Below are 288358 nucleotides of genomic sequence, written 5' to 3' on the forward strand. Positions count from 1 at the left end.
TTTGTCATTGAATGTAATTATTTTTTAGAAACGCGTCGTCGCTTGGACATCAACGGTCATATGTAGTTATGTAAATTCTACACTTCTACAAGAAGACACAATTTTTAAACGTTCTGCTTTCCTCTACATGCGCTTAGTGCAAGTATAGCTTAACTTCAGTTTACGGAACATTCTTATCCTACTTCACACCCACTTATTGATCCCAGTAACAAGCTGTGCTTTGTGTTCCGCATACAATTGATGTATTTTCAAAAATATTTTTATGTGAGAAAATGTTTGTTTTAACACATGCAGTTTGAAAAATATATTCGTTTAATTAAAACTGGATTGATTTGAAACGAGTAAAAAATGTATTGTCCTTATTTATGATGTATTTATAAAATTAAGAAAAAAGGTTATAATCTTGTAACCAGTTGTATTAATATTTTGTCCTTTGGCTGAATGGTGCAATACCTTTACCTTTCCAAAAGCAAATAAAAAATTAGTTGTCAAATGTCAATATGTCAGGCATGGCGATCAAGCCGCCATATTTCTAGTCGGTATTTCGAACTGTTTTTTATTCTTAATCTCAAATGATATATGTATTATAAAGTTTAGAAATTTGAGTGTTTACACGCCGTTTAACTTTTTCCAGAAGGAAAAATGTAATAAATAGACAGTGGATTTAGTTAGCTCGATTATATTATAAACAAAAGTTAACTCGAAATTGTAATTTTCTATTTCGTTATTTGTTTATATCTTGTGCTTACTTTCATAAAAGAGATAAAGGAATAGTTTAAAATGTCTAATGTTGGTTACGACCTTGATACATCTGGCGGGCTTATGCCGGTAAGTACTGTAGTATTAATTTCCTTAAAGTTTTTTGAGCCACAAGCGCCATTTTACTTTGAATTAATAGAATTTCGGTTTTACATAATACATATACATTGGAATGACAACGATATATATTGGATGTTTATCTTTCTAGCTTATACGCGCTCTCATTAAACCACCAGACGAAGATTTGAATGTTACTAAACCTAAGAAACCCCAACATCCCTATTACAAACGTCCTGGTAAGGGACACAATCACGATTCATGTGACGCGTGCGGAGAAGGCGGAGATTTAATATGTTGCGACCGATGTCCTGCCAGTTTTCACCTTGGATGCTAGTAAGTTCATATGAAATTTGTATTTGACATTTTATATAAAATTAATTAGTTTCTTTATAAAATTTAAAATGTTCTTTGTAGTGATCCACCTCTGGACGAAAATGATATTCCAGCGGGGCTTTGGCTGTGCCGTGAATGTCGCGCAAGTGATGACAAGCCAGCCAGTACACGTTCTAGCCGAGCACAATCTCCCGTCGATTATAAATCTGACACAGATAAAAAGTCCAGGTAAAGTTCGGTAATTTGACTATTTTATTGTATTCTGAGAATTGAAAGTGAGTTAGAGAAAAACTTGTAAACACCTGTGCTTTTAAAGAAGCTTCCTTTTTTGTTTGTGTTAATAGATGATTTGCCAGATGATATCATTATTTACAAGTTTTTACTTATTTGATGGAAAATATTTTAAATTAACTATATAGGCATGTTATTCTCATTATATTTTCACTTAATTGACATATAACATATCTAATAATTTTTAGATCACTACGCAACAGTCGTGCTAATTCACTTGTTAAAAAGAAATGTAAAGATGATAGCAAAGATAAAGAGGAAGAAGACACCAAGGAGACTGAGTCGGAAAAGGAACTATCTCCTATGGAAATCCTAGTGAAAGCAGCAAAGGTCATGAATCCAAAGCAGTTTGAGCTCCCAAGGGAGATGAGAATTCCTTGTATATTTCCTGGCACTGAAAAGGGTATTCATTTGAGTTAATTATTCAATTTTCGTAGTTTTAGCAGAATATATAATAATTTTTAGCAATATAAAAATTCAGGTGAAGCGGTCGTAGAAGATTGTGATCATGTCCACCAAAACTAACTATTAATTGCATTTTAATAGTTTAAATTGCTTTTATGACACAGAAAAATACTAACTAGGATTCTTGAGGTTTTATATAATACTTTTTTGGTAAACAATATGTGATTGAAGAATCTTTATACTATACTTAATAACAAAAAAAAAAATCATAAAAATCATCAAATTTTTAGACTTTGATCACCTCAGAATTCTTTTTTTTAATAATAAGAGTTATTCATTGAGAAAATGTATTAAACCAAATGTTTTAGGAACCAGTTTTGCTTGCTTACTAAAACAAACTTGTAATATGTGCTCAAATTGAGCTATAGCTATTAGAGGTCATAAATGCTGGTCAAGTGGCCGCGACACCTCGTCAAAGACGGACCTCAACTTAAGGAAAACAAAATGTTTTTATTATCCTTTTTGGTACAGAAGGTAGTAAAGCCGGCAGTGGTCTGGTGACGGTGGATGCATGGGGCTGTGTGCCGTTGCCCGCCAAATCATGCTTCGTGTGTCGTGGCACCTGCAAGATGGCACCACTGCTACAGTGCGATTACTGTCCACTATTGTTCCATCAGGTGATCCTTGTCATAGTTTCAATTGTATTTGTAAATAAAAATTTTGGAAGTTGTGAATAAAATAAAAATAAAAAATATTTCATAGGATTGCCTGGATCCACCACTGACGGCTCTCCCCACTGGACGCTGGATGTGCCCCAACCATGTTGAGCAGTATATCGTATGTTGAATCAAAATTTTAGTCTCGATTTTAATAAAATTAAATACCTGCTATTATATTCTTCTAATACTTTGTAATTATTATTCATTTATAATTCATTAATTTTATTTCATTAATAATTCTGTGTATAAAATTGGAATCACGAAATCTGTAATGATGCTTCAGGACTGGAAGCTGGTGCGCTCGGTGAGCGCGACGGAGCGCGTGGCGCTGTGGGAGCGCTTCAGCGGGCCCGTCGACCAGCACGCGCTCAAGGTCGACTTCATACGGCGCGCACGGAACCCCAGGCCCTCCTTCCGGTAGGTACAAAGATTATATGGCAAGGTCCCACTTATGTTGACACTCATGCTATCTGGTTGAAAAGAGATGTTTATTCGATACATTCAGGTTTCCTCACAATGGTTTTCTTTATCTTGTACTAGATGAATTATAAACACATCTTCCTAGAGGTTGGTTTGAACCTCCAATATTAATTGATTAAGATTTATGTGCTCTAGCAAAAGTATCTTGGCTCATATTCTAATTCTATTATTTTATCAAACTACATGCGATAGATCTACTTAATATGTTCTAGTACTACTATCTACTCAATTTTTAAATTTTAATACCTAATAAAATATAATCTACAATTATTCACACGCATTCTGAATGGGTCTAGTGTGAATGTTACAATTCAAATGTAATATGTCAAATAGTAAAGTGTTGCGCGTTGCGTGTCGCAGCGTGAAGGTCCCGGTGGGCGCGCGTGGGCGCGTGCACGTGCCGCGCATGGTGCGCCACCACTACCGCCGCCCGCCGCCGCTGCTGCCCGCGCGCCGCGACCACGTGCGCTGTCGCGACGGTACGTACAGGATGTAGAGGAGGGCAACTTCAAATTCACATACATCCGACAATTTAGCCATTTTTAATGTAATATATCAATAAATAGTCAAGTTATAATAATATTATTAATTACTGCTTTAAAAGTTACCGATAAAAAGAGTAAATAAATTATTGACAAACCTTACAGACAGAAATAAAATTGGTCAAATTCATTTGCAAAATAATAATAAGGGCCTCATCTTCTCTGTTGCTCGTTGGAGCAGGCATGACCTGCTATTCTTTATTGTCCCAGGGCCTCAAGATTAAATCCATTTTATTCGTTTCAATTACTCGTTTAATCCATCATTAACACTGTTTGTCTTAATATCAGTTTAGTGCTTACTAAGAAGGCATTCGTTGGAGAAATAAAATAATAATTATTATTAATTTTATATTACTCACATTGTAGTCATAAGGAACCTAAAAGCCGGCGGAGCGTACGACACCGACGACGACGACGACGACGACGAGGACGAGGCGGAGGACGGCGACTCGAAGCACCAGATATGCATGAACCTGTCGTGTCCGCAGTACTCGGGGGAGGGCGAGTGTCCGCTACGCGCCGGTCGCGCCGCCTGCTCGCGACACGTGGAGCCCGAGGACGAGGCCGAGGTGAGTCCCTGACACGTCTCCTATAGTTATCGTATGCTGACTTGATTTTTTAGTCAATGAAGATTTTTAATTATTAAAATGTGATGAAAATAAAAAAAATCTTTCAGGCTGAAAAAAATAGCGATTCCAGTGAATTCTCAGATTCTGACTTTGAGCATCTAACTACTACAGTCAAAAAGCGGAAAGTATCTCAAAGCGAAGTGAAGAGTCCAGGAAAAAGGTCTACTAAGACGGAGCGGCTCGAGCTCTGCGCGGAGGAGGGCGTCGAGGAGCTGCTGGCCACCGTCGAGGAACAACTCAAAAAGTTGGACGAGAGACTCGTCAAATTGCTTGCTTGGCAACGATTGCAACAGGTTATTATCGCTATTCCTTTATTAAAATAAGGAAAAAAAATTGAATCTTTGGTAATTTATTTTTACTCCTATAATGTGCAAAGAGACATAGTGAGTAAAAAAATTTAATCCAATCCTATTTAGATGGCAACAATGTTGCCCGTGCCCAAACACCTTACTCGTCACATACTGCACAATAAGAGTTCTATTGAAAAAAAATTGACTATCTTAATAAAAGCTAAAAATAAAGCTTACTATATTATTTACATAGCGACATAAGCTCGTGTCACTTTACTAGTGTGGTTGAAGACATTTGCCGCCGATCTTTTTTCCTTTCGATTTTGTTTCAAAACAACAGTTTTTTTTTAGTATGGACTTATTCACCAAACAATTCCTTCGGTCTTTGTTAATGTTGGTTATTTACATTTTCTCCATTGATTAGAATAGATGACATGTTTTTTTAAAGCAAATTGGTGTTTGCCATTTTTCCAAATTAAAATGATGAACGATAAGTAAATGACCAACAGGTAAATATGATTCTTAAAAGGTAGTCGTATAACAGGTGGCGGCGGGCGAGGCGAGCGCGGGGCGCTGGCGGCGCGGCGCGGTGGGCGCGTGGGGCGCGCGGGCGGCGGCGGCGCTGCGGGGCGCGTCGCGCGCGCGCCTGGCGCGGCTCGGCGTGCGGCGCGGCGCGCTGCCCTCCGAGCTGCTGGCGCGCGCCGACCGCGAGCGCATCGCCGCGCTGGTGTGGGGGCCCGCACCGCCGCCGCCCGAGCCGCGCCCGCTGCCGCCGCCGCCCGGCCTCGACCTCGCCGACGCGCTCGTCAAGGCCGCGCTCTGCGAGGTGCTGCGCCCCGACGGGTTAGTGCGTCTAGTCTCGTCCGACTGCGGGACCGCGTCGAGTCGATCGATCGTAACGAGTGTGTCTGTCGCGACAGCGAGGGCGAGGCGTCGCTTGGCGCGGCGGTGGCCATGCGGCTGTCGGCGCTGTCGGTGGGCAGCGACAGCGCGTGCGACGTGGTGCTGGACGCGCGTTGTCGGCGCGTGTCGCCGCGACACGCCGTCATCTTCTGCGATGAGGCGAGTATGATGAAACCCCCCACACATTTTTATTTTACAAAATTGTATGTTATCCCTTAAAGTTTTTAAGAGTCACTTTATCTTTGAAAGTATATACACCTCTTATATAATAATATAAATCTAAAACAAACTTAATATCATTGCTCAATGCCGATAAATGATATCATCGATATATCGATTAAAGATAAATAAATGAATTTTTACCTAAAACTTATTGTACTGGTTGTCCGTACGAATGTGTAGAAATAATATTATTACATAAAACTGTAAGATATATATTTATAAAAGAACTTAGTCTGTAATGAATCTAATGGCGGAATGCCAATGGTGAGTTACGCGCAGTACTCTTGATGACCGATGGCGAACTGATTTATAAAATATAAGCGTAAATTATAAAAGTGAAGTAATTAGGTCACAACGAAAATGCAACCTAAGTACTTATTTGTACGCGCTTGCTCGTACACTTATATAGTATAACTTTGGAGTTTTTGTTTTACATGAAATTTATAAAAGACTAAATGGTACTTTGCATTTGTAATTTTAAGCTTTAAAGATTATATCGGACAAAAATAATTGCTGTTTTGGTTTTTAATCAACAAAAAAAATGCAATTGTTTGGAAAGCACAGACTGACACTTCGATTTTATTTATTTGTTTTAAGTTTTTTGTATGAATATATCATATGACCAAAAAGGCTAATTTAAAGTGAAAGGAAAATGAAATAAAATGCTCAATATTAAATGCGAGTAATCTCCGTGGATGCAGGTGACGCGTCACTTCGAGTTGATCAACTACTCGGAGTGGGGCTCGCTCGTGAACGGCGTGATGTTCGCGTGCGACGTGTCGCGCGCCCGCGAGGCGCCGCACGCGCTGGCGCCGCCCGACGACGCGCTGCGACGCGTCGTGCGCCGCCGCCACGGGAAGCCGCCGAGGTACTCGCTTTAAACCGCACTCTTAGTTAAATACTGACCGACATCAAAGTCACTAACTTTTGATAATTTATGTTCTATTTGTTTGTGTAAATACAATCGTAAGACGAAATAAAAACACAAGAATTGTCTTAAATATGTAAACAAAAAGGTCGTAGTAAAGAAAATAAAAGTATGTTCATTCATTATGTATTTTTTTATAATAAACATTATTTGTCAAATTCTGAGTTTCGTCGATGTTTTACTGTAATATACACTGGTCAGGTTAATACTGACAGGAACTAGCATGGTTGTAATACTGATACTCAACAACAACATATACAATACATAGAAATTGCATTGTCGCAAATTTTTATATTTATTTTTGCATGCAAAATGCCTGTAAGGCGAATCTATAGTTGTAAGATCGTGTAGTATTCCATATTGTACTTTTAAGAGCAGACATTTGGAAGATAGATAATTTCAAAATAAATGAACAGTCCATTTTTGTTAGTTAATCCCTGCTACAATATTCAACGAGAGTACCGTTCCAGAGTGAACGGGTCGCTGACGGCGCCGACGGAGCGCGAGGCGGGCTGCCGCTGCTCGGGCGCGGCGCCGCCCGCGCGCGCGGCGTGGGAGGGCTCGGCGCTGCTGGCGCACGGCGCGCTGCTGCAGTTCGGATGCCGCCTCTACGTGTTCAGCATCACCGACCACGACACCTTCCCGCACCTGCCGGCGCTCGACGAGCCTGCTCTCTGAGACGCACGTGGCGTACGCGCTGATCTTTGTAGTGAACCGGAAACTGAAGTAGCCAGTGTGGCCGAGGATTGTGATGAATGATAATGTCTAGTGGTGTGATAGTTTTATATATATACTAGTTGTTCGTCCTGATTTCGCATTGGGAAGAATGGGTGATGATTAAAATTATACTGACTCTTTGCAGAAAACTTTACTTTGTCATTTGAGTATCTGTAATGTATTGATATGTTATATTCAATGAATGAATATGTCTATTTATACATAATAATGTTCCTGTGTCTCTTTTCAATGAGTTTTGGAAATACCAGATATGATATTGTTCTTAAATATAATTCAAATTAAATAACTTAGAATGTTTTAAATAGTTTAAGCAGCAATTAAATATACAGTACATTTTTCATAATGTACAATCATTTCCGCATACATATAGTAAACAACAGAAAAATAGTAAATTAACAGCCCAAAAATGTCAATCTTTGCTTATAATTAGAGTATAACTTAGTAAATAGTAGTTAAGTCACTGAGCCACAACGGCTGAACTGTACATATATCTAATTAAATACACTAATTTCCTTAGTTTGTATTATATACCTAGTAAATAGATTTAATTGAGGTTGCATCCTAAATCGACAATGTTGGTTGCTATGAGAGTAATATCATAAAGTTTTAAAGACAATTTGTTTTTAATTTTTATGTATTGAGACACTATAACAAATACATTATTTGATATTAGTAAATTTATTATTAGATATATTGGTGCGATATCACGGCAGATAGCTTCAATGATATATGATATTCTTTATGGATTTGCACAAACGTTTTGAACGTCGATTAAGCAGTTTTCGGAAACTTGGAAGTAAAATTAAAATAGATATAAGTAGTTAATTGGAATAGTTTTATATTTTAAATAGAAATATATTAATCAAGAACTGTTGTAGTATAGCTACTTGCATAGTATGGGTAAATCTAAGGTTTGTTTATCGTTATTCTTTCTTTGATTGGAATCCTTTCATGCAAACTTCCACGCAAACTGGAAATCCCTTCGGTTTTCTGTGGTACAATTTTGTTAGGTTGTTAATTTACTTTTGAATAATAAAAATGTTCCTTTAAGTAATTACTCATCAATATAGACTTATAGTGGAAATTAGTGGTATATAATTCGGTTTATTTGAAATTTCGGCTTAAGATATATTTAGAGTAGTAATCATTTTATACATAGCAATGATCTCTTATTTTAAGCAAGACACTGTATTTAGTGTGGTCTGAATATTATAACTGCCCTTAAAATCAGTTTTACTAAATAAAATACTATATAAAACACAAGTATAGATAAGAATCATTAGTTCCAGCTTTTGATATTAGATTTCTGATTTGTTAGCGTTAGTTGTAAATTTGGAATTTAGATTATTAGGGTTAAAAGTTGGGAGTTGAAATATTTGCTTTGTATCTAAATGTATTTGACAATTGTTATTCTTATGCTTTACCGAATATGGCGTGTTGCTAAAATAAAGTTATGATATTATATATTTTATTCATTTGAACCCTAATTCTCCTCAAAGGCTAATGTATATAATAACATATACGTTGTTTAAGGTAATTCTGGACAGCAATAATCAGCAGTCAATGGCAAGTTATTTTGGTATAGTGTTCTAGCAAAGTCACAGTTATGAGTTTGTTCTTACAAAATTGGCTCTATTGTTTTGATATTGTGTGAAGGAACTGCAATAAATTTGTAATGAATATAAATTGTAATAAAATGATGAATGAATGGCTTTCAATTTATGAGAATGCTTGAAAAATAATTATATTCTTATATTTTTTCAGTATTTATGACCTGCTGATCGGTTCTAGCAGACAGCTGCATACAGATGAACTGTTTATTACATCATATTTATAATTTGATAGGCAAACCAACAGAATTGGAGAGTTCAAGCCTATGCTTTTGCTTCTATAAGCACTGGCTTTACTATGTCTGCTACTGAGACCGTTTTGATGGAAAATATATTCAAAATATTTTTTTTCAAGTGTACTCATAAAAACACTTTCGTTCGTCATGTTAGTGTTGAATGAAATGTAAAGCTACCATTGGCTCGGAAATAGATTCTACCAAGAAGAACCGACATGAAACTCAGTATTAACTCTTTTCCACCATTTTAATGTCTAAAGTACAATTAAAGTAATATCTATCCTGCTTGAAATCAACAAGTACTAAGTCAACGCTTATTTATAATTAATATAATCTTGTATTGAGTAACATGCCTTATTAAACAATAAAAAAAAAATCACGAGATATATTTTTTAAAAGGTCTAATTAAAAGTAGCTGTGGAATCTTATTATACCTGTAATAGCCTGGTATTTGAATGAAGAACCTCATGATCTGTGCGCATTTAAACTAATCACTAGTCCAGCTAATAATCTGTATAACCTAATCTTAATCAAATCTTACAAAACAAAACTATTTGGATGGTTTTGCCAAAGTATTAATAAATAAATATAGAACAAGTTAATTTCCTTTTCATAAAAGAGGTTGTCAGAAATTTGCATATAGGAAGTTCAGAGCCTGGTACTCTTACTATTCTTAGAATTTCGAGTCTATGTATACAAGAGAAACAAATAATAAGATTACTTTCTGTAGCAATATAAAATAAAAATATTTTAATGTGTCTAACATTTATTACTAATCATCATCTTCTGGATCCGGTTCATCAAAATCTTTAACCTTTACATCTGCATCCTCACCATATTGTATGATATTGTCTATGGTTAACAGTATGTTGTCTATACTCTCTTCCTCCTTGATGTTGAGGGGGTAAAACCTTACAAGACTAAAGTTTTCTATAACTTCACCAATTGCCTCGGTGAGTTTAGCATACTTCTCATGCCATTTTGATTTACTATTTCTCATGTCTGCAAGTAATATATGGGGGTCTGGATCTAAATAGCTGCAAGGAATAGACATATTATTTAATTAATGGAATCACTTAATAAAAGATATATGAAATAAAAGTTAAAGTATTATTGTATAGGCTCATTTTAAATTGTGTGTAGAAACTCAAAAAAGAACTAAACCAGTTTCCCTCTTATATAAAAGTCAATGTCTTTGGAACAGCACATATTAGTAGACAAAGTATACTAATATAGCAATAAAAAATAAAAATATTAAAAAAAATTAATGTGTATAACCCTCGTAAAGCTATCATTTACTGTATATGTGATACAGTTCCAGCAACAATAAACACTGTTAACTATAGACAGACCTATACTGTACTTAGTTCTTTAAAATGTCTATAAAAAATTTCAGGTTTTTTATTACTCATAAAGAATCTCTCAGTTAATTTTTACAATGAGTAATACGTATAACTTATATACAAAGTTTCAATGACCCAAAAATTTTTTTTACTATTCAATATACTCACTTATCAAGTTGTTTCCTAGCCGACTTGCTAAGTAGATCCATTTTAGTTAAAACATTAACATGTGGCAGTTCTAGATTAACCATGACACTGAGAGCTGCCATTGTACCTGTAACAATAATCAGAGATGATATAAAATATAAAAAGAATATAACTAAATATGTTTTTAAAATTATTATTTAAATGCTACTTAGCATCTTGCAGATTTATATAAGCTATAAAAAATGTTTTCATAAATGTTAGTAGTTCACTGAATTGTATACACAAATACACAAGTGTATGCAAAATTTTAGCTCCATCACTACATGAATTTGATTAAAAATTCAGTTTTAATATTTAATCAGACTTATGTCTGGCACTTATGAAGGGCACAATATAAAAAGTGAACTGCAAGATTATTTAAGTTAAGTCATTATTTATTTAGCAATTTAAATAACACACCTGATAGAAATTTGGCACCGTCAATCATAAATTGTGAATCTATCATAAATACAACACATATCCTGAAATTCCACCGCTGAAGGGCATCAACTAGTTTCCTCATAACAGGCAGGTGTGTGTACAGTTCTATCTGACCCGGACAATCAAACACTATGTAGTCATCATCAACATCACCAAGCTGTTCCTCTAACCAGTCACAGTTTTCCAAGAGGGTTCTGTAAATCAAGATATAACCCAAAATAAAATAAACCTTTACATAAACATGATATGTGAAATGGATTTTTTTTAGTTTATTTGTCAATTGTTGTTATGTTTATACAAATTTACATTGAAGATATAAGTGCATTTTGCTGAATTTTTGGACTTTAAAGAGAGTAACAGAACAAAGAGAGAAACACTTTTAAGAGAGTCACACTTTAGATTGAAGCACTGTGTACCATTTAATATCCAAACCGTGAAACTCACTCTAAACAAAATACAAGCCCTCCATTTGGGCCGAACTGAAGTTCTTCATCTTCCATAGCATCATCAAGATGAATCAGTTCTCGGATATCCACAAGTGGCTGATAATCGAAATGCTCCGCCGCTGGGTCCAAGTTAACTACTTCTATTACTCGATTTGTGTCGGTAGCATGGTTTACTATTGTCGAACAGTATGTTGACTGTAATTCATTAGAAAAAAAATAGATTAAATAAACTGACATGTGACAATTCTTAGCAGTTTATGTATTCCTTATCAATTGTATATTATATACCTTGCCACTGCCTGCGGGGCCTACGACCAACTGTGCATAACGCATTTTGCCTTATTATTTAAAATCTGTGATAAAGGTTATGTTGATAAATAATATCGCTTTTAGTTTTAGCTTTCCAGAAACTATTTACTTAAACAAATGTATATATACATATATAGTTATGAAGTTAAATAGTTTTATTTCATAAGTTATTTAATATTTATTTAAACAATAATTATCATTAACTGAGAGAAGAAAGTAAGCCAGTGGTACAATTGTCAGTGTCATTGTCATTCATTTTGACTGCATTATTACGTTTAGAAAAATTCTAAGGTATCGAAAGCAAAGCATTTTAAATTAATTGGTAACTATGTGGTATTACGAAAATGGTTATTTTTATTAGAAGACAATTAATGTTCTGAATTCTATTTCATCTAATGTTCAGCAATAAAGGTTTCAAAAATTAACATTTAAGGCCGTTTTGAGATTAAATGCTGTTTGTTTAGGTTTTTGAAAATAGAATTTGTCAAATTAATGTTTGTGGCAAAAGAAATTAAAAATATCTAAAAAAACGGGCTAATTATAATGTCTGCGATTGGAATTGATTTAGGAACGACATATTCCTGTGTTGGTGTATGGCAGCATGGTAATGTAGATATAATAGCCAACGACCAAGGAAATCGAACAACGCCTTCATATGTAGCGTTTACCGATACTGAGCGTCTTATTGGTGATGGTGCTAAGAACCAAGTGGCACTTAATCCTTGTAATACAATATTTGATGCTAAACGTCTTATAGGAAGAAAGTTTAACGATCCCAAGATTCAGCAAGATCTCAAACATTGGCCTTTTAAAGTAATAAATGATAATGGGAAACCAAAAATTCAAGTGACCTTTAAGGGTAAAACTAAACTGTTTGCTCCAGAAGAAATTAGCAGTATGGTTCTAAGTAAAATGAAAGACATAGCTGCTTCGTATTTAGGAACTACAGTACAGAAAGCAGTCATTACTGTTCCAGCTTATTTTAATGATTCCCAGAGACAGGCTACAAAAGATGCTGGCGCTATAGCGGGTCTAAATGTTCTACGTATTATAAACGAACCAACCGCAGCAGCTCTTGCTTACGGGTTGGACAAACATTTAAAAGGTGAAAGAAATGTTTTAATCTTCGATTTAGGAGGTGGTACTTTTGACGTTTCCATTTTAACCATTGATGAAGGTTCTCTTTTCGAAGTTAAAGCAACCGCAGGAGATACACATCTCGGTGGAGAAGATTTCGACAGTCGCCTTGTTAATTTTCTCTCTGATGAATTTAAAAGAAAGCATAAATTAGATCTCAGCTCTAATCCTAAAGCTTTACGTCGCTTAAGGACTGCAGCTGAAAGAGCGAAGCGCACTTTATCCTCGAGCACGGAAGCTAATATCGAAATAGATGCCCTACACGAGGGTATAGATTTCTTTGCTAGAGTGTCGAGAGCAAGATTTGAAGAGCTCAATGCTGATCTATTTCGAGTAACATTAGAGCCCGTAGAGAAAGCCTTGAAAGATGCCAAGTTAAGTAAGAATTCCATTAATGATATTGTATTAGTCGGAGGTTCAACTCGTATCCCGAAAATTCAATCATTATTGCAAAATTTTTTTAATGGTAAAAAACTTAATTTGTCAATAAATCCTGATGAAGCTGTTGCCTATGGAGCGGCGGTACAAGCTGCTATACTGAGCGGTGAACGTCATTCCAAGATTCAAGATGTCTTGCTCGTTGATGTCACGCCACTATCCTTGGGCATCGAAACCGCTGGGGGCGTTATGACAAATATTGTTGATCGTAACGCGAAAATTCCTTGTAAACATTCACAAACATTTACAACCTACTCTGACAACCAGCCGGCGGTCACGATTCAGGTATACGAGGGCGAAAGGGCTATGACCAAGGATAATAATTTACTTGGAACTTTCGATTTGACTGGAATTCCATTAGCCCCACGGGGTGTACCTCAAATTGATGTATCGTTTGATCTGGATGCCAATGGTATTCTTAATGTGTCCGCTAAAGAAAATAGCACAGGAAAGACTAAGAATATCGTTATTAAGAATGATAAAGGGCGACTATCTCAAGTTGATATAGAACGTATGGTACTCGACGCGGAGAAATTTAAAGATGATGACATGAAGCAAAGAGATCGTGTGGTAGCTCGTAACAAGCTTGAAAGTTATGTTTTTGGCATAAAGCAGGCGATTGATGAGGCTGGGTCTAAGCTAGGAGACGCAGAGAGCTCTAAGGCCCGTCGAATATGTGAAGAGGTCTTACGTTGGCTCGAAGGAAACGCCCTAGCGGAGAAAGATGAATATGATTACAAAATGAAAGAAGTTTCTGCTGTGTGTGCTCCTTTAATGAAGAAATTACATGGCGTTAGATCGAGGTCCCAACAGAACGCTAGCAATGACGGCCCGGTTATCGAGGAAGTAGACTAAATTGGCGATTTTTTTCCTCCGTCTATTTGTTTTTTTTTCTTTATGAATAAATAGCAATCAGAGCATTTTTATAATGTTCAAATGTAATTGTTGTAATTTTGTGTTTTCGTTCTGTTGTTAATAAATCTATTGAGAAATAAAACAAACATTGATTAGCAATTTCTTTATTTTAATTTAATAACTTTAGAAATTGTTCAGAAAGAAGACAATGGTTTCAGCGTCATTATTATTAATATTATGATATGAACAATAATAATTATCGCTATAATTTTATTCCTATATTATAATAATGGAGATAACGCACGTAATCGCCTAGACACTACAGTACTTATGTACAGTTTCATTTGCTACATCATTTTCAACAGAATAATCAAATATAAGAGGCCAAAATACAATTTTAAGGGGACCGCGAATATTTCATTCCTTAGCCAGAGTCTATCTAGATTTACAGATTAGAATAAAACGATGTCGTTATGTTCAAAAAACTTGCGTTTGTCATAAATTTACCGTTTATTATAATATTTTGTCTTGATATGTTAATATTTAAACTTTGAATATAAACAAAGCAACAAATATTGTTAGTTATTAAAATGTTGAATAAAGAATATCTTCGTTTTATATAATCTGTAACAGTATTGAATGAAATATAATCTGCGAAATAATTAATATTGACAAGTTGCTTTGAAATTAAAAACTTATTATCCGTTAACTGGAACTATTATTGTGCTATAAATAAAGAACAATATTTTCAAAATATCCTCGGTACCTACTCAGATCATAACAGTATTATAAATTTATATAAATATTTATCATAAAGCAAAGCTATAGACATCGAAAACTTAGAAGAAAGCAACTTTTGAAATGATATTATCTCCAAAGAGTTAACATACCAGTTTAAAATGAAGATAATAAATAACTGTTAAACAGCCTAAAGGGTCTCATTATATTGACTATTACACGCTAATCTTATATAACTTATTCGTTTATATACTTTTTATATAACATCGATATGTATGGTGTTCGGTAATACTAAAAACTGAATAATCGTTGAAAAGTTCATTCATAATTATATATTTGTTTTAAATATTGACGGTTCTTTGCGTTAATTTCCGTATTTAGGATCTAACGTCTATATTCAACTTAAGTTTCGTCACACTTCAGAATGTCAATAACTTCAATATAATTCCAGACAACACGTGGAATCATTGATTTCTATTTTCCTACTTAACTATTTAATTATCTAAATGTGGCTTTCGTATTTACAAAAAACAATATATAAGTAACTATATACACTGATGCAAGGAGTCTGGTTCCTTTCAATATACACTTACACTATCTCCTATTTAAAAAAAAAGGTAAAATAAAAGGAAAGAAAACGAAAAATAAAACAACATAAAACGAAATTAGATTAAAAGCAAATTTATTGCTAAAAATAAAATAAAAACTATAACCTCAAGCAATACAACATTTGCTTAATTTTAATGTATTTTATTTCTGTCTAGATTTGTACGTTCTCTAAAAATATAAAAAAAATATTACAACTCTCGTTACTCTAAGGACAGAAAATAGTTTTAAGACAGTTGCGTGTCTGCGGAAAATTTCATTTGACGAAGCTTTCTCGTACTTTATAAAATAATATAAAGAAAAAAAAACATAGAATTAAAATAAAAATTCATAATTTAAATGTAAAACTCGAGTAAACCAATTATAATATTTTAAACCTTACCGGTTCATATAAACATAATAATACTTTTCAACTGGGGTTTAGTATAGACCATAGCTTAACTTTACATCTGATTGCACTTCAAATTTTTAACTATTAAATGAACCTCTAGCCCTAAATATCGGCAACGATAAACTTTATTCAATAGAATACAACGTACTCCTAGCCTACGTACATATATACAGGATCGTGGCTCTCCGGCTACATCGATACATATTTGGTATATTTATTTACAATAATCGAATAAAAATTACTAAGCCGTAACTTAAAAATACTCAGATATTTGTACCTGATCAGGGTACCGTCGTGTATAAAAATTAAAGCAAAATGCAACTTTTGTATCGTAAGTTCTCCGCCACACCGCGAGACGCGTCGCGCACGGCTGCACTATTTACAGAGTCTTTGGCCTTACAATCGAATCATAACAGAACACATCTCGCGCGGACTGCGGACTGCACGCGGTCGCGCGGGGGATCGCTCACTTAGCCTACAATAAATAATCGTCCGCAACACTGCACTGAACCCACGGCCGGCCGGGCCTAGTAGTCCCATCGGTCGTCCTCTGCCTCGGTCTTGATCTTGTCCTCGGGCAGCACGTCCGGAGTGCGCGCGAGACTGCGCGCGTGCGACGCGAGCGAGGCGGGAGAGGCGCGCGAGGCGCGGGAGGCGGGCGAGGCGGCGGGGGAGGGCTCGCGGGGCACGGGCGACGGCTCCACGCGCACCGTCTCCTCAGCCTCGCGCCGGAAGTCATCGCTTCTCATCACACATACGCCGTTGATGATCACCTCGTCCGGATTCCGTGGCTTCTCGTCCTGCCAGTCGGGATTTACCCATTGTGGCGCCGCTGGTTTCCTCCGATTGGAACGACTGGCGGGCGTCGAAGCTGCCTTCGGCTCGTTCTTTGATTCCTCGTCCAGCGAGTCATCTGAACCGAGGTTGCTCTCGACGTCATCATCTTCAAAATCGTCGCCATCGGGCTCGCGTTTCAGGGGCATCGAAAGGTCGAGGCCACTGGTCGGATCCTTGACGCGCTCTTCGGGAGGTAGCAGGCCTCGCCCGATCAGAGCCGCAAAATTTGAGTTTGCTGCAAAATATGGAGGGTACGGAAGCGGAACACCGGCAAGACCCATTCTCTCTTTTTGCAATTCAAGTAGCCTCTGGTTTAAGAGGAGCCGGAACTGAACGGGGTCGAAAGGCGCCGCAGTTTGATCTCGTGCTGGCGGTTCGGCCGGCAAGCCGTGCGGCGCATGCTGTTTTAGTCGCATACGATGGTTGTGAAACCAATTCGTTATCGTTCTGGTCGAGAGTCCTAGTTCAGCCGCTAGAAACTCGATAGTGGGTGTGTTCGGGTAAGGATCGAGCGCGAACGCTAGTCTCAGGGCCTCTTTTTGTTCCTCTGAAAATAAAACCCGTTGCTTTTTTGCCGACGGAACGCCCGAAGTGGGTCCCGGTGAGCTCGAATGATAAAATTCTGATGTATCATTGGATGATGTGTCTGAAGAATTATCTTGGCCGGGCCCGCTCGATCTTCGCCGTTTATTCGCCTCGCGTCTCTCGTTCTTCAAAGCCTGAAGACGATCGATATTGTGAGCGTCGCTTAGCCACAGTTGCATTCTTATAAACGGTTCTCGGCCCTTGATGCTGAGCATGTGCCAAGGTTTCGGTTTCGACAAAAGTTCACTAACTGATCCCTGCGACAGACCTAGCACGGCTTCGCCGAATATCTTCTGGCCAATATTGTTCGCTAAAAGAGCTTCCTTGATCTTTGTAGTGATCGTTTGAGTATCGAGATCCTGAGTCAATGCAGCCATCTCGTATACACTGGGAGACATGTGTTGATGGAGGCCGCGCATCACTGGTGGTTGGTGGTGAGGCTGTGGCGGCGGCGGTGGTTTTCTTTCTTTGTTATTGTTATCGTGGTGTTGGGGCGGTAATGTTACTGCATGGTGTGGCGGAAATCCAGGCGGCGTAAGAAGGAGGGGTGTGGGCTGGCCGAGGTGACCTAAATGACCCGAACTAAGAAGTTGTTCTTGTTGCATCTTGCTAAGCAAGGAAGTCGCATCTGAGATCATTTTCTGAGTTGGCGGCATCGGCTTGTTCATGTTTGGCGGACAAGCTGTAGAAGATAAAAATCAAGATTTAATAACTATACTATACTAATCATATATTTTATTAGGAACAAAGAAAAAAGTAAAATAACTTACGAGGAGCTCCGCTATAATTTCCGGTTCTCATTAACTTCTCCGGGGCAATTTTATATTGAGATGCAACCAATTTATGTACAGCGTTGTCGTCTTCTAAGAACATTTTCATTCGGATGAATGGTTCTCTCCCTTTTTGTGTTAGCATGTGCCATGGCTTAGGTCTCGCTAGTAAGTCGCTAACAGATCCCTGTGATAATCCGAGCACAGACTCACCGAACAGTCTTTGGCTTATAGAGTACTGGCTTAAAGCTTCCTTAACTCTCTTGACGATTTCTTCCGTGTTTAAGTTATTAAAGAGATCAAACTGTTGCTGTGTTATTGGCGGAAGAACCGCCTTCATCGATCGCTGTGGTGGCGCGTGGTGAGGTGGATTCGGAGGCTGTGATATGAGACTATTTGTTATCGATGCCATTCGTTGTAACGGACTAGCAGCAGCAGAATTGCTGAAGTCGTCGTTTGGTGTTATCGCTGGAGGGAGTATCGCGTTGCCAAGCGGACTGGATGCTGACGATCCTGTCGATTGTTGTCCAGGCTCTAATTTTGGTCTAACTAATGAGAAAGCACTTCCAGCGTGCCTAATAGCCTCCTCTGCGTCCATAGATCTATCCTTATCACTATCAGTCAATCCATTTATTTTGGTATTTTTATCTTTGGGCAAGGAGAGATCTTGGACCGCTCCAGACCCGTTCATGTGCTGGTTCTGCGCTTGCAAAGCTTGCTGCTGCAGAGCGAGAAGATTAGGAAACGGTGGCATTCCTGGCATATTATGAAGGTTTGGAATGTTGCCACCCGGCTGAATTTTGGCAAGTTCTCGGTGATACGCTTCGAGGGCCATGCGTATGTCCTCCGGTGGCCTCTCCATATGCGGAGGCATACCGCCACTAAAAAAAGGAGGAAACACACTACACGTTAGTTTTAGATTTGCTGCTCTCGTTTAATTTATTAGGAAAAAATATATAGGTTATCAAATTTATATTACGTTAACACAATCTTAATGAGTATGAATGTAATTTAAAGCATACCCAGGAAAGCCTTCACGGTTGTGACGCATGTCTTCCACTCTCCTGGTCATAATTTTTGCCAATTCTTCTTGGTATATACGGACTACCTTCTCTTGGGGAATGTCATCATTTTCGTACTTTTTTAGCCGTCTATTTTGACTGGAATCCTGAAATAGAAAATGTAATAAGATTAGTTTGTTCCTAACCTATATTCTGATATACAGTTAAAGCACCAATTATACGACACACGACAATATGTATAAAACGGATGTTATTTGCTTTATAACGTAATATTATGTTAAGCAAAGTTTACCTTAGAAAAAGGTGATGGGCACTGTGTTCTCGGTGAGCTGGAGTCTTCATTGCTCCTGGAGTCATCATTGTTAGGCTGACCTGTAGGCGTCTTCATCATATGGGAGGCCTCGTTGAGCATATGCGCGAGGCGCTCATCGCCTTCACCCTCCGGCCTTCCAAACCCTGTACCCGCAGAACCATCTTTTGTCCCAACTGGAAGAAAAAAAAAGCAATTCAGGCAAAAGCAATATAAAGAAGTGAAAACTCAAATAGTTTAACTTCTACTTGCTCAAAACATAAATAACCTATGCTTGTTATGAAGATATTTGAATATTCTAATACGACTGTCTTAGTTTGTTCTTTGTTCTGACTATTCTTATTTATAGTCGGTAGGCGTACAATAACTTCATCATCCAGCACAATTTTAATTGCGGTTAAATTGTGTTGCACGCGTACTCTCTTGCCAAGTAATAAATAAAGAAGTTATATTCGGTACAATTGAAATTAGGTAGGTCATTAAAGCTCAGAAGTGCAACGGATGGCGCATTAAAGATAATCGTTGAATGGGGCCGGCCACTCGTCGCCTAAGCCAGTAAACCTAAAACGGCGCCCGCGCAACCATAAACAATCGGAGTTACGCGCGAAAACCGCTCGCCATATTCTGGTCATTCATCCCGTCAACATATTGTCCCTGGATTCACAATGAAACGACACTATTTAGATGCCGATGTACGCACTCATTAGTCTAATTAAGACGCGCAATTAATTTTCTCTCGCAAAGTCACTTTTACTTAATCGTTATCTCTTATACTCAAAACACTTGACATACAATGCGTTTTTACTAAATATGGCTTATTAGTTTCGTCTCATTATGTAGATATTCGTAATAAGAAGTAGCATTTAGTGTGTGTTGTCTATAAAAAGATCGATGCGAGTAGAAAACATGAAAGTATGTCTGGCTTTAGAAAAACGCGATGCAAATTACGTGTCTGATTCCTGGTGTAATAGAGCATTGAAAGTCAAATGATTGGAGCTTATTACCGACAGTTAACTACGACACTAGACGGCGGCTCGTGAGAATGCGAATGGTGGAAACGGCGAGCTGTAATTTGCTTACATTTTTTTTTTCTAAAACAAACTTTGACACTCGACATCTGTCGGCATACTTTTCGAACGTTTTGGTAGTGTTATTTACAATGCGGTGTCTTAATGGCTCCGAGAAGGGAAGCCTTTCAAGACGTATCGTATTAATTTTCAGATCACAAAGACTTAATTGCATTCTTAAATTTTATTTTAAAACCGACAATATGTTCAACGATTCCGCGGTAATTTTGTTTATTTTAGATACGACGATTCAAGGAAAAATGTGCTCTGATTAATTCATAATAAAAGGTATAATGCGATGTAGTTTTGTTTACACATATTGTTTTTATGGGGATGTAAAGAGGGCATAATTTATCGAAACGTAAAACAGTCGATAAGATTCAACTGTCGACACAGAAGATTGTATTTCGCAGTTGAATTGTCCAAAATAAATTTAGTGTGATGTTTAAACAAATGTAAAGTATCAAAAACAATTATAATTATATTCGATATAATAGAAACAATTGTTTTTACCAATAGATGGCTAAGTGTATTGATGTATTTGCGTTCTGTAGTTATTGTCATTGCTCGATGTGTATTTGTAGAGGCATTACAGCTTTATCGCGTTTGTAAGCTAGAATAGAGCTAACAGCAGTAAAAATATTTACACTGCCGTTTCATATATCATATTATGCAGATTTTCTTTGCAACACCGTTTACGCAACTGCGTATTGTCGCAATGGCGCACTCATTTTTTCTCACGTGCCACTTCGATATTCGTTAAGTATGCAAGCGACATAATCATGTCCTTCTATAGACTTTATTTTTTTTTTATAAACTCGCTTTTTTGTGAAATCTCCATTCACAGACTTAACGACTTATGACTAAGAACGTGATACAAATATATTTACAAAGATGGCGGGCACGTCGCAAAGATTACATCTTCATGACCATAATGTTCACGGTTTTCAACTTATAAATGTTAGACAATAACTCTATATACGTGATTTGGATTTATAATTGCCCAGTTTACTTTTTAATGACCGCTTAATTGGGCATTCAATTTTTATGCTTCTAATATTTTAGGAAATAAACTGTCGTTATGACGGGAGATCTCGAGACATGAGTTCGGATTACGTCTCAGCTACGGCGTCATTACATATGTTTATCTTGTAATCACTTCTAATTGTCGGTTTTTTAGAATTGCGAAAATTCATGTTTTCGGAGTTTATTTGTGTGAATTAAAGTATTATGTGATGCTTATAAATAGTTGTTATTTAAAAAGATCCGTTAGTGTGAGTGTCATTACGTCAGCTTTCTTTTTTTTTTATAAATATTCGTCTGCAACATAACCGTCTCTGTGACAGAGTCACGCACGCTACAGTCGTTCGGTGATGGAAAACTTTACCTCGAACGGATACTAAAATAAAACCGTTTTGAACTTATTTAATTCGAATGTTACGAGTTATATTTTAACCATGGTTTAATAAAAACAATTAAATGAAGCTTCTAATGATTTTTTACTAATTAAACGTAAAGAAAATTGACTCGTTTTGATATCAGTAAACCATCTTAGCTTGTCACGTTATTTAGTGTACCAGAAGTTCAAAATTAGTATCCCCCATAATCCGTTTAGTAGTAAATGAGATAAAAGACATATAATTTAAGTTATTCTCAGTTAACGTAACTTATTTAAAAACGCGGACATGTCAAAAATATCAGGTCATTGTTGATGAATACGCAACTTCGTTTTGTATTCCAACAGCTAAACTATTTAAGTTAACTTAATATTTATCATGGAATATTTAAAAGTTCAACTACCGACATTTACTTATCGATAGATACGTATATTCAATAAATATTAAGTTTTCAATTGAGTTGTATTTGATATCACGCGATGTAGTTTATCGTCGTTTATAAAGCTATACGGTTATGTCAATATTCTTTGATCGGAGATTTAAATTTCTGTCATGTAGCGTCAAAATGAGGCCCGAACGGCGATAACCGATTAGTTTATTAGAAATTCACTCGATACAGAGGCCGTCGATAAATTTCAACACACGTCTATTATTGCTTTGATCTTTTAGTAGATGTTTTGATATTCTGAATACAGCACGAGGACAATTACAACGACGTGCTTCGGAATATCGTCAAAAATTGCGCTCGTTACTAGTCATTGTCGCGCCATTTTGTGCGTGTACACAAAATGGCGGAATCTTACTATCGATCTACTTTCGTTTCTTATCTCGCTGCGAGGCTATAAACTATAACACGATACTATCACTAGTTTATTGTGGTCATTACGATGTGCATTTTTGATGGATATTGAGAGTAAAAAACGAGTTCACAATTAATGCCATCCGGTCACGGAGCTCTCGTTTATCGTATTGTTTGATTAAAGATACTTATATAAAATGTTACGTGTTTTTACTTGGAAGCTATGAACTATTAAGTTTTTACAACTTCAAATTAATATGCATTCTATTAACTTAATAACTTTCCCTGGCCTTTGGTCGTGTTATACGAAAAAGTTTGCAGTGTCTATTAAAATAGTTACTATTTTGGCAATTTAGGTAGATGATTATCTTTAAACAATTTTAACATTCTTGCTAGCATACTTCTATTGCACCATTATAATAAAAGGTAAGAATTATTTGTTTATGCGACAACGTATCGCGTGCGTGCACGCGAAAACTATACCTTTGTAGCGGTTATTGATTGCTAATGTTATATGAATATTCAAAAGCTTTGGAAAGTAAAGGCGCCCTAAATTATCGTGTCACTGTGACAGTGAAAAAAATATACTGTTAATTTACTTGCGGCATATATCGGCTCGTGGCGAATGGGGAATGCGTATCCGGGATTGTAAATCAAGGTGGGTAGTTGGAGAAAGAAAGGGGTGAGAGTGCGCGTTAGACGTCACGCCGCGAATCGATGCTCATTTGCATTAGAGTCGTCCGCGGAGGCGGACGTCAGGGCCGCTCGAAAGTGTTGCGGGAAACGAAAAAAATGCCCGCATTTGAATTGTTAATGCGATGCAAGAAAATGTTGCATAAAAACAGACTATTGTTGAATTAGGTGCCAAGTATTGTAGGAATGATATTTGATATGATAGCCGCTGCAGCCTCGGCGGTGCTGCATTTATAAGAAAAATTACTGCTATTATATATTATACTATATCACTTTTATAACATTTCTCGATCGAAATAGAACGCATAGACGATTTCGAACTCATTAAATATAAAAACCGTTGAATTCCTGTCAATAGCGCGGCTCTTTCCTGCGGCCTTTCCCATGAGTTATTAGAGCACGTTACGTCAAGAATTTCTTTTGTCCGAAGTAAGTTCGGTGCGTGCGTAGGGGCTGATCAGTATCGCGTGCTAGATGGCAATCAGCCGGGGGCAGCGACCACGATTGATTCTAGAGAGCCCGAATGATCGCCCTCAACGCCGGAGCCAGCAAAAACTTCTGTCAATTAAAAATAACGCAAGCCGCTGTCAAATACATTCTTAAATGTTTTCCTATTATGCATTGGTAACTGTTTTTACTTAAGTAACCGTACGGTAACCATTTTGTGGGTTTTATTGTATTTGGAAAATGTGTATGATAGTGTTAGAAAGGCATACTTACTATTTAATCTTATTAACGCAAACCAGTAGGGTTTAAACTTATTATTACACACATTCTCCTAAAAAGTAAGTAGTTAGTCAAAGCGTTTGAACGATTATTGCATTGTTAAGTCGAATGTTTCAAAAATGATTAAAAGTACTATAAATATAATTACGGCATCCCTTTTTATACAATTCGTTGGTATTCGTCAAAAAGTCCCTCGAGTATGGTAAAAATGTTAAAAGCGTTCATCGCGCGGACGTCAGTAGTTTGTAACTAGATTCGATAATCAATTTTGCGAGTTCCGCCGAGAACTGCCTCCGCTAGGGCTTACGAAAGAAAATGAAGAAAGTTAATATTCAGTTTTAAAATTGTATATTATACATAAATCAGAGAACAACACGTTATAAATATTATAATATTTATTAAAAGCGAAATCGTCAGGGAAAATTACTATTAAAAACGCAAATCGTGTAAAACATGTTCCTAAGTCTAAATATCGTGAATTTCCACCCTGTATCGGTCTACGGGGGCCTATCGTGTAACTTTTAACGATGGCTAAGTTTTTTAACGAAATAACGGGATTCTCGTCAACTGCGGACGTTCGTTATGTAGTTAGTCTCACCCGATCGTCTGGTGGCTCTATGTGGCGATAATTGGTTTAAGTTCGTAGTTGAGTTACAAACGTTCGCTTCGAAAATTAGTTTTTCGAAAAAGTTCCTATATTCGTTTAATAGGGATAATTTGCAGACTGTTTTTATCCGTTTCACCGTGGAATATAATCACGCTACGACGCGGTTATAATTGCATTGATTTCATAGAGGTTTATTGATTGTAAAGGCGATTGATGGCGGTCTAGCACGCGAGGTTCAGTGTTCCCGTGTAGAAATACCTTTATTAGCCGTAATTAAAAGCCCATAATATATATTATCTGTGGAAAGCAAGGCCTCGAAACAGATAGTAAACAATTGTTTCCGTATCAAAATAGCGTATCTGATATTTGTTTAATAAATTGGTGTTTACTTAATAATTTCTTACTTTGCGTCTAGTAAGTTTTGCCAATTGACCTTAATTTCACAATAACAAGTCATTCATAGCCGAAGCATTAATCCTGACTAATTATTTGAGGCAGAGAGCAAAGATGTGAGATGGTCGCTCACAAATCGCGACAAACTGACAAGCTAAACAGCCCATCTCCTGCGACAGATCGGTGAATTATACCACGCATTCGCTTAAGATAGGTGTGTCATTAATTTATCAAGAATACTATGTCAGTATATACTTGTTTGAATACAAATAATCGTCCAAAACTAAAAAGTAATTACGGAGAACGATTAAGAAGTCGCGCCAATATTAACGGATTCGGTCTTTAAATTTGACACTCATTGCTGTGTTGCCATTTAAATCGATAAAATTAATCGAAATATTTCGGGTAAAAGACGTTTGCCAAGTTTATGTGGTTACAATAATTCTCACAGCGCACACTCTGAGTAAATCAACCTTTTCGAGTGATTTACATTGCAATAATAATAGCTGTTTTGTTCTCATTCGGATTTCGGGATTCGTTTCAAATACGATCGCTTTTGTGATATCGAAACGACGTGGGTGGATGTTTACGATAGTGTGGTAGCGGCTTTATAAAATAATTGCCGGTCGACGGACGACGAATAATGTGTCCGTATTTAGAGGAAACATCAAAATAAAGATTACTCAAGACGATGGAGTCGCTACGGTACTTGTAATTAGTAAATATACATATATATATACATATATATTACGCATTTATCGATTCATATTAGTTTTTTATTGTGTTGCGTATGACAAAGCACGCTGTCATATACGATGCCAAAATTCCTCATGATAGCGTCCGCGGCAATTACACCGGACTAAAATAAGATTGCACTAAATTATCACAATCAAGCCATCTCGCTTCTAGCTCACGATAATAAATTCGTTTAAACCGTATCTACATTTTAGTCTTTATATCTAGATTAATTCAGGGCAGTTAGCTTGTCAAGAACATTCGAATAATAAGCCCTGTTGTCAGTACACTCGCCCTTGAAATTTTAATTTATACTACGAGCTAATGTGCAGAAGTGACCACTTATGTGGCAATGTAAGAAGTTTGAGATCTAAGTCGCCTTCCATTGTATTTGTTGCACTTGCAGTGTTGATTTGTTGCACCAAATGAGCCAGCACCAGGGTTCATGTAAATTTGTCGTGACTATAAATTTGACATTTTTCACGTCTTACGAAAAATAATAAATGTATTTGATAACGAAATCACGATTCAGCAGACGAACGTGTTCTATGAAGTCCGTTAACTGTCAAAACCTTTATTATACTTAAATCTGATTAAATGTCCAAAAATTACGGAACATTTTTATGCATAATGATTACTCCAAAAATCTTTCATATTTCCAAATAAAATAAAATACTTCGGACGTTATGGTTAGGACGTATATTTATGCGGACGTTAATTACAAGCAATACAATTCTTAAGACAAAATCAACAAGTTATTTTAATCCTAAGTGCAACATCAGAATATATAAATTCACGCCTCGTACCATAATTGCTTTATTTGTAGCAATTTAACGTAACTGGATTACTTAGACGCGGTAGGTCGCTTGTTCTCAGGTCGCGATTGTTTTTAGAAAAAGTCCTCAACGCCTAATAAACTTAAGCGAGAAATGTTGACGATATGAAACTCCATATCCTCTGTCCAATTAATACGAGATCCATTAATGCGCTCACAAAGTAAATATATCAGAGGGAATGAGGAGTGAGGAGTGAGTCGCGGTGACGGCGATGCGTGCCGGCTGCCGATACTTCTGTTGACTTTGTGCTTCACGATCTTTGTAAAAACTATAATTAATAAGAGAGTTATGATGTTGCATAGCGGAATATCATATACAAAGGACGAGTGGGAGGAGAGCGACGTCGGGTCCGCTCTCTCGCTTTCTCGCTCGAGTCGTTTACGCGTAACAATTACTTTGCCGCTATTATCCCGGACAGTCGGTTAGGTATAAAATCATAAAGTATATAACGAGACACGGTATTATAATCATAAATATGCCCGTAAAGAGGTCTGATTGCTTCGTCGGAAGCCATCAAAGCGGCCGCGGGCCGGCGAGCATTCTTGGCGAAATTATTTCTTGACCCGACGCACTTGCCGCCACTCGACAACAGATGGCGTTACGTGTACATTGTTGGGCGCATACTCCGTTTTTTCGTATTAAAGTTTTTTGTGTTATTTCAGCATAAACGCTCTTTAAGCGGCTATTTAGTTTTTCAAAGGCGCTTTCTAAGTGGCTGCCGTCGGGAGGGTTTTTGCTGGAAATGTCTTATGTAGTAGGTTGGTACTTAGTAATAATTGCGTCGTAAATTAAAGGTCTGTTCCAGTCATCGTAATTTCATAATTGTCTGCAGTAAGACACTCGTTTGCGCATATAGCCCGATTACCGATATAATCTAATAAGAGTTTGTGAAAAGAAACATTAATAATTCCACTTGCCGCTAGATGGCGTTACTTGGCTGTAACACAATATCGTTAAAATTATAATTTTTGGCATAATATAACGAACAAAGTGTTGAAATTCGATTCCCGGCGGAGTTCACGGGATGATCATCGTGTGATTATCCTTTTGCGAGATTTGGTTGTTTGTTTGGAAGTTTGTGATTTATGATGTATCGAACTTTTATTTAGCGCTTTCAATATGACGAAGCGCCTCCAGTTTTTAGTTTGCGTTAACGACTTCATATAAGTACCTTTAAACTTACTGTAGGTTTCGGGTTCGAGAAGTTGTTCTAATTATATATACTTATAATTTAAGGCTGTATAAATTAATTCTATAGCGTTGAAGAGCAAACAAAAAAAACAACGAAAACGAATAAGTATGTTCACTATATCGTTCCAAATTCAAATTAAATTCCCGTCCTGATACATGAAGTCGCAGACTAAAGGGATTTTCGTTCGATGCGTCCCAGTATCCGCAAGTTGCCACTTTGCGATACATTTGCGAGTTAACTTCGCTTAACGCCTCTGACAGTTGTTTAGTTACTGGACGTGACTCCCTACTCACTAACTTTTTAAACCCGATACAAAGAGGTTCTATAAGTTGCATGTTTTACCGTTAAATTTAACGATTGCCAATTTTGATTTTGAAAATTTTATACAGATAAAAATTCCGTTGGTATTTTAAACAGAATTATAATCTGAATACTAAATTATGAAATATAAACATCGGATTAAACTTTAAGCAAAGTTAGAAAATTCATAGATAATCTATGCTAATACCGAAACGTTTCATTACACGCAATCTTCCAGCAATTTCAGAACGGACAAAAGCCCAATTGAATATTAAAATTTGCTTAGCGCTAAACTGAGAGCACTAGGGGAGTTTAGAGTATAACATCGGACGCTTAACTTGGCGAGCAAAGCCTTTGCCAGAGTCCTGCGCCCGCCGATAGTGCCCATTGAAAATAGATTTTCACGCTACGCTTGAAGCGCTTTCGAGAGCCCAACTTTGTCTAAATATTGTGCACGAATTCCCCACACGTTCAACCGGACCGCATTTAAAAAACGAACTCGGACTGCGTTCAAACATGGCGACCTTTTTTCGATTTCGAATTCTCGCTTTTTTTTCGCGCCGTAACTTTAAAAAGCGTATCGTGTTTTTAAGTAAGACCTATTTACAACTGTCTTCTTAAATTAGTAATTTATCAATGACGTGTAAAAACACGAGCGGTTTATGTTGAATCGGAACGGAGATTTTTCAGTTCTTTTGCGAATAAAAAGCAAAAATAAACATGTCAGAACACTCTATCACTCGAGCGTATTGCAATAAGAACAACAATTATAACAGCTATAACTATTCTTAATTGGACCGAAGGATTAACTGAATAATTAATACACCAACTTACATTATAGCTCAGTCGGTGTGAAAAAAAGTCAATATCGCTAACTGGCAGTGTTCATTGTTTGATATACGTTGATAGGTAACCGATTTATTTGCTCGACGTTCGGAAATTGAACGTAGTCACGATAGATATCGGTTTAAATTTTATATTAACAACGGATGCGAGCCGGCAGCGTGAGCTATCAGCCATTAATTAAAAATAAGTTGATTTTTTGAATTTCGAATTGCAATTTCTTTAGCAAAGACAGCGTCGTTATTCGGTCACATTCGCACGCGAATGGTTCAATGGTGCTTTTTATAAATGTCAAAAGGAACATTTTCGAATTGATACCTGTCTGAATTGTATTCTATTTTTAAATAGCAGTAATACAAATGAAAAGGTAAAAGGCACAGACGACTGAACTTATGGATAGTACGTCCGTATAAGTGACGTCCTTTGCATAATTAGAACTTTCTCCGTCTTACGGGCTACTCTGTAATCAACTGGCAGTTTTGGATGAAAAAGTTAATGGTCGCTCATAGGGCAGTGCAGTTTCCGCCTTGTGCGCTAATTAATAAACGTGTTTTTTGCCCTTTTTTCCGCCTGCTTCTATTACAAATTGTGTGGGCGGTCGCGCGTAATTGACTTTATTGTGCATGCAGTAGGTACATGCGCGGCTTATGTGGGCTCTTTTCAATAATTAATAAATTGCGAATTTGTCTCGCTTCAATAGACAAATGTATGCGTAGTAAATTAACCGAGATCCATTATTCTTTATTTACAACACATTAGGACATGATTGATCGGCGCTGTTACAATCAGTCTGCTACAAGTAATTAGACATTTTTTATTGTACTTACTCGTAAGAAGCTGAGATACAAAATGAACGATTAAACTACACATTTTAATGACGGCTTTAAATCAGACCGTAACTTAATCGATGTCGTAGTAACCGATACATTGCGTAATAGTAATTTTGAGAACACTGTTTTCGGCACACTAATAGATGATTACATATCGGCCAAGCATAAACGTGGGACCGGAGGAACAATGGTATCGCAACACGGGACAGCGGCGTGAGAACCGGCCGTTTGTGAAAATGCCGGGAAATGACATGTTACAGCAATCGTAATGAGCGAGCCCGTGTTACCGTAACTTAATAAGGGTTTATTGAGATTATAAGAAACGGATCGATTTCCAGACAAAACAGAAATACACATTGGTATTGTTACTGTTATTTAGAGCGTTTAATCTATTACAATGGTAAATTGATGATTATTTAATTAAATCTAAATGTATTTTTATCTGACTGTATAATGTCTTATTGAGAATAAATTTATTTAAACTCAAGTAAACCTCAAACTATCTATAAGAAACTCGTGGCTCGATATGCATCTGGTAAGGTCGTTGAAACGATATTTATTAAATTAAACTTCCGTTTATGTAACTGATTAACAAAGGATTGTGATACAAAAATCAGTTTTGATAATTTGATGGATAAAAGTTGAATGGAAAGTGTGGAAGTATGAGATATTGAAGAAAGTATGCCTGTCAGTTCCCACGCCATATTGTTTTCCGTTTCCTGTTCCAATCATCATGGAACGATCAACAAACAAACGAATTATGAATAATTTCACTTTCCAATACACGCAATTTTACTTACAGACATCGAAGAAAAAATCGATGTAACAAAGTATTCGTCCGTGAAACCGTAGTTTTTTTATGCTATAGTTAGGCGGACGGGCAAGTGGTACCAATAGAAATATTAACAATTCCTCACATAGCCAATACGCCAACCTTGGGAATTAAGATGTTATGTCCCTTTTGCCTGTTCGCCTTGAGAAAGGAACACAATAATACTCATATTGCTGTTTGGCGATAAAATATTTACCGGGCTGGCAGGAAGCTCTACCACCAAGAATACATAAGTTAAAATATAAACACGAGTTTAATCTTTTGATTCTATAGAATAATAGCAGGTATTTTAAAAATAGGCGAAAATGTACCTCAATTATCTGTCCAATCTATTCGGGTCCTCAATGAGAAAGGTTAATGCATGCCATTGTCTGCGCGATACATCCATTGTTACAAGTGTGTACACAGTATTATGATTCTTTTAAGCCTTGTTCTGTATTATCTGTGTAGAGTTTTGGAGGTTATGTCAATTCATTAATACGCCATTATTGGTTTTTTGAAATTGGAATGACACGTCCTTCTCGGTATTTTTAGCTGGGGATTCTGTGTAATATATCTAACTATTTATCCGTTTGGTACGACTCCTTTTGCGTTTGATATTATGTTTATTTATACTTTATGTAATTACCTTAAGTATGGGAAATTTGAACGATAAATAAACGTCATCTAAGATGGCGAATTGTATAGGGAGATATATATATGATCCAAATTTAAAACGGGTGAAACGGCGGGCCCATCTAGCCGATATATTAAGTAATGCTTCTATTTAATTTGGCTTGTATTTGATGATCTGTGATGTATGACGATGTATTTATTTTAATTTAATTTCGAAGTTAAATTTATCTTATTATACATGAAGGTTTAGTACGAAGCGAAGTGGATCAGCTCGTGTTGTCGAGGTGTATCTTTATTGTAGTCGTGTGATTTGTACTGTTTGACATTTAATCAATTATTGTATTTGTATCATTAAATAAAACGAAACGAAACGAAACGTTTTTTTATTCATTTCGTAAAGAACTACGTAGGGAGAATAAATAAAAACGCTCCTAATTTTTAATCCAAAAATGTTCCATCTAAAATGTCAACTTTTCCCAGAGTTTAGAATCACGATACGTAATGGCAACATTTGTTTTGCGAGCCGAGCGGGCTAGGTGTGGCCAGTTCCTTCCCCATTGTCTCCCCACACTTTTGTCCGTTTGTCTACTCGTTTGTCGAGCTTGCGAGCGATCTGCATTGTAATACGGAGCCACTTTTTTACAATTCCTATCTTTTTTTGACAGCAGACGACGAAAATTATAGCCGCTTTATAGATCGCCGTATGAAAGGCTTGCATGGAACATCGACAAGTTATGATATTTATACGTTGTACGAAATATTACTACGATAACGTTTTAGTATCGTTTTTTAAAAAGTAAAACGAAACAGTGGGTGGCCTTTACAGAGGCGACACGTATTAAAACTATAAATCGAAGTCGCGGTACGCCCGGCTTGACCATGTCCCCTTATCACCCACCCCCCTTTCTGTAGCAAGGGAGGGGACACTTGACCCTCTGAAGCTAGTTTCCGCACGGGAAGAGGTGAGGATGGAGGAAGGATAAGGATAAAGGAACAAATAAAAATAACATGTGTTAAACAAAAAAAAAGTGCGGAGACGAGAGCTGCCATCTGGTGGAAATACGAACCATTGGAAAAAATAGAAAGGGCGGTTTCGGAAGAACCAAGATCGGACATTTAAAAACAGTTATTTATGTGTACAAAATTACTAATTTCGTTTGACTTCAGTTCTTTCGATAGTGATGGCAACTCTTCTAATGATTAAGTGAGCGGTTAAATATTCGCAGATCTGGACGATCATTCCTTTTACTAAGAAATGAGACAGAAATGATTATCCAAGATTTAAACTTCCTAAAGTGTAAGCATAGTTCGATCGTACTAAAGTTAACCAAAAATATATCTTTTGTTCTCGGCGGCTAATAGCTCCGGATCACGTTAAATAGCTACCGTTGGATTCTTCTTATGATTGATGGGCTGTTTGACAAGCGCTGATAACGGGTAACGTGGCAAACCGTTCGGAAGATTGACTTGAGGGGAGAAATTGATGGAACGGAACGTTCCGCTATCAAAACATGCGGATTGAGCCAACACCAATAATATTTACTGTGATTCGTTGATTAATAGCGCAAAAACGTAGACATGCAATCGTTTTTGATTCTATTACGCGGGTATTCACGTTTTTTTGCTACTCGATCAGTTATATATGTTTGCTTAGTCAGTAAGAAAGATAATGATTGAGAAATAAGGCGCGAGGGAATACACTGTACGACAGCTTTGATTAGAGAATGTGAAAACGCGTAATGAATTATTGGTGTTAGCTCGACTGTAAACGAATTCATTTTCAATAGATACCTTTTTTAGGAATAAGTGACTTCAGTAGCATGATGGCAGCCTCGTCGCAGGCCCACGCGTGCATTTTCCTGTACGAGTCTCGCCCCTTTTCAGTCAATTTGTCCCAGGGCTTCGGTTTCGAGAGCAGCTCCGACACGGTCCCCTGGGACAAGCCGAGGACGTACTTTGCAAAGAGCCTCTGTCCAATATTGTGCACCGATAGCAACTCCCGCACCCGTCGGCTTATGTGCAAGGTGTCCAAGTTTGAATTCGCGTATTTGTCCATATTGTATCTGAGCATCTCTTGCAGTCTTGCTTCCATGGGATCGCCTTTAGGTATGAGAGAGTCCCCGAGGCGGCCAACGAGTGCGCCAGGAGGTAGGGGGCCCATGTCCTCTGCGAACCGGTACGGGCGGTGCTCCTCGAAACGGAACGGGCTCGGCGGCGGCAACGGCAACGGAATTGGCCCGTTGTTGTTGTGATGCGTGGTGTTGTTGTTGAGAGGGGGCGGTGTGCTCGGCCACTCGTCGCCACCTGCGGTGAGAGCACGGTTACGCGGGAACACGAGGAGGTTGGAGGGGCACGGGGGGTGGGGTACACGCACGCCCGTAAGCGGCATACGACGGCGTACAAATTGACTCGTAGTCGGCGTGTTTCAAGTTCGCATCGTTATTCAGGGCCTAGCGGCGGTGCGATTACGCGTCCGTGAGCCGCATCTGCGTGGAGACGGTGGGAACCTGGGTCCTCCGTACTCCGCGCGGATCGCGCGGTGGTTACCTACACGGACCGACACGAACTAGCTAAGGATATACGCATCGATCGAGCGCGCGGTCGATTACAGAGGCACACCACGACAGACACAGCCGACTAGAGCTCATGACTTCATCTTATTATGATTCAGATGGACGTCGCTTACAAATTGCGAAATAAGCTCGAGTCGGGCAGATGTGGAGGATGGCGTAGAATAACTTGTCGCGCGAGTCGACAGTGGTACGTACCGGTGTCTCGTCGCTCCGTGCTGCGTTCTCGCTCGGTGGAGCTGTCGCGGTGCGCGGGCGCAGCGGGCGAGCGGAGCGCCTCCTTGCGCTCTACTCGCTCATTTGGACCCAAGTCCATAGACCGGAGTAAACTGAAACAACGAAAGCTTACATTTATATAGATTCATTAACGTTTCTTTGTTGTGAGGGATTGGAAACAGTTTTTAAAGGATTTATTTTAGAAGTATTTCAACGTAATATCTTACTGATTCTGTGATCCGAATATGTCTTTAGGTAGTGTATGTGAGTGTGGCCTCTCGGTAGGGCCCAGCTCCGAGAAACGGAGCATGCTGTAACAATAAGAACACGTTTACATATCAACTAAATACTTCCAAATAAACTATACACACTTTAGGTAAATGCTCTTATGTTGACTGTTTTGAGAGTTTGTTTTTTTTTTAAATATTAAAAGACTAATTAAATATTCAGTTTCAGTATGTAATAAATTTAATACACTTTGGTATTCTTATTTCGATTTGTAAAATGTATCTCGAGGTAAAATTGAATAAAAATGTAGGTACATAAAAATATATTAATTTCAAGCTTTAAAGATTGAAAAATTGTTGGTACATGCAAAAATCAAATAATTTTACATTTAAAATAATATTAATACGATTTTCTATACGGAATGGTTCGGTTGAATATATATTATCAGAGGGGACCTTATCTGCTAATAGGGCCGCTTCAAAGGGCTGTGTCTCAATAAATTTATGAAAGGAATATTGCCAATAAGGACACCGGCATATCCTATTAATTAAAATACTTAATTAATTCACCTGGAATGGTTTTAATCAATGCCTTTATTCAATTTATTAAGGTATATAAAATGACCTCGTCCTACTTATTAGTATTTTTGTAGTTGCATTTAATAGCAATTAAGTATAATTCTATTTAAATTAAATAAAAACTCTGAACAAATAATCAAAAAATGCTTTGAATGATAATAATATGAATATCACTAAGCCATTCATTCGTTCTACGTTCGTCTTTGCTGAGTGTAGAAATAAATGTGCATAGCTAAAAAAAAAATATAAGTTCATTTCATTTATCCAACAGAAAACTGGATCAGTCGCCCAACTAATCTAGCAACAAATCAACCGCCTCGAGCTTCAGATTTTCACACCTACAACAATAGGGTTGTACCTTAATTACAATTTAATATATCACCAATTAAGCCTTTGATCGGGACAACGACGCTAAATTTGGGAGCAGGTGAATTCATTGGCTATATACGTGGGGACTGACGATCAGATTTGGTCGTGCTACTTTATTGTTAGTACTAAACGTTGTATCGAGTCCCCAGGTGATTCGAACGTGGAACGCTAATTGTTTCAATTCATACAACTTAAGTTTAGTTTTCTTATACAATTGGTGTATAGTTGGAACGGGTTATTATGATAGTTTCGTATTTAATTAATGAATAGTAGAACCGCTTAGTTTTGATGGTTTTATTTGAAATTGTATAATATATTTTAATGTATTATTTTAACATAAATAATACATCTTTGTAGATGTAAACCGTCGTTTAGAAACCTAAGAAAGATTTCTCGATAGAAAATTTAGTTACGAAACAAACATAATTCAACAAGGTAATGTTTATATGTTAAATCTTTTAAAGTTTAAGTATAAGTTTAGCAATTTTACTTATAAGTGTGTCAGGATGAGTCGGTGACACAGTTATATTTTACGAGAGTGGCCGCCATCTTGGTTTAGTTTTAACCTCCTTGATGGAGGTGAAAGACGTGGAGTTGCCCGATTTTTCTGCTGTTGTAAAAATATCGATACTAGTGTATTTTTTTTAATAATTTATATTTTTAATTCTCATGTTTATTACAATGCATTTAAAAAAAATAACATTGTAAGTAATAAATACGAAATAGAAATTATGACATTAAAGTATTAATATAGAGGTAACAATTTTTTTAATGTTTTTGTACAAACTCGAGACTAATTGGACTTCTCCTATTGTATGTTATATATAGTGTCGACTCAGCGAACATATGTCATAAACGGAAACCAAAATCTCAATTTATTAATCCCCTTTTTTTCGATAACATATTCAACATTTGTTCACTTGTATCATAACATATAAAATAAAATTGAACTCATTGAACCCCCAATATTTTCACTTTAAAAGCTTCTCCAAACCTTTTGCTGTTTCATGCGGAAGCTTAAAAGCATCTTTGTCTTCGACCAAAAGCCTTCAGTTTAAGGCTTGTAACACACTGAATATTTTACGAGACAAACTTCTCGTGGAGGGAGTTTTTGAATTAATTACAGACTATGTCGTGGTTTTGTAGTGTAGGTAAATATCGATATATTAGGGATGAACAAGAACGATCCTTGCGTGATGTTAGCCGTACTTTTGTATTTAATTATCTCGAAGGTAAGTTGTTTTAGTACGTCTTATAGATCTGTAGACTTTAGTTTTATATAGAAACTTGAATGTAGGTAGATCTTTTTAAAATAATTTGTTAGAGTATCGTATTCATATGGACCACCGGATGGCTAGTGGTATTTCGGCGCTGTAAGAAATGTTAACCATTCTTCATCAATGCGCCTTCTGCACTGGCTCACTTACCGGAACACAACATTAGGTACTGCTGTTTGGCAATGGAAGATTTACCGTTTGAAGTTTCAAATGAATTATGGTTTGATAAAAATAATTTCTTCACGAGATATTGTTTGTAATTTGTCGTAAAATATATTGCGTTTTATAACGCTTTGTAAAATTAATATTATCTATTCGTATGCAAAGTATTGGAATAATTTAGCCCTTTGCTGAATTTCGTTAATTCTCGTTTGAAGTACGAATTCGTTACTTATAAATCAATATTGAATACACCCCTTTCGAAATATGTCTTTGGTACAACCTTAAAGGGCAAATTCCACCCTTTGATAATTCATTAATCACTGCAACTTATTAATAGATAAGATTATTAAAATTATATGTTTTGTAAAATATAACTTTCAATATTCTAAATTGATATAAAATATCAAAATGCATTTATTGTAATTATTTACAAAATTATATATTAAGATGAACACTTAATAAATTATATAGGTACCGTTAGCCGAATAATTTTGAAAAAATTATTGGATTTTCTTATTTCAACGACATTTTATAATCTATGTCAATGTATTAATCGTAGCGAAGCTTAAATAGCGTACTTTAAATTTAGAATTCGGATACGTTATCTTGCACCAATCGAAAATATAATCGATAAAAAAATTAACGTCTTTTCGTTTTGCCAGAACAATGACGTTACGTCACAGCGGCGTTATCAGCCCATCATCGGCCGATAACAGCGCCCCGCCCAGCGACCCGTTGACCAATCACGACCGATCGATCGGTCAATACCGACTAACGCCTTTCCGAACGAACCGAAATAGATACGCATACATACATGTAATGCCTATACGACAGGTATGAACAACAGGTAAAAAATTGTCTTGTCAATATTTTAGTTTTTCTCAACCAGTGACCGACGTCGTTTATTTCGCTCCATTGAGTATACAATCAAGCTGTCAAACGAGTGTTTTTTTTTTAACGTTTTTATTGACAAAGGCACGATTCCTAGTTCTAAGATGTAAGCATCGCGAGTATTGTGTCAACACGGCGACGCAGTAAAAATCTTAGAACGTTTCTTTATGGACGAAAAAAATGTCGGGGAGCGTAAATTAGTTGATAATTTGTGTGTGACTAAACTTTCGTTAAATGTAAGTCAAACATCGCCTAAGCAAATGGAGACAGGTGTCCACGATAGGCTCTATTGATATATAGGAGGTACACGCTCTACGTTACATAGTCGGGATATTTGCTTCCCCGGGCATATGTAAATCTTGTGTGCTTAGTTTTTAATTAAACAAGAGATAAGCGATGCTTCATTCCTTATTTGTCTTTTTTAGTTTAAAGCCAGTGCATTGTCAACACTGTTAGTTGAAGAGTTGAATCTTTGATTGTGTACCGTACGACATACACATATTTAAAGATTTACCATCATTTCCATGTAATTTTACGACTGGCAACTAAAAATTTAAATGTTTACACACCATCTTGTTTAATCTGTCTCTAGTTTCTTAAGAAATTAAGTTGAACTTTTATTATCTGTGGTTTTAATCAAAACGTAGATGATGCTCGTTCATGATATTTAAATTTAGAATTCGAAATTTAATCAAAATTCAGAAAGCGAACGCCAACCGATCCCCGTATTAGTTGAGATTTGGCGCGGCATCGTCTAGAAATCAATCCATTCAAGCCCCTATTAAGCTTTAATCTTCGAAGGCTGGCTATAACTTAATCCGAACTTGAGAAGCGGTATAAATAAGCAATAAACCGCTACAGGTGCTTCGAACAGTTTCTATTGAGCGCAGATTAAATAGAGCACAGATTATATAGGATTATTTTTCGGGAACAGCTCAGGAAGCGAATGTCGGTTCGGATCATGGGAAAAACGACAAATGTCCTCGCGTGCCGGTCGCAATAATTGAGGCGAGGAAGTTTTTTCTATTCTGTTTCTCATTTATCTATCAGCTTGTCATGTAAGTCGATAGTTTGTCCGATTTCCGAACGACGACGCGGGAAAACCTTTATATTACCTTTCAATCTTTTGTGCGCGATTCTTGAAATAACGGCCAAATATCGTGCGAGACTTACGAGGTTTACGTGGAAATAGATTTCCTATTTGCATTCGTTTTACGTCGAAATACTTAATGGTATTAATAGAATAAAGTTGTCCCATTTTATTAAACCGATATGTTTAACGTGTTGTCAAGTTTATTGGAAAGCGAGTCTTTGCTCAGCCTCTAGATTGTCTGTCTTCTTCGTCATCTCGAAATGAAGATGAATCCATGGATAAAGGAACATAATTGTGTTTAGGCACATGCGTTTGTAAGTTGAGTAATCGATCGATTACCGCTATAAATAGTGTCGTTCTTTAACGGATTGTTTTATGGTGTTTGCACAGGCGTGATTTTATGTCGCGACTGTCGGTCCGTTTGATGCGACTTACCCTTTGATGGATCAAAGACACCGCTCATCGGTCGCCATATTGGTAAAAATAACACATTAAACTATAGAAAACATCGGTTGGATGTTTAGCGGACAGCTATTAGAATTACTAAAGACATATTTAGAATATCGTTAAATTGTTAACTGATAATAAATTTATCAAAGCAATTGTTACGGCATAGATTTTTTTTTGTAATTAATAATCAATCTGCTGATGAAATCAGGATGTTAATATTACAAGTGCATACAAGATAAGTGAAATGAATTCACAGGATAATGAGGATAGTTAGGGAGGATAGATAATTAATGATTGTTTGTTATCAGTGCGGATGTTGATAGATTTCTTCCGGCAACGAAATGATACGTGGGACTCGTCCTTAGTTTGAAATTTTGTAATTACTCCATCAGATATGGCAAGCTTAGAGAAATAAAACAAACACGAGTGGACTGAAAATGAGTTTCGAAATGTAATCTTCAATCTACCCAGTAATCAAATTAATTAATTAACAATATTGTTAGGATGTAAATGATAAGCCGAAGAATTATAATTAGAACATCACTTATCTGTCTAACATTCGTAAGGCACTTTTATAAAATAATCCATAAGTATATAATGTGAAGTTAAAAGAAGTTTTACACTTTCTTCATTATGCTTAGAGGTAAAGTTACCGGCAGATGAAATAGAACTCGTACCACAGATCCTAAAACTTTTTTATGCAAACCCGTGCTAAGCCGAAACCGAATGGTTGGTCAAATGTTTAGAGAAGTGTTTTTTACTGAACCGTTGGATATGCTTGAATATAACATTTGGACATCAACAAAAAAATAAATTAAATTGCATTTAAACATTCAGTAAAGACTTTTTTTAAATTACAGTCCCTATAGGAGGCTATCTATATGTGTTAATTTATTTATATAACCATCATATTAAGGGAACCGGCTTTCTGTGGACACGTCAGATAAAAACACCAAAACGTCCAAAAATTTTAAAACAATAAATGCTGGAACGTATTAGCCGACGTTATGTTCAAGTGTAAATATTGTGGATATAAAACCATCAAGGCGTTGTCAACGCGATTGAGATGTCAGTTACGTTTGTACATCTGTAACGTATGAACTACAATGGACAAGTTTAAGTAGACGAATGATAAACGATTTTGGGGAAGACGTTAAGACACGTTTAGTCAATGTTATTTGTTTACTAGAATTGAAAATAGACACGATTTTCATTATACTAGCTTGAAATTTCATTAATACAATGTTAATGTTACAACTATGAAGTTCTACATTCAAATTTATTTGTGTATTTATAGAACAGCAACAAGTGATACAATTCCATCTGGGCAACATGGTAACAATTTCAGCAAGAATGTTAATTTTGATAGAACGGATACGGTTCTTCTGTAATCAATAGTGTTACTTTAAAATTTGTTTATCTGGTGAGAGTTTTGAAATGTCTTATTGCGTTTTATTTAACTGGTATTATTCAGTATTATACTACGCACTATTATTTTTATAATTATTTATAATTTATGAAATATCCAGTAACTTCGAACGGAGCTCACTGTTGCGCGACGCAAGCGAAATTAATTATCCAATCAAGATAATATTTAAACTTGATAATAATCAAATTTATTCACATTTAGCTCATAATTGCAATGTAATGTGTATTATTTATTAAACATATTTAATAAATATGTGCCCACTTCTGTAGAAATATTTAAATTGCCACGACTTGTATTTACTTGTATATTACAAACATCTTTATTTTTAGCGTAATCATGTTCAATCTTATCGTCTAACTTAAAACACTTCCTGCCTCCTGGATCGTCTACATTACACATAGTTTAACTCTATCAGGGTCGAGTTTTTAGATTAGATGTATTATGAAACGATTAATCATTGATTCGGGTGCTACTGTTTCTAGACATTTAAGTCGTTTAGTGTTCATAAGAACTCACTTCGATAATCACACGTGAAATATTGGCTGATGGGTGTCTTTGGAATGTTATAATTGTTATGACCATTGTCAGACTTTCTGAGATTTCACGACAGTTCCGGTTCCTGTCAAAGGTTAAACAAAAATGTATGTTCATACATAAACTTCTTGCAGCAAAGTGAATCGTAAAGCTACCATAAGTTCCGTTTGTAGAACCTACTGAAACACTAACCAGATAATTATTACCGATAATTTTTTATGACCCACCCTTTTCCACACCACTAAAAGGTTCAACGTGACCAACATCGAGGGGGTCCCATACCGATTTTTTCTTTTTTCCGTTAAAATCGGTTGAAGTTGCGACAAGTCCCAAAAACTAACATGTACTCGCTAAACGATTCGAGATAAGGAATTTAGCGGCCTACCCCCGTGTTTGGACAATTTATTGATACACAAATCGCTCCCTGAGAACCTTTCGATTTTTTTTTTCTCGAGTTTCCTGTTCCACCAGTGGGAAATATAAATAGAATTATCGGTATAATAATTGAGGAAACAGATTATGTAATTCTTGATATCGTTGTTGATGTAAGACGTCTGTTGGCGCGTCTTGGGGGTTCCTACCCCTCGTATGTCGTGACGGCTAACGTCTACACTCTCTCTTATGTCTTGCCAAAGAGGCGCGTGTATTATATAGTATATTGCTATGTATGTTATTTTATTAACATCAATGTTTTTTTTAAATTTTATATATTATCTATGTATTGGTATTCTTTTATTCTATCTTTTTTTTAATAACCGTGTATTTTTAACATCTTGATTTGGAGGTAGAATGGGTATACGTCGGTAGGTAAATTGCAATTGCAAAGATGAGACTAACTATTACAGATACATTATTTTAAATCCTTCCAAATTTAAGAGGGCTTTATTTTTTTCAACAATTCGTTAATTAAATTTACCATCCGATTGTATAGATTCATTTAAATCAAAACGGTAACAAATAAGGCTGTATGCAATGCCTATAAATAGGGTACAATTTTCGCTTATCAGTCAAAGGTAGGGTCAGCAAATATTGTAGTTTGCTGGAGTTTGTCTAAATAAAGATGACTTCCATTGTTTTGCAATTAGAATTTGCTTTATTAGATTGCTTTGCATGTATGAACAATGTTTCTTAATTATTTGTTGTTGTATGTACGTTTGTCATGTATCATCAGGAATGGTCAGTTATAATTGAATTAAGTATAATTTACTTTTGTTATTTATTAGAGTTTAATTTGATTACATTTCGAAGTAATGATCCTTGTTAATATTACATTTAGTTCGTAAATTTACTGCCTTACAAGTATTCATTAGGACTACGTCTATTTTATTGTTTGTTTTTCTTTCGTTTTTTGTATAAATCACTCTAATATTATCGTTTCCTTTATGTATTGATCATACGTATCTAATGTTACATTATAATTATGAAAAGGCCATATTTCCTTCCAGCTCTTAAAGGTTTCGTATGAAGATATAACATTGTATCCTCATTCAAGGCCTACAGCGGTTGCCCAACGCGCAAACAATACTAATCATCTCAAACACCGGGGTGAACGGCCCTGCTGATAGCTTATCAAGTTTATTAACACGTGCCTTGTAGCCTAGCTTTTATACTTTTCTAAGCTGAAATGTTTGGTTATGATACTTATATCAAGTTGTGTATCAGATATATGGTTTCTATATTAATCATCAGTAACATTAATAAAAATTGATCTTGTTTTGTATTTCTTTTTGTTTTTATATTCTGATGAATGTTTTTGATAGCTTAAATGATTTTTCTCACAGTGAAATCGTGTTCGAAATATAACATTTATGTGTGTAAGTTTTTGGAAGTATTTCTCATCTATAATTGAATATGTTTTACTACCCAATTTAATTTTCATTTTCTTCCGTTGATATCTAAATGTTCTGAATCTGAGTAGGTCTTTTATTATATTTTTTATAAATAAATTGTATAACGTCGCTAATCAATATAAAGCAAATGAAATCATCATCGTTAATACATCCTGCCTCCTCAGCTCCAAGGCGACGGACGACGTGTTAACGAGAACAAAGGGAATCTACGGCTCGCGTCTTGCATAGCCGATTAGTGCGACTGATTATATTTAGAATGTGGATAATAATGTCTTAAAAGGTTATGAAATCTTAGTTTACTCGGAATAGACGTATTGAATTTAACTCGGCTTTTATTTAAATTAGTTCCTTTTGACGGACGTATCTTGATTACATTTAAATATTTTAATTAAATCACTGGTTTATTTATTGATATTTAGTTGGGTGTGACGAGATATTTCAGTTTTAATTCATAATTTTAATTATATGGTGTAAAATTTACATACGGCTAATCGCATTATGTATGTACGGTTTATAGTTTGTAGTTATTATTATATTCGTTGCTATGACTCGACGGATCATTGCTTTTCAACAACGTAGCGCTGTAATGATCGCTTTAATAGCGTTAAGTTTTTTCATTGCTGTGTCTTGTATTGTCTGTTCCTACTGCCAGATCAAACAGCGATCAAACTACTTACAGCGCTAAAGCGATGCTTTTATCATTTTAAAATCATTTCAGTTGTTGATATGGTAATAAGTTTTTGACTTATTTGATATTTTAAAATGTTAAAAGTCGCAGGTATTTGAACGACGCCTGCTATCATCGTATACTCACCTGATTTCTCGTTTAATGTCGTCATAGTCTCGTTGTGTGTCCAGCCTCGCTTCGAGTCTGGCGATGTGCTGCTTCTTCTCATCCAGCCTTTCTTCCAGTCGCTGCAATTGCTGTGCATGCGCTTCTTGCAGCGCTGAAAGTGAAGCTTGGAGACGTCGCACGTCTTCTACTAGTTGAGCAATCTGAAATAAAAGGAATAAATGATAAATTCTATTGAAATAAAAAAAAAACCTAGTTGTGAACTAAAAGTTCTTTTTTTTTAATTGTTTTGTCTAGACTATTGACTCAAGGAAGGCTAGAGTTTTTATTGAACAATATATATCTGAATGTATTATATATCTACAATCTTATTAACCGACCGTAATATCGTAAAAATATAGTAATTAAATCATAAAACGGTTTTAAATTACAACTATTTGCGTCACAAAAAATAAAAAAACCATTAAGATAAAGATGATTAGTTTGTTTAGGTATTTCCTTAGCTCTACTCGAAATATATAAAATGATCTGATTGGTGTGTTTTTAACGCTCTATTGCGGTAATTATTATCATTACAAATTTATATTTATTCGTTATCGCGCTGTGATAAGCGTTTAGCAAATACACTGTTAATAAAATTATGTGTCAAAAATAAATTATAATTCTATATCTTAGTTATTTATTGGAGGGTTCTTAGTACGTTCTAAGTTTGAATCCCAGGTCGGATCAGTACATGTTTTTGGCATCAAACCTGAGTGAGTAAGTTCTGTAGAAGTTTGAATTAAACTGTGAAACCTATGCTTGATTATCTCATTATGATAGAACATGCGAATCTGAATGTTATTGTACCTGAACACACTTATGCTTAGGCTAGGTTCCCTTAGGGGGACATAATATGGAAGGGAATACGTTATATCATCGCGATACCGCTGGATTTCTGAACCGTGCCGAAGACGGCCATCGCTGTGACTTTAGTGTTAGAAACCAAGACCCGGGTACATTTTTGAAGGTCTCATTCAAAAGGTATCAATTCTTCCTCCCTCGACCTTGAATATGATTTTGATTTGCTCCACGCACATGGAACCAATAAATAAATGATCAACTAAACTCTCGAGTAACGTTAGTTCAGTAGATAAAAGATTTAGTTAATTTTATTTAGAGATCGTTGGGTCGAATTCACACGTGTACCATGATGACAAAAAATTGGTATCGAAACGAAAATTCACATTTCACACACACAAATTCAAGATGGTTGATGATGCAACAGGCTGTAAATACCGAAGATTTTCCTATCGATTTCCTAAGGAAAACTGATGTTTATAATTTTTTCGATGTCAAATCCTAATTCGAGGGCTGTTTCCTTAATAATTGATTTGACATTCGAAAGGAAAAGAGTCATTTAGAAACCTATAACCGCACTAATGTTGACCGTTTGTGTTGAACGCGCTGATTTCAGGAACACCTTCTATTCGAAGAATATTTTTTTTATTAGAAATCTATCTAAACTACTTTTCATATATGAATCTAAAGCAGCCGATGCGACGGGGCCCAACTACATATATAATTTCTATTAGTAGTTTTTTCTGTACAAGACATTCTTGACTTCTTATGACACCAAAATTTTTAGCATTTTAAGGTTGGAGTTGAAGATAATCCAGTTTAATTACATGGACATGAGACATAACATCTTAGAATATGGTGATGGCGTAGGAAAGCGGATGAAGTGGTTGACACATTAGAGTCTCCATATCTATGGGACCACTGAGGTGGCTCGTTTCCCGTATGCATTGCTAGTGTTAATACTATTATCGGTGTTTTTATGTAAAACCTTCGATACGCTTCGACCGTGAAGATTCGAATCTCGGATGCAACGGAAATCCTGCCGCTTCCGTCTATGCTAATCAATGAAGGTCGGTAAATAAGTACTGGTATCGTTAACGGTAGGTATGACCTTGGGAGTATAAAATTTATATATATTATAGAAATCGTTTTCATTCGCCATTTTGTATCGGTTACTCTCGACGTCGTCGAGCTAAAGTTTTTGGGTTTGGCCAGTAAAGCTTGTACACACCTGAAGTCTTTCCGCTGGATTCGGAGAGAGAAGGAATGGAGAATATACATCTACTTGTGCGCAATAATGTGGTCGAAATTTACCAGGGAGACATGATCATATGAGACTGTATTTTTTTTCAATTTGTAATTGCGTATTGCGTATAAAATCATTACTCATAAACTAAACGTGATATTTATATTTAGTGTACAATTAAACATATCAAATATGATACATAAGTAAACATAATTCGGATAATACGAGATTGGTTTGTTAGTGATATACGATGTTGGAAAATCAACTGTTTGCCATTATAAATATGGTTTATTTCAGATTGAGATTTTTTTTTATTGTTAATGACAAATGAGGGTTTCATGATAGACAACATAATCGGGTTTCAGTATTCTTTACGATGTTAGTATAATTATAAAAAACGTTTCTTTTGGACCGTATTACAGAGCCATTGGGGCTAGAATCGTTTGATAATCGCCTTGACATGTATCTTTAGTGCATATCAGTGAAATAATTCAGTCATTACTTGTGTAAATATCGTTACATTGACAAGTCCTTGAGAGTTTGACATAATGCGAGAAAAACAAGACACTTTTAAAGTTGTATAAAAAATAAATACATTGAATATTATTTTCCTAACAATAATACTTATATTTTTAAATATTGTTTGAATGTACACTTCTAAAATTGTATGTCAATTAGTTCATTACTCATTTAACAGATAAAACTTAAATAATGAAAAAAAAATTGGAACTAAAAAATTTTACCTTTATTAAATAGATGTTTTAAAAATCGAACGTTTTCAAAATTAAAAAAAAGGTCGTTGAAATTAGTAGGTACGTAGGTATAATCGTTAAAATAAAGTTTAAAAAAACCTAAAAGAAGTTAAAGTAACTCATCAACAACTCATTCGGGATGTTTAAATAAAATAATAATTATAACGAAATTATAAAAATTAAATTAATCTTAAAGCAATAAAATGTATTTTTATCAAATAATTTAAACATTATTCACGCTTGACTCACTTTTTATCTTTCTTGATCCATTAATACTACTATAAGCCTTAAACGAAATCAAACATAAGCTTTTAATTGGTTATTTATTTATATTATATATATAAGTACCTACGTAAATGTGTTCATAATTTTACGTTAAATTTGTAATAAGTATAATAATTAGATAGCCTTGAATCTTAAATATTTAATAAGCGATTAAATTAAAAACCAGTGTAAAATAATTTAATACAAAAATCTTATATTGTAATAATGTTTTTGGAAAGACTCGTAAACGACATTGTAGTCTGTTTCAGAGTTTCAGCAACAACGCCCCCTAGTTTCTAGTTAACTGTACAATAAAAACATTGTAAACACATATTTGCCCCATTCAAATACTAGACATAAAAAGTATTAGCCGAAACGAAATTTCCCGGGACAGAACCGCGAGTAATTATTGTCTTAATTCGGCTCTGCGCTGACCGCCATTACGCGCGCGGAACGAAACACGAGCGACAGCGGGCGATAGCAACCAATCACCGCGTTGGAAAATGTATTTAAAATACTATTGGCTATTTTTAAATCTTTATATATCTTACCATAATTTCGTTGGTAAACACATCTATAAAATTCAAAATTAAATGTTCGTTATCTCTATTTGTTAATTTATTATCTATTTTAAATAAAATAATATTATTTTGATGATGTCATATCTTTTTGTTAGGTTTTTTGTTTCTCGTGTCGTTTTTGTATTCAAGTTATGTGCAACAGATATAATGTGATATTATTTATCCGGAACAAAAACTATGTAAACAATTTGATAGTACGCAGTGTGTTCTAGAATATTCCCGCCGCTCTCAACTTGCGGCAAGCGAGGGTTTCTTCTCTGAAGGGTTAAAGGGTGACCCTCAACAATTACCTACAATCATTACTATGGACAATTATGTTTTCGACCATCACAGTTACACGTTTTTATTGGAGGCCGGTTTTTAGTTTAATTGCTCGTCTTTTTGGACGCCTCCGCATTGTGATTACACTTCGTCGTGGGTGATTCCAGTGACCAACGGCCCATGAGGTTTGATGGAGTCACAAGACCCTAACGCAGATTACCTGTAATTAACTGTTCTTTGTAATTATTATTTACAAACATAATGCGATTCGAAAGTCTAATTCGAATTGGCAGTTTTTTATACTAATTACCATTTTGACTATTTTTTAATGATATAAATCTATACTTGCTAAGCTCGCTTTTCGTTTTGATCTTACTATCGGATGTAGTAGAAATAAATTCCGATAAGTTCGGTCTTGTTTGAAAAGTCGTACGATGGCATAAAGGTTTCCTACTTGTATTATAAATACAGTTGTACTTTTCCGTGCGTGCGTTTAAAGCGTTTTAAACTGCGGTTCTTTTGTATTTTCAATTGCTTAGTTACAAAATGCAAAATACTAGGTTGAGCTATAAATTACCGTGACGTCTCCGGCTCGTTATCGTGTCGGCCACGTGTCGCCTTTCAATCGTACCACACATAACCGCCGAGAGATAACGAATTATGAACCTTATTACGTTTATCTTAAGGTTATTTATTAAGTGTAATGGTTAAACACTTAGCTTGACACCGATTATGTGCCTAGGATATCTGGATTAGCTTGTACCATCTATCACCATAAGCTGACGGCGACCCTATCATACTTTTGACAACTCACGAATGGCTTTATTTTGACAATGCATTATGTTCGAGATAACTGAATCTTTACTAAATATTCTTGAACTAATTTAAACAGTCCTAATTTTATTGAAATTTAAATATCTGCCTGTGTGTGTGTAAAAAATGTATGTATTGTCTTGGATGTAATAATGAATTATTCATTTCAAAATTAAAGAGATTTTTATTATTTGAACTGTATACTTAACCTTTATATAAGAATACAACAAGACAGTATTTGTGATCGTAAAATGCATAAAATATTGAAAGAGTTCAGTGTGAAGTCGATCTTTATCGAGACATTAATATAGCAATCGCAATATCTGCGGCCGAGCGATCGTTTGCTTGTTTTTCCGTTTTCTGTCATTTAGCGATCTCTCGTATTCGAGATTATCAGCCGAACAGCAATCGTGGATTACGTTCTAATGAGAAATGTCGGACAACAATTCTGTCCAACGCAAAAAACAACAAAAAGTATCCCACCAATCATCTTTGAGCAAACAGAAATATCGAAACTTTCCTCATTTAGACGTTTCCATATTAACACTCGTATTAAAAGAAAAAGAATGCGATCAGAAAACCGGGATGTCAATGTATCATCGCCAATACACAGGGAATCTAATAAAGCAACAAAACTGAACCAATTCGGCCCCTGACAATCCATCGTCATAAATTTGTACAGGTCTCAATCACAAAAGAAGTGCTGAAAGACAAGTGGGCGAATAAAAAACGCATAATACGCCATTTTGCCGTCACAAAGTGGAATCCATGTCGGCGATATGTCAAACTGGTCAAATATGAGCGAATTGGCGGGCAACCGTTATTAGCCGGCGAAATGTGATCGGCCCGCTGCCCCGTAGAAGGCCAGGGCGACGAACCCCTTCCCGAATTTGAGCGCCGAAATCTACCGAGCAGTACCAACTGCTAAAAGCAAAAAGACGCTCGGATAGCTTCTACGGGCGGAAAGTCAAAGTTTTCCTTTTTCCACATCTATCACAGTGTATAGTTTGAAGCGAGTTTCATTTTGGGGAAAAATGATAAATGACGTGAATGATTGAACAGCCGGACACGAGTTTCGAATCTCCAAAAGAGATTTCAGCCAATCCGTTTTACATTTCATTCGAATTATGACGGACTCGCAGACTGACAGCAGTGCAACTATAGGAATTAAAATGCAAAAATTTATCGGCCATTTAGTGGATTGTCACGACATCAGCAACATTCCATAAATATTCACAACAATTGTCGCGGTGCTTTTATAAAACCCGGTGTGATTGACAACAGACGTCACGACTATCAATCAAGCATGCGTGATCAGAAAGCCTCGTGTGATAAAAATTAGCCGACACGGATCTCGTGTTCGATAGCCGTTTATTGCGCCGACACAAGGCATACAATTCGATGACGATTTTTGTATTCGAATTTTGCAAATATGGTGTCATATTTGACGTTGACAGCGAAATTGGCGGGAAGTTTGTCTATGCACTTTCGACGTCGCTCGGATTTCGTGTTTGAAAGGCATTGACAAGCCATTAGTAGGTTCAGCGATTAGTTTTCATCGCTGACAGCTGATGCTCTTTGATTTTTTGGTTAGCTGGTTATTTTCGACATGATCCGATACGAAAATCGAGCTATCATAGACAACTGGAATGCAATTGTCTGTAGTTTTGAGGCAGACAACAAAATTAAGCAATTATAAGTTGTGGAACCTCATTTATTGCTTGTCTATCGTTTGTGTTATAAAACAGAATAGGAAACTAAGTTTCCCTCATAGATATAAAGTTCTCATTATGGAAGCCGGCATGCATCGTTTGGGTGTTCGAATTATAAATTCATAATATTTACGTAGGAAATTTCTCATCGCATTTTGCCAAGGTTTTTTTTAACGAATAGGAGATATTTTTGTTGCCCTCATATATTAGTCGTAGGTGATTATTAAGTAGTAAATAAGGACATGATAAATAACCTCAGAAGGATCCAATTTGGTCAGTAACAGACCTCTTAACACGTCAGCGCACCGCACGCGAGTACAACACGCTAGTATGGCACAGTTGTGGAGGTTGTTTAAAGAATTTTCGCGAAGTTTTATTCTTTTACGTTTTCAGAGCGCATACATCATTGCCTGGGTGTTTTCGCAAAGATATCTGGTCTAGATTATTTTGAGTAACGGCAATGGGGAAAAAAGTACGGCGGACTATAAAATATCGTTTTGTTGGGGCAATTAAAAGGTGCACTGTGTAGCGCGCCCGATGCTTCTTGATAATTTCTAATCCAGGTAACGTTAAGTTTGTACAATAAGTGAGTATAATCAAACAAATTAGTTACTTGTCATGAAGGTATAAATGCTAATAACATTAGATAATACACCTAGGCCGGCCGCTGATATGCGTTCTAATTACGGAATCTTACGGGCCTTGTTCTTAAATATGGACATATTGTATATCTGTCTTCTGAACAAAAGTTACTTAAAGCACGTATATTTTATTTAGTGATGAAGGTCACTTCTTTCCATCTAATAAGAGCTCATCTTACATTTTTCTCTCTTTAACTCTAAGTATTTCGAATGATACTAAGAAACTGAAAACCAAGAATGTACCTAGTAAAACATTTATCTGGATGTAGAAATCAAGACAACTATACGTTAATATAATTATAAATAATATTTCGACGTCAACAGTTTGCCACAATGATGGCTTTGTTTATAGGTAGTAATCTAACCTAAAAATAATTTCCCAAATCTGCTCGACAGTTTCTGAGATAAGCGCCTTCAACCAAACAAACTCTCCAGCTTTTTATAAATATAGATAAGATCTGGCAATGAAGTAATTCGAAATATTCTCTCAGTATTTATTATTCTACAATACAATGCAAAGCGGATATAAACAGCTGATTCGGTTGTTTCGTCCGGGATTGCAATCTAGGTAATTATATTAATTCAGTTTCGGATTTATTGCTCCACTGCTATCGAAATTCGGGCCAATTTGAGATTTACTCACAGTTCTATTTATATATTTAAAAAGTTAAATATTAATTTGTATAATTAATAATTGAAGTTCCATTAGACTTCATTTTTTGTGGGATTCGCTGAGATGAATAAATATTTGTTTTGTTTGTTCGTTCAATTAGTATATTGTATTCGTTGATGGGTTTTTTAATTATTCATATTTTTGACAACGACGATGGCGATGACGTATTGTAGTAGTTGGGTTTTATTTTGGTCACAGATTATATAAATAACGTTAGATTGAGACGACACAGATTATAAATCGATTGGTGATATGTATGTCTATCTTCCTTGTTTTTGTTTTCTCCTTATAGAATGAATAAACACTAAAATATAAGAGTTAATATTTGTAAATTAAATGATCCAATTTTAGACACATTCTTCGATCTCGAAGGACGTAACCGACGCGTTCCGGAGATTGGATCATCTCGGGACAAAATATGATGATAATATTCAGATCACGATAAATTTGAGACAGATCTCTTGAACTTAAAATTATCCTTTATTCTAGTGAAGTGCATAAATATTGTATGATCTAATAGTTAGACCATCGATAGTAACAAAATAATGTTGATAATTCACCTCGTGCTCATGATGGAAAACATCGTGAGGATACTTGTCTGAGTCGGATGAAATTTTGCCATGTAAATCTACCAAACTTCCTTGTACCGTTGATTTAGATTACCACTAAATCATTTAACAATACGTTGGAGTCACGGAAACATTTCTGGTAATAATTTCATTATACAACTGAAGAATCACGATGACTAGTGAAGATGAATGAACACATTTAGTATGTTGTAGTAGAGATTAAATACATATGTATACTATATGTGATAATATAATAGCCAAGTTAGATAACATAATTACAAACGGAGCTACCAATAAAAGGAAAGTACGGAAAAAGCGACAAAATTCGATATTAGTAATTAGTCGGACTTTTCTAATTAGACTGAACAAATAGACGAAATAAAGCATTAAGGAGTTGTGCAAATAGTATGAAGAAGGGGAATTAAACAGACACGTAGAGCCACTGGATGTGACGTTTTAAAATGTTATAGAATGTTATTTAAAATAAATCCATGTTCGTACCACATATGTTATATTCTAAATCTTATTTGTTTCAATGTATATTGTTTAAGACTCGATATACGTATCTCTATTGCCTTCGCATAGTGTACATGTGATGTTCTGTTTTGAAAAATATTATCATATAATATATTGCCTGTATTTAAATTGTTCAACTTAGCAGTATGTATATTCATATTGAAAACATATAGGCTTCGGCAATATCGATTAGTGTTACATCTGTTTGTTGAATGACAACAATTATTCCAAACATTTATCCACATTGCCATCTGATTTATAATTGTATTGAACGTGCGTAGCATTAGTAAGAAACTGCGCTCATGTCGTTTCCACGTATCGTGTTTCTTTGTGAACAACCCGTATGCAAGCTTCGTAAGCAAATAATATGACAAGATAAAGAGAATGGAAAACGATATTACGCTATACGGAACATTCAACTAAACGTGAAGCGAAGCTATGGCGAGCTATCTTTTGTGTCTCTATGTCGCTAGTGTGCACGACCTTTGATTGGGACTTAGTCATATAGTATAATTTACAAAATCCTGTTGTAATATTTTGATACTTAAAAATTTACAATTATAATTTTTTTATTTTAGATAAGCAGGCAGGCTGGTTAACTGATTGTAAGTCACCAAGGTCCATGGACAATGACACTGTCAGAATTATTGTCGCCAACCTAGGGAACTAATTCGCTATGTCCTTCGTATCTATACTTACACTGGCTCACTCACCCTTCAAACCGGAACACAAAGTATTGCTGCTTGGCAGTAGAATAAGTGATGAGTGGGTGTTAACCAGACAGGCTTGTAAAAAGCTCTACCACCAAGTCTATACTTTGGCAATCGATTGTACTTTAAGATAAAGGCTCTACTTTCCAGAGAACCATTAATGGTTTATTACAGAACTTAAAATAGATTTATAATAATCTTATTAACAATTCTTTCTCCGAGATTCCTGGCTCACTTGATTGGATAGACCTGCACTTACAACCAATTAGATCTAAGTATAAACAGTTCCTAATGACTCGAAACAAAATGGCACTCGAATTATGAGCCGTGCGTTTTAAAGGATATTAAGGCTGTATGCGATATAATTACGAGCTAGAAAGAGACCGCCGTCATAGTTGTTATCATTCCAGGACAAGCCCGCGAATTCTCGTGGCATGTTGACACTCGCATAGCTCGAGACGCGCCGTCCTATGCGCAAATCATTTTTTTCATACGAATTCCCATCTTGCGACCACTGCGTAATTATAAATAAAATTGACATTAATTACTCGTGCGCTTTCAGAGTAGGTTAGCGATTTCTAGAAATAATTCCCTTAACTCGTAATGAAACTGTGTTTTTTTTAATGTCGCAATAATAAGACTGTTTGTTGTCTCGGTGTAGAGCTATTTTTCTACAATTAAAAAAAAACAAAACAAACAGCTGTCTTGTTATTCGATATGTGCTCGATTAATTAAATTTTTAATCATCACTCGTTTAATCATCAACGAGACGATTTCGTTTCTTTATTTTTGTTTAATCTGTTCGAACAAAGGTCAAAGATTGAAGAAAAAAATGTTTTTAATAGGGCTAATTACGATTCTGTACGTTCGCGGTAAAACCAGTCGAGCGAGAAGCCTGCAGCAAACACAACAGTTACAGACGAGACACACATTAAAAATCAATACTAGAACAGAACACGCTCACAATTAAGACGCATCCCTCAAACGTCATAGCACCCTTGCTCTAAACAGAGCAACAGCGACCGCAAGAATAATCATCGCCTTTATCATAACGATGTAGAGTCCAAAATCGAATGACGATCGTCACGCCACACGCAATCGTCGTAAGAATGATCCCGTAGGAACGTTGCCCGGGACATCACTCGTAAATATCAACAAGGAACTTATTGTGTCGCAACAAAAACCAAAATCGAATGGCGTTTTCGGATCGCGGGAAAATGCGGTAAAGAATGATCCCGCTAGCAAAAATGTATACCCGGCTGGGGTAGCGTGGGCACTTTGGGCAATATGCAAAAGTTGGGGTGGCGGTGGGGGGTGGGGGGTTGTCGTGATTAGGCCGTGTGTGACGATGCGCATCTTATGCCCGCATTACCCTTTCGTTTTCCTTCCGATAGCTGCCTTTGTGGGGCGGTCCCTTTACTTATCTGTATAAAAAGTAGATCACACGATACCAATTTTCTTCTAGTTTTTACATAATCACCATTCGTTCGGAGTTCGATGATATTGTCGTCTTTGATGTGTCGCTGAAGCTTGTCACCAAACTTGTGACATTTCTCGATCTTTGCCGTGGAATCTTTGTCGTCAGTTGCATTGGCGTTTGTAAAGTTTTGATGTTTAAGTTAATAATTGTCCTTCGTGATTTATGGTTTTGCGACAAAGTTATCGACACCAGCACAATTGACTGAACGTAATCCCCATTAGGAAAATAAACTACATTCGCTGAGGGCGGACTCGTTAACACACTTCCCAAGTTTCCCATCGAAAACTACCCCGTTTAGACTTCCAAATACATTCACCGAGGACAAACTAATAAACGTGAATGTTTAATATTCTACCAAATCTTCGACGCTCCCTGGCTCTAAATTTCAATACGAGCTTAAGTAATATCGAATTCTGGAACCGCATTCGGATTTACAAAGTCGTAAAAGACGCTGGCGTTTTTGGCTGATAGGACCTTTCGGTCCGACCCGCGCAAGAGCCTGATACAGACGTTATGGACGATTCAGAGAGTGATTTCCCTTGAAACCAATGTAGCATATAAATACCATTATTCTGAAACAATACACATTTTCGCCCCCGTCGCGTTGTTTTGAAGAAACTTCAAATGCCTCATGAATATTCGAATGTTGCGTTGCGTATTGATTTTTTATTTCACACATACAAACCAAGTAAAAAACGACAAATGCAGCTTTCATATTAAAAAAAAAAAAAAAACTGATAATTAATTATATTCGTTTAATAGTATATTGTTTTATCATCAATAAATACAGAGTACATTAACAGAATACATTATCCCTCTATGTCACACGAGTGATTTTTCGCCGGTACTTAAAGCAGTAATTTCTCAATACCTACTTCCCCCGCACTCACACATCGGCATCTAATGAAATCAGACATCCCGGCGCAATTGTAGATTCAATTAGTACACAGCAGTTGCCATTCTTATCGGTGGAGACGATTTTACGAACGAATTAATCCAAAAACATACGATCCTATCTCCCCTACCTACCCCCGTCTTCACCAGTCGAAACGTATTGATGCTCATTGTATTTGTCGAGTGTAATTAAACACATATGAATAAGACTTTGACGACTTCCAGCGCTCTCTTTAATTCATCAAACGATATTTCAATCGAATTGTTCGAACGTAAACAACAATTTAATTTATGATGTATTTTTTAATCGAATTAAGTTTACAATTTAATCGCCACAGAGTCGATCCCTAATCAAAATAAATAAAATCGATTCAACGACTCAATACAATATTCTAAATGTCGTTTACAATCAAAACATTGCAGCGTGGCCGATCGGTAATCGTCGATTCGATTATCGAGGGGAGGAAAGCAATTTTTTATTATTGATCATGATCATTGATCACGCCTCGATATTGTTGATTATTGATAGATTGATATTAATGCGTTTCAATGTTGTGGGGTAGCGGTTTTTTTATACGACAATTGACGGGACCACAATCGGATATTGTAATTCCATTGTGTATGATTATATTGTGATTTTGTTTGCGAGTTTTATTTGTATATCTTTTTTTTTTTTTGAGTATGTTTGTTCATTGTTCGGGTCGAGGGTGGTTTCGTTTCCATCGGGAAATTGGAAATTATTAATATGTTGTTTAAAAGTCAAATTGTGTTCAACGAAATGCGTGTTTAATAAATCGTTATAGCATGCCTTATATTAATAGCATCGTAATAAAGCGCTCCACTGCGTCTTTTATAAAGGGAGTGACAATTCCGTATTCGATCGCGAGAAATTAATATACAATATGAGTACCGCTTTGCACGTTCTCCTTCAATACGGGAATTGACACCACAATATTCCAAACAGATATAAGATTGCCCGAAGCCACCCCCGTGGAGGCAGTTTATTATATCCGAACGTCTTCACGATTGAAACCAATTGTTAATTGAGCTATATCTATGAAAATTGCGTCTGCGAGTCGATTCTTATCGGTATTCCGTTAAATTTATTACAACAATGCCGGAGAGCTTTGCGTGAAAACGAACGGGATTTTTGGGTTACGATTCAATTAAGCCTGTTTTAATCTATAATCGATGCCCATAAATTTCATATTAAGATATCATTTCCCGTCTGTTACGTAAATATTTTTTAGTGATTCTATTTTTAATCTGTACCAATTGATGATATTTACATATGTTATCTGTGCTTTCACATAAATTACAAGTAAAGTACGGCGCGAAGATGTGTTATGAAAGCGCCTCAAAATTGAAAGGCACCCGACAATAGTTAGACAAATGAATAAATCCAAATGGAAATTTCCTATTCGTGAACAATAGTTAGATTTTAGAGGCTTGTATCTCGTACAGACAGATTGATTGGGCTCTTGCTATGTTGAATAGTGTGGAATGAGATTTATAAAATAATTATTTATACAAAGTAATTCTACTATGCAAAGAGCTAAAATACTTAGTATCCACAGCTCATTTTAAAATTAGAATAATTATTATTAAGTTACCAATAAAAAAATATTTGAATGTTCAATTTTTAAATTTCGAATGCACAATGCATCATCCATAAAATAATTTCCTTTATTGCATTATAATATTCTAAATTCAAATAATTTATTTCTGAGACAGACAACTAGCCGGTATTCCTTCCTTCCCTGTGTTGTTTCTCACAATTTCATCACTTGCGGATAAATCATATCGCGTTCGCATAAATTCTATTCGCTCTCCATATTTCGTTACCTGGCCCGTTTGTTACGATTTTATTATGAAAATGAATGGCAGGGGGGGCAGTGGAGGGGGGCGACGATCAAAAGGGTTCCTAATTCGTACATTCGCTGCACACTATAGCAACTAGAGAATTTTATGGACCGAATCTTTTATGGGATAATCAAATTTTGTAATATTAATGCTTTCGATTCGTCTGGGAATTCATTTTCTAGTTTTGTTTGCGGTCGCTTTTAATAACTAATATAATGTTATACGTTTCTGACGAGGATATTCGAATGGACGTTTATTCGAATTATAGTTTTCACAATTGTGTCTGTTTACGTTTATTATTAATATTTTATTTTTGTTCTAGAATGTTTCGATACAATTTTTAAGAATTGTTGAAAAAGTGACCTAGTTTGCCTGAGAATCCAAAAGACAGTTCACCTGACATCAAAAGTCAGTTAGCGTTAATTACAGACACGAGGGCATATGAACTTATTGTAAGATCCTTTAATTTTTTTTGGCTTTTGAAAAATTTGGTTTATTTAAACTTTTCATTGTAAAATGAAAATTTCCATAGAGCAAAATAGTTTTTTTTATTTGTTCATGTAGCAAACATACCAAGTAAGTATTCTTCACCTAGATATTTGCACTGGGAAATATGTACCAATGCTTACACCGAGATGACGTCATGATGTGCTTGTGATTACACTGGGTCACTCACTTCAAACGGGAGAAAACCATACCCGGTATTGATGTGAGTTTTTCCTTCATCAGTAAAAGAACGTATTTATTACAAATATTATTTAAAGTATATGATATATATTTATATTATTTATATGATATATTGTTTTCTACGTTTATATGTGTGTGTGTACAATAGGAATCATTGTTTGTCTCAATTTGTTCGTTTGACTTCCTGAAAATTAATTTGCGGTTCGAATTCAAACAAACGTTTTCACATATACCAAGTTTTTCTTTGTCGCTACACGTTTAGTTTGTTACGAGTATAAATTGGAATTTTCATTGTTCACACACGTGTAATTAGAAAGCAGAAGGTTTCGTAAATAATTCTTGCGTCTGTGCGGCGTAATTAAAAATGTTACTTTGCTATATGCTTGCTTCTGTTAACGTTTTTTTTTATTTTAAACTGTCAATCGTAATAACGTAACATTATTTATTAAATATGGAACGCGTCAAAATTTTAAAAATCGAATTGTTTTTGTTTTTTGCGTTCTAATTACGTAAGCATATTTCTGTCACGTTCCGATAATATTATATCGAATGACAATTTGAATAAAAAAGAGATCCGTTGACATTTTAATGAATCGTAATGAATGATTTTAACGAAATCAGCTACAAATTGTTTCATTTAAGTCCGAGATCCGGGAAAATTTAATCCATACGATTGAATCTTCGGCAGAGAGGATGTGTCTTAAATACTTAGTGATATGTATGTATGTATGTAACATTAAATACGAAAACCACTGAATTTATGTAAATTGATCCTTAGAGATGCTGGACCGAGGTGAAATTTGAATGTAAACTTCCCGTCATACCATATAAGCACCATTTATTTCGTCCGCTCATAAAATATAATGATTTTTGACGCTGCTCTCGGTTATATTAATTTTGTGGGCCGTATTATAAGGGTTGAAATATCGAAAGGTATTCCTGTAGACTTGTATTAATGACATGTGCGTTCATATTAATTGTTCTTATTAATTACGTCATATATTTTGTACGTACTGATATTACAAAATATTATAAATTCAATTACGTTGATTGATAACAATCGAAACTTCTAGACTAACTTTATTTAAATAACGTATAAACGCAACCACATTTCAAATATCGAAGCGAATTTCAAAACTCATAATTGAATATCTAAACGCGTCTAAAATTCATAAAAAGAACGACAACCGCTCACCGCTAAGAGATCCGAATGTATTTACATAAAAAACAAATAATACACGAGATGGGATGCGCGCATAAAATTAAAATCGATGAAATATTCTACCCTTCGAATTAAATATCATTGCCCCGTCTCACACAACACAAGCAAACCCGCAGCACACAGCTAAGATCTAGATTAACGGAGAAGGGTCGATTCGATATTTTTGTCAATTTGAATTTGGAACGGTTCTGTTATGTCATTTTTTATTTTAAAAAACGAGTCAATACTTCTTGTTGCTTTGAGAAAAGTTGTTATTTTAAATTTCGAATTTAGAACAGTCCCATTATCTCATATTTTAAAACATATGGGTATTTCCTAGTGACTGATTTCGATACGACGCAAAATCTTTCGGTTGCGGAGTTGATATTTAAAAAAAAAAAACGTGATACGAATGGGGTGTAGCTTAAAATATCGGGCCTTATTTGCATACTAACTAAAATAATTTATTATTTTTTCTCGGAGGGTTACCCTTGTGGGGTGAGATACAATGGGCATAACTAGAAACTGAGTGTTATTGGCCTGATCGCGTCGCTGTTACATTTTCATGCTTCATCTACATCTAGTAGGTTTTGGTAACGCATAATCGTATCCCATATATAAATATGTATGTTTATTTTAGCTCCTTAACGCCTAAATTGATCGTCGTAAACCTTTCCTAAACTAGATAGACAATTTAATTTTTAGGCGATCGAAGTCGCGGGCGTCAATGCAGTTGCTAATAACGTAAAAATTCAAATTTCTCGTGAACGTAAAGCAAGTTTTATTGCAAAGCTAAAAGTTATATTGTTACAAGCAACTCGGAACTGTTTGGCAGTATTTGAAAATAGTCGACCGGGGACTCGCGATACCGCGGCACTTACGACCGACGATTACGAAATTCTAAATCCAATACACTCTCCACTCGTACTAAAACAAATATCGTATTAAACATACACAGAAATGCAATATTCCACATCAAAGATGCTTAAAAGTTGGAATCAAAGCGATTCGAAATTCGTAGTACGGTCGGCAGCGACGCATCCTTACAAATCGTGATTGTGACGTAAAACTTTGCTGGAAAAAGTTTGCCGACTCTTCGTCTGTCGATGTATTGTTCGACGTTTCAATTTCGTGTCAACGGTTATTCATTTCGGAACTGATGCGTTCGAAATTCAAATTAGACGTTTCGAAACCTACAACGTTTGATTCAATTTCGTTTTTATATCGCTCACTGTATTCGCTTGCTTATGAATTTACCACAATAAACAGAGATATGCATTTTGTTTTATACTAGGTTATAGAAGTTATGTTAAAATGTCATTAATTCCAATGTCCTTACCGTTCCTGAAGGGGTCACTGCTCCTAGGTTTTCCGGCATCGCGTTTGCTGACGGTGGCGCGTGTTGCGAACGAAATTATCATCCGTATCAAAGGGAATATTTTAAATACCTATACATAAACATGGCTACGGGCTAGGTCCAGCCCAGACGGCCTCACACCACGCCGCAAGATTTACACCCGTTTCACGCGCGATACAGTCCAAATTCTCGGATGCATTATATTTTAAATTTTTTTTTCATGTCTGGTTTGTTGTTTTGTTACAAACGTTTTAATCGCTACTCCAGTGTAATGGCAATCGAGATATAAATCAAATTAAAATTAATTTCAATTTAACTATTCTCGAATTTAAAGTTTAGACGTTGTGTGTCAAATCAATATATTACTTTGTATTTGACTGAAAATAAAAGTAGTTTTGTTGGCTGTTTAATCTCCGACCTAATTTTTTTTTTTAATAATAGTTCCTTAACACGATTCCGATTCATATGCAAATACCATTCGAATCGAACCCCAAATCTAAGATTCCATTCAAACGACACAAAAGAATTTCGTCTGTTATTAGTTACAAATATTATAAAAGTAATTATTACTTTCGATGAGTTAACGTGAATTGAACCGTGGTTCATGCACTATGGAATTCTCGTTACAAGATGGCTGTTCAAAGAGATTTCCTCGTATTGCAAGTTTTGATTTGTTATCAATCTCACTTCCTCAATATGAAAGTTATTCCAAATAAAATGATACAAGGAAACCTTAAAAATATGATATTTATCTACATATAAAATCGGCCATTACAAAACAAAGCGTACAAGGGGAGACGCATCGGGCAAAAGATATCGGACTGGAAAGGGGTTGATTTTGATTGAATATCTGTTATTAAGGCCCTCCCCGCACACAGACACATTAAATAATATACACATTTAGTTTATAAATATGCATGAGTTTCGTTAAAATTTGTGTGCGATTCTATACCTGCTTGTGTGCGTGCGGGGTGTGTAAGAGCGCGTCACTACTCACTGGTAAGGTCATAGACAAGTCACTTTTTATGACGAAGAAGGTTGAATGACAATTAAACTTTTTCGAAATAGAAAATTGAATATCGAATGATTTGAAATATGTTTTAATATTTGGAAACGTCGCATGTTCGGTTGTAGGAAACGTGTCCCATTATTCGCTCTTATAATAAATACGGCTGATTCTCCGCTTGATGGCACAGAATAATTAATGAACGATATTCCGACGATGTGAGGTTTCCTTTCATAAAATTCGTCTTATTGTTTTCAACGCGTTCCATTTATTTTTTGTTTGCCAACTTCCGAATTAATTTACTCTCAGTTATGTTTAGCTATCAGAAGCAGCGACCTTTTGTGTACCACCTTCGCTGAGTTAATAAAAAAAAAAAGTATTCCAAAATCAAATGATGACACGGTTTTTAATCAAAGTCAACACTTATTTACTAACGCATTCATCTTGTGGAGTATTCACCAATTTTAAACGCTACGCGCTGTTTAATTTGTCGCTATATTTTTTTTTTATGTATCAAGTGTTGAAGATGAAACAATATTCAGCGGATGTTTTTTAGAAATCATAAATTATTTTTGCGTCCGAACATACGGTGTGCGAAACATGATATTTTATTCATTAGTAATTTCGATAATTAAATTCATGCAGGCTCGTGTAAAATATAATTTAACCCATTTCATTTGATAAGTCTCATAATGAAAACAAATACAAAGATCCAAAATTAAATTTTAACGATGTTCTCAAATAAGTATTCAAACGTTTGAATTTTTCTTTTAACTAAATAGACGTACCTATATTAAATGACAATTCTCGTTACGTTTCGTTGTTTTTTAGTATTACAAATACATAAATAACTCCCATTTTTAATAAAACGTCGAAGTAATGATCGAAATGCCGACTGTCATGTTTCTAATGAAATTAACAAATGAACGGCAAACAAATTGCGTCCAAAAATCTATTTTCGCCTGATTGACGCGGAGTGGAATCGAATTGGCACAGAGTATAGATGGCGCTCGCGTCTATGGCGCGCTGTCAGCCATCATTAATGGGCTGTCAAAGTCAAACGTCGTAAATGTAGTGTCTTTTCTTTGATAGGGATGTGTTGACGATATTTCATCTTAAGCATTTATTGATTTGTTACAAACGTTTATTAATGTTGTTGCTGATCTCGTTCGCGATTATATATTACAGTTAAAGAGATAATTCTAATAAATAACCATTTTACTATTGTCTGTTGTATAATTATAGAGTACAGTATTGTACATCATTTTATAGTAGATACTTACAATGAATTAATGTTTCTCGAAATGATATATTTCTTAATCTTTTGAATAATATATGTGTATATAAAATATAAATATTCAATCAATCACAGCCCTAGTCGGAGCAATCAGACGATCCCGATTCCCGACAGATGACATTCCGAATTACAATAATTTTAGTTGACGTCTGTAAATCTAAAGTTGTCCGTGTTCTGAAATACATATATATAATATACGTACACGTACAGCCTGACAGTTTTCGAGGAATGTTTTATTTCAGCGTACGATATTTGATACATAATAAAACGTGATAGTTTAGAATAAAAATATCTTGTCGAATGAGCGAAATTAGTCAATAGTAATTTTAAAAATACGACACTGAAAAAATTGAATCGAATCAAACGATGTTAAAACTAATAAAATATAGCGTCAAAGAAACCTGGCGTTGATCCAAATTTTTAATGAACGCGTTTTTTTATGAAAAGTATGAAAAAGTAGCACGTTATGAATATTCGATAGCACGCGTCATGTCGCCCTGCTGAGTAGCGCCGAGTTTATGAGATACGGCGGTTCAACTCTTTATCTGTGGACATTACGGTCATACGATTTATATTCTTTGGTGGTAGAGCTGTGCCATCGATTTTGATATTATCCACTAACCATATTCTTCATAGTTTTGAACGGTGAGTGAGCCAGGTACTTACAGGCGCAAGGACATACGATGAACGATCATTGTTACGATAAATATAAGATATTTCAATTTTATGATGTTTATATGAATGGACATAAAACGAAAATAACGTATCTGAATAATAAATAAATAAATGTATAGGTTTTATGGTATCAATAGTAAATAAAATATATGACGCATCTTACATAAAAAGGCGCGAAATTTTGCATCCGTGAACGGCCACAGAATATAGAACAAAGAAGGTGATCTAAACAGCTTGACGTGAGAACGCACTTCATATAATAAATTCAGTATTGTAAGTAATATTTGTTTTTTTTAGGATGTAAAATCGCTATGACCTTATAACTTAAAGCCCAGTTTAAGAAGGGTCCTTTTTAAACAGGGTTGTTCACCTTGCTGTACCAAAGGGTTAATTCTATACGAAAGGGTTATTACAGAGCGACTGCGTGATTATGATTGTATATATTCGATTCGTTTGAGGTATTGCGTGCCAGAAATGTCTTTGTTTTTTTTTTGGGCTAAAAATGTTTTGCGTTGTCTATGGTATGTATTGTTTTGTTTGATGTTCTCAATTTGAAATTGTTTTATGATATGAACTCATTACTTTTGATACATTTTAGTTGTTCTCAAAATATTTTATTTATTATTTACATAACTTATATAGTTAGTTTTTTTTTTTAATTTTTTTATTATCTGATTGCTTTTATCTATTAATTTGAACCGATTTTTTTAAAATATCTTTAGTGAGTAAGAAAGGCTAAAAGATTGTTACCCCGTTTATCGTCGATTTTGATAATTTTCATTTTATTTGTTATTTTTTTTAATTTACTTAATTAATTGCAATATTGCCATTAAAATATAGATATTAATATTAAAGTGCTTTTAGTTTTAAAAATAAAACAAAGAGCAAATATTATCAAAAGTGATATAAGATCCATGAAAACCTGTTTATATAGAATCTATTTTTTTATATTTTTAATTACCTACTCAAAAGCCGGCTTACCCTCGGGGGTAGTTTAACTTTATATATAATTCAGATGCAATGTGCAAGTCTTGTGTGCGTATTATAAGGGTATTATCTCTGGGGACCAAATTTGAGATGGGGGCGTTCAAAAATCAAGGATCGAACCCTATCGAATGATATTCTTACACAATGTAGCCCTTTAACTTTGGGGGGGTCAAATTTTTATATAATTAACTATGTATTTATATATAGATAGATAAATAGATGGAGATACTGTAATCTGATTTTCTAGCGATGTAATATATCTTTTTGTTAATTATATGTTTTATATATTTATGAATAACATAAATGTTTTAATTATACATATAATAGCAACCTTGCGATAAAAATAGGAATAATGATTGCGTTTATTTTGACAAGTCCTCGAGACTAGATTTTTTTTTTAGATTTAATGACAGTTAACTTATTTATCATTATATGAATATTATTAAGGTGGGACATATAAGTTGAGTACATTATTCTCTGTGTATGTAAATTGTCAGAACGTGATAAGCGATATTGACTATAATAATTAATAACATTTAAATGATACACGCGTCAATATAGCGTATCACCGTCAGTCGCCATACAACATTTTAAGACTGAGATATGAGTTCTTACCGAATAGCTGTTTATACAATTGATCGGTATGATATTCGAAATTCAAATAATGTTTTTTACTTTTTATTTTCGTATATAACAAATATTTTAAATTCTTATACAAAAGCAATGAAGTTATATTTCAGTATTTAAACAATATCTATTCGTCACACACTTTTTGGTATAATCTTCGAAATTCAAATTTTAATTGAATTGTTTTGTTCGAATACAAATAAGGGAGTTTGTTTTTAAAAAGTATGAATTCCTTTTGAATGTTGCCACGTGGGTTTTGAAAATTGTATAGAAAGTTGCGTTCAAGTTAGGTAATAGAATAATAATTTAATCATTGACTAAATTTTAATACGGTTTTTACTATGAAGTAAATAGTTTTTTTTACGTAATTTTGATTGTAACACGTCATGTATACAATTTGTTGTGTCACTACTAGACCTATATAAAATTAAGTCCCGTGTCTGATTTGATTATATTGAAGTGTGTATGTGACACAAAAATCAGTAAATAATGGGGGGTGGACAGATCGATTGATCTGAGCCGCTAAGGGTGCGATCGTAGAAGGGTTGCTTAAAATATTGCAAAGGGTGCCGCTGATGTTATCAAATGTATATAAGTAGCCACTGGACATCGAAATTTTCTTAATTATTACAAAAAAAAAATGTTAAAAAAATGTAAAACAGATAATAAATGATGTCTAGTTTATCTTTTTAAAAAATATATAATTACGTATCTATTAATAGTTAATATGATGCCCCAGTTTGAAACTAAACTTAACCCAGCCAACGCTACGTTTAGACAAACAAAAACTCAAAACAAAGCGATAGTCAGTTTATAATTCACTTTTATTATACAGCGTCAGGCGATTATTTAGCAGATTCAAAATGGCGGTCCGTGATAACATTTACATTCGAATCAAAAACACAATCGGCACGGTGTTACTTGTTCTAAGAAAATTTGAGGCTCACGACAGCCGAGCGCGCGCTGGTGGAAAACGCGAGCCGGATTCGCGTGACCGAAACACGTTGTGTTTGACACGGAATTGTCTGTAGTTTTCACACTCAAATTTTCGTTTACCGTCTCGCTTTTCGGCAGTGCAATTAGTGATCGTTATCTTGTTTTGTGCCTACGAAGTCGGCATCGTGTAGTCGAACCTTTTCATCGAGAACTTTATACATGTTTCGATAGTTTATAAAATATAAATCAAATAGTCAAATTCATAACTTATCGTGAGTCATATACAAGTCTTATTTATTTAATTATTACGATTTATATATTGAATATAATTTTGATTGTACCACGATAGCGCGTGCATTACCAAAACTACCCTTTGAACCCCACCCGTATGTAAAATTTAAGCCGAAATATTACTAATAAATGCGAGTAATTAATCATTGGAATATGGGTAGTGGAGTTCGTAAATATTTGTTCAAGGGATCTTGTTACAAAAATTAATATAAGTTCACTATGAAATATTATAATTATAAATTATCAAAATAATGTTTTTTTAAGCGAATTAAACGCGAAAGTTAAGACTACATGTATGTCTATACACTAATGAGGTCTCAAAAATTAAAAGAAAACACTATCAAGATTTTCGTCCATAGTGGAAATGAAAGCTATTTGAATAATTATACGTTAGAACAAATATCCAACGTCATCAAAAATCAATGAGGCGTCGTCGTAAGATAATTCGAGGCACGTTCGGAGACGTCGCATAAATCATTTCACACGATGTACTGACAATAGCCGGCTCTATAAACACACCCTACACGTTTCGTAATTAATTAAAATTATTAATGACAGCACAAAATAATGCGAAATCGATAAATCCTCGTGAAACAGTTATGGCGGAATAAAACGAAGCAAAAATACTTGAGCGCTGAACGGGTTATTAATTCCTTGCTAAATACTATTTTGTTTTTTTTTTTCTCGCGATTTTTAATGGCGGAAATATGCAGATGCCAGTCGTTTTACGTTTTCTTTATTGACACTTTATGGTTCGGAAACTGGGAATGGCTTTTCGAGTACGGTTCGATATTTGTCGCCTTATTCATCTCACTGGTAAAGAATACTTTTTTAATCCAGTCGTGTAACATTAACGACGGATAATGTACATTTAAAGATGTTTAACCTAAGATATATTAAGGGATTACGAGTTTCGTGGGCCGTTTGTTTTATCTGTGCTCTGACAGTCGATACGACATGGCCCGTTTAAAAATGGAACCTTTTAATAGTCGCGCGATTCCAAGTAATCGTTTGACATTCGAGATTATTCGTATTAATGCGGCGCTTAGACAATCGGAGATATTGACAAATTCGAACCATTAGTCGATGGCTAAGTGTTTCTGTCGATTGTTTCCCTTCAACTGATACAGGAGCTGTGACGTCTAATGCTCACACTGAGTAACGTATTTCGATAAGTAATTGACAGAATTAATCAAACTTATAATAATAACTCACATAATTCTGAAGACACGCTATTCTTACCTGAAATAAAAAATATGAAAATTAATACAAATTACTTACGAAGACAGTGTTAAATTCTTAGTACATTAAATGATTGGATTGGTGACGTCACTTTAAACAGGGCGGCCATATTTAAAACGGTTAACCATCTGTAAAGAGGGTGGCGATTACCGAATAACCCGCCCGATTAAAGTTGACCCGGACAATAGGCGCCTGCACAAGACGTTATCGGTAATGTAACTCTTTCTATTGTTAGCTGGGTACTATTTAAATTGTATGGGTATTGAGCGATTTCTATAAAATATAAACATTGTAAGACGAATCTGACAATTCGTTTGCATAGTGAGCTTTTCTTATGGCTGACAAGCTAGCTTTTATACTCGTAGGTATATTTGTATTTATACACGAATTATGTTACACATATATTGCCACGACTTATTAACATATATATAAAATTAATTTAAAAAAAAGTAAATTTGACAACAGAAATAATTATACAGCCAGATAAAAATCAGTCAGCTTAAAATTGAAAAATCCTCCTTGGAAATAGAAAAACTTTGAACTCGACGGGAAATAAAAAAAAAAAAGTTAAAATCTACCGAGTAATTATTACAAAGAATACATACCGGTAACCGTTTGGGCATGTTTGTTTGTTTCATGTAACAAAGGATACAAGGCTCGAATTGTGAGAGCAATTACAAGTGTCTGGTGTCAAGGGTGAGCGTGGTGAATGCACACTGGAGTAAGGAACGCGCTGATTCTTATAGCTTATATAATAAAGCCGAGATGCACAAGAATAATATATATTTATATACTGGATAGATACACGTGGGTTTTAAATGTTAAATGTAGAACGTTGGTTCCAATCCAGGCAAGTCCCAATGTGTCGATAGTAACTGAATGAATCTAACCTAACAAAAGCAACTTTGCCCATCTTCCGGTCATATTATAATCAATCAACTAAACATTTATCACATCAGTATTAATAACTCTTAGAAATGATAACTATGATATGAACCTATACATAAAATTAAAAATTGTTTTAATTTATAATTGTCGTATATTTGATGTACGATTTCCACTATGGGATAACTCATCTAAATTTGTTGACTATATGAGTAATTACATACTGTTTGAAGATGTTTTGTATTGTAATGTGATCTGAAGGTAGAATTTCTTTACTAAAGCATCTCACGACACGACGCTACTCACCGAGCTGTCAACGGCCTCCAGATCATGTGAAGGGTCCCTAATAAGGGTTGAGCTAAGAAATTTATAAGTAGGCCCGGCATAAGGGAATTAATTGTATTATTCTAGCAGATGAGGGATCGTGGAAGAATTATCAATTAGAGAAAGAAAACCCTCTGAGGGAACAGGGTTGTCACGTGACTCGGGTCTTTTTTATTGATACAAGCATTTTTTTTTATTATCGTATGGGGTGTTTTCTTGATTGTGAGCCGCCATTATTAGCAAAGCGTTGATTTGTATCTATATAATATATAGTTTGCTTAATATATATTAACAGACCACGAGTTTGCTCAGAACTGCTTAGCTTACCTTTAAAGGATAAAATTAATGTCTTATTTCAACACGATATTTCAGTATGGGTCTGAATATCATCCAAAGAATGTCGGTGTTGTTAATTTTAAGAATTATAAAAATATTTAAAAAGTTTTATATTCAGGCATATAACTCATTCATATATAATTTACTTAGAATGTATTTTTTAAGCAAATGTCTAATGGTCATTGATACTATTCTAGTACTTTCACGCGAATGTCAACTGTACAAAGTTACACAATTGATGCGTCGGCGCATATAAGGCTAATAAATATTAAATATTACAAAGGATTTTGTTTGTTATATAAAAACGAAGCTTTAAACAGGAAATAAGTACAACCTAAAGTCCACACGAAGGCAGTAATTGTAATATATATTTATACGTATATACCTATATAATATACCTTTAACTAAGTAGGTTAAAGGTTATTATTTATGTAGTCAATGTAATAAAATGGGTAATTTATAATCTGTATAATTTACGACACAATAGAATGACTTTTTATTATTTATTTGTTTAAATTTTGTAACGTATAACCTCCTTTCGTGTAACTTACATTAGCTTAGGCTTTTTAAAATTACCTTTGTCAAAATAAAAAAAAAAAAATTTAAACGCTCCATATCTCACGCTAATCAGATATAATTAACTTCGATGCGATATTAAAAACGCCGACTGGTTTCGTTTCAAACGATTTTATTAACAAAACAAGGAGTATTAAAATTAAAAAAAAAAAAAACCCACCCCGTTCGGGGGTATATCGTAAATCAGACGTCCCTGCAGACGGGGAGTAGGGGGTTCGATTTTCCGCAACATTCGTCTTAGCATTAGTAGTACAAGTCGGTGTTTCCTTTAATTGTGTATCGGTTCGCCCCGACCGCCTCTTTTAGACATGCCGTTTTACCCGCGTCGCCTCTTTGTCGTTTTGATTTGATTGGCTTATATGTGTACTTGAATTTTTACAAGATTTGTTGAATTCATTTTCTTATGTTCTTGTTTTGTGCGTCATCAACGTCACTTAGTATATAAACAAAACATATTATACAAGTAAGTTGTATGTAATTTGGTCTGACGTATACATAACAAGTACATGCAAAACTTATTTACATTAAATATAATTATATTTGTACTAAAACAAATTGATTCGAATGAAAAGCGTTTTTTCTTTTCCACAAATCCCAAACCGATTGGTTGCTATTGCACGTTGAGCGATTTTCAACACTATCGTTATTGATATAAGGTTGAAATTGAAATATTGTTTCATTTAGGAATAATTAATTAACACTTGACTCGTTTTTTGTCCAAAGCCTCAGGTGGCGAAAGTCTTACATAAATAATCGATGGTATTAAGTCCCTCATTGCCGAAGGTTTTGCTTGTTTGTTACTGAATAATTTGAATTGGAACCAACAGTGAGTATTGGGACCAATGTTTGTAGAAAAATCTTTCTCAAATGTATTTCGCGGGAACTAGACTTTAAATAGATTTGATGATTGTACCTTGACATATATATCTTAGTACTAAGTTGTATAGTTAAAAAAAACTTAAATGAGTCATAGAGAACAGAGATTTCTAGACATATTCACGACACAACACACAAAATCGTTTTTATATTTTTATCGGCGAATCATAGAAGAAAATTGCCTCCCTCGGAACCGAACTCATTATCCACGGCATGTCATTCTGCACGGTACACGCACTCAAGCGAACCGAACATAGCAAATTGACCATATTTTTTTATTACTCTCTACATATTCAATACAAAAAACTTATACAAAAGTTTTAAGATAAACAATAATTTAAAAAAATATTTAAATGTATGAAAAATTAGTTATACGTAAAAATATATGAATACCTCTTCCTTTTCGATGTCGGTTAAAAGAGTTAGTTTAACTAAAGTAGTATTACAGTTTTGACTTCAATAACAACAGACTACCAGTCGTAGAATATTTTGTCATTTGGGAAGCTGCACGAGCTCAGAGATCAACTTAAAATGGTTACACGTAAACCTTTGTATCACAAGACATCAATCAATGAAACTCGTAGATCCATTCAGCTAATTCCGACTGTCATAAATTGTAGCATTAATTTAACGGCAAACCATTAGGTAGATACTACTATCCTTCGGGAACTATCTTCTAGACAACGCTGAGAATGTATTAACATCACAATATAAACAATTGAAAATAACCTTTAATGTTATGGAAAAAGAATTCGATTTCGTTTGTATTTGTTGCGAGTTAAGTTGTTGGTTCTGTTAAGAAATTTATGTGGAATATCTTCGATCGAATATCAATCTTATCGATAGGGGAGCAGGGTTCGAATTCGATTGTTCGAGATGGGAAGAACATTAGGTAAATTGCTTAATGCCATCTAAACGGATGGTGTAGTAATGTTTTGTTTCGGGGTAAGTACAGCTATTGTGTATTTGGAATTTAAATACATGTTTATTTATTTATTACTGAAGACGATACTGAAGTTTCAATTGCTTGAATTGGTTTCATAATTTAAACAACACTGTTATAAGCTTCATATGCTTATTTAATAGGTTTTAGTTCGCAGAGAAAATTTGTTTCACGCATATTTTAACATGTTTAAAATAGTTTAAGACAAGCGGTTGTTTAATCAAATCTAAAATCGTGTAGCATTTCAACTGAACCGGAAAAATTGTAATAAGTGGGAAGCTTCAGTTAATATTGAGTACTGTGCTAGCGGGTAAAGAGCACACATTAAAGATCACTTGAGGCAATACTTAATAAAAAAAAATATGGCCTACAGTTAACGCTTTACTGTAAAAGCTGTTCAAGAATTTATTAGTCACTTGACATCCGTTGATTTAACATTTAAAGAAATGATTCATAAATTAATGAATCATTTTAAACATAGATACACTTACCTCCAACGTCCCAACACTATTCTATCGATATATTTATCGACTTCCTATTAACCCGGGGTATCGCAGGAAGCCGGCGATATCGACGGCAGTCGGCTTGGATGTGCCGAAAATTAAAAAAAAAAAACAACAAGCGAATTTGTTGTGTAATCAGTTATCTGTACACAACTAGTGCTTACACGTGGATCGATCGATTTGTTTTCAATTGCTTCTCAAACTTTCAAATATAATTATGCTTATCGTTTAATTATATTCATAAATTAAATGGAAAAGTGCGTAACTGTTCATATGAGCATCTACTCTTACGTGACGAAGAAGTATTCACTGAACAGTGTAGAAGATCAACCATTACGTCCATTACATTGTGGGTTTACTTTTATAATATATTTGTGAATTCTCAGGAAATAATATATTGTTTTGTAAGAGCTCATTGCTTTGTATCTTAAACAAAAAACCCCTAACAAAAACGATTAAAAAAAATCTGAAACATATATTGTAACTTAACTCGTTCCCAAAGTTTTATCACAGAGAAATGTTGCAATATAAATATTTTTATAAGTTTGAGAACACGTTACTATATTTAAAATCATTGATATTATCGTAATTATTAACGTGGACGGTTATGTTTGACCCCGTATCGATAACGTGGGCCATTGACTTCGAATATTTTGGACAGATCGATGTTTGGCAAAATCGATTAATATATATTTATCACTTGCGTCATTACGGAAATAAATGATGTAAGGATCGATACGGTTCAAGCTCAGCCTAAAAAAAATATATCATTTTAAATTATGAACTCTGACGTTCGACATTGGTGTCTCAATAGAGAACTGTGATACTATCACCTTAAGATTCAGACGACCCAGACCGGAACAAATAACTGTCTTATGTGCACCAATACAATCCGTCAGGTGCGGTAATCGAACATACGTACACAGATAGAAGGAGTTAACGAGCCGTCCCTCTGAATAGCGCCACTGCAAACCAGAGGACACTTGATGGATCGACACAAACAATTACAATAACAAAGGCTCGGATAACTCGAATATTAAAATCCGTTTGTTTCCGTGTCAAAAAATTAATATTAACGATATTCTTCAACGATGAAGTGGTTGAAAAAAAAGGGAATAATTTATGCGAGACATTCTTTTGACGCCTTTGTTTTTGAAAGCGAGAATATTCAATTTAATTGAATTATATCAGCGCGTTGTATTGTAAGTTTTTTTTCTCTCTAACTATTTTTACTATTCTTCGAGTGAGTCTGATCGTGGCAGTGTGATTACCGATTACACGAGCCTGTCGATCACGGGCTTCTGTTAAGCGTATCGAAATCACCGACCATTATTTACAAACTTAGTGTTACGAGAGTTAATCAAAGTTTCTTTGAACTTAAAAATAAACACATCAATGGTTTTATTATTATGAATCTATTTAAAAAGATATAATAAAAAGTATTCGCTATTACTAATATTAACGATAGCCATTAAAATCCCGTATCAATAGATCAGCTCCGATTAAAGGCAGCTGGTCATTCGAATTTGCATTGTTCATGAACGGGTGTACGCGTGCGACCAAACAAGTCTTATAATACAAAAAAAATATATCATAGAATTATGATCCATATATACACGTAATAAATGTTATATTTGTTTCAAAAAAAAAAAACCTTTAGCAAAGTTTCTTCTGTGGTTGTATTACGAATTTGATTGAATGGTATTTTGTGAGGAACCGGTTACAACCAGTTCGGACCCCACGACACGTGGTCAGAAAGTTTTTGTCATTCATACTATTAAAATTATCGGTTTTTGTCATGTTCTTTGTTGTTACATTCGATTATATGTCCTTAAAATTGATGATTTATTTTCATCGGCAGCTGATGAAGAGCCAGCTAGATGCCTCAGTAAACTAATTTAGAAAAACTGGTTGTAGACGTGGATTTATATTTAGAAATTAATGTTTCCAAAACTACGCCAAACCTAGGAGAAGACAATAAGGAACAAGTTTCGTATCAATCATGCCAGCTCTGTGGATATGGCTTCAGGCATTCTCCGGGGAAATCTCAGACGAAGAAAAATTTGACTTTCGCTATGGGTACCTATAGCGAATACTTCAAAAACTAATTTTTATTATCAAAGACTTTATTAAAACAATCGCATAGTTAAGCTTAAGCCAACCCGCATTGGAGCAGCGTGGAAATACAAAATAAAACTCCTAAACTTCTCCTCAAAGTGAGAGAAGGCCTTAGCCCAGCACTGGGAAATATACAGGTTACTATTATATATATAACTCATACAAAAGTAATTAGTTTTTGTGTGAATACACTTCACGGCTAAGAAATAATACGATCAAAACATATGTATACAATATAACAATAATTTTAAATAAACAAAATTATATCAGTAACATAAATGTATCAAAGGATTCCATTATATCTAAATTTGCAACTGTTTCCCCCCTCCGGGAGACTCCCCATGAATCCTTAATGAGTAAATTAACACCATCTATTGTTTAGGACCGATGTTTTTTATATTGGAATATTAATAACCATCCCTATTGTCTAAGGTTTTCGAGGGTGCGAAGAAAAATGTACCACCATTCAAAGGAAACGGGGGGTAGGAAGTTCGGTTTGATTGATTTTTGCATTAATTTCAATAAAAATAACGAATTATTGTTTCGGACAGGGTAATTGCGTCAGAGGAAGTTTGGTGTTGCAAGAACAGTCATTGTTATTTAATGGAAAATAATTTCGATCGCCCCTTACGACGGAAATTAAGAATTATATAAAAATGTCAGATTTAAGAATTTAAGGTAGGTTTTGGGCACTTACAACGGTCAATACTTGGGCAAAGATTGATTAGATTAAAAATAACAATAAGGACAAGAAGATAAATGTAACCAATATCGAATACAGTAGGATCATTCATATCGCGGCATTGAAATTTGTCAATTACTTAGAATTCGCTCGATCACACAATAACCCTCTTAATGGAAACATAGAAACAGATAGGGCATTATACCGATAATATGTCACAAATCATCTTCTACGCTACACAAAGTTTATAATGAATTGACATATTCTGTACACGTGTTGCTTGCTACGAACTAACGCGTACCGACATATGACAGCGTGCGTGATTTTCATTTAAACGAATTTGAACCTTATCTCTGTAATCATCGAGTTCACTTTTATATAACCCGGTGATAATATTAGATTTGCTGGGCTATCGAATATTAGGTCTTATTGGAATATTCCTAAGAGGTATTTCGGTTAATTTGCTGTAAACTATAAGTGTCATTATCGTGTGGATTATGTATTCTAATAAGAGGTGTAATGTGTGAAGTGATTGTTATTTCGATCGGCGCTTGATGCTTCCACTGTTAAGTTTCTTCAAGACGTTTAATAATATTAGTATTTCTCGCATTCGATCAATAGCACGAGTTCATTTATTGATGCTTGTTTGTTTTTACGTGTTTTTATTAGAGCTAGGTATAATGGTCAATGTATTTCAAACAATAAATGTAACATTAGTATCGTTTCTCATATTATAATTAATAGAAAGTTCGTATAAGGTCAGACGTTAAATATTTTCTCATGATATTCGATCCATAATGTTTTATGTATTGCTATATAATGGATTCTCGTCTGTATTAGAATTAGGTCTATCAATATTAATTAGGTATTACAATAAATGGCCGCCGACGTTCCAGGAGGCGTTGATGCGTTTAATTGAAAGCTAATGAATATATTGATTGAGGGACCTTTTATAATATTCTAAAATAAACAGTCACTTCATACCTATTCTAATTAGCATCTTAATATTTCATTTCTTTAATTCTTTCACTTGTAGATTCGTTTAACTACAATTTGTGTATTTTTTGAGTCGATGCCAATATTACCCGTATCTTTTAAATGTCATAGAAATCTTAAAATGTTGAAAGTGATTGATGTATCAATTCGATGAATTTCGCACAGCGAACAAGTCATATAGATGCATTTTTTAACTTAAATTATGCAATTTTAAGTTCCATGAAGATAATGTAAACTTATTTAATTTTTTTTCTTTTCAACAGAACATATTTAATTATCAACAGACATTTTTTGTCACGATTTTTTCTTGAGTATTACAGTTATTTTAATATCCAATAGAACGAAAGAGGAGCGTCGTGATCTTTGATTGTTTACGTCAAATAGTAATTTAAATTGTTTTAAAACTATGTGTCACATTTTCAGATATTTCAGATCGACTCAGTTATGTAAACGGCTGACTAACAACGTGACTTAAGTTTACATTATGATATCATTTGAATACTTTAATCGACTTCATCTTCGACGAATCTCTTATCTTTATGATGTTATCTTAAAATTTATAGGTCGCTCTTAATACTTTGAAACCTACTCGCCGCAGACGTGATTTAAAGAACACCGATTTCACTCTTATGAGCAAGATATTGTTAACTATTTGTCGACCTGTGTGAAGTTTAATTAATAACGCCAGTGACGTCAGCTGTAAAACCGAGAATTACGCTGAAAGAGAAACAAAAGTTTGAAAATAAGCGAGTCTTTGAAGATAAATAATTTATTGCTCCACTAAAACCTGCATAAGAAAGAAATGTTGATAAACATCGAACATTAAATATGTAACTGTTGACGATCGTAAAAGATGGAAGCCAGACGTAGTACATACATAAATATCACTTCGTAGGAAGTATAACTTTTATTAGTTTCGCGTCTTAGAGCCGTACTTACGTTCAAATTAAAAAAGAAACTCCACGGACAATTTGCGAGGAGACCAATTCGTTTGATCTGTAATCTCGACGTGAGCGGCGTTCGACTTTAGTGATCGTGATGATTTTTCTCAACGCATCAGATGATTTAATATATGACAGAAAAATGTTCTTGGCCTATAACAGATCGTAGATGGTACCGATATGTTCGCGACGATGGCACGGTGCGCGAGCGTCGCGTTCTGCTAATAGATGCAACAGGTGTGCCGCAGGGTGGTCTATTCGGGCCGCAAGTTTTTTGTTTACATTTCACGAATTTATCGCGTATGTTGACGTCTCGAGGCGCTCGTTTGATTCATGCGCCCGCGCTGTCGCTTTTTAATACTGATTTACAATAAAAACAGAACTGTTTCACCGGCGATTGATGCGAGTTATGATTAATGTCGAGCCTTTGATGTCGACTGCTATGAATCTATCGAGTTGGCTTCTGAATATCGACGCTCGGTGTGTATAAATAAACGAATTTGAGTTAGTTAATTTTCAAATTCGTTTTAGTTAATTATGAGGTTATTAATGAACTTGCTTACGTTATACCGAAATTCAATGAATATGGCGTCTCCGATATCTTAAAACGTGTTTCGAGATGAGCAACAATTTTGTCTCATTAAATAGAATAATAATTTAAGCACTGTATGTGTTCAATAAAAAAACGTCTGTGTTTCTAAGATTCTCATCTGTACGTATCAACAGCCGATAGAGATAATAGGAAAAAGCCAATTTAGAATCGACGTTACACACGCTATGTTGTCACGATTGGGCCAAATTACAGTGACTTTTTTTTGGAGAAGTTAAAATTAGACTAATCAGCATCGAGTACACAGAATCACATCGCTTTCATCATCGACACGATGATGTTTACTTCGTATCTTCTGAGAAACCGACCCCAGTATTCAATACTTGGAAATAAATATGTAAGTTTGACATTTGCTTTCATGTACGCTCGCATGTTTCGTGTGTAATTACGACGATCGATGGTATTCGGTGGCCTTATCGCTTCGGCATTAGAGCTCAGATTCGTTCGGCAGATTTCCTGTAGCTTTTTTTTGTTATTAAATTATCGTGCGTGGCGATTTCAGAGATGATAGGTTGCGTTTGATGGGGCGACTGATTGCATCTCTTGTCGACGTTTCGAATCCGTTGCTTTCTCTTTGATTGACTGCGATTAAATGCGCGTTTGTCTTGTTTGACGTCTATGAGGTCAAAGGCAATCACTCAGTACGAACAAGTTATAAATTCGCTTGAATCAGTTCCATTTCAAAATGCGAATGCAATGGAATACTATCGTGGGTGTTGCGAGAATATTTAAAGGTTACATTTAATTCAGGGATTTCATAACTTTGTATATATTCATCAAAGGCCTGTCGATGAATATTAAAATAATTTATCGTATATTCCATTCACGTGTACATCATTTGTCATTTGATTTCAAAATATAATTCACTGCCGAACCGACAGTGAGTTTACGACGCCAAACATAATAAGAGAAACGCGCGCGTCGACCAAAAATAACAAAATTAAAATAAATCGAACGACAGACAGTCGTCATAAACTAATTTCGAATGTTTTCCTTTTGGAGTGTACAAAAATAGCGTCATCACTCTTTCATGTCCTGCGCCGGAGTGACATTAAGAATTTAGTACTGTATTAAGTAAAGCGCCATCTATGTTCACGAGAGGAAAATAAACTTCCTATCTCATAGGTAAGGAATTAAAAAAAAACTCATTAAAATTACTTTATGAAGCTTTTCGAAATGTCAAACTTAAAATAAAAAAAAAAATCCTTTCATACTAATCAAAACCAATTCAACGAAGCCATAATCAAAAAAGTTTTTTTTTTATAACTGAATCGTTTATCGGTTGTCATCAAAAAGAAATAACATTTCAACCCTTCTATGCCAACTTAATTAAAATCGAGTGAGATTGGGGAAAATAAAGGAAAAAAATCACGGAGCTAAAGTTCGTCACTTCGATGAGGTTTATGAAAAGTTATGACAACTCGTTACAAATGAGAATTCGAAATCAAAATAAAAACTGCAAATTGTCTATATTTACGTTAATCAAGCAAAGTACTAGACATATTTCGATAGAACTTTTTCTGTTCAAATGCCAATCCATAAAGTTTAAATAGAACCAATTTGAGATGACAGTTCATTTTAGTTTTTATGGCATAGGTGACAAGCGAGCAGGATGCTCACCTGATGTAAAGTGACTACCACCGCCCATGGTCATCTGCTTCATCTGGGGCTTGGAGGTGCGTTGTCGCCTTTTAAGGAATGAGTAAACTAACCAGCATAAAACCCTTCATTCTTTATCTTAAAGATATCATAAACTACAAGAAGGGTGGGATCAGAAAATAGCAAACTATATCCCTACAAAACCTATAAAGGTTTGTGTAATAGGCCAAGCAACGTAAATAAAAAAAATTACCAATGTATTGGATTTGGTTTCGCATTTATGGTTTCAATTTATATATCTCGAATAAATAACATCTGAGTTAAAAAGGGGGAACGTGTGCTTAGCAAAATAGTTTTACTACATTGTTTCATTGCTCACTATTCGTAGATGCGATAGGAAAAAGATCTATGAGAGATATCTAGATCTCATGATCCATGAAAAAATTTTTGGAGTCGGTTTGAGTTTTTCCGAGTTCGTTTGAATTTAGAATTCGCAATGTTTTAGTTTTCGGACCTTTTAGATAATTTGTCGTTTTTATCTGTAAATATAACAAAGTCAATATTAATGCTTTTCCATTCAACATTTAATAAAAGAAATATTTTCAAAATTATATTTTACAAAGACTTTTAAAATGAAAATAATCCAAACGTACGCGAACATATTCAATATACGAAATTAAGCCAAAAGAACTTTTCAGCTTACATTAGGGCCTAAACTGATTTTGTGAAGATTTCGCCATTCACGAATTCAACGGATTCAAAAATAGTCCATTGAGAGAAATAAAGCCTCCAATTCACTATAACGCAGATTTCGGCGATTGAATGCACTAATGACGGACCGTGAATGGAAGAATTCAGTTGCAGTCGGTTCTTTTATAGGGCGTACGCGGTGCTTGAATGAGTCGGACGTTTTTGACTATTTTCAAACTCCTTTTAACATTTATGTTTTAGTTAGGTAAAGCTCCGGTAATTGAAGATCCATCTTCATAAATATAACCAAGATACTATTGTACGTTTGCAGATAACTTTTATATAAGCGATGGAAAATCCGTTTTTCATTAGTGTGCGTTACACGTCTTCGTAAAAACCATATATGTAGGTACCTCGTTGCAAATCAAGTCTCAGTGCTCATCGTCCCTTGTTCAGGTAGATAGTATTAAAGCCTTACTACTAACAATAAAATTGTTCGTACTATCAACAAAAAAACCTAAGCCCTTTGTAAAACAAAAATGTAAATTTAAACTATAGTAGAGACGCGAGGCCCTCAAGCAGCACCGGACTGCTAGGCAGACATTGCCTACGAAATTATATTTATGTCATAAAATATCAATCGATCTATAGGTTTTTAGAGAAGATTGATTTGAAGGAATGAATTCTAATGCACATTTAAAAATAAAAGACACGCGCATTCATATTATAATTTTAGTAGTATACTGGACAAACGACTAAATCCGTATTTATAATTATCATGGTTTATCATATACATAACATAAGCGTTGACTACTATGTGACCACATAAACAAATGATACAGCGTTATCGTTAATATTGATTGATGGTACCACTATCAATAAATTACCGGACTTAACTCTACTTAAAGATCGATTTATTTACTACGAAATATTTTTATTTAGCTTAATACAAATTTTGAACGAAAATTGCTATTCTGTAGGAACTATTGATATGTCGAAAAACGACGTAAGGTGATATGCTAATTTGATACGTGTGTTCTTGATATTTAATAATTATTGTATTCAAATTTGCATATCACTTACGACATTTCACGATTGTTTTCTACGACGAGTTTTGAGTTTGTTCACACAGAGTTTAGCTCTGTTTAGTCTTGACCCCGAAATATGACAACCATATATAAAAGTGTTCTGATGGAATTAAGGATTTACAGAGGTCTGTCATCAGAAACATAGAACAAGATCACAGAGAAAAGTTTTATGAAGCAATACTTTCTAGAAACATAGGGAACAAATTACAGTACAGTACGATATTTACATATCTCTGATATGTACCGACTAAATTGCAAATGTTTTATTTGTTTCACTGTTGAATGGTTGCTTATCAAAACATCGTGTTAATTATAATATACAATACACTCTTGTAGCGAGTACAAACGGACAACGTGATATTTATTTAGTGCAAGGATTACCGTTCGGTACCGATCAATCATTCCATTGAATGTATCCTGTTCCACGATAGTGTTGTTTTGATTGTTTGTCGATAGTATCGATGGCAAATAATCAGTTTAGTATTTTTTTTATGTTAAGTCCAACCAAAGACGAAGGAAACCATTGTGGGGAAACCGGCATAAGTCGGATTTAACTCTTGTCTGTCTTCTATCCTCTATCTAGCCTTTTCCTCAAGTAGAGGTACTTGCCCAGCAGTGAAACATTTACAAAACGTTACTTACTTAGAATAAACCCATGAACTGTTTTGATAAACTTTTATTATTAATATGTAATTTAGTATGTTATTTTATAACTTTATTATTTGTAAACATAAGAAATCATAAATAATAATTAAGGAATTCCTTAAGAAATAGAAAGTCGATAATTTGATATCGATACGCCCCCGTCCCTAGATCAAGCCAACTGTCAAATCCAATTCAACGATGCCCCCGCACATGTAATTGATTTATTGATCGTACGTTACATTCGATACGAGATGGCTTGCGCGGGCGCAGCCAGTTAACCGCAAGGCTATTGCATCCTTTAACTGTAATTTTCTAGTCAGTTAACCGGGTGACCTCATAGACACAAATCATCCTTTCCTATACGGGAAGGACTAATGATATATCCATTTTGATAATATCTTCCAGTGTCACTTTTATTGGTTGATACTACTTACCTATTTGTATAGGTTTTAAATCATATTATTTTGATGTAACATCTTGGTTCCCAAGGCTGGTGGCGCGATGACTTTTGAAAGGATAGTAAACTTCTTTGTAAATTTGTTACATTGCCAATGTCTGCGGCGTTTATGAGGCACATTTGCCAGACGTCCTATTTATTTTTAATTAAAAAAATAAATCTATAAATTAAGTAATATTGTCAATAGTTACCTCTTTTTCTTTAGCAGCCAGCTCATTCTCCAAACTGCTGCTCTGATTGACCACGGGGCTGCTCCTGGAGGAGTTGCTGTTACTCCTCGCAGTTGCCGCCATTTCTATTTTTTGTTCTATATCCTCATCAATATCTGGCGATCTTCGTTTCTCTTCTTTAATATCTGGACTAAAACGTTCAGGTATTCTAGTTTCTGTTGCCTGGTCTCTCGTCGACTCTATGTGGGAGCCATTGGTTTTAGGAGGGACTGTGGCTTGGAGTGGCGTCGGGCTGGTTGTGGCTAACTGTTCCTTCAGCGTCGTCACCTCCTTCTCTGCTAGGGTAGCTCGCTGTAACAAAGACAAAATAATGTTAGATTCATCATAAACCTGGTGATGTAACAAGAACATGGATCATTATCCTAATATATCCCGTATTGACATTGTATTGTATAATATTACAATTTAATTAAATGCAAGCCACTACTCATTATAACTACAGTTTGCGGAGGCTTCACGCTACTGGGCTTCAGGGCAAGCTGACGCATCGGACTTTAAGCCTAATGATCACGTAACGGAAGGCCGTGGTTTGATTGAAACAGTTAGCGGTGCAATAGAGGAAACATCGATTCGCATTCGCTTTTCCACGTGTTGTGTTTAATCTAATTATTAATCAGTTCCCATAGCCTATTTGTTCTTGTGGCCGGTGACGTAGAATCCTTTGTGCCACATCCTGTGCCATTCATCGCCCGTTCATTTGGTAATCTCTGGATCTCATTAAAACGGATGCGTGGAGTTGATTATTGGCCGGCACAAAAATCTCTTTTTTATTCGCTAACTACTCGACCGTTTTAGTTCTGCCTGCTTTAATGGTTAAAACTGCATTTTCATTTTAATTTGTATTGTTTTTGATTACAATGACTTTTTTATCTATATCTATATCTAGCTAGCTTAAACCTGCAGCTACCCTCGCTCAAAACTACTCGATTCTACTACTTGTTCCTTAAGATTCATTTTACATATACAGTATGAAGTTACAATAATTAGTCTAAACAATAAAGTTGGTGAAATTCTTGATCGGAGTTTAGAACAAATTTCAGTAATTATAGTGAAAGATTAAAAATATATTAAAAGCAGTCTGCGTGTGTGCGTACAGCTGACTGATTGTATCGCTTTCTGACTGTCTAGTTAGGCTGGTGGTAGACTGGTTAAAGGTGTTTTTTTTTAAATGAATGCCACGTAATTTTTAGTGTTTAAACTTTACTTCAGATTTAGACTGTTAGATTTTAATTGTGATCTTTTAAAGGAAGAAGAACGTTGCTCTGGCATACAAGATGAAATATAAATAAGCCTTAAGTATTAAAAGAGAACCTTTATCGTTGGAAGAAATAGCTAAGTAAGAGTAAGGGAAGTTCACAAAATAGCTTCTAGTATAAATCAAATATGTTTCTTTTTCAAGTAAATGTAAGGGTTAAGAAGTTAGCTGTATCTGAAAGCTCATCAAGCTGGAGCAGTTAATCTAATACAGCTTGTATTTTTAAATTTAGAATATATATGGAATATCGTGTGTAAATGTATGAAGCTTTACCGACACTGCGTCCACGCACATTTCACGTGTTGCGATGAAATCAACGATTGTCGGATTAATGGTTGAGATTCTCTCGATAATTAGCGTCTTATCGCTCAATTCATTTGTTTGATTATTCCATACTTTGTTTTAAAGGCCACATCGTATCTTTTGGACTGAAATCAACTTTAACTCTAAACCTTTAAGATCATATTCGCTTGTATCATTCTATATGATTTGATTGGAATTCCGCTTTCCATATGCGAATGTAAATTGAAGATATTAAATAATAAAATATACCGGCGATAAGGAAATTAGTGTTCTCTTACATTTCTAGGGTTGTGTATTCTGAGGTTTTTTACCACATGACATTATTTCATATCGTGAATGTCTGTTCGTTTCAACGATAAATCTTATCTTGGTATTCCGTAAGTTTTTCAGATTCATAAGGTCATAATTCAATGTTTTGATTTAAGTGTTATTATAGGCACAGGGGATAAAATCTTAGTTCCAAATTTTGCTTCGACCATGAATGATTAAGAAATGTCAACCAGTCCAGTACCAAAGTTTACGGGCGATGACTTTTATTGGCAGGTATTCCATTTGCTTGACTGCTTTCCGAATTTCGATAAAAAAGGCGCAAATTCAGTATTTGAAGATTGTTTAATAGTCTGTTACGGAGGTGACTGAGTATTCGAGACACGTTTAACTCATAAGCAGATCATCATGATTCAGACAACGGCGACAGCAGCGATCAATCACAGACAATTGGTCTAGCGAATCAGAATTACGTAAGTGCTACAATATCCAGCCTACGGTCGTGGATACCGCTGGTCATGTGGGAGGGATGGAATTTGAGATCATTTTATAATCATGCAATTATCATTACATATATTACTATGTTGAATTATTAATTGAATTATCAAGAGGTAGGTGAGAAGTCTTAGTAAAAATAAGGAAGATGGAGGCAGAATTGAAATTTCCTTCATTTTAATCGTATAAAAGAAATGGTTGTATTATTGTTGAGCACAAAACAAATATTCTCTACATAGCTCTTATTACGTTGGTTGGACGAAAGTCCGACACAAAGATATTTAAATGGGGAAGACATCAGGAGTACTGTTTATAATGTCTTGGATCTTGTCCGGGATTAGAACTCTGGCTATTCAAATCTGCAGCTCATAAGCCACCAACTAGACCAACGACATTAAACACACGCAAGTCGTGTAACATTACACAACACGCTCGCAGACGAATCGTTAATAACACCAAAATAATATTTGAGAGAAAACATTAAAAAATACAATCACTCTTGTTTAATGCATACGTTCTAATCCACTTATAAAGAAAAAACCGTTTATAATTTTCGACCGAATAATTCCGTGTTTACAACTAGAAAGTTAGAAAATGTCCGAAAGTCAAGTAATGATAGCGGTAATTCATTAAGAATCAAGTATGCCCATTCAATTACATACGTCCAGATCGAGAAGCGAGTTTAATTGTGTGAACAGTAACATAAAGATGCAATAAAAATAATTTCGGATAATTAAACATAACCGAAACGTCAAATATTAGAAGAAATTTTATAATTGCTATTATAACGGTGGCGACAACCTCCGACTGGTTTAATGTGAGAATTAAATTACAATGACGAAAGTACAGCCATGGTAATTAGACATTGATTTATTTTAGTTTTAACAAACAATAGTGATTTCTCGGACCGGAATGAGGCTGAATTAGTTGAAATAGTTCCGAATGCGGAATCGCCCGGAGCGACCGTTGCGTTTGTAATTAAAAAAAAATATGTAAATATTGTACATCTATATCATACAGGGAACATAATGAAATCTGTATACAAATAAATATGATACGTCTCGGAAGTCAGGATTATTGGGAACGCTGTCAAGAGCCAAAAGTTATAAGGTTTCCGTAAAGAGATAGAAAGTGACGCAAAGAAGGATGAGAAATAAATAAACATAACCCTTATGGTTTAATATCTAGGAGCCGTTAAAATAATTAATTTTCTATTAAGAATATTACATACGTTGAGAATGTAAGGCTACACACACTCATAGATAAATGAATCTCTAGATTTAAAAAAATCTTAACGTATAACAATAAAAACTTTAAATAATATAATATCATATCAATCGCTATAAAAATATTATTAGATAACCTCAAATATTTAGAGATGTACGAAAATCAGTTTATAAATTAAACTTATTAATTAAATATAAAAATAGAGTAATTCTTACTTTGTGACGTACAACCTGGGACGTATAATTGATGTTGTAACAATTCAGATGCAAAAATATTTTGTTGGGCCATGTGCTACTTAGTAGCATGCTTTTTAAGTCATTACGAAATGTTATTATGTTTCTAAATACGAATTAAGATCTCAAGGTGTGCTTGGGTGCATTTATCGTAGCGCAAATAAATTAAACACGATTAACGCAGACAATACCGTCCCAACAATACGACGACCAATCTCGTGGCGTCTGTATTAATTTCTGTCCTTTCATCGGAATTTATCAATCGAACTTCTATTTAATAAATTTGGGATAGCTTAATCAAACTTTCGTCATTTTCGTTTTGTGTTCGTTTCACTTTGTTTAAATCAAACATTTAATTCAATTATCGAAGGTTTCGTTATTATTTTGTCATGATTGCACAGTTTTTTCAGACAGTCTATTGTCAGCTGTCGTTAAATATATGGTCCTAACCTCTACGCAAATAGCAATAACTTAAGGATGCGTGAACCAGTGTAACTACAGGCACAAGGGACATAAAATCTTAGTTCCGACGGTCAGTCGCGCATTGGCGAAATAAGGGGTAATATTACAGAGCCGATGTCTATAGGCGGTGATGACCCCTTAACATCACGTGGCTCTTCCAGTCTGTGTCGATACGAGATTCCTAATTAACTTTGTAAGAACTTATACATAATCATTAACCATTCGAAGTCATAACGCATAACAATAGAATATAATTAAATACAAAATTAATCGCTAATTTATTCAAATCATAATATAAAGGCAATAAACGCGGCGAAAATATTTTGTTTAGACAATATTCGACTCACGTGTTTTAGTACGAGTTTAGACAAAAATTGAACGCGAAGATCAAAATAATGTTCCATAAGTAGCAATTATATCTTCAAAGATTCGTTCACTTGCTACGAATTTAACAAAGAATTGTTATCTATATGAACCATCACGGAATTCATACGGTTTGAGCCAAAGATTAGACTCTCACGATGTAGTTACAATAGCGGTATATTTGGTTAATGATTCAATGAATTTAACGCGATTAACTCGCTTCTAATATTATGCTGAGCGGATATGGTCCAGTGGTTAGAACACCGAAATTAGCTGAGGATTCGGTTCGATCCAGATCAAGCCTGTTATTTCTTGACCTCCAATCCGGGTTGGAATATATGGTATAATTCTAAGCACGAGATGAATTATAAAAACAATAAGGTTATGAAGACTCAGTTGTATGTGTGCGTGTTTGGACTTAAACCACTACTCATCCACCTCAGCTTTTGTGAGTACTTATACAAATCAGTTTAATACACTGTACGGTAACCTTGAACACAGTATAATTCTCAAATCTATATTAATATTATTAGTGAAGTGATTGTTTGTCTGTGCCATTTCTTCTGCCAGTAAAGTAGGTGAAACCGGGCGGAGCAACTAGAGCTAGAAGATACTGTCCTCCAAATTGTAAACGTAGACCATCACTCAATACAGTATCTTTGTCTTAAAGTATTTCCTTATTTGATATAAAACGTTTCAACGGAATAAACGTCGCAGAATTGGCATCGTTTCAGCGAGTGAGTCATTTTAAACAATAAATAAAACAAACGGGTAAAGAATTTTCAATTGTTAGAACTTTGTAAATGTTGTTCTAACATCCTCGTTATGTTATATAACTAAATAATAACGTTTCATGACCATCGGTAAGATCCGGATACGTTGTTTATCGAGGAATGCTCGTCATATCGGGAAAACTAAGGTTTAATCATTATGGATCATGTAGATATTACGTTACAGATAGTGAGTAATATTAAACAAATATTTATTATATCCTGTAGCTTGGTTCGTATACGGTATCACCAAAAATATTCGACTTTGATATGAAACCACAATTCATTAGCCATACTGGCAGTCCGATGTGGATTTTTTTACACTTCATATGAAATCACGTATACCCAACGAACTTGCAATGTTACACATGAACTCTTTCGTGTCATTCCAATCTATGATTATTCAAGTTTGAAAATGCTCACCGTGGCCGAAATCGTTCGAGACCATCACCATACGACAGACTCTCTCCGAGCTCCTTTTACCATCGCGAATTTCAAACATTGTCTTCCAACGCATAACATTAGAAAAATATGTTTACGTCCTGACACGGTTCAGCTCAATTCCAATGATTATTCTAACCAACGTTGCTCTCACCAAATCCAATCGCCCCCATTATCGCCATAAAGCGTTATATTATGATTTAGAAACGGATGTTTCATTGAAATTCACGACTAGACCGTTATCAGAAGCCATCTTCATGTATCATATTAATTGGGCGAGCCGCGAGCTCTTAATTAAATGTAATTTTTATTTCGGCTCAACGTTTTTAGATTACATTTCTACATTAGCGAGGCAACAGTTATGTATGAAAATGTTGTTGCGTTCTCGTGATTTTTGTTGGATTAATTAACATAATGCTCGCACACACATACGTGTGATAGTACTTTGAGTTACGTTAGAAATATTTTTTTAGATTCTAGTATGTTCTTTAAAAGCTCTCGTTTATGAATGAGAAAAAGAATTAAGCTTAAAAGCAAGCTTTTGTTTTTTTTTTGTACTAAAACGAGTAAATTTTAGTGTGTTGGATTGTTTTTATATTGTGGCACTAAATATATTAATAGGTTGATTGGAATTAAAAAGCCCTCCATTAAATAAAAAATTTCGTTGGTTTGTCACTTATTTATGTACTATTAGTATCAATAACCTAATAGATTTGAGCGCGACAAACAGACAGAGACGAATATTTAAATAATTAATGAGATTTCTAGGAAAGATTTGTAAATGCAATTACACTTCAGTCCGAAATGCTAAATACATAACTCTTCTTGATTGCGTTTGTGTTTTATTTACTCGTCAGTCACCAAAGACTGTCACAATGGACGAGATAAAGCGATACCGTTAACACGAGACCTGCCACACTCGACGTCCAGACGTAACCCTTGGAATCAAGAAAAATTAACGCTCGAAGGGTGGGGCCCGCATTATACGGGGAGCGGTCACTAATTAATGGAAAAGGATTAAATTTGTACGGAATTGAAATAAAATAAATATGATAAAGGTTGGTGCTTGGGCGTGAAGGATGTTTTTTGGCCGGAGGGACCCTCGATACCTAGCCGGCGATGGCTTCATTAATTGAGTTTTTATTTGCCTTGATGTACGAATATCGAAGGCTTAACTACAGTTGTGGTAAAAATATCCCTTGGGGTTACAATATTCAGGTCTCGTAGGTACTTATACAGGCGATACGTTTTTTTTTTAAATTTTATTATTGAGTATAGGCTTCAATCATACACTGTAACAACATTGGACTTTTGAGTTTGTTTTTTTAAATCTTACAATGCACTAAATATTCTATTAAATTAAAAAATTATACTTTCTCAAGAAATTTAGATTTGAGTTCTCGAGTCGTAAATTTAAAAGAAATATTACACACATGTACTTCTGTGACAAATGGAATTATAAATGAACGAAGATGAATTTATAAATAAAATAATATGAAGGCAAAGTAAACGACCATCATTGTTATTCCTAATAAATTTTTCCAATTGTCTTTGTGAACATTTTTATTAAAGTATTAGCTGAAATCGTTTAAGGCTTAAGGGACTCCGTTTTGGTCTACTGAGCACGATCCAACGTAACGACGAAATAGAACTGAACACTTTTAATAAGAATACTTTTATTTAATATTATAATATTGTTCTTAACTAATGATCGATTTATTATTTAGCGCTTATGTTAAATATAAAAATACTATATTTTTAGACGTAATGACGTAACAAACGACTTTCATATTTGATTTTGAAATGTCCCACTTCTGGGCAAAGTTCTTCTCTCCGATTGGCGGTACTTCGATAAGCCAACGTAAAAAAAATCGAAATTTAATTTTTTTTTAACAAATATTTTTTGTGTCACGTCCTGTCTATACGTTCTTAGCGCAACAAATGTTTCGTCAAGTTTATTTACCTATATCTCCTTTGTCTGCTCCCCTCTGACCATCCTTTATATCTGTATCTATTCTTTATTACGAATAATATCGTAAAAGATACGTTCAAAAGAATCATAAGAGGGTTTTATATTATTATATCGAGATATTAAATTATATTTATATTTCTGATTATCCTGTGTCCGTAAATATATTTCTTTTTATTAAATAACTCAATATAAAGTACACGTGTATCACCGTTATTCTTTTTTTAAATTTCGAACACAAATTAAATAGCTAAGCCTGCTCCTTATTTAGAATAAATTGAAAAGATACCCGTAATCAAATTACCGTAAATTCGGACGATATTAAAAAATAATGTTTGTCTATTTCCCTCCAGTCGATACAACACACTCAAGGTACGAGCTCTTAATCTCTCAATGTCAGTTTTAATTTACTGCCGGCATCGAATTACCTTCCAAGAGTTTTATTTTTGAAGCTCATTTCGTAGACAACGCAAAGGAAACGCGTTTCGACAGCCTCGGAACGAAATAATCTGCCGCTAAAATATTTGAAAATCGAATGAAAAATACGAGGCGGATAGCGCTAGTTGCACACGGGCTGACCGCATCTATTCTATACGGTTTAATGTCGGCTCCACACACGACGGACTCGGGCCATTGACAACGTTCGGATTCACACAAACAAATGCCGCGAAGCATGAATTTGTCAGCCGGAGTCAGGTAGATCGCAAACACAAAACCCAAACGAGTATCCAAACAGAATCCAATCGGAAACTAAATAATTCAATTCGGCATAATTCGGAACGAACTCAAACTCGGATTGACAAACTCAACGGGCGCTTTGTAACTTGCGTCTATTGGCGATAGACAGGTATTAGGAGAGCGGAGCTAATCATTATTAGATATTGAATTTTCGTAACTTTGGACTCATCCGCTTTCTAATTTACTAATGAATCCGAGTGGCGCTGCCATTAGCTCCCCTGCCTCCCCACGGGGGGCGGAAGGGGTAAGAACTCGCGCGAATTTTCGTCTTTTATACATGTAGAACGATAATCCGATTGGTGATTCGGGCGTTCCACATTTGAATTTTCGTGTGTTTTCGGTAATTTTCGCGGGCGGTTTGCCTAGTGACGTTCAATCTCTGGAATTGGTTTGTTTTATGTGTTATTACAAAATGAAATCGGATGTCATTCGAATTTCGGCACGGAATAGTGCCATTGTATTTGATGTGGTGTGACCGATGTCACCTTCTTTAATGGCGAGACACTCGATGTCTAATGTAAAAGTTGTCACAGGACTTTGTCGACATTAGGTTTATAAATATTATTTACTTAACATTACAAGATACTTAACATAAATCATTGTCAATACGTTTAAATTAGTCTACACAGTTATATAACGAAACAACCTTAACGGCATTTCTGCATATTTATACTGATCTATAGTTCGACATGCAAAATATGAACGAAATCTCGGCGTGGGTGTAGTGCATTAACAAGCAAATATTGAGTTAGTGGAGTGGAGGCGAGTCAATAAAACCGAACGAACCTCGCACCTGCTGGCATAAAGTCAATGATCAACGAGGGTTTAGTTTTGTACCGAAAACCCTTTGCCTCTGGGAGTCATCGTTTTAAGTTAATAAACTATTTAGTGTTATCAATTAAAATAAATAATGTGTTCAATTAGATGAAATTAATTATTAATGATAACGGAAATTCGATAATCATTTATAAATTGATTTAACCAATGGCATTTCAAAAAGATATATTCATAACAAAGAGATAAACAAATTTATGCAATGTGGTGCGAAAAGTTACTATTTTATTGGTAAAATAAAACCATCAAGATTTATGAAAATACAACACCCCGACCTTAAGAAACGTCGAAACGAAATCTTGTTCGAAATTTAAAATTCCTAATTCTGATCTTTTTAATTGTGACTAATCTTGCATCTGGATTTTAAGGCAATTTTTTTTATATAGTTTTTTTGTTTATGGTAATAATCATTAGTATTAATGTTGTCATTGCCATATCTACATATTACTAGTCTATAGCTGTATCGGTTGGGCGGGCAAAGTTCAGAAATCTATAGGTGTTGCCGCATCGAGCTCAGCGGGACAATCATTTGATTGTTAGAACTTCTGAAATAACCGAAATTCGAGGTTTGTTTGTTTTATTAGAAATGTTGCCATATTGGAACGATAACTTACTCGATAGAGGGAACGGAACGAGATTTTAATTGGCGATTCTTTTTGTTGATTTTTTTTTATCGAATTCTAATTTGACAGATGCCATTTATCGAGATTATTATGGAGTTCTATGGATGTATAATAAAATCTTAATTAATTTGTTCGTCCAGTTATATATATTGGCACTTTAGAATTATTTTTGAAGAAGGGGGAACGTTTGAACGTTAGTCTAAAAAAAAATAATGTACTTACTATACTGGGGCACAAGCCAAACACTAGACACTAGATTAAGCTTTGTTCTTAATGTGTATATATTTAAAAATAAAATAAACATTTGTAACTATTAATGTATGTCAAGACAAACTGTTTCCGACCTTAATCGGATGCGCTGTATCTGATAAAGTTTCGACTGGCAGACGGGGCGTAACATTGAGTAGCTAGATAGATTCGAATCTTGGACCAACCAGGCAACGGTACATAGACAATGCGTGCGAAAAGATGCGCATCTTAATGAGATGGTTTAAATATTGTTTAAATGCGATCTGAGAATGATCATGGGTTGCGCGTGAGTCTCTAATGTATTGTTGATAACGCTTTTGTTTAAACAAATTAGAACATTTAATTTAAAGCCACTCTAGAATTACATCTAGACACTTAACCCTCATTGTTTTTTTTTAATTTATTTGAGGAAGGCGAATTGCTTGACAGGTCATTTGTTTTTTTTATTTTTGTTATTTCGAGCAGTCACCTGCTCGGTGGGAAGCGAACCTACCAGCATTAGCAAGTGTTGGCATCACCAAATAACTTTCTATCGACTTGCTGTTATTATTAATTTCAAAATTCTAACTATTCTGTACTATCCCATATCATGTCTACAATTATAGGCAATATTTTACAAATTATTTGTTTGGATTGAATTTCTTTACGCGGCTTTAGAAATCGTCACGCAAGGATTTAAATAGTATTATTTGAACTTGTGTTTTTTGTTATTGTCTAATATTTTTTCTTGTTTTTTTTATTATTTGAATGTCTAAGGTGATTGTTATTTGACATAGTGTCAATCTTAATATGTCGCGTCACAAGGGTGTTTGATTTGTGAAACACCTTTGTGACGCGACATTGCAATATTTGAGGGAAGAGAAATATTGTCATATTTTATATGAGCAATTCGAATGACATTATTACTTACAATAATAAGCTAAAAGAACAAAAATCGTTATACCTAGACATATTTATTTTGATTATTTTATAAGTTTCCAAGTAAACGATATAACATTACAACAGGCAAAGTACATGTTGAAGCTCTTGGTTAGTCGCAGTTGCATGTGCGCGAATCTTAAAACGTATGCACTTATCTCAAGACGTTCTAAATTCAAATTACAACAACAAACTCAATATGACAGCTATATACTTTAATGAATGATTAGTAAATCAAAACGCATTCTAATTTTATGATAACCTACATTAAATCAACGGGCGACAAAAAAAAATCGACACACGACCGCATCAAATGGATTCGACATTTGAAACAAAGATGGCAGCGGTCCAAGCGCGCGGCTGTCGGCGCACGCGCATCAATGGATCCCATTCACTATACATCACCACGGTCGAACGTCTGCATGTCGATCCACTGAAATAAATAGTCTTCGTCTCGACTAATTGTTTCTTTGATCGTCGAATTTATTTAGAATTTTAACCCTTTGATTGAGTATGCGTTTGGTACTGTTTTAGAGGGGGTGATTAGGTATCCGTATTCCGTATTATACATATTAACGATGCTTTAATCTGTTTACTTACATCATGAAACTTTTGCTTGTTCGTGTGACTATGAATCAGCATTTAGATAGTTATTGTTTCGTTTCCTTAAAATGATATACTGAAGAAATTCAACGTATTTATACTTATCTTTTAAAAAAAAACTAAACAAAAAAAGCGCGGACAAACGTGGGTAACAGTTAAGTATCGATGAACTTAAGAAAATCCGATTTTTACAATATTTTTAATTTATTCCAACAAATCCGACAATTTTATCAATATTCGTATTGAAACAGTGTACGTCTCGAGACGTTGACACCCCGGAGCTAATCTCAAAACAGACAGATAACCAATTAAGTGTAATTATAAATTAACGAAACGAACTAAAAGTCGACGCTGCAAATATTACCGAACGACAGAGTTCAAAACTTGGAGTAAACTTTCGGAAACTTCGGGCGCGCCGATGAGATACAAATAGGCATCAGAATTAAGTTACTCACGATTTTCTGTTAGCCTTTTAATTATATCCCCCCCCAAAGGTGGAGATCGGTTCGGTTCGAGACTGGTTCGCGCACGCGGGTTTCCTTGCATCGACGGTTATTATTACACTTCTATACGAAGGGTAAAAATAATAAGCCAATTAGATTCTTATCTTACGCTTGGCAGAGAATTGGCTTGAAAGTTTAAAATTCTGAGAATATTTACTGGTAATGAAAATCACATTGTCTCAAAATGAATACAAATTTTTCAATTATTTTTACCAAATATGTATATTAAAAGCGAACCAAAAATAATTTATCAATGAAATTTATATTGAATTTTATGTAAATCAACAAACTTGACACGAATTTTTATCGTCTATTTAATATTGTATTACTAAATATTTTTTATACATATTTTTTATATGATATGTCCTTCAGTAAACTTGAAAAGTGTTTTCAGACAAATCTATTCGAATCAGACTTTTTAAAAGCGATCATTTGAGTACACAGATATCGTTCTGTGTTACATTTTAAAGTATTCCTTAAACTTTATTAGAGCCGACAAAATGCAAATCCATTTAACAATTTATTAAACAATATTTAATTATGAATATCACAAGCTATTCACACCCTAACGAATTGCTTCGAACACGATTCGCGTAACTAGATCAATATACTATGATGCAATTATAAGTATCGTAAAAGGGTAGGGAAAGGGGTATTAATGGGGATCGATCGGATTAAAAGTGAAGTTTTGGATTTTAACAAAATAGAATTAATTGAGGATGGATTTTGATAAATACTCGCCGACTCGGGACTTACTTAAAGGTTTTAAACGGAAGGGGCGATCTCTGGTGCGATATATTTTAGAATATGTACGAGTAAGATGATTTAAGATATTTTGTATTATGTTTGGGTGATGATATAGTGATATATAAGTAAATATATCTAAAAAATATATGTTCGTACAATGAAGGTGATTCGAACTCGAAACTCGAACATTCTATCACAGTATTTAGTTTTTTCGTCGTATATTCGAAATTTTAAAACGTGAATTATTTAAACTCTATAAATCCAACATCCATAATGAAATACCTAAGTAAATCTATCAGGTGATAGAAAGAGATCAAGAGCACAGCATCTAGACGCGTCGAACAAAAAAAGAATCCGTCTATTCTCGTATCGTACTGAGTCAAGAATCTGAACCCAATTAGAAACGGATCGCGTTCCTAACGGCGCGCGAATCGATGACACACCACGGTTTGAACTTACGACAGGCCTTATTAAACCATCCGTCGTGTAATGGTTTTTGTACATACCTGATTAATAACTAAGCCTTCAATTATGCTAGTTCTATTTTGATCATTAATTAATTCATAATAAGTTACATTATAATATTTAAAAATCGAAATATAGGATAAGATATTCTATTTTATGCAAGCAGTTTTTTTTATTATCTGTGTTTGGATTCGTCGTTCAACCGATTGAGTTAAGACTATTAGAGTACTTTTACGTAAACGGTGGCGCTCGAGATATCGTTTATAATATTAAAGAAAATAATTAAGTACGCTGCATAGCCTTTAGTATAACAAACGCCTTACAGGCAGTATTTTGGATATCTACCCCCAAAAAAAGGGTTTTTAAGATACCTTTTGGGCCTCATCAATGGTCTAAGACTTGGCCAATATCGGTGAGGCGCCCCATTGCGCGACGGTTTTTTTCACCCTCGGACCATGGACTAAAATTCGCCTGAGGCTGCATATGACTCTACATTAATTAATAAAAAAAAAAACATGATTCAGGCAATATTTCCATAGTCGTAACTAAAGCAGCGTATCGATATCTAAAACAGTCGCATTTTGTATCGGAAATGCAATAATTCGAATCATTTCATTGCAAAAGTTTGAAAGTTAAAAAAACGAATACTGTACGAACTTTAACCGTGCGTTTGATATTGGGAACGTCGACAATTCAACACGGGTAACTTTCACGTGGATAACCGATTCCCGATTTTTAAACTCGATCTGAGAGGGATGTCGTGTACGGGGCTGAGCCAATTTATACGTTGCCGGAATACTTGTAACAGTCGTTTTAGTCAAATTGTCTGTATATATTATGTAACAAACTGTTAGTACCCAACTGCTGGGCTAGGGGGTCCCCTCTTTTGAGAAGGCTTGGGACTTATTTGGTAGCTGGTCAACTCATGAAGAATATCCCCTTGACGGTGTGTACGAGACGCGCTATAAACTTAAATTAACCTTGTGAAAGTTCGGTCGTGTGCCCGGTTTGGAACCGTATTTTTTGGAAACAGTTCACATGACCACTGAGCTCTATTGACTCTTAGTTTAAGACTTGACTTGTTAGTATATACCTTCTTGACAGTGACTTTAGTTGAAATGTTTTAAAAAATAATAGGATATTTCAAATATATGTATTTTATTAAGTATGTTTAATTGGTGATTATCAAAAAGATCCGGAGCTACTAATTTCAGTACAAAATGATCAATGCACTCTGAGAGTAGGTACTCAGAGTTCTGCCGTGTCCTTTAAATCCTTTAGACCTGAAATTTCCCTAAAAGTTAATTAATAACTCATCTACGTTTAGCCTTTGAGAGGCGTCGATTTTTTTAATCCCGAATGCTATCGCTCCAGACATCGCCAACCTTTTTTGCACACCGTACAAAGAGTATCGTCCGAGAGAGCGTACATAAAAACCCTTTAACTTATGATGAATTAGCGATCTCCTACGCTTTATGTCTCCCGCGTTATCTGACCCCCTCCACCCCCCCATCGGTCACCCTTTCACACCCTAACCCCGGAGGCGAGTTTAGCGTACGTCAATATGAAGAATTAATATTAGCAGAAAAATCTCAAGGTTCGAAAGAGTGAGGTTTAGAAATGACGTTGTAAACTTAAGTATATTTATATTAATTTGTTATTGTATCATTTACTTTGAATTTTTGAATATATACAAATCGCAGTTTTGAATGTCTTAAATTCATTTGACTTTTATTCATTGTATATTTAGACTACGCGAAGTGGAGATAAGAATGCTAGCAGCTTCTCCCCTTTAAATCGCTACTCCAATTCCTTGGGCAAAAATGTACCAGCCTCACCGTCACCAGTGGAAGTAACAAATCTAGATGTTATATCTCCTAACAGTTTATTATGTCAAGGGTATAATGATAAAATTAAATATTCATTAATTTCTATTTATATAAGCATATAATACATTTTCGTATGTGTTTGTCGATGTATCGAAATCGTAAGTTAATGACTTGTCCAAATTATGCTTCAATAAATCTAACGAGCGATCAAAAACAAACTAGGCGAGTCACCACCCCACGTTCTAAAGGGCATCCTTGTCGCTACATAATCCTTTTCCCTAAAAACTTCCCTCCCCGATAGGAGATGTTTTGATATCCCTCGGCATTCATTTATACGTGGCTTCTATAGAAAAACATTGACGTAAAAAGTGGGTTGAAAATGAGAGGGGGGGGGCGGTGTAGGAAATTTGGAAAAGGTTGGCAACCGCTGTCGAAGTGACCGCTGAGTAGGGTCCGCATTATGTGGATAACGTCGTTATGTGTTGATCAATTTTAATGCGTGCTGACTGCGTGCTGTACCGACAGCAACAACATGAGACACATTTCCTGGTTCTATATTCGAAACTAGAATACATCGTAAGATTTTTTTAAAATTAAATAAGTAAAGAAGCATTATTTTTATGCACTTACTTTTACATTTTAAGTAAATTAAAGACAAAAAGTATTTAATAGGATCTAAACTGACAAGTTCATATCTAGTTGCTTAAATTTTTCAATCACTCATTCAAATCTCTAAGAAACCTACTCGTTCTAACAATCACAATACCAACAGACAATTCATTGTTAAGTAATAATGTTGTGAAAACCTTAACTTTAAGTTATATATATATATCTATCTATGCTCATAAAGTTATTTGGTTTACCATCGCGATAGAAGCTTTAGACTTTATAAAAAGATTTACACATTTTAATTTCAAGTTTCTTATTCATAAACAAAAATACGTTTAAGTTTGTGTGAAGTTACCATCGGTTCGGAGCTTATATCCTTACTTGTGGTTCAAGCTTGCTTCAAAACAAATTCCAACAAATCCGGTTCAATGGTTTGATCGTTTAATATAGTTTTGTAAAATGTCGATTCAAAAGTGCTACTTGGATAAAGCATATTTTGATTTTGGCCGTGAAAAAGCAAGAGTTACTTTCGCATTCGTAAGTATCGATGAAGCGTTCGACGTTTGTTTATTGGTCTATCTGTCTATGATCTCACAATCATCTACTCAACAAATTTTACTATTTATAATGTAATACTTCGTATATAAAAATGTATTCTATTATCAATCGAATTTATTTTTATATATCCATGTTAAACGGTGTTAACACAAATTTGCTTAAGTATTTTTTATTAATTTTTGGTTGACCTGAAAAACTAGTGAACCAATTTCGATAAAGATTTCAAGTCTTCACAGTCTAAAAACTTAAAAAATTATATTTAATGAAAGCAATTTATCAATAATATGTTTAATTAAAAAAATAAGTAATAAGAAAAAATATAAATAACACAATAGCTGTATTTAAAAATAATTTAGTTTTTATGTAATCAGAATTACCTTAAATAAATTTAAACTTACCTCCATATAATAATTCCGAATTTTCATAATTTTTATTTTTGAGTACGAAGCACTTTCAATTCATTTACACTTTATACACTAACATGAGAATTAATAATTAATTAAGTAACAATTTTTAAAAATATTTATATGCGTATCCGAATTTTCAGTTGTAAAAAAAGTTGTGAAAAGCGCGCGCTGTCAAGATTGACAAGTTCAAAATTCGAACACCTCGTCGCATCAGACGCGCGCAAGCAACTGACACACAGATAAACGCATAGCTCCTTATCTCTGTAATTAACATAACGCTCCCAAGCTCTGTGCCTCCTTCGAAACTAACATTTGCATAGCCAAAGAAATCATATGCAAATAACCGACCCCATTCACGACATTTAATATCGGAATCAATCGGTAAAACAGGTTTAAATATATGATGCGTCTTTGTATACATCTCAGATAAGATTAGGGTTAATTCACCCTCGAGGCCAGATGTCAATGTATTGATGTTTAGTCTCGTGAATAATACGAGTATCGGAAATGGTTTTTTTATAATGCACCTTTACTTATCTAGCGTAAGAATGAATAATGGGACGTTTCTCATTCATGTCTGCGTTTTGATACAGAACGATAGATCGTGAGCAGATGAAGTGTTAGGAATAATTTGATGTCTCCGAAATACTGAGCACGTAAATATAAGAATTCACTACGAGCTTGTGCATGTTTTTAATTAAAAAAGGAATTTGAGAACTGTAAAATAATCGATATTTTTTAAGTTGTTATATTGTTAATACGTTAACTATAATCAGTAAATTTAAAAAGTTTAAAATTTGAACATTAATTGAATTGAATCTGAAATATAAAATAAATGCATATATTGAATATATTATTGAATAATTAGACTAGACATGACCCCAGATAACAACGAGCTCCAACTGATCCCGCACCCTTTCGTGAGAAACAGACAGAAAAACGAGGAAACACTAATTATTATTCGCATATTAAACACCCGAAGTGAACCGGATTCGAAAATAATATCGAATAATTATTGAGAAAATATATTTATCCCGCATTAGCATATGCAAGTTCGAGAATAAATCATAGAACAATCGGGGGTGAGAGATTTATGCACGATCGGATACTCGGACTGGTTTCTGGTTTTAATTTTTTTTTAATTTATTGACCTACATGCTAAGGTGAGGGTTTGATCGGTTTTAATTATTTGCATATTAATATTGTACGTGAGAAAGTATGGGATCGATTTGAAGTTTTAACTGATGCAACAGAGATTAATAGTTGGTACTGAATTAAGATTATTATTAATTCGAAAACGTGTTTTTAACTTCGTTTTTTTCATTAAGTTTTTTAATTATATTCCCGTCAATAACTCTTTTTAATTTAAAGATAATTTCTAATAATTTTAATATATATGAGGTGATTGTATTAATTAAAATATGACATTATAAAAAAAGCCTAATTCTATATGGAGCGAAACGATTCGTTGGCTTTAAGTTTGGAAACCAACAGCTCTTTGAATACATATTTTTTAATTAATTATCATTAATCTGTATTATGATCGCGATTACGAAGCGCATCGTTAAACAATTTTAAGACGTACATCTTTGTAATTAAAGTTCATTATTGGTTAACGAGTGATCAATTTTTTTATGAGAAAAAATATTGTTTCAGACATTCAATGCGCTCAGCGGTTATTGTTCGTATTAATACAATTTTGAATTTAGAATTACATGCGGCGTAAATTTAAATTAAAGCATTCGAATTATGATTAGAATACCGCGTGGAGTTTCAATAAACGGCTGTGAAAAAATCACAAAATATTACGTTTATAATATTATTCTAATAGGAACATCATTTTAATTTTAGTATTTAATTTATTTTTAAAGAAAATATAAACGAATTAAATAACCAATTTAAAAATAGAACAATATCATACGGAACACTTGTATTTTTTTTCAACATACATTCGAACATTCGAAATATGAAATTTTGGCCCTCTGGTATCGAAAGCGTACGTTGAACTTGTCACGGTACACTTAGCAACGTTTAATTGTTAAATTAATAAAAATAAATAACGGTTGAAGTTATTTTTTTATAACTCGTTATCGGATCTTCATCTGGTGGGTTTGGTGTGTTTTATCTACCGTGTCCGGATATAATGACTTTCAGTTTATAACTGGATTTAATGAATCATTATTGTTGTAATAACTATTACCATCAATAATAAATAATTCTGTGTCATTTTAGACAATAATGAATGTTTAATTAAATAACGTTTTCTTATTTTAAAGAATAATCCCGAGATACCGAGTATACGTAACCTACCTAAGTACAATTATATTTATTAGTTCATATAAAATTGAATATTTATCATTATATCATAATCGTTAAAGTGAATTCGTTAATCGAATGAATCCATTTTAAATAACGTTCTATTTTCAAAAAATATAAATTTAATGTTTTGCCACATTTTAAATCGCACGATCGAGCGAACGTTCAGGAACGAGGAAACTCCTAAGTGCTGTAACCGATGAGCGCCTAACGACTCAATCTACGCACATTCAAATTGCCCTTTCCGAACGAAACCTCATTACTTCCCGAAATATAACCTCTATGGAGGCCATAAATAACCTAACGGCGCGCATATTTCAAAACAAGAAAAAAATAACACATAAAATTTCTTTGCCCCACGCGTCTAATGCTTAGGCTCGTCTCCATTGCTCGAAAGATAGAGATTGCGTCAATTTGTCTATCTTTTTAATAATTACATCAAAACAAAATATAAATTAATTTTATAACTAACTTTTTAGTATTTTGAATTTATATTTTAATTTTTAGTTACATAATATATTAATATTAGATAATACATACAGTTAAATGCAATGATTACCAGAACTTAGCAGAAAATAGGTTGGTAGATATCTAAAAAAGTATTTTGACATAACGCTCGTTTCGATCTACAAAATAAATTAATGAGGTACCTACAAAATGTATAGCAATATTTAAATATCGCCCAACTACAGCAGCTTAGGCAAAAATCTACAATTTAAATGAACAAATAAAGACAAAATATTCCAAAGTGCATAGCAACATTTGTTAGCGCCGGTCGTCGGGTGAGAAAGGAAACGAGGCGAATGCGTTCCGCGCATAGATTTTTGCATTATTTTAGTATGCAAATGTTCCGCGATACCGAAGTCACTGTAAGAGCAATTTAAATTATTTTTTATGGCGCTCCGGAGTATTGAGAGTTCGCCAAGTGACGCGGGATTGGTCGGGGATTGCTTCAGATATTGTGTTCGTATTTTGAATTACCGATAGCGAATTTAGAATTTAAGACGATTCGATTATTTTTATTTTTTATTTTTGCGCTGTTCGTTGTAGCTAGAGTCGGAACACGAAAGGTTTTTTCATTATATTAATGACTTATGAAATGAAACGTTTAGTGACTTATATAATTTCTGTCAACAATAATGTACCTATTTATAATAGTGGAATTAATTATAGCATTGATTAGCAAGTATATGCAATATATAATTTGTATTCAAATTTAATGGAACAATTAAATTATCCCGGCTCCATAACTACCCCCATTTAATCTCCGGAAAATTTACGAAATGTACTTTGCAAGGAAAAATCTGATTAGCTTCGATGATATATCGCTAAGAATTCCTCGCCTTAGTGCCTCTCATTTGAATATTAGACGCGTTATTGAAAAGAAAACTTTTTGAACGGCCCTCCGCAAGCTTTTAATGGTTATTGCTTCTTCCCTTGCTATCTTGTTTCCGAACGAAAAAAAATCACTACGGTTCAGGTGCTTCATAACAATGTTTCATTCTAATTTAATAAATTCCAATTTTAAAACGTGTTTCGAAATTCAAACGCATCCGCGGAATTCAATTGTTTCTAATTCATTCCCGCTTATCATCTATTTGGAACGCGTTCTTAATTCGAACACGCAGTTTAAATATCGAACGGAAACGGATACGGTACTGATTCTAATTTCAAACGAAATATCGCAATGTTGCTATTGATAAAATATTTTGTGACGGTTACAATGTCGCTATTATATTGAACGGAAATTAACGATAATGACTAATAATGGAACGTCTGTGTCTGCATTGATAACGTTGGAAATATCTGATGTACGACTCCTAGACTAAATAAATAACTTGACAGTGAACTATAAATAATAACTAATAACTCGACCGAGGGCATTGCATAGGTACAGATCGGTACTGAAACAATGGCGCTTGTTTAGCTACAGAATCCTAAAATTCTAATGATGTCTAAATCCGACATCAAAATAACTTACAATTTAAAAATAAATTAATGTAAAAATGTAAACGAAATATTCTTATAACAGATTCTGCCGTCTCGGAATAGAAACGATAAAAAATTTAATGAACACATTAATGACGTTATACGAATGCCAATAACGAGAGTCGGACAGTTTTAACTTTTCACAAGGATACGTGTCAACGGCGGCCATATTGTCTATTTTGGCGGGAACTCATAAAGCATGATTACCGGTAATGTCATGGTTTCATTCGTTCATTCGTTCCTGACGTTCTTTTAATATTGTTTGGGAGTTGGGGAACGCGAGTACGATTTATTTTGAATGATGTCTCTAGTGGGAATGCGACATTTGTTTTTTTTTTATATTATATTTTTAACGAAATGTACTTGAAATGTTGTGTTTTGTTTAATATTTATAGATTTAACGTTGTCTTTATCTTTCGTAGTTAAGTTAAAACTTCAGGTCTTTGAAGTATTTTGTTAGACAGTTTTTAATCGTCATAACGTAGGCAATGCAGTTGGTATGTTTGTAAAGCCACTTATAAATACAGTACTTTGTACTTACGCTGTTATTATAAATCGCTCTCTTATTTCAAAATACGTGTCATACATGTTTCTTTGTATCGAATAATCTTGTACTTTTTTATAAATCAAAAGCGTCGATCCATTCATTCCTACCGTGTTACGCATATCTCCCGAAGGGTCACAAAAACCGAGATATATTTGAACAATGCCCTTCGCCCACGTGGGGAAGACGAGAATTACGTATGCTAATGTAGATGATCCTTCCGTCAGACCTCCCTGGATCCAGTCGATCGATTATATTCGAGAGTCGATTGCAATGTTTAGTTTTTAAATTAAAAAAAGGAATAAAATTAAGGATTTTTTATGATTATCAATGTTACCAAAATTATAATCAGTATTGAAACAATTACAACAATTAATAATATTTCGCTAATAGTCGCTTCGAATGTATAACAAAGATTTTTTTTTCTTACACATTTCGTAACATAAAAGCTCGTTCAATGTAACTTTACGTTGAATGACCGTGTGACCTCCAAGTATCGCGCACTGGCACACACCCAAAACAAATAGATCATTCACTCACTCCATTTCCTTCCCTGTACATGAATCAATTGCGTTCGATTCGAAAATCAAAAATTCAAATCGTGACAAAACGACATGTCACTAATGAGCCAATAACTCGCGAGACAATAGCGCGTGGGCGTTCCGAATTCGAAATTATCACAAAAGAATATTAATGTAACACTTATTCAAATACAAAGCGATACATTCGAAGTATCGATAAGTTAGAGTCGGTTTGGTACTGACGGGATGAGTATATGTTACTATTAATTTTTGACATTAATAAGAATTATGAAGCATCTGCTTACGTATCGTATTTCCAAGTTTAAGAAATAAAAAATAAAAAATTGCATCAAGTTTTGATTCTTGACCTACGGAACCCTAATTATCTCGTCGTCTAATTTGAATGGTGACGGCGACAAACTTTTTTCTATCCCAATTTGAATTATCGAAGGCATTGTGACGGATTCGATTTTTTTTCCACTTCCCTTTTATGTCGGAGCACACCTTTAATCGCTTCGTATTCAAATTTGGAACGCATTTTTTTTAAGAATTATAAATATTGTTTATGATTTCTGTCCCCCGTGCGGCATTATTGCCGTTTCCTGCTGTCAGCGATTGTGAATGTAGCGCCGATGATGGAGGACAAATGCGCGCGAGTCTACAATGCATAGTTTTGTTTTTTAGTGTGGCATGAGCTGTCAAAGTCCAGAGCTCAATCCGCTTGCATTGTTACGGGTGTTATAATACATGACAATTATTAATATTGTTTTTTTTTTAATTTGCATCTGTCAGTGAAACACAAAAACATCCCTAAAAAGTTTAATGCACGGATCTTATTAAAAAAAAAATAACTAAATTAATAACATTATAATGTCTACAGATTAAATAGCTCAATTTTTTATTAATAAAAAAAAAAACTCAATCAAGTCGATCGAGGAACAAATTAGACGAATGGCGGGTTCCTTTGTCTTGGCCCTAATGAGTTTTAAAGTCGATTATGGCAATTTTTCATAGAAAAAAGCGAGTGATGTATCGCCGGGATCAATCACTGTTGCCCACAAATTGCTCCGACGCCATATCGGATCCGAATAAATGACTCCATTTTGAATACGCGTTACGATCACCTTTTGTCGATTGCTATTGTTGTAGAATTGTGACTTATAACTTATACCTTTCAGTCCTAGGACTGTTGGTTCTGAGATACTTTTTTTTGTTGTCAATAAATCTTTATTAAACTATTTATTGGACGACAAATGAAGGCACTTTATTATTGTTTGAAACGTGTCATATTAAGACAGCACTACAGGTAGTTTTATTAAGACACAATCGGTTCTATATGTTTGTATGTGTAAAGTATTTTTTATCTATATCTTAGTACTTATAAATTTTTCTTAGAATTATAGACTTATTAGAATGATCGAGTTTGATCGAACAGAATAATTATTATCAATAACAATAAACAAATAAACTGTTAAAGGTTTACTTTTGTATTAGAAATATAAGTATTGAGAAGCACAAAAAATGAGTACTAACTACTAACACTTCATAGTAGGTTTTTACTAATAGTAAGATAAAATTAATTGAATTAATTAATTAGTTATTTAACCAATCATGAGCAAGCAATAGTCTACCATATACAATTGGCTTTACCTTTTATTTCATATAGGTTGTCAGCATATCTTACAATAAACATAATATTACGAAGGCTCTAATTAGGTCGAATATCATCTCATATCACAAGTACTACGTAACGGGCATTGCTTTATCAATTATTTAATATGTATATCGGTCAGATGTTCGTAGTTAAATAATAAAACAGGCGATACCGGAGGGTAACGAGAATTGGACCATAAACCAAAATAAACTGTCAAAAAAATAAACTGTTAAAAGCCTGCCCGGAACTGTCCGTCACATTCTATATTCAAACAGGCCAATGCCTGAATGGCTGTATTGTTTTAAAATCTGAACGCATAATGAACGGTCGTTCTTTTTTCGAAAATCTTAATCGGCGTCTTTCACTTCATTTGAGTTTCGAACGGTTAGGGTTCTTTACAAAATCGATGAAATCGGGTTTTTATTTACTAAGCATAGGTATTGAAACTTATACAAATTTCGATGTCATTCCATTGACTACCATAGACTACCTCTAATTGGAAGTACCTAGCTAGGTAGGTACTTACATACATATTGAGTGTTGTGATTGATTCAATATCTAGGTAAATTGGTACGTATATTACATACATTGTAATTCCATTAAAATATGTTTGTCAAGATCCCTGCTTGAAATCTGCTTCGGACTTAGCCATTCAATTTTAAAATTAGAACATATTCGCACCAACTAGAATGCAGGCATGTTTGATTATTTTAAAATGTAGTAGGTACTTTATTGTTTTATCCCGATTATTCGCTTATAGCTTTGTTTTGGCAGGAATTGTTAGCGGTTGTAATTCAATACGAATTAACGGAGAGCGATTTGAAATGAAATGTCAAAGCGTTCTTTTTTCGAATTTGAATTCCGGATTATATTTTACGAACACCGTTATAATGGATTTCAATAACCCCATTAGTGCAACAACACAAGGCCTTGCGATTTGTAAGTCCAAGCTTCGATTCAGACTCATACATTTTTGGATTATACCTAACTATACCTATTATAGGAGAACCATCCTGTAAGTAGATGTATGTTTATTTAATTACAAATAATATACTGAAAAGCGAAATATTTAAGTCTCCTCTTGATAATAGTCAAATACAAATGTCATAAGCCATATAATCTAATTTACCTTAAAGAGACACAGCATCCTCATAACGTACCTGAAAAAGGAGGTTTCCCATTAGAAATTTTCTCGTAAAATAAAAAGTCCTCGAACCAATAAAAATATCAACCAATAAGGCTATTATCGGAGTTGGAAGAAAACCTCACGTCATATAAGACATGGGCGTGTCCCGGGCACGCCTTGTCGCCTCTTCCACAGATAAAATAAAGACCAGTTTCCAATAACATCTATCGACCTTCGATCGGTTCCGAACGCCCTCACTATCTTACAAGATATCGAGAACGCCTTCTTAAGAACACAAAAAAATATATTCTCAACCTTATTCCGTTACAACAACTCTGAATATCGCTCGTATGTATGCGCGGTAAAATATATTGATGCGGTATCGGTTTTCCATTAGCGAGTTCACTCGAAATTGAACCTTACCCCTCGTGAATAAGGCTAGTATTCCTGTGTTATGACAGCAAGGAATGTATTGACGTGTTATCGGGTATGCCGTTGTCCTTTTCACTCGTATGCTCCTAGCGTATACGCGTCCCTGTCGTCGCGAGATGAAGACAGGGTTTTCTTTGTAATATCTGCGCATTCTTTTCTCAATTGTAAGCAATAATATTCCCGACTCGCTCGCTAGAGGTCGCCTTCTACGGTATCTTAAATATGACAATGAAATATATTTCGAAGGCAACGCAGTTTGGAACGAATCCTTTTCACTAAATTGAGATGTTTGCACACGAAAATGTTTAGAAGTAATAATTAATTAAATATATTCATTTTTAACTTCGATAACCACTAGTATAATTCTGTCTGCATATTTTATCTCATTAATCCATAAGTCTAAACTAAGCTAAGATAACAACGGCTCGTAAATTGTAACATACCTCAATCCGAAGACGGAAGTGGTGTAAGTCGGAAATTAAGAAAAACAAATAAATCATTTTTTTAATCACAGATGCATTTTATTATGTCGTATTTATCGTTCGTATATTTTTTTAAAGCTCAACGTGTTATTTCTGAACTAGAAATATCTCTAAACGTAAATAATGAATGGTACATTTGACGGCGGAGAGTATTAATTTCGTTTCAAACACTTGAATTTAGACATAGTAGAGTTAAAAAAAATTAAGTAGTCATAACTATAAATCGGTTTCATTGAATTTATGTGATATTTACTTCATACTTTTGATATATTTTAAGGGATTCATACTAAACAGCACTATTGCTATAGCTGATTTCCGTCATACATAAATAGTCTTCCATCCCAGACCTACCAATAGTAGGAACCTAATTAACTAACAATCTTCAAATATTATGAGATGAAACGATTTTAAAGTCCGTCCGCGTCGTTAGTTATAACAGAAAATGTATTTTTTGATTCTGGACACACAATTATAAAAATAACATTACAATTCTGAAGTTTATGACGATCGTAAAATAAATTCAAAGGTGTACCTATATGGACTTTAATTATATCGACGAACTCACATTTCTTTGATAATAGATATATGTGACTTTTATAGCTATTTAGAAAGTAAAAAAAAAACACATATAAAATATATTCGAGTTATAGTAAAAAGTTCACTCAGAGTTGTAATGAGTTTTAAAGTTATATTGACATTTGGATATTTGAGGTGTACCTAAAGTGTTGAATGATAAGGGTAACAGTTGTGATGCTGCTGAAGATCAGACTAGTATGGTGGGTAAAAGTGGTTCTTTAAGTAACCAATATATCTAGAGCCGTTTTAAGACTACATATATTTTTGGACACAAAGAGATTGTCGTAATATTAGAAAGTTAAAAATAATGGCTCTATGTTTCAACAGGTGTAGGCTGCAATTTCTAGGGGTTAATATAGAACAGATTATTAATATACCTAAATTTATTTATTAAACTTTTAGATTCTAGAATGACAGTTCAAATACCATTCAATTAATACTTTATTCTTACAAACTTAATTTAGTAATAAAAACAAAGAATACTTTTAAGTCGTAATTTAAATATATAAAATTAAGGATAAAGTTACCATCGGTGATGGTAGACATTAGATAATATAGCCACCTGAGTGGTTACCTTTTTTTTATGATGTCGGTAGGCGGACGAGGAAATGGGCCACCTGATGGTAAGTGGTCACCACCGCCCATAGACAATGGCGTTGTAAGAAATATTAATCATTCCTTACATCACCAATGCGCCACCAAACTTGGGAACTAAGATATTACGTCCCTTGTGCAGGTAGTTACACTGGCACACTCACCCTTCAAACCGGAACACAACAATACAGAATAATGCTGTTTGGCGGTTGAATATCTGATGAGTGGGTAGTACCTACCTCTACTTATAGAAACTGAAACTGCAAGAACTGTAAGTCTTTTTTTCAACGGTCACAGCCACCATGAGATGATGCCATGTCTGCAGTTCTGTCTGACTTTCCTACCACTCTTCTTTCATACCCTACCACCATCGTAAAACGGATCTACAAAATCTATTAAGTAGAGTAGCACATGACTTTGCTTAAACTTGCTTCGCTTTTAACTCATACAGATGTATAAAATCTCTTGCCTAATTATTATAGAATCAGATATAACAATACCAAGAGTAATAAAATCGTACAGACAGACAAAAAACATTAGCATGTAGCAATGAAACCGATCAAGATACACAAACATTTTTTACTAACTTCATACACGACTCAATAGAAACACACCCAGACACAGTGTTGACTGATTAACATTAAATAACGTTTTAAATGCTCCACGTACATCATTCATTCAAATAATTTACACCAATGTAGTGTCTATGTACACATAATTAAGACTATAACCGCATCGCTTTGATTTCCACTAACGACTTTATTAACTGTTTCATAGAACTCGTGATAAAAGATTTCAAATGGAAAAATATAAAACAAATACAGACTACTAATCAAAATTTAATTTGATATTATGAGGTATAATTGCAAATTATTATGTGATTCGAAACTGTATGTGTTTATTCGCTATTTTTTTATATTCGATACATAAGATAAGTTAGTGTTTGATTTTAATTGAATTGCTAATTAGTTTAATGTACAAGAACTTAGGTTTCTTAAGTTTTATTTTGACTTAAATGTAACTAATTGATATTTTTTTGGATTTAGAATTAGGTTTTTCGTCTTGTAAATTCAGCTCGAAATGAGCCAAACCGGCTGTATCTGAACGATCACTGACTAGTTAAGTTTTAAAAAAAATTGTAACGTAATAAAGTCATCTTACTGCCCAACAGTGGAAAAATGACGTTGTAATATATCATATCCTCGATTTGAAAATAGAATATATATTTAACTGATTCCATCGCATTGTAATTGTCATAGCTGTCACATTACGAGGTCAAATCATCTTTATTGGCGATAGCTCGGACCAGTCGACATTAATAAGTGATATCCGGTAACCTTTCATACGTATTGCACGTGTTTACGAATATTTAGACGAATATCAACTTTATTTAAACGTCGGATGATATAAATTTATGTGTTGAATTTTTTCATGATTTTTATAGTTAAGCCCTTTTGTATCGGTTGAATAGTATCAATGGAAATGTTACGTGTTAATAAATCGCGTTTTAGTTTTTTTTTTTATTGATATAAAAAATATACGTAGATGAGAAATTATTTTCAGAGTAAATATTATCTTGACTTATATTATAAATGGGATGTTAGTTTGTTTATTTGTTACGCTTTTACGGTTTAACTATTCAACCGATCTTTGTGAATGTTTGCATAGACGCTGTCAGGGGTATTTAAAGCTACCCAACACCTCGCTATACATACATAGGCGAATCCACGGGCAAAAACTATTTAAACATAAAATAAAAAGATAACTTAAAGGGAACTACGATGTTCACCTAAAAAGATTTTTGGTTAAGTTGGCAATATATTATGGTTAATATGAAGGGCAAATTAGAAAACCCTTATTTAACAAAGTCGGTAGTTAAACTAACTGCTTGTCCGGGAACTATTGACCCCAATTAAGGCGATGGCCCGTGACGGGATACGCAAGTAATCCGGGATCATTCCGATAAAACACCTCTTAGTGGACATCTTACCCTTGTACCCGGGATGACTTTAAGCGCGATCACGAGTACTTACTAAAGCGATCATTATTAATCCTATTTACCTATTTCAGTCATAGATTTTAATTATTAAATAAAATTCAATAATAGCAAAATCGAAGTTTTGTATAGGCATAACATTTATTACCTTTATTGTTTTTATGACGATAATAAATTTAAAATAAAAAAAAAAAAACAATTTTAAGCATCTTCAAGTAGACAAACCAATACATTGACAAAGAAAATTATAAAATTGTATTTATAGCGACAAGGTCATGCTTCTTGTTAAAGCTGTCTGTCATTATTTTTATTACAATCCAATATGGCGCTATAGGGCTTTTAATCAAAAATAAACACACGCATTTTTTTATTTTATTTTATATATAAGTAATATATAAGATAAAGGTCCTTTAGAAATAATTTCACAATGGAATGTTAGAAATGAGTAATAATTTCGAATTGAAACGTATCTAAGTTCGAAATTCAAATCGCACGTAACCCTAGCCTGTAGGGGGCGCCCCGGAGGGCAAGAGATCGAAGGCCGGACATCCGGGCAGCACCCTCAAACCGATACTATGAAGTATTTATTGAGTTGCGGCTAACCAAAAGTATTTTATTGTTGAGTTAGACCCTTTCTGCAGACGGTTGCTACACGACATCGAATACTGAACTTTATTCCTATACAATAAGGTTAATTCTCGAGTGATGTACGAGGTGTTATAGTCATATTAATTGGCGTTGTTTTCGTAAGTAAGTGAAATAATTTGTCTGTTTGTGTTGGAAGCCGCTGTCCGTTTGTTCTTTAATTTGAATGGTTTTAAAACGTTATTTTGTTTAAGTAATGACTTGTATTGTTGCTTTATTGTTTATGAGAAGTAAGACTAAGAGATTAATGATTGTGGAGACTGGCGAAGGTCACAGGTTCGACATCTTGTCTTGAAGTTGCTAAATGCCGTTTTTGTCGTATCGCTATGATGTTTAATAATTATTATTATATAGACGACACACGAAACCACGAGTTAAAAAATACATTGTTTTTATTTTCAAATAACCCATATGATATTCAGAGTTTCTTAAATACAACTAATATATTATAAATTTCCAAAGTCAATATTAAAATAAATGTAAGAAGAAAAAGAAAAGTTCAATCGTATTAAATATCGGTTTGACGCTAATGGCGGTAATCGAAGAGTTTGAAAACAACAGGTGCCGGGAATCAAACCCACTGACGGTTACACGGGACATCTGTTATATCGCTCTATTTTAAGTCTATGCTTTCGAATCGATGAATATTAATGTATATGCTTTAATTTGTTTTTAATTATAACTTTATTAATTGAAAGTTTATGCCTTTTACGCCTACGTTTAAATTATTGGGTTTTAAGCATTTACTTAATATAAAAAATGGTATTTACATAACCAAAGTACGTAAAGAACTAGAAAAAGAACAAAAACAAAAACAAAATCAAGATATCTATTCGAATACGCTTTCGTGATTAGGTACTTTCGAATTTGCTAAAACCGGTTCAGAATTTAGAAGAACCGGCAAGAATCTCACTTGTTTTTCTTTTCCACAAAAGCGTTAGACGACATAACGACAGTATTACAGACGATGCCAGAGAATAAATTCAACAATACAATTCTTATAAGCCAATAAACAATATAAAATAGAAAATATGACCACTTTACGATCCAATGGGGGAGAAGGTATCTTTGAAACTCATCCGATTTCCGAACGATGCGCCCCGCCGGAAGTGCGTCGAGCGGGAAAATAGGCGGAAGTTTCGGGAAAAAAAATCGTCGAAGAAAAGAAATTTGCATGCGAAAGGGGCACTTTTGTGCCGATCGGCCGCGAATTTGTCAGATTGTCGATCCGAAAACGATTTTGACACTTTGTTATGCTAATGTGAGATGTGATTTTTTATAGTCTGTTTGTATTATTTATTTTCGTTGTAAATGACGGTTTCAGTGGAGCCCTCTTGAACGGTAAGAATGCCGTACCAATATTTGAGAGAAATTTGTCGTTAGTTCAATTTAAACAAATTAAATGTTGTAATAATAATCAGCGGGGAATTTCTCTACGAACATTAAGCAGTCGCTATATCAAAGGCGAACTTCGTAAAGCAACATAAAAGTCGACCAAAAATTGAACGTTTAAAAATCGAATTCCGAATTCGAAGCCAGAAGCGCGCGTAATTAGACAGGTGATTCGCTAATTCGAAAAAGGAATTCGTCTTAATTCCGCTGCGGGCCTATTCTGGATTACGATCGGCCACTGTGGGAACGTCACGTAGAATAATCGGCATTCGTACAAAAAGTCGTCGCTGTGCAAGATTGTGGACGAATTAACGAACACTTTCAAACTCGGCTAACTCGATTGACCCTTTATTTAGACTCTTCTGACTGCGTACTAAGTTTCACAGGTAAAAAACTAAAGCGTGCAGGGGCGAAGATGTAAAGTTGTTTAACTTGCAGTGAATTTTCTCGGGATTAAAGTTAATTTTAAAAGAACAAAATTTAGCGGCAACAGCCGCCTTTTTGTCTGTTTGGCAGTTTTTATGTTTGACGTAGTACGCTTAGGAATATTCACAAGACTATTTAGTAAACATGACGTGACAAGTTATTCAAACCGTTTTCTGGTGATAATTGTGCCGGAAATAAGACTATAGAGATAAAATATCTCGAAAGCATTTCAATAATTAAATTAAACATAAAAAAAGATGTCGTGTGAAATGTTTTCCTTAATAAAAGTATCATCTGAAGTCTGCCAAGCGATTATAAAGCTATTCACGAGGATCCGGGGAGCCATTACATAAGCGTTGGACATTCGTGCAGAGTTAAAAGTCGAACAGCAGAACTGATTATATCCGAGACGGCGATCGATCAAGCCCCCACTTCCTCTGCGCGCGCGCAGCGAGGTCAGGGCCACAGTAAATGCGCTCACGCTAGCGTCTGTTGCACGTATGACTTGTATGACGTGACATGTTATATGACATCATAACTGTATATGTTGCCACGCTATTATACACACTGTTTCAAGAGTCGCTAGAGCCATCAGCCACTGCGGGTTTTAGATGTTCATTTTGCTCGGTACATTGTACGGTGTCCGTGAGCTGTAAACCTTAAATTTTTTCAAGCAATATTGTATCTTTACAATATTAGAGTAACGATTGTTTTTCCAGTGTCTCGTTCAAACGAGAATTAGTCGCGCATTGTAAAAATATTGCTTTTTCAAACATGGCCGATATGATCTTCGAATTGTGCGCGCCACTTCCGCTCCTATCCGATCGCGTTTCGTTCCATCTTACACGAATTTTATTGTTACACGTCTTTGTTTTTACGCCTTGAGTAATGACCAAGCGGTGATCTCGATGTTTTTATATATTACTTTTAATATTACAGTTTTTGCTGGTAGCATTTATTTCGCAACGAACGTTTTCGTCTGTTTATAGATACTTAGACACGTATTAAAGAAATGCAATTCGCAATTGTATTTTCATGCCTCACTGCCGATCAGCTGCAGTAAATTTTACAATTATATATTTTTTGTGATCGCAAAATGTGCCGGAGTTGATTAAACGCTTTTAACAGGTAGCTGATCATTAATGAAACAATTTACGAAGCGTTTACGATCGGTACAAAAACGCCGTTCGATCGAAAATCGAATTTGCGGATCATTCGAACGCGAGCGCGTCGGCGGCGACTTCAAAGCGAAAATTTTGACAATTAAAACGCTACGCATCGCGCACATTGTCTCCTCGAGACCGCGTGTCCTTGGCAGGAATTTGAAATACAGAACCTCCATTTTATTCGGAACCGGTTTGATTTGTGCTCGGTTGCAGGTTTTTTTGTGCGATCTTGTTTATGCCGCGTTTAATTTTTAATTTCTTTGAACATTACGCACAAACGAATGTTCCTAACATGTCTCAAGTTGTACACTTTTAAGAGATACAATTATATCAGACAACTTTGTTTTTTTTTTTTTTACAAAATATATACTTTTTGGTGAATTTTAAGTTTTATGAAAGTTGCTTCAATAACTGTCCAGTTTCTTTATGTCAGTTAATTATGTTCGTGGATAATTAAAATAATCGATTAATATTCAAATCGAGTAATTATAATCATATTTTCAATGGAATACCATCGTTTTATATCTGTTTTCATCGAATAATTTATTAAAAAAGGGTACATCGTTCAGTTTTAAAACGTCGTAAAATTAGAACTATCGGTCGTAATATCGAATTTTAATGTTTGATTTTAGTCGAAAACGTGGCAAGTGCCAGCGGTGTCCGAATAAGTCAGCTTTTTATTGCCCATAAAATTTTAAGATCCCATCGGTAGTTGCCTCTATCTGTTGTCAAACGATCGATTTTAAACTCAGTTTTCGTATTGATGTGAGTTTACGACACAAAAACTCACATAATTATTGTTTTTTGTCACAAATGAAAACATAAATATATATTTTTTTAACGATCGTAAATACGAATTTCTATTTCGATAATGCTTGTGATATAGGAAACTAATAAAAACATTTTAAATTAATAACAATTTCACTATTCGATGCGTCGAGTCGTTGTCAATTGCGTTCTTAAAAAAAAAAAGAGTGTTATATTTTTTACAAGCAAACAGGTGCTTAGTAGATTGTAACAGTGAAAGCGAATACCAAATGACGGAATGAATGAAACTTTAGTTCATTAATGGTATATAAAAAGTCATATGAATGCTATAATATTTGCTTGTATTCGTTCGTAAGTCGGTCGGTGAATCGGGTTCAATTGGCTAACTATCGACTTTGCAATCAGAACGGATTGATCAGTTATCTGATAATAGGCCTCCAATTGACTGGCAGTACGCCACGGGAGCACCGCGTGATTGGTTTCTCACTACGTAATAATAAAATCATAATATCGAATATTGTCTAAAATTTAAAGGATTCATCTTTTTTTTACATCATCTACGTAATATGTCACAAAATGTGTTACATTTTTCAAGATTTCATTTGTTTTATTTTGAAATAAATATTTATTTTACCTTAGTGACAAAAGATGATATTGTTCATCAATTAATAATATTATAGTAGATACTTTAAATATGGATTATCCAGGTATGCACAGATACAAAAAAGCGTTTCATTTTACGATCATTTCTGGGCTCAGATATACAGCATCTGTAATCAAATGCCACAAAGTTAAAAAACTTTTTCAAATCCCTCGGAACCCTTTTAAAATTCGAACTCAAAGACGAGAATCAATAAAGCGGAATGAAATTTTCGCGCGTAAATCGCTGAGGGGCGGGAAACAAAGATGGCTCACTTAAGACATCGAACGTGATCAGTTTGCGAAAAAAAAAAACATCTTAAGTACCTCTTTACCTGTGTAAGAGGGTCCCTTTCAACTTGTAAACATTGGTCGGGTTCAAGAAATCGCTTCGAAGTTCGCCCTCCCTCTGACTTTTATTTCTTTTGTGTTTGTTATCGAGTTTTGTGATTGTCTATGTTGTTTGTTTTTTTTTTATTGGCAGATAATAAAATTATTGCTGCAATTTTTTTTTTTATTAAACCATGTAAACTAAGACTCATTATATTAATGCCAAACATATCTCACGGTTTTTCAATCGTAGCGTAGTGTTTATACAGTGTATTAAAGATGTAAAGAGATTTTATAGTCTTTATACGAATCGAATTAAAATTGTTGGAATGTTTTCGTTATAATAATGTTTATCTTTTTCTTAAGTAACTCCATATAAAGGTGTGATATTAAAATCGTGTCAAGCGACATTTGAGTAATTTTAGATGGTAATTGAAGTAATTAAAATATATTTTTGCATACTTTTCTTAAAGATATACTTGTTTTAAAGGACATTGTTTGTGTATAATATATTGTTCGTAGAATACTTTTAAATGTATAAACGGACAAAGTCACATATGTTTTATTGTATTAATATCAATATAATAATATATTTTATTAAATTAACTCTCATTCTTATTTTGTAAAAGTAATTCTACAATATTAAATAAAGATAAAGCTAGAAACTCAGTCGCTGCTGACAGTTCCCAGAAGGGTAATCTGTCTGTCATTGTACACACAACATTAAATTAAGGAATTGGCTGGTTACTCATACAATTTTTTTTCTAATGTTTAATCAAATTGACCATGCCAGTAACATTAAAATCCATAATAACACTCAGACCGAATTGATTATATAACCGTAAAATCCCCAACGTATTCATGTACTATTTTTGTATTGCATAACCCGTAACAACTGTCACTATGATTCAGTAGTCTATGATTTTATGGAATTTCCTCCATAAAGCAGCAACACCCTGTTAAAGGATCACACGGAGTCAATAAAGTCGGTTTCCCCACTATTATCCCTAGCTTTGATGTTTTTACAATCCCGCCGGGACGGAATTGAGTGACTGGATCCGCGTCACCTTTAGTCAATTTTTGTCGTTAAGTGAAATACATACTTTGGCTGCGGGATTGTGGTATGTCCGTTAGTTTTATCTCAGAGTCTGAATTTATAATTATCGAGTTTTCACAGTAGGGTACTTTTAACATACATTTTATAGCTCGATATCTTAAGTGCTCTTACGTGTGTTCATAGTAAAATTAAAAAGTAAACTATAAAACACGCGACATCCATTTTTATTAACCATAAAAATAATTATAGCCTTAATGATGGCTGATTGATATCGACATTTTTGAAATTCGAATAAAAAAAAATATTAAAAAAAATAACAGTCACAATTGATACAGATTAACTTAGCTATTATTGAAGTGTTAAAAATAAATTGTGAAAATAAAAAGGCAGAGACACACGTCTCCCCTGGAGACGCGGCCGATGGTAACAAATTAATAATTAATTTTCGCGCGGCGAGCCCACGAAGTTGGGGGCATTTGTTCGATCTCGTTTTGTTCTAAATTCAAAATTCATCTGGGGAGTACAAAAGTTAAAAAATTGTCTCTCTGTTGCTATTTCATTTTGTTTTTTTTTTATTTATTTCTATTGCGGTCAGTGTTTCGATGTATCGGTACTTTTTGGTGTGAGTTAAATTAATTTACATTTAAACATTGTTTTAAACTATAAATCATCAAACAATTTTTCGATTCGGCAAAAATATTTGATAAATATCAGTATAATTACAGGCACAAGGGACAAACAAGCATCCTATGCTTCTTTCATTGCCAGTTTCCACGGGCGAAGGAGACAAATTAGACAGCCATTCAAAAAAAAAAGCACGTGTGTTCTTAGAACGTAAAACGTCCGTGACATAATTTCTCTCAATCTACTCACTGTATTTATTGGCTCCGTCGTATATTTAATTACTTGAAAATAAAATCAGGATTAATCCAGATATAAATGAATTTTATAAGATTATCGTAAGTATTGAGAATCAACATGGTTCGGGATAATGCGGGCTTTGCCATAAAATTAATACTTAATACCGTGACGCTCATTCGACTTTATGGTTTTTGAATTATTTTACGTCACATAAAATTTCAATTGAACACTGGATTATAATTGTTTTCTTTTGGCTTCAAGCCACGGACTGTATTTATTTCGGTTCCGTCGAGATTAAATAACGTAAAATGTTATTTAGTTAATAATATGTCTTCGTTTTTTATGTCCGCGCAATTAATATAACTATTAAATACATCAGAGATGCGCTTAATGAGAATTATGGTTGTGGATAGTCTAACTTAACCACGGTTTAAAAAAAAAAAGGTTTAATCACCGTGATAGACACGAACCACCGAATCCGAGTTGCTCTTATGAACCAATGACAATAATAAAAACATTTTATTTGACTATAAATAACAATAAAAAGATAATAAAATAAGTTTTACTCGGGCCGATCAATACCGACCTCTACTACAATTTTATGACCCGCCGATGGCTCGACGAAAATGCCTAATTCGACTTCATTACGCGCTCCAGAAACAATAAAATTATGTTTTACCGGTTAAGGCCTCAAAATCTTCACCCACGACGGGTATATAAATAACTAATAGGAAATAATTAAATGTTTCTGAACGTAATTACAAACGTCAAACGTGTGGGCGGGCGCCGAGCGCAGTCAATATCCGCACGAATAAACGCAGATAACTAAAACTTTATTTGATATATTAATTACTGAAAAGTATTTTAATGAATTTTCGTCGATATACCTACAGCAAACTAAGTCTAGGAACAGTTTAGTTATTACTAAAATTAAAAAAAATAGCAAATTCACTACCGACTGTGGGTACTTCTTGGTCTAAATCACTTGTAATATCACATCGTGTGAGCCCAAAAACTAAGACTGGCCTTAAAACAATGACGCTTTTAAAAAAAACTTATAAAATGTCAATAAACAGAAGCTGGATTAAAAAACTACCCCATTTTGAATCGATCCTTTCACACTTCATACAATCGGTCGCGACGGTTGATTTCCGTTCTTAATTCAAATAGGCGTCTTTTATTTTTTTTTTAATTTGAATAAATTCAATACGGCAAGGAACTCGATCGTTAATTCAAATATAGTAGTCTCGAATTTCGATTATAGATTCATTCGATAAGTGACCTCGTTTGGAAAGGATATCGCTTATTTATCGATCGGGAATTGAATGATCTAATCAAATGGATCCGAATGAATAAACCATTCCTAAGCTCAACAAGTTCGTTCACGTGTTTCTTTCATTGTTGTCGACTGTTTAAATAGGAACTTGGAAGTATAAATTTGGTTACGACTAGTAATATCATTAAACAATTTACTGGAATTATGAATATTTTATTGAGATTATAATATTATGTTGTCTATGATTAAAACATTGTGAATGTTATCTGTGGATAAAAGTCGACGGTTACAAAAATGTTTACCTATTCACTTATACTTTTAATATTTATTTGGTTAAATAACTTTGCAGTAAATACGTAAGTAAGCTATAGCGAGTAATATTTTAAGAGGTCTAATTAAATTTTTCGCGTTTTAAAACAGATAATAAATTAAAATATTTTAATCAAGACTTGTTCGGAAAATGTAATCGTTAAAAAACCTCGACATAAATCGTAAACTTTCTTAATACCGTGATTTGAAAATAGAAGAGCATATCCGATGAGAAAGTGATAGAAGATGGAAAAAAAACCTCATAAAGTGGTCATAAACACGAAGGAGGTAATAAAAAATCAGTCCGATGTCGTCTCAGCTGTCGCGCGCTATTTCCGAACGCATTTTGGCTTTCGAAAATCGAACTCCATCGAACCGCGGGCTATCGCCACATTCGAATTTAGAACGCATCGTGGAATACGCACCTGTGTTGTTCCTGTTTCTGCTATTTTTTAAATGTAACATTTTTTAAAATTCGAGTGTTTATTTTCAGATAGTATAAACTTTAGTATTGATGTGCGTAGCATAGAATAGGTTACTTACGCGGCATCAAGGTTACACAAAACGTACACACGGAGTAAGGCACTATAAGTGTTATCACCAATCGAGCGAATTTAGTAAATATTTTTTTTGTAATTTACGTCTCTCTAGCGTGTTTTTAATATTTTCTGTACAAACATTATAGTAATAGCTCAACCGGCGTGCCAAGTGGGTGAGTGTCAATGGAACAAAAACAATTTATTATTATTTCTTTCATTGTGTTCGAAAACCGACGTTTGAATTATGAATGACAGTCATGGCTATTTGAAATAAATGTATTTCTATCATCTCGCAACTATCACAAATAACTTTATATTGTAAAAATTATAATTATGGAAGGAAATTTATAAAATTCGTTTCGATATATTAAACGAAGTAGGCACGATTTTTATTTTTAATTATTATATAATCTTCCACGACCAAATATATCAATCGAATTCACTAACGAACTAATTAAAACTGAATAATTCAACCGATTACATTAACGGACCCATAGCGCTCATAGCTTCAACTGTCACAGTGACAACTGTCACCGATACAAATCCGCCGCTCAGATATGTCAAAGACATCGGAATTAAAATGTCACCCCAAGCAAGCTGATAAGTTCAGGATAGCATTCCTTGTGAAATTAACCGCTTGTTACGAATATATTTTAATTGATATAACTTTTTACGGAAATCAAGACTTTCGTGCAAGTGAAAAAAAATCAATTAGGTATTCCTTAGTGATTATATTATATGAAACAGGAATAGAAGATATATAGCGATGAGCGAGATAAAAGATAGGAATCTGCTCTCTTGAGTTTCGCTATTATATGAGTTTGATGGTTAAAAAAGCAGCCCGATCCCGAAGTTTCACCGAGTTGCGTCCTGTGCGAGACCCACGCGAATTACCGCGGATGTCCCAGAGCCCCGCGCAAGAGCGACCCAAAGGATAGGCAGCGACCCAGTAGGCGCGCTTCAAGACCGACGCGAGCCCCTCAGGCATCGACGCGAGCCCCTCAGGCACCGACGACAGCCCCTCAGGCACCGACGCGAGCCCCTCAGGCCATCAACAAAGGCGCTTGGGAAAAACCATTGCCCATGGTCCGTAACACCGCAGCGGCACCACTACCATACTCCGCGCCGCGCACCACCAACATCAACGCCAATAGACAGCCAACAAGGCCACGGACTACGATGTCCAAAGACGCGGAAAACATCCGCGATTTCTTCGCACTGTGCGACATTCTAGACCTGGACGGCATCCAATGTTTCTTGGATGAATACGCAGCCGATCCAAGGAACATCGCGGACCTATTGATTAGGTACTCACACCTGCTCTCACAGGTAAACGCCCTGAGGTACCCAAATGGTCGCCGCTAGAGTAAAACCACGCTCACTAGTGTTAGTCACGTTTAACGCAAACGGGCTTATCGAACAGATCGACCTAGTTGAGAATTCCCACCCTGACGACGTCATGCTAGTGCAGGAGACATTCCTCAAGTCAAATTCGCGCAGCCCAAACGTGGCCAACTACCGCATGATACGGAACGATCGTACCTCCGCCCAAGGTGGAGGCACGATCATCTATTACAAAAAGTCACTGCACTGCGTGCCGCTCGTCAGCCCGCCGCTCACCAACATCGAAGCGTCAATCTGTTAAATAAGTATGATAGGCCATCAGCCCGTCATACTAGCATCAGTTTATCTGAGTCCAACCAAAAACCTTTTAGAAAATGACATTAGGTCACTCCTTGCAACAGGTAGCGCGGTCATTCTGGCCGGCGACCTAAACAGTAAAAATCCCGAATGGTACTCAAGACGTGCCAATAAAAGGGGTAGGAAACTAGAACAACTAGCCCACCCCATATCGTGTAACTTTACTGTCACTTGACGAATCGCACCTTCCGCTACCGAGTCGAAGGTACCCTGTCCTCATCTTTCCCCATCAGGGCTGGAGACCCTCAGGGCTCCGCGCTATTCCCGATTCTGTACTGCTTTTTCACCAACGACATACCGAACGTCACTAAAAAGGTTAACCTAGCTCTCTTCGCGGACGATACCGCACTATATACTACCTCGACCTCAACCAAAGTCATCACCACATGACTCCAATCCGCAGCCAACGCTAGTGGGTTGGCGGCGACTTAGGTTTAGGAGATGGAGAATCGAGGTAAACCCCGACAAAAGCGTAGCAGTACACTTCACCAGAAACCCCATCTACATCAAGTGGAATCAGGGCAAACCGGGAGACATTAAATTATTCAACCAACCGATACCGTGGAAATCGGAAGCCAAATACCTAGGAGTCATTCTAGATAGGAAATTAAACTTCAACTCACACATAACCAGAGTCCGAAACAAAGCAGCGTTCGTACTAGGAAGACTGTACATGATATTGTGCGGGTGGAGTAAAATGTCCCATAGAAATAAGACGATACTATACAAAGCCTGCATTTGTCCTATCATGACTTATGCGAGCCTTGTCTTTGCCCATATCAAAGCGTCACAAATCAAAAAATTACAGACCATTCAAAATCGATTTCTTCGTATCGCCACGGACTCGCCGTGGTACATCCGTAACGTCGACCTACACAAAGACTTCGACATCGATTCGATCGCGAAAGACCTCAAAACACTTTCCACGGCGTATTTTGAGAGAGCCAAGCAACATAGTAATCCGTTGATAGCACAAGCCTGTCAATACACCTCCCTCAAAGGTAATCTACCTAATAGACTCAGGCGACCTATGCACGTCCTGAACAAAGAAGACGATAGCTTCACTATCGCAAACGCCATTCGTAGGGAAAACCACCACACTACACAACTCACACTCACAGCGTTTCCGCCGGCGGAAACGAGGACCCAGACTAGCGACGTCACGGAGGCGGCCGTGACGTCAGTAAATTCTATCAGTGCTTAAATTCACACCCCACCGACTACGTTCTGAGCCGAGGTGTGATCTCATAGGAGACACCCTCAGGACGAACGACAACCTCGAGCTCAGCGCTCAATTTTAGGGCTGAGTCTAGCACTCGCCCGAACGCCCGGTGACGCTGTAAAGGCCAGTAGGGCCAACAGCACTACTTCAAACAAGATGATGGTTAAGTACCTACCGACTCCCGATCAGAGAGCATAAATTCATATCACAACACTAAAGTTTCGTAACGATAATCATTAACTGACAAACATCGTAAAGTGGAGGCGAAATAGAACGCATTCTCCCGGTTTATATTTAAATTTAAAATCCGAACGAGCGACATATTTTTAAAAGTTCGAACAGCGACACTTAAAACTAATCGCTGTTTTCGATTCTAGAACGTCTTTTGAAAGAGTTCGAATGCGCGTTCTAATTTTGAAATGTTTTCGATATTCGAACGGCTGCTGGGGCATGTCATTGGCATCGTGGAAAACGGATTGTCTTTTTTTTTATTGAACGCAGTGTTATTTAATATTCGTAAAAAACTATTTTCACGCCATTATGCACTCTGTGTATATATTTAAACATCATTCTTTGTATTTTCGTCGCTGTTTACTACTTTGTGATACAAACGGATAGGTCATAAAATACAATCTTTGAATGATGATTTAGGTCATTTAGTATTTTATTTAATCGGAGTAAACGTTTATTTGCAGTATTTTATGACACGGCTAAACGGTTTGAGGCAAAATCGTGTCCCAATAATGATAACACATTCGCAACTCTGATTTAACATCACGACAGAACAGTGGAACGACCAACATGTGCACTAAACCTTACCCATATCCTTGTAGCGTCGGCAAAAAACGGTAGAATTAATAATTACAAAATTGTATACATTAACGTTACATACAAATGCGACCACAAAATTCAGACCTATGTCTAACCTGTGTTTTTTTTATAGTGTAGTGCGTTCTAATGTTATGGATAAAACCTCGTGAACCCGTAACTTGTAGGTGTTAATGTGACGATTATTGTCGCTCGGAATTTTCATTAACGCTTTTCAGTGTCGTTCGTATTTTATTGCAACGGCTTGTTTTTAAATATTATGCACTATTATGATTCTCGTACATTTTTAAATCTATACTAAAATTATAAATGCGAAAGAAACCGTATCTGTTAACTCTTCACGCTAAAAACGCTGAACCGATTGAGATGGAATTTAATATGAATATGGTTTGGGTTCTAGGGAAGGACCTAAGATACTTTATTTAATTCATCCCTCGAGGGGGTATAAAAATTTTAATAAAAGCACTCTCAATCGTTTGTACATAATATATATATTTTTATATGTATAAAATACTGAAGCTATACAGCATAATACAATATTTAAAGACTTTTTTCGATTTGAAACTCAAACGTTACTCAATGAAACGTTTAACTGTCATTTGACTTACTCTCGATTAAGAATAGGTTTTCAGTTTCTAAAAGAATTTCATAGTAAAGTTTCTCTTAAAAATTTAATGTAAGTATTCGTTGATTACATTATGCGAACTGTACTTTCGATAGAGATCACTCAAAGCACGCAGAAAGGATGACATTTCAATAAAAAACAAACTTACAACAAATAATCATTAAACATTAAAATATAATTTTAAACTGGAATACCGTGCAGTAAAGTGCATTTCAATTCAACGACTGATATCCCATCCGCAAATAAATTTAAGTAATTGCAAAAATCAATTTCGTATTTAAAAATCTGTTAATCATCTTATATCAAAGGACATAAGGTATAATTTTGTTTGATAAATATAATTCAATTGTAAATATTAAGCTTGTATCTTTTGTGACTATAATCACTTCTACGTTCTGAACTTAGTTATTAAGTTTTGAAACGTGTTTGAGACAGAGAAAGGTAATAGTTTGTATTTCTTGTTATTCTCCATTGTAAATTAAATATTTTTACTATAAAATGAGTATGTGTTAGTCATGGAAGCTGTCCAGTTCTTTTTTTAAATTAAATACAATTTAATCGTGAATGAGTAAAAAGAAAAACAATTTTATAGTTGATAATTCAGAATGTATTCTATTTTCAAAATAAATCTTTGCATTCAAATAGAAACTTATCTAGCTCAATAAAATTAACAAATAAATTAAAATAAAATAAATGAACTTATAAATAAAGATTAAATTAATTATTTCAGTTTACATTTAATTCAAGACCAATTAACCTTTTGCACGAGACATCAATTCGAACGTCTGTAACGCGATCGTAAATCACACGGAACATGTACGATCTATCAATTAATCGATTTTATTTCGAAAGCGATTTTCTAATCGATGTTGTTTTATATTTTTTAATATGATTTTTTTAGTATTTTTCAAATTACTATTTACATTTAGAAATTTATTGACAAAGTTTTGGAAAAACACTATAATACTGTTATATACTAGTATTATGTACTTACATATTAGTTATATCGAATGAGTCTAATTATACGGGATGTAATATTTGACATCTCATAGTTGTCAGCGTATTAACAGAGTAAGTGGTGCTTTATATTTTTTATTATAGCGCTGTCAGTGTCTATGGTTGAAGTTGATTCCTTATCATCAGTCGAACCATCACCTGACGGTGATATTACATAGGCTTAAACTCAAATTAAAGATTTTCCCACTTACAATATCTAACGCAATTTGTAAAATCTTAGTAGCGACACAAGGATTGTTTTTGGTGTAGGCAAATAAAAAACGAAAAAAAAAAAATTGTCTTTGAAGTAATTTTTGGCACAGTCCTTAAATAATGATGAAGGTTTCCTTTGTTCGCTTAATGATCTCTCTATTAAATGTTAATGTTTTTTTTTTTCACCTTGGATCGTTTGTCAATATTTGTTAGGTAGTTGTTTATACGACCATTGCTTAACATTAAAAAAAAAACTTATATAAAGAATCATAACTGAATTGAATAAATATTATTTCTTTACAATGACCTGGATGTGTTAAGAACAGAAATTTAACTACCGAACTAGTTTACTACTGACAAAGATTAGAATCACGGTTATTTTTAATCTCACGGTTAAACAAAAACAATAGCAATGCTGCTAGTAATAGTGGCGTAAATCGCTTATAAACATCTAAGTCGTAATTGACTTCACAGGCTGAAGTTCTCAAGGCAATAATCATAAAGATTACTATTCGACAAAAATGTATCGTGCATACGTCCGTGTCTCGAGGCGTCCGCGTCGCCTTCCTAACAACCATCAATGATCGGGCCGATTGTGAAAAATATCATTAAAAAACCATCAGCGCTTGATGATTCGACTGTACCAGCCGCCGACCACAATCGATTTTATTATATATTTTTTCTTTCTTTTATTAAATTATCGAGTGAGAGGTATTCTGAACGCTCGATTATCCGAATCGATTCGAATGCTTCCCAAATGACATCCCAAAAGTAACAATGACGTGTGTCACTTCGAAATGTCCGCTTTTTATTCGCGAGTTCGTCGACTTCGGCTTCAATGTTGTAGTTAAATAGCTCCGTATTTAAATATCGAATGCATTTCGTGCTTCGCATTTATCGAATCGAGTTTTTAAATGGGTCGAGTAGTTGGGTAATGATCCGGATAAAGTATCGATAGGTCACGCCCACTTATAGATGCGGTGGGTGGAGCGCAAATCGAATTAGTGAGGCCAATGCATCGATTAGTCGAAACGTATCGACAAAAAACACGATTAGCCCCGAAATCATCGACAGCCTAAAAAAGGTAACAACCGACGGTTAATGGAGCTTTTTGTTCGAAATTCGAAGATTTGAATTCGTAATTTCAACCGCAAGGCGTTCGAATCATTTGTCAGTGACAATTTTTTGGTTGCAATCGATTTTTAAATACAGGTTAAGTTCTTTTGGTACAGGCCGAGATCACGGCTGTGGATTCCACGTTCTGTGTTACATCGTTTTTTGTTCGTCTTAGATGATTAACGTTTTAAAATAAATTTGTATTTACATTTTCAACAAATGTTTCCGATATAAATATATCTATACGCAGTATATTTAGATTTTTCTTAATAGTCGAAGAAAGTTTAAATTAAACTCTTTCTAAGTCTCAATCGTAATGAAGCTCAATAAATGTAACAGAAATATTGACGATTCAAGGAAATATTTCAAATGACTTTAAGTTCCTGGAAATTTCGTAATAACGAAACGGTAATAACTCGAAATATATCCAAAATAAACAATAATAAAAGAAAACAATTCAATCTGCCTGTCTATCCTTGGGACACGGCATGGGAAAGCTGCGGACTTTTTGTCCAAAACCTTCCCTTTGCCCCGTGAATGGTACACATTCCATACCACGGCTGTGGGAACTACGGTAACCGATGGCATTCCGTAGGGAAATGCGTGCGATGCGAACCGATACCGATGTATCGAGTCGATTAATTAAATCGGTTCGAATTCAGCCCTAATTAAGTCCGTTATTTTTAATCTTTATGTCGAATGTTTAGCGCACTCTCATGCAATTATTTTTACATTGCTTATTTGATATATCTATACTATACTAACAAAACTCACTTATATTGTTGGTATGTTTTTCTCGAAAAAAACCGAGATCAATAAATGAAAGAAAATTAAAGCAAAACACTGGCGCCAACCACGTCAACAACAAAAAAAAACTCTCACTTCGAAATATACCATTCCAAATTTAAGTTTCGCTACCGTTGATCGTAAAGCGATAGCTATAATTAGAACTGTTTAAAATCGATCGAATGTTATCGGCGGTCATATTCTGAGGATAAATAAACGATCGACGTCGGCGCATCGGTTTATAGACGTTAATTGTTAGTTTTATTAACGAAGGATTATTCCCTGCTCGCTCTATTCATATTAGTACTTTTTTATAGGCTGTTTATCTTATTATTTTAATCCGGAAAAAACCGGTTTTAATTATTTGTACAATGTGAATATCATGATGTAATTGATACCGTATACGAAATTCTATAATCAAATTTACTTTAAATTGTAATCATTGATTAATGTGTTTTTTTATGTTCTAAGTAGGCGGACAGGCGAATGGGGCATCTGATGGTAAGTGATCACCACCGCCCAGAAATATTGGCGCTGTAAGGAATGTTAATCATTTCTTACAGCGCCAGTTTGCTACCAACCATGGGCGCATTGGAAGCTAAGATGTCATCTCCCGTGTGCCTGTAGTTAGACTGGCTCACTCATCCTTCAAACCGGAACTCAACATTACCAAGTATTGCTGTGTGGCGTTGATGAACCGTATTATAAAATATATTCTTAATGTAAAATAAATATACTTTTATAAACATTATTAATATCGATATAATTTAAACGACAAGGTCTGAAAAATCGAGCAGGGACTAAACTCCAACGGGTTACCTCAACGGCCGATCGCTTTTGATGCGGTTTTAAACGTTCCATCCCGAGATGGGTGGCTAATGGCGCGTTTATTGATATTGGTTTTGAAGCGATACTTCGCTTTACGAGCGCTTCATAACGATTGATACCGCTGAGAACAATAAACGTATGAACTCGTTTTAATTGGGAATTATAAACCGACGTTCATGCTGCAATTTGACTCGGGGTTGCCTCATTTAGAGGTATTGCAATGACGTACTTACAGATACTATTCATGCAATTGGTATATAGTTTATAAGTTTTAAAGATTATGTTCTATTTATTATATTTTTTCCAATGACAACACTAACCTAAACTCACACTCTCCGTGTGTCACATTGAAAGGGTTCAACCGATCTGCTAAGTCCGTATTGTAACAGAAAAATAATTGACAGCTACGATAAATTTATTCACTTTTGAGGAACGTTTTTAATAAATTAAGAATTGTTTTGTCTGCTCGAAATATGTCGCAATTACGAATGCCTTTTAATATGCTCTATTACTAGATACTAACAGCTCTTCAAAACAATTTGACATTTGTAAATACTCGACTCATACACTTAACTCTGTACAAAACACTTCATTTTATACAATTTTAATGGTATATTTATGTACATAAAACCAGAAAATACGTAAGTAAATAAAAATAATGACATAATAATTAACGTGAGTTAAGAAGTATATTTATGCATCCTGCGGCGGACAGATATTTATCTACAGACTTCAGCGAACCGCGATTTTTCATTACGAAGTCAATGAGTCTTCGATTAGGCGTTAATCATTACAGCGAAACACCCACTCCCAGCTTTCCGAGCGAGAAACATCGCAGAATTCCAAGCAGTATTTAATCCACGGTAAAACAAAACGTCCTTGCGACTTGTGATCGATAAGTGCGATTCGAGGCACGGCATATGTAAATTTAAATGTAAATATGCTTTTTAATCAATATAAGGCTTAGTGGGTGCTTTGCTAGTAATACTAAAACAATACTATCGGGACTCAGCATTCAAATGTGCAGTGTATCACTGGGACGCATCGCCGGGGTCCGTTCCTTGAACGCGGATGAATATTTATTTCGCATCGCGATTTTAATATGGGCCCCTATTGTTCATATTCGTTGCTATTACGAATAATATTGTGGCGTCGCTCCAGAATAGGATGGCTGTTTCGAATTGAAAATCGAACGTTGATGTTCGAAATTTAAATGGAAAGTTTAGTTAATTTATATAATTAAGTTTCGAATTTAATTGAAATTGGAACAGTCGATGCGTAATGCTTAGCGTTTTTTTATTAATTTGTATAGGGATATTATTAGTCACAGATAACATTGGACACAACGCATTATTGGCAGTTTAAGTGGTGATCGTTGCCAATGATTCCTCACTAATTGTTCCGCTCCAAATATCTGTACAGGATCGATTGGAAAACAACAATTAACTCTTAATGATGTAATTAAGACGGAGTTACTGCTTTGAATGTTAAATTTATAGCTATTTACTTGGTTTTTTTTTTAGAATTTTATATTGCAAATTTGCATTCTGATTAGTACTTGTAAAACTAATGTACGGGTAATTGTTGCTGCAATGTTTTTACTCTTATGATACGAAGACGAAATAACTATGACATTGATGTATTTAAATATAGAATGTCTTTTTTTTTAATTATAAGGTATTTTGACACAAGTGTAAAAAGCTAATTGCAGAATATAAATGTTTTATTTTTCATATGCTTAAATAAGAAGGTAGATATTTCGGTCGACTTTGTATAGGTATACCTAATCATAATATGACTTGTTTATACTTTATAATGTTACGAGAATGCAATTTAATGCAATTATTAGAGTTCAGCCATTTAATGGCATAATTGTAGTTGACAGTATCTGAAATCAATGGCGATGTCATAGATCAGCGATTAGCAGATATGGCATCAAGTTTAATTGCTCACAGAGGTCATTACGAGATCAAATAACATTTTAACATTTAACAAATAACATAGTACTCTTAGTGAAATCTGTTTTGATTTAGACAACAAATATGGCTTAAAATTTTATGTAATAATTACGTAATGAGGAAATACAAAAATATCGGACATGTAACGTTTAAAGTTTCAATAAACAACAACAAACAGCTAACTTGTATATTATACAAATTTCAAAGCAGTTTTAAGAATCTTGAATGCTTACATAAAGTGAATGTAAATCTTATCTTCAGAACCTTGAAAAATTCATTCGATGCTATTAAAACGCTCAGTTCCTCTTATTCATTGTTACGCAACATCCTCTACATCTCTATCGAGGTGAGATAATTATCTATGAATACATTAGCCGTGTCTATTGCCTTCGAGAATAACCGATTCGCCATTTCCTATTCCATTTTAAATTTCGAATTTCCATTCGTTTCAAAATAAGCCACGTCTGTTTATCTCAGTGCATCATCTATCTTTGTGGATTTTGTTCATTTGGCTTAGTTTTGAAAATGTTATAAAAGTCTGGTGTACAAATTGAATATAAAGTATTATTCATGATTTATTGTATGTGTGTGTTAGGTTGTATTTATTGTGAGTGCGTCAGTGTGCAAACATCGTATCTGTCCGTTCAAAGTCGATCAGATATTTGCATAACGGTTGTTGTAACAATAGACATAATTGTTTGGAGGCTCAGATCGGCTCGCGTAATGCCCGACCCGCTCGGTTACAGGTTAATTGCGGTTCTAATGCGTTATTATTAATTGATTTTGTGGGTATACTGCTTTTTGCTATTGCCGAAATAGGGAGATGGGCTGCGGTATCTCCATTATTTGTAATGACTGCGGATTATGTATCTGTAATTAGAAGTCGAGTGATTAGTTACATTTTTTTGTTTTTAATTACCTGTTGCCAGAACTGCGCTAGGAGATATATCCTTTCCTTCTTGAAGAGCCAGTCCATCGAGTGCATAGCTTGCACCTCCGCCTCGGGTGCGGCGGGCAGGCTGGCCGCGCCGGTCGGGTGCATCCGGACGTCCGCACCGCGCTCACTCCCGGCGCATAATGACCCGTCACCCTCTCGAGGCGCATACGCCTAATTCAAACATCGAACGCCACATTTTCATACCAATAGACGACAGTTCTCTCTATGCGGTCAGTTCATCAAACTTTTCGATTGCCAGTATCGATGTTCGAATTTGAATTGTTCTTTTTTTTCGTTCGCGTGCCGTTTCTTTGTTTAACGTCAGTTTCTTATTGTGTTGTGCCTGACGACCTGAAATAGAAAAAAAGAAATATTGAAAGGGGAAGTTTTATATCGATTCCATTGTGAACCGGCAGACAATCGGCCACTGGGGTGTTCGTGTCGAAACTAATTTGGTTATGTTCGATGCTCAGGCTGATATCGCGAAGAAAAAAAAAAAGGAAATTGACAGGTCGGTGTAAAGGAGTAGTCGGTTCACACGCGCCAAGACTTCGACGCCCTTAATCGTTTTTTTGCCTGCCGTTTTAACGTTTGCTTACTAGGTATTTTAGGTCGTATTTATTGTAACTCCCGAGACATTAGATTTGAGAACGCTTTAAAGCTTTTGTTTCGTAGAGAAAACACTGTACCTAAGTACTAGTACAGTACATTTTAAGTTGGTATATAATATGTAAATATTTAAATTATAAAGGAAAATTTAAGGAGTATAAATTTGAGTTACTTTTTAAGAATCAATTTAATTCGGAATTTAATATATGTCTGAATATTTTATAAGCCTTTCTAAATGGATAGTGAACAAGTAAACATACATTGAGCATGCAAGAAGTATGTATGTATATCTAATTAACTGTATAAACTTAAAAGAATACTGTTTTCTAACATATTACTAACGTAAGGTTTAAAATAATAAATTTTCTAATAGTCATTTATATAAAAAATTAAACTACACATAGGCACTACAAAAATTAAATTTTAAAAATTTTAAATTTTAAAATGTAATTACTTAAAACCCTTTGATTTTAATACATTTTGATATTATCACACGCGCCGCGAGACACTAATTTATAATAAAATAAACACTAGTGAGAAGGACACGCCTAAAACTAAGTTACCACGAACAAAAAGTTATAAAACTGTCACTTGTAAATTTCAAAACTTGGACACCGGTCGCAAGGCACAGGCTGAAGGAGTTGCACCTAGATTTTAAGTATGAACTAAGAATTATATATAATTAAAAAAGAATTATCGCCGATTTTTATTGAGTGAGTAATATTTTTGTAGTTGAGGCTGAATGGTGTAATATCTTTGGCAAAAGAATTAAATACTATATTTTTAAAAAATGATTTACGATTTTCATTTTTAAATATAGAATTTCATTTTGATTTAACATCCTACATCACGCCAATATAGTTCATTTCATATCAATGTAATTGTTTCTACAAAAATATTTTGAAATGCCATGTATCGTAAGGCTTATACAGGCTGCTCGTAATTGACTTCCTTCTAAGGCATATGTCCAAAATGAGTTATTCGCTATATCCTTTAATTTACACTACACGAGGGTGAAACGGTGAATTACTGGCGTGTCAATCAATAAACATGATAAGTGCGAGTTTCGTGCGGCGATATGCAAACAGGATTACAAGCACGAACCGCCTCCGATCGATTCCGACTATCGACTGACTTGCGGTCACTCAGGACTATTTCTAATTTTGAATTTCGAATTTTAGATTATTTTGTTGAAAGGTAGTCAGAAAGTAACAGCCAGCCCCACTACTGAGCTGAGGCCCTATTTCCCTTCGAATAAATAGCATGCAGCTTATTCCACGGTATTCCAATTTACACATATACATATATATTTGACCGACAGGTTTGCTCACGATCAATCACCAGATGAAGAGAAATTTAGTAGCTTTGAACTCAAAATCTTCGTTCAAAATTAATATGTCCTAAACACTCTGCCATGTGGGTATACATAAAATTACTTATATAATCAAAAAAGTGAGTCATACAGTAATAATTCCCACTTCACTCGCTTGAACTTGTTATTAGTTAATATTCATTAGTAGGGGACTGCAGATGCGATAGATAAGACGGGTGGGTCGATTATTAAAACATTGATACTTTCTACGTTGAATTAACACAATTTATTGTTTTTTTTTTTTTAATGTCGACAGGCAATAGTTACTTAATTATGATAATAGAAATTGTTAATAAAATCCATTCCTTTTATGTTCTTGGCTGAATGATTGTGGGCTGAGTCCATTATAGCAATAGCTATAAAAAAAAGTTCCTTGTTATCGTTAGAATAACTTGTATATACCTATGGTACAATCTCAGAGGAATCTATCAGGGTACCAATCGATATAAGATAGAAAATTAATTTAAAAAAAAAAAATGGTGTCTAAGAAAATAAATCATTTTATTACATTAGCATTCGTCTTTATTTTGAGAATAACTGTTTCAAAAGCGTAAAAATTATAAATATATATTCCAATATTAAAGTGATTTAGTATATTATTTTACAAACTTAAATATCAGACCCAAAGAATAAAGACGTATTCCGAGGCCAAGTGGACAAAGATGGCTCTCAAAGTGACAGTTGAAAGAATTTCCCGCCATTTGTCAATCGTTTTCATTGTCAAGGTCTCCATCAAATATATATCCTCTTGAGATTTTAATGACATGCTATAAATATTTTTTGTGATTTAAATAAAATATAGAATGAATATATACGACGTCGATTACAAAAATATAAAATTTAAAACTTTCGCTTAAATATGACACTTTAAAAATCGAACATCTTAGGGTAAGTTACCACCGGTAATAATGCTTTGGATAGATAATTTAGACCTTATGTTTTTTGAATAGAGTACATTTTCAATTGTTTAGAAATTTTTGACATGAAGTCGTAATTTTGTCATCGATAGAGATCAGGAAGGCGTTCTTTTAGGGATACCATTATATAAGTTTTTGAAGGATTTATATTTATTTTTAATTTAGTAAGGGCAGACAAAACCGTTATAAATATTCAAACTTTCAACAGTAATGTTTGGTACAACGATTAAACAAGTACGATCAACTGTGGTTTGAGTTCTGATCAATCTTAGAAATCAAAACATTTAAGTTATTCATATCAGAGCACAAGGCACTTTGGATTTTCTAATTAAATTTCAAATTTCGAACAAATTTATTTTAATTTAAATAAATCACAAATATGTAACATTGCCGTTAGTATCTTGACATTTCACCGTGATTAATCGTGTCTTAAAATAGTGTTAAGACATGGTAACCCCAGTTGCGTGCTTGTCACTACTACTATGCCCTAACAACTATATTTCGATGCGAATGTGTTTGTAATACGTGAAATATAAATCGTTTAAATTACTTATATATTAGAATTGTAAATTTGTCGTGTGGCGAAGGGTCCTTATTGAATTCGGTATGATCGTTACCGCTTTCCTCGATTGTCGCATGACTAGACACTTTCATTGGTAACTGTTATTACGAACACGTTTCTTAGACGTCGAGTTCCATTTTCGAATGTTCCCGCCATTTGTGGATAAATTTACAAATGACGTAATTGTGAAATATTGCAATAAAGGCGTATGTGTGTGTAAAAGTGTTCGTAAACATGATTGAAAATTTTTATTGACTTGTATTCTAAATTCGAAAAATTAGAAAGTGCGAGTCTATTTTTTAAATTATGAAGGCTTTGATTCTATCGCTAGGAGTCAAAGATTATACGAACTAAAATTTAGTATGGACGAAAGTAAATTTTGGAATATGTGTATGGAACACGGACGAAGCATTAATAGTAGGTACAATTATTAGAAAGTTCGACGTTCCATTATATTTTAAAATCTGGATTTGAGTATTTTTATAAATAAACTGTCTTATATTTCTCTTCTAAATTCGAAATTCTAATATGAAATTTTAAATGAAGTACACATTATTTCCGTATCTACACCTTTGTTTTCAATAACTAAAACGTCCATGATTTATATGAACACTTTCGATAATTTTATAGACAATAAAGATAAAACGGAGACAGGTGCTTGATTTGAAATGAACTGAACACGGCCGCAAACAATTTTATCACACTCATAAATATAACTAAACAGACCGATCACCGCACGCGTAAACTTTTAAAACATCGAAGACATACCTAACTTAATATTACAATCACATCCAGATTAATGAACCTTATCACAACTGTATAAAGACTTATTTTCTTTATAATGATAGCTATTGTAATTTTGTATGTGTAATAGCGAATGGCAGTTAAAATCTATCGTGCATAGGTTTCGTGACAAAGTTGGCGAACTCGCTTTCAATCGATGCGTTTTAGTTCGACGTTTCTTTTACGGCCTATATTCTGTTATAATTATTTATTTTCATGCAAAGAGGTCGTATATATTTACTCATAACTAAGTTTTCATAAAGCAAGAAAAACCGCAACAAGACTTATTAAATAGTTGAGTATTTTTTTATTCGAATAATTTAATATGAGATATGCAGAAAATTTTCCTAACAAATATTAAAGACTGTTTGCAAAATGTCAATAATAATCTGTGTTGTATGAATGGGAAGCATTCCAAATCGAAATCGGCATCTATCTCGTCGAAATTCAAATGCCGTGCGTTCGGAGCGTTCCTTTTTTGAATTCCTTCCCTCGTCCTTCCTCCTTTTGTTGCCATAGACGCGTTATCGACACTGAACTTTGTGCCAGATATTAGTCATATTTCGGAACTTGGTGTACCTTTTTTATTCTTTTTTTAATCTGTTGCGGTTCCTCGTTTGTGCTTTGAACTGCACTCGACGTTCAGAAATTCGATTATTTCATTGCAGTTCTTTGATTGATGGATTTTCGAGTCGTCTGTTACTCTTTGTTTGCAAACGCGAGTGCTTTTTGAACGTGTGCTAAGTGCATGACGTATAAATACAGGGAGAATTTTTACCGCCATTTCAAATAAACGTTCGCGCACATTTTTCTTAAGCTTGGATTGGATTTTGTAATTTCAATTCGCATGTTTCTATTGATCTCTTATTATATACTATTTTTTTAAATAAACAGAAGACTTATTCTCATTTTGAAACCAGCTTATCGATGAAAAACAACCCGCACACATTAATTTTTTATCGATAACAAATATCATATTTTTTTCTAGAAAATTAAGTAATAGATCAAATATCACAAAATTACCTAAAAAACAATAAAGCCTCAATTCTAACGTCTCGAATATCACTCGCGGCGATTAAAGGAAATCGAAGCAATAAAAATGTTAACTCGTCGAAATTGACAATTTCAATTTCATTGCGCTATAAAGACGACACTTTTTTTTTAATATCCATCTAACACGATATATTCGAATATCGAAAATTGATTAGAAATGTCACGTGTTTCTTATTAGTGACACGTTGCCTGCCTGGAAATGGTTACATGAACATTTTTAATATTTTTCCTTTTATGAAATTACGCTATAGGTATATTTGGATACTGTTAGCCGCGTCCGGGTAAAAGCAGTTGACCAATTCTCCTCGCCTTAAAAAATAATTTAGAGACTTTCTAGGGCACCTCACCTATAGTCCAAGACTTGACCATAATCGGCGTCAATGCCGACCAGGTTTTATTGGCCAGGTTAAGACGGGTCTGGAGACTATAACCTTCATAATTCTTAAGTAATACAATATTAAGGTTTTTATTTTTCTTCTCCCTGAAACCCCAATATTTCGGGGAGGAAATTTTTACTTACGAACTTAAGTACCAATATAATTAAAAAATATTATGTATGTTAAAAATAACCGTTCAATTGCGACACCGTGCGAGTCTTATCATAAAAATGTTGCAACATAAAAAAAAATTAACAAAATCCCCATTAAAAAAGTAATAAAAAGACATAATCTAAGATTTTATTCTTGACCTATTAAGAAGCAGGTGATCCCACTTACCCTTTCAATTTAAATCATTAAACAACAGATGGACGTTCGATAACATACCGCGTAACATCAGAATAAACCCCTTTTTGGGTCAATTGTGACATTTTTTTAATAGATTAGGAATAACGGTGATGGATTGTGAGCTTATGTATATTAATTTGTAACATACAATGCAGAGCGCTAATTTATTTACCGTCGGTCTGTCTGTAAGCGATTGACGTCATTATTGAATAGAAGGGGCTTTAAATTTTTTAATAGTATTTTGTAGTTTTGATGGTTATGTAAGTTAACGCGTATCCGTAATTATACGTAATGGTAGGTATTGAATGATGAAGTCTAGTCTAATTTTATGATACCTAGATTTTGCCTAATGCTCAGAAAACATTATCTAAAACAGTCAAGAGCGCTATTGACCACCGGTAAGAGGTTTTCTGCAAGCCCGTTTGGGTAGGTACCACCCACTCATCAGATATTCTACTGTGGTATTCCGATTGAAGGGTGAGTGAGCCAGAATTACTTAGGCACAAGAGACGTGTCTTAGCTCCCAAGGTTGATGGCGCATTGGCGATGTAAAGAATGGTCAATACTTACAGCGCTAATGTCTATGAAATGGTGGTGACCACTTACCATCAGGTTGCCCATTTGCCAGACCGTCTACATATATCATAAATAATAATCAATAAAACAACAGATAATAAAAATATATCTTGTATTCAGTCCAGTGTAATAATAAAAAAAGTCCTCAGAAATAAAATGACGTAGTTTATAAATGGAATAGGGGATCACATGTGTGTCTTTAAAGTTATTAATAACACGATAATGATGGCCGCTTATTCTATAAAAGATTTAAAAAAAAAAGTAATCAGAAAAGATCGTTTTGTATATGTTATTTTATTAATTGAAAATATTACTGTAAATATGTTGTCGTGATGACCTTTTTCTGCTTAAGGATTATTTTCAGAATTCATCACACATGCGGGTTTCCTTACGATGTTTTGCAACGACCACGGGTTAAATAAAGACAAATTAAGACTTAGATATAATTAGCGCTAATAAAATCATAAAAAAATATCTACGACAAATGTTTAAAGTATGACTTAAATAAAAAAAAAAAATAATTAAACTGTTCATAAATATACGCAGAAGTAACTTGCTACAGCAGTTAATTGTAATAAATACATCAATAAGCTCTCCAAGGAGTAATTAGACTATTTATTATTCATTAGGGACATACCGTGTGAGATGACATAATGGCGGTAAAAAACGGAAAAGAAAAAAGTTGTCTATGAACGGAAAAAATTACATTGTTTATGGCTGCACTATAAGTAGCACCTTGTAGGGTTGGCGTAGATTGGTATCGTGGTATTATAATTATTGGGTGAAATTTTTTTTTAATTTATCACTCTGACCCAAAATTAGTTTGAATTACATGTAATGGGTATAATAGACATATTTGTGTAATTAATATATTTTATCGTTACAACAAGTGTCCTACAACTGTAATATTTTTTAACATTAATTTTAAATAACTATCCATTAAATTAGGGTTGGTTCGGTTTTTAAAAACAACCGTTACTAAACACGTGCTTTAAATGTTTATTATTAACAACTAAGCCGTACGTGACGTAACAACGTTTGCTATGAATTACAAATGAAATATGACCTTGAAGTTATCTTAAAAAAATCGTATTTGATTGTAACTCTATTAGGTCTGTTAACACTGTACACGAATATAATTTCAATATTCTAAATTTAAAATACCCATTAGAAATAAACACAAATATAATATATAAAGCAGATATATCAATAAAATAGTATATTTCAAAGATATATTTCTATCGTCAGACCAGAGACACTATTTTTATAATGACGTATTCACAACAAATCTAGGGGAGACTTACGATTCGTTTTTTATCGATTAGAATAATGAACCCCGAGTTATTTTAAGACGGTTATTTAGTTCCCAGTTAACAGATGAACTGAGATGCAGTGCGGTTATACAATGATACTTTATTTTTTTTATAACAACCAATTATATTATACGTAATGTGAAATTTTGTTCCTAATTCAAATAAAAAAAAATCATTTCAAATTTCAATTAAAAAAGAATTGCGTTTTTTTTTTTTTTTATTTGGTTTTTATTTGTGCCGAGAGGGCACAGATTATATCGCCAACGAATTAAGTTTAGTAGTGGTTGACGCTTCCTTAGTGTGTTTTTGTAAATGTCTATGTTTTTTTTCTCTAAAATTATGCAATGCAATAACAAGCAATGGTATACAATTAAAATGCCAAGTTTAGAAAACGATATAATTTATCTAACACTTAATCTATTTAAAGATAATAACGAATAGATGAAAATCTATTATTTATGATTTATTATACGTGCGATATAACTAAATGAGTAATACTTTATGTCACTTGTTATATTTCTGTACGACAGCTGCCAATGGTTCGATTGCTTGATACTTTGCCAGATCTGAAATGTCATGGCGTGCTCGTATCATCGTGTGTCTCTGGAGACATATTTATGTCGATACAATACTTAAGGATCGCACACACCTGTGATACGAAGCTAAGCGTAATCATTCTTGTATATACTAGTAACGTTATGGCTGAGTCAGACATGACCGAATTACTGTAAGCTTTCCTTGCACAGGTTTAGTTGTAATATATGGGATATTGCTGGTAGAACTATGGGTATGTCTGGGTGTTATAGTATTGTTGTGATCCGGGTCCAACGGTGAGTGAGTCAGTGTTCCTAAAAGTTTTAAAAGTTGGTAGCATTGACGATATCAGGAATGGTTGATATTTCTTACATCGCCTATGTCTATGGATGGAAGTGACCACTTACATAAAAATAAATGATTTGGAAACCATATTTATATATTTTTAATGTAGGTAAAAATACGATTAAATAATTTTTTGACTTTGATTTCAGATGCAGATATTATTATTTCAGGATGAAATGTGTGTTTGTTTTTGTTATAAAAATTCGAGCCAATCTTCACAAGTAGCAGTGTACATGTGATATTTCCATTCATTCATTAAGGCTTGTATGATATGACCTTTAGTTCATGAATGAAGATAAATGTTGAAATTAATAATCATTCGATTGTAGTCACGTTTTTTTAATTAATAATAAAATGTGTAGATGTGAAAAGTTTATAAGTCTGTTAATTGAAGTCGATATATACCATGCATAGAAGTCATCGAAACATTCCTTAAATAAAAAAAAAGATCGTTACTAATGTGATATTATAGGTTTAAAACTGCCAAAATTCGAATTTCAAATTTGAATGATATTGACGTTTATTGTAATTGGAATTGTTCGACATTCGAAAATCAATAGTTTTAGCGGACTTTCGAATATTTTTTTCAAACGTAGTAATTAATACCAATGTCTGTTAAAACAATTATTATAAAAAAAACTACAGGCACAAGGGACATAACATCTTAGTTCTCATGGTTGCTGACGCATTGGCTGTGTAAGAAATGGTTAATATTTTTACCGAGTAAATGTCTATGGATGGTGGTTATCACTTGCCATAAGGTTCATTTGATCGTTCGTCTATATGATAAAATTAAATACCTAAAAATACTTCGAGTCCTAGTCGAACCAACTCAATGAAAGGTCAACGGTTGAATCAAAACAAAACCTCTATAAGTCTCGCTCAATAACACCATGAACCTAACCCGTTGATAAAACTATTAAAAACAATTAAAAAAACTACGCGGGAAACACATGTGACGTAAGAGAGGGACGCGGCTATACGGCGAAAAGAGAAGGATATGTTTTGTTTTTTTTTCCGACATCGGCACCGATTTCGCCACATGGTTAGGCTTATTTGTTTATATCGGTGGCCTTTATGAATAAAAGTTTAATTATATTGTTGTATTTATTTGTTTAAGCTTACTTTCCGTTTCTAGGGAACAGTATGTTTTTAATAGATATCTTATATTATATTGTGTGGGAACTTTAATATACTCGTAAATAAACAGACGATGTTGCTTGTTTGAAAGCTGTAAAGTAACTGTTTGGAATAACTTTAATTGTTCTAATAATATTTGTTTTTTTTTTTACATATGGAGGCAAATGTTTTCCATTATTCAGCCTAGTAAAATACTAGTTAAATTATTTTCGGTACTTTTCGGCATCATAACAATAAGTTTTATAATGTTGAAATCAAAAAATAAAACTGTTATATTTCTCAATTTAACCAAGATTAATTAATTATACTGGCAATAGGAATGCGTAAGTAAGTGAAAAAAAAAACATGTCAATGTTTGTTATTTAAAAATCTGAAAGCAGACACTATACATGGTGTTATGTTAACAACGTCATCGAATATTGTGAAATTTTTCCAGCGCCGTATAAAAATATAAATTTGCAAGTAAATTAAATACTTGGAAAAAGTTTTAAAATAAGCGATATAAAAATAGAGAGTTGTATTTCATATCGGCCGTTATCATTGCTTTCGACATAGATTCTCACGGTTTCTGCGAGCGAAATTAGACTTTAATACACAGGCACAGAGTACCGAATGGCGCTTTATAATTAGTTGTTTAGAATCGCGTGGTATAAGATGTAGGCGTGAGCGACCGAAGTTCTAATAAAAATACATATTTATATTATTACTATATATTGAAGTGAGTATTTAAAACACTTTATGGGTTTTAATAAAGCATATTAATACTAAATTATAAATTACACTAGCTCATTCGCCCTTGAAATCAGAAAAAGGTGCATAAATTATACTTATATATAAAAACACACTTGGTAATGTAACGAGTTTCCTGACTACTAATTCTAATATTAAAAATTGTTACAAAACAAACAATGACAAAATTTGAAAAAAAAAAAAAACACAGACTACCCACGAGTTTCTTTCGCCGGTTCTTCAGGTCACGGTATTCTTTCCAAGCTTGAAATGCTTATAACTCTGACTACCGATATATATGTAAATATCTATTCATTCGTGATGGCGTTAAATTAATTAGTTTAACTTAACAAATTGCACTTTTTTGCTATCTCTACTCTCAGCCGTCTCACGCACACTAAGACATCTTATAAGGACGAGCGTTTCTCACGCATACTAATGCACGCTAATGATAAATGAACGTAGAGGGGCGCGCCTTTGTGAGTGAATAGATCTGTACTGCAATATTAAATTTGAACATAGTCAAAATTTATATATGTGACTGTGACGTAATGATTTAATGAGTGACGTGAATATTCCGTCCGCCTGTGGCTCACGGTATACCGTGTTATTATTGCAAAGGCAAACAATTGTTCTGGTGTATCAATTAATGGCGTCAGGTTACACGATAGTCGCGATGTTATGATGTCATTAATCACTATGTTAAGCTTATTGATCTTTGGACTTATAAACACGATTCGCGGTCACTTTGACTAAATAAAAAAAAAAAACATTTGATACTAATTCAAACCCTATATCATAAATCCTAGATCAATTCTTATACAAAAAAAAAAGACATAGCCAATGTCAAATATGACATTTACAAGAAGTTCATACTTCCCGCTTGTAACGCCAACAGTCTATATTAAAAACGGGTGAAACAAAAACATATTATATACCAAAACCTTCACGGAACACCGCTGCATCATCCGGTATATATTGAACAACATCTCATTTACTAGTAAGTACCTACAGATAATTATTTGAACACATAGAGTCTGACAAATTTTTTTTTTAATTTTTCATTTGTCATCTGTGTGGAAGCGAAATAAACAAATAATTGATAACTTTGATAATATTCTCAGCCAAGGAGTATCAGGCTACCTAGCCAGAAGTACGATCAAGAAATATCTGGCTATCTTGCTTGAGAATTATCTGTTTGACTATACGACCAATTAACATCAAGTATTAAGGACGTTCACACTGCAGAGAACTAGACCGATATCCGTTTATATAAATAATGTTTTTTCAGCTACATCTGTTTTATCAATTATTTTACTGAGAAATATCAATTTTGTATTGCTTACAGTTTAAAACGTAAGTGTGTCAGTGTCATTATTGGGAGAAGGGATGGTGTTTTATAGAGTAGTTCTTGAAATGCTAGTTGGTATATGGTCGAATGTCTTAACATGAGATGAAATTATCAAAGATACCACACTGCGAAAGTATTGCGTTTTTTATTGTATACTAACTGCTCTGATTATATATAGCTTTTATATAACAAAATCTTGATTTTTCCGGTTAGGAAAATTGAAATTTTCCATACTATAATATGCACGTATTATACATAGAAACATACCTCTTGAATCATTCTGTTTATTGAAGAAAACTGTATTAAAATCTGTTGTATAGTTTAAAAGATCTAACCGTACGAAGGGCGGGAAGCGAATTTGTTTTATACTATATAGAGATGATAAGGATGCTGTTGATAAGAACTCACCACTGACCAGTGGATAGACCATCTATTTCTTCATATTATAATTCATTGAACTTTCTATTACAATATTTAATAAAGAACACATTCGGTCGGTGAAAATGAATCCTATAGAAGTAAAAACATATAGAACCACAATTTATAGAAGAAGTAGGTATCATAGTTGACAAAGAGAATTATTCATCATAAAATCGAACACGTGCAGGTTTTTTTAAAAAGGTTCATCACTGAATGATAAAAAAAAATAAGCGCTAAACTCATTGGGTTTGATCCCACGATCTTCGGTTAATCGAGGATCTAACCACGGAGCCTCAGCTCTACCTTATAAGATATAAGGTAATATTATCCCAAGGACTTGTAACGTAGGTACTTCTAAGTATCATTGTTTGTTATAACAGTATGGGTTATTGATAGTGCATCCGGTCTCGGATTCTTAGTGCTTATGCTTAATTTAGATAAGCTTTAAAAAAATTATTTATTTTATACAGGATGTTTCATGTACAATATATTGTTTAATAATTTAAATTAAAAATGGATATGCAAAATATCGCCTCTAGGTGCTGAAATATTAATTATTCCTGATACCGTCACCAATGGAACGAATACTAGTGCTATCTACTTACACTGGCTCACTCACCTTTTAATCCTGAGAACAACGATAGGTACTACATGGTTAATTTAAGCAATATAGTTCTTTATTTTTCATTTGTTTAAATATAAAAAATAAACTATGACTTACCCATAATGTTACAATGGTATGACCATCGCGGTGGCGGATCAACCATCTTTTTTTGTTCTTCTCTATAACACGAAAATAAAATATACCTAATCTATTAAAGGACACTACTCACCTTCTGCCGGTACAAATTTGCGATTCTACCGAAAGTAACCCGAAAAGTATTTAATGTAGCAGGCATTTGTGTAATATCTCAAAATCACAATATTTGTACGGGTAATAATCGTCTCGTTAATTATTACCTGTATAAATATTTTTTATTATTCAATAATATTCTATTATTGACTTTTAAACTTATAAACAGACAAATGTTAAATAATGTCTGCGAATTTTTATTACAAATCGTATCCTTTGTTCGAATTGATTGATTGATTTTACGAAGCCGTAAACTCGGCCAAACTCAGAACTCTGATATACTTATAATTGTACAAAAATATAACTACGTATCAACGGTTAATAATTTCTTTTCTATGAGACAAGCTGCGAAAACAAATTTTATTTGCAATTTAATAATAAATAACATTATTCTTGTAATTAAGTATGTACCTACATGTGAATTGTCAAGCATTTTTAATATAATATGGAATTTCTTTATTCTTCTTTTCGAACACATTCTACCAATTCAAAGAATTCCAATTTTAAAAAATTATGCTTCTTTTTAGTGTCATCTAATATAAAATTATTAATGAATTTAGAAAAAAGAACACTTGGACTTTATTCATTTGAGATTTATTATTTTATAAAAATTTGCTATTTGAATCTAAATAACACAAAATCGAATTAATTTATAAATTATTTTGATTTGATATTGCGATTTTGGAACCAATGTTTTTAAATATTTAGCAGAGTGCTCGGCTCGGCTCACCGGTGTTTGTCGAAGGTCTTACTTTAATATTCCTACTTCGGTAAAGAAAAATCAAAAACTATATTGATATAGCTCTTAGTTCGTAAAGATTTTATTTTATTAAGAAAATAGCAAATGGGCTATTGTACGTGCTCGAATTCTCAAAGACTGGCCTCGCAAGAAGAATTTTCCTATTGGTTCGGGTTTGAAGATGTAAGGATTGTGCCTGTAATTTTTAACCGGTCTGAACCGGTAATATCCGGGAACCCTACTAGCCAGGTACAACGTAAATTAAAATGCAATGATTTAATTGTATTTAATATTTAACGTTGGTTGTTGCTATGATTCTATTGGAAATATATAAAAGATAAATTATGTTATATATCTATTCATACTTTGATAAATTTCGAAGCGAAACGATTCTATTAAATTGGAGCATCTGCGTTATATTCATAAATCGGCAATAAATAACATTATTTATGATATTTAAGCGAACATAAAACCGTTGGAAACGAATACTTCTTAAATTTTTATTACATGTACATAAACATTAACAAGTTGTCCTACTCGTCTTCTTACGGATAAACATCATACAAAGTAATCCCGCCTCATCTCGTCTTGAAGTTGAAATTTTCAAAAAACCTTTCTAAATGAGCGTATACGATCTTAAAGGAGTATGCTATTTTTCAAGTAAGTTCAGAACCGTTCGTAGGTTTAAATTAATAAAGTAATATATTATTATAATTTAAATACAGTAAATTTAGATTTTGAGTTTTATTGACTCACAAATGTTAATGTAATTCATAAACAATATTGTCAGGAAATAACTTTAATAAAGTTTAAATATACCTTTTAACACTATCCACTCCAAATTCTTACCTGACTAAAATCAAACCCACGACTGTTAGATTGATTGTATCACTAATTCTAAATACAAAACCTTTACAAATTTAATGTCAATAAAATGTTTTTGAACATTCTGTATAATACTATAGCAAAATGATACCACCATTATCAGCCAATATGTGACTTACGGCACTGAGTTCGTCTCACGGTTCACTCCGGATTGTTTAACATTGTAACTTGAAACTTATATCTCAACTTAAGATAGAATGAATTAAACTTATTTATATATTAAGCCTAATAGCTTAAACACCTAAGTTATTATAAGGAATGCGTTATTTGTGTAATTATAAAACATTAAACGTAAATTTTACGATTATATTATGAATATAAATTTTATTCCGCTTGTGGATAAAACGTATCGATTTTGATCGAACTTTCGCCATTGATCTGTACTGATATAACTCTCTCTGGTTATCACTTTCACGGCTAAACCGAATTTGATGATATTTGGCATGAAGCAAACTTGAATTCCGAGGAATGACTTAGGCTACTTTTTATACCTAAAACCTATAACCGTAAATGCGAGCGAAGCTGGGGCGTAGCTGATATATTCGATGAGAATGAGTGGAGTTACATCAGGGAATAAAAATAGTGCGTTCAAGTCCTGAATTTCATTGGAAGGTGATTTTATTCTATAGTTTAGTATAGAAACTTATAAGAGACTGTTTCGTATAGTAAAATTCTGCAAATATCCCAAAGCTGGGAAAAAATTTACGAATCGATTCGGATACATACAATGACTTCACCAAAGGTATTCTTAATCTGACATCTAAATGAACAGATTTACCACTTGAAATATTCAATGAAGCCGTGCAACCCTCTTTAAATTGATGACTTCTAACCACTGGACTTACATCCTATAAGAAAATATCGAGACCAAAAACATTGATATTCCATACAATAAATTCCATATAATAAATCAATAAGAATGTGTAATATTAGTATAGCTAAAAAAGTAGATTGGTATTTTGCTAACAAGCACTTAAAATATCCATCTATTATATTTGGCAGGGTTATATTAGTATTTAATAATCTTGTATCATTATGTACGGAAGTCCAGGATGCGGTGGATCAATTAACGCCATATGCGTTATGACTTACTTTATATATTAAGATATATTTATGTCCACATGTGTGTCGTTATTGAAACGAATTTGATGACACGTTTTAATGTTGCGTGTTTTTAAATTATTATTTATTTGTAAATTCTTTGTAAAATAATAATTTATTAATATAATATATTTTAAAGGAATTAAATGTAATTGAAATACGTTTTTAGATATAGGTGAGTTATATCACTGCGTTCTTAATTCGAATTCAAATTTAGAATCAATGATACAATAAATCATTTATTTATTTTATAATTATTATTATTACGGCTAATATGCATTCCATTTTTTATATGAATGTTTATAAATTATCAGGTTTTGTTTTTATTCGGTATTTGTTTCTTTATGGTTTTATTAATATAAGTATTTTTATTTGGAATTTGGACATATCTAACTATGTAGTTATCATTGCGTTAATTCAATAATAGAAAAAAAAAATGCGTTTGGATCGTCATTGAAACGGTTATTTTTCAATAATACAAGTTATATTGAGTGTATATCTTTGCAATGTGTACAGCCGGACAAACTGATAATCTTTAAAACATTTACGTTCGCTCATTTAAAAAACTTTCATAGTGATAAATTAAAATGATATTAAGTATTAATACCTTTTAAGTTAAATTAATGTAGTGTTAAGTGTTTTCATAAATATCTACATGTACTGATAACATATGTCTAGTTGACAGAATTTATCATATCAAACACACGGATCTATAATTATAAAACGATCTTTAGTTAGTCGTACAAATTCGATAGGGATTACAGTAGGTATATTACTTCTATATGAGACATTATAAATTCAAATAGAATGTAATAGGCTTAAGTACCTTAGTACCTGATTACTTTACGTTGTAGAATACACGGGTAGGATATTAATACCTAGATTACTAACCTAACGTAACTGATTATTCTTTGTGGGATTGTTATATTACAAAACTATTCTACTAATAATAACTAACTAAACATGTTACTTTTATTGATAAATATATTTATTAAATATTACTTCGTATTAAACAGTTTTTAGATTTCATTGATGAAAATTCAGTATTCCAATTCTTATTTTAAATCGATACAAGATTATTATTCTATAGATGCATTTGATTTAAAAACAAATCCGTTATTAACGCGAGAAATAAACAATCAGAAATATAAACAAAGAGAAATATTTTTTTACGAATAAATATTTAATTTATCAATTCTCAACATTACAATATTTATAAAATTATATTTAGAATTGCTATTATTATTTCTTCACAGCACTTTGTTATTTATTTAATAAATTTATAAGTATACACGAATCGTTAACGCGTGTAATAATGTTTAGTGAAGTAAGAAATCAAGTAGTTAAAGACAATGGCATTACACATTGAACAGTGTTAACGTTAACTCGATTGTAATTACCTTTCAATAATTAACGCACTTAGTTACGTTTTCTTCTACTAAGAATGTTTTTTTTTTCTATCGGTATTAAAATTTGCATTCGTATTAAAAAAGCAAAACATTGTTAAATACTATGTGAGTATTTGCATTAATATATAGATTCGAATTAAAATGCTATCTTAAAATACAGCGTCCCAAATAACAGGATCGAAATTAAACTTTATCTAACTAATTGTTTCCAGAAACTTAGTACACACAGACAAACATAGATATAACACGAATGGATTAAGGGGTCAAGAGACTCCCGTGACGCCATCTGTACGAATTTCAATAAACTTTACGAAAAGACAACCGTTCTTAATTATTAATATGTAGTTGATTCATCTTTATTAATAATTATTAATTTAATTAGAATATTCTATTATTATTATATTATTAAACAACGTTCCATTAATTTTATAACGAAATGAATATAACTTTTATTTTTTTAATAGACTTATATTCCGGTAATCATTAAATAATAAAATATATTAGGCTTGTATGTAACTTGTTCCTATAACAATGTCTAATTGCCTACAAAACTATTTAATTGTAATTTATTCGATACGTTAACTGTGTTTATCACTACAAATGAAATTTATTAATATTTCAATTTTACGGTAGATCATTCCAATTGGAATTTTAAGATACAAATTTATTTAACTTATAAAAATTGCACTAATCACTTTTTATTCAATCGAACCGACGCCTTATCGTAACAAAATTAATAAAAGACAAAAAAATACAGATAATAAATTACGTGGAATAAGAAATTCAATTCTTAATTTAATTTTGCGTTTGCATCACCTTTGAAAATATACTTTTTTGTAAATAATTAAACACGAAATTAACTATAGAAAAAGAAATATGTTAAATTATCACATCAATCAATTTGCAATACTTATTAATTACAGAACACTTAAATGATGATACTAACAAAACAATGTCACGTATACTTCTGCCGCCGCGTTTATATTTTTTCCGTCAATTAAAAAACTAATATATTGTTTATTATAAATACTTTCACTTTACTTTATATCTAAATATTTTTTAGTGTAATCTATTTGATTAATGTAATTTTATTTTATCTTTTTTTTATTTGTAAAAGTTTTGTTTATTATTATAAAATAAATTACTTATTAGTTTATGAAGTTATCGTGAGCTGTGCTTTTTAATCAAAATTATTTTATTTAATGGTAACGTTACTATATTTGAGACGTTTGATATTTTAAACAATTATTTATAAGTAATATTATAATCAGTTTATTAAAATTAATGCTTGTAAGTTAAACATTTTTTGTTATTTTAAGAGTAAATTTTTATAAATTAATATTATTTCTAATAAGATTTAAAATGTTTTAATGAAGTTGTTTTCTAGTGTTTGTTTTGCTAATAAGACAATACATCGAGATATCTACGCAAAGTGCACTACACTTCAGAAAATAAAAGTAGGGATACTTACAATTAACAAAAGTTACTGTCACTTTAGATACGATTATTTGACGTCCACATAACACTACAAGTCAAATAAATCACCAAAACTTTGTAATCGTTTAAGAAAGAGCCGTTCGAGAAACACTCACAATGTCATCAACAAAAATATTTCAAAATCAAACACAGTCAGCTACGCCCAAAAATAATGTTTCGAGTCTGTGCGAAAACAAAACAATAACATAACACAGAGCGCACAAGACGAGTTCACTTTGAGGCGCGAAAAAATTTACGAAACTCGCACATAGATAAGTAAAGTTCACTTGTTCACAATCGATAATCGGATGAGCGGTTCGATCAGATTAGTTATTACGTAAGGAGATCCTTCGACGCGAGCGGGCGCGTGGTCGCGGGCGCGCGTCGTTGCCGCGACAGACGACTGCAGTGCGATCCTTCGGCCGAGGCCCCACTACGCGCATCTGAGGCTCACTCCTTGGTGCGGCCCCGCCCAGTGGGACGCCACTCGGCGGCTAAGATGACCGTCTCCCTCCTTGTCGCTCGCTCCGCCGTCGCCGCTCGCCGTCCCGCTCGCTCGCGGCGACAGTGGGGCGCGCCAATAGGATCGGTTCGGATCGAGTCGAGACGATGAATCGAGATGTGTACTTAGGTATCGTTGCACAAGTCCTTTTGTTGTAGTCGATAATAGGATGCGCTTTTTTTTGCAGCGCAATCGACTGCCCGCCGCACGGACCGCGGCCTCGGCCCTCGGCCCTGGCCCTCGGCTCTGCCGTTTGTTTGTTTACATGTATCTCGCGAACTTCTTGACACACATCAGTCACACAAACGTCTTGTTAACGATAAACATTTACTAATACAACGTTGTCTAACTTCAACACTGTAAGGAACTGGAGTGGTTGGATAGGTTACGAATACTTTCGAAAATACTTTGTTTTTATTGCAAAAAAAAATATAACAATGACATTAACATAACAAATGCACTAGATGGAATTCACCTTGAAATAATCGAAAGTGCAGAGTTGCAAAGGGCAAGACGCGTAGGGACGTCTCAGCCGGCAGGGGTGGCTGAACTCAGTAGGGCGCTAAAGTAGGTCAGTTTTTGTTTTGCGCCACCCGAAATTCGGTTACTAGGTTTGTTCGTGCGATCGGGAATCCCTTATCACAATAGGGACCCTAAGTATGACCTTATCTTATATTTTTCTACAGCGAAAACACAAAAGTACTTAAATAAACTATTGACATGTAATTTTGTTGCAACAACTAAAACTAAGTTTATCAATTATAATTACCGTCATGATAAATATTACGGAAATTTAATGTCCAATTTTTACATTTAGGTAATCTTACTTTGATAATTTAATTATTGCTGTAATATGACTTAGCTACTAACGTATTAAAAAATATTGTAACGATTTGAATATTTATAAATTTAGAATCATATACAAATACAATAATATAATTTATTGAGTATAAATAAATATTTCGTATCGCATGTTCCATGAATTCCTTCCCGTAGTACTGTTCCAATATTAAGCAGAGCTCCTCTCGCTACTAGATGGCGCTGCGCGTCGCTTTTCACATTTTCACGGCATTTTCTCACGCGAAAATTGATTTTATTACATTTTGAAATATCGAAAATAATTTTAAAATTTTTTATTTTATATTTTCAAATTAGATTACATTTATTTGTTTAAAGAATCATAATTATATTCTATTGAACGTTGATACGTGACGTTAAAGATCATGCTTCAAGGAAGGTTGTTAAAAGTATACACTAAATTAAAAAAATAGTCTCATTATATAAGTCTTGGGATAAATCTTTATTGAAGTGTATAATAAATTCAAATTAAAATAATTTAAAAAATAGTCGATTTTTTTTATCGTCATATTTAGTCTTAGTGTGTTACCCGTTTGGGTGTGTACTTTACCGCTAAACATCAGTTCTCTGTGTGGCTGCGTTTGATTATAGTAAGTGTAATTCCAGACACGAGGGACGTTACATCTTAAGTCGCACGGGACGCCCGGCGGATGAGATCAGTGGAAATCTTATTGAAATAAATAAATATGAAACAAAATATTTTAAAACACAGAACTAAATTACTAAAATAAATATGTTTTTCTTATGATTGTTATAATATTTAGTAACGATGTTTAGTATTTTTATATCATTTATTGATGGACATCAAATAGGCTACCTGATGTTAGTGGGCACCACAGCCCAAAGGCATTTGCACTATAAGAAATTTTAACCATTCCTTATACGGCCAACTTTGCACCAAACCTTGGGAAATAAGAAGTTATGTCCCTTGTGCTTTTACACTGGGTCAATAATCCTTCAACCGATACGACTTAGGAACCTTCAAGAAAAGAGCGTACTCCTTCCTTAAAGGCCGGCAATGCATCTGCAAGCGCCCTGGTGTTGCGGATGTCCATGGGCGGTGGTAGTCACTTTCCACCAGGTGAGCCTCCTGCTCGTTTGCCACCTATAATTTAAAAAAAATTACATGTTTTAATTCAATATTCTTCTAGTTATAGAATAATTTGCCCTGACTGACTGACAACTCTCAGCCGGAACTATTGAGTTTCCAAACTTCAAACTTGGTACGCAGGTTTGTTTTGTAACGTAAGCATTCTATTAAGAAATGATTTTTCGTAATTTCGACTATAGAAATAAATGGAATACACTTCTATAATAAAATTCCGCAGACATTTTTAACTTTGCCGTTTCATAGATTCAAGTCATTTGTAAAAAATACATTGGTAAAGAAGGCATATTATTCGATACAAGATTATATTGATGATAAAAAAGCGTGGAGTTAATGCTTGTTGACTTCCAGGCAGGAGACATAACATACATATATAATTATATTTAACTAACATGACTGTATTTTTAGATGTTGAAAAAGAGTCACTACTGAGTTTCTTGCCGGTTCCTCTCGGTAGAATCTACATTCCGAACCGGTGGTAGCTTTACTTTAAATAGTTTGTTAAATGACGATTCAAAAGTGCTTGTAAAAGCCTACTTGAATAAAGTATATTTTGATTTGATTAATTTTACTCGCAGTTTGGACTGGCCAGTAATAATTTATTTAATCTTGCGAAAAACCTAATCAAAAGTATTTGTAGTATATGAATGTATACTTTTAATTAAGGTACTTTTGTCAATGTGTGGTTATGACGTATCAGGGAGTATGCCTGCCTATAGCAAATATAGTCGAAAGTACCCACTGCACTGGTAGTCGAATATTTCATCGCCACCGCAATAATGAACTGTTTTGAAGCAATTTTAATATCAGTACAATGATGGCGTTGGGTAAGAGATTACCGGAGCTAGGATTCGTCACGATTTAATGTCTTTGTTTCACAATCAGAGTGCACTTTCGAAATGGACTTTTGAATTGGCATTAATTACTCGTGTTTCTGTTCTTGACGTCATCTATATCAATATTAGGTATAATTGGGAAAGTAACTCTGTTTAAAATCTATTTAGTAACTGTAAATCAAATTCCTTTATTCAATATAGAAGCATTTACGTATTGATTGTCAAATGAAACACTACCATCGGTTCGGAAAAGCAATTACCCTGAACTGAGAAGAACCGGGGAACGAAACTCAACGGGTCACTTCTATTTGGAAATTTATAATTATTTAATAATGTTCAATATCAATAGAAATAGTATATCAACCTTTCGCACACGAGTGTTCTTTAATATTATTAACAGTTTTAAAATTTGACCTCGGTTGCCACATTTTGAACGCAATGTATACAGTTCTACAATAGGATCTCAATCCTGTTGTAGAACTGTATACATTGCCCCACAGAAGAGTTACTGATTCTGTGCAGTCGAGAAACAGGAGTATCAAGTTTGTGTGTGTTCCTTGTATCAATGCTATGTGCATTACATTTTCTCATAAAATCATTAACCTCTTCACGCTTAAACTACTGAACCTATTTAGATGCTATTGGTAAAGTTAGATAGATTTCGCACGGATAAAGCCGCGGTTCAGCTAAGTGTTTATAATATTTAAGTTCGACTGCTTCGGGTACTGGCTACATTGTAAAATAAGAGGTTTATTTTGCGACATTAAAAATAAAAGAATGCGTGTTCTTATGTACGTCCGTTAGAAGTTCTACTCCTGAGGCTTAGTTAATATATTGTTGGTAATAGTTTTTAATTGCATGCAAATAAAAAATTGAAATGAAATAACAATAATTATTATGATAAATGTATTTTTTTTTACTTCTGCTATAAAATAAATTTGTAATAAAAAAACATTGTAAAATAATAGATATAAGATGTGAAGTTGTCTATTTCGAGCGAGTTGACGCTTAATCAGCGGTTTCGCGAGCGAATTCATCGTGTAGTTTTCACTTGTGCGCACACATCGAAATTCACTCTTATCATAATAGGGTTTTTTTTGTGGAAAATGTTCCAGTAGCCTTATGTCTGGGACGCGCTAAGCCGTCAAATGGGTGTCCACGAACTCGGATTGAGTCGGACTTAGTACCGTGGTGACGTAGTATTAGTAAATATTCTACATTCCGAATCGTATTCCTTTACAACTATAGCTATGTATAAAACATTTTCTCCTGACTGTCAATGCACAGACAAAACAACAGACTAGAAAACTGAAATTTGGAACATCTAAACATATATAAATAAATTTATAGGGGAATATTCTTGTAAAATGACGATTCAAAACCGCTCGTTATCTACTTGAATATATTAGTTGTTATTTTTATTATGATTTCAATATCGGCGTGTTTTCGGCAGAGTAGCGTGGACTAAAGCGTCCTAACCCATATGGTTTTTTTTATCATAAATATTTATCATAACATATACAGTGTATCCATAAAGTCCATGGCTGCAATGTCACCCGTGTTATGGTGGTGAAAAATCAACCAATCACCTCAGTTGATTTTAGGTGGTCTGCCTCCAAGTAAATGGTACACGAGAAAAAAATCATTATTTATATCTTAATTTAATATTGTCGTTAAAAAAATATCTACAAAAGAACACAAAAGACGACAAAAAGATCCCACAAGTGCAAATAGAAAAGGGTATCTTTGACTCGAAACAGCTGTAGAGGTCCGTTCGATACCATCGATGAAGGGTTTAAGTCGGAAAAGTATGGATTTTACCATCAAATATATATAAATATTACCATAATATACCGTTTTAATTCTAAATAGGTAATCATGTTTACAATGAAATGATTAAATCTTTAAAAATATATTACTTAATGACAAGCATTGTTTGTTGTAAAAAATTAAGATCGTTTGTCACTCGTGAAATGTCGTAAGTCGACTTACGCGTCACGCTATTTTGATTCTTATATCCTTTAATGTTATTATTATTAAAGTCAATGTCGCATATCGAATTTTTGTTTTTAAAGAATTACAACCTATACCTATATGAATATAAAAAAAATATTTATCATAAAAAAGTTTTATTGATCAGATTCAAATATAAATTTTTATTTTATTTTTTACAAATATTTTATATCAAAATAATTCTAATATAATTAGATTCATAAATACTTTCGTATTCATGAATATAATATGATAACATTTTTTATCGATTTGATTGACATTAAATTAAAATAATTTTATTTAACGTTAAATCAAACGGAATGTCCTGTTTAATGCAAACTTTTTAAAGAAATGGAAGAAAAAGCAAGGCGAGGGTGTCTTATGCAAACTCGAATTTCGTTTTCAACGAACCGTCTCATCCGAATGACGGTATCAGTTATTAATTTACGAATGATTTATTAGTCTGTGTGGACTTTTTTTCTAATAAATTAAAGTAAACGTGATTTTCATTGAGAAGGGGTTATATTTTATATTAAATTAAACAAAAAGTTTTCAATTTATAGGGGAGAGATCCGTTTTTTAAATTTACAATTTCGTTCGACATGTGTGCTGGTGTCTTAATTTTGATACTTTTTAAATTTTAATCTAGACACAACGCTCTCCCTCGATTCAGTTTTTTTTTTTTAAGATTTGCGGCAATAATTAGGCAAATGGATCATATGGAATGCTAATAAAATGTATAATATTACTTATATAAATATATAACTGATAAACAAATTAAGAATCTTATGTTAACAAGTGAATTATTTTATAACTATATCTCGGAATGGAAGGACCTATATTATTAATTAACTCTATTTCTTTTAACCATAAAACAATAATAATACGTTTGACCCAAAACAACTTTTTCCTTTTTTTTTCTTTTTTATTTAACTTGATTTGCGTCATACTTCATACATCCATAACATAACACTTCATTATCGCACTAAGAATAAACAAATAAATATCAATAAATCCTCTGTAACAATCCTGAGTTAGTACGTGCTGTTACATACACACGAAAACCAAGTTTAGCCCACAGTTACGCGCCTGATCTTCCAACGGCCATTTCGATATACCCTCCCATCCACCCAACAAATGGTACACCAGTGCTAACGGACACTTGTACACTATTAATTGCAAATGATTTGATATCTAAATATAAAACCTAGGTAGGTTAACACAACCCATGTTGTTTCGTACATATTCAACGTAACACAGCGACGTTGCTTCTATAAAAATAATTTAAACACTAAATTAACATGACGAGTCGTAATAAAGTCTTCAGCCTTCATAAATAATTTATGTTGAACTATATATTTTTGTACCAGAAGCCGGTCGCGGTGCTTTGATCGAATCTCCTGGAACGAGTCATAGGATGAAGCGTTGGCGTTTTGCGTTTATTGTAATGTTATTTAGTTGAAAGGTTATAATTGTGACCTCCTTACCGATTACATTTATAGCGACTTATTTCTAGGAAGACTACGCAAATACGCAACACATTATTATAGTACAAAAGTATTTTACTTGGTAGGGTTATAATGCCAAACAGCAATACTTAGTATTATTAAGAGTGTGCCAGTGTACTTATTATGTTGTGCCTGACAACATCTTAGCTCCCAAGGTTGGTGGCGCATTGGTGTTAAGAGAAATACCATCCATTACCCTAATATTATTTTAGTCTTAAATTAAACTACCTAAAGCAAAAAAATATGTTAGCTTTTATAGAGTTCGCCAAAATCTACCTAAGGCAGGGTAAACCCCCTCAGAACGATAATCCTGGATTTGCCACTGCTAACAATCCTGATGTCAATATTTCCTTCCAAAGGTTACAACTTTTGACTTTTACTAAACTAAAAACGTAGTAAGTAGTTTAAAGTCGAAGGTACTTTCTTGGAGCTCAAACTTGAATCATACCAAATTTTATCAAATTCGGTTCAGTAATTTAGCCGTGTATGTGTAACAGACAAAGAGATAGACAGACAGACAGAGTTAGTTTCGCGTTTATAATATTAGTACAGATAAGTGTGATTTAATAGTTGTTAACCGTCTGGTTACTTGGAACACATGTTTGAACTATAGATACGCGCCAGTGGGTGCGTTGAAGATTGTCGTTTGTCAACTATTGTTGTTGTTTTTTGTTGTCAACAACAAGGTGCGGAGACGTGCCTCGTCTCTCACTCTGACTGTGTTTTGAATATATAAAAATAAAAGTTGAAAAAATTACTTATCATCCAAATATTCATTGTAAATTATTCGATATATTTATCTTAAAATTGGGAATTCAATTATAGTTTCAATAGGGAAATCAATAGATGGCGTGGTATATTTTATTTGTTTTTCTGCATCAAGCTATCCTTTGTCAAAGGAAATAATTTAGCATTTATAATACTTACATATTAATAAACTATCTTTGATTGGTAACGGGTAGTGTTTTATTCGCCTATTTTTATATATTATCTGTTTTTATTCTAAGTTGTCAATTATTTATATTGTATTTTAAGTAAAAACTTTTTGATATTTGTTTTTTTTTTTATTAATATTTTATTTTATTTAAAAAATATTGTTATAATTTTTAAAATTCCCAAATGAATTAATATTATTATTATATACTGTACATATATGTATCTACGTTTATTTATATACTTATGAAAACGTTTGTCCTGACTCACTAATTTATTGACAAACCTACTGAGTCTAGATCTAGAAAGGTTAAACATAAATACATATACAATATAAACATAGGTTTATTTTAGTATAGATTGAATATGGATTATTATGAAACAACATCAGTACGCGGGAGATACAAACAATTTCGGTAATGCGACCAGGAATGGGTGCCATGATTGTACACATTTACAACATTATAAAAGTTAGGCAATTGTGAACCTTATTGTGATCGACATAGGGAGGTATGGAGTGCAAATTTGTTAGTAATAGCTGAAAATATTCAACCCTTAGGAAACCGCGATGTGCATTTCGATAATAGGGGATAGAGTAGCTGTGAACAGAGGACCGTGGATACAAATATTCGTTTGTGTTAAGAAAAAATACTTAAACTTTATTTTAATTTTAATCTGTTTTTCTTGTTAAGATTCTGAATATAATTTATATTTATTATTATTTTTATTATATTTTTTTTAAATAAGTAATTCCAGTAAACACAAAACCTGTTTTTCATATAGTTTTAAATCAATGTCGTTTAAAACAAAAAGTCCAGGTTTGAATAAATATAACGTTCAGTTTAATTGATTTCGTGTAAATGTAAGTAATATTAATAATTTTATAATATTAACATTTCAAATGTCAAAGTTATGTAACAAAGCGGTGCATGTAAAATAATAAAATATTACATAAAAAGCTCTGTGTCATCATTGTTCTATACAAATCGAGGCCATCAAAGAATCCAAGATGTTACCAACATTATTGCACTATTCCAAAGCTGTACTCGTAATTATCGCTCGAAGGTACCGATGGCACAGTGGTGTAAACGGTCTAGCTATATATAAACAGGTTTATGATTCGTTTTACTTCAAAATAAACAAATCTTAGTCATGAATATTCCGGTGGAAAAAATGCTGAGTTTTCATGTGATTAATTTGTATACTTTTTTTTTATAGGTAGGCGGACGCGCTAATGTTAAAATGAGTATACCACCTCTACACATTGACGCTGCAGGAAAAATTAACCATTCCCTACATCACCAATGCTGCCAACCATGGAAATTCTTCCATAAATATATCTAGCATTCTATTAAAGATCATTGTACGATCAGCTCCAAGCCTTTATGAGAAGACGGCTCAGTATCGAGCATTGTACGAGGACCACTATACTTTGATTTCCTACGATTCAAAATGTAACCGTCAAGGGATGAAGGGACTAATAATTAAAGAAAATCAATAAATAAATATAGAGGAGAAAAATTAAGATATAGTTCCCATTTTCATAGATTGCCATTTATAGTTATATATACATATATATATATATATATATTTATTATTTATTGAAGCTTATGAGTTTACAAAAATCCCCTTAACTAGACATTTGGATATTGTACTTACCTCGTAGTCAATTATAATGGCGATGTTGTGTATATATTCTTACCGTACATGTATCAGCAACAATTTAACAAAAACCAACTATAAAGAAACACAGAAATTGTATGTCCGATGCATCCAAACGTTTTCGCGCGTATTTTTTCTTTTTTTTTTTTTAGATATTACGATACAAGGTATTGATGCTTTCGGTGATAAGAATATTTTTTAAGGAAGTAGTCAAAAACTATTCGTAATTATAAACAGAACCAAATTTATAACGAAATAATTTGATACGTATTTCATTAAAATAAGGTTCATTTTTGAAAAACGTCTCAGAGCCCCCATGCAAGTGATTCTTAGGCGAGTCATTGTTTCACCACAATCAGCCATCATTAATTAATCGACATTATTATATTCTTGAAATGTATAACAGAAATGACGATTCTGGTATTAATGAATGTATTTGTAGACTTAACAATTTCATAGACAGGATATTATAAAAAAATAAAAATATGATTTTATTTTACGTCATACGTGACCATTACACGTCGGTACCGCGAGAGATATCAATCATTCAATCATACCCCGTATCAACAATACGCGAAGATCATAAGTCATAAGATCATAAGACATAAGTCTATAAAACATCACTGCAGGAGATATCGAAGTTCACAGGTATGTGATCATCATCAACATCGAATATCTACAATCTAGGATGAACGGATCGAGATCAGACGAAGAATTTGAAGAATTTTATTGACTCATAAAACTGTGTTGTTCTAATAAATGGTGAATTTAATTTAATGCCTACTTATATGACCCTTAGAAATTCATGAACGATGAATACCATCAATAAATTACACTCATAAGCGAAACATAATTAGATAAATCAAACCTTCCGATGCTGCGGATGTTCATGGGCGCTGGTAGTCACTTTCCAAAAGATGAGCCTCCTAGATTTGCCATCTATGCCTTAAAAAAATATGTGATAGTATAAGATTACTAAAAATATCGATATAACAAATAACAACATAAGTAGAAAAAAAAAACAAAATATAAATATATATAGAAAAATTTACACGACGGGTAATGATAAATTAATTAACGCATCCTTAACGAGCATAAAATAAAATAAATAAAAGTTCAATTCTATACTTTCGTAAGTGTCTGTACGTAAAAATAATTACAAGTAGATGATACGGGTCCACTGTTCTCACTCGCTCGCTGCAACTGCATCTTGCACCCAATATCCGATAGTACTTGATACACTTCACCATTTTTTAATTGATAAATTGATATTTATATTTTAATGTAGGTACCACCAATGTAGGTATGGGACCGAGATGGCCCAGTGGCTTTGAAATATGAATCATGACCGAAGATTATACGTTCAAATCCAGGTTCGCCGCTGAGGTTTTACCTTGAGAGTTGGGTTGTATTTTTTTTTCTAAATAAAGTTTTGCCTGTTTCGTATTTGTTGTCGACGAAATGAAAGGCAATTGGGTATAGATGGCATATGTATTCCAGTATTATAATTTGACAGTATTTAATTAATACGACGATATTACAATGCGAAGCTTGATGGATACTAACTACGGAACGTTAATAAATCATTAACTTAGTATGTAGCATATCGAATATCGATCTGTTTCTAGGTGCCAAATATGGACAGTGGTATTTGCTTATATTAATAACGTAATATGTAGGCACAAAGTCTTTTCAGATTGTATCAAAATATACTTTATTCAACTGTGCTCTTGCGAGCATATTTCAAGGCTTATATTATATTAGATTATTTATATAACTAGACAGAGTCTCGTATTACAAGAGAACTAAAATAATCGAGCCAATTTTATTATCTTCACGTTTGACACTCGCCAAACGTCAAACTTTACTAGTGTGCGTGATTAGTGGCCAACCGTTGGTCAATATTTACGACGAGTTCTCAGCTCAAGCAGACTGCGAGGACATACAAATAATTTCATTTCATCATTATGATTCAACTAACTTAAAAGAAAAAAACCGAAAAGAATCTCAGTAGGTGAAGCAAAAAACTTTTCCGAATTCCAACAATTATTTACATAGATTAAAAATACAATTCGATTGAACCATAACTTATACCGAAAATATAAATTCGTAAAATTTTAAAAATCGAAATCAAAGCTACACGCATATGAATCGAACGTAACTTTTTTTAAAGAACACAAATCAGCTGTTACAACATGGCGTCGTTACAAAAAGTACAGATCTAAATATAATAACTCGATTTGAATGAGAAAGGCATCTGTCTTGAGAATGGGAGGAAATGATGGGGGTGACAAAAACACACGTGTGCGGTTTATATCGTTTAGATAATATATTTTTTACATTATTTTATATGTCGATACATAGTTTCAATTCCTTCAACGAACATTTAGATAACATTTCCTTCCAATTTAATAATTACGAACTGGCCACAAAAAAAACAGCTAAAACCAAATCGAATATAGATTTGAGTTATGTTAAGGTTTTTTTTTTTTAAATAATAAATAAGGCTCAGGCGACACATAGACGTATGTATATAATTAATACTAATTTAAAGTTACATATTAAAAATATATGATTCACAGTTTAAATATTGACAATATTTATTACATAGGTAACTCTTACTCATCAGCTTTTTTGGTACTAATTGAAATATAACAATTATATAATATGTATATATAAATAATATTTTCTTATATACCTAAATGTCCTGCTGGGCTACCTCTCCGATTTAGTAGAAAGTTAAGAGATCATTGCACGACGCTGCTCCAATGTGGATTGGAGACACATGTGGCCGATTTTCATCTGATACATACAGGTTTCCTCAGGATATTACTAATATTGCTATTTTTTCTCCCAAATTCATCCTAAAGCTTGTGTTAGGAGTTGGGGTGACAATAACCCTTGATCAGGACCAGATCTACGATTTTCACGTTTTCTTTTAGCTATTGGTAATTCTTCTTAAGCGGTATGAAAAATATATTCTTCCTATTCGGATTTATTGAACCGATTTTATATATGGTGCGAAATGGCAACACAACGTCGCGCCGTCAGAAATAATTTATTATCTATCAAAAAATAATTGTTATAATTACTTATGCAACACTGAGTAACTCCCCTCTAGTTATATATTTTTTTTATTATTCAAATCTTCTAATGATTCCCGCCATTGTGAGAGTTTGATCGGGTGTTTTTTTTTTATTATTAAAAATTACGATGTTAGTGTTATTTATGCTCAATGTCATATTGTAATTTTTTTTTTCTTAAAATCAAAAGTTTCGATTTTCTTGATATACTTTTATTTAAAATTATAATTAAAAAATAGTGATTATAGATCTACTATACATACATTTAATATTTATACAATTGTAATGTTATTGCATGTTAGTTAAAACATTAATACAAATTAAATTTTATTTGTTTATTTATTTTATTTAAGTGCCGATAATTTAACGCGGAGAGGCTTGAATAATGTTTATTTCAAATCCAACGCGCATAATATTTGTAACATAAATAATAAATAATTTCTATGTGATTTAAACTCACCTTAATCTAGCCCCTAATCGCGTCTTAAATCTTTCTACTCGAACGTATACAAAAAACACACAGATAAAAGATTCAATATTTAAAAATCGAACGTGAATGTAGATCGAAGTCATTGTTTAAATATTTGAATTCATTCCATTCATTCTATAATGTGATCCATCTTTTATGGTTATGTCAAAAATTTTCGGTTTAATTTGCATATGAACGGGTTGCATTCAGCCTCATTGTTTGATATTTTTTTAAACAGATTTTCGGTGCAGTGTCACTTTGTGTTTTACGGTTCGCGTTCAACTAAATTGAATTCGGATTGCTTTAGAATTTTTAGTGACGTTTTTAAACATTTTGATAATAGAAATATTTTTCTTATATAGTTGTTCGAAATTTGAAATTTTTTTCGATGTTTGTTTTTAAAATACACGACGATCGTAATTTTTTATGCTATAGTAATAAACAAGAAATTTTATTTATTATAAAAATATATTGCATATTATTTTGTAAATTATAAGTAAATTATTATTTTGTTCGAAATATTATCCTTATACAATATTTCTTTGCTACTTAAGGTTCTGTGTTCGTAATAAAAAAGGACTTTAACAATTGTAATATGAAATAAGCAGCGCAATCTCAGCGTAAAGAGCAATGCCTTTAAAATATTAAACAAATCACTGTATCGCCTCCTAATGATCTTGATGCGTCGAGCGATCGTGACAGAGATGGGTGATACGAATCTCGACTGATAGAGCGAGACAGCGCATCGAATTCTCACCGGAAACGGAGTAATATATGGCGCATTGTTAGTAATGAGATCGGTTTGTATGTTCGCCTGTCTGTGGGCGGTGGCCTTAAATAGTCTATACACAATTTTTCTTTCTATTAGGGTTACAATTCTGCGGTCGTTATTCGGTTGCCTGTTTATGGATTTACTTCAAAATATATATTTATTCAAACTTAGAAAGTTATGTTCTTAAATAGTAAAAATCGAATATTTTTTGAAAAAAAAAAATTGTTGGTAATTACCTATGAGTGCACTTTATTTTATTATTGGAAGAAGAAGTATAAAGTTAAAAATATATTTATAGAAATTATTTTTAATAATTGTAATTAAAATATAATTAAATAAATTATTATAGAATCAATTTTCAAACACTTTCCTAAATGACCATTCATTCCATAATCTGCTTTGTTATTCATTGTAACTCGCAGTTAACAATTTAAAAAGCAAAAAATTAAAAAAGTCATACTCCATGGAACCGATGGCGAACCGTTCGAATGTATTTGAAATTCAAATTTGGAAATCCATTAGTGCGACTCGTCATTTTAATGTGACACCGTATTGAGTTACTCTAATTGATGGTTCGTTTTTTGAATGCTCCACTTTCGAATTTCGAATGCTAGTTCCGTTGTTTTTTTACACCGTGCGTACGATGTGATTGTCGTTATTGATGTATGGGAAAAAGGAAGAGTGTTATATTTTGTCCTTTTTTGTTATTTAGAGAGAAGAAAGGACAGATGTTTATTTGTAAATAGAGATATATATATATTTATTTATTACTAATTTGAGATGATATTTAAGTTTAATTTTCTTGTATATTATACGATATAGGTAGAAGAAAGTACATACACAAGTGCGCTCCTTTTCCTCTAACTCTTATAATCCGGAAAGAGTTCAGGCACAGGATTAACATCCTGTCATTTTCCTGACTCCACAGACGGATTGCTATTAAGAATTTCCTGGTAGAAAAACCGAATGAGTTCTTCTTCTGTATTTATAGGTTTTCTATATTTGTGATTGAGTGTCAGAGTTAATGTTAGAAAAAAGCAGAAATTAAATCGATCATAATAATAATAATACTAATTTTATCGTAATTAATTATGTTCATAAAATCAAAAACTGTAACGCGGCAGAAGTAGAACTTACCGCACGCCAGTATATAAGTACGCACCTATTATTTTAAACAATATACCGATTTTTTTACTTACGTCCGTTAATATTGTGTAACTTAGCTTACTCAAAACTTATTCTGGTTTTGTCATAATGTATTCCTTATTCGTCCAGATATAATTTATATTACGTATAAAGTGTCAAAAGCACCTCATAATCGGACCATGTAATTCGTATTGATGATCCGATTTCCTATCGATTTGTCCGCCATTTATTACTAAACCATTAGCGATTTAACTCGTTCCTTTTGTAACTGTAATGTGAATTAATGATTATATTCGATACGGATCTGCATGCTGATTGTTGAACGGTATCCCACACAATAGTATTCGTTCTAACAGTTAACGTCAATTGTCGTTCTAAATTTAAACGAATTTAAGAATGTTTTATTTTTGAATACTTTTAATTACAGTTGATTTAAATTAAGAACACGCTGTAAATGATAGTTCGATATTTAAATATTTAAACTTTTGTAATTTGATGTTGGCTTAATTTATTAAATTATAAATTTGCCATGTTCTGTTAATTCTAAAATATAAACAGGTTTTTTATACATTTAGCTTAGTTTCAGACTATTCTTAAAATATTTTATATTATGGGGTACAGTGGACCACCGGGGGTCGGTTCTGTCCATGTACAGTAATAATTTTTTTTATTGCCAAACTTTATTTTGTCTCCGTTTTCATTATTTTAAAAAAATAATTTAATGCACATTTTTAGGACAATTATTTTTTTACAATCGTATTTAATAATAAATCATATAATAGTATTTTTTATAATATAATAATTATTATTTTATTATAATAAAATTGTTTAAATCAATTAAACACTTTTGTATATAGGTAGGTTAATACAATAATTTATTATTATTTTGCATAAAAAAATAATTTCGTTTTCAACTTACCGGAAATGTAATGACGTTTTGATAATGAAATGAACACGTCTGCAGGGAATACACACGACTCGACCGGACATTATAAACGTATTTTTTTTTTAATTGAAAATATAGACTACAATTGAAGGCAAGCATATAAGCATTGACAAAACTATGATAAGGTATACCTATCATAATTAGCTATAGATATAGAAAGCTTTTCTTGTTATTTGTGTATGGTATTCCTAGTTTCCTTGAAAACCATCAATACTCGGTAATAATTCTGTGGCCTGATTCGAAAGGGTCATTATCAATAACCCTTCTATTAGCATTCAGATTAGAAACAATTGATGGTGATTGTTTTATAAAACATATGTTGCTCGTGCCGTTTTAACATAAATAAAATAATATGTCCAATAGAAAAATGTGGTTTAGAAAATATTCAAAAATGTTCTTGGGTCCTTTTAGCACCAGGCCTCAGTTAATCTTCAGTGAAAATTTGACATACGACGAAATATTCCTCAGAATGTGTGTTTACAAGCCTCGTGTGTCAGTGACTCGGACCACCCGTGCAAGGTCTCGAGGGGGCGCTATTCGAAACCAATAATCATGTCCCATCTTCGACTTTCAATTTAAAAAATCGAACGTATTCTATTCTTCGTTTAAATTATACCGGTTTTACGTTAGCAACATACGGTAGCAAAGAGTCTTTATTTATTATTAATATTTCTGTGACAAAAACTGGCTTTATTAAGGTTTCAAGGTAACACAAGCTCATATTGATATCAATAATTTTAATTCTTATTAATTTTTATAATAATTAAATTATACTTTATTATTTTTATTATTTTATTGTTCTTTTTTCAAAATTATTGTTTTTGTAGTCGCAAAACGTTTGAACAAAATGTATAATGTTGCCATTGAGGCAAATAATTTTATTAAACAAAATAAATATTTAACATTTGTTAAATACAGTTAAGTTTTATTATTGTGTAGTAATACACAATGTTAACATGTAAATTCAAACCGTTAAAAATTATAAAGGCCATCATTAAGAAAGCCAGATGGCACGTGCCGACGCCGATGGAGCGCAACCCACCTGTCAATCTCGACTGTAAGCAAGTTCGTTTGTAAGTACGTGTTTTAAATACCTAAACATTAATTATTATAGTGTAGATTTTGAATAGAAATAAACGAAATATTAGTTTTTTTTTATTTAATCAATAAACGTGTTAAAGGCACAAAAAGTCCAGCTTGAAAAAAGTGTAACTTTAACTTAACAATCATCAATAACTTATCAATACCTACAACTTGCACTTTGCACCGTCATAACCAGCACGGTAGCTGGTAACCAACCCCCATGAGCTTTCTGATTGCTGAAAGGAAGGAAGACCTTTTGTTTGGTTGTAGGGCTGTGTGCAAGCTCGCTTGGGTAGGTACCACTCACTCATCATTCTAGCGACAAAGAGCAACGTGTAACTGCAGGCAAGAGGGACAAAACATCTTAGTTCCCGGGGTTGGTGGCGCATTGGTGTGACGAATGGTTAATATTTCTCAAAGTGCCAATATCTCTATGGTCAGTGATGACCACTTATCATAAAGTGGGCCATTTGCCCGTCCGTTCACAATCGAATAAAAAGCAAAAAACCAAATAGATCGTATAATAATAATTATTTTTAAATATTACCAGTAATATTAATCTAAAAAATATTGAATTGACGTAGAAAGCTTGATAATAACATTATAATAAATTTAATTATAAATATAATATATATTATTATATTGTTCAAATAAAAACGTAATATGTATAATATAAGTCAAGATGTTTTTTATTCGGATCCGTTAATTTGGCACCTTCGTTGTGTCCACCTGCTTTTTCGTCTGATACACCCTTACTGTACTTTCCACAGATACATTAATTATGTATTAATAAATAAACTATTTTATATGATTTAACGGCCTCGGTCTAGTGACTCGTTTATGAGATTGTAGATATTTGCAAAGGGTTTGAGTTGCGATTTTTCTGCCTAGTTATTATTGGCAGGTCTACCTTGGAAAGTATTCATTAGTCTTGTACTTGACATCCGGTCGTGTCAAATACTTGTACCACCAGATTATGAGAGAAACACACACTTGACTCTATTGCATAGTTGCCGTTAAGAATGGCTACCGTGACCAGCACTTCACCATCATCATCGATATTAGTTATTAAATTTGTAATATTATTTTCTAATCCAGTGTGATTTGATTTGTGTCGATGCTTCACACGTTTTGTTCACTATCTAATGTTTGAAATAACAACATATTATTATCAAGTAATTCGATACGATGTTTTGAACTCGTCTTCACATCTGTCATCGCCATATTGAATCCAATTCAACCCTCATATAAATCCTTCTAAGCATCCGATACAAGCCGAATAGAAATTTGCATACGCCATTTACGGGTTAAAAAAAATTATCATATGATTACATCAGATTATTTAATATTGAATTTAGAACTCTATTTCGATTACTTAAAGTTCAAGATAGTTCGAAGGTAATTATGAAATGAAAGATGAGGCAAAATGCTAGATGCTCTTTTCAAATATCGAACGTTAATAATAAATCGATTTTAAATCCTCTTATTCGATATTAGAGTTGAAATTCGAACGTCACGTGTTACGATAGCTTGGGAAAGGTTAACCCTAAAATGGTTTATGATAATTTTTTTCCAGGGAATTATTTTTGCTATCATTTTTCAATAGCTCATTAATGGACGCTAAAGCCAGTCCGGGCGTAAGTGGCGTAGGTTTTAAGTTTGCTTTGTTAATGTCCCTGAATACATTGAAGATATTGTTGGGATACCGATTTTATGGCCGTCATTTGAATTTCGATGGCATTTGAAGGGTTCATTTGCATGATTGTGATTTACAGTTTATTTTTGGTTCGATTTATGAAAGTGCACTTAGTTCTATAAAAGGGGATTCAATTTGAACTTTTCGAAATTTAAATTTTGTATCTTGATTTAAGAATGTATTCTACGTCTTAGGCGGACGTTTTTTTTTTGAATAGAGAATGTAACAATTACTGTTGACTGAATACTTAAATGCATTAAGTGCGTATCGTTATAAGTATGACTACTTATAACAAAGAATGGGCCCCCTGATGGTAAGTAGTCACCATCGTCAACAGACATTGGCGCCGTAAGAGATTATAAACTTTCCTTGCATCGCCAATGTTTACCAACCTTGGGAATTTTGTCTGTCTGTAATAAGACTGGTTCCTTCAAACCGGAACACAATAATAATAAGCGTTGCTGTTTAGCGGTAGTATGTATGATGTGTAGGTGGTATCTAACCAGATGTGCTTGCAAAGACCTACCACCAAGTATTATGGTCCTCTGTTTAAACGTTAACGCCCCCCCTCTATCCCATTTCTCCCTCTTCGAGTTGTCATTTCCATAAAATTAATTTCTTAATAGATTCTCACTTTATAAATCTATATACAAAATTTTCACTTTACTCGACTCAGGCGGTGCGTTGACAGTTAGGACAGACTATTTTCCAAGTATAGAATATAGATATGTACTTATAATAACATCAATAAATTAAACAAAGAAAGTAACTCCAACCGACTTCGAACCCACACCAGGATATCATTCATCAAATCGACTATATTTTTAATTAGTGATAAAAAAACATATTTGGTCACTGGCAGTGGAGCGTGCCAATCGGCTTCCGATCTTTAATTTATTCGCTATCTCTTTCACACGCATAGTTAACGTCAATTCTAATTATATATTTGTTAGATATTCATTTAAATTATCTGTTCTTACTCGACTGCAACGGATTAAAAGGTGTGATGAATTTAGCTTATGTACAATCATGGCTTTATATGATAAGCTTAATTGGATAAGTGGAAAATAATGGCATATGACGTCACAGAGACATCGTAAAAAAACAATATGGCGTCGGTTTTTAGAAGACTTCAAACGGATTTTTTGATCGCAAAAATTATACGTTTAACTGATATAAAAATATATCCGTATATATAATTGTAACAAGCGTCATGAACATTTATTGAACGGTATAGAAGATGAAAGCAGCGCCATCTTGTGACGTATTACAATAAAAAGTATATTAGTATATAAATATATTTATGTTTTATTTTTTTGTATAGATTTTTTATAGAATTAATAGACGGAAGCTCAAATATCCCACTTGACAAATATATGTAAGAAATATTGCCATGCCTTACATCACCAATGCGCCACCAACCTTGGGAACTAAGATGTTATGTGCCCTTTGTCTGTAGTTATACTCATTTACCCTTCAAACCGGAACAACAAACCTAAGTACTGTTGTTTTGCGGTTGAATATTTTATGATTGGATGATACCTACCAAGATAAGGTTGCTCAACGTCCACCAAGTTAAATGTAGTACGTAGGAACACTTACTCCATAAAAATAACATATCAGCCTCTCATGGTCATCGGTCAAATCGTATCGAAGAGTATTTATCTCAAACAGACCCCTATTGCAACGTCTATTTTAAATACTAGTGGTGAAAATTCAATCATAATCACGATGGAAGAGGAATAATCCCAATGAACTGAAAAAAAAAAATCAGTCTTGTCTTTTTTAATTTCAAATTTTTACATCTAAGTACACAAAAATTAATCCATATCATCCATATATAAAGTACGCAAAAATTAAAGCCGTATTTACTGTTTTTTGTAATTACTAATTTATCATAAATTGTTTTCTATCTTACTATAAAAACTAAGCTAACGTTACAACAAAAAAAAAAAAAACCATAAACAATTTATATGCGCATACGCAAGTCATTGTTACATTTAAACACGTTATAAAACAGAACTGCTACAATACCACATAAAAGATAACACCACCATACCACTTACCACCGTCTGCCATCGATAAAATCGATACCACCATCAACCCGCCGTTGTAATTAACTGTTTCGGACGCCACATGTCACTTGATAAAAATACTTTAACACGAGGAACTAATTATCGATGGGGGGGACGCATAGCTTTGTCACACACACATTTACATAGTGGAACTATTTTATTTAGTATAGCCATCCGTCCCGGCTTCACACGGCTACAATAAGGGTCTATATGTTACTGTTACTGTAAAAACTCGAACTACGGTAAATCTTAAGATTTTCCAGTAAAACCTAAGATTTACCGATTATGAATGGTAAATGTCCATAAAACTTTGGGATTCGAATTTTTACCATCATTAAATTGGTAAATCTTAGGATTTACATGTTAAGTTGGAATGGTAAAAGTCGTCCCTTTATAATAAATACTTTCATTTACCAACTCATGTCGGTAAATCTTAGATTTTACTGGAGAATCTTAATATTTATCATAGTTCGAGCTTTTACAGTAACATATACATTATTTTTAGATTGAAGAACCGCAAGCCTTAGCACTTGAGGTCTTAGGTCTATGTCCAGTGGACTGTGATTGGCTGAAGATTGTGTAACTCATTTGCATTTTAATATATTAACCAATCAACACATATTTACTTGGTGGTAGGACTGTGTGCTAGTTCGTCTGGGTAGGTACCAACCAGTCATCGTATATTCTGCCGCCTCACAGCAATTGTTATGTTCCGTTTTGAAAGATTATAACTATAGGGATGATACTCAAGGGATGATGATGACTACATAACATCAGGTGGCTCATCTGATCACCAAATTTAGATCATTCATAAATTGAATCAATCACAATTTCAATTTTTAATAAAATAAACATTGTAAAATAAGGTATGGTGGGGAAGTTGTCTATTTCGAGTGAGTTGACACTTAATTGGCAGTTTAGCGAGCGACTTCATCGTGTGATTTTCATGACACATGTACGCGCATGGAATGTAGGATTCCTGCCAATATTTTAATTTATCACCAAGCTCTAGCTGTAGCCCTGGGCTAACACTAGTTAGGGGCCCATCTAAGACATATCTGAACGTATACTTGAATTAAATTATTTGAATGGGTTTGATTAATTGCAGGACTCATAGGCCTGCAAACCATAGGATCTGTTTAATTTAATAAATTTATGGATTCTTTCGCATTATCGTCAACTTTTGACTTTGACTTGACTTAGCTGGGGCCCCCTTGAATCCATGGGGTTCTAGGCTAAAGCACAAAAAGCCATACGGTAGATCCGGCCCTGTCTAGATGAATTCACCGTTACCTGGGTTTGAACCCGAAATCTTCCGTCAACAGCACCAACCTCTGAGCTATCAGCTCGGCCTAACTAATAACTATGAAAACTTAAAGTTCATTAATATACACATCCATTTGTCATCGAAACCATCTCGACGATTAAATTGTTCATTTACATACAGACACGCGACGTTATACATGTGATATTCCCTGGAGGTGCTCGCTAATTGCACTATGGATTAATTGTACTTATGATAAAACAACTTGTACCACATAAACATTTCCATGAGCTTGATAGATAATGCATGACTTTTTACACCACAAAATTCAAACTCTTAATCAAACTGAATCAACTAAATCAACTGTTGTTCAGAATATATTGTTCGAAATTTTCATTTCATCGAGAACTGGTAAGAAGCTCTGTAGCTACTCGTATCGACCAATTAATTTTGGTATATAGCTGTTGTGCATATAAAAAAATAACTAAAAATTAAGATCGTGATATACAGATACTTTCATCCACATAAAATCCCCTGTGATCTGTTTATGTGTAAGTGTGTGTCTGTGTGTGATCAAATGTGATTTGTACTGAAATCTAATCTATTATTAAAGGCTATTATTTAAATTAATTTAATAAAATTTCTTTGGCTTCTCTGTAGAGACAATACGTCACGAATCATTGCAACGGTTCCTGTAATTACACTGGACCACCACTCCAAAGCACAACATTACAATTTATTGATTATTTACCAGTAGAAAGCCTATACGGAAACGAAAACTAGATAAGAATTTACATACCAAAACGTCGTCCGAATTTTATATAAAATTTGAGTATCGAACAAAAACTCTCATAAAATGCCGCGTATAAATATACAACTAGAATAAATCAAAAATATAAAACTTTTATATTTTATATTTGAATCCGTTACGCTTTACCGATTACTCAAATCCTTGACGTGCTATCTTGTACTTATCCTATCAGAGACGCAACGATCCGTTAATTTTTCTTTATAACTTTTAATCGCAATACAGTTTCTTAACAATGTATCAAGACGATCGAATCCAGCTACATATATGAATAGCATGCATTGACAATCAAATGTCATATAATTCACCTTACCCGCCTTTATGAGCATCAATGTATTGTAAACACTTTTTGCCATCAATTTGTAGTCTGTCCAAAATGCTTCGACCACTAAACATATTCAGTAATTAACCGAACCAAATTCGCCCATCATACTATTGACCTTACAGGGAAATGTTATTGTTCAACCGAAAATCGAAATTACACGCGAAATTGAACTTTAAATCGTTCTCAATAAATCCTATACATTAATCGACTATTGTTTGACTATCAAAAGATAATTATCAGACGATTTTGAAACTTGAATTTATGGAGTTTAGGTTGATAATTGGTCGTGGTTCCACTTCACTGACGGCCGTTACGCTCGGCCGTGCACCTGCTAAGGTGGTCACCAATATGAATGTAATTAGAGGTCTGTATGTGTGTACGGTTGAATAAGAAACTGTGGTTTCGTTCAGGAAGTTACGAACAAAAGACGAGAACTTTGACGAGTATAAATGTCGTGTATTGATTATTATCGAGTTTGTGTTTAGAAATTTATTGTTAAATTATTCCTAACACCTTGTGTTAAAATAGAATATCGTGGGTAAAGATCCAATTCGATGATAGGGAAATGTAATTAATTTTATGTATTATTTATTGGTATCTGTGACGTCAGTACTTCATGATAATACATTAATAAACATATGCTTTTTATATGTATAGTGCCACTGTTGGGCTAAGGCATCTCTCTTTTGAGAAGAAGATTGGGAGCCTACTACACCAGGCAGCTTTATTGCGGGTTGGTGGATACACATGTAGCAGAATTACATTGAAATTAGATACATGCAGGTTTTCTCAAGATGTTTTCCTTCACTGCCGAGCACGACATGAATTATAAAACCAGAATAATCACATGAAAATTCAGCTCCGCTTGCCTGAGTTTGGACTCGCAATCATCGGTTAAGATGCACAAGTTCTGACCTCTGGATCATCATCATAATCAAAAACATATCAACAGCATGGACACATTGACATGTGTCCATGCTGTTGACCATTGAGGAGTTCCTTGGTCTGGAGCCAATCCTGGGTGTAGAATTAGATCAAACTCATAAAAATACATCGTCATCTGAACCGACATATAAAATAGGCTGTTTTTTATATAATAGGTGACAGACGACAAGAAACAAACAGGAGGTTCACCTGATGGAAAGTTTCACCGCTCATGTACGTCTGCAACATGAAAAGTCTTGCAGTTGCGTTGCCGTCGATTAAGGTATGTGTAGACTCTTTCCTTGAAGGTTCTAAAGTCGTCTCGGTTCGGAAAAACCGTCGCCGAGAGCTGATTCCACAGAGTGCTTGTGCGAGGCAGAAAATCCCTTGAAGATCGCGCTGTTGTGGATTTGTCATGAGATGGTAGAATAGAAGATATCTGGAAATCTTGCTGACCTGGCTTTTTTGGTGTGCGAGCGTAAACAAATAAAATTTTATGTACCTATTACACATTTTACTCCGAAATTCCTTATTGTAGTCGTGACGGTTACCCAGTCTATACTTATGTTATGAATGCAAACGTAATTATGTCTGTCGGTCTGTTACACTGAAGCCGAATTTGATATCAAGTAAGCTTGAAACCTAAAGAAGGACATTGGATTTTTTATAACTAAATCCTACACGGCTTTATACACGTGTTAGGGCCCCTTATCGTAACTTCAACCTACGAGCCCCCCCTAAGTAAAACTACGAAGAAATATGAGGGACAGTATTTTTACAAAAGACATGCAAGCTGCGGTCCCAGCTAGTACAGAATAAAAACGTGAATTTTAGAGCTGAATAGTACTTGGTTATTTTTGTTCTTAATACCAGACAACCAACCCTTAAAAGGTGATCGAAGTCGCGGCCTACAACCAGTTTAAAATATGTGTTCCATGACTTTTCTGTACACAATTTAGAGATTAACAGATCTTACAAATATAAATTGTTTTCGTTTATGGATGGAAAGTTTCCGATAAAAATCGATGACATACAACCATATCATGTATCATATGTCTGTCCTTTAATTATATACTAAAGTAATCAGATTACTTATTCTCGAAGCCGAAAAAATAAACTAATTTTCCGCTTCATAATATAGTATGACTAACCGAACCTGCGGCTTTACTCGCTTCTTATATACAAACTTCCAAACCCAGTTTTACCCCTAGGGGTAACACCATATAAGCAACCTACCAGCCAAATTTCAAGTTTGTTTATCTATACTTCTATACTGATATTATAAATGTGAAAGTAACTTTGTCTGTCCGTCGCTCTTTCAAACCCATGAACCGAATTTGACGAAATTTGATATGAAGGAAACGAATCGGCTAATTTTTGCCAAACACATGTCAACCAACCCCTAAAACGCGAGTCAAGCCGCGGGCTACAACTAGTATGTACTCGTATATATAGATTATGCCAACTGACGAGAGAGTGAGCTGATAGTGAAAATTTACAATATTTACACATAAAATGTTAATCCGATAGCGCGTGTTTATGTATGTACGTCTTCATTCAGCCCGTAACATCTGCTGGTCCTCATTAATTCGATCGCATCAGACGAACCTCCGATAACGCGTGACGCATCGCCGACTCCCCCACAATCGAAACTGTATCAATTAACAGCGTCGTAATTTATTTCACTTAGATAACCGACAAGATTTCCTTTGTAATGAATATGGAAACATCATTTTATCGACTTCGATTCGATACACGTAACTCTCATCCGAAAGGCCATCGGGACCATGATAAGGTGGTAGGGCTTTGTGCAAGACCATCTGGACCTAGTCAACAGATATTATTCGTTTTGATTGTACCAAACGGCAATGTTTAGTATTATTGTGTTCCGGTTCAAAGGACAAGGAACAGCATCTTAGTTCCCAAGGTTGATGGTGCATTGGTGATGTACAGCGCTAATGCACGGGTGATGGTGAGTACTTACCACCAGGGCATAAATTCTATCAACAAATTGTCACTCTATCGAAATCGATTCGAAATTTAATCGTTGCCGTTCAGTTTTTTTCGGTACTCTACCAACGAAATTAAATCGAGATCATAACCGATAAAAATAAGTGCTACTAAATATATATATGTATATATATATAAAAAGCTGAAGAGTTATTTTATTATGTAAGAGGTAAATGGGCATGTGGTCAAGCTGGTGGTAAATAGTCACCATTGCCATGGACTTTTCTGATCCTAAAAAAAAGATCTTACGCTATGTCTCAGTAGACCAAGAACCTTAAGCTCCAAGTAATATATCCAAAAGTGAGGGTAAAACGGTAAAACAGGTAATTAAAATAAATGTATGTTTATAACAATGAGTCTGATTGATATATTGCATAGTTACTCATTACACGACGTACACGTTCACTGGGACGACGAAACGGGACGGGAAGCTAAAAAAAAAAATAGTATTACTAATTTAGAGCTTAGAACATGGGTAAAATGTTGATGTCATTGACGTAGAAAATTTGATATATGTGATAAAATTTTGAATCCAACAATTTCCTCCTTAAGAGGATAAGCAAGCCTTCAACCAAATTTACTTATCTTTATGCTAAAATAAATAAAATAATAAATAAATATTGGACAACATCACATACATTACTCTGATCCCAATGTAAGTAGCTAAATCACTTGTGTTATGGAAAATCAGAAGTAACGACGGTACCACATACACCGAGACCCAAGACAACATAGAAAACTAAACTTTTTCTACATCGACTCGGCCGGAAATCGAACTCGGGACCTCGGAGTGACGTACCCATGAAAACCGGTGTACACAATACTCGACCACGGAGATCGTCAAATAAAAACCGAGCAGTAAAATTTATTAGCAAGATTAATAGCGTGTCTCGCTATTGATAGCATATATTTGCATATATCGGACAATTAAAACTATAGAATATTATGTATGTAATCAAGCTATGATCTTGTATTATGTTAAGATCTCCTAAGAAAGAAACACATAATCCTATGTGCTATTGTAAACGTTTATCATCATTAAACTGATTGTTATTTATTATTGGAAAACATTTGCACGCATTCACGGATGAACACATTCGTGTAGATTAACTTATAATTAGCGGAGCCCGGTATACTGTGCTGTCTGTGTATAAATTTATATCAATTGTTATGATGGTTGATGTAACGGTCCGGTAGTGCCTTCTAACAGCGAGATACCAAAATTGATGATACAATTTGTCCATGAAGAAGTGCATAAATTTGCTAATTTCCACGGTGATCGGTCTATTGGTGTCGAAGTCTTACCAATTTGTACGTACATATTTTTTGATGAAGATTTTTTGTTGAAAACTGACGACGTTGCGCTCTTTTTTATCGGTTTTTAGTAATTCATTAATAGATATCATGACATTTAACGAACTGGCTTTGATATTACGTAATATTAATAGATATTGTGATTAAGTTATTATTGTTTTAAAACAAAAGAAAACGCAAATTAAATCAATTTTTTCGTAATAGATTTTGGTGTCAAGACATCATAATAAATATTTTACGTTCTTATACAATGTCTATAGCTAGATTATTGTTAATGTGGGTTGTTATTCGATAAGTTCTCAATGGCCCCATGCCACGAGAATTAGAGCCGCTGCTCCTGCATCTGAACTCCTCATATGGATCAAATTGCTGTCGTATAACATTATGAGAGTGATCAATAGACAGTGATGGTTTCAGTACGTTCCTCTGTTCTCATCTGTGCAAATTACTGATTCCTAAGATTACTTTTCGTGGGTTCTTCTGGTCTAAAGGCAATGTTATGGAAATACTTTTGCCTTTTCAAAACTTTAATTCCACATGGACACCTCATAGTAAGTAACTCACATGTATAGACAGAGTATTGCACTACAGAAGAACTGAACAACAAGCCAACTTTATTATTTTATTTAGACGCGATAAACGTCATAGTAGTTTACTAGTGTGCGTGTACTTAGCGGCCACCTGTTGGCCACTATTTTTAGACGAGTTCTCAGCAATATCAGTCTATCGGGACATATAAATAATATATATGGGTGCTATATCAAATATATATTTGAATTATTTTTGTTACCTTGTTCGGTCGTCCAGAATTTCGAACTGAATTAAAACTAGACTCCGTATAAAATGCACTTGGCAGGAAACAAAAAAAAAAAACTAAAAGTTCATTAAAACCTTCGCAATAAATCAATATAAAAACTTATTAGAAAAAAGAAAAAAGCCATTTATTTGTGAGCGTTCGTTCCAATCGGAATAAAAGTTGCATAAACATAAACTAAGATCCGACTTACGGGTACAAAACAAGTATCCGTTAACTTTCTCCCTGATATATCACATTTTGTTAAATGTTATTTATATTATAAAACATCGTAATTGCCCTTTACAAATAATTAATTGTCTTTTTCACTTGTTTTTGTATAAAGGTTATTGTTAATATTGTATCGAGTGTGGCACGCTACGATACGTTAAAAGAAATTATGTATATAATACTGTTTGTTCTCAACTGACTTTCTTATCGACATCAAATTGTGGTTATAGATCCTTGAACAGTCTTGATACTTTAGATAAATGTTAGATGTCGAATTCGAGTGCAAAGTTATGGTGAAAAGTGACACTATTTAAGTTTAAGCCAGTGTTTAGAATTAATTTTAACTGAAGATTAAGGGCTCACACATAATAATGACACTGATTGTTTTATTTAAAAATACAAAAACATTTGCTCATATGTGATCTTTTGCTGAAATGTACTCATTGCTTTCGGGATGAGAAGTATCCTATAAGGTTGATCCAGGATACAAACTATCAAGATTGAAAAATGAATTGTAATATATAAAGTATTTTCCACGCAATTTACAAAAATACAATGAGCAATTTTTTTTTTTTAATTACTTATAAAATATTGTGTTATATTTGCATTGAATGTGTAAATGAACACCAGGTGAACTCACTAAATGTTAGACTTCGTATAAATAATTAACTAAAATATTAATCATGATTTTAATCATATTAACACATTGTTTAATTTTAAAATGATTTAAATTCCGAATAGTCTGTTTATAAAACACTTCCTATTGCGAATATATAAAATAATTATAATATTTACCTTGTACATTGAAAATTTATTTACTTTGATAACATTAAAAATTAGTTAAAGGAATTGCTTAAACTATTATTAATATCAAATTTTAATTATTATGTAAAAACAAAAATCAATTATTATAAAAGTATCAAGATCGTCTAGTCCACCTCAATGACACGTTAATATCGCATGTGTCTAACAATCTAATTACAACCCGCGGGAATCGAACTGATCGGGGCGATAGTGCCGATTACCAACCGATTGACCCTACCCTCGGACCCTCGATGGTCAAATAGGCGCCGTTCACCCTAATTTACATTTTTTTAAATAGTTATGTCGAATGAAATTTTTAACGTTTTTTTTTAAGGCGACATTCTCATGACTGTTTATGTGATCGTAGAAAAGAATAGAATTAGATGCATAAAATCAAAATCAAAATATACTTTATTCAAGTAGGCTTTTACAAGCACTTTTGAATAGTCATTTTACAAACTATATTAAGTGAAGCTACCACCGGTTCGGAATGTAGATTCTACCGAGAAGAACCGGCAATAAACTCAGTAGTTACTAGCAAATATGATAAGACAAGTCGTTGATTTTGTTATCATATTTAATATGTACTCGGAGTAGCGAAAGTGAATCGTTAAAGAATTTGAATTTAAATAATTGTTACGGGACTTACATTTCAGTTGTATATTTCGTTTCATAGGAAACCGTGTTAACTCAACTATTCCTCTGCTGAGGATAAGCTTTGGACTTTTTCCATCACGCTGTTCCAATACGGATTGGTGGATTTTACTTCAGGTCTTTGCGAATGCATAGGTATATATATTTTTTTCACTTTTCTGTCATTGTTGTGACATTTTTTTTATGACACTTGCAGGTTTCCTGCCCTAATTTTCCTTCACAGCGACCACAATATTAGTTACAAATATGAATGCAACTAAAATCAACACTATCTATCCGAAATACTATCTCAGACAGTCACGGTCAAATAAGACTAGGGCACCGCTACGTCCACGAGTAAAATATTTTAAAACGATAGATACGGACATTCTTATATTAACAGTGGAACCTCGGGCAATAATTACATGGGAGAGGACAGAGAGACATTGCGACGGGGTGCAAGCGGGGTGCACTCACAATTTACAGCCGTTACGCTATTTTCAATTAAAGCCCTAATGGCTCACGGACCGCCGATGTGCCGATTGTCTAATTGTAGATCGACTTAGAGTTGGAAATTTGTATTTAAAATCTACGCGTCTTGTATTTGTTTGAGGTTAGGAAACCGGGGTCAAGGCGGCTACACTGCGTTTTCGTATATTGAATTTTTAACCGACAATTCGGTTATAATTTTTTTTATTTCGTTCCGTCAGAATAGCGTTTGGAAATTTTTATTGTGGGTGATATACTTTCGGTTTGGTCCCATTTAACATTTAAAAATAATATCACCTCTATTGATACTAATGTGATTATATATTTTACGGTCTCGAATTTTATTTATATATTTTTTTTAATTGTATATTATTTCCTTTTTTTTATGTTAGATGTGGCAAATGAGCAGAAGGCTCACCTGATGGAAAGTAACTACCACCGCCCATGGACATCTGCAACACCGGGCGCTTGCAGGTGCATTGCCGGCCTTTCAGGAAGGAGTACGCTCTTTTCTTGAAGGTTCCTAAATCGTATCGGTTCGGAAAAACCGCCGGCAAAAGCTGGTTCCACAGAGTGGTTGTGCAAGGCAGAAAATTTCTTAAAATAGTCAATTTATTAAGACAAAATTATATTTTTCATTAAAAGAATACTTTTGGATAAAGACGCCTGGATTCGGGCTCGAGCTCCCAACACTGGACTGATTAAGAACAATTATATACTAACATCATTGTAATCATTATTTGCGAATATTTCGGCGTTTCTTCTCGCTGGTTAGGTTAAAATATTGACGAGTCAAAAATGCTTCATTGTAAAGTTTACTAGAATAAAAACATTTGAATTGTAAAAAAAAAAACAAAACATAAGTGACAAAATCTACTTTAAAAAATAATATTTCGTTTTTTCTTTATTAATTTAAAAATAGAAACCCGTAATAACCGCTCTGTATAATTCGTTAACAACGTAACGATACTAACCACACCCTTTCGTAAAAACTTTGCTTTTAATCGTTTTACATTACGATGCTGTAATGTGCCAAGTTCAGCCTTCATTGTTATTGAAAATTTCCAATACGCTCAGCGTCGGGGATTCCCCCATCTACCTAATTGATATCACGTTCCTTCTCTTTCGGGTTAACTTGTTCCTTTGCGTTTCTTAGTGTTATCTATTCGAATAAACACAATTGAAGTGTCTGTCTGTGTCTGTCTTTTCTAATATTCCAATGGCTATTTGCTATTAATTGTTTGTCTGTCTATTTGTTTGGGGTAATCTTCAAAACGGGGTAAGAATTAAATTTGATAAAAACCTCATTAAATTTAGTAAATATGACATCTCCGTTGTGAAATATACAAATAAATATTATAATTGTGCAAAAATATTGTACAATTAGTACTTAAAACGTTATGTACTTAGATATTTATATATTATTGTTGATAGAGAATAAATAATAAATAAAATTTTAATTACAAAATTATAAAATAAGACGACATAGGTATTCCCTGTAAGGAATTTGAATTTTTTTAAGAATTTATTAAATATTTTGTATGGAAAAGAACTAGTTGTTTAACGAATAATGATAGTTTATTTAAAATAAACAAAAAAAAAATATAATAGTATTTGCACGTAATTACAAAGACGCAAGACGCGAATCACGACGTCGCCTTGCGTTTGAAATATTTTAGAGAAATCCTTTCGTCTCGCTGTAATGAGTGTCATATTCGGAACGGACGGTCGGCAGAATATGTTAATAGTGTTTATTTAACTGTATATAAATGATAGCACGGAGGTGGTCCCCTCGAAGCTTATTCTAGGACAGTTTCTGTTGAAAATCTTCGACACAAGTAGTAGCTTAACGATGTTTTCACCGCTGAAATGAAAAAGCAAAAATATGTTAGAGAACTCAACGGTATCGGCCTGAGCTCGAACCCGCATTCTACAGCGAAAAATGCCTTTTTTAACCACTTCTGACATTTTTGTTTTTATTAAACTTTTCGATGTAACTTGTAACATTTGGCGCTTAGCCAATTTGTAAAACGATTTTTTTTTATTTTTAAACCGTGATTAATATGATCATGATGATGTTCCGTATTCATTTAATAAAAAGTATATGAGCATAGTAAAAATATTGTTGGCAGCGGTGGGATTCGAACCCACGCCTCCGAAGAGACTGGTGCCTTAAACCAGCGCCTTAGACCGCTCGGCCACGCTACCCATGTCTGCTAATCATGTATTTTTCTATTATGTCACGAGTGACAGATTTATTTATATGATTGTTTATTTTAAGAACATCTTAAATAGCATATAGTACTATGTGAACTTAATCTTATCATGTTGTGTTCATTGAAAACTTTGAGCCTAGCGTCACATCATAATATTTATATGTAAATCATTTTTAACGAAAGTGCGAAAAAAAAATCCAATAAAAATGTTGATGCCAATTTGAAATATAAATGTACATTTTGTTCAATTATTCAATTATTATTATTATTATATTATTTGTATGCAGCTTGATCTTTACTATTTTTACAGTTATTGTAATTTATTACATATTACGTATACACAACTATATATACAACTTTAAGATTGAAGAACAAACATAGAAAGTTAAAATTCTCGCCTTTTCTCTGCTATAATATCGATGTATACACATAAACCTTCCTCTTGAATGATTTATTTATGAAAACTGCATTAAAATCCGTTGTGTAGTTTAAAATGTCTAACCGGACAGACGGCGGGAAGCGTCTTTGTTTTATACTATGTAGAGAAGATCTATATATAAAAGTAAACATTATAAATTGTCCTATATGTTTTTAGTTTAAGATTGTGTTTAGTAGTTAAATGAAAATTTATATAAAAGTGCTCTGGAGTCCAAGTGAAGACTTAGTGGCGAGAGTGATAAGTGCATTGCGATATCGATAAGAAAATATTGCTAAAAAATAAAAAAAAATGTTGAATTTCGAACAACCTACGTAGCAACAGGTCAGCTGTAGCATTGACATTGCTACGTATGGACGTACGTCAGGGTTGCATCTTATATCCGATACTATTTAACGTATACGGAGTATCCATTATCCATAAAATGCTTGGAGCAAAAAACAGAAGTAACGGTTGATTTAACTGGCAATTTGTTAATACGGTCTATAAACATTAAGTAGTATACGCATCTAAATATACATATATTTAACGATGAGGGCTGTGGACCGAAAAATAGACTCATAGATATGTTAAAAAGTGCCATGACAATTCGATCGGAATATTCAGAAATTGCGATCTTATCAACAACAGCAAGAACCAACTTGGTTCGTTCCTTGATTCAATTCATTTATATACTGGAAATATGGACAATTACAACAAAAATAGTTAAGCATTTGGATTATGGTGCTGGAAGCACACGCTGAGGATACTATAGCCAGGCAAACGCTCAAACGTGTCTATCTTGTCACAGCAAAGATACCAAAACTCTATCTTAATATACTACCAAAGTTTGAGCATGTCCAGTGATGAGGTGACGAGATTCTCATTAAGCTCAATATGACAACTATTCTCCAGGACAGAAGATTGCGAGGCCAAGCATAAATGGTCATACGGATTGAAGAATTCCAATTTCTAAACTATCAGGAGGATGACCACCAGAAATTTATGGAAGCAACTAATCCATATCAGTTTGCCCCACCAAGATGATCTTTAGTAGAACATTTATTTTAGCTTGTAAACTTTTATCTTTTAGGTAGTTTTTAAACATGCTCTTATGTGAATGAGATTGTTCAAGATCAACAATCCTGGAGATCCCTCAGGCCTTCGTAAAGCAGCAGGACGTCTTTTAGCTGAGTTGAAATTGACGATGATATCTGTCTAATTATAGTGAATTTAAAATTTACATTCACTTAACACAAATTATAGTGATTTTTCCAGTTTCCAGTAACATTAATAAATATGTATCTAATGTTTGAATAGGTCTTAGGTGTTTCGTTTTTAGATAAATCGGATGCTGCTTTGGATTTATCGAACTGTGAATTGGAGACGAAGAACAATATGAAGGAAGGAAGTGTTAAGATTAATTGTTTGCCATTAAATTTGTGAACTTTTTTTCTATTGTTTTTTCATTAAAATAATAATATATTTATTTTATTTATTAAATATATTATAAATATTATTTTTCAAACCGTACATCCAACTCAACACTACACACGACACATCCGAAGTGTAGCGACGTGTAAAATCTGCATTTCTTTGAGATGCACTTGTCCCCCCCTCGTCCCCCCCAACGCCTCTTAGATAAAGAGGGTTCTACTTTCGCGCGCTTTGAGTCACGACTCCTAGGTCTGTTAGGAGTGCCTAGGTAGATGTTTTGTTCCGTTATGATAAAGCGGACGAACGCCATTGTTTTAGAGTTTTTTTTCAACGATTCGAGTGGGCTGTCCTCTTTTGTTTTACGATTCGTCAATGTTTTTATTTGCTACCGTAGTCTTATTAGGGATCGGATCTGGATGCTATACAATTCTATGAAATTCTTATTTTCAATTAATTATGTTCTAGTACTAGTTTTCGCGGTTTCACTCGTGTGTATTACGAGCCTAAGGGCAGGACAGTTAGGTATGCGTTATGTCCTTTTCTGTTCTGTTCGGTCGATAAAGCATAACAAATAATCAAAAAGTTTCGTGTTTATAATATATTAGTTTGTATTTAAAAAATAATTGCCTTATTAAATGTAAAACTATTATCATTTTTAATATTTCATTTTTTTTTAATATAATTTTACATTTTACAATGGGTTAATTAGTTACCAGTTTCCACTAACTCTGTAGTCAATACGTAGTCTGTCACGAGTAATTTGCCAAATTTATCAATGTTACGAGTCGAGTAGTACATCGGTTTTCATGGGTACGCCACTCCGAGGTTCCGGGTTCGATTCCCGGCCAAGTCGATGTAGAAAAAGTTCATTAGTTTTCTATGTTATCTTAGGTCTGGGTGCTTGTGGTACCGTCAAGATCAAGACAAGGGAATAAGCATTAGTAACTATCTGAGTTCTTCTAATTTTTCGACGGAAAAACTTTTTATTGACCTGACCCAGGGTTCAAGCTAAGATCTCTGGAACCAATATACCAATTAAATCAATCATCTCAATATTTTACTGAAGGAAACTTTGCAATAAGGCAATATTTTAACTCCACTACAGTTCGCAAAGCAGCCTCCAGCGAGAAGAAATGACAAGAAACTCCCATAGTTGTTCTTTTTTAAAACAGATTTACAATGAGGTTACTCACAATTATTCTTCTTGATTAGTCTTGCGTTGGACGTTGCTCATAGAACCGACGGCCGTTGGGGCAGAAAAGTTCTAGAGTAGCGACCACGATATGGAAAACGCAGCGTGGGCAGGCCTCTTACGACGTGGACTGAGGATCTGGTGTGGGTCGCGGCTCGAGTTTTTGGGGGGGTCTCTGTCCAGCAGTGGACCTCTTCCGGCTGAAATAATGGTGATTGTGATGGAACCTGAGCTTATTCCTACGCATTCTTTTAATGAGTAATAAGATTTAGTGATTTATTGTTATTTATACTTGGAACATAGTATATGTCGACGAGCTCTTGTGCACTGTTTCACAATCGCTTTATGCTTCATATAATAATATAATAGAATTTTATATATTTATTATGTCCGAGAATAATTTGTTAAATAAACGAGTCGTATTATCAAGTAAATACATTGAAAAACCTCCGCGTATCAAGCAAACATATAATATATTTAAATAAGTTCCTATGTGTGACGTATTATGCCGTACTTAAGAAGGGTAGGAATTTCTCAATTATCACGTACCGGATCGAGATGTACGACCCCCCCTCGCCCGGGGGAGGTGCGACCCACTTCCAAGCAATATAGTCGGACTGCTATCGGTATTAAAATTTACAATTTTATGACATTCTCGTGCGAATATAGTCGCTTTTCTATCGTCCAATTTAATTAGTCACCTTTGAAACGTCGCTCAATTTTAGTTGTAAATTTTATATTATTCATGAACTATTTTCATTCTGTATAGCCCGACTTTAATATTCTTTTATTAGTCTGCACATTGCACATTATTATAAACTTTAAATAATATATTAAAGTATAGACGATGACATTAACAATGCTATGTTATTATGTATCTCATACCAACAGGAAACGCTACGTGAATTAGTAATACTAATATTTTATATTGTAATATTATATTCTACCGCCAAACAGCAGTACTCAGTATTGTTCCAGTTTGAAGGATGAGTGAGCCAGTGTAATTACAGGCACAAGGGACGTAACATCTTAGTTCCCAAGGTTGGTGCATTGGTGATGTAATAAATGGTTAATATTTTTTACAACGCCATTGTCTATGGGCGGCGGTGACCACTTACCATCAGGTGGCCCATTGGCTTGTCCGCCTACCGATATCATAAAAACAAAAAAATATAAATGCAAAAGTAATTCTGTCTGTTGCTCTTTCACTGCCAAACTAATGAACTAAATTCAAGCAAGCTTGAAGTCCAAGAGAGGGTATGGGTCACTTTTTTATGACGAACACCTGACAACCAATTCCTAAAACTCGAGCGAAATCGAGGGCGACAATTACTAATAAATGCATCTTTATGTGTTTCTATATGTACTTTTGTATGTATAAATGCTTCTCAAATTGGACTTATGAATTGGATAAAACCACGACATAGAATTTCATATTTTTCGGATAATTATTTTAATAATTTACAGCATAAATATGTATCAAATTTGTTTAATAGATTTTCAAATCTTCAGTGCTTCAGCGCTTTAATGTTTTTTTTTTATAATATATAAATTACTGTTGACAATTGGTAATCATTTATTAAAAAAAAAAAATTTTAAATTCAATAAAAATATATTATATTTTATATAACTGTTGCTATGTATACCTATAATAGTTAACAGTTGTGTGTTTTGTCATATTTGTAAGATCGAACGTTAAGGGAATACTATATGTCAGTATTGCGCTGACCACCTTAAATCGTGGACCACGAAATCCTGCGAGCAATTGTGATGGCGATGCTACATAGGAAACCGATGATGGCCTTCGATTTTGACTGTCATGATGTGATGGACCAACCGAGTGAGGCAAAGAGTGTTCGTATTTGCACTCACTTGTGGTCTACAATATCTTTAGTGCAAATAGATAGTCTCCATCGACAGCGTCCGCAATGACCGTATTCATTCACCACTGATGTTCGATCAGATAAATAATTTCCCAGAAAAATTATAGAACGACGTAAGTGACAACTAAAATGTAACAACAAACAAATAAATACATAAAACACTTGAAATTATGTTTTTTATGATACTATATATATTTTTTAGTCTTTATTGTGACGTTGTATATTAATATAATTGCATAAGCGAAACAGATACGGATATCAAAGGAAAATAAAAATTTACGAGAAACATTGGAATTGCACTCGAAACACATTAATTACACCCATTTGAAATCCTCCGAGCATCGGAGGCATCGTGAATAATCTGACTCACACAAATATAACTCACATACATACATATATAAAACATTATATATCATATTTGTCAAACTAATATTTTATACGAGTCAGTTTTGTTTGTTCGTATATTTCGTATTTGAGGGAAAGATTGTTAAAATGTTTCCCATAAAATTTTCTCATTTTAAAACCTTATAGCTTATTAATTTAAAAATGCTATAATTAATATGTTATCGTGAGTTTGGGACACCTATTGTTATTTTAAAGGGGGATGGTTCAGAACTTTTTTTACACGCTGCTCCATGCGGGTTAGTGGTATCCGACACATGATGGTTTTCCTAGATCGCAAAGCAAATGAAAATTAAAATCTAGATTTAAATTAAACAAATGACCTATGGGCGGAAGAGTAATGTATAATCTGGGTAAAAAAGCGCAGAGCAAAAGGCATAACAGTAACTTATAATGGACGGTCGTACCGAATTTCTGTTCCTTTCTGTCTATCCATTCCACAATAAAAAAGTCTACAGTATTCTCCATAATCTTTCTATAATATGATATATAAAGAACTGTTCTTTTGCTGCCCACCTTTCGGTAAGACCTTTGCAAACGACCCAAGCTGTTCTGTATGTCAATCGTAAAGTGTCGTAAGTCGACTTCTCAATACGCTATTTCGATACGCATATTCTCTAAATGTTTTCATTATTATACTCAGAGTCGTATATCGCTTCCTGATATAAGTGTTCTTTAGTAATTTTTGAGTTCGATCTTACAGAATATCACAGAATATGTTAGAGATAATACTATATGTTTACTAAGGCATCTTAAGAATTTCGAATGCTAAATAGGACCTTAAGCATTCGGTAATAAGATTGCATATTGAATTTTAAGTATAACGGTAAAATGACACTGAATAAAGGAACATTGAAATATTGCAACGCTCACGTTGTTACTCATCCTTAAAAATAAACTATTATTTTATAATAAGAACACTTAAGTTTCGTTATTAATAGGAATTAAATTAATACATATTCATATGACAGTTCATATTAACTTTTTACAGTGAACAATAAATTCATAATTTAAAAGAAGAATACGAAAATGCATTAATCATAATTTGAATTAAAACCAATTTAATTTGATACACTTGATATATCTGTCAATAAAAGTCTTATCCGCCATGTTGGATTTAATGTGACGTCATATAACCGGACTCGCGGGAGTCTTGAGAGGAACGATACCTTAGTTGTCCAAATAATTTTACATTACATTCGTGTTTTAAGCGTGATCGTGGTCACGACTGATAGAGAAAATGTACCGCGAATTTTCAAAATGTACGAAATATACTAATGGTATAGAAGCTACATGGTCGACAAAACTGTATCTATTTTTATATGGTATAAATATAACGTGCTTCGGAAATATATGTAGTCTCCGTTTTCAGCCTTATAAATGATATCAAAATCCAGAAGATGTTGCTCTGCCTTTATATTTCCACTAGCGACCTGCCCCGGTTTCGGACGGGACGTGACGGGATTTATAGCACTTTTTTATAATTGGATTATCAGTTCCGGAGATACCCCTACATACAAACAAACAAATTTTAACTCTTCAAAATATTAGTATAGATATGTTATAGCGATCAGTTGAAAGGTATAGATTTTAATGTTTTACAGCGCCATCTAGCAGCGAAACGTAAACATTGTCGAAATAATATCACAAAAAATTTATGATCACACATAGGGACAAATATATGACATATAAAACTGTACAATAAATATTGTGAATAGCTTATTTTATTAAGAGTAAACTTGTTTCTCGATATAAAGTCCAAAGTTATGTACTCGTGGGTACTTGCTGATACGTAAATTGTAGCGTACTTGACGAGAAAGACGCGAAGTCAAGATCTCAGTTCACACACGGAACGTGGACTATCGTTCTTAATATCGTTGTTCAAACATGTTAAGAAATCACTCCGAAGTCGGAGAATTCATTACGGACAAATCCGTGTCGAGCACTAGTTCATATAAAAATGTCAATACAACTCACATCTAGACGAAAAATACAAAACACGCACACACGTAACTGTATATACACACATACGTCGAACCTTTCGCGAGTTGAATATCTATTGTAGATATATAGGAATAATCTTTCACGTGACGCACACTAGTGCAGTTTTAAGTGTGGATTTTTCTCGTAGCTGTGTGCTTCACACTTGGGTGTGGTGGGGGCCGGTGGGAGGGGGAGGGAGCATACATTTTCAGGAAGGCTCCGTCACAGGGCATCTTTCAGCGTTCCGAAGCCGCACACATCGCCGGCTATCGGTGAGACGAAGGAACACAGGACGGGTACAGTGTAATGAAATATAGAGAATGCTTAATCGAATAATTATACAATTTTTTAACGTCGAAGTTTTGCATGCATAGAGTAGTTTGATATAAACGCGCAAGGGTGTTTAAATATTCGGTTGAATTGTTTTAAATAAAGAAAAATAAAATAAATTTTAGCCTTTAAGTAAAATATGTATTATTAAAAATGATTGAGGAGCAGAGTATTATAACTCTGTTTAGAAACACGACCTTGCGATTTCTTATTATTGGGCCGTCTCCAATTTACTATCAACGAAATAGTTACATTATTAATATATAACATATACATTGTACGTATATATAAGTTATCTAGATTAAATAAATAAACTTACAGTCAAGCTCAGTATAATATGTATAGACATGTATGTGTGTATATATTTCTTTCACAAAAGTGTTTTACAAATAATATCAATGCTCTGTTACCCCACTCTCCCCCCCACAATCGCTCCCAGATCGCCGGGTGGGAGGAGGGATGTGTGTGTTCGGAAAAATACCTTATGATCCAGCGGGGTTTTAAGTTTTTCTACATTGTTGTATTTAATTCGTTTTTTTTACGTAAACGTATTGTTTCAGCGTTCGTGTTTAATTACTTTAATTTTCTAATTACTTACTGAGGTACAGTCGATATTAAACATATATATATATGTCTATGACATATAGATATATCGTTATGATAGTCACTGCCTTGGTCTGGTGGCTATATATAAAGACGGTGTCAAAATCCGAGGCAGATCGGGCCGATATAAAGCCTTAACAACCGAGAGAGAGAGGAAGTTGAAAATGTGTCGGTACGTCCCCGTGCCTCAGAAAGCACGTAAAGGTACGCCTGATCTTTTTCCGGTCTTATTCACCGTCCCGTTGGATTATCTGAGTGAGGGAATACAGAGTGCACCTATATCCTTGTGATCGTCTGGAAGACATCATTGTTATATAATATATGTTTGTATATATTTATCTCATAGAATTGATTCAAAAGTAATACCAACTATGTGTATATATTCACTAATGAGAGATACTTTATGCATCGTGTCATAAGAGCCGAGTTATCCCATTGGCAAGATTTCGGGTTCAAACCCAGACAAGTACCACTGAATGATAATATACTTAGATTATTTTTATAATTCATTCATATGTTGAATGATTATTTCACAAGTGTGTCTATCAATACTTTTTTTATTTTAATGAAATAGACAGGCGGGCGGCCAATGCCTGATGGGAAATGGTCACTAACGCCCAGACATACACTACCGCCCAACACGTGGCGCTATACGGAATATTCACAATTACCTAAATGGCTTATGCGCCATAGTGACTAAGATGTTATGTCCTTAGTGAATATTGTTGCAATGGCTAACTCACTCTTTAAACCGGAACCATCATATCAAGTACTAATTTTTGACTGTAAACTATGTATATGATGAGTGGGTGGTAATTACCAAAACGGGCTTGTTGCCCTATTACCGAGTAGGTAGGTCTTTGCCCAACAGTGGGATATAAGCCGTTACTACAATATACATATAATTATAAACTCACATGTTCCTCTACGTAGAGTATATCTACTGTTATGTGAATTTATTTTCTTTCATTTTTCTTTTATTGTATAGGTAGGCGGACGAGCAATTGGGCCACCTGATTTTAAGTGGTCACCACCATAGACGCCAACAACCTTGGGAACTGAGATGTTATGTCCCTTGTGCCTGTAGTTACACTGGCTCACTCACCCTTCACAATTTATCAAAACATCTTTGAGAGGTGAATCGTAGACTTACATAAAGTACAGAAAAGTATATAATAAATTGACTTAAGGTTTTATGGTCTAAACGTTAACATTAACTCAATACAATGAACTTACATAAGTTTCAAAAGTATACTCGTTGTCATCCGCGGATTCGCTCGTGTTTTAATGGTTGGTAGTCAACTGTTAAGCATAAAATATCAGCCTATGTCCTTCCTCAGTTTCAACCTCACTTTCACACCAAATTTCATCAAAATCAGTTTAGAAGTTTGGTCGTGATAACAACAAACAGACAAACTTAGGTTCGCACTTATAATATTAGTATAGAAATACAAGACTACAGTGAATATTAAAACATTCGTTTGATAAAGTAATTATACTAGAAGATTGAATTAACGATCAAATACAAGATGGTCTAAATTTATAGCGAGCAAAACTGCGAAACTAAATTACGTATATAATATTATCATATACGAAAATCTTCAGATAAGATTTATTTATTTAGTTTTTTCGGTAAGGCATCACAAAAAAAAGTCCCATATATATAAGTATAGTATATAAAATATAGTACATAAAAGCAGCCATCCAGACTTCACGACGTATTACTGAAGATTAATTCATAAAAGAAATTTCCCTATTTCACATTTATCAAAATCTTTAATTATAAACCCAACGTATGGAGACGGAGCGTTCAACTCACGGTATATTTTTAAAAATCATTTCACACGTACGATTCTCCCTAAGGGGGTGAACCAGGTGCACTATATTACGATACTTGTGCTCCTTTTACTATTAGTTGCTTGTAGTGGTAACGGAAGGTGTATACAGAGCGAGGTAAGTTTGGATGTACATTTCATATTCATATGCTGTTAAGAATTCGCGTATTAATTTTTTTTTTTTTTTCGATTTTCGCAACAGTTTCTCGTTTAGCTGCGATTTATGCCCTGGTCAGTAATTAGGGTGTTCAGCAAAAAATATATGTGAACGCAATGGAAATTTAATTTTTCCGGAATATGACTTTACTGTTTTAATATTCATATTACTCTATTTCCGTTATATGTTATGTAGTATATCTGAATTTATGATTAAAGGTGGTCTAATGGATACTTTCTCAATCTACCGTCAAATGGTACGTAATGTTTTTTATCGATGTGTGCAGTTTAGAGTGAATGAGACAGAACTATCATGAAACATTCGATTCTAACCGCGGTTTTAAGACGCTAAACAGTATTTCATCTACTGGCTCATAAACTATATCTACGACACTAACTTTATCACGGCGTTATTGAATATGCCTTAATTACATTTTATAAATAAAACTTTATTTGAATTTAGCAATTTAGTATAAGGAAGTCTCCAGTTTTATAATAGAATAATATGATATCATAGTGTATCACAATTGCAGTATCCAAGTCGCACACTCATGAAATAGTACCCTATCTCTATTTTCAAGATTCACATAAAACCTTACCTTCATATCTTTTACAGAAAACCGAGTGAGAGATAAATCGCGCCCAGCCTTCCGTTACTCGGAACGCACACATCGATATAACTCACAATAAAACGTATAAACGTACTCGAACACACAAGTAGTTCGAACGTCAAGAGAAACGTTCTAGAAAATTTCAAAATTCGAACGAAACGGAACATTTAAGTCGTGTGTCCGTTATGAATTCCGAGCGCGCGTTCTATATTCAAATTGGCCGTCGCTATTGGCTGCCGCCGGCTGGTATTTTACATCGGATGAAATTTCGCCCGTACAGAAAGCTCCGTAATGTCTATGCATAAAGTATTTTAAACTTGTTAAAATGCAACGTATTCTCTCGTAGTGAAGCGCGGGAAACTCCGCGTTATCAAAGGGGGTTATTTAGTGGATCTTCTTGTCCTTTGTGAGGTGAAAAGGTATTTTCAACGTGTATTCGATAACGAGCGCTGGAATTAACATTTTGTAACGCGCCATCTTTTTTTCAAGTCAAGCTTTATCTAGCAAGTATTAAAGCTTTGATTCGAATTTCGAAATTCATGAAATAATCCTGAAGTGCTACGAATTTGGTAGGTCTAATATTTCTTCAGGACAGAAGAGTTTTTGACATATTTAACTAAAATAACGGAAAATTAACTAAATCTCGTTTAGTTAACTTAACCTAACTATCTACCACACTACTGGTAGTAGTTGATCTTATTTGCTAAGTTGACATCGAAGATCAAGAATGTTCGTAGCCGCAGGATCTTCATCGATCTGCCTTGTTGGCCGAGTACCCTTTGAGGCTGCAAATCTCAGGGTTCGATTCTCAGGACGGACCAGTAAAGGTATTGAGGGTTTTCTGTCAAGAAATTCACAGTAGCAGCCCGAAGTTTCAACAAAGGTTATTTCAAATCTAATCAAAAACTCTTTACCAATAATTACGTACACATACATTCATCACGTTCAAGAAAGATGTACAGCTTGCTTGCATGCATACACGTGATCTCTTCCAGAGATAGATAGACGAAAGAAAAAAGTAAAATCAGCCACATGTGTATCCACCAAACCTTCTCAAAGGGAGATGAGGCCTTAGCTCAACGCTGGTACATTTACAGTTACTTTAGTCCCTATGGAGATTGGTGACCAATACGTGGCTAATTCTCTAGTCTATCTATTCCAAAAAAAAAAAAAACATTTTAAGGTGAATGAATTAAAATCGTTAATTTGACAACAAACTTGATATATGTCATAATTTTTTCGCGACACGTTTTTTCCCGTCATATCCGCCATGGCTTGTATATGACGTCACATAGCTATAATTTGGAGAGCGCTCCAAGTAGGACGAAATGTCATATGTCAAATAGATGCTTCTATTTGTATCCAGTGCATCGCCGTAATCGCTTATTAAACAAATTATATTTTCATAAATCTATCCGAAAATCCGAGCACGATTTGAAAATTTTCAATATTCGCTCGCGCTAAGTGAAACTTATTTTCACTCTTACCTTTAAATAAAATCATAGTGTACGTGCGCCGCTAACTCCACATTCTTTATGAACTACATAAAAATAGCTGTATTTACGATTTCGCTCCAGACCTTACTTGCTATGGTAACTCGATCCTGCCTTTAAATAAAGAGGAAAATTTTCTTTACGAACATCTCACGTATTATATAGTGCTGTAAAATACTTTGGAATAGTGTGCTGTTATCGACTTTGTCTGCGTTCATTTATTTTAAACATTTAGAACATTAAATAGACAGTTGTCACGTCAATAATATAAATTTAAAACGGATGAAAATATAGAATGACATTACTTATATAATAATATTAAATACTAAAATCTTTTCCGAAACGCAATACGCCTTCATGGTTAAGTTTCATGTGTATCGCTTTAGTAGTTATTTCAGCAAGGCCTCACAAGAAATGAACTCATGTCCTACATGGATATACATAAATAATACAGATTTTTGGCTGATTGATTAAATAAATTTGACGTATGAAACTCATAGCTATTAAAAGTTTTTATGATACAGATAGGCGGGCGAGCAAAGGCCCATAGCATTGTCGCTATAAGAAATATTAACCATTCTTACATCGTCAAAGCGCCACCAATCTTGGGAACTAAGATAATATGTTCCTTTTGCCTGTAGTTACATCGGATCAACTACGACCTCCGTGGTCGAGTAGCGTGTACACCGGTTTTCGGCCGACGACGTAGAAAAAGTTCATTAGTTTTCTATGTTGTCTTGGGTCTGGGTGTCGTCACCGTCGTTACTTCTGATTTCCATAACACAAGTGCTTTAGCTACTTACATTGGGATCAGACTAAAATATGTGATGTTGTCCAATATTTATTTATTTATCCTTCAAACCGGAACACAACAATTATGATCAGTACAAGTAGGATCTCTTATGAGTGGGTGGTACCTACACAGACAGGCTTGCACAAAATCATACTGAAAGGATTTACTGAAAATCAATGCATTTCTCTCATGCCCTTTAGGCCCTTTTCTTCGTGAAAACCAAGACGTGAGTGCCGAATATGGAAGAGATTTGTTTACCTAAATTATTTTTATTACATCCGTCCTGAAAATCAACAAATATTAATATGACGCTTTCAGCCGTTCTAAGCCAAGTCAAAATTATTATCGGAGTTTTATTATAAAAATTAACTTTACCAGCACAGGTATTAACAAGAGAGTCGAAACTCACCGCAGCACACGACCGTGTATGTCTATATAATTATTAAAATAGCGTATCACTTAAGTCACTTGTCAACATCTTACAGAATCGCTTTGCAAGATTTATTGAATAAGCGCAATAGAGGTGGCAAGAAAATGTTCTAACTTCATGATTTTTCTCTACTTTTCTAGTTAAGACTATAGAGTTGTTGTTAAAGATTGAAAGGTGAGTGAGCCGGTGTAAGTTCAGGCACAAGGGACATAACATCTTAGTTCTTAAGATTGGTGGTGCATTGGCGATTTAAGAAATGGGTGATATTTCTTACAAGCCAATGTTCATGGTTGGTGACAATGGTTGGCTAATCTATCAGTCCGTCTACCGTTTATAAATATAATATATTTTGACCACTAGTAGCTACCTACTTTAAATATTCATTTTAGATTTAAAAAAACTAATTCGAATAAAACATTAAAATACAAATCTCATCATGAGAATTTTTCGCATCTCATCACCATTAAATATAAAATATAATATCGAAAGTTCGATAGTGTTGGGAATAGTTTATCGATGTGTTATAATATAATATACAATTTTATATAATAACATTACAAATTTATATAATTAAAAATATTTTTTTTATAGAATGCTCGAAAAAATAAAAATATTTATCAGATTACTCTGTAAGAATATTTATCAATTCTTTGTTAATTATCTACAACACAAAGCACATATATAACAGATTATTTACGAATAATTTGTGTACTTGGAATGTAGATTATATTTATATCGATATATATTTATCGATAGTTTCATCGATATCGATGTCAAGTGCCGCGCATAGTTCCAGCGGGTTCGAGTGGAGCGACGCGTATATCGAGCGTGTACCGACCGCGGACGGAGGTTCTATGTATGTGGCAGTGACACAATGAGCGAAAAAAAATAAAAAAAATCTTTGTCTCTTTGATTGAAACGTAACGTATTGTAACGTTGTCAGATGTTTCAATCCTGTCACGTGATTAGTGACTAGTGGGTAGAACGCGTGAGTGAACCATAGCTGAAGATTGCGAGCAAGCACCACTGAAGTTTCATGTGTGTAATTTGTGTTTATAATTAATCTCGTTCTTGGTGATGAAGGAAAATATCGTGAGGAAACCTGCATGTGTCTCATGTAAATCTACCACTTATGTACCCACCAACCTGCATAAGTGCACCAAAGCGGAATACGCTCTACACTTTAAACCTGAAAATGGAGAGACCTCAGCCGAGACTCGTGGGACATTTATGATTTACATGTTATCGTATTAAGTATGTGTCTTTGGTCGACGTTATCAATCTGTATGCCTCGATAATTTAAATTAACATTTGATAATAATAATATTAAGAATACACCAACTCTTGTAATCGAACCTTGACCATAATCAATAAAAAAAAAAAAATCTTGTATCTACGTTCGCGGCATTTCTTGTTATTTTATTGACACTTTATTTCCGTTTAGTTTAAGTGTCCTAATCCTATATACGATATTATGGGGCAACGGTATCCTCTTCACCACGCCAGATGGTGGTCGTGGACATATTTCATTCTATACATTCGTCATGTTGCAGTGTTTAATTAAATGTAAAGCTACAACCGTTTCGGAAAGTAGATTCTACCGAGAAGAACCGACAAGAAACTCACTAGTTACTCTTTTCGACCATTTTAATTACGTATTGAGTAATACGCCTTATTTATCTTTTGAAATGAGCTTTATATTTTATAGTAGACCAAGTTAAACATATTTAACTGAGATGAATGATAAATCAAAAATCAATTTAGTTTCGCTATCCGGATTGAACCAGTTGTCATATGGTTGATTGGATGTTATCTAGTCCAGGACCAATCGATGTATTGCTGGGCTATAAATACGTAATGTCTATGAGTAAATTAATAGCTAAAACTCGGTGTATCGTCAGATCAATAGTGAACCAGCGCGATGCCTCCACCGAACGGCAAATATCTAGCTACGGACGCCGATTTCAAAGGATGGCTGCTGATATTTTTATACTCTTATGTAATTTATTAATTTTATTTATTATAGCAAACCAAATTACTTGCGTTAATAAAAGGTCATTGCAGCTGGCTATCGTTTCGTCGTCTGAAACTGGCGCTATGTGGTGAATTACGGAATGTATGTATGTCTGTTCAATAATCGATTCATAATGATTTGGAATCGTAATTTTACCGTCATTTAGCATGGTTAGAAAAAAAAAAAACATGACTGTTCGTTACAGTTACAAAATATTGTTTCGTTGTCACATGTAGCATTTGTTATGGCAACCCTTCACACAATAATATCATTACAACTTGACACTATTAAATAAATTACACTTGCAACATTCGTCTTTCAGACCCTACAAGCGACGTTGGAAAAATATTTTCACATTTCAAATAAGTACACGGAAAAGCGCATATATTTGCCTTATCTGTTAGTTAAATATTAGGTTACAGTGAACTAGGATGGTTTTTTTATTAATGGCTGTTCAGCGAGGATTCATTCAGGCGGGTTCGCCATCTTTTTTTTTTTCGTCCGCCATTTTTCATTGGTTCGGATTCATTACGCTTATTAAACTGAATGGATATTGGTTTATTTTTTATTTTTAAAACTGGTAACTTTTGGTTTTGATTCCATTTTTGAATTGAATTCATTTTGTATGGTATATTTTTATCTAAATATATATATACGTGTGAAGGAGCGTTAACGATTGCTTTTGATAAGCAGAGGTGTCTCAGTGAATAAAACACCTGAAATTTAACTTCAGTTTGCGACTCGAAACCCGGTCGTATGAATCATCAACTTTATTTGTAAATATAATTAATCTCGCGCTTGGCTGCCAAAGAAGACGCTGTGGGAAAAATCTTTACGTTTGTATTCGCCAACCCGCATTGGAGTAGCGTGGTGGAATAGGCTTCTTCTTAAAAAAAGGCTCATTTAGTGTACATTTTTATACTTCATACTTTTAGAATCAATGACAAAAAGATTTTAATATTCATAGCTAATTTCTAAATAAGATTTTTTTGTTCTATATTTAAAAAATAATAGAGTTCGAAAATCGAATATTAGCTATGAATACGCACCAATCAGTGGGCTCAGTCTGATTGACCGATCATGTAACGACGCGTCACAAATCAAACGGTGCCTACATCGATCGCGACGCAGTAAAATACCTATCGAAGGCGGTTTCAGCTCATATTCAAACGTCGAACGTGTATCGGTTCGAGTGTGCGCCGTGCTGCCCAATCGCGCGGAACCAATCAACCAATGACGAGCGCGCGTTCGTTCTCGATAGAACTGTTACCAAATAATTATGATCCCTGCCGCTATTGAATTCGCTCTTATTTCAAATGGATAAAGTTTATATACGTCGATTCGAGGGGTCAATTGAAGTTTGTATTCGGAAAACGAAGGTTCGATCCGCCATTGGCTATCGGTGTTACGTCACGTAGATTTTCCAGGACTTTTTTCTCGTACATGGGTGTTCGTTTACGTAAACGGAGGCCGATTGGCAACGATCTTTTACATAGACTTCTGAACGAACTTTGTGTTTTTTTGTTTATGATATTTTTTTTCGAGTTTATTTTGTATTCAAATATTATAGTGCTACATAGTTTTTTAAATAAATAACTTGTAGCATTAAATATAAAATATTATATTTTTAAAGACCCAAAAATGATCACAAAATTCATATTAGTAAAGTAGTAATAAATAAAATATTGCATGATATATGTACTCAGTAATCCCCAATAGGAAGGACCGTCTTCCCCCCACCCCACCACATAGTCGACACTCTAAAAAGCAATCTCCTTAATGGAATTTCAATTTTAACGGCAAAGTTAACTAGAAATACAACTACGAAGCAATATCGCACGGGCGACGTCGGTAATACGCTTAGTGAAAAAAATCGTTGCGTCTGCCCGTCGGCACTAATTTAATTTTAAACATCAAAATTATTCGTTTCGAAATTCGCATTCGAACTTTAAATGAGAAATCAAAATTCGAATTCTAAATTAGAAATGTTTTTAATATTCGATTCTAAAAACAAAATCCTGTATTTAATAAGGTATTATTTCCAATGTCAATTTAATTGTTCTGAGAATGGTGTAAGGTTTCGTTCTTTATTTAATTTAAAGGTGAATGTTCTCTCGTCTGCAGACTCTCCTGTTGATAAGGCTTGAATCTTATGTCACCTGCTGCTCCACGGTTGGATATCTATCAATATTAAATATGTCTCAACAGCTATATGGTTCTTGTGGTTAGATAATAAGGCTGGTATCTTGGGTTAGATAAATAGATAGATAGATAGGGTAGATATCTTGGGTTCAAATCCCCGAGTAACCAATAAAAATTTTTTTTTTTTAAAACGAAAAGTCAGTATTGCGGTTCGGATTTGTACCCGCAATCTTCTTTCAAAAACTACTCTTAATAAGATCCTTTTAACTGGAATATGTATTGGTTAGCACAAAATACAAGATTACTATGAATTTAACATGTATTCATTAATAAAATATTTTCAGAATAAGGTTTAATATTTTATGCAAACATTTTATATCGTATGAAATGTTTGCTAGAATATAAAGTAATTAAATGGGTATTATTTTACCTTTTAGAATTAAGTTTCACGAACACTGATATGCGTTACATGGAACGTCATACGTGAGCTGTTCCCTACTTTATATTTGGAGTAATTTGTATGGAATTCACTCAGACTGTAGGTCTCTGCAACCACTGAGCTTCTGGGTAAAATATTTACAATGATGTTTCGTATATATTTGATTGTCAATTTAGTATTGAACAGTTTTTGACATAGCATTTGTGGTCACATTTTATAACTATTTTAAGAAATATTTTCTGTATATGTATGGGTTATATCTATCTCGCTCTGTCAGTGTGTGGGTAGTTGTAGTATATAGAGTAGGTGTTTGTAAGTATTATGTATGCATGTGTTTAATTTATTGTTGTATTGTTATACTCAGTTTAAATATCTGTTGTATAAATGTATGTTTATTTTAATATAAGTATAAATTATACGCGTATATTTTTTTGAATATTTATAATGTACCAAGGAAAGTAGTGCGTTTATCCTAGTGCTTAATATCGGAACGAAGGAGCCGGCAAAAAAGAACTCCGAAGGCGACAGGGTGGGTGCCCACCCCCTAGGTGCTAGATAGACTCCGTTAATGTACCTAACTATACTTTTAAATCTGAAATAGTTTTAGTAAAATTGTTGAGTAAATCTTCAGACGTTTTGGCGACACTTGAACGAGTTTAAACGAACTCTTTTGTTTGGAAGACGTTTACGTACTTATATATTTATGATATCCTGGTCCTCATTTGCTCAATCACCAACAACCTATACCACCAACAATACTGAGTACTGTTTGGTGGTAGAACTACCTTCACAGACCGGTTTGCACAAAGCCTTTGCACAAAGTTTTTTATAGATTTTTTTTAGAGAATATTTTATAGAGCCATTGCGACAGTTCCTTTAGTGGTCATTGGTAAAGAATACCTAAAACAACACCAGACCCAAAAGTGGGGGACAAACAGCTATTATTGCTCTACATCCAGATATCCTTATGGTTCGAACTCGTGAACCTTAACCGATGAGCTTTACTATTTCGAGCTCAGGGGTGAAGATCTCGTGAGGAAGATATCAAGAAGCAGCATGGTGGTATTAACTCCTGACCATTTCCTCAAGGGTATCTATAGACATACTGTTATTTTATTTCTGGCAATGTATTTGGAAAATTATCAAAATTTATATAAATCTCTTATAAGACTGTAATATTCAGGCGAGTAGTGCACCAACGAGTCATTCGATTAATTCGTCTCGCATCGATGTTCCGAGAAGCGATTATATATAGCTCGCACTTCGATCCGTCGCAGTTGTTAGTTATGACTCGGAGAACGTACTTGACTAAATAATAACATCATTAAATATCTGATAAAATAACAGCTGACTCGAATATTACAATGATTAATGGTGGACTTCGTAAATGTTGCGAGATTGATTTGATTTAGATCTTATTGCGCAGATGCTCTGGTGGAAGGAACGCATAGATCTTAAGTGAAGATCACGAATTCAAATCTGGGTAAGCACAACACAAGAGCCGAGATGGCCCAGTGGTTAGAACGCGTGCATCTTAACCGATGATTTCGGGTTCAAACCCAGGCAGGCACCACTGAACTTTCATGTGCTTAATTTGTGTTTATAATTCATCTCGTGCTCGGCGGTGAAGGAAAACATCGTGAGGAAAATCTGCATGTGTCTAATTTCAACGAAATTTTGCCACCTGTGTATTCCGCCAACCCGCATTGGATCAGCGTGGTGGAATATGCTCCAAAAAACTTCTCCTCAAAGGGAGAGGAGGCCTTTAGCCCAGCAGTGGGAAATTTACAGGCTGCTAATGCTAAGCACAACTGAGTTTTCACGTGCTCAATTTATATCCAATCAGCATTTTTAGGAAACTTATATCTACTAATCCGGAGTGTAGAAGTTGCCCAACATTTGTCCAGCAGTGGGATATTCACTGTACAGTTATGTATAGCATATATTACACTGTTTATTATTAATTAAGTACTAAAAACAGTGTCGTATATCATCATCTCCAAGTTAACCTATAGCTTAACACAATGGTAAACAGACGAACAATGGTTATCCTTAAACAGATAGTATTTATGGCCTTAAGAAATTTGTATAAAATTTACTTAATAATATTTTAATATGACTGACTCTACCGGTTAAATAGAATAAAATTTTGTAAAAGTAATCTTTGTAGTACGTAGCTGAGGATAATTTGACGACCTCCGTGGTCGAGTAGTGTGTACACCGGTTTTCATGAGTACTCCACTCCGAGGTCCCGGGTTTGATTCCCGGCCGATTCGATGTAGAAAAAGTTCATTAGTTTTCTATGTTGTCTTGGGTCTGGGTGATTGTGGTACCGTCGTTACTTCTGATTTTCCATAACACAAGTGTTTTAGTTACTTACATTGGGATCAGAGTAATGTATGTGATGTTGTCCAATATTTATTTATAAGGCGAAATAACACGATTGGAATTAGTCTGATAGTAAGCTCTCTATTTGATAATTTGACCATTCCATTTTAAATAATTATATTGATAGATTAATTGAGCTAAATATTAGAGCTTTACAGTGTGTGACCTTAACTAGAATTATTCTCTCAGCAATAAGTTTAATATTGAAAGAAAGAAATAAATGTTTATTGATATACAATCATATTCAAATGATGTTTATAAAAAAATTAATAAGGATTTTGCAAAAAGATTTCTTCAAAGTGTTCAGTCCTTAATTTTTATGAATGAATGAATCAACAATTGCAAAAGTAGATGATCTTGTATCTAATTTTATTTTGAAAGTTATTTATAACACAATATAATTTATTTACAACCTTCCGCTGTGTCAGAGGCTTAATACCGCTGAGTATGTTTTTTCCAAATTTTCCAAAAATCTGTCCTGCTATTTTTGCGTGTACTATTTTTGCATGACTGTCAAGAATAAAAATAAAACTAATTAATAGTATGTGTGGGATCGATATATTAAATAGGGGACTAATAATCTGAATTCGTCCCTGTATATGTCAGATCATGAAAGCATTCCAGAAACATTATACACGCGTTCATTTTCATAGATTTATCGACGCGACGCAACTTTTTACTAGCGCTTCCAAAACTTTCTTGCGATAATTATTTTAGTACTTCGTTGAAATTTTAATGTTATCTTCAAATTTATGGAACGTTGATCGATATTCTCTTCTCTGCTTATAATTGAATATTAATTGTAACGAATCTGACTTTGATTGTAAACGTATAGAGTGTATTTAACTTTTTGGCTTTACAAGTATTATTTATATCTTTGTATAAAATAGTTTTATAATTTATTATAAATATGGAGGTAGATTCATAAATGGACCACATCATTTAAGAATTATTAACTATTCAAAATCAAAAATTCAACTGACCGTTGTAAATACCAAATATTTCTGCTTGGTAGTAGAGATGAGATGAGGGGGTGGTTAACAGTGATCTTCAATAGTACACCAAGTGAATAACAATTTACATTTATTTTTAAAATAAGAGCTATTTTTAAATTAATTCCACTAGGGATTTAGATATAAGCCCTAAACCATCAGAAATAATGTACTCAAAGTTTGGGAATATCAGCAAAATGCCAATTGCGAATGGAACCGATGTGTATTTCCACCGCGCGCACCTGTCGTACATAAATCATCAGACGCGCTGCCGATGCATCATCGATAGCATATGCTTTAATATACATTTTGTCCGTCAAATGGAGAAACATATTCTTAATATGGAACAAAAAGACTTAATATGTAAATCAAATTGGACTCAGCCGATCGTTGCGCTAATTGTAATATTTCGAAGTCAACGTCTGGTGTTACTGCAACATAAAGTTTAAGTTATTCGAATGAATTAATACATAGAACTAAGCTGACTGAAATACTGCTTGACACTGATGAAGATCAAAGTAATTATGATAAAACAAGCGGCAGTGACAAAGAAAGAGAATATATTAGCACGTGTGTTAGCGTGCAAGCGTTGGTAGTACTTGATATTAAAATTTATACTTATATTATGAATGAGAAAGTAACTCTGTCTGACTACTGCATCGAATCTGATGAAATTTTGTATGAACGAAGCTTGAATTCCGAGGAAAGGCATGGTCTCTTTTGACATCTCTTTTGACCAGCGACAACGAACTGCAAGTAAACAAAGATTTTAAAGTTATAAAAAAATCTATAAGAATTAATTTAATATAAGTACCTAAATACTAAAAAATTAGTAAACTCATGAACATTCGGCGCGCTTTAATAACGTTGATACGTTACACGTCATTAGTTAGAGAAAAACGGAAACAACTAATAAATTAAATACTACACTTAGCACGTAAAATGATACATTAAATGTCGTAAAATTCGTGTACATCACTTGTAAATGCAACGAATAATACAATTTTCATCTTAACACCGCTATAGACAGTCGACATTTATTGATGGCAGCGTAACAGCTGTCCGGCCGTCTATTACGCGTTACATAGTTGATGCATCATTGATTCCACTATATTTAGTTTTATGATGAGCTAAATTTGCAGTCGGAAGATATTCGACCTGAATTGCATATGCGAGAACCATAATTTTCATAATTGATCGAAAAATACGACAAATACTGACGACGTATATTTTGGTCAATAGTTTATCTGTAATAGCGCCAATTTATTAGGTTCAAAGTTTTCTATAGCAATTATAGGTAATAGTTTTAAATCTCAATAGTATTTTGCATATCGAGGCGTGAACTATCAACAAAAGAGTTCCGGGGTACTAGTAATGTCATTTTAATTCGACTGAGAGTACGCACCGTGACGTCATTATCCCCAGCGAGAGTTAGAATGACAAACGTATTTGCCAGCCGACAAATCGAACTTTATCTTTATTCCAATGGATTAAAGTTTAAAATTCTTCGTCTTTCTCTTTGTTAGGAACATTTTAAGTGTCAGTGGCGAAGACACACGAGCATCCAATATTATTATTCATCTATTATTTCAAAAGAATGAAGAACGAAATTACGTGCAAGCGTTTGGAGCGACGCCAAAGCTATTTCAAGTTTAAAAAGCTGTCATCGTCCTTATTACTTCTGGGATAAGATTCAAAATTGTGCCGACGATAAGATATAGATGGCAAAGATGTTATGGTGGTGATAGAAATTGTCCGATTGTTTCCGAAGAGGTGACAATATAAATTCATGTAAATGGTTAACACTCTTTTCGAGTAGCTTACGGTGAAACGGCAAGCTGAACGACTTTAATGACTCTTTAAATGATTTCTGATTTCGTTCTAATAACGGAAGCATGTTATTGAGAAACGATTGCAGAATTTTATATAACATTTGCTGATATGCAGAATTCCATGCGATAGAATTTTGGGGGGAAGGGTTTTGCACATCCCTTATTCTACAGAAAAACAACTTCATTTCGTGTTGTATTCTGGTAAGAGCAAATGAGCCAGTGTTATTAAAGACACGCCGGATCTGTTTGCCTACCTGCCTCTTCCTTATTTAAAATAACAATAATAATCATCTAAAATACAATCGTGATAGGATATTTGTAATTTTGATTGACATTGACAATTCGATCTTCAATAACAATGTTATTACAAACCTTTGTGGATTTACTACAATTCTTTGAAAATTTTTGCCACTATTCTCGTCGAATTTTCTACTGGGTCACCAGTAAGCTGAGTTCAGATCCTAATCACACTATTTATGGAGCTATTGAAGATACTAAATTAGATTTATAATTTAAACTTGCTAATGTTACAGGAAACAAGTAGGAAACCACACCGTAGATCGTTAAAGATAAATGTCTACTAGTGATTGTATTTAATTAAGAACTGTTTTTAATTAAACAAATCAACAATCAATGTCAAATTTGTAGAATATTTGTTATTTAACAACACAGATTAAGTAAAAGTGCAATGCCTCAGTTTTATAGTTAGCGTATCATGTCTGTATAGTTATTATTTATCGTGTGTTCTTATAATGATTTTATTGGTTAAGCGTAGAGCTATTTACAGATGCTTAAAAAAAAATTAGAGCATTTTGAATTTAGTTATAATCAAGTAAGTACCGTTACGTGGAAGGTAAATGAGAGGTATTATTAAAAGGTAATTATGCAGGCAGTGGTAGTCGCAGGCGGTAGAACAATGCTAGGAAATGCGTACGCGTCGCTGCCCACAGATCGATCTATTGGCGATCTCAAGTTGATCTATGCAACATTGTGAGACTTATCGTCGGAATCTTCACAGCTAATAATTATCTAAAGGAAATTGCTCTGGTCACATTGTGAAACCGTTTTGATGTTAACTTTTATTCAACTATCGAGACGTCTTGATGTTTTGTTATTTTAAAGTAATCGCTGTTCCTTTTACGTTGAGTGTAATGGTGTTTTTGGTTTGGTAATTGGTTCGAGATTATTGTGATTCATAATATGTTGTCATTTAAATTATGTTATTTATTTTTCGGGTTTATTTCATGATCTAAAGTATGAGGTGTTTTTATATATTAAATTAAGTTAGAGCCAGTAAATGCTCTATCGAGCCAAAGTCCCTTCACGTGTCTATGTGATGTGATATCATGCAGGGCCGGATCTACCATATGGCTTTTTGGGCTTCAGCACAGGGCCCCGTGGATTCAAGGGGGCCCCAGCTAAGTCAAGTCAAAGTCAAAAATAGACGATAATGCGAAAGAATCCATAGCTGTATTAAATTAAACAGATCGTATGGTTTGCAGCCCTTCGAGTTAATTTGAGTTTAAAGCTTAAAGTGAATTAATCAAACCCATTCAATTAATTTAATTGAAGTCTACGTTCAGATATGTTTTAGGTGGGCCCCTAAGTAATTTTAGACCAGGGCCCACTAAACTTACGGTCCGGCCCTGATGTCATGTGATGTCACATGTGATAGAATTTTATCGCACACATGCATTCCTTCAGTGGCTTCTTACTAGATGAATTATAAAAACGAAAGAACCACGTTAAAATTCAGCCGGGCTTCTGACAAGAATCCGCATACTTTAATTACTACTTTAAATACTAGTAAAACAAAAATTAATATGCCAAGCTTCATTCAAATGCACTCATACACAATACCCTTCGGTGTAATTCAAAATTGACATTACTTTATAAATTATACCTGTATCTCTTCTGATAGCAATCGAACGAATTGATCATTTCGTTAAATAATTCACATACAGAGTCCATTACCAATTAATTACACGAGTGGAAGATATATAGTAAAAGGAAGAAATTCTCAAGACGAATATAGCCCGTATGGAATAGTTCTGGTCCATTATATCAAGGCACTACCGGCAGATGGATTTATATGTTTGGGTAAACAGCCATTATTTCAAACGAGACATCCGTAAGCTGATGTAGAGGTGATCTTGATACACTCGAGTCATTTTACTCTCAAAATTAATTAATTATTAGTAAGATAAGATATATTAAAATTGTCAGTGTACTATGTCAATATGGTGATCAGCTGATTTTACAGATGAAATAAAATCTTAGATATCAAATTATAGTATATAATTTACTTGAAGTATATATATATATATATATGTATATTTTTATATGTAATTGGTAAGGTCGGACAAACGGGCCACCACCACTCGTAGACACTGGCGTTGTAAGAAATATTAACCATTCCTTACAAACCGGAACACAACAATACTGAGTACTGCTGTTTAGCGGTAGAATATCTGATGAGTGGGTGGTACCTACCCTAGTAAATATATATTATATTTGGTTACACAAAATTATACTACATTAATAATTCTGATGAATTGTGGAAAAGTTTTTTTAACATGATTCACTCTATTTTAACAAATAATCAACTTCTTAACACAAATGTCAAATACTAAAGTTAAACTATACATATCTCCTGTCTTTGTGTTTTCGTCGAGATAAAGATAAAGGGGGAAGGGGGGTATGTTTAATATCTGTAAGTATATACCAGTTTAGTTTCTTAACTATATTGTAATGTCTTTTAGGTTATAGTAAGATATCGCAGATTAAATTTTGGTTGGTTACCTGTTTTTTTTTCGTTTCTGTTTTTCAGATCGTCGTAAAGTTTAAGTATAGGGTATTAAATTTATTGGACAATATTTTCAAAGAATCTCTTAATTGTGATATTTAAATTACACGAAATTCAACTATCTTAATGTTAAACTCAAATAGAGGAGTTTGGTCAATCGTAACTCAGGCTAACATATTGTGGAACATATTCCCTGACATATCCCTCATCCAGCTCACCTACCAGGAAACTGGCAATAATTCCTAGTTTTTGCGGAACCCTAAATCATTCAGCGCCGCTCCACCGGGATACTGTCATCCGTGTATTTAATTAGGATCAGTTATAAGGCTGACTACAGACTTACAATTGTCTTAAAGCTGTTCAGATGCATATCATAGTCTAAGAACATCAGATTTACATTGTATATCGGTAAATTTTTTTAGTGCAACAAATATGTTGGTTTTTTTTTGTAATTATTAGCTTCATTGGTTAAAGTAACTTACCTAAGTTTAGGTCAATTCTGCGGTCTAATCTAAAGTTAGCGTTTGGAACGACGCTTAAGCAGTGTCAGTGATATTGAAAGTGTAAAATAGATTATTTTAATCTCAATTTATAATGCTAATTCATTTATAAGATGTTACAATTAAAATTACGTAATTTACCTAACTTTAAAAAAAATAAGTTTGTATTCAAAATTAATTGTCGATTTAATTCTAAGCCGGACTTCTTGTAGTTTATACTATTATAAATTCGAAAGTAACTCTGTTTGTTGCTCTTTCACGGCCAAATCACTGAATCGAATTGGATGATGTTTTGTATGAAGAAAGTTTGAACTCTAAGGAATGACCTCCAAGAAGCGCGATGCCGCGGTTGACTCGTTTATACTAAAATTATTTCGAATACAAAGTAACGATTAAAAAATGTTCGACGAATGATTTTTTTAATATGTATATCTTGATAAACGTCATTAACATTAACTTCATTACGTCATTGTTCGTTTTTTTAAAAAAAAAAAAGATATATGTCGCTTGTCGTGTATACAGGCAGCCTTATAACAGATCACTTTGTCGTATCGCGATTAACATGTCCAAGCTATTTCACTAACTAATTTTATCAACTCTCGAAATTGTACTTTGCTCTATTATTAAAGAAGTAAGGTTGAGAATCGTGTAATTATTATTTATCTGTATGAAATTAAACTTCTTAGCGAAATGTTGTTTAGACAGTGTGAGTTAACTAAATCTTATTAGCGTTTACGGATTTACAATAACAGAACTGTTAAAATTATGACTATACTTTGGATCAGAGATAAATTATTGTCGTATTCATAGTAATTGTGATCGATTATATATAATAATTAATAGTATATTATAAACAGCCTGTAAATTTCCCACTGCTGGGCTTAGGCCTCCTCTCCCTTAGCTTATTCCACCATGCTGCTCTAATGCGGGTTGGTGGATTCACATGTGACAGAATTTTGTTGAAATTAGACACATGCAGGTTTTCCTCACGATGTTTTCCTTCACCGCCGAGCACGAGATGAATTAAAAACACAAATTAAGCACATGAAAATTCAGTGGTACTTGCATAGGCTTGAACTCGCAAACATTGGTTAAAATGTACGCGTTCTAACCACTGGGCTATCTCGGATCTTTATACTTATTGTCTATATATGTGTATATTTATAAAGTACTTTGGAATTTAAGAGTCTCGTCGATGCTATTGTATCCAGGTGTGGGCGTGTCAATATTTTCTATTTACCAATTATAGTTTTAGGAATACTTAACACGAAATTGTATTCGGCAAGGTTTATCTCTATAAGATATTTCGTTCGTTCATTCGTTCATTTGGTAACCAGGAAACAAGTGTAACGCTTCTATATCTATATTAATAATTTCGTGCGGGGCTACGATAGACTCGATCGAAACCTATCCACAATTATAAATCGTTAAAAAATAATTATTATTTATTCGATAATCAAATCAAATAATCGAGATATTTCGATATTAAATCCATGAAATTCAACGACAGACAATGACAGTTCAACGGGCGGCCATGTTTGACGTTTACGGGTGCGTTCAGAAATTGTGCTCTAAATAATAATATCGTGCTGGGGTACGGTAGTTAGTATGTTTATATTTGATTATTTTTATTTATTTTACCCGAACGAAGCCGGTTTTTCATCTAGTCGATTTTTGACTTTAAATTTTCTTTGTCTCTGTCTCACTCATCCTTCAAACTGGAACGAATTCTCGCCATATACGAATTTTATGGCGATAATTAAAACCGCGGTACCACGTGATTACCATTAAGACAGCGATTAGATCCTGTACTATACTAACATTTTCCAGTATATAAACGAACAATTGTCTTCGAAAGTGCGTCCCATGAGAACCGATGATGGTGATTTCACACGACTCCGCTCGTGATGACCTTATTATTTATGTCTAATGACTGATTTGATGCGTTTGATTGTGTACGAGTTATTTGACCGAGTTTTGCTTGTTCGATTATAGCATTTATGGTTTAATATCTTGATTTACATTAAAGTGCTTCAGGACATGTGGTTATATTTCTTTTTTTTTTTAATTTAATTTACAACATGCTCGGGCTAACAGTTGCGCGTGTCTTTTTTACATTTTACTTTTATATATATTTACTAAACATCAGCAGATCTTCGCAGGACTTCAAGCTTGTCGTTGTCCGGGAAGACGTGGCCCACACTGTCTTTTTTTTTAATTTTAAAATAATATTTACATAATCTATCTATCTCGAGGACCTCCGTGGTCGAGTAGTGTGTACACTGGTTTTCATGGGTACGCCACTCCGAGGTCCCGGGTTCGATTCCCGGTCGAGTCGATGTAGAAAAAGTTCAAGTTTTCTATGTTGTCTTGGGTCTGGGTGTTTGTGTTTTCCATAACACAAGTGCTTTAGCTACTCACATTGCGATCAGAGTAATGTATTTGATGTTGTCCATTAATATATATAATAAATAATATCATTGTGATTATAATTCATCTCGTGTTCAACATGCACGTGTTGGGAGAAATTTTGACACATGTGTATGGATCAACGGGCATTGGAGCCGCGTGGTGGAATAAGCTTCAAGCGTCCGCAAAAGAGGCCTTAACCTGGTATTACTTGGGGATACTTAGATGATTTTAATATTCTTAGTAGTAACAAAATGTAATTGTAATTATATTAAGTAATAATATTTATTTATAATCAATCATGATGTTGTAATGTTCTATTTTTTTTTCTTCATGTCTTTGTATGAATCGTGCTCTTATCATTATCATTATTTAAAGTATGAGATTTTTTTTTTTATTAATAGACGTTTTTGTTATTACTCTGAGGTCAATGAAAAATGGCGAGGGACGCACGTCGAATGAAATACAGCCACACGATCCATCCTTACTTACATTAGTAACTTTAACACAATAAGTGAACTGTAACAAAATATTTTACATTAGAACAATTCTATTAAGTTGTGGTCTTAAAAAGTAATTCAAAGTGTAGAATAATTAGGTAGTATTAAATCATCAGGGTTGTCGAAATTGTTTAAAATAATCTCAACAAAAATATAAAATGCGAGAAAATATCATCAGATATTCTACCATCTTTTCAAACTTAAATTTTGATGCTGACAGTTAAAAAAAAAAGTACACACCCAAAAAAAAATTAAAGATAAGATACAACCGGCGTGTACCCAAGGTTGGTTGGGTACTGATGATGCAAGGGACGTCTTTCAGTGCTAATGCCTGAGGGTGACCACTTACCATCAGGTGGTTTATACATTAACAGCCTGTAAATTTCCCACTGCTGGGCTAAAGCCGCCTCACCCTTTGAGGAGAAGGTTTGGAGCATATTCTACCACGCTGCTCCAATGCGGGTTTGATAAATCCACACGTGGCAGAATTTCATTGAAATTAGTCACATGCAGGTTTCCTCAGGATGTTTTCCTTCACCGCCGAGTACGATATAAACACAAATTAAGCACATGAAAATTCAGTGGTGCCTGCCTGGGTTTGAACCCGAAATCATCGGTTAAGATGCACGCGTTCTAACCACTGGGCCGTCTCGCCTTATCGGGTGGTTTATTAAATACTAATTTTTAATATAATAAATTACAATTTAATTACTGAATTTATATATACACAGCATTTCAAAGCTTACTGATAAATAATATAAAATATTTTTTGAAAGTTCAGGTGAAAATTTTAAGTTGGTAACCCTGTGAATGCTTAAAGAATTAATGCTTAGATATTTATTATTCCGCCTCAAGACTGCACCTTCCTAGACTGAAACAATAGACCTAGGTCTAACAGGAAAAGATTATATCATGATACTTGTGTACACGTAATTGGTGCTATATTTTTATAAACTTGACTCTTTCACGCGGCTTCACCTGAGTGAACGTATAATGTACCTAAATTAAATACAAAGCAATTACAAAAAATTTATCTTCGATAATAATTACTAGCTACTGACAGAGCTGATATAACCCAGCGATATACTCACGAAATACACTGGTTCCGTCTGACTCTTAATACCGCTACTTGTAGAATTCGGCTGTATTATCTTTTCAGTGACGAGACCCTATATGTATATATCGAGGTGAACCAAACGCAAGCGCGATTCAGAATCAGGCCGTTCATATTTTCAATACAAAAAGTTATTACTGTTATTTATTATTATTTTTTTTTAATTTAATGTTTAAATATTAATATCATTATTTTATGTTTATTTATTTTACTTCGTAATATAGATAGATTGTTAGGGCCTTTCACAGCTACAAGGGGTACCATTGAAAATCTGCGTTGAGTTTTGGAACACAACTTGGAAGCTGAATGTTGCACCCATTAGGGACACAATCGGAGTCATTACTTATTAATTCTATTTTTTTTCTTTATTGTTTAGTAAAATAATGTATACTTTGTCAATTTTTTGTCAGGCTTGTATATACTTTTTTTTTTTATATAAATATACTATTTTTTCCTATTCTTATGCATTTTTTACGGTTTAACACCGTGGTGAATCTTTAATTAAATTTTCGGCAAACCCTTTCAAGAAATCCTGTCCAATGTGCATCAACCGACCTGCATGGGGCAACGTGGTAAGCAGCAGAACTTCTCAAAAGGTGAGCAAGCTGTAGTCCAGCAGTGACATATTTACAGGTTGTAACTTCATTTAATTATCCTGTCCTCAATGTTTTCCAGTGGCCTAAGCCGTTAGAACCAGGATCGGAATCTGTAGCATTGATATTAGTATCTAGATTGTAGACAGTCGAAAAATCTGTTTAAAAATGTTGATAATGATCTCATCTATACCGATTTCGATCACGGCGACCAAAGGAGACCAAGCAATTACGCAGGATATATTTATAGTGCACAAATATGTGCGCAAACACAGATGCACTGTCTATTTCCTCACTCTCATAATCCGAAGAGTTCAGGCGCAGTTTCAATGGCTTTACGAATTTTCCGAGGCATTAAGACATACTTTTCCGTACCAGAATCCGAGATGTGAGAATATTTCGTCAGAAAAACCGATTAGCTTTATATCGTTAACCTGACCAGGATTTGAATCTAGAACCTTGAGAGCCATAACCCCATATCTAGCCACTAGACCAAGAAGACGATCAAGTTTTAAATATTACAGGGCACAGAAAAGCAGATGAACAAAAATGGACCTTCTCTTGTATAGTTTTGTGCACGTGTCTTCGGGTCTACCCTGATCGTGTACGTGACGTAGGGAATTGTTCGATTTTCTTGCAGTGCTTAAACTTAAATATATTTTTTATGAGTGTAGTTCCAAGTCGATCTGATCGATTGATACTTGATTTTTTCTCAAACATACACGTATTTCCGAAATTCATAAAATTAAATGCGTTTGATAATTGATAAGAGGAAGAGTATTTCGAGACTTTGATTATAATTATGATAGATATAATTTCTCAGAGGAGTTGAGGGAAAATATTGAAAAAATCACATTGACGCTTAGCAGGAACCTTGGTCGTAGTCATAAGTTAGTACTTTCAGCCGATTTGCAAAGGGTTGCTTATCAGTAGTACAATCTAGAAAAACATGATATACGTTGCTTATGGCCACCTATGACAATAGCGCCCTCAATTGAATTAATGACATAATAATATAATCACGTCCGCTTCAAGTATCAAGTAAGATCAGAGAATTGAATGCTTATCTGGAATCAGTCGCGTTGATATCACACTCGGATGATTTCGTTCACAGACTTTATAGCACAGTAGATATGGCATTTGCGATGAACTCTTAGTGCCTAAGACTGTAGATTTATACAAGAATTGTCTTGTTAGAGTGTTAAATTAAATCCAAAACTACCACTCGTTCGGAGTGTAGATTCTATTTAGATACACAGGAAACTCATTTATCCTTTTTAATTTAAAAAGGTATGTTTATTAAATTTAATTCAAATCAAATACAAAAAAGTTGTCTTTATTGTACACAAATAAATATATACTTAGATAAATTTAAAGGCTTAAACAACGATCCCCCCAGGAAACCTTAAGTTTGATATAGAAACAAAAGCGAGAAAGGTGTATTAAGTCTTTTATCGAGTAGTAAGCCTTATTTATCAATGTATTGTAGTATGTCGAGACGATTTTCAAAGTTAAAGATCAATGAATTTTAATACCACACCATATATAAATATATATAAAAAAACATACTTTTTTATATCGAGGTTGTCTTTACTCTTCCTGTGATTGAAGTAGGTTATTTTAAAATACAACCATACACCAACACCAACCCGCATTGGAGCAGTGTGGTGGAATATGCTCCATACCTTCTCCTCAACGGGAGAGGAGGCCTTAGCCCAGCAGTGGGAAATTTACAGGCTGATTATGTTATGTTTATGTTATGTAATTTTAAAATAACATACATTTCAAATTAAGCGTGTTTCGCTAGATGTCCCTTCCATAATATAAGTTCAATGATCCAGTAATGGCAAGTAATTTCACGTATGTCTTTTGTTTGTCACGATCCGACCGATGTTTAATTGCCTCTTGTAAGCGCGGTTACTGTTATTTTTATTACTATCATTATAGCCACGCCATCTTGTGCAACGTTCGCGGAATTGTGCGTAATATTATCGCTGTAGAAAGATGTTTGATCTTTATGAGCTATTTTTAACAACACCAGTTTTTTTTTTTTTTTTTAAATACGACAACTCTTTTGAAATTCTGGTCCCCTAGTATTATTTAAATAGTTAAGCCTGTTTTGATGATTTTTATTTTCAATTGGTCTGTTGGTTTTTTGGGTTATTTTTCATGATTCTGAGAGATTTTTTGGTGTTATAATTTGGACAACATCACATACATTACTCTGATCCCAATGTAAGTAGCTAAAGCACTTGTGTTATGGATAATCAGAAGTAACGACGGTATCACATACACCCAGACTCAAGACAACATAGAAAACTAATGAACTTCTTCTACATCGACTCGACCGGGAATCGAACCCGGGACCTAGGAGTTGCGTACCCATGAAAACCGGTGTACACACTACTCGACAATGTCAATAAATGTTGTTAATTCTTTCGCATTCGCCGCTCAAGTACAACACAGAACGAATGTAAATGTTCTGTATCTTGTACCTTTGTTCTTCAGGAGACGGCTTAAAGTATATATGTCTGGATGTGCATCACATGTAGATTTAAACATATAAGGCATATTAGACTGAATCATTCTTGCACGGATTTAAATCTTCGTGTGATTCGTTCACGATTTGAACAAAGGATCAATACTATACACTAAATATCTTGTTTAAAAGAGTTTATATAATTTTAAGCCGTGGGGTAAATTAGTCATTTTTAGGGTTAGGTCTGCAAGCTGCTTCGGATGTTCGCACTTTAAGCGGCGTACTACATTCCTTACATTGTTCCATTCTCATGTATTACTTGTACTTGAGCCGAGACGGCCCAGTGGTTAGAACGCGTGCATCTTAACCGATGATTTCGGGTTCAAGCCCAGGCAGGCACCACTGAATTTACATGTGCTTAATTTGTTTATAATTCATCTCGTGCTCGGCGGTGAAGGAAAACATCGTGAGGAAACCTGCATGTGTCTAATTTCAACGAAATTCTGCCACATGTGTATTCCACCAACCCGCATTGGAGCAGCGTGGTGGAATATGCTCCATACCTTCTCCTCAACGGGAGAGGAGGCCTTAGACCAGCAGTGGGAAATTTACAGGCTGATTATGTATTATGTTTTATACTTGTACTTAAAATTTTCGCAATGAAAATCCATTTTGTACATTGTATACGTCTTGAGTCAATCATCTTCAGACCACGGCAGGTGCAACTGTTTAAACGGCTGGCAAAATAAAACAAAATATATATAATGTAATGGACGTAATGCTTACGTTTCTTTGTGTCCTTGATTACAAATGATCAGTAGCTTTTATTAATGGAGACAAATTGCTACTTAACGGTACATGTCCTTTTTCCGCTGCTATAGAAGAGCTCAGTCAGGGTTGAAAGTGTCAGCGCTGGATTCCTCTGTACAAACCACTATTGGCTTTTGACCAGCAGTTCCATATCCACGATTTTACAGTAGAGGGGACGCAAAAAGGCATTCTACGGATATTAAAACACTTATGAATAATAATTTTGACAACAATCACAATTAAATTTGAATACTCGTGGCGCTTATCAAATACTTCCAACAATAGAGTCGGATCGTTAACTCGTCACGTACCATTGTAATATTGATGTTAAACTAACCAAGTCCCGCGGTGTCACGTGTCATTAGCCACAACCAAAGGTGAGGGTTTGATTGATTACGACCGATTATCATTTAGTCGGGAAACCGACCGTGGTGGAACTAAAAAAACAACTAATTGGAGGCAATGAAGTGTAGAATATTGACCGTAATTGTACGAGCGGCTCTTTGATCTAATCGATGAAGTCGAATAGGAAGCCGATGAAAAAACGGATTTCATAAACTGGAATGAAGAGAAAAAACATTGCTGAGAGATACGTAAAGAGAGCCGCCGTTCAATAATTTTGCAATGAATCAAAATGTATGCAAGTATTATTGTAGTTTGGTATAAATTATAGTAAGATATTCTCGTTGCGTATACACAATATAAGTTACACTTTTAGTTCTGGAATATGCCGAGCTATCCGTCTGGATCATGCTCAAATTATTATTCAAAGCTTTGGGATAGTCCTTTATCTAGAAGTAAAAAAAAATAGAAGATCTGGATTGAAGTTATTTTGTTCCCACCTTAGAGATACCTTCGCTTGGACTACCTAAATGGTCACACAAAAATAATGAGCATTGCTGCTTAAGGGTGGAATATCTGGAGAGTGGGTGGTACTAAGTAAGCTACTCAGATATGTGCGGAGTTATCATTGATGGGGTTTTAAAAGCCACATAACCTGGAATCGGAGACCCTGATCCCTTGTGAAGGAAAAAAGTTACTCATATCAATTAAAAATGTATTCCTTTTTACATTGTGAAGTGTTTATATCAATTATCATTGAACGACTTGTTACAATGAACGAGTTTTTTTTTTTATTTCGAATATATATATCTATATTTATTTATTTATTTATTTATTAGTATCATTAAAGTTTTTGTAACATTTGTTCGAAACAAAAGATTTCAGTTCATTTAAAATATAACATTCAAAATACTAATCATGTTTTAGATATTTCAAAAATATTAATAATTTCCAAAAAACATTAACAAATTATCTATAGGTAATATAGCATATAAACTATTGCTATCATTCTGATTATTATCAAAGACCTCATGCCATTGAGCTATAAAACACGCGAATATACCAAAAATACAGTGTTCGTGGAGGGCGACACGGAACGCTGGCTCCGTCGGTGCGGCGTGATGATATAATGGGGATTGTCGCCATTCAAATATAGGTTTCCTTCCTGTCTACTTTTTAAAGATAACATCTCAGATATTTGAAAAGATACTTAAAGTAATGGAGTTTCGATGTTTTGTATGTTGCGAAATATTGGATGACATAAAAAATGAAAGTTGAACGAAATGTAACAGCAATTCGGGAATTGCTCAGTACCATGTAGTGGCTGAGTTTTGTAATTGGTTAATAGTGAAGGCAGGTAATGTTCTAAGAATAGTTGAAGTTTAGTTTAATCTATAATGCTAACATTCTTGCCACCATTCCACGCGGTCAAGATTTATACAGTAACTATTTCTAATTCATATTTGTATATATTTAAGCACTTAATGTTATCAATTCTTATTTTAATAAATCAATATACGGTTCTAATTGCTCTTATGACTTCTTGATCCATTTCGGTTATTGCGTCCAGTAACTTGTTGTTGGTTCGTGATGACATAACTGGACTGTCTATTAACCCGCTCTTATAATTCAATGGGATCGGAATTCGAAAATTTCTTGAAAGGAAAAGTTGCCAAAGTAGTTGCCCCAATATTTGATTTTGACATTTTATCTATATTAGTATTATAAATGCGAAAATAACTCTGTCTGCCTGTTTATCTGTTTCGTTTTCAAGCCTAAACCATTGAATCGAAAAATTCCTAAAAATCTGTTGAATAAACGCAAAGTTTCGCGGGCGACCCGCTTGTGTTAATTTAAGAACTTAACTATAAAATAAATAAACATAAGCAATGCATTTCATTCGTTCAAAATTTTGCTCCAAATCATTTACAGAACAAGTCAGTAATCGTTTCCTTTAGTTGAGGATGTGTACAAATCAGGCGTCGGTCGGGTGGTCACGATAATAAAGATACTACTCAAGGTCAAGGTTTTTGTTACGACTGGCTTTTTCCTTATCATTATTTATAGGCTTTGACTATAAAACAAAAGTTAGATGAAACGCTTGAAACATTAAAGTGAAGCAAGAAAGGCGAATACAAAATGGGAAGCGATTACGTCATTGATCAATAATAATTAAAAAGATTTTAGCACATTTAACGAGTTAATTATATGTTGCTTCAACGATTGCCTCGTTTATGTATAATGTCTGGATGTGAGGTCGCGATTCCCAAGGTCTTGGGTTCGAAATCCAGGTCTGGCTGATAAAAGCTTGTAGGATTTTTCTGTCGAAAAATTCTCAGAAACAGCCTTCTGGAAGTCAGAAGTGTGTACACTCCTGCGTCGTCATTAAAGTACGTAAAGCCGTTGGTCCTGCGCCTGATTTTTTTCCGGTTGTGTGAGATTTGATGTTCCATTGGATCATGAGAGTTTAGCTGTGTACATACACTTGTGCACTATGAGTCCTACGTAGTTGACTGGTCTCCCATAAGATTAGCTGCTGGAGCTGAAATCGATCAAGACGACATCATCATATACTTGAACCTATTTAAATATTTAATAATTAAATCAATTAAAAATCTCTCCACGTTTACTAATTTATTATTATTTTTCAATGAGTTCATTCAATTGACATTGGAACGTTGGAACAGTAATCTAGGTAAACATGTTTAACAGCCTGGGAAAAGATACATCCGAATATTAACTATAATCGAATTAACGCAATTTGCCTCGAGACGTATATCGTGTTACGGTATGAGTAAGATTTCAACACTTGTCTTTGGGTGACCTCTGTTTTAGTTGTTTTGGTTCTGTATAAAATTTTCTTAAACGAACGTTTATTTAGCTGTAGGGCGTTGTGCAAGTACTTCTGGGCAGGTACCCACTCATTATATATTCTACCGCCAAGCAGTGACACTTAGGATTATTGGAATGGTTTGAACGATGAGTGAGCCAGTATAACTACAGGCACAGGGGACTTCACATCTTAGTTTGCAAGATTAAAAAATTGGTGATGATAAAAATCGTTCGAAAAAAAATTACGGGGTCGGTGTTTATGGCCATCCATGTTACCATCTGGTGTCCCATTTGCCGGTCCGGCTACCAAAGTTAGAAGAAAAAAGAAACTGAGGGCTGCTACTTAAGCCTTCGCAACTGCCAAGCATTGAAGGTATCTAACGTGTTGTATAATAGCGGAATGCCAATGAACCAACGAAAACTCCCGATGGAATTGGCAAAAAATCTTTTTAAATTGCCAATCGTCAAATTCTTCTTCATATACTTCTTCTTATATCTTAGAGTAAGGAATGAGTACATAAGAGGAAGTTTGAAAGTGGCACCGATAACCGAGAAGCTATCTGGAAACCGGCTGTCTTGGTATGGACATGTTATGCGGAGGAATGAGGACCATATTGTGAGAAAGGTTTTGAAAATGGATGTGGATGGATATAGAGGTAGGGGAAGACCCAAGAAACGATGGATGGATTGTGTGAAAGACGATATGGTTAGAAAGAATGTTACTAGTGAGATGACGTCCGACAGAGAAGTATGGAAGAAGAAGACATGCTGCGCCGACCCCAAGTAAAATTGGGATAAGGGCAGGTGGATGAAGATGATACTTCTTCTTATTCTTAATTCTTCTTCTTAATTCGGTGATCGGTGATGAAAGAAATATCTTGTATTAGGGTGAATAATATCTGCCATAAGTCTACTAATCCGCATTGGTACATTGAGAACATGCTCCAAAACCTCTACTCGTAAACCATTAGCCTACCAGTGGAAAGAGATGTTACTTTCTTATACAGTATATCTAGATACCATATCTAAAATCACTATAAAACTGAGTCTATTAAAAAACCAACTACTGTGGAAAAGGCTACCCGGTTAGTTGACGGTAGAATTTACATTCCAAACCGGTGATACTTCATATTTAATATAATCCTGTAAAATTACGATTCAAGAGTGGTTGTAAACGGCTAGTTGAATAAAGAAAAAAAAATTTAGAATATAAAACAATTAAACGATTATGATAACAGTTTTATTGTTAAATGCTCAACGGAATCCAAAGCGATTTGGATGGAATCTAAAGATTATTTTAAAAATGTTTGTGTTTTGAGACGACTAGCCCAGGAATTCGGTCAGATAGAAGATGTGTCACTGTGTAACGGTGTGAACAACTCTATAATGCAAATTGGCGTCAATTCAAAAGGAACTGACAATTTTAAACCATTTGAACTGAATCCGTGAGTCATAGGCCAAGCAATATTAACAAATACACCGATTTTTGTAATGCTGTCCTTAAATCAACGGAATTAGGACGAAAATCGTTTAATATACAAATTATTTGTTTCGTAATTATAATTGTAGAGTCGTTACATCGTGTCAATGAAATTTACGTTTCATCTTTTATTGCGTCAAGGTTTTTTATTTTCCAAAAACCATGTACATCATCTGGCTTTATATAGAAAACTTTAAGGGAAAATTTTTCAATGAAGAATGTTCAGATTTTAAATACTTGAGTGTATGCTTTGGGGAAGCTCGTCTGAGTAGATACCATCGACTCATTACATATTATGTCTACAAACATCAATACTTATCACTGCTGTGTTCCTGATTTAAGGGTGAGTGGGCAAATGTAAAGGACACAATATATATAACATCTTTGTTTCCAAAGTTGATTGACGTTGTTAATATTTCTTACAGTGACAGTGTGGATGGGCAGTGGTGATCACTTACCATCAAGTGGCCCATTTGGCAGTCTGCCAAATAATCTGTAATTTTATATTATAAATGCGAAATCAACTCTGTCAGTCTGTCTGTCACTTTTACAGCGAAAATACTGAACCGATTTAATGGAATTTGGTATATAGTCAGCTTGAACCTCAAGAATAACATAGGAGGTCAAATTATAATAAGATTCAAAAGTGAGCGTAATGGTCTACTTAAATAAAATATACTTTGATTAAATACAAAAAAAAAAAACAAGAAGACATAAGCTGTATCAAACTGTTTATTTCGACACAACATCATAACTACAATCACCGAGTAAGTTCTCATAGAATAATATTTATAAAATGTCAATTTTATATAATTTTAATTACACGTAGCTTTAAGAACACTTAACAGCTTCATAGGCAATTTCAAAAACATGTTTCGTAATTAGCGAGGTGATCTAGATTCACATTAGTCATTTAGTCGCTCCTCCAGCTAAAGATACCATCGAATTGGCGATAGAACTGGTAATATCTCTGTAATCACTACCATTCGTCGTGGGAACCGTGGAACAGCGTTTACGTTGAATCTACTATTTCATGAGCCGCTAATGTTGACACTTAATAATATGTGACTATGGACGATGTTCACGATTAAATGCAGTTTATAAATGTCGTTACTTACGAAAATTATCCTTATGATCTTCGGAATAAGATTCAATTGGTGATCTCTTGGGGTTTAGTAGAAGCAAAACTGTCGTTCATTTGTAATGCTATATAAAATTTTTAATGATACGAGATGTTTAACAGTGATAACGTCTCAAGTTCAATGGCTATTATGTCAAAGTTAATATTCTTTGATGATTTTAGAATATTATATATATGTTTTATGTTTTCGTCTGAGGCGGTCACTTTTGTTAAAAGTATATATTTATCTAATGACATCTAACAGTTTTCTTTGCGAAACATATCATCGTTGTCTATTTCGTATATATTATATTTACGTCACAAGGACTAATTCTGGGTCCTCTTTTATCTTTGTTATGTATAAATGTTCTTCCTTTTAATGTTCGTGGCTAGTTGTGATATTGTGTTGTTCGCTGATGATACATTATCACTTTTTAAAGTTATCAGAAAACAAGCTAATTTATGACGATGTAAAAAATATTTCACATTATCAGCCTGTAAATTTCCCACTGCTGGGCTAAGGCCTCCTCTCCCTTTGAGGATAAGGTTTCACCACGCTGCTCCAATGCGGGTTGGTGGAATACACATGTGGCAGAATTTCTTTGAAATTAGACACATGCAGCTTGCCTGGGTTTGAACCCGAAATCATCTCTTAAGATGCACGCTTTCTAACCACTGGGCCATCTCAGCTCTTTTGAGTACTTCAAACTACAAAAATCACTTTAGACTCGAATTTTGGCAGAATCCTCATTTATTGTCCCGGGCAGGGAGACTCACTCCGCAGCATACCCGGTTAGAAAAGTTAGATAATTAACTGATACTGCTCGATTACTATTCTTTGGCTACTTTCATAGGGATAACGCTGCATATATTGATACTGTTCATCTGCAAAAAGGAGCTGTTCGGTCTGTTTATAATGGGATTACAATAGATTTGGTTTCTGTTGCTTGGCTAAGCTAAGCTAAGCTGTAGTCCTGCACCTACTTTACGTTCGTGTTTGATTTCCACCAACTCAAGTCGATTCAGCCTCTCTATCTAAGAATGGGTAAAATTGGTTAGAGAGCCATCATCATCAGCATCAATATATTTTATCTTTCCAAATGCAAAGTCGCAATTACCGTTAGTAACATTCGTATGTGTAAATATTTACAAATGATAAAATTTCCTTACAAATATTTGTGCTCAAAATTACTTTAGAATTGCATAACTCGGCCATTGTCAGAAAAAAAAAACAATTTACAAGGTTACCTATGGTATTCTTAGCGACCAATTGCTCTAAGTTGCCGTTACGGGAAATTGAACTCTATGCCCTTGGATTACGTGAAAAGAGCGAAATGACAGAAGAGAATCTTCAGATAATGGCTGTCTGGAATTATGTCAAATGTCAAATTAGACGTCTGTCTTCCTGTCGTTTGCATTATGTTACAATAGAAATGACATTAAATATAAGCGCCGCCATTTCACCGTGATGTGATTATGAAATATATATTTTTAAATAATATACTCGATACAACTATGTTGTGATTTATTTTATAGGTATTTTTTTTGTTCGGTGTTAAGAAACAAGGAAGGTTTTTTTTTTAATTTTACTTAATTAAATAGTCAATTAGAATTATTATCACTTTATATAGTCCTAGATTTCTAGATGTTTTTGAAACGGTTTAATTCGTGTTAGGAGTTTATGCAAGCCCATCTGGGAATTTCCTTATCAGATATTCTACCGCCGAACACAGTATTGTTATGGTGAGTGAGCCAGTGTAACTACAGGCGCAAGGGACATAATAGTTTAGTTCCCAAGTTTGATGACGCATTGGCGCTGTATCGATTGGTTGATTTAACTAACCATCAAGTAGCTCATTTACCTATATAACATTAAAAAAAAACAATAATCATCCTCGGTAATTAGCCACACAAACATTTAAGTAATTATACATGCTTAATTCACGATGATAAACTTCAGCTGAACTTAACAAGTAACTTGAACGTATACATAACAAAAATTATCTTTAATTAAAATAAAAAAATAAAAAACATCTATTTAATTAAACGCATTAACAAGTTAAAGATCGTTCAATAAAATTCCGATATAATTTAATTATCAGAAAAACATCACTAACACTATTAACATGTTAGTAATCGATAAAAGAAAATGCAAATTAAAACGATAAATGTAAATAAAATCGATTTATCATACAGCCGTGATATCGATATCGTAACCATATTCGGATAATTTTATTACGCTACGGTGTAATAGGCGGCTAGTACTTTTTTATGTCAAAGGCGCCTTATTGAATACTATTAAAAAAACATCGTTCAATATGAATATATTTACTTGATATCGTCTTGTGTTTACGTTGTTTATCATTAAAAATTAATTAGGTATATTGTTTATGGTTCATTAGTTTTTTATCGTAAGGGTTTTTGTATTAGTAAAGCAAATGTTGGTGAATATCTAATTGCCGGGCGAAGTCTTCCTCTCCCTTTAAGAAGAAGGTTAGCTAATTTCACCATTGAGCTCCAATGCGTGCTGGTGGATTCACATGTGGCAGAATCAGGATATTTCCGTTCTCCGCCAAACACGAGATGATTTATAAATTCAGTGGTGCTTGCCTGGGTTTGAACCCGCAATCATAGCCTGTACATAAATATCAACGCCCGGAACATGTCGCCTCTTATTAATTTTATGATTTACATGATTTCATACTAGTTTCGTGTCGCTGGGTATTGCCCTCCATTTCTGTACCTCTGATAACGCGTATGCAAAGTTCATGACAATGAGTTGAATAGTTAAGAGTTAAGACTCAAACGTGTGACATAAAAACTTTTGTATTTTCAATATAATATAATTCAAATAGATTCAGAAACGCTAAAATTCACATCTTTGAATCGTGTCGTTTTACTATCATCGTATATCGTCTATAAGGGGGGCGGGGAGGGGTGGGTGGTCTCGCTTAAACGCGGGCGAAGCCATGATAGGAACTAGTAAATTTGAAGATTTGATTTGATTTAAATCAAAAGGAATCGACCAGGAGTACTGCTAGTTAAATAAAAATAATACTTCGTTGTATCTCGATAAGGATTGTCGTAATATTATAATTTAGCCGAGACGAAATAGCAGCTTGCATAACAATCACGGACGCAAAACATCAAAGTAGCAGACGAACATACATTAAATCGATTGACACGAAATAAACCATTACGTGAATCGTAAACAACCGAGCAATCGGTATCGCGTTCGAATCGGCATACAAATTAAGGTTGAACAATAAAAAAAATCGAAAACACCAAGCAGGCCACCAGAATTTTTAAACAATCCACCGGCCACGCTCCAGCGACCACTGACGGAACTGCTGACACACGGACGCATGGAAAGCTTTATTATATAAATAAAGAACTGTTCGTACCGAATTTGTACGCGTAAAATAAGTTTTAAATCAAATCAAATCAAAATATACTTTATTCAAATAGGCTTTTATAAGCACTTTTGAATCGTCATTTAACAAACTATTTAAAGTAAAACTACCACCGTTTCGGAATGTACTGTATGTATTCTACCGAGAAGAACCGGCAAGAAACTCAGTAGTTACTCTTTTTCATCATCTAAAAATACAGTCATGTTAGTTAAATACAGTTATATATTTATGTTATGTCTCCTGCCTGAAAGTCAACAGGCATTAACTCCACGCTTTTTTATCATCAATATAATCTTGTATCGAATAATATGCCTTCTTTACAAATGTATTTTTTTACAAATGATTTGAATCTATGAAACAGCAAAGTTAAAAAATTCTGCAGAATTTTATTATATATTAAAAATAATCTATTCTAATCTATCTAATCCTAATAAGTAGATAGTGTTGAAAAATTTAAGAAAAATTTCGAATCAATTTCATGTCAATGGAAGAAACTATTCTTGATATCAAAGATTTGTTCAATATAATACAACACGCAAATACATTAATCACAATACTCCTAGTTAAAAAAAAATACCCAGTATTAAAACCTATTCAATATAGTACGTTTACATCGAAGTTATAATAGAATGTTCTTGAAGTTAACGTTATTGTTTTCAGTTCCAAATTTAAAATACCCATTGCAGATGTGTAATTGTTTTGTTGAATTAAAAAGTTCGAATTGAATTGTTTAGTATTTTTTGACGTTTTCGTCTTGTTTATATCATAAATAAGATAATAATACTTTTATAGTTAGATTGACGTTCTTAATTTAAAACGTTAAGTAAAATGTTTTTAGGGTTTGTATGTAGGTATGTATGTTTCGTTATTCCGCCAAAACTTTTAAATGCCTGAACAGATTTTGATACCTCATTTGTTTCGTTCGAACTGTAATAATATTTCAATCAACAATCTCGAGTGACATTGCTATAATTTATTTCTTGTAATCCGAACGTGATGTCCGTATGTCAGACTTCTCATACTATGGAGCACACATCAGCCTTTGTCAATCAGTTTGACAATTATCGGCGCCCACCGTACCGTGTCTAACCACCGACCGTTCAATTGTGGACCTCAAATAACATATCGTGGAAGGGTTCGTTTTCAATCGCAAATCAGGTTTTTTTTATTATTTTTTATAACATATATTTAGACGAATTAGTAAACGGGCCACCTGATGGTAAGTGGTCACCACTGCCTATACCACTTTGGTAGTGTAAGAATAAATGATTCCTCATATCACCAATACATCCCAATCATTGATAACTTAGATGCTTGGGCCTGCGGTTACACTGGCTCACTCACCCTTCAAACCGAAACAAAACAATACTAACTGTAGCTTTTTGGTGGTAGAATATGATGCGTGGGTGTTACCCACCCAGACGAGCTTGCACAAAGGCACCATGTTAAATAATTACATATTTTTAACACCTAAATGGTGCAAAAATAAAAAGGCTGGTTTTGGATTTATATTTATACATCTATTAATATATTGACGTTAGCTAGCTAGAACAATTAAAATTTGAGAACGATAAATTGAGCTAATTTAAATAAATTTAGTATATAAAGTGTTTTTACGTGAGCGTGGGCGAGAGGTGATTATCTTCGGTAATTACTAATTTTAAGTAGAAATTGAAAAAACGTTCACATTAAAACTATCCTATTTCATCTCAAACATTGTCAGGCGATTGAAAGGGATTAGTGCCCCCTTTAAAATTTAGAAACTAACGCCTCTAAAATTACAGGAGGACTTGAAGCTGTTCTTCTAAGCTTTTATCGTGTATAAAATGTAACATATAGATAGACATAATTTAGAAACCTATATTACAAATAAATGTATGTTAATAGAAAAAAACACTCACCAATATTAATTACGTAAAGAATTTTGTAAAATGGAAGCCACTTCTGCCTGTTCATAGTTCTGTGACCAAATGAACTGTTTCGGTTCACAGATTTGCGTTCATATGTTGCTTTTGTGTCTTGATGATGGGGTTAGTGACGAATTGATTGATGTTACAATATACTCGCCTTGTATGGGATGCGTAATACTCTTGGTTTTTCCCGATTCAGCGGAGCTAAAGAGAATAATGAATTTAAATAAAAAAATCTGGTAAAGTATATCAATATTAAAAACGATGTAAAAAGTTGCAGGTTCGACCCGGAGCCCTTGGGCTCTTGTCGTCCTCACTGCTAGCATAAGCTTTAAGCTTAAATGGAGGGTAAAATAGGAATATTATTGGGTTCTGCAGAACAGACAAATAGACTCAAGCTGAACGCACAGGCGTCTTTTGCATAGATTTTCCACCGATACCGCTCTGCTGTCTACTTCAAGACTATATTGTTCTCACCAGTGGAAGGAGACTGGACCTCACCTAATCTTTGACGGGAAACTACAGCGTGACGTCACTGGTATGATCTATTCTATCAATAAGAGAGCAAGATCGATGCATGGCACCTATATCGTTTCTCATGGCAGTCATGGAATTTATCTATTTACCACCTTACTATATGTGAAACTGTATATATAAAACACTTGTACTTGGTGGTAGGGCTAGCCCGTCTAGGTATGTACCACCCACTCATCAGATATTCTACCGTAAAATAGCAGTATCCAGTATTATTGTGTTCTGGTTTGAAGTGTGAGTGAGCCAGTGTAAGTACAGGTACAAGGGACTGCTTAGTTCCCAAGGTGGGTGGCGCATTGGTGACGTAAAAATGGTTAATATTTCTTATAGCGCCATTATGCCATAGTGGCCAATTTACTCGTCCACCCACCTATGTCATAAAAAAAACCTACCAATCAAATATTTGTATTAATTTAAATGTATATTGAAATCGTTCAATCTAAGAAACCACAATGAATATTTCAAAATGAGCTCACAATGGCTGTCGTGACGTTACGAGACAGTTTCGTAACGATTGTTTCTTTGACAATAGCTTATGTTATTAAAATTATTCTGTCATACTTTGCGAAACTAATTTCACATATAAATATATATATTTTATGAAATAGATAATGATCATTTCACTTGATTGCAAAATGCTCGTCTGGGTAGACACCAAATCGTCACTACCAGAAATACTTAGTATTGTTTTGTTCCTGTTTTTTAGTGAGATAGTGTTACTACAGCACAAAGGGCGTAATATCTTAGTTACCAAGTTTGCTTACGACGTGAGGAATGGTTAAGATTTACCGTTACAATGTTTATAGGCAGAGGTGATTACTTACCATCAGGTACTTCTCCCCCTTCAAATCGGAGCACGACAACATTACACCCCCCAATGCTTTTTGTGGGTAGAATATCGTTCTAATAATATATGAATGTTTTACTACACTTGGTCGGGTCATTAATTTCGATAACTGAAAATATTTTCGTAACGATTTTTTTTTTGAACAGTCATTCGTACCGATACGGACCTCTAATATAAAGCCATTTAGATTATAATCTACCCTTCTTGGACTACGAGGATTCGCTCGACCATGCAACGCACGCGTCTTAGAAGTGTGTAGCGACATCTGTTGGTGAATGAATTGAAGTTTAATCGATATATTTTATAATACATTTTGAACGCTTTTTTAATTTCTTTACATGCTCGTGGTACTTGTGCCTCCAGAGTTCAAACCGTTTGTTGGAAAAAAAAATGGGTTTTTATATAAAATTTTAAATTAACATGGTTATTTTTATTACTATGAATTATTACATGAATTGTGGAAGTTGAGTGTACGCTCGCGTCCCTCGGTAAGCACGTACGTAAGCAAGTACGGCAAGCTGTTCCTGAACTGAACTCTTTCCGATCATGTCTGACTTGCTGGCCTATCAGATTGTACGAGTTAGGGAACAGAGAGTGCAGCTGTGCTGGTTTGTTTGTGCACTATAATTTAACCTGCATAAATGGTTAGTCTCTTTGAGATTGGCCGCCGTGCCTGCAATCAGTTTGGATCATCAACTTCTAAGATTGTTTCTAATCTCAAATAGCAGGAAAAAAAAATTGTTTTTTTTTTTTATATATAATATTTCATGAGTGAGTACCTACTAGGCTCCAAATAAGTCAATACGCCCAATTCAGATTCGAGGAATTTATTAAATACGTCACGTGCCGTACGTACACGTACGTCGTACAAGTGCTTATGAATTGTCATTTTACGGGATGAACCGTTACCGAAAAAAACTGGCAAGAAACTAATTTATTATTCTATTACGTATCGGTATTATACGACTTCTTGTGTATATTATAACCGGGATGAAAATCAACGACTTGTTAAAGTCTTTATTCGATGTACATATAAAATTTACACTAATTTATAGTCAAAAGTGTACTATGATAAGATTTAAACCTTATTTATTATTCCTAGTTTTCGCTTATATGTCGAAATTCGACCGTCATTTTTTACTAACGAAAATATAATACACATTGATAATGAGGCTGAGCTGAACAATGTATTGTCATTATTAGCCGAGATGGCCCAGTGGTTAGAACGCGTGCATCTTAACCAATTATTGTGTGTTCAAAATTCTGGGAAGAATCACTGAATTTCCATGTTCTAAATTTGTTTCTGTAATTCATTTCGTGTACGGCGTCGAAGGAATATATCATGAGGTAACCTGCACGTGTATAATATCAATGAAATTAGACTCATGTGTAACGTCAAAGCCGTCTTGAAGCTTCACGATGGAATAAGTTCCAAACCAAAGTAATTTATTACAATAAAAAAAAAGAATTGTCAAACAAGCGCTATCAATTTTTAGGTTTAACATGACGTAGGTTAGCATTGTCAGTATGAACCTAAACTATGAATGATTTTGTTTTAAAAAAGGTATTTGTAACATATAAATAAATGTTTTTTTAGAGCTTCTACTACCATACAATGATAGATCTTGCTAATATTATTTATGTCAAAGTTTGGATAGATGGATGTTTGTAGCTGTTTGCGGAATAGCTGATCGGATCTGGATGAAGTTTGGCACTGATCTAGATCATAGTCTGGAATAGCACATAGGTACTTTCTATGGGATAACATAAAGAGGAATTTATTTGTAATAAATGAAGTATAAAACTATTTATCCAGGAGTAACACAGGTTTTGTATTAAGTATTTCAGTAATATTAAGTTTTTGTTCGCGTGCGTCGACTCAACGATCCGATATACATTAATATTACAAAAAATGGTCTTTATTACATCTAGAAGGAGATCCATTATTCTAGCTTATTCACTAAAAGATAGACGTCTTTTAGTGAATAAGCTAGAATAATGGATTTAATGTTAAACATAAGTTGAAAACTGATAAAATTATTAATTAATATGGATACTTTCAAAGTCAGAAATGCGTGCCGTGGGAGCAAATATTTTGCACAATAAATTTAATATGCATTATCATTAAAGTATAAATATTACAAACGCTAGTTTGAAAACTTGGTTGTTTGTTGCTCGATTGTGGAAAAACAGATGATTGGATTTGAATAAAATTTGGCACAGACATAGATTATAATTCGAAATAGTACAAATGTGACTTTTATCGGTCATACCCGAAAAACAGACCACGACTCCTCATAAACGCGGGTGTAGCCGCTTGCGGAAACTAGTTAAAAGATATAAATGGAGTTTAAAATTAGCCGAGGGTTCAACTAGTCTTAACATATAATTTTTTTTTTTTTATATTTTTAAATGAAGAATTATTTATAGATGTCTATTATAGAATCGAACACGCAGGTTTTGATTGCCCGTATAAGTAAAGGTAAGTTATAAGGCTAATAATTAATTAATATATTTAATTATGTATCAATAAAAACTGTTTATTTATATCTGCCATAAAAACAATTAATATCTGTTACTTCATAATAACTCTCACAATTGTGAATGTCACAATAACAAACGAAATCAACTCTATTAAGATTGTATAGAGTCCATTTTCGAAAAGCATTTAAGACAATGGTTCTGCGTAATGTTACACAGGCATCGGTCGCATTATTTAATATAATTTTTATTAAAGTATGTGTTCAGACAAGCGGACCTATCTTACAACTAATCGTCGCCTGTAATGATAGAAGTCTTCCGTAATTATTTCGAGCTGTCTGTATTCGTTTTGATGTTGTTTTCCTGGAAATGACAATGTTACTAATCGTAAATACAGGACAATGAAATATTTCTCACGAGGAGCAGAACAGGTCCCCCCCTCTCACTCATCGAGACGTCGTCGTCGGTATGTACTTCTCCCCTAACCGCAGCCTGGCTGAGTTCGAGACCTATCTCGGCTTAGTCAGAGCTGCGGTGGCCAGGCAGTCGCCGAAACCGATGGTGGTTCTCGGCGACTTAAACGCGAAGTCGCGTGCCTGGGGCTACCCCGCCACGAATCCGCGAGGGAGGGCCGTCCAGGTGTGGGCCCTGCTCTCCGACCTGTCCCTTCTCAACAGGGGGCAGGTTCACACCTGCGTGCGCCAACGGGGGGGTTCCGTGGTGGACGTTTCGTTCGCCACCCCTGTCGTAGCACGCAGTGTGGTCAATTGGAGAGTGGAGGAGGAGGTGAAGACTCTATCGGATCACCGATACATCCGATTTGAGATCTCCACCTCTCGCAGGCCGGCGGAACCCCAGAGGGTGCTGACCACGCTGCCGAGGTGGTCTCTCGGCCAGGTCGATCGAGAGCTGGTCAAGGAGGCCGCCATCGTGCAGCGGTGGGGTTCCGCAGGGAGGACGGAGGGCGACAGCGCAGAGGAGCTGGCGGGCCGCATGCGCAGTTCGCTCAAGGAGGTCTGCGATGCGGCCATGCCTCGGATCCGGCGCAGGGTTCCGCGCCGGCACGTCTATTGGTGGCACGGAGAGCCTATGTCCGCTGTCGAAGGCGCAACGGCCTCGACTCGGATCTGGAGGGACAAATGCTTGCTGGACGCTTATCGCCAGCTGAAAAAATATCTGCAGCTGGCGATAAGCAAGGCCAAGGAGAAGGCCAGGGAGGAGCTTCTGGCGGGTCTCAATCGAGACCCGTGGGGGTAACCGTACCGCGGTGTGCGCGGGAAGTTCCGCAACCAAGGCGCCCCCGTCACTGAGACGATGCCGCCGGAACTCCTCCTGCGCCTGGTCGGGGAACTCTTCCCCCATCCAGGCGAGCATGTCCCTCCACAGATGGCCCCCCGCTCCGTGATCGAAGACGCAGTACCTCCACCACTGATCACGGAACGGGAGATGGCCCTCGGCCGCTTGAGGGCCAAGAACTCGGCGCCAGGTCCGGACGTGGTTCCAGGGCATGTTCTGTGCGACGCCCTGTGGAATTCCTGGGTGCAAGGCTTCGGGAGCTGTTCGACGAGTGTCTGTGCAGCGGGCAGTTTCCGAAGCCTTGGAAAGAAGAGAAATTGATCCTGTTGCCGAAGGAAGGTCGGCCGATCGATTCGCCTTCGGCATACAGGCCAATTATGCTGCTGAACGAGACGGGGAAACTCTTCGAGAAGATCCTCGCAGCCCGTCTCGTTCAGCACCTCGAGGAGGTCGGTCCGGGTCTCTCAGAGGCTCAGTACGGTTTCAGGGCGGGCCGGTCGACGGTCGACGCCCTGGACGCCCTGAAGACTCGGACGACGGAAGCGGTGGCCCGGGGGCGAGTCGTCCTGGCGGTGTCGCTCGACGTGGCGAAAGCCTTCAACAGTCTACCTTTCGAGACGATACGGGAGACACTCCGATACCATGGGGTGTCGACCTATCTCAGGAGGCTGCTGGAGGCGTACCTTCAGGACAGGGAGGTCCTCTGGGCGGGGGTCAATGGGAGGCTGGTCCAGCGTTGGGTAGGCTGCGGCGTTCCACAGGGGTCGGTTCTCGGCCCAATTCTGTGGAACGTCGGTTTCGACTGACTCCTGCAAGCTCCCGTCCTTCACGAGATGGGGGTGTTATTAATAGTTCGATTAAAAAAAAAATTAACTTATTCTTAGTATTATTATATGTAATTAATATTATTCTTGATAAAAATATGTGCATTTATTTTTATTTGAGATTCATATTCGACGTGAAATGTTACCATTGATTTTGGCAACTCATAATAAACTAAACTAATGTTTTGATACATTTTATTTTTACTATTTATAATGTATATTACTATAAATATTAATTAGTGTTTACTTATATAATTATATATTATTCTCGATGAAATGCTAAAGTGAAGAAATTGTTCAACTGCTAGATTTCCAGTCCCTTCCTGGTCCCTGGAGTTTCACAGCTTCTTCGATCATACTACTCTAATATTGGTTTGTGGATTCACATGTGCCAGATATTCAACCTCACGATGTTTTCTTTCACACAGATTAAGTATATCACAACTCAAGGATATTTTTGTGTTACAACCATGGGATGTTCTCCGGTCACTATTTGGAATACGCGAATCACACGGCTTACTGAATTAAATTGAATATACGAACCTCATCTAGTACATTTATATCTCTATTTACCACTATTTCATTATAGCAATCATAATTGTGACGTAATGACAGCACCCTGTGATGACTTCGGCGTGATTGCAAGGCGATGTTGCCACATCGCCGCATCAAACTCCCCAGTCTCGTAAACATTTATCTTTTCATCCTGATAATCTAATTTATTTTTACAAACCGCAATTAATTTTCGTTTTTATATGAACAGATGTTGATCCGGATCATCATATATATATATAAACAAACGGTGAGTAATAAATTTAGTATTATAGTCTAGACAAATTCCAAATTCAAGGCGAGAGTAGAAAGGCAAGCGTGTTTCATCTAAATCTGTATCAATATCTCAGTTTTGACGAGTCAACTTTAAAACTTACATTCAATTTAAAAAGATCCTATGTACCCTTAGATTGGCACTTAAATATGGCACTTCATATCGATCGAATATCCTATATCCAATTATTTAATTTATTTTAGGGTTGTGTGCAAGTCTGGATATGTACCACTGCCAAACAGCAATACTGAGTATTATTCTGTTCCGCTTAAAAAGGGAATGAGCCAGTGTACAGGCACAAGGGATATACCAACTCAGTTCTCAAGGTCAGCATTGACTATGCAAAACTATAGTTAAATTTTCTTTCTTACCATTGGGTAACCGATTTACCAGTTTCTCTACTTATTCGCTGGTTTTAATAAGGCCTTCTCACTCTTCTAATCCGAGTACACCTTATGATTTGCGGCACATTGCCAATGTAAAATTTAATACAATATAATGAAAAAGGCACCGACGAAGTCTGCGGGCTATGTAATAAATAACTAATAATAATTGTTATCTTTCTAGACAGATAAAAGACATAATTTCCCAGAACAAGTAGGCTTGGTACTAATTTTTTGAAATAAGAATTAAACTCGTGACTTAAACAGCGCCGATCTGTTACAAGTGATATTTTGCGAGAAAAGGTGTTGATCTGACATGGGAGTATTTTAATTGTTGCAATGCGACCAAAACGTTTAACTTCGAGCTGTTTAAGGGTTCTGCATCTGGATGTATTCATATTATTTTGGTGACTTTTTTATTAGTTGTGACCCACGGCTTATCTTGCGTTATAGGGGTTGATCCTCAGATGTTAGGCTAGTAAGTATATATCCGTTCTTGTAGTTCAAGGTTGCTTAATAAGAAATTTGATCAATTTCGGTTCAGTAGTTCGGTCGTGACAAAGTAACGGACGAACAGACAGAGTTACTTTCGCATTTATAATATTCGTATATATATATATAAGCGTGCAAATGGCCCACCTGATATATTATGATATATAAACATTTTATATACCTATTTATAAATATATATATTTTTAATTTGTGTTACATTACAGTCACAGTACAGTTGCCCATGACTTATCACTGTTTGGTTTTAGTTAGGTGTGTTTACAATTTTTCTTATTTACTGATCACCAGCAGATCTTCGTCGCAAATAATATTGCAAGCAGTACATACTCCTCACATTGTGTCCTAAGCCATAAGGCAAAGATGGTCAGTCCCTTATATATAAGTACACCGGGTCACAGACTCTTAAAACCAGAGCATATTAATAAAAAAGTATTTACGTTTATCGGTAGACTATGATTGCAATTTTAGTTGACTTGAAAATTATTGTATATGGTTATACTGCGATACTAATAGGACTCCCCTTTTGTATTACAATGTCTAGAATATCTGTCATATTGTAAAATAGATCTGTTTTAATAAAAAATAAAAAAATCCAAAATGTACTTCAATTATTTGATACCTTATTTTCATTTGAATTCCTTAAATTATTCAAATTAATATTTACTGTGCGCTATCCAGTACCAATAGTTTGTGCAAAGTTTGCAGCTCAATCGGTGTAGTTCTCGTCGGTCAATAGTTATCCATTTTTGGTCGTAGGTTGTCTCATGGTACGTCAAAGTTCCCAGTTATCCACTTTCCGCATCCAGTCGTTTGGACTTGTATACAATTTGTTTGAAGTTCAATAAATGCTTGATAAAGAGACTATTAGCGAATATTTCGATAGATCAAAGTTCAAAGAAAGCTCAAAGTAGATCAAAGATTGGATACAAAAAAAATCAGAGTCTCGTTAATAAAATAAATATATTGTTTTATATTTACTAACGAAGATATAGTATATACATCGCGCATCAGGTAGTAGAGAGAAGAGTGAAGAGGGGGCATGACGGCATGAAGCGTCATCCGTTTGCCGTCACGGCATACAGCACGGCATATCGGCATATCCACAACTCGGACCAATAGATGTATCAAATACTCATTTTACCAAAAGTTACGAGATAGAACCCAAGCTAGTGGGTGTTGTTTATAACAACGGTACCCTAAAAGTAGGTAGCAGATCTAGGTGATCGTCGGCCGGTGGTCAAGTGGTAATTTAACAGCGAGTCCATAACGCGAGGCGTATGTCTTAACACGTCTGTCGTTATCTCGTTTCGGCATCTTAAAAGTGTAAAAGTATACGAAACGTGTCGATGTACGATGTAATGTTGTGTAGAAAACTGTTATATATTTATTGAATTAAACTTTTGTATTTAGTTACAAAGTTATTTCTTAAAGTTACACCGATCGCAGGTGGAGTTGACTATTTAGTATGTTTTTTTTTTCATTAAAATATATATTGAATAAAAAAGAAAAAAAAAATTTTACTTCTGTTCCCTTTGAATTAAATGTTTGCCAAGAAAAAGTCCACAGCAAAAAAAAAAACAAAATTGATACAAAAATAATATTCCTATATTACATTAGCAGCCTGTAAATTGCCCACTGCGGGGCTAAGGCCTCCTCTCCCTTTGAGAAGGTTTGGAGCATATTCCACCACGCTGCTTCAATGCCGGTTGGTGGAATACATATGTGGCCGAATTTCGTTGAAATTAGACACATGCATGTTTCCTTACGATGTTTTCCTTCACCGCCGAGCACGAGATGAATTATAAACTTGTGTTTAATAAACACATGAAATTCAGTGGTGCTTGTCTCGGCTTGAACCCGAAATCATCGGTTAAGATGCACGCGTTCTAACCACTCGGCCATCTCATATATTCATATATAACCTTGTTTAATTTAATATATAATATATTATTAATTATTTAAAAAAAACACTTGTTTGATCAAGTGTACACTCTTAGTCACCGCGGTTCTAAGAAACCGGCATTCGGACATTATTTTTACAATTCACATTTATGTAATATAAATATCCGACTGATTTATGTAAACGAGTAAACAGCTGGTGACATTTGACTGTCTGTGCCTGTGATCTCATTCATATTATTGTTGGTCTATTGACGTAATATAATTTATAACCGCGACTTTACATCTATTGATCATTTTAAAACAAGACAAGTGGCACACTAAACTATTTTCATTCCGACATCCATACTTCTAAATAATGTTATATTCGACTAAAGATTTCATGTAATTTTTTTTCACAAGGGTCATGAAAAATGTTTATCACTAAGAAGTAAATATGCCTTCCTTCTTGAGATAAAGGCACTTTACACACTTGGTGTTTATAGAACCAAGCTGTCAAAATGCGCGTTGGTCGATTGAAATGTATCTGTCACATTCATCCGCTTCATGCCGGTTTAAATTATTACTAATTTTAGTCAATTTTGCCAAATTTTCAGGTGTTCTAATTACCGGGTCAGTCAGTCAGACCCTCAATCATAACACCGTATATATTCCCTTTGTCTAAGTACGTGAAGAGTGAAGATTATAAATATTATTATAGTATAGAATAGTATAGGTATTATGAAAAAGATGGAAAGCAAGAAATAGGTACTGAATATTGTATTGTTATAAATATCTCTGTATGCCTGTTATTGAATTTATTGTGCTGAAATTCCGATTTTTTTACGAAAAAGGCTTGAACTCCAAAGACAGATATATATAGATAGGTATCTACCCCTTGATGTGGTAATCTTTGGGTAAAAGGGTTGTATACAAGTATGTTATATAAAAATTCAATTATGACAAATTATTTATTGATAGTGTTTTTCTTTTGTTTTATTGATATTGTATTTGTTTTTTAAAAAAAGTATTATATACACAGACGAGTTTGTTAAATATTTTTTTTTATATTTATATTATTATTGTGAGATTATAGCAGATGTTTTTCTACATAAATAATGAATTAAAATTGAGGAATTTATATTCGACTGTTATTCTTTTATTTGTCAATGTGTGTTATAAATATAATAAAATGTCACAGTGTTGCCAGATAACATATCTTTATCAAAAATAAGCAGAATTCATGAAATAAGTAACGGCCTCTTAGTAACAATAATATCTACTGTTAAAACTACTTAGTTCCTGGGTTCGCAGGTGAGCATCACTGAATTTGTATAATTAAGCTTTTTAGAATTAGCTTAATTCATCTCGTGCTCCACGATAAAGGAAAACTTCTTGAGTTGGACGAAGATCGCATGTTCAACCACCAACCTGCGCTGAAGCAGCGTGGTGTAAATACAAATATACATTATGCAAACAAAGGTGAAAAGATTCTCTCGCTCTCATAATTTAAGCTTAAGATAATCTAAAGCAGTCAGAAACAGCCCAGACAGTGGACCAAAGGCTTATCGTGCTTTCCGAGGGACGAGGGTATAATAAGCATTTTTCAAAAACTTAAATCGATTTTCAACACTTCATCAAAAGTTTTAATTGGTGAGTTTTTTGAGTATAATAATTATTATATTAACCATTTAGATAAATTATTTTTGTGTACAAAACATTTCACGAGTGAGATACGAAATGAATAGTATATAAGTTCTTATAGAATAGAATCGAAAATACCCCTCTCATTTCCCATCTCCTCTTAAAATTGATACCAAAAATCCCTTCTAGCGAAAACTGACATCGTTTAATAAACCTATATTACGGATTTCAGCTTTTTAGACTCAGTAGATTTGGTTGCGCGTTTGTAGTCAGTCAGGACTCGCTATAATACGTATCCATAGAGCGATGTTTTCGGGTCATAGACTTCAGTTTTCCAAACGAACAATTCAATAACGTCCTTCCAAGTAGTCCAGAAACAACCCTTTAATTTTGTGTAAAACAAATGCGTGAAGAAATGTCACTACTGCTGGTTGGTCGACATAAAAAATCGATTTTTATCGCGTTCGATCACACGCGTTTAGATAGAGACATAAAATTTTATTGTTCGTCGAATAGCCGGCGAGATTTTTAATGGTTTCTACCCAAAAAACTCGTTTCGATTTCGATAAAAATCGGTAAAGAACCGATGCACGTACGGCCATACGTCTTGACGTTCTCGGAAGAGTCGTCGCTGGTACACAGTTGAATATAAAGGGACATTAATATAACACGTTATTACTTTGATAATAGTCTGATTGCCATCGAGTGTGTTACAGTGGTACGGTAATGAGGTCCCCAACTCGAATAAATATCATTCGAAATTTAAATTCGAATCTTTATTGGTTTTCATTTGTGTTCGAATTTTAAAACGGTTTAATTTATTTTATAACAATTATCTTTATTCAGACGTTATTTAAAAATATTTGTTTTTTTAATATTATTTTATGAATTGATTAACGTAATGCCAGTAACACGGGTAACCGAAAGTTTCAAGTTCAAATTCGGGATCACAACTGAACTTTTATATTGGGTTTAATTTATCTGCAAAGTAAAAAGACGTACGACTCAGGCAGCTTGGTAAAATTAGACAGCCAGTTTTAGACAGACTGACGATTAAAATTTTATTTACAGATTCTAATCTAGTTTTCTGACATTTTTTATATAATGTTCTACTAATACTAAATATTTTATATATATTAAATATTTTAATATAAATCATTAATTTAAATTTAAATTATACTAAATTTTTCTGAATATTTAGTATGGGTAATTTTGCCAATATGGCCGCTCATCACATCAGATCCCGATGACGTCATGACGCGAATATATACGATAAAACATGACATCTATCAGTTACAACGCAGATGGGTAAATAGTTAAAATAAAAAAAAAAATGATTACGTTCGGATACTTTGATGGAATTTTAATTTTAAAATATTTGGGTATCCACCGATTTTATGTATTTCGAGGCACAGATAAAATCTATGTGGAATGCTTAAATCGATTCGATAAACTAATTAGGAAATAGACAAAGCGCTCCTACATTTACAAACAATCGTAAAAATCCTGTTTTATGACGTCATAATATAACGTGTTTAACATAATTCTATTAAATAACTGTTATATTTGACATTGATGAAAAGGTTTTTTATGTAGAGTGTTATATATTTTTAAACGATTACTCGATTTTATTTTAGTATAAAAGTATATTATACGAGCAGATGGTAGATTATAAATAAACAATAAGTAATACTGCTTAAATATAAATATTACCACTTGGTACCACCATATTTAGTATTCGAGGATGTGTGACGTGGACGTGGTAATTACTTTTTTACCCTACGTGACGATTTCTGCAAGTTCATACTATGTACTAAATACACACACATACTGTGATAAGAAAAAATAGTTCCAAAAATGTCTTAATTTCTAAACTACACGTAAACATTCGTACAGCACACAAGTCATCGTTAAATCAGCCAAAAGTATTCTTCATTAAAACCTCATTCACAATGTGTACATACCCTTACACAAAACTGAGGCGTATATTAACATAAGGAACATAAGGTGTTACTGAAACGAACTTTCCAGAACAATATTTTACCATTTCTTGACTGTTAATAGCCAATAGGATTTTCTTGCTGCCGGCTCCAGAGCTTCGGTAAGTCATTAGGGGTATAATTCAAGTAATAAACATCGCGATAAATATCAAACCCTTTCTCTAAGGGGTTGAGTTTAGGGATGTTTTTAGTGACAATATTGTTTATTGTTCGCTATCGAAGTTGCTACTGTGTTTTGACTGTTTTGTAATGTGTTTATGTATGTGTGAATCTGTTTATTATGGAGAATTATTATCGGATACTTATTATATAGTAGATATCGGCCGCGGCTTTGCCCGCGTGGTCGTAGATTTTAGGTATAAGAAAATGTCCATGTTGGGATCCCATGTCCTTCTTTCTGGTTATGGAGCTTGCATCATACGAAATTTCATCAAATTCGTGTCTGTGGTTTAGCCGTGAAAGTGTAACAGACAAACAGACAGACTTACTTTTGCATTTACATATAATATTAGTATAGATTTTTTTCTATTAACCACTTTACGTCTTAAATAATGTTTAACAATGTATTTAATAGTCGCCGGTATTGAGATAGATACTCTTGATTATCCTATTCCTCGTAATATCTCTCCCAATAATATTTTATAAAATATATCTATGCATCAGAAATGACACTATAAGCCACGAAACTAGATTGACTGACATAGTCTTCAGAATTAGCAAATTAAAGTGGCAGTGGGCTGGACAATCTTGCCTCTGAACCATCTTGGCAAACGCAAAAGGGGAAGTCCTCGGGTAGGAGTCACTTGGGAAAACGAGAGAGTGGCAGTTAGAGAAAAAAAACCAGAGATCGGCTCAGCCTCAAAGGCGTGCTATGTACAATATTAGAAGAACACGAGTTGATTATGATAATGATTGTCGAAAATTATGGTGATCGCAATTGTCATCAGAAACTAACTACTCAGTTCATGTAATAGTACCACTCTCATAATCTTATTGGACGGCACAATGATACGAACACACTTGACCAAATGCTTTCCAAGACTCGTGGTGTCCAGGTCTCTGAAATATACGTGCTGCCAAATAAAACTCTGAACTCCTACTGAAAATTTTATGGCATAAAATCACGTTTTAATCGCAGTACCTTTTTAACTCAGGACTAGGAGAAGCGGCTATTACTCCAACGAGTCAGTTCAGTGCTACATAATAATCATACGTAAAAATAATTAACTAAAGGTTAAACTCTAGTTTGCTAATAACAATTTTATTGTTTATTAGAAAGAAAGTATCAATTCATAGATAATATCTATTATCTATTTATATTTTAAAAGTATAAAAAACTAAATGTTGAATAAAATCGTATTAGTAATTGTCAGTGGCAGCCGGTGATGTAATATGCGACCAATGAAAATTCAGAAACCCAAATAATAATTGGATTAGTTCATCTGAGTTTGACCGTTATTACAAAAGAAATATCCTTTGAAAGAATATCTGATAAACGTATAAAGTAGATATTATGTTCTATTTAGTAATGAATTGTTATTAAGTTTATTACCGACAGTATTAAAAATTAGGTCGCTCTTGACTCAAAATCAAAATATTCTTTATTCAAGTAGGCTTTTACAAGCACTTTTGAAACGTCATTTAACAAACTATTTAAAGTAAAGCTACCACCGGTTCGGATGTAGATTCTACCGAGAAAACCCGGCAAGAAACTCATTAGTTACTCTTTTTCAATATCTAAAAATACAGTCATGTTAGTTAAATACAATTATATATGTATGTTATGTCTCCTGCCTGGAAGTCAACAAACTACTAACTAAACTCAGTTTAACATAATTATTGTCTTGTTTTAAAAAAAATGTAAACGATTCATAAACTATTATTTTGAACACTTTATAATATGTATACATTACTTTATATTTAATACTCTAATGGTATTCTTATTCTTCTCTCCAAGGGTAGGCATCCCATGCTGGTAAACCCAGCTTTATAACTCAAAGTTAGTCCCCGAATAAATATTAATATATAACTTATCGATTCGCACATTTTTATTATATAATTTAACCATTGAAATAGAGCCACTACTGAGTTTTAAAGCGGTACCTCTCGGAGTTTTCTGTCTCTAGTAATAAGTGGTCACCACCACATACCTATTCGTCAATCGTCAATGCCCCATCAAACTATAGTCTTAAGAGGTTATCTATCTTGACTGTAGTTACACTGTCCGACTCATCCTTCAAACTGGAACTGAACTATAACTATTGCTGTTCGACGTTAGAATATCTAATGAGTGTAACTTCCCACAAAGTATATTTTGATACATTCCCATATTAAATATATTATGTTTTTTTTTTTTTCAACAATGTCATTAATCCCGGCGTACATAGCTCGTGTCTCGTAATTTAGCGGTACGCAATTAATTCGATATGGACTCCGTACCGCCAAAAAGCCATTGTTTCTGATCGAATTGAAATTCCTATAGTAATTAAGTTAACCCTTTCTAGCACTAAATTTAACCGTATAGCAATTAACACACAATATTCGAATGTGTCACGTTTTATAGTGCTAATTGACGCTATGGGGTCAAATCTATTAATAATTGTGCATTAGGCCGTGGGACTAAATTCTGATAAATAAACAGCTTAAAATACCCTTTTATATACATACGTATGTATATATTTGTTTATTGTAATTGGTGCCAGCTTAATTGTAATGTTTTCTTTTTATAAATATATTGTGTGGCTCACTCGGTTAGTGACTATGTAGAGTACTATATTGTTGATATATTTTTTAAAACTATTTGAGATATTCAATTATTTAATTGAATATATCAATTAATATACCCAGTGAATATTTTAGTCGTAAAGTAATTTTTGATTCACGATGCGGATGAGTCATCTGCAGTAATGATGATTATGAAATATTAAAAACATTTTCTCTTTGAGAATAGTGAACTTATTTAATAAAATTAATATAATATGTTACAATTATTAAATTACATAGCTTTAGGTTGATGAATTGGAGGATTTATACATTTATATTAAAGTACATTAATTGACTTCAGTCATGTGTGTTTACCATTATTATCTTATTGTTATATAGATTTAAATGTGCTTGTATTTTCTTGAATATATAATTTTGTAGCTACTCGTCCTGGCTTTACACGGCTACAATGAGTCAATAAACAAATACAACTTTTACATTGCAGAACACAGATAAAAACATCAATTCTTCAGCCAAAAAAAAGTCGGCTTTTCTATACTATAATATGCGTGTATTATACATATAAACCATTCTATTCAATCACATAGATTAAAAGATCTAAGCGTACAGACAGGCTGGAAGCGATTTTGTTCTGTACTATGTAGAGATTTTAATGTTTTTACATTGCGTATCGTTTTAAACATCAATCTGATATAAAAACTGGCTAAGGTGGCCTTAAATAGATGGCGGCGGTTTCCATACCTTTAAATACGTGGTACACGTTAAAATATATCGTAAATATTATTTTAACTAGAGTCTGTAATAATTCGAGTCGATCTCAGACTAAACAGTAGTTATTGTGTAAAATTAACAAAAGTGCCATAATACAGTACGATCGAAGAAGTCTCGCACCCTTCTAAACATAAATTTTCAGTCTGGCCGCCCCTTAATGGCTGCTTTTTGTTGTGATACGGAATCTTAATCGAAGCTCCGATGCAAATATTGTGGGGATTTAAATTAAGATGGTCGATTTATGTTTTAGCTTCATAATGTAAAAACTAAAGTCTAAGAATGAGTTTGTTGTAAAAGGTAATTGTCGAAATTACGACTCATAACGCTAAGTGTTATGTTTTGAGTGTACCGTTATTAATTTACTGTCATAGAAAACTTCATTTTGTTAAGGGGTCAGTTATGGTTAGGGTCAATGACCGTCCTGTGAGATTACTGTATTAATATTAGTAAAGTTGACTGGTGCTAGAATAGCATGTTTCGGTTAGTTCAAATTCTTCTTAAATGTCGAATGATATAATATAATTCTATCACATGTGTGTCAACGGAGGAGCAGTGTAGTTAAATAACCTCAAAACTACTCTGAGGGGCCTAAGTCTCTTGTCAACATTTCACAAGTGAGATGCGAAGTGAATTATTACAGAATCGCACGGGTTACTAAATACAGTTGAATTATTTAAATTAAAATCTTAAGGTTAAGCTGCGTATGATAAAAACAGCTGACATCACCACAGGAATGACAGTCGATGTCACTAGTAATTCAGTTTAAATCACAGATCAGTAGTCACATAGAAATGATAAAAACAAAGAAAAAATTAAACCACTGTTGTATATAAGTATAATTTACTAAATGTATATTGGAGTAAGTTAACTATATTATATATTTAATAATATTATATAGGTATGTATATAAAAATGTTTATTGGTCTTTAGATTTACGCTTTGAATACACAAGAAGCCACTAGAGGAACAGTGTTAACTCGTTGGTCTAGTGGCTTCATATAAGGCCGCAGATCACGAGGTCCTGAGCTCGAAACCTAGGTCGGGCCGATGAAAAGTTATTGGGTTTTCGGAGTCTGCAAGTCTGGAACTACACTCCCGTGCCTCGGAAAGCACGGAAAACCGTTGCTCCTGCGCCTTAACCCTTTGCAGTTGTGTCATGTGATAACAGTAGTGGAATATAGTGTGTAAATATGCTTGTATGTTTATATATATGTAATGCGGAGTTTCTTGAGATACCCTCTTGATATACTCTCTTGAGATACTCTCTTGAGATACTCTCTTGAGATACTCTCTTGAGATAATCTCTTGAGATACCCTCTTGAGATATTCTCTTGAGATACTCTCTTGAGATACTCTCTTGGGATACTCTCTTGAGATACTCTCTTGAGATACTCTCTTGAGATAACCTCTTGAGATACTCTCTTGATATACTGTCTTGAGATACTCTCTCGGGATACTGTCTTGAGATACTCTCTTGAGATACTCTCTTGGGATACTCTCTTGGGATACCCTCTTGATATACTGTCTTGAGATACTCTCTTGGGATACTGTCTTGAGATACTCTCTTGAGATACTCTCTTGATATACAGTCTTGAGATTCTCTCTTGGGATACTGTCTTGAGATACTCTCTTGAGATACTTTCATGAGATTGGCTGTCGTAGCTGCAATCGGTCAGAAATTAACATCACAAATTATGTATTTTTTTTTTTAAACATGTCAATTCTTTTTTAATTCCCTGCTCTAAGGATCCATGCCAGCGTCGTAAATAAATTGAAAGCACATTGAATCGATTCAGCATAACAAAATGACATTTAATTAATTCCAATATTTCGTTTGTCTTCAAGAATATGTTTATGAGCTATAAATTGAGTGTTTGTCCGTTTGTTGACGGGTTGGGTCTTAAAAATTAAAAATCCCTTATCAAATTCTTTAATAGCGGCCATTTAATGGATTAAATCGATAGGTAATTATTTACGGTTGCTTTTAAGTTAGGCTTTTAATGTAAACGATGATGGTCCAGTGGCCAACGTGAATCTTGAAGATTGTGGGTTCAAAACTGAGTACTAAGTTTGCATGTTTTATTTGTATTTGTAATTCATTTCCTAGTTGGTGGTGAATGGTAAAGAAAATAGAGAAAATTTCATTTGGCGGTGGTGCTATAAGCTTCAAGCCTTCTTCCGAAAACAGTTGAGGCTTTAGCCCAGCAGCGAGAAAGCGATTTTATTTACCAAAGTAAAATTTATTATATACTATCAAGACAGAACATTTTTAATATTTCACTCACGATTGAAACTTTCCGTTCATGGTGTCAGCATTCACCTTTCAGAACACCTGGCAGAATTATGTTCAAGGTTATCAAGATCAAAGACTCGCCACTTGATTTTTAGTACCATGTAGTCTGCTATGTACTATATTTTCAGATTCTGAACCTGACGTTCAGAAGCCTTCTGATAACGAAGAAAATTAGAGACGCAAACACATGCAGGATCTATGTCTTTTGTAGTAATCAATATTTTAAGTTTTAATAATTTCACTGTATATAAAATAATTGGACTCCTACATAAAATATAATATTTTCAAATGACAAAGTATTGAACTAAATAAAGATACCTACAGTCCTCCATGAAATGTCGCCGTGGACAAAGCTTCTTAAGCGATTAAAATAAAGTGTCCCTAAAGAACATATTTTTGAATACGTTTAAAAATTAATCGCTACATTAAAAATTATTAGTGATGGTTCCGGCGACCACGAAATCCGTCGGTTCGGAAAGCGTTCACAAGTTTTATGTCACATAAAAATGTTTATAAATACATTTTTAGTATCGAAAATGATGTTTTTTATCTATATTTATCGGTTTCATTTTACCCGCAAGTGATTGTTTTTTGTTATTGATTTGTTTTATCGTTATTGGCTATGTAACTTAAGATTGGAGTTCGGAAAGAATTGAGAGGATGTGTCTTATTGGTTAAATCATTTTTTCGGGATTAATTAAGTCGGACCTTTGGATAGAGTGGGGATTGGTGTCGAAGGCAAGAAAAAAAAAAAAGAAATGAATGAGAATATGTGAAAATTAAATAAAAATAATAATCATTAACAGAAGTTTAAATAGAGAGAATTATATAGTTGAATGATGTTTGAGATGCGGCTCTTCAAACATTACGGGTTTGAATTCGGACAAAAACAATTGATTTTGGTTTATTTATAATTCATCTCGTGATTGATTGTGGAAAACATTTCGATGTTTCAGATAAAATGTTGCACATGTGTTAAACCAGCGTGGCGGTTACAGTAGAAATTGTCCAATAGTTTGATTATGATGACAGATTTTTTTTTATTTGCCGTTTTAATGGTCATGTTGTGAGAAAGGTTTTCATGTTGTGAGAAAGGTTTTGAAAATGGATGTGGATGAATATAGAGGTAGGGGAAGACCCAAGAAACGAAGGATGGATTGTGTGAAAGACGATATGGTTAGAAAGAATGTTACTAGTGAGATGACGTCCGACAGAGAAGTATGGAAGAAGAAGACATGCTGCGCCGACCCCAAGTAAAATTGGGATAAGGGCAGGAGGATGATGATTGCCGTTTTAATGGTTCTGTGTAGTTTATCGATTCTCCTTAATTTTATATAGCTTACATTGAGTATCAAATTAATTGAGTTAGTAGATTCTCGCGTATTCATAGCTAGAAGCACTTGTAGTTATCTATACCAAACTGTATGTAATTTCTCTCCCAGTATGTTTCAGTAACATGTATCAAATCTGCGGGTCTATAGTCAATACATATATAAACCAAAATATTTCGTAATTACTATGCATGTTTGGTTACGTAACGAAAAATAACACACTTATTTTTTTTTGTTTTTATGTCATAGGTGGCAAACGTACAGGAGGCTTACCTGATGGAAAGTGAAAGCCCATGGACATCTGCAACACCGGGGGGCTTGCAGGTGCGTTGCCGGCCTTTCAGGAAAGAGTACGCCCTTTTCTTGAAGGTTTCTAAGTCGTATCGGTTCGGAAAAACCGCCGGCGAAAGCTGGTTCCGCAGAGTGGTTGTGCGAGGCAGAAAGTAATATATAGTTAAGAGTTAAGACTCAAACGTCAGGAAAGAGTGCGCTCTTGACGACAGAAGCTCCATATTATTGACAACGCACCACGTATCGACGACATCGTGTCGGTATATTTATTTTTATCGTTATTATCGGTCGTTATATCGGAATTAACGATTGTAAGAACAGAAATATAAACATTAATCGTATTTATAGCGTTACCTGAGATCTGTAAATTAGAGCTTACGTTGAAATACTCGCTGTTGCAAATGTAATTTAGAATTTAAATTGCTTTATTGAGTGCCGCCATATTTCTTTGTTGTGTTTCTCAAGGAACGCGGTAATTATTATTGAATTAATATGGACGTTTCAGGGTAGGAGGTGAGATGACCGAGTGGGAATATGCGGATTCTTAGAAGGTCACTGGTTTTAATTCGTGCGAGCAGTTTTATTTGTTTCACTTGTTTTGCGATTGGGAAGGATGAGCATTGTGCATCTACCAATTCGAATAGTAAGGTATTTAAGCTCGAATTTGTATCTATAAAAGGAGAGGAAGCTTTTGCATTGCAGTAGGTCACTGAGGCTTTCACATTTATAATTATTTTAGTATCGTAGATATGATTATTGGTTTAGGGTCGTTGACCTTAAGTTAGACTTGGTATAAATATAGTACCACACTTTAGTACTAATTAATTAATCATTATTGAAATACATATTTATTAATTGAAAACAAAATATAAAGGAAGTTCCATAAAAGAGAAGACGTTATTTATATCACAATCAAACTTAATAAAGTAAATAACTTTTTATAAGCCACTTTATCTATAGATCGTTGAACAAAGGAATGTAACTAAGTTCTTGCACGTAATAAATTTATTTAATTACAATACAAATAATTTTATTTGAAATCATTGAAGCGTATACAATGAATTCGTATACAAAAATCGACCTTATTGCTAAGACAAAAAAAATATAACTGGTTAATATGATAATATTTATACTAGCAGTATTTTTGGTTTTAATGGATTCCCTCGTTGGCCTAGTAGACCAGCTAGACACACAGACAGACAGTACCTGTAGACGTTGTTGGTTATTGTTTTAATTCTAAGCTACACACCCCCGCCTAGAAGGTGGGAAAGCGCACACTCTAGTGCCTTGGGATCCCATTTGTTCTACCTGATCTCTTTCCGGTCCGGTCGCTGAGTAACTAAATATAAAATTCACTTGTATTTGTGCTCTCAAAGTCATAAATCATAAATGATTATTGACAGTCACAAATCTACCACCAGTTCGGATATAAGCATCTCAGACCTGAGAAGAGCCGAGGTGGTCTCATTTGTGCATTTGGATATGGCCTGCCTTAGTGGCTATTCTCCTTCAGAATGAGTCCCTTGAGAATCTCTATGGATGTTGGTGACCTCTCACCATCAGGTCGCACAATTGCCAGTCCGTCTATTAATAAAACAAAAATTAAAAAAAAAAACAGTTCTATCTTACGAAGCGAATTGAATAAAACATGGCCAGCATTTAAGGCGTTCATACGCACATTGTCAATACAAACGTTTGAATATTAAAACAAGGATGAAAGAAGATTTTATGGCCCCTAAATCCATAATACCATAGCATATGTCATGGGGATTAGTAGAAATTTGATAAAAATAGGCCATTCATTACCGAAGCGATTCCTGCGCGCGCGCAACAACAAAGCAAACTAGCGGCTACGCGCTTGATTAAAAACATCGTTCGGTGCACGGTCGATGCCTTAATTAGAACTTATGACAGTGATGTGAAAGCAACTAATGTAATTTTATCGATAAAAAAAAACAAACGATTTTATAATTCAAGTAATAATTTATAATGTTATCATCAGTAAAACAATCTGTTCGTATACTATAATTTAATAGTTATTTAATATTTAAATTAACGATTTGAGTTAGCTTTAATTTTTATTGGATTTAAAATATTTTCTATTTTGTTTTAAAACAATATATTTATTACTCTGTTAATTTAAAATGCTGATATTATTTTTTTCTCATAATTCTTGTGTATGACCAAAACTGACCCATGTTAAAGTACCCCATTGGATTAAAACAAAAAATAGGACAGTAGTAACGTTTATAACGTCAAAATCAAATATAATTTATTCGAGTAAAAGAAGTTAATAAAATAAAATTAAAACTTAATATTACATAACATAACATAATCAGACTGTAAATTTCCCACTGCTGGGCTAAGGCCTCCTCTCCCGTTGAGGAGAAGGTATGGAGCATATTTCACCACACTGCTCCAATGCGGGTTGGTGGAATACACATGTGGCAGAATTTCGTTGAAATTAGACACATGCAGGTTTCCTCACGATGTTTTCCTTCACCGCCGAGCACGAGACGAATTATAAACAAATTAAGCACATGTAAATTCATTGGTGCCTGCCTGGGTTTGAACCCGAAATCATCGGTTAAGATGCACGCGTTCTAACCACTGGGCCATCTCGGCTCTTAATATTAACAGTACTTAAATAAATTTAAGGTAACGCCGGTTTCGAAAGTATGTTTTACCGAAAATATACCGACGTACGCGAATTAATAAAAAATTAGGCGTATTAATAATCTGTACTAATTTACGCTTTGTACGTGACCTATACAGTGAACCTTATTTATCACTTTTGACGTGGGATTTAAAACGATTAATAGATTGTATTACCGTATGAAATCTAAATATTTGCACCGATGATATAAAAAAATATTTTCGACCTGATCGCTATTATTACCCAACAATTCATCGATATCGATATAAAACATTCAATAACATCTCACATCACTCTAGTGTTAATAGATGTAACACCAGAGTCATTGAATATGGTCGTAATCGTAATTATTTTTAATTAATAATCAACACGCCATTGGTACGGTGCGAGTAATAAGGATGCTCGTGTCGATGTCCCTTAAATAAATTTTATTACTCATATTGTATGTTTGAATTAGTCCTTTTTTATTTTAATTCTCATCTTCCGGTGTTTTGGTTGTATCTGGTATTACGCAATGGAAGTCGAATTGAATATATTATTACAAAAAAATTGACACTTTTAAATACCTTAATAAATGCTCTGCTTAACCAATATACGTACAACGTAAATAAAATAAATAACGGACAACATCACATACGTTACTCTGATCCCAATGTAAGTAGCTAAAGCACTTGTGTTATGGAAAATCAGAAGTAACGACGGTACCACAAACACCCAGACCCAAGACAACATAGAAAACTAATGAACTTTTTCTACATCGACTGGGCCGGGAATCGAACCCGGGACATCGGAGTGGCGTACCCATGAAAACCGGTGTACGTACTACTCGACCACGGAGGAATAATAACGTATCCCAGAAGATGAAGCACGTCGATGAGTTTCTTTCTCCGGTTCTTCTCAAGACCGTGGTGTTTATTTCCGAACTGGTAATAGATTTTTGACAATCAATCAGCAAGCAACGCCTCTGTATCGAACAAAGGCTTTAAATTTGACTCCGGAGAAGGCTTTGGTATATGTAATGATACAAGTTGCGCTTCGCAATTTCAATTCCTTCAATTTTAGTATATCGACGAGACTACAATGAACGATATTCTCGTAAATAGTAAGATGTATTTTATTGGTAGTTTTACTTCTGGATTTGTAGTTGCTTCACTTGTAACGAACTTAAAAAATTATGTTTAAAAGATTGAAAGAGTAAGTGTAATTAATTAAACAAGATATTTAAATAAATATAGCCCAAAACAAAAGAGCAAATAAAAAGCACGAAGTAAGTATTTTTTAATGTACAGACAGGATATATTAATCTATGTTTCATTAAAATTACTTACCTACGTTATTTAATAGGTGTGAAATTGGATGAATTTGTATAAAACCATTGTTATAAATAATATTATTTACGTAATTACTATGATAGTTTTGTCGTAACTGAAACAATGCAATAAACTGACTTGGTTTTTAATATACTTTTGATTTTAAATTAATAATAATACTATTCAATTTCACTTAAACTAAATATGAAAATTTAACTTATGTAGCTACTCGAAAGTAAATTTAATAATATTTGCATAAAAAATTGTAGTCTAATTTGGTTCAAAATAAATAAGCCAATATCACGCGATGCTGGTATCAATACTTTAACGTCATCTAATATGACATTTACTAACAATCAATACTTATCAATACTTTAACGTCGTCTAATATGACATTTACTAGAGGTATCGTTGGAAATTAATCAAGAATAGATATTTTATGAAATTTCTGTTAAACGTTCAACATATGAAGAGCCGAGATGGCTGAGTGGTTAGAACGCGTGCATCTTAACCGATGATTGCGGGTGCAAACCCGGGCAAGCACCATTGAATTTTCATGTGCAGCGGTGAAGGAAAACATCGTGACGAAACCTGCATGTGCACCAACCCGCATTGAAGAAGTGTGGTGGAATATGCTCCAAACTTTCTCCTCAAAAGGAGACGAGGTCTTAGCCCAGCAGTGGGAAATTTACAGGTTGTTGTAATGTTGTTCAACATATAAAAGTTAATTTCAATTTTAATATAATAATTTGTTTTCTCTTGATTTGTCGTTTTAGAAGATTGAGTTAACTTAAATATTTAGGTACTACCGAGATGAACTGACCAAAACCAAAGCATCTCTTCCGATGATTAAATTACTTTTAATTTTTTTTTTATTGTGCATCGCATACGAATAAACTTTTAATCTTAACTTGGTCTAAAAAAAAAATTAAGCTCACGACAAAAAATATTTATAAATAATACATGTTAATCAATAAAAGATTATATTTTTTAGTAATAAAACATCGTGGATTTAGTATTTGTTGATTTCTAGGCAGGGTTAACCTATATAAATGTACTTGTACTTTATTGACATACTCTGTAATTAAAATGGCGGAAAAGAGTATCTACTGAGTTTCTTGCCGGTTCTTCTCGGTAAATTTTGATTTTAATTTTTGATAATTAAGTTCAAATGTAAGTCGTTTTGATTTGCTTAATACGGAAAACGTAATCCAAATCTAATATTTTCTCAAACTTCAATACGACAGGTGTCTAAAATCTTCTAAGAAATTCAATTTTTGAGATCCAAAAAAACACTAATACAAGACCCCGGCGTGACACGTAAAACACCTCACTGTATCAATAGTTGCCTATCGAAATCTCGGATTGATTTATATGAGAAATCATACGAAATAAACAAGCCAATGTAAACTTTAACGGATTGAATTTAAAGTTCAATTCGTATCGTTCTCAATTGTACATTTTTATTCAATCAACGATATGCCATTTTGTGTTTTAAGCATATCAAAATAGCGGCCGTTATTCTTTGTCCTGGACTCGTAAATCATGCCACCTAAGACGAATATGCCAGTTAAGGGTGATTTATACCCGATACGGAATATTAAATGTTTTGTTTTGTACCTTTTAAAATGTTTAAAATCCGTTATTTATGAGACCAAAATCGAGAGGTTTCGATTAAATTATACTAAAATCAAGGAGATTTATCTCTTTTTGGCTTCCTCTATTCGTCTGCTATGTATCTTGAGTTATTTAAAACTTTTTTTAGTTATTAAACGCTGTGTGACTAATTGCTATGGGATTCCACTAAGCGTTTCGAGTTCGTTCTGAGGTTATGATTTCGAAACGATGTTTAATTTTAAAGAAAACATTGTATGGTAGTTGTTTTGACAATTACTATATTTTTTATAATAAAGGATTTGATCTTGGATCAATATTGGATCCAAATAGAATTTTGTTTGATAATTTGTTCAGATGTACTCGTTTGTTAACTGTAGATAGTACTTATTTGTTTACCTAAAATAATAATTAATCTTTTATATAAACTACATGATTTTTAATGTCACAACACAAAACAGAAAATAACAAATAAATACAGCCGATAAAAAAGGGAATAAATTAGTATTAAATTAAATTAAGATAAAAAAAATATTTCAAAAATAGAACAAAAAATAATTATTATAAATTAACGTTGCAAAGTCACGTGACATAACAAATTATTCTACCAATCAGCTCGATGTGTTCAAACGTCAAAACTGTCAATGATTGACAGATGTCAAAACTAAGAAGGGCAACGACAAAGTCGAAAAGAAATCTTACCATTAATTAAGAACTATCAACTATAGCACCTTCAAAATGTTTTAATTTGTATTCTCTACCGTATCTTCTCCGCCGTACGTGACTATGGCGAAATAATACCAGCACAAAAAAGCCACAAAAACCATTAAGATTGCAAATAGTTTTAAATACTTTAAGTTAAAAATAAATTTATAATACATTAATATTTTCAATAATAAGCTTTCATTACTAAACTTCGTTTTATACTGCGATCATTGAGGTATTTTTTAGTGTGAAGCCAATCCTTGGCATAGACTCATGGCATGGTTACCATATAAATTTATTGTTATCATAATTGTTCCAACATGTAAAATTTAATTCTCGTGGAATAGGATAAAAATGGTTCTATTGAGTTTGCAAGATTTGCCTCAAAATTACAAACATTGCAAGTTAAATAACGCTCGGAATAAGTAGCTTATTCATAGCAATCAAAAACGCCTTTGAAAATAAGTACCAATTCGAGAACTATTACGACTGAGAATTTTACATCAACAAAAGACGTTATAATTCTTAGGAATATAACAATTTGAATACACTCCATACACATTAAATAACCGAGAATCGAATTCAGATCTAACATTAATAAATAACAAATACAAAACACCCACAAGATCATCAATAATTATAACCGAATCGTTCAAACTGTTTATCAAAGTTTATAAACCAACAATGGGACCTCGTGTCGTATTAATCAGTTGGGCGATGCGTTGGCCGATTTGTTGGTCGATTGGTTCAATTATTGTTATTTAGAATGTCCTTTACAATGCCTGAATGGATGTAATGTTATTTGTTATACGGACTCTTACTTATTTCACGTCGATGTCGCTTTGTAGTCGCTTGGTATGGAAATGGACTGTTTAAATTATGACACCGCATACTCAATATGACCCTTAATTAGGTACTCAAATATTTTTCTAATATTTTATTTTTTATTATATGTTCAAAGGCCTACAAAACAAAATGTCAATAAAAAAACACATATTACATTTTTCATGCTGTAGACATTTGTGTTTAATATTAAGTACCAATTAGCGTCGAGTCCATGACAGCAGCACCAAACAATTATTATTTTATTTTTTGTGTTATTTAATATGAACTTTTTTGTGAGTTTTACTTATACCCAATAGAATCAATAAGACTTTTTAATAATATATTGTTATCATAATATTTTTGAGCACCTTGGAATTGTTTCACGTCCTTAATTTACATATTAAGTTCCATCAATTCGAAATTTAGATTCTACTAAGAATAACCGACAAGAATCGCATGAGAGACTCTTTAATAATCAAAATATACAAGGAATTACGTATCAGCTAAAGTGAGGTTATAAAGAAGCGGCCTCCATACACAAAACCAGCGGTCAGCGAGGCGGGAGGGCCGATCTAGCGATCGTAGGCAGCTACTGTGGGCGGTGCACAATGCATCGTTCGCCCTTTAAATCATTCTCCGAGACGTGTTAAGGGTCATTGCTGTATGAATAAATGCGCAAAATTTTATAGCGATTGTTCGCCTTGTTATCAGTAATAGCATTTAAATGTTGCAGACCTCCATATGCGTATAGATTTGGAATTTGGAACTCATCTCTTCAAGATTTTCTCGTTGATTTTGATCATTGAACATTTACGGATGTCTTTTACGATTGTATTCGCAGTATATTGATGGGTCGGTATAAGATGAGGCATCATTGTATCCATCCGTATGCTGATACTAGCCTTCGTAGAGTCAGATACTTTTTCGTTCCAACGTATGCGGCTTAACAAGAGGATCTCAGAAACACCTAACACTTCATTCGCCGTTTTTAATCAAGACCATTTCAATCGAACCTGGACTATATATGGTATTTGTAAAAATCAACACATACCAAGTTTCCGAACATTATATTTTCTAGTGACTGTTTCCTGTTGAGGAGAAGGTTTAAAATTAATTCTACCACATATACCAGTTGGGGAGTTATACATATGGAAGAATTTCATCCAATACTATAATAGGCATACTCACGATGTCTTCCTTCACTACCGAACACGAAATGAATTATAAATAAAAATGACTCATAGAAACTTAAGCTATTAAGTTTTTATGTGTAGTGTACCAGGGTTTGAACTCGCAATCCATATATAGTTAAGATTCACATGTTCCAGCTGCTGGGCCTGCATTTAAACTTACCAATATTATAAATGCAGAGTAACTCTGTCTGTGACGTTATTACGGCCAATCTACTGGACCGAATTTGATCAGATTCGGTATAAATAAAGACTGAATCCTTGTTTATACTTAGCATCTAACACGCAAGTTAAGCCGCGAGTGAAAATTAGTTGAATTATACATATGAGTGGAAAAGATTCATTGCGTGTAATAAGTGATTTCTTTTAATATCCTCACGTGTTGCCATAATTAAAATATATTTAACGTTAAGTGTCAACATTAACAATGAACGTCGGTTACCCATGTGAATGTATCTAATTCATAATTTTTTTATTATTTTCAAAATGGCGTCGCTCAGAAAACGTCCGTCATTTGCGTGTGATTTTGTACTGTAATATTAAATCGGTACTACGAAGTTTTTTTTTTATTATAAATAATGTATATAGTTTAAAATATATTAAGCGATATTGAGTTATATACATATTCTATTGATGAGCAAATTATTGTTATAACTTTGAAATCGTTACAATTTTTATAAATATAAGTGTAATGGCCCAGCGGTTAGAACGCGTGCATCTTAACCGTTGATTTCGGCAGGCACCACTGAATTTTCACGTGCTTAATTTGTGTTTATAATTCATCTCGTGCTCGGCGGTGAAGGAAAACATCGTGAGGAAACCTGCATGTGTCTAATTTCAAAATTTTGCCACATATGTATTCCACCAACTCGCACTGGAGCAGCGTTGTGCAATATGCTCCAACCTTCTCCTCAAAGGAAGAGGAGGCCTTAGCCCAGTGGGAAATTTACAGGCTGCTAATGTAAATTTAAGAAAATGTATTAATAATCTAATTAAAAATATCAATGAAATATTTATGTATAAATTAACAGATATGCATTCTAAACATTGGAAGGATAGGATTGCGCTTGTAGTTAACGTTGAATGCTATAGAACTTGATAAGCGATACGCCCCGGTTTCGCACGGGTTAACATACCATATGGCAGAAGTGATGTACATAATTACCTTGATTTTCGGTAGAAAGCCACTGGTAAGGGATAATTTTTTTTTTATTGGATCATTAGTTCCGTGTCTTAGCCCCAAACTATAAACAAAAAAAAAATTATCTCTTAACAATGTTAGTGGATATAATACTTTATAAATATATAATTTTTATATTTTAAATATTTAAAAGATATGTAATTGTTCATTGTTAAAAAAAAAACTCAATAATTTACAAACCACACTCCCACCTGACCATTGTAACAATAAATAAAACAAAATCGAAGAATTCCTCATATTTTTGGAATTCAGCGATAATTAAACGGCTTAGTTCGTTTACTCGCTTAAGTTTCGGTACAAGAGATCCGGGAAAACATTAAATTTACCTAAAATGTCGTGACAAGCATTTAAAACGTTGGATATCTTGCGATCAAGGAATTAAATCGGTTAAGTGCGAAAAAATGGACAGCTACCGTTTCGTTTAGTCTTATTTTAGTTTTAAACGTGGAACAAGTGTGGATCGGTATTTTTAAAAAAGATAAAATCCGTTAAATATTCGAACTAAATTACTTTCTTTATAGTTTTACCGTGAAATTAAAAAAAGAACATCAAATTGATTACGTTTCCATTTTAAATTTCGAACGTATACGATATTGTATACGTGTATTTAAATTGTATAACATAACATACTTAAACAGCCTGTAAATTTCTCACTGCTGGGCTAAGGCCTCCTCTCCCTTTGAGGAGAAGGTATGGAGCATATTCCACCACGCTGCTCCAATGCGGGTTGGTGGAATACACATGTGGTAGAATTGACATTGTATACATACGGTATTTTTAAATTGTATACAAATAATCTAATCGCCCTCGTGTCTTTTTTTCAAATGTGTTATCCGAAATAAATGTGTCACCCGATTCATTTCAACGATGCATTCTTGCCACCAATCATTCCAAATATCACCCGCACCACCTAGATGTCCGAAAATCCACAACAGCGCGATTTTTAAGACACTTTCTGCCTCGCACAACCACTCTGTGGAACCAGCTTTCGCCGGCGGTTTTTCCGAACCGATACGACTTAGGAACCTTCAAGAAAAGAGCGTACTCTTTCCTGAAAGGCCGGCAACGCACCTGCAAGCCCCCCGGTGTTGCAGATGTCCATGGGCGGTGGTAGTCACTTTCCATCAGGTGAGCCTGCTGCTCGTTTGCCACATATACTAAAAAAAAAAAAAAAAATCAACGCAGTCATCATAATTATGTACAGTAACTATTTTTTACACATAATCCATAATTAAAGCCTTATAAATATATTTGAAGTAATCAATTAGATTTAAATTAGTGAACTGAGGTGGCCCAGTGGTTAGAACGCGTGCATCTTAACCGATGATTTCGGGTTCAAGCCCAGGCAAGCACCACTGAATTTTCATGTGCTTAATTTGTGTTTATAATTCATCTCGTGCTCGGCGGTGAAGGAAAACATCGTGAGGAAACTTGCATGTGTCTAATTTTGCCACATGTGTATTCCACCACCCGCATTGGAGCAGCGTGGTGAAATATGCCCCAAAAACCTTATCCTAAAAGGGAGAGGAGGCCTTAGCCCAGCAGTGGGAAATAGGCTATTTAATTTACAGTCTGTTAATGTATGTATGTAATGTCATCAAATAGATTATGTCCAAGATTAATTGGGTCCAAGTATAAGTAAAGCTGTCGTACAATTATTTACATATGAAATAATAAATATTTAAAGTGTCATAATTTAATGTATTGTCTATATAAACATATCAAAGAGTTTTTATTTTAAACTACAGTCAAATTATTGAAATCGCCTTTTTCTTTCGTTTGTAGATTCCATTTTTAAAATGTATATATTCAATATGATAGTGTACACGACCTAAGTTTGCAAATAGATCAGGACTCAGCCATAACTCACGGTCGGTTAATTTATCAGCGACGCAATTTATGCGCAAGAGTCCGCGCAATCGGACGATATTTAGCTTTTTATCGACTGTTTGATTTAATGTTCGAAACTAAGCTAATCCTTCAAGTCGATATCCCGCGCATGAGGCTGCACGTCGGGGGCCTATTCTGACTTCAATTATTTAATTATTTTTTTTTACATTAACATATTAATTAATAAAATATCACATGCAACATTATCGGAATAAATGTCGCATTAATTAGTAGATACATATTTATTCGAATTTCGTTTTAAGTTTTAATTACATATCCGACGTTTTAATATACAGCATCATTTTCGTTTAAAAAACATTTATTTTAATTGAAGTAATTAAATTTGTATGTTTATTGGTTTATTTTGAAAATACATCTTAAACGAAATAAGACTTAACTGTACTGTGCTTAAAGGTTAATAAGTATTCTTAAAGTAAACTTGGACAAGAATCTTGACAGATTTTAGTTGTTCAGAAATCAATTAAGCTGTTAAAATAATTATCCTGTTATTGTATTGTGACCATTTTAATTGCAAATTGGGACTTTGGCACACATCTAAAACTAAACCTACAAACTGATAATTATTTGACTGAAAAATTTGATTACTTCCACGGGCCCAACCCAGGGTTGGAACCCGAAATATTGGGACCAACAAATTTCAAAGCTGCCCTATCATCCTCAATCTATCACAACAGAAAATTTATAAGTAAATAAATCACTTAAAGATTGCTCACTTGACTTAAAATTAACAAATAAAATATTTTAAATAAATCTTCACGGAATAACCTTCCGCTCTCTACGTAGGTGTCGCAGAAAATGTTAGTTGGTCGTATTTGGACATCGTGTCGCACGTCTGTTCGTTTGTTCGTTTGTTTGTACATTGGTCCCAACGCTTCGCATTGGCAATTAATCTTGTACTATGCACGCGAAGGATGTTTTTAAATGAGATATTGATATTGTTTCTTTATAGACATCTTAGACATATCAAGTTTTTAAGTTCGTGTACTCGCATATAAATCGAAAAATGTGCGAAATAAATATTTATACGTCTTTTGTTATTATTTGAAAGTGGTGGCCGTGTGGTTAGATCACTTAAATCTTAACCGATAGGGTTCACCAGGCAATTACCACTGATTTTCCATGTGCTTAGTTTGCGTGTACGATAAAATTCGTGATCGTCGGTGAAGGAAAGTCGTGAGGAAATCTGAATGTGTCAGGTTTACATCTGACAAAGGTGTGAAGGTACCTGATAATCCATGCGCTCACACTGAATCAACGTGGTAGAATTAGACTAGGAAAGAATGCATTACCTCAGCATCAGGACATTTTAGGTTATTATTTTTTAGTTAAAAAAAAAATCAAATTACTTTTCGATATTTATCAGTGAAGTGAAATTGTATGGAATAAAAAAATCATACTGTGCCAATGTATATAGTTGGTAGTTACCACTATGCATAAAAACCATTTGATGGTAATTAGTCACACCGTATAAGGTTTTAAATATTTCTTACATAACCTATGTGGCACTAACCTTGAGAATTGAGACTCACTCTTCAAAACGGAACTCAACAATATTAAATATTACTGTTTGGTGGTAGAGTTATGTATAAGTGGGTGGTACCTAGTGGCCCTACCACCAATTCAGACAATTATTGCACCAGCTGTCACCTGTAATAAATTTTCATTAGAAATATATCATCCATAGTTACGTCATCGTTTAATTTTGAATACATTCGCTTGAAGATCTCATTGATTGCAGCATCCCGACGTTAAGATAAATCTTTACTATCCTCCCGTATGACTGCTAGTACATTAGTCATGATAACATTATTGTAGCTGGCATGCGTCGAGGTCGATTTGGCAGAGGAATTTCCTCTATCAATTCATATCATCATTCATTTGTGCATTTTTGGTGGTTAGACGAATACGAGCAAAATATTGACCTAGCAATATTAATTTCTTTTTCTCGGTTCTTAAAATGATTATCTATCACTTGTCCATAGCTTTAAGTAAGAATTATTATCTAACAAAAAGAGTTTACTAATTTTTTATAATATATATACAAGCTGAGACTGCGGCATTACACACACAATACACTAACCTAACCGAACCTAACCTTAGCCCTGATACTACCTTGGTGGTAGGGCTTTGTGCGAGCCAAATAGCAGTATTCAGTATTGTTGTGTTCCGGTTTGAAATATCTGTGAGCCAGTGTAACGACAAGCTCAAGGGAAACATCTTAGTTCCCAAGGTTCGTGGCGCATTAGCGATGTAAGAAATGTGGTAGCCGCTTACCATCAGGTGACCCATTTGCTCATCCGCCAACCTACATCATAAAAAGTATGGCCCGATGCTAAAATCGAAACTAGAATACCATACATTAACCAAAAAGGCCGTTAAGCTTGTCATAATAATATATTAAAGGTAATATTTCCATTAATATATACACTCGAGGTTACAAGTGATAAGCAATCATTGTCTGACCAATAACATGACAGCTGGATATTTGTCTGTTTGTATGTTGTCCTCGCGAATTTGTAACCGCTGATAACGCAAATCACTTCTCATGTTTCATTGCTTTAACGCATTTACTGAGTTCATTTTATTTTTATTCACTTACAATCTTTAACCGTTCAATGTATTCTCGAGAGTCAGTCATTTTGACAATTTTGTAAATGACTAGACTTTGCCTGCTTCATACCAAATCACCCGTTTTGTTTCATTCTCTTGTAGTTACAATTTCAAAAAATAAATCTTCGCGGATGGTTTCGTTATGAAATAAGATGATGTTCCAAATTTCAAAAACCGCTGTCAAAACGTTACAGTGTTTTCGTAGATATTGTATCTGTTCAGACGATTTAATATTGACTAAAATATGTAAGATTAAGTAAATGTAAAGTTTTTGGATTGATTGTTTTAGCTGTTGGTATATTTTTAATATTATTAATTTATTCGGTATTAAGCGTAAAAGTAGCATCTGCATGGTAGGTCAGGTCAGTTCGCCTTTCTGGTCGATGAGCGCCAGAAATCCCAATTGTTCTCTGTTGATAGTCCAGAATTCATACAGGAATAATACAAGAAAGCGACGCAAAGTTTAAACTTATGTAATTAGAATGATTACTTAGGTATTGTGTTACGGTAGATCACTCTTCGCTTTCATATAATGGAAAGGGTACCACTTGTTTTTCTTAGGTTATCGAATGTCGCACCATTAATTCTAGATTGTGACGTCATGATATCAAACTATTGATATATGAATGATATGTCTTCAAACTAAGAGCTGAGATGGCGCAAGAGCTGAGATGGCCCAGTGATTAGAACGCGTGCGTCTTAACCGATGATTGCGGGTTCAAACCCAGGCAAGCACCACTGAATTTCTTCAATCATGTGCTTAATTTGTATTTATTAATCTCGTGCTCGGCGGTGAAGGAAAGCATGTGTCTAATTTCAATGAAATTCTGCCACATATGTATTCCACCAACCCTCAAAGGGAGAGGAGGCCTTAGTCCAACAGTGGTTTAATTTACAGGCTAAGTCAATGTTTAATGTGTCTTCAAACAACTGAGTTTCGAAAACCAAATAATGTGTACCGAACATCAATCTTCAAGTGTACGTAGAGATATTAGATATTAGACGAAGCAATAAAATTGATCGTGAACAATCTAACCATCCGCCGCCCACGTCGTGATCATCACTGTATTATCTACACTTAGGTATGATAAATTTTAATAAAAATATTGGATCAATTGCCCTCGTCCCAGATAGAACTAGCGTGTCCTGCTTATAATGTTGTCGAATTCGGTTGATCATCATCATTTAAATCGATTTTTTTAATGACTTCTGAATCCTCAACCGTTATAATGAAAATAATTTGATATTATTAATGAGGAGACGTTTTTATTGTATTGTCTTACTGAAGACACGCAGCGCGTTTTGTAGAAGTGTTAAATATTATCATGTCTTATTTATCACTATAGTATGTCGTATGTTTGAAAATCAATATTACCAATATATTCTCTCGTCATTGCCAATGTTTCTTCAACACTTGATTGAGGTGTTATATTTATGAGGTCCTCGTTATCGCTCGCGTTTTGGGGGGTGGTTGTTTAAGCATAAAAAAGTAGACTATATTCTTTCTTAGGGTTCAAGCTTGCTCCATATCAGATTCGGTTCAGTAATTTGCTCGAGGAAGAGTAACAGAGTTACTTTCGTAATTATAATATTAGCATAGTCAAAGTCAAAGTCAAAAATCTTTATTCAATATAGAAGTGTTTACACTTGCTTATTGATTGTCAAAAATCTACCACCAGTTCGGAATTTAGCACCTCGGACCTGAGAAGAACCGGCGAAAGAAACTCAGCGGGATATATATATATTTTTTTTATATATTGAACATTGCTGTGATTCCCACTCATACAGACCTGTATAAGGCTCTTCCATAGTAATAAGGAATCGTAGGACGTTCTGTTAAATAAATTTATATTACTGAATAGGTACAGACTTTAAGAGCGTAGAAAAAAAAGTGCCTGCAACGAATACCGTCCAGATAATTTCAAATTGATAGTGAATTAATTAATAAAATTAAAGATAATTGAACAGTAAGTAAAATAATTAAAAATAGAGAGTTGGTTAATAAATATATATTTCTTATTGATATATAAATATATAGCTACGTAATATGCCACGCTCACAAGGCAGTAGAGAGCGGAGGCGGGACCCCCTCCCGTCATCCATACATACATATCGGCATACGAAAGCCTGATGCCATTTGCCGTCACGGTATAAGAATTCCAAGGTATACCAAACAATATTTATAAAAAAAAATTTAACGTGCAAAGTCAGAGAAGCGAGTATTACTATAAAACGTTTAATAAAATAAATCATCACATATCAAAAAGTAATTATCAATCCCATTAAACATTAAATATAAACGGATAAAATAAAAATAAAACACAAGTAGAAATACATATCAAAGTTTAATATAATTAAATCAAATTCACAATGTTTTTGGTAGCGCGACCGATCGCTGTCAATGTGAGTGATTGTAACAGCCGACGAGATGAATAGCTCGACTCGATCTAATGGCCCTCCGATCTCAGATAAGCTTCGGAGGGAATATGGGTTTTATTAATACGGAATCGATGTGATTGATACCGACTTCATTTTGTCGGCTAATCGGTATAAAAGCGAAAATTTAACTTGAACAGATTTAAAAGGGTGCATATTTGTCTGGATTGCAAAAAATGTATCATGGATAGGAATTTGAGTGTGCATTAATGAGAAAAAATAAACAGTTAGGAAAACATCAAAAGGTTTTGCTAGCTAATATAATTTCTAAGTATGATTTTAAAGAATCCTCAATGTGAAATAATTTCGTAATAACGAATATTTTAGTTCTTATTTTAAATATTTTGAACTATTTATTAAATAGATGACGATCGGAAGCTCTTTCGAGCTGAATCGATCTCTGATTTAAGATAAGCTGTAAAGGCATCGATGCTCGCCTATCTTATGGGAGTTTGAAAGACACAAGGACCACCAGAAAACTTCTATTAGGTTTTACTTTAGTGTGTACCCCGCTCTGTTTGAGAACTGCAGCTGGTCTCTGATCCCTTCGTTTGTTTGTCGTTCCAATATTTCATTTACAGGTGTGACTTTTTCTAGTCTTCCTTTAGTCCAGTGCATAAGGCTGGAAAACCCCCCTGGGTTCCAATCCCAAGTAGAACCAGTGCAGTGCTTATTTTTTTCTTCAATATTAATCTTATTAACTTCAACAGTTACCTATTATTTTCTGAAATATGTTCTTCAGTTCGTCACAACTTTTTTTCTTTGCCCATAAAAAGGTCAATGGCCTACTTGACTACGTTGTCACCAGAATATATTTAACCCCCAAATCTATAGATTTTGATACAAAGCAAAGTCGTAGAACTTAAGCTATTTTTGAATTTATTGTTAATAAGATATATTTTATATGTAAAATTTGTACATTTTATTATAGATAACATACGATTATTCTATTCAGTTCTATTTATTTTAGCGATGAATTATAATGATGGCTGCAATACACTATCGCGATTATGCAAATTATATTTGACATCGATTTTATTACGATCATGATTCGACTACTGGCATATTTTAAAAAAAGCACGACTTAATATAATTTAAGTTTAAATTTAAAAAATATTGAATAATTCAATGTTTTTTTTTTATATAAAATAATACATGTATAACATATAATATATTATTTATGAAATAGGGAATAGCACTGTATATATATTCTTAAAATATACAATACTAATTATATAATTATAATTAGTATTGTATATATCATATTTAGTCTAACAGTTTTTTTATGCTATAGGTGGTAAACGGGCTTACCTGATGGACAGCGACTACTACCCCCCATGGACTTGCAACATAGGGAGCGCAGCCAGCCTTTAATAAATGTATACGCTCTTTTCTTGAAGGATTCCCAAGTCGTTATGTCGTATGTCGTAACAAACTGTTGCTACCTACCTACTGCCTCCTTCCTGTGCTTCGTTTTCAAGAAGATTCTCCATCACACTTGTTGATTCCGGATCGAATAGTCATGATGCAAGATCTTATCTTTCATCATCAAATTTTAAGCGAGAGAAATCTATGGTGCTTCGATTTAAGTTCGCGATCTTCATTTAAGATCTTGATGTTTTCATTCTAGAATTGAAAACCATATTCATATTAAAATTAAAAATCCTTGCTTTGACCACTCCGTGGGTACAATGGGTAAATTATTAATCTGCCGATCCTCTGGTCTTATGTTCAAATGTCTGAACCTATTAATAATAATAATCTTGGTTTCAGTTAAGAGATTTCCCAGACGCAGCTCCATTTTTGTCAGTAACATTGCTGTTTCGAAACCCGTTGGAGGATTGAGAGGACTCAATATATGCATCTACCGTCGAGTTTGATTATGGGCTTTAGAGAATAGAGATCGCACTTATATTTGTGTGCACACACATGTCGATAAGAAAACCTGCGTCGGTAATCTCCAAGGAGACAGGCAACACAGCCGACAAAAAGATCTTGTAATACAAATCTCACGAATAAATAATTTCGACTTTAATGGTTATTTTATTTAATTTCGTATTTCAAACTAGTTTTGTTATCGATATATTTTTTGATAAAATAAATATTTAACGTTAAAATGTTTTTCTCGTATTTATATCTTAATTTTAAGTTTTAATTGGTTTATTTGATATATTGTATGTTGAATGTTTATTGCATAGATATAGTTTAATTTATTATGTGTTGGTTGATCTAAATTATATTTTTACATATGTTAATATTTATAGAGCATGTTTTGTTATGTAACTTTGTTAATGGTTTCATTTGAATATAATGATTTAAATTTATTATAACCTTTAAATAATAGGTTATAATAAATTTAAATTAAGACTATTGTGGAGCGCTTTGAAAGTCTACGGTGAGTGTCCACGTTTAGCCTAGGTACATGTATTCCTGCACGACTTCGAGCCGAGTCCCGGGGGATATATGCTGGTTGTGTACCGATAATCTTGGTCTTGGTATGATCAATGTTCACCCCAAAACCTATCAGTCTTGAAGAATCGCTCGGGCTGTTTGGCATATCTTCCAAATCCTGCTGTCTTCCATGATGACAACGCCATTATATCAATGCGAATTCTGGGGAAATTACATTCCCCTGTCTCACCCAGCGATACAAATGGACTGGTCTTGTGTGTGATCCTGTACTTGGACGGACATGGCTGCGGCTTCGTACAAACACTTTAACACCTAGACTATATACTAATTATAAAAAAATATATATTCAGTGCAATTTATAAAACTTAGAAATTCACGAGAAGAATTCACTCAATAGTTAAACAGAATGAAAAATGTCAATTATAAAGGTTATCTAACATTAAAAATGTGTCAAAAACTTTACACTCGAACGTTAAACATATAACGCTGCAATCACATTCGACGTTGAAATTCTCAATATTTCAAATGACGTTTAACCCAAAGGTAACAACATTAATTTCCTTACAAGTTGCTGATTAGTAAACGTTGTAACAATTTATCGATTCGACATGAGGACGCAGGCGTGGGTATTTTATTGAAAACGTATTACATTAAACTAATGGACACTGTTAATTAGTGAAGCCGTAGTCATTTTTAACGACCGAGCGGCTAATTAATCAAGATTCAAGATTCTGCATGAGAATATCTCTACATATTCGGTTAAAAATTTTAGTATTTATTTATACTGATATTACAAATGCGAAAGTAACTCTGTCTGTTAAGCTTTCACGTCTAAACTGCTGAGCCGAATTTTTTTATTTTATTTTATTACTAGCTGTTACCCGCGGCTTTGCCCGCGTAGAATATGAATATATTTACAAATTAACTTGAAATGTTACGTTAATGTAATACCTCTTTGTATACCACATCGGTGTGTATTTCAGCCCTTAGGGTAGAATATCCAGAAACGCTTAAATACGTTACTACTCATTTTTAATCAGTTTTTTATTTGGAAAAAAGTGCTGTAAAGGGTTGAAAAGGGGGATGAAACGTTGTTAGTTGTTGAAAGTTAGACTTAGAAGCATAAAACTTATATTTGAGACTGTACACTTATGAAATAACATATCATGACACCCACTCAGGAGGGAATTTTGGATATTCTACCCCTAAATGGGTGAAATAGGGGTTAAGCGTTCGTATGGATTTTTTTAAGTTAGAAAGATGAAACTTTATTTTTGGGCTACTGATTTAAAATGATTTGATACGTATTTAAGCGTTTCTGGATATTTTACGCCAAAGGGGAAAAATACAGTTTGATATTTCGTATATAGGATAGTTTGGAAGGCCGTCATTTTTGATTACCCTATGTCCTTTCTCAGGCTCTAGACTATTTGTGTACCAAATTTCATTTAAATCGGTCCAGTAGTTTTGGCGTGAAAGCGAGACAGACAGACAGACAGAGTTACTTTCGCATTTATAATATTAGTAAGTATGGAAGTATGAATTGTAATAACCGCGCCCGATCGCTGCTAAATTCAAAGTGCTACAGGGAGAACCGCGGCCTCCGACCTATAGCACGCTCCCGCCGCCCCGGCCGGCCGGTACCACCGTAAACACTACGTTCCGCAATTTTTAAATCTGTAATATCTTCGAAAATATTCATTTAAATCATATGCTGTGAAGGGCCATATAGATCAATATTAAATCAACAATGTATTTAAGGTATTTCATTGGATAAGGATGAATGCTATATTGCTTAAAATCGCTTCGAAAATAAAATGTTTAATGTGGGTTATCTTTAAGAGATAGACATATACCATCGCGGACTTTTTTATAGTCATTTTTAAGGTGTACAATTCTGTAGTACATTATTTTGATCTATCTAGTAGGGTTCAGCCAGCGTTTACAATGTAAGCGCAAAAAATGTATAAATTTACGACATCACATTAGAAACTTTTAAAATGATCAGTGTTACTTAACTATATTGTCTTTGTATTACATACAAAAACCTTCCTCTCGAATCCACTCTATCTATTAAAAAAAACCGCATCAAAATCCGTTGCGTAGTTTTAAAGATTTAAGCATACAAAGGGACATAGGGACAGAGAAAGCGACTTTGTTTTATACTATGTAAAGATTAAGAACAGCTTACAAAACATACAATCATATAGGTTAAAAATAAAGGTAATTACATTTTTAGCTAAGTGTTATTTCAATTAAAAGTTATCACGGCATGGAAAAGGACAGTTTTATCTATTAACCTAACATAACTTTTTTCTGCTATGTTATACAAAAAGGGGAAAAAAAAATTACTAACAATAATAATACAATATAAAAAATGCAAATTACAAAATACAAGACAATTACAAATTACCAATTAATTACTAAAAAATTAAAAAAAAATGTAACTTTTTTTATAATATAATAATTATATGATAATCAGATGTAATTTCGTATTAAGCACGCTTAAACCCCTAGGAAGTATATATGTATGTAGGCTTACTTTTATATTTCGAATACCCGACAACCCCTAGAACGCAAGCGCTCTCTGATACAAGAAAATATCACGAGGAAATCTGCATGGGTCGAGTAAAAACATCCAAACGTATCCGCCAACCAACATTGGACTAGTAAAACTTTGTCTCAAATGAGGGCTTGGCCCAACAATGGGACATTTATACAAATACTCACTACACCTTTAAATACTTACACGATCGACAATCATCTGCATCAAAAATAAGTGAAATTCCATTAGCAATTGCGATCAATTAAAGCGGAGGTCACACGTGCTTCCCGGATACGCTATATGTAGACATGCCCTATATTTTTTTCGTATAGGTACACATTAACTAATTAGCGGTTAATTGATATCATCATTAATAATGGATGTTAAGGTTACATTTTTATTTGAAACTTCGGTTCTAGCATGTTACAGCGTAGAACCTGTATGTATAAAATATATTGCGATCAGTATTTTTCTTCACAGATTTTATTTTACTCGTAGGTAGGTTTTTGTAAAAGCCTGTCTGGATAAATACCACCCACTCATCATATATTTAACTGTGAAATAGCTATTACATTACATTAACAGCCTGTAAATTTCCCACTGCTGGGCTAAGGCCTCCTCTCCCTTTGAGGAGAAGGTTCTGAAGCATATTCCACTACGCTGCTCCAATGCGGGTTGGTGGAATACACATGTGGCAGAATTTCGTTGAAAGTAGACACATGCAGGTTTCCTCACGATGTTTTCCTTCACCGCCGAGCACGAGATGAATTATAAATACAAATTAAGCACATGAAAATTTAGTGGTGCTTGCCTGGTTTTGAACCTGAAATCATCGGTTAAGATGCACGTGTTCTAACCACTGGGCCATCTCGGCTATTAATAATACTCGGCCATATCGGCTTCAAATACCTATACGTACTTAATATTATCGGTTTGAGTGAGCCAGTGTAACTACAGGCACAAGGGACATAGTAACTTAACTAAGTTATTAGGTAACTTTGTTGGGAACTCCCAATGTTGGTGGCGCATTGGATATGTATGGAATGATTTCTGATGGCGTCAATGTCAATGGGTGATGGTGACGACTTACCATCAGGTCCATTTGCCCATCCGACTATCTATTTTTTTTCAGAATGCACTACGCATTCATGCAATGGTTTATATTGTTACCAAATTTTTGATTCGAATTTAGAATAATTGCTCAACAGTAAATAACACGTTCGATGCTAGAGTTGACTGTTAAATGGTTACAATTAGTGTTTAATACTTGGGTGTAATGTTCTGGTTATAATATACATACGTAATTAAAAGAGTAATAAAAGTAGGGATACGTTAAGGTCTCAGAACACTCACACACAATTACACAAAGGTCTGTCTGATGTTGCTCTGAACTCGAACCCGAAATCTTTAGTTGAGATCTACGCTTTGTAGCCACTGGCTCACATCGAGGAACACTCGACGATCGACATGATTTATACGTGAAATCGCGTCCGCTCGATAATTATGGGAAACGTAGACTTCCCAAACATGTCATCAAGTTATTAATTAATCATTAAAAACACATTATAACAAAATGGAAACAATTAATTTTAAACATAAAAATAATATATTCAATTTATTATTTGCAATGATTTTTAACAGAGTAAATAACTTATAAGACATAAAATATTAAATTAATTCAATTTTATCGATGTGATACCGGCGGTTAGAGAATGCTGGCTTTAAAATACATATATACTAATATTGTAAGGAGGTAAAATTTACTTGTGTGTATGTTGTATGTAGGGGATAATCGCCGGAACTATAAATTCAAGTCTTAAAATTGAATTGGTTACATTATTAACACCTGTGCGAAGCCAGGGCGGGTTGCTAGTTCTATATACATATTAACATACAGTCATGTGCCTGTTTCAATAGGCAATGACATTTATCCAATAATTGCCAAGCACAAATTAAGCACATGAAAATTCAGTGATGCTTTCCTGGGTTTGAACCCGCAATCATCGGTTAAGATGCACGCGTTCTAACCACTGGACCATCTCGGCACAATATATCTCAGTATAGATATACTAATATTATACATGCGAAAGTAACTGCCTGCCTTTTTGTTACTCTTACAAAATTTGGTACGAAGCAATTACGAACTTCAGGAAATGACTATACTTTTTATTCAATCCACCTGACCACCAAATTCTAAAACTCGAGCGAAGCTACGGGCGACAACTAGTAACAAACATAACTATACGTTCGACTCACTTGAAGTTTAGCATAGTCACTCCTTACGACGTAGATTCCCACTTACAAAGATATTTTGGAAATTTTAACTTTACGGAAAGGGTAGTATTTTGTATGTATTCGGGTCAGAAAGCTTGTCATAACATAACAATAATACGACCTTCGAAACAGTTTTCAATATTCTAATTATATAAAACACAATTCTTCGTAATGACATTTATCGTTTATATATGTTTACGGTGTAAATGTATTTAATTGTTACGCTATGATACGGTTACTCGATAGCTTCCTCCGTTTTAACCTAATTAGATGAGAATTCAGCAAACTTTAATTATACTGACCGACTAATAATTGCAAGGAAATACCGAAACGTACCGACGAAATTTTTTCTTCACCTGCTGTTTGTATTAACGAAATCACTTGTAGGACGCGTTCGAAATTATTTCTTTTAAATAGATCGCTTGTTTCCTTAATATATTGACTTGAGTCAGTATTTATTTTAGGGAAACCAACAATCAATTCAATTAGTAAAAAATAATTACCAATAAAAATTTAAAATGATTAATTAACAAACACAAGACAAAATGAAATAAATAATTAGAAAATAGCTTTAAAACAGAGGGAGAACAATGACAAAATTAATAATTAAATTTAAAAAAATTACATACTATTAAGACATATTAATATTATAAATGCGAGAGTAACTCTGTCTGTTTGTCTGTTGATTTCGTTGTTGCCGTCGTTTTGCTGTAAAATATACATTTGATGAGATATGGTTTGAAGCAAGCTTGAACTCCAAGGAAGGACATTGGTTACTTTTTTATACCTAACGACCAACCCCTAAAACGCGAGAGACGCCGCGAGCGACAACGAGTTAATAAATAAATCAATCAATGCTGTTATTAGATGAAATATTTTTAAAATAACAATTACATTTGGCAAGAGAGACGTGAAATATATTACAATGTAAGGACAACTATTATAATTTGTACAATTACTGTTTAGAAATAAATATAACATACACACATACAAGCAAGCGGACGGGAAAATGGACCACCTCATGGTAAGTGATCACCAAAACACAATGGCGCTGTAAGAAATATTAACCACTCTAAATTGCCAATGCACCGCCAACATTGAGAACTAAGATGTTATGTTCCTTATACCTGTTTACACTCACTCAGCTTTCAAACCGGAACACCATAATACTGAGTAAGTATTGCTGATTGGTGGTACAATATCTGATGAATGGGTGGTACCTACCGTACAAATAATAATCTATCAATTGAGAGTTAAGGGCCTGGTGATCTAATGTACACACCAGTCGCCGCAGATATTATTTGTTAATGTAACTAACTGATAGAACTTACTTTTGCACTCAAATACATTCGTTGATTAATTTATTCATATTATTATAACTATATTTGGATGTCAATGCCGTGTATCAATAGATATTTTATATTAAACTAGCTGTGCCCGTTTGTGCGCGTTTGAATTTAAGTTATTTGGACATTGCAGCGTGACTTTATTTTTATTTTATATATAATTCTAAAATAAAAGTAGCCTAAGTTACTTCTTATTACATTAGCTATCTCCCAGTGAAAGTCCCGTCAAAATCGGTCCAGCCGTTCCAGAGATTAGCCGGAACAAACAGACAGACAAAATTTTTAAATAATGTTATTTTGGTATATGTATCGTGTATACATGTGTATTTAGTAAGAAGAGGTTACTTTAATATTACAGACAGACTAAATTTTATTAGATATATGTTTATATAAGTATTTCTTCGAAACCAGTTACGTGCTTAATTATTTAATATCATTGACTCGGTTTAATAATTATTGTATTTAGAACTTCAAACATAAAGTATTCTCTACTCACTATGTTTAAACAAATAAATATAATTAAAGTGTTTGTTTGTAATGTCAAAAGTATATACGGTACTTAGGACAAAAAAGATGCTAAAATGAGTAACTTAGGCTACTTTTATTTTGGAAAAATAATTAGTATTTCGAGCAAAAAAATAAAAGATTATTAAGAAAATCTGATTCAACTTCCACACGGAGGTCGCACACAACACATCTTAACATAATTTTTGTTCGTGTCTTTGTGTACCTTTCTATAAAATGTTTTTTTTTTAAATTATTTTATTTATAATAATAATTAGTTTACCTTAGGTCAACGTGTCTGCATATTTTTATTACCAGACAACATCACAATCAAAATATCACTATGATTGGTGACAATACAATATTCAATACAAAAACAAGTCGTGTTTCCATACATTATTATGTTGCTATATTTATTTCTATAATCAAATAGTAGTCTAGATACACTTACCATTTTCTGAATACATGTGACTTGTAATATCAGTTGGACTAACTAGAATTTGAGTCAACGATTTCCATCCACTGAGCCATGGTAATGCCAATGATATCATTATTTTGCCCAAGGAACGAAATAGTTTAATTTTATTAAGTAGAGCATTATTCAGTTATAATATTTCTCAATCGTAATTCGGTTGCCACCTACCGTCAGACTGATTGATTTCAATCTTAAAGCTCAGAGCTCATCGATTTCTATCATTGTCCACTATTTATATCAAAATCCGTTCAAGTGTTTATATTGAATAAATTGCCATCACATTATAAACCTTATTACATCAACAATAAGAAGCATTGAATTGGAACAACCGGATGAATTGATTTTAGAATATAGTAATAGTGTATTCGAAATAATTAATAATGAACTTTATTGCGTCGTTATAAAGCAACTTTTAGGTTGAACTTAGTTTTCGGTTCGACAGTTATCATTTTCTGTAAGTGTAAGAAAAAAATCGATGAATCGTAGTTTTAAGTTCCCATCGATGTTTGGATTCATTCGTGTTCCTTCAACTGTGAGATGGATTAAGTTTTTGTTGAAATCAGATAATACTAATCATTGTTATTATGTTTAGGTGTAAAAATGACAAGTTAAATTGTTAAGAAATATTTCAGTAGACATGTTAAATCTCACCTGTTGATCGTGAGTTCAAATTTTTAGTGGTGAACGAACGAAAGGAAATATTCACGGATTGGATTATATTCTGCCACACATCCACCAACCAGTTTGAGGTAGCGTGGTGGTTTCACCGAGCCGAGATGATCTCTAGTATTTAGAACACGTGAATAAAATTTGCAGAAGTGTCTGGTAGAGCGCCGTCGGAGAGTCATGACGGCATAAGAGAGCGTCATGCCGTTTTGAATTACGGCTTGTTTGTTTCGTTTTTATGATATTTATAGGTGGACATGCAAATGGGCCACCGGATGGTAAGTGGTCACCACCACCCTTAGACCTTTCATCACCAATATGCCACCAACCTTGGGAGCTAAGATGTGACGTCCCTTGTGCCTTTAATAACACTGGCTTCCTCATCCTTCAAACCGGAACACAGCAATACTAATATTGCTGCTTGGCATTATGGGTGGGTGGTACCTACCCAGACGGGCTGACACAAAACCCAACCACCAAGTAAACTAGTAACTAGGCGTTTTAGTTGGTCCATCCACGTGACGTTTTACATAAAAAAAATACTAACTAAACTTATTTAATATTACTGATCTCTAAACATCAGAACTGTAGTCAAAACAATGCTTCCGAAAATATCTTTATACGTATTCCGTACCTGAAAGGGAAAAGAGAAGTTAATAAGGGATTTTTATATATTTCAACCCTTCCACGGCCCAGGAGGAATTAATTAGGGCCGAAGATCGTGATTTATGCGTTCATTTTTAAGCCCGATGTCTCCTCAGTTGCGAAAACACTTTCCTTAAGCCACTTGCAGCTAAAGGTGTATAAATATTAAACTGACGTTTCTTTTTAAGGTGTTAAGTGATTTTTATAAATGTTGAGACTATTTTTAAAAAGGGATTACGATAGCTGCGATATTTTAATAAAACAGAAGATTATCACGTCGTTTTGAAGAAAACTTTTACGTTTTACTTGGTGGTAGGGCTTTGTGCAAGCCCGTCTGGGTAGGTACCACCCACTCATCAGATATTCTACCGCCAAATAACAGTACACTGTATTGTTGTGTTCCGGCTAGAAGGGTGAGTGAGCCAGTGTAATCACAGGCACAAGGGACATAACATCTTAGTTCCCAAGGTTGGTGGCGCATAGGTGATGTAAGGAATGGTTAATATTTCTTACAGCGCCTTTGTCTATGGGCGGTGGTGACCACTTACCATCAGGTGGCCCATATGCTCGTCCGCCAACCAATACCATAAAAAAAAAAAAAAAACACGAATCAGATCAATATTATTTTATTCAATATAAGAACATTAAATTTACTTATTGATTGTGAAATTTAACACTACCGCCGATTCGGAAATGAAAATGCCATGACCTGAGAAGAACCGGTGAAAGAAACTCAACGGTTATTTTTTTGTTTTAAGTTTTAAATCGAACGATGAGAATAAACTCGTGGATTTCCACGTCCAGTTCCAGTCCTCAAATAATAGGGTTTTTTTATGATATCGGTAGGCGGACGAGCATATAGGTCACCTGATGGTAAGTGGTCACTACTGCCCATATACAAAGGCGCTGTAAGAAATATTAACCATTTCTTACATCACCAATGCGCCACCAACCTCGGGAACTGAGATGTTATGTCCCTTGTTCCTGTAGTTACTCACACCGGAACACAACAATAATGAGTACTGCTGTTTGGCGTTAGAATATCTGATGAGTAGGTGGTACCTACCCAGACGGGCTTGCACAAAGCCCTACCACTAAGTATATATATATACAGAAGAGGTGTATTATTTATTACGTTATCTTGGTGGTTTATCCAATGGGCAACCTGATGATAAGTTTAACATCGCCGTTGTAAAAAACATTAACCATACATAACCACTGCGCTACCAACCTTGGGAATTAGGAAGATTACCCTTGTACCTGTTATTACACTGGCTCACTCGCTGTTCTAACAAGAATCATTTTATCTATTTAATGGAGTGATTTTACAATGGAACTTAATATAACTATTTTTTAATTTCATACACCACCTTGCCGCATGCTCGTTTTTGGGTTCAGTCAGAAGTGATTATCATCAAACGCTGATTACAAAACGTATAAAATAGTATGGATGATATTTTACATGTGCAAACGTATAGCCTATTCCAATCGAAGAAGGAAAAATGATAAACAAACGGTTTTACGTATTGCATGCGATTTTCTTATAGTACGTCTGCATTGTGCACTACGAACAGTTCTTGATAAACACATCTTTATTTGTAATACGATAAAATTCCACTTAACTACTTATATCCACTTTAATTTTACTGCCCATATTCTGGCGACTATTTTGGCCAACCTATAAAACACATTTTTTGTGTCATATAGCATAGATTTTTCAAGATCTGGACCAATTATATCTCGTCGATTGAATGTCAAATTTGTTAATTTAGCTTCAATCCTACCGTGATTGGAATAGGCAAGAGATGGATATGAACTCAAAAAATGTCTCACCGCCAAATTAATAAAATAAATAAATAAATATTGGACAACATCACATACATTACTCTGATCCCAATGTAAGTAGCTAAAGCACTTGTGTTATGGATAATCAGAAGTAACGACGGTACCACAAACACCCAGACCCAAGACAATATAGAAAATTAATGAACTTTTTCTATATCGACTCGGCCGGGAATCGAACCCGGGACCTCGGAGTGGCGTACCCATGAAAACCGGTGTACACCCTACTCAACTACGGAGGTCATCAAAAAATTACTAATATTATTAATATTTGAATTCATCAAAAAAATCCGATTAAATAATATTCCGCACTAGTTGTCGCCCGCGGCTCTGGCGCGGCATAGCCATAAAATTCGATTAATTTGGTCATAAAAGAGCAACAGACAGACAGAATACTTTCGGACTTATAATATTAGTATTGATCATAAATTAAAATTTTGGTTACATTATAAAATATATTTCCTTACATTGTACTAACCTCTTTACGCTTCAAATTCTTAGTGCACGTTCGGAGGCAGTAATTAGATGGTCCCGATTAAAAGTTCCTCCGTTGAACCTTTTTACGTCGCAGCCAAGAATTTGCTTACTTAGTCATCGACTTGAACCTGAGCTTAGCTTAAACTTAATAAGAGTGGATGCAATTTTTTACGTCTGAACTTGTAAGATGAAATTTGTAGATTTAAATAATATGGCACGACGGACGATAGGGCTTAATGGAAGAGTTCGAAGTTTTTATAAGAGTCGCGCGCTTAAATTAAGTTAAGAGTTTATGTGATTTCTGAAGTGAAGTGAATTGGATTGCAGTATTTTAGATTTATTTGTTTTTCGTTTTAATTCATTATTTTTTTTATGGACATAGACTAATTGCGTCCTTTCTTATTTGTCATATTAAATAATTTATTAAAAACATGGATGCACCTTACTTGGAGTGCTGTTTTTGTGTAGTACATTATTTTAATCTATCTCGTAGGGTGCAGCGAGCGTTTGCAAAAATATATATTTATATACGACATTATATTAGAAACCTCTAGAATTATCTGTCTTTCTCTTCTATATTATGCATGTATTATACATATAAACCTTCCTCTTGAAACACTATACTGTATAACACACATACAGATGTAGGCTTCACGATGTTTTCCTGTAATAAGAATAATAATAATTAAAAATAAGACACACACCAAAGGCATGAACAACATTTTTGTGCAGAAACAAATTTAACAATTCCAAACTTAAAAAAAAATAGAATTAACACAAATGAACAAGATGATAATTCAGTGGTACTTGAACCCGTAATCATCAGTTTGGTTGAATGTATGCTAACCACTGGGCCATCGGGCTTATTGGATCATAAAAAGACACAACACTTTGGCTGAATTCAAACGATCCTTAGAAGTTCTAATTGCAATACCCAAGGTATGTAACTCAATTACTGTTTTTTAAACGCATTCTTAGCATAACACATGTTTATTTAACAGTGACTATATAACACCTTACGTACCGCGGCTTTTTACTTGCCACAAAGGATCGTTTTATTCCTAATGTATAACCATCCCGCTTTACGACAAACGTGCGAGCGAGACAACGAATCGTAAATTCTCTTTTGATGTTACCGCGGTCGTTGCGTCGTACTTTTTGCCTTTTTCATATCGAAAACTAAGAAAAAATCCTGTAATGGCTCGCTTTGGCAGTCATTTCAAGTAATCCGAATATTCTTTGAATTATATCCTACCCGTGTTCGTCAATTTTAATTTTGCATTCTTTGTGATCATATTTGGACTCTATTTTTAGTGTTGTAAGAGTTAATTTAGTTTGTCTTTAAGTTTTGTAGACTCAAGTGTAGCAAGTCGGCTTAATACAAGCACTTAATTGATTTCGGCAGGCGAATGCCAATCGGAACGACTTCAAATTGCCACTGATTCGGATTTTGTTTGTCTGTTTATTGCTTTTTAAATACATAAAATGTTTTTAAAGTAAACATAAAATTTCATTGAACACAGTACCTTGATTAAAATTTTTGTTTTATTAATATTCATTTTTAAAAAAATCTGTGTTACATTCATTTATATGTGATGACGTTTAATGTATCTTTTAGGTTAGTCTACAATGAAATAATTGACTGTTATTTTTGTCTAGACTATAGAACTAGGATCCTAGGTTCAAATACAGGTACTAAAAAGTTTTTGTTCAGCCTGTCTCAGGATCTAAGAAGCATTACCAAGTTTTTTTTATGAAATGGTTAGGTGAACCGGCACGAAAAATTTTGAAATTACATTAATAATAATATTGAGATCATTAATATAGTATCATATTTAACAAATAATATATCAAGATATTGCAGTTCAAAGTAATATCTGGGGGATTCAAAGCTCGACTCAAGTGCCCTCTGGCGCAATCTGCCAGAAAATGACAAGTGAAAAACAAACGTCACGATCGAATGGAACCAATTAAGTGTCGCATTTGCTATCGATTCCTATCAATACACATAAACGATTAACAATTTTAGGTTATAAAAATAGATATTTTCATGTGATTATGTTTCTGTTTCCTATGTTAAGCATAACTCTATATTTTGACATAAGCTTTAATACTTCTTAAGGAAAGAATTATAGCTTCTGTCCTTACATTTATGGATATATAAATGGACGTTTACATGCATATATAGCTCCCGTTCTTTAGACAACACGTAAATCCGTTAGTCCCTGTAGTCCGTTGCTTTAACTAGGCTCGTGGCGGGTTCCCGTCGCGTCCGGTTATGAGAATGACATAATAAAGATTGTACTTATCTATGTTTGCGCACACCCTTGAGTGCTATAATATTTCCTGTCGGCCAAAGCAATCAATCAATTAAAAATGCGCAAACATTATTTGTCTTACTCTTTTGACATATTTTTAAAAAAAATATTGACGTTTTAAATGGCTATCAAATCGATTCACATCGAGACACGTAACAATGCAAACTCAAGTACGAATAGGAATTTTCTAGAAATCAACTGTTTTGAAATTTTCGTTTGTAACAACCCTTTGGTTGAGGGCCCTCGGTGACCCTCTGTGACGTCCCGCCACTTCGAGTGCTATTCTGATTGTTGCCTCTCGACAAAGATCGTTATAAATTCTGTATTGGGTTTCTTAAAATTTATCTTTGATTTGCATTAATTAAATGATTAATGTTCTGTTATTAATTAATTAATTCACTTGTTTAAATATATATTAAGATTCTATAAGGTTCTAATAACGTATTACTGCTGTGACGACTTGTAAAATGTAAATATTCTGATGTGCGTGACAGATAAACGTCATACTAATTTACTAGTGTGCGTGTATTTTTTTTCCGACACGTTGTCAGCTTTGACAGTCTATCTAAACATATAAATATGTAAGTACAAAGTATATACAGAAATAAAAATCATATTTACATTTGTTATAAAACATTGTGCTGAGAAGGAAATTGGTTAGCACATCTGAATCTTAATCATGTGCTTAACTTGTGTTTATATTTGGTGCTCATTGAAAGAACTAATCGTAATGAAACTTCGTGTCGAATAACATTCCGCCATATGTGAACCCACCAATACAAATTCAAGCAGAGTGGCGGAAGCTCCAAAAAGTTCTTATTATTGTTATATTTCATAAGGTTACATTTATGTCATTGTTAAGGTTTTGCCACCGATTCCGTCAGGTCTGAAGCGTTTCTTTTCGAACCGGTTGTAATGTTTCAACTATCAACCAACAAGTAATTATTTAACTAATTCAATTAATAATGATTTTGCTTTCACTATGGAATTCGTTATACCGATACGTATAATATACATTACGTATGGTCCTATAAAAAACCTACGTTATTAATTGAGGAGAGGTTTTTTGTGTTCCCTAAATGAAAAAAACGACTAAACCAATATACATAGAACTTATATTAGAAAATAGAGCGTGTTTCGGAGGTTTTATGATATTATATAAATCAGACGTCTGCTTGTAAATAAGAAGTAACAGTTCAAAGCAGAGACACTTTATAAATTAATTACAATTTTTTCAAACAAATTAGAGTAACTTTGGTATTTATATTGTTGCTTAATCTTCTAACCTCAATCGTGCTTTGTATACTTTATACTTAGATTTATATATCTAGATCTAGAATGTTGTACTACAAAATAACTAAAACAAACTAGGCAACTTTACTGTCCTGGTGTGCGTGACAGCCACGCTAGACACTCGCTGTACGTCATACTTCTTTACTAGTGTGCGTGTATTTTTTTCGACGCGTTATTCTTCGACAGTCTATCTAGACATATGTATTTTTTTTATATACAAAAGTATCTACAGAAATAAAAATCATATGTACATTTGTTATAAAATATATTTTTTTAAATCTCTTGTCGACATTAAATTCTTAATGGAGTTCTTATAATAATACTAATTACCTACGAAATAAAAACAATATTGGTTCTGATTATGATAGCGTCAACATAAAAATATAGTCTTTAAATAATTAATAATTGTTTTTACATTAACGCACTAGTCATACTTTAATAAATATTTAAATAAATTATATATATTACAAAAACAGTATGGAATTCAGATAAAAAAATAAGCACGTCATCCAGCATCCAACAACCACCATTTTTTTTTTTTTTTTTTTTTTTTTTCTCGCTGGAAAAACGCGTTACGCGCTTCCCCCACGTGATGGAAGGTGGGGGGGTGTGTGGGACTCCCCGGAGCCCTGGACGCCGAGTGCGCCCAAGTACGCCGAGTTTACCCACTAAAAAACCAGCGGTACCCTCTCCGTCTTTCGGCGGGCGCCACGGGATCGCTTGCGCATGCTACCGTGACGCCCTGACGGTCGGCCCGCCTATGCGGGCCTCCAACACCTAGAGGGGGTTCTCGGGGTATCCAACAACCACCAAATGCAACCATCGTATCAGTGAAACTAAAGTAAATTATTTTTGTAAACATTTTTATGTTCACTGTACCAATTTAGATTAGCCGCTCTTCCATTTTGTTTTTGGAATATTATTTTTTTTAAATTTGGCACTCTTAGTCTCTAGGGACCTACTTAACGTGCTCACAAAATGGGTGCTTTAAGATAAATGGGTAGACGTCATTTGTTTTTGACGTTCCTTTTATTAAAACACAATCAAGGTAATAATACTTGCCGTCTATTTCTCGTGATATTTCTATGAAATGATTTATCTTATCTATCATGTTATTTGTGTTAACAGTTGATTTTGATTTGGCTTTGTGAAAAATGGTTTCGGTTTTCATAAACAGACTTCGAGACACTGTAGTAATAATAACAATAATATAAGCAATTGCATCCATGCATGAGCCGAGATGGCTCAGTGGTTAGAACGCGTGCATCTTAACCGATGATTTCGGGTTCAAACCCAGGCAAGCACCACTGAATTTTCATGTACTTAATTTGTGTTTATAATTCATCTCGTGTTCGGCGATGAAGGAAAAAATCGCGAGGAAACCTGCATGTGTCTAATTTCAACGAATGTGTATCTACCAGCCCGAATCGGAGCAGCGTGGTGAAATATTCAAACCTTCTCCTCAGAGGGAGAGGAGGCCGTAGCCCAGCAGTGGGAATTTTACAGGCTGCTTATGTTATGTTATGTTATGTTATGTATACAAATGCACATATACATAATCAAATCAAATCAAATCAAATGTATTTTATTCAATTAAATTTTACAATAAGCATTTCTAAATCGTCAATGTTTCAATTGTACCACCGTTTCGGAAAGCAGCCTCCAGCGAAAAGAAATGACAAGAAACTCTTCAGTCTCTTAGAACCGCGATGGTACGTTGGTTAGAACAGGTAGGTAAATCTTAATCGAAGGTCACGGATTCATACCTACTTAAGCACAGTCGTACTTCCAAGTACTAATTTTGTTATTATAATCTATCTCGTAATCAACAGTGAAGGATAACGTCGTGAAACTTGCGCGTATCGGGTGCCTTTAGGACTTAGGACAGCCGTTAGAGCCATTTACAATCTCAGAGATTCGACCCTTGGGGTTGTTTCTAAAAATTTGTGTCATTACGTAGGCGTCACAGTATATTTACAATAATGTTATGTTTATCTATACTAATTTAATTTGATGGAAACAGTGACGACCATTGTATAGACACGAGAAGTAAAAAGAAACCTTGTAATACCTGATTTCCGGCTCCGTAAAGCCAAATCATCCTTCCTCGGGCAAGGTGTTCGCTTCTATAATAAAATTCCTCAAATACTTTTTAGCTTTGCCAATTAATAAATTTACAATGACATGTTAAGATAACTATTATTAACAAGATGTTACTTGCAAATGCTAAAAATTGTAGAGTCTGTATTCGTTGATTTCCATGCGGAATAAGTAATCATTCAATTGTAATATTTAATAATATATGTTACTAACTGTCAAAAACTATTAAGTTTCTAACTATATTTGTATGTCTCGATAAAGATTGCCAAAGATGACTGAGTCTAGACCGCATATTAATGTTCAAATTTGTATAATATATACTTCGTCGTAGGCCTTTATACAAGCTCCTCTGGGTAGGTACTGTATCACAAATTCTACCGCCAAACAGCAATACTGAGTACCGTTGTGTTCTAGCTCGATGGGTGAGTGAGTCAGTATTACTAAAAGAACTAGACACATAACATTCAGTCTCAGCTACGTGTCTGCCTTTTTTAAATAAAAAGTAATATCACAAATCACTTATTAACTACTAAATAGACTCTATTGAAATATAGACAAACATAATAGCCATAGAGTCTCCGAATTTTCCATCCAAAATTATAAACGACGAACCGAAATAACAAAAAAGAAAAAAAAAAAAAACAAATTCAGCAAGTTAATGATGACGCAGGAAATAATTCGGTGGACCATTGAAAAGACTGAAAAATGAACGAGATCGTTCGCTGGAAGAAAGACTGTATAACGAATGAAAAGAATGGAAACAAAGGGGCAATTGAAGATGAAATAATGAAGGACAAACAATTAACACACGAATCGACGCTCTACAGTCCGGGAGCTGGTGTCGAAATAATGAATTGATAATTATTTTATTCTTTTTTTTTTATATATAATATGCTTAGGGTTACTTTATTGACAATAGACGCTCAAATCTCGTATTTCCGCTACGAATATCTACCTGAAGGATAATTTAAGCCTCCAACTGATCCGTTATCAGATCTCAAGGTAATAGACACGGTAAACGGTTTACTAACATTTATTGCGTCGGGAAAAATTATGATTATTATAAGGCATCGATATTTATTTATTTATTTATTGGAAATAGTTACACCATCGACTCATCACTAATACATTCACTTAGCAGTAGATACAGGGTATTAAATCTAGGTGAATAAATCATTACAGGTGTAAACAACGTTGACCTTAAGATAAGACTATACTAACCTAATTATATCTTTACTAAAAAAAAAAAAAAAAAGTATATATACAAGACATGTTTATCGATTGGCAAGGTAATCGGTAAAGTTCGTGAGTTTAATTGCGGCAGCGACGTCACGTGGCGATTTATAACAAATGGTATCTATTAAAATATTTTCTTTCATAATGTCAAGTGGTTTCGAACAGGGGCCAATACGGTAATACGTTCCCGATTGTATTTAATGTAATTTCGATCATCTCTTACAAAAAATTAACCTCAGTTTAATCGTAACTGAGAACCGATTCCACTTATATCTAAACGCAACTTTGATCGAATCGAAACCTGGTGAAACTGATGCTGAGGCTGAACGGCAACGATTATGTTTATATTCGATTGCGATAAACTGACAATCTGTTAATGGCCCAGTTATACTGACATATATTTTTTTATATAACTATCGGTTTGTTTTATCGTGTAATTAACACTTTTTATTCGTGAAGCAGGCTCTGGCTCACTTAACGGAAATTGATTACCAGCAGAAAATTTGGAGGTGCGTTGCTGATTTAGAAAAGAATAACGTCAAATATTTTATATATTATATTTTACTAATACTGAATAATATACTAATGCAGATTAAGGTATTCTTTGTATGTAATTTCCAGATAGATAACAATCATCTTGGATTTCATGGCGATGAAAGCATTGATTTGATCATCATGCACCGTTAAGGCTATGGTTTTACCAATTTACTTGGATGCCTTAAACAAATAATTAAAACTACTAAAAACTTTTGGTTACGGAATACGGTTTAAGTGATATGAGTTAATCTCACTTTGATTAAGGTTTTAAAAATAGTGTGAATAGTCAAATTTTTCATAATATATATACTATAAAGAAATTATTGATTTGAAACAAAATCGCGGCGAGAAGTAAGTATTTTTTTTAAAAAAATCAAAGTAAATGTAACACCGGTCTTTCTCCCTCCGAAAGGGTTGCGGGGTGCGCCCCAAGAAAAAATTCAACACGAACCAGAGGAATGCTTGGGATTCGTTTTGTGTTGCCATTTTTTTATTTATTTTTTATTTGAAACATTTCATAATTTTTCACTTTGATCGGCACGAACACAAGGGAGAATTATTAGAAAGTTTCTAATTATTTTTTTGTTGATTTGTTCTTTTTTTTTTTAATCGAGAATAATAATTAAAGACAATGCATTTTGATGCCCAATTTTCTTTTTTGTTTTAATTACATGAACGTTTTACTTTCATCTATTTCCTTCAATTATCTAGATAAATTGCTGCGATGCCCTGGGTCAAATTCTATGTCTTAAAAAGTTAGAACGTTTTTCTGTCGAGAAAGTCTCAGCAGCAGCCAGGAGATAGAAAGTTGGTAGCGTTACACTCTCATAAAGTCCCAAATACAGTCGCTAGTCCAGTCCTGACCTCTGAACCGTATAGGATTCCACCCTATCGGTCTTTCTAAGAGAGAAAAAAGTGTATATTCAGAATTGACCACCATACACGACATTCTATCAGAAGGTACATTATTATCTAGAAGAATAAAAAACATACCTACTAACTACCAAGAAATAAATGTTTAAGAAAAGTTCCGACATTTCAAGTAATAATCGTAACCAGATAAATAGAGGCCCGCGCTATTTGTAAATAATAAATAAATAAACATTAGAAGTCAGTTTTATAAGCATATTTAAAAAAAAGACCTATTGAAACCAAAATGGCGTGTCAACTTATAATATCACCTTGTAAACAGTCGAAGTAACAACCCATCTCGTTCGTGACTAACAATTTTACGTTAAGCGCAATTAAATGAACGTTCAAATATTTGAATCCGAAGCAATTTCATCCATAATTTCAAGGGCATAAGGTCCTGTGGGTTATCAAAAATCACTTCATTGGGTACATTTA

General features: G+C 34.1%; 4 protein-coding genes and 1 non-coding gene across 13 annotated transcripts; 2 read left to right on the top strand and 3 right to left on the bottom strand.

The window, feature by feature from the left end:
• The first annotated feature begins 502 nt into the window (after positions 1-502).
• LOC113395503 (PHD finger protein 12) lies at positions 503-7536 on the top strand. Its single transcript, XM_064218172.1, has 14 exons — positions 503-828; positions 968-1152; positions 1234-1380; positions 1632-1846; positions 2380-2525; positions 2611-2685; positions 2851-2984; positions 3408-3526; positions 3956-4158; positions 4266-4511; positions 5053-5351; positions 5429-5570; positions 6335-6501; positions 7032-7536. The coding sequence occupies exons 1-14, from the start codon at positions 781-783 to the stop codon at positions 7237-7239; spliced, it is 2334 nt and encodes a 777-aa protein (XP_064074242.1). The 5' UTR covers positions 503-780; the 3' UTR covers positions 7240-7536.
• A 2357-nt stretch (positions 7537-9893) lies between these two features.
• LOC113395537 (GPN-loop GTPase 3) lies at positions 9894-12086 on the bottom strand. The gene is made up of 5 exons (XM_026633137.2): positions 11850-12086; positions 11560-11756; positions 11095-11309; positions 10657-10762; positions 9894-10182 (listed from the first exon to the last, which is right to left on the bottom strand). The coding sequence occupies exons 1-5, from the start codon at positions 11892-11894 to the stop codon at positions 9918-9920; spliced, it is 828 nt and encodes a 275-aa protein (XP_026488922.1). The 5' UTR covers positions 11895-12086; the 3' UTR covers positions 9894-9917.
• A 244-nt stretch (positions 12087-12330) lies between these two features.
• LOC113395517 (heat shock protein 68-like) lies at positions 12331-14403 on the top strand. The gene has a single exon (XM_026633112.2). It carries the CDS (start codon positions 12414-12416, stop codon positions 14298-14300), a length of 1887 nt encoding a protein of 628 aa, XP_026488897.2. The 5' UTR covers positions 12331-12413; the 3' UTR covers positions 14301-14403.
• A 45-nt stretch (positions 14404-14448) lies between these two features.
• Positions 14449-151518, bottom strand: LOC113395516 (homeobox protein cut). 9 transcript variants are annotated; one of them, XM_064218162.1, is made up of 11 exons: positions 151088-151518; positions 107506-107536; positions 82446-82775; positions 43886-44067; positions 34438-34521; positions 34193-34323; positions 33216-33728; positions 19542-19735; positions 19250-19395; positions 18228-19129; positions 14449-18139 (listed from the first exon to the last, which is right to left on the bottom strand). In XM_064218162.1, exons 2-11 carry the CDS (start codon positions 107527-107529, stop codon positions 16563-16565), a joined length of 4083 nt encoding a protein of 1360 aa, XP_064074232.1. In that variant the 5' UTR covers positions 107530-107536; positions 151088-151518; the 3' UTR covers positions 14449-16562. The 9 variants fall into 9 exon arrangements, with proteins under 9 accessions (XP_064074232.1, XP_026488888.1, XP_026488887.1 ...); XM_026633103.2 differs by lacking the exon at positions 107506-107536 and adding an exon at positions 132183-132551 and having other exon boundaries at positions 18228-19108; XM_026633102.2 differs by lacking the exon at positions 107506-107536 and adding an exon at positions 132183-132551.
• A 31964-nt stretch (positions 151519-183482) lies between these two features.
• Trnal-aag (transfer RNA leucine (anticodon AAG)) lies at positions 183483-183564 on the bottom strand. Its single transcript has one exon. It is a non-coding gene; the product is annotated as a tRNA-Leu (tRNA).
• Positions 183565-288358: the final 104794 nt, after the last annotated feature.

This window comes from Vanessa tameamea, chromosome 21 (genome assembly GCF_037043105.1).
Source record: "Vanessa tameamea isolate UH-Manoa-2023 chromosome 21, ilVanTame1 primary haplotype, whole genome shotgun sequence".
Lineage (NCBI taxonomy): Eukaryota > Metazoa > Arthropoda > Insecta > Lepidoptera > Nymphalidae > Vanessa > Vanessa tameamea.

Excerpts from the sequence above, each read along its gene's own strand:
- LOC113395503 (XM_064218172.1), top strand. The coding sequence starts at position 781 with ATGTCTAATGTTGGTTACGACCTTGATACATCTGGCGGGCTTATGCCG. Across the intron at positions 1,847-2,379 it reads ATTTCCTGGCACTGAAAAGG|AAGGTAGTAAAGCCGGCAGT; the intron begins GTATTCATTTGA and ends TTTTTGGTACAG. Across the intron at positions 2,686-2,850 it reads ACCATGTTGAGCAGTATATC|GACTGGAAGCTGGTGCGCTC; the intron begins GTATGTTGAATC and ends ATGATGCTTCAG.
- LOC113395537 (XM_026633137.2), bottom strand. The coding sequence starts at position 11,894 with ATGCGTTATGCACAGTTGGTCGTAGGCCCCGCAGGCAGTGGCAAG. Across the intron at positions 11,310-11,559 it reads GGGCTTGTATTTTGTTTAGA|AACCCTCTTGGAAAACTGTG; the intron begins GTGAGTTTCACG and ends CTTGATTTACAG. Across the intron at positions 10,183-10,656 it reads GCTAGGAAACAACTTGATAA|CTATTTAGATCCAGACCCCC; the intron begins GTGAGTATATTG and ends TATTCCTTGCAG.
- LOC113395517 (XM_026633112.2), top strand. The coding sequence starts at position 12,414 with ATGTCTGCGATTGGAATTGATTTAGGAACGACATATTCCTGTGTTGGT.
- LOC113395516 (XM_026633102.2), bottom strand. The coding sequence starts at position 132,305 with ATGCACCCGACCGGCGCGGCCAGCCTGCCCGCCGCACCCGAGGCGGAG. Across the intron at positions 34,324-34,437 it reads ATATTCGGATCACAGAATCA|TTTACTCCGGTCTATGGACT; the intron begins GTAAGATATTAC and ends TCGTTGTTTCAG. Across the intron at positions 33,729-34,192 it reads CACGGAGCGACGAGACACCG|GTGGCGACGAGTGGCCGAGC; the intron begins GTACGTACCACT and ends CTCTCACCGCAG.